Raw genomic sequence first — 288,358 nt, 5'->3', positions numbered from 1 at the left:
ATTACTTAGTTTGAGACTTCAAACAAAGCCACTGATAAGAGTTGAAAATAATTTATTTTATTTATTTTATTTATTTATTTTGTCCAATACACAATGAGAGTTTTAGTGGGTATATATATAGTAAAATACATGATGAAGGTTATAGAGGAGATACTCATAGTAAAATATATCTATGAAAGAATAGAAAAGAAGATATAGTAATAGAACATATGAGTTCCACGCTTTGCCAACTCAGTTACTGAAGTCATATTTTTTACAGTCAAGTTTGGAGCGGTTAATATTAAGTTTAAATCTGTTGTGTGCTCTTGTGTTGTTGTGGTTGAAGCTGAAGTAGTCGCCGACAGGCAGGACGTTGCAGCATATGATCTTGTGGGCAATACTTAGATCATGTTTAAGGCGTCTTAGTTCTAGGTTTTCTAGGCCCAGGATTGAAAGTCTAGTCTCGTAGGGTATTCTATTTTGAGTGGAGGAATGGAGGGCTCTTCTGGTGGGGGTTTCTGGTTTTCTGAATGCCTGTTGACTAAGCAAAATGTCTGAGCATGTTATAGGAGAGGGAGGTTTTTGCAGCTGCAGCTGACTCATGCATCAGATGCCCTGCTGATGAGGGAAGACATCATTCTTTCAGTGACTGTATTTTTCTTTAGAAAAAGAACAGACAGATTGCAATCTATGAGGAAATAATAATAGCAGAAATGGGGAAGTTGAAACTGCTTCCTTGCTTGCTCGTCTGATTTATACAGACACTCTTTGGACATTTTCAAGGGTGTTAATGTCTGAGATGCGATATGGGTTCCAAACAGATGAGCTGTATTCGAGGATGGGTCTGGCAAAAGTTTTGTAAGCTCTTGTAAGCAGTGTGAGATTGCCAGAGCAAAAGCTACATAGGATTATGTAGGTTACCTACATAATTCTGTTGATTACATTTGTAGGAAATTCTTCAGACTCTGAGACTTATCTGATTTAATAAAGTTGTACAGTATATCCTGCTAGCAACTCACTAGTAGAAAGTTTCTTATAGCATTTACTCAAAATATACATCTTTCTCATAACGTTGGTTTGCCCTGTTACATCCTGTATCTTTCAAACATAAATTCTTCTCTAAAACAACATTAACCTGTCTCTTTCAATGTTTCCTTAAAGAATGTAGGACTTTGCTCTTCTGTCTATTCTGGATCTTTCCTAATCCTTTAGTAAGTTGTCCTTGTTGCTGGTTATTGATTATTCATTTTTCTTCTTCTCTGAGGACCTGCTAAGCTATTGCTTGATTTCTTTTTCTGAGCTAATCTATATTTCATCCAATGATGTTAGAGAATCTCATCCAGCTACTAGACTACTGAGCCCTACGTAATCCCACAAGAGAATAGCCATGGGCTGGACCTCTCGCTCTATAAACACCAATTGGGATCGGCCTTGGAGAAAGGAGCTGAACAAATGCAATACTGCTCCAGGCAGCCCCAAGCTCCACAGCCAACCCAAAAAGATCCTGTGGAATATCAGTCTATTCTGAATCACATATATGCTTAGAATAGGCTGGGATGTCTGGTGTAGAATTGGGAATCTTATGTAGCACTCGAGTACACCAGAAGAGTACCGGTAGATTTTAAAACTTTCATTTTAGTGCCTCTCATTTTCTCCCTAGGTCATTCAGGCTATACATATCTAGCCAGTTACTCCAGTCAGATAACAATGCCAAGTACTGTAAAATATTTCAAGTCATACCCCTTAGGATACTTAGCAAATACTATGTGAGAAGACAGTCTCTGAGCGGCACAGAATACTCTCAGCAACTATGGTAACACATGCTCCTAGCTACAGGTAGTCCTTAGAATGATTACAACCACAATTGATCCCAACATTTCTGTTGCTAAGTGTGATATTTGTTAAGTGAGTTTTACCCTATTTTACTACCCTTTTTTGGCACAGCTGAAATTGCTAATTTTGCTAATTTAGAGTCCCTGGCACTCCAGAGACTCTAAAAGGAATGCGGCGGGCTCCAATCTGATCTCGTTGACATACACATGTAACCTTCACATACTAGGAGGCAAAAGCAGCTGCTTTATATATCCCTTCACCTTCCACGCTGGGAAGTCTAGCAGTGTCTTGGATTATATATGTGTCTCAATGGAAAAATCAAACTTCTTTTCAGATATCCAAATCTATACAAGGGAAGATAGTGATCATCAACCAATTGCAGTTAATTTTTATGTCAAATCTGATTTAAGACCACCCACAGCACATGACAAGAAACTACTTTCTAACCTTGAAGTGAGGCAAGCCAGGAGGCTCAATTGGTGCAAGGTGGATACAAAGGCAATTTTTAGTTTTATGGACTCTTAGAGGGCCCAATCCTGGGTGAAAATGGTTGCTACACCCACTCAAGACCCAAACAGAATCCTTATTGGATATTCTAACTTGTGTAGCACACTAAGAAACTTTTTTATACAGAACTTGCCAGTCAGGAATCGACAGTCCGTTAGATCACATTGGTATGATCTTGAGTGTTCTCGTTCAAAAAAGTCACTAAGAGCAGTCATGCGTTTGGTCCAAAGAAATCCTACACCAAGTAAACATGCAAAGATGTTAAAGTTCAGACACAACTACAAGAAACTAATAGCTAATAAGAAAGCTCAATATACAGCCGCAGTCTGGTCTAAGCTTGAAAAGTCAGCAAAAGGGCCCAACCCAGCTATATTTAGGAATCTTGCATCTGGCTTGTTGAACGAGCACAGGCTCCTACTTGATATTCCCATCCCAGCCTCAATTTGGGAGGATTTCTATACCACCTTATTTGCTACCCCTGAGCAAGATAACTCAGGAAATATGATGACTCAGCCCCAGATCCTTGATAATCTTCCTACCTGGCAACCGGTTACAGAGACAGAAATTAAATGCATTATACAGTCCCTGAAACCCAGTAAGGCACCAGGTGAAGACTTCCTGCCTCCTGAACTTTTTAAGACACACAGTGACTGGTGGGCTCCACTATTGGCAAGCCTGTTTACGTACATAGACAAGACCGGCCACGTTCCAGCAGGATGGGAACTTTCCATTGTAGTTCCCATACATAAAAAAGGAGACAAGGAAGATCCAAAAAACTATAGACCCATAAGCCTGATCGATATAACAGCTAAGATGTATGCAAAACATCTCTTGAGGAAAATAGAGGACTGGGTAATTGAGAAAAATATAATTGGGGAAAAACAGGCCAGGTTCAGACACGAACATTCTACAATAGATAACTGCTTTGTGTTACATCATCTTATTACCAAATATACAACTCGTGGCAAACATTTATTTACTTCTTTCATAGACCTTAGTGCAGCATTTGACTCTATAAACAGAGACATCTTATGGAAGAAGCTGGTCAAGTTAAACATGGAACCGAGATTACTATTCCTGATAAAGGCCCTCTACACAAATACATGTCTGAAAGTCCATACTGGAGTCAGTGGCTCTCTTACTCAGAGCATCCCCACCTACAAAGGAGTCAGACAAGGATGCATCTTGGCCCCAATGTTATTTAACCTTTATGTCAATGGCATTCCAGGATTTCTCCATTCCACAGACCTTCACATGCCAAAGATCCTCAATAGACATACTGTATTAACCTCCTTCTATATGCTGACGACATGGTTCTGATGGCATATTCTCAAGTAGGCTTGAGAAGACTGATGAGGAAATTTAGTGATTATTGTGCTCTTAACTACTTGAACATTAATAAGCACAAATCCAAAGTGGTGGTTTTTGGGAAAAGGCAAGTTAAATATAACTGGTATTTAGATGGGGAGCCTATAGAACAAATAGACAGATTCGCCTAGTTAGGGGTGGTTTTTACAGATACAGGGCCTTGGGCCAATCATTTTAAACAAAATTCTATGAAGGCCACAGCAAGCTCTAAAACGTTAATTAAACTACTTAATTATAATCACCCAAGCTCCCTGCTCCCAATTCTAAAGGTCTATAAAGCAAAAACCACACCTGTGCTAACATATGGTGCGGAATTGTGGGGCCTGTTAAAGGCTGCACCACTAGAACAAAGCCAAGCATGTTTTCTAAGAACCATCTTGTGGACTGATAGAAATACATCCGCAGCAGCAGTAAGAGCTGAAACTGGCATCCACTCCATCTACAGTTTAACAATTATTAAAATCTTCAACTATTGGTGGAGGATTCTCCCAATGGAACCTGACAGACTCCCAAAAATGTGCTTAGAAGAACAGATGGGAACACCCAAACCCACTACATGGGTCAACCAACTTTCTCAAACCACACTATATTTCGGTTTCTCAATGCAACACCTGCTTTCAGCCGGACATCAAGCCAAGGCAATATTTAAACAAAAAGTTGTAGATGTTAATGCACAAACTGATATTGAGGCACTTTCTAAGTGCAGGTCACTGAAATGGTTAGCCAAGAACAAAACAGCCTTTCAACTAGAAAAATACCTGACAATGGGTCTGACTCAATACCATAGAACAGCACTCACTAGAGCAAGATTTGAGCAATTAGATTTTATGGTCAAATATGAACGATTCCACCAAGTACCATATTTTGAGAGAACATGCATTTGCGGTGCACCAGAAATAGAAGACATTGCACGTGTGTTATTCAATTGTAAACTATACTCCTCAGTAAGCCCTCAGTATTTACAGCCCCTACTTGGCAAAATCATACACTGGGACTGTAATAAACAATCATATTTTCATATTCATATTTTTCATTATCATATTTTCTTCAGGGTACAAATATATATGTAGTTTCTAAAACCGCTAAGTTTATAGTCAGGGCTGTTCAGACGAGAATACGTTTTATAGAACATATTGGGGTGGCATGCAAAGGAGATGAACTCACTTAAGAATATTTTTGTTGTGATTCCGTCTGAGGCCCCTCAGGGAACGGCTGATCCTCTGCCGGCTTCCTGCTCAGAGGGGGAGGATGAGGAACAGGAGGTTCAGGCAGACGGGGAGGAGGAATCTCAGGCTGAGGGAGAGGGAGGACAGCCAGAGTCCCCCGAGGGGGAGCTCTCCCCAGCAAGCAGCCTGGATTCCTTAGATGAAAATGCCCAAGCAATCATCGATCTCCGGCAGAGAAGAGCAACACCAGGTACTTTCAGCACTAAAGAGGCAACAGCTGGGTTTGGGTGTGGTGCTCTCCGGAAAGGCTGAAAAGGCAGACCCACCCTTCCTGGCTTGTGGAGTATTATCTCTGGGAGTCCTGGGACCTGGCTGTGATCTTTGGCGTCTTGGAATTCTGGTTTGTGACTTTGAATACTGAAACCTTGGGGGAAAAGGTGTGGGTCTTATTCTCTACAGTGGTGGGTGTGCCAGCAAGAAGTCTGCTGTATTGTCTGGCCGTCAGGACTCTGCTGTGAAGTCTCATAGCCTGCCTGTTGGGAAGAACAGGTTTTTCTCTGTGTTTATTTTTCAAACTATAAAGTGCCTTTGTTTTTACCAGCGTGTCTGGCTGTTTTTTCCAGTTGGTGTTGAAGTCTGGGGGCACCCAGACAGAACAGAATAATACTCCACCAACCACCAGACACCTGGTTCTCATTTTGGAGGGGTGGTTTGGTTGTTTATTTTTCTTGCTCTCTGCTGCTGGTTCCTTGTTGGACATTTTTTGCTTTTTGGCTTCCTGTTTTTGCCTGCCACCATGGACGTTTCTGCAGCTGCCATGCAGGCTGTCTTTGCAGAGTTGCGAGGGGACATTGCAGAGTTGCGAGGGGACATTGCTCAGTTGACCCAGACAGTCCTGGGGTTACAACGCCAAGTGGAGGTTTTGTCCCAGCCGGCCCCACCCCAGGCGGCCCCTGTGGTACCTCCTCCAGCACCTTTGCCCAGGAGGAAATGTTTTCTGGCGATGCCAGAAAAGTTCTGGGGGGACCGGCGGCTGTTTTCGACGTTCCAGAGCCAGGTGCAGCTGTTTATCAACGCCCAGATGATGCACTTCCCGGGGGATGACCACAAGGTGGCGTTCTTGTGCAGCTTGTTGGCTGGCCCTGCAGCGTCGTGGGTGGCACCTTACCTGGCTCGGGATGACCCGCTACTCCAGAACTATGCTGCTTTCTGTGACCTGCTGCGTCACCAATTTGAGGACCCGGTGCAGGAGCAGACGGCCACGCAGGCGCTGAAGCAGCTGCGCCAGGGTTCGGGCCCTCTGGCAGATTACATGGCGGACTTTCGGTCTCTGGCCGGGCAAGTGCATGAGGTGCTGCCCGGCACGTTGAGGCTGCCCTGATCGAGGCCTTTCAGGACGGGCTATCAGACACTATGTTGGATGAACTGGTGCATGAGGTGCTGCCCGGCACGTTGGACGCTTTGGAGCACCATTGCTTGGCAATAGAGGCCAGGCTGTTGGCCAGGGAAGTCCGTCGAGCGGGACGGTCCAACCCCCGTGTGTCAGGTGTGCCGCCTACACCTGTTCCGCGGCGGGGGTTGTTGACCGTAGGCACCCCGGCTCCGGTCCCTGCACCCCGACGTTTTTCACCAGCGCTGCCTCCACGCCTGATGGATCATGTTGCCGCCGGGGAGCCGATGGACGTGAGTTACGCACGACCCCGACAGACCCCGGAGGAACGAGGGCGTCGGCGGGCGGCTGGGTTGTGCTTCTATTGCGGGGCTCCGGGACATTTTGCTGTCATTTGTCCCCACAAGAGGCGGAGCATGGTGGCTGCCGCCATTCCCATACCCTCCAGCTCTCCAGTGCTTCCCATGGCGTCCCCCGTGCCGTTCCCGGAGACAACCCCTTGTGTCCCCGTCCCTGTCATAAACTCCCTGATGGCGGGGCCTCCGTCTGGACGTCCGCAGTCGCCGGAACGGTCGGGAAATGAGGGAGGCCCGGCTTGGTGGCAACGCTAGGTCGGGCGGGGATTCCACTTTCTTCTGACTCCACGGCTACCGACTCCGGACAGTTTCGACACCTGACGCTTGCGGTGACTCTGCGTATTGCACAACGGACTCGGTCTTATCCAGCGTTGGCCCTCGTGGATTCGGGGGCGACGACGAATTTCTTGGATGAAGCCTTTGCCCAACGCCATTCTTTGCCCCTTTGTCCTGTCATCCCGCCCTTAACTGTGGAGACCATCGATGGGCGGGTCTTGCTGGCTGGTCCCATCCGTTTCCAGACCCTGCCGGTGCGGATGTGCATCGGCACGCATGAGGAGGCCCTGCAGTTTTATGTTACCAAGGGGCTTCATTTTCCTCTCGTGCTGGGGTTGTCGTGGCTGCGTGTGCATGACCCGCCTGTGGTTTGGTCCCAGAACCTGGTCACATTCTCCAGTTTGCAGTGCGTGGACCACCACCGACATGTGTGCGCAGCCCACGGCCCAGTGGTTCCCGCGATCCAGTTACCCCGTTGCCTCGAGGAGTTCGCCGATGTTTTTAATGAGAAGGAGGCGGATCGGCTACCACCGCATCGGACGTACGACTGTGCCATCGACCTGATCCCTGACGCCAAGCTCCCGGCTGGTCGTTTGTACTCCATGTCAGAGCCGGAGCTTGTGGCCCTCAAGGAGTTTGTGGAAAAGAATTTGGTCAAGGGATTTATTCGGCCATCCAAGTCCCCTTTGTCTGCCCCCGTTTTGTTCGTGAAGAAGAAAACAGGCGATCTTCGCCTCTGTTGTGACTATCGGCGCCTGAACGCCATCACGGTGCGTAATAGGTACCCCTTGCCCTTGGTCCCTGAACTCATGGACCGGTTGCGGACAGCAACGGTGTTCACCAAAATTGATTTGCGCAGTGCGTACAATTTGGTCCGGATGCGGGCCGGAGATGAGTGGAAGACGGCGTTCGGCACGCGTTATGGCCACTTTGAATATACCGTGATGCCCTTTGGCCTCACCAACGCTCCGGCTGTGTTTCAACATCTAATGAATGGCGTGTTCAGGGACATGTTGGACCATTTTGTGGTGATTTACCTTGATGACATTTTAGTGTATTCCCCGAACCATGCCTTGCACTTGGACCATTTGCGCCGGGTCCTGCTCCGGTTGCGGGAGCAGCATTTGTATGCCAAGCTGGAGAAGTGCCAATTCTTCCAGACTACCGTCGAATTCCTTGGGCACATTTTGTCTCCAGGTGACATTTCCATGGACCCGGGAAAAGTGGCCGCACTTCAATCTTGGCAACCTCCACGACGAGTTAAGGACGTACAACGTCTTTTGGGGTTTGCGAACTACTATCGGGCTTTTATTCCGGGGTATGCCATGTTAACCACGCCCTTGACTCGGTTGTTACAAAAACAAGTTCCGTTTGGTTGGGGGGAGGCGGAACAGCGGGCGTTTGAGGCCCTAAAAGCGGCGTTCATGGCGGAACCGCTTCTGCGTCATCCTGATCCCGCTCGGCCGTTTGTGTTGGAAACAGACGCCTCGGATGTAGCGGTTGGCGCAGTGCTCCTCCAAGCCCATCGTCCCGGTGACATGCTGTTTCCGTGTGCCTATTTCTCCTGCAAATTGTCTCCCTTGGAAAGAAATTATACCATTTGGGAGAAGGAACTCTTAGCGGTGAAGGCCGCCTTTGAGCATTGGCGGCATTACCTGGAGGGGGCCCGTCACCAGATTGAGGTACGGACGGACCACCGGAACCTCGAGTATCTGCAGACGGCTCGGAAATTGAACCAGAAACAGATCCGCTGGTCCTTCTTTTTCGCACGGTTCAATTTCCGCATCAGGTACACTCCCAGCGCCCAGAACCCTCGAGCGGACGCCTTGTCACGCAAGCCGGAGTACACGCACCCGAAGGAGCCAGCTCCTCTGCAGACAGTTCTACCCCCTGCAGCTTTGGCTGCGATCCAGGACCCAGTGGACTTGCGTCGCCGTTTACGGGAGGCGCAGCGGGAGGATGGGTTTGTAGCACAGAGGGTGCGGGAGTTAACACCCAATTCCCCCTGGACATTTCAAGACGGTCTGCTTCGGTACTGGGGGCAGCTGTATGTTCCCGCTGGCCCAGTGAGGGGCCTGATTATGGCCCAGTGTCATGACTGTCCAGTGGTGGGGCATTTTGGCCTGTTCAAAACATTAGAACTGGTCACTCGGACATTCTGGTGGCCACGCATCCAAGATGACGTGCGTTCCTATGTCACCACCTGTGTCCGATGTCGTACGGCCAAGGGGGTGACTGGAGCCCCACCAGGATTACTGCAACCTTTGCCCACGCCTGAGAGACCCTGGGGTGCCGTGTCCATTGACTTTGTAACCCATTTGCCTTCTTCAGCTCGCTTCACGGTAGTCATGGTGGTGATGGACATGCTCACCAAGATGGTTCATTTTGTACCTTGCACTAGGGTGCCCACTGCCCAACTCACGGCCCAAATGTTTATCAGCCACGTGTTTAGATTACATGGGCTTCCGGATCGGGTGGTCTCTGACAGGGGAACACAATTCACAGCCCGGTTCTGGCGGGAATTGATGTCGGCCCTGAACGTGTCTGTGTGCCTCGCATCAACGCAGCACCCCCAGACCGATGGAGGCACAGAAAAGGTTATATGGATACTGGAACAATACCTGAGGTGTGTAGTGGCGGATCGCCAGACTGATTGGTCCAGGTTCCTCCCTGTAGCGGAGTTTGCTTTTAACAACTCCCGCCACTCCTCGACCCAACTCACGCCCTTTTTCTCCAATTATGGCTTCCATCCTCGCTTCTTTCCCTTGACCCTCCTCGATTCCCCGGTGCCTGCTGCCGAGAATTTCCTCTCGGAGCTGCAGGCGGTCCACGAGATGGTGAAAAGGTACCTGAATAAGGCCAAGGAGGACTACAAGAGAGTGGCCGACCGCTCCAGACGGGATGTGTCCCCGTTGGTGGTGGGGGATCAGGTGTGGCTGTCCACGAAATACATAGCCTCCGAATTACCCAGACACAAATTAGATCCCCGGTTCCTGGGCCCTTTTCCCGTTGAAAGGGTGATCAATCCGGTGGCCTACCGGCTCACCCTGCCGGCCAACTTGCGGGTTCACCCTGTGTTTCACCGTTCGCTGTTAGTCACTGTCCCTCCCGATTGTCCGCTCCGTCCCAACGTTCCCGTGTTTCCTGCCCCGTGTGTTCGTGACCACCTCCCTGACACTATGGTACATGACATTTTGGATTCCCGTTGGGTGGACGGTTGCTTCCAGTACAAGGTGCAATGGGTGGAGGGGGATCCTGATGATTGCTCCTGGGTGGAAGCGGCGTTGTTGGACGCTCCTGACCTTATTCGGGATTTTCACGCCCAGTTCCCTCAGAAACCACGTTCTCTCCGCTGGCAGATGGGGAGGGGCCTTCTGCGGGGGGATGGTGTTGTGATTCCGTCTGAGGCCCCTCAGGGAATGGCTGATCCTCTGCCGGCTTCCTGCTCAGAGGGGGAGGATGAGGAACAGGAGGTTCAGGCAGACGGGGAGGAGGAATCTCAGGCTGAGGGAGAGGGAGGACAGCCAGAGTCCCCTGAGGGGGAGCTCTCCCCAGCAAGCAGCCTGGATTCCTTAGATGAAAATGCCCAAGCAATCATCGATCTCCGGCAGAGAAGAGCAACACAACGAAGGGAACAATTAGCCAGGTACTTTCAGCAGTAAAGAGGCAACAGCTGGGTTTGGGTGTGGTGCTCTCCGGAAAGGCTGAAAAGGCAGACCCACCCTTCCTGGCTTGTGGAGTATTATCTTTGGGAGTCCTGGGACCTGGCTATGATCTTTGGCGTCTTGGAATTCTGGTTTGTGACTTTGAATACTGAAACCTTGGGGGGGAAAGGTGTGGGTCTTATTCTCTACAGTAGTGGGTGTGCCAGCAAGAAGTCTGCTGTATTGTCTGGCCGTCAGGACTCTGCTGTGAAGTCTCATAGCCTGCCTGTTGGGAAGAACAGGTTTTTCTCTGTGTTTATTTTTCAAACTATAAAGTGCCTTTGTTTTTACCAGCGTGTCTGGCTGTTTTTTCCAGTTGGTGTTGAAGTCTGGGGGCACCCAGACAGAACAATTTTATATCAGTATCTTAGATTTGTTTAATATAATCCTTTGCACGAGTTATATTCTCATGTTTTACTACTCAATTTTAGCATATGATACTGCATTTTAACTTATTATTTATTCTAATTGCCTCTATTTTAGCCAATTTTATTGTATTTTAACCAGTCACAGTTTTATCTACATATGTTAGGTGAAATGTGATTAGGTTCAATTCCTAGCAACCATCTTTGATTTTTAAAAATTAATAGCTGTCCCGTAATTGCATTGGTCCTATCCACCTCTCTATCAACTGGTTCTTTCCAAATAAAAAACAATGTTCCTCTATTGTTTTTTTCTGAGGTTTTTACTAAGGCATGTGAGCGTATTCATTGTTCCTGAATCTTGGTAACTTTGAGATCAGTAACTGAATAATTTTGGAAGCTGAACTGCAGATATCTTAAAAGGTTGAGAAACATTGATCCAAGTGACACAGAAGCTTTATTGCCCAATTACAAATAAACTTTAGATGCTGCTTGATTAGATTAGACTTGTTAAAACCTGGAAACCAGGAAAGCTGGTCAGGGAGTCATTCCCCAGACTTTCAATACCACCTGATCTCTCCCCATTAGCTGTGTGAGACTCACCACTCTTCTAAGCAAGTAGATGCGAGTAGATGCCCTGGGGCCAGAGGGTGGTGGTGTAAAGCAATCGATTGCTGTTCTTTCTAAGCACATTATTTTTGCCAATGTCCTCAAAAAATATTTAAATTTAAATTTAAATTACAATGGAAATTACATTTAAATTACAATGGAAAAAATAGAGCATTTCCAGAATGTGCAATTTGCTCTCTTTTTTTCAACATGAGACAATGTTGGTCAGAGCGAATATGGATATTTGTGTTTATTCTGAGCTTTTTTTCACCCCAAGGGACTCTTCCTGAGCAAGGAAGACAATTTGTGATTCGCTGAACTATTGTGTTGTTAATGGAGTTCTACTGTTATCTTTTGCTTTGTTGCTTTTGTAGTCAGCAAATTATTAGATTTGGAAAGAGGTATTGGGCTGGTTGTTTCTGGTTTTCTGAATGCCTGTTGACTAAGCAAAATGTCTGAGCATGTTATCGGAGAGGGAGGGTTTTACAACTGCAGCTGACTCATTCATCAGATGCCCAGCTGATGAGCTAAGACATCATTCTTTCAGTGACTGCTCCCTCTTAACTGTATTTTTCTTTAGAAAAAGAACAGACAGATTGCAATCTATGAGGAAATAATAATAGGGGAAATGGAGAAGTTGAAACTGCTTCCTTGCTTGCTCGTCTGGTTTATACAGACACTCACCTTATGCAGCATAACCTTGGGCAGATCACAAACAATAGGAAAAAATAATGAAAATAGGAAAAACAAGCCTACAATACTAAACTCCTGGCGTCTCCAGTTGTAAACACATCCACTGTTCCATTTAGGTTTAGTCTCACATTGTCCCAACACTTTTGTGAAAAGTCAAAGCTTTTGGAAAGCTAGAAAGTTGGGGATTACCAGATGTCAGGAGGAAGGGTGCTCTAAAGCAGTGTTTTTCAACCAGTGTGCTGCAGCACACTAGTGTGCCGCGAGACATGGTCAGGTGTGCCGCGAAGAAGGAAGCTCAGGTTCCGGTCTCACAACTTTTTGCTGAGGGTGCAAAGAGCAAAAAGTTGCGAGACCGGAAGCTGAGCTTATTTATTTATTTATTTATTTATTATTTGGATTTGTATGCCGCCCCTCTCCGAAGACTCGGGGCGGCTCACAACAAGTGTAAAACAAATCATAAATAATTCAATTAATTAAAATATTTAAAGATTTAAAAAACCCCATATACTAACAGACACACACACAGGCATACCATGTATAAATTAAATGTGCCCAGGGGGAGATGTTTAGTTCCCCCATGCCTGACGGCAAAGGTGGGTTTTGAGGAGTTTACGGAAGGCAGGAAGAGTAGGGGCAGTTCTGATCTCCGGGGGGAGTTGGTTCCAGAGAGTCGGTGCCGCCACAGAGAAGGCTCTCCCCCTGGGGCCCGCCAACCGACATTGTTTAGTTGACGGGACCCGGAGGAGGCCCACTCTGTGGGACCTAATCGGTCGCTGGGATTCATGCGGCAGAAGGCGGTCTCGGAGGTATTCTGGTCCGATGCCATGAAGGGCTTTAAAGGTCATAACCAACACTTTGAATTGTGACCGGAAACTGATCGGCAGCCAATGCAGACTGCGGAGTGATGGTGAAACATGGGCATACCTGGGTAAGCCCATGACTGCTCTCGCAGCTGCATTCTGCACGATCTGAAGTTTCCGAACACTTTTCAAAGGTAGCCCCATGTAGAGAGCATTACAGTAGTCGAACCTCGAGGTGATGAGGGCATGAGTGACTGTGAGCAATGAGTCCCGGTCCAGATAGGGCCGCAACTGGTGCACCAGGCGAACCTGGGCAAACGCCCCCCTCGCCACAGCTGAGAGATGGTTTTCTAATGTGAGCTGTGGATCGAGGAGGACGCCCAAGTTGCGGACCCTCTCTGAGGGGGTCAGTAATCCCCCCCCCAGGGTAATGGACGGACAGATGGGATTGTCCTTGGGAGGCAGAACCCACAGCCACTCTGTCTTATCCGGGTTGAGTTTGAGTCTGTTGACACCCATCCAGGCCCCAACAGCCTCCAGGCACCGGCACATCACTTCCACCGCTTCATTGACTGGGCATGGGGTGGAGATGTAAAGCTGGGTATCATCGGCATATTGATGATACCTCACCCCATGTCCTTGGATGATCTCACCCAGCGGTTTCATGTAGATGTTAAATAGCAAGGGGGAGAGGACCGACCCCTGAGGCACTCCACAAGGGAGAGACCTCGGAGCCGACCTCTGACCCCCCACTAACACCGACTGCGACCGGCCAGAGAGGTAGGAGGAGAACCACTGAAGCACAGTGCCTCCCATCCCCAACCCCTCCAACCGGTGCAGAAGGATACCATGGTCGATGGTATCGAAAGCCGCTGAGAGATCAAGGAGCACCAGGACAGAGGATAAACCCCTGTCCCGGGCCCGCCAGAGATCATCCATCAACGCAACCAAAGCGGTTTCCGTGCTGTAACCGGGCCTGAAACCCGACTGCTGGGGACCTAGATAATCGGCTTCTTCCAAGGACCGCTGGAGCTGGAGTGCCACCACCTTCTCAACAACCTTCCCCATAAAGGGAAGGTTGGAGACTGGACGATAGTTGTTAAGTACGGCTGGGTCCAGGGAAGGCCTCTTGAGGAGGGGGCGCACAAGCGCTTCTTTATAGAGTGTTGGAAAAACTCCCCTCCCCAAGGAAGCGTTGGTGATCTCCTGGGCCCAGCTCCGTGTCACCTCCCTGCTGGCCGAGACCAACCAGGAGGGACACGGATCCAGTAGACAGGTGGCGGAACTCACAGCTCCAATGACTTTGTCCACTTCATCAGGTGTCACCAGATCAAACTCTTCCCAGACAGGTGGACAAGTACGTGTCCCAGTCACCTCGACTGACTCATTGTCAGTCGACTCTGTTTTACGCCTTCCAAGTTTTCCGGCAGCTGCAGTGCCCCGCCCGGCTAGAGCTTCCCTGGTGGCGGCAGCAGGTGAGCTTTGGGGCCCGGCGGGAGGGCGCCAGCAGCGGGAGCAGGAGGGCGCCGGCAGCGGGAGCAGGGGGGCGCTGGTGGCAGCGGCACCAGGAAGTAACTGCGGGGCGGTGGCTGCGAGCAGTCGGCAACAGCGTACACCATGCCGGCAACAGCAGCATTGGGCAGTAGTTGCGGGGTGGCGGCAGGGCAGTCGGCTGCAAGTGCGAGCTCCAGGGCAGAGGCACTGATGGCAGCGGCTGAACGTATTGCTGCAGCTGGACGAAAGCAAGAGAGAGAAAAAGAGAGAAAGAAACCAAGAGAGAGAGAGAGAAAAGGAGATGAAGGGAGAGAGAGAGAAATGAGATAAAAAAGGGGAGAAAAAAAGAAATGAGATCAAGGCAGAGAATGAGAGGAAAGGGAGAGAAACAAAAGAGAGAGAGAAGTGACTCTTGATTTAAGGCATATGATAAAAAGCACCCAAAGAATAAGAGAGAAAAAAACCCAGCCCCCACCTGGTGTTGGAAATGGTTCAAGAGTGTGTACACACACACACACACAAGGGGGTGAGGAGACAGGGCTGGAAAAAGAGGAGAGTGTCATTTTGGTTGGTGTTGTGCCCCAGGATTTTGTAAATGTAAAAAATGTGCCGCGGCTCAAAAAAGGTTGAAAATCACTGCTCTAAAGGGCAGGGGGCATCGTCTATATCCCACTAAATGGCAATATTTAAGGAAGGAACCTGGAATCTGCTCACTCAGATGCACTCAACAGACCAAATGAGCTGTGTGGTGGCGCAGTTGTTACCATGCAATACTGCAAGCTATTCTGCTTTCTGTTCTACAAACACGACTAATGCTGTCTTAGCACTATAACCAGGCCTGAATCCTGATTGGAAAGAGTCTAGGTCCTGCAGTCCAAGCTGGCAACAGCTAGAGTCCACAGATATCAGGGTTCTAGATAAGAGGCCTCAGGGCTGAACACGGGGTCAAAATATACTTTTGGTCTCAAACACTGAGGCCTTCCCACCATACTTCCTAATGCCCATCAACAAATAGAGTTCACCACTTAGAGCAAGCTTTTACTCTCTCAGAACAACATTGGAAGGGACCATGGAGGTCTTTTAGCCCAACCCTCGGCTCAAGCGGGAGATCCTTTATACCATTCTAGACTTTTGTCTGATCTCTTCTTAAAACCCTCCACTAATGGAGCACTCACAACTTCTGGAGGAAAGCCACTCTACTGATTAATTGTTCTCACTGACAGGACATTTCTCCCTAGTTCTAGGTTGGTTCTCTTCTTGATAAAGTTTCCATCTATTGCTTCTTGTTCTGTCTTCAGGTTCTTTGGAGAATAGGTTGACCCCCTTTTCACTGTGACAGCCCCTCAAATATTGGAAGACTATCACGTCACCCCAGTTCTCCTCTTTGTCAGACTAAACATACAGTTTCTGCAGCTGTTCATCATATTTTAGCCTCCAGTCCAATCTCTTTGTTGTTCTTTAATTAATCTAATTTAATTAAGTTCTATGCTGCCCAGTCCTGTAGGACTTTCCTGCACCCTTTCTGGAATCTCAACATCACTTTTGTATCCTGGTGACCAGGATACTGGATGAAGTAGTATATTCCAAGTTTAATATTTTTATTAATATTGTTTCTTCATTGCTTATTTGACCCCTATGACAATCATTAAGTGTTGATGATGATTCTTGACAAATGTCTCTTTTTCTTTTATGTACGCTGAGAGCATCTGCACCAGGACAAATTCCTTGTGTGTCCAATCACACTTGGCCAATAAAATTCTATTCTATTCTATTCTATTCTATTGTGGCCTTACCAAAGCAGTATAAAGTGGTACAAACATTTCACCTGATCTTGATACTGCTCCTCTGTTGATACAGCTTAGCCTATCCCTGCACCTCCATTTTACCTATCCAATATAATGGCTAAGAGGCTATCCCATCAGCATTAAATCTCCACTCTAATAATATTACATTTTCTGGTTGTTTTTCTGAAAAAGGGACAAGGCTAAAATTTTAAATAAAATTCAATATACACAAGAGAAAATGGTTTCAGACTTGCATAGCTGGAACTACTGGATTTGTTTTCTTCTTCAAAGCCAGCTCATTGTTTGTTTTTCGGAAGAACTGAGATAGAATACTGCCAATATCTGAAGGGCTCCAACAACAAATCATATGCAAAACTAATATTGTGTCATTTGTTTTTAATAGAATTAAGGTGTGTAGTGCATTAACATATTTGTAAAAAATATGATATATTTTTTAAACTTTGCAAAATAAGCACTGCATATTCAGGTGTAACATCAGTATGTAACAAAAGAAAATATCTTCTACGTGACTCATTAGAAATATGTCAAATCGTCATGCTTTGCTTTCTTGCTCTGGTAATCAGTGAGCTCCAGTGGCTTTTTTTCATGGGGGAGCCTTTCGTACACACGCACATGAATGTACTCATCATTCCCCACATGGATCTAGAAAGTAAGAAAAACAATCAGATCCAATAACAGAGAGAGAGCAAAAATTAGTCTAATTAGCAAGAAATATTGCTTACAAACCATTTTACAATATCTCAGGAACATTAGAAGTGGGAAGTCTGCATCCAGATCACAGGAGAGATTTGGGCATCTACATCTTTTCTACCTTGAAAATGGACTCGGGAGTAACAGGGTTGGAAGGACCTTGGAGGTCTTCTAGTCCAACCTCCTGCTCAATTATAGCAATTTAGACAAATGGTTGTCCAATCTTTTCTTAAAAACCTCCAGTGTTGGAGCACCCACAATTTCTGGATAATTCCATGACTAATTATTCTGTTAGGAAGTTTCTCCCTAGTTCTAAAAGTTGGTTCTCTCCTTGTTCAGCTTCCACCCACTGCTTCTTGTTCTGCCCTCAGGAGCTTTGGAGAATAGGTTGACTCCCTCTTCTTTGTGGCAACCCCTGAGACATTGGAACACTGCTTTCATGTCTCCTCTAGTCTTTCTTTTCATTAAACTAGTCATAACAAATTCTTGCAACTGTTCAAGTTTTAGCCTCCAATCCCCTAAATCATTAATAATTTTTTTAATGAACTGACTTGGTCTTTTTCTCCAATACACTGTTACTATCAGCACAAAGCACACTGGGAGTTGTACAGCTCCTGCATATACTACCTGAACAACCTTTGTTATATCTATTACACTGGGCAGCAAATGCTAGAACAAAGGGTTTTTTTTCTCCAATTGGCAATGGGCACAGTGACTATTATTACCTATGGGGAAATCTAGAATGTTTTCATTTCCAATTAATAGACTAGATGTAGTTTATCGCTCACAAAAGCTGGGGAAAGCTAGGCGATAAAATTTGAATGATGGCTAGAGTAGCAAAGAGGTACTGGGAGGATTTCTAGGGCCCAGGAAAAGTAGTCCTATGCCAGAGCAAAATTATACTATAGCATCTTATAGAAACCACATGTGCTAACCTTGATGAAATAGTTTGTTCCGGCAACCACTTGTGCTTTAAATAAAACTGCATCAAAGATGTCAAAGTTCCTGTTTTCTTTTTCTTCCAGCTGTGACTTTATCTTTGGGAACAGAAAAGGAGAAAAATGCTAATTGTTGCCATTGAAAACTATCAAACACACATCCTGCAATGCAGCAGTCATTATTGAAGATGCAAACAATAAATGCAGAAATGAAATTAAAGAATGAAAGCTGATATATATCATTCATCCTGTGCTACCTCCTTTCCAGGTGTCGTCATCTGGATTTTAGATAATGTTCTTCGCTTTCCTTTATATTTAAAGTGCTATAGCTATCTAAATTTCTCTTGGCTATTTGCTATTTTTCCTAACTCTGCCATATACCAGAAAAATGTGATTAAAACAATAAAAAATTTATACCAAAACCACCACCACAAAAAAGAAAAAGAATGAAAGCTGCTCTATAAAAACATGTCCCTGAAAGCAACCACATTCCAACTTGAAACGGACCCCAAACCAAGTGTGGTCCATTCTTGAGACAATGTTTTACTGTTTTTATTTAAACGCCCCACCCCCCTCCCAGTGCCCAATTACAAAAGAGTTGAAGGCTTTGGTCAAAGGAAGCCAAGTTTCAAAGGCGACAACGGGGGAAACTTTGGCGGACAGCTGAAGGCTTCAAGGGGAGCGCTGGTAGCGGGGAGGCAAAGGGGGAAAAAAGTTCCCAAGCGAGGAATGCAAAGTTGGTTCTCTCTCTCTCTTTTCTTTCTTTTTACCTCCTGCGCGATTTGCTGCGTCTCCGCAGTCGCTTCCTTTGGCGTGGAGAGTCCGCCGCACAACATGGCTGGTGGATGGAGGAAGAAGAAGGTAACGGTGATCGCTCTCTGGACAAACACAAACCCAACGTTTCCGCCCCACCCCGGCCACGCTTTTGTAGCCGCTCTTGTATCAGCTGTGCGCTGTTAGTGACGCACCAGAGGTAATTGCGAGCTAAGCGTCTCATTCGATGGAGAGAGTAGTTCCGGGTGCCGAAGCCATTTTTGGGGAGCGAGTCAATCAAGAAACTGGGAGGCTTGAGCGGAGGGGGTCGGTCTGCTCGTGACGGTGACTCAGTTCATAGTGTGTGGAAAGAAAGAGTAGAAGGAAAAGGAGGGAAAGACGCATCTTATGATTTAAGTCATTTTTTTTAATTTGAGCGGTTTAAGTTCCTGAATGCTGCGTGGTTGCAGGTAGAATGCAAATACATTATATTATAAATGCATCATCTTGTCCGTTGGAATAAATGGGCCGTAATATGGAGGCAGCGTTTTCACACATTGCCCTAGACTGGAGTCGAAACCAAAAACATGCATGGGAATCGGGGGCCTTTTGTTTTTACACACGTCACCCACCCACCCACCCCAAAAAGCCACCGGCAAATCCTGTGTATCACATCTAGCCAGTGAAGGGCTACCGAATTTTTTACTACCACACTGGGTGTGGCTTATGCAGGACGCTCTGCATTTTATTTCTTTGTTTGTTTGTTTGTTTTGTCCAATACACGATAATACACAATGAAGGTTATAGAGGATACAGTATACCGGTATACAGTAGAATGTATCAAAGAGAGTATAGAAGAGAAAATATAGGAGTAAAATATGACTACAGAGAATAGCAGAAAAGATAGAAGGGATAGAAGAGATAGAAGAGAAGATATATGAGATTTGGAGAGAGACTATAGGACTGGATGGTAGGCACTCTGGTGCACTTATGTACACCCCTTACTGACCTCTTAGGAACCTGGTGAGATCAACCATAGATAGTCTAAGGGTAAAGTGTTGGGGGTTAGGGAATGATACTACGGAGTCCGGTAGTGAGTTTCATGCTCGGACAACTTGATTGCTAAAGTCATATTTTTTTACAGTCAAATTTGGCATGGTTAATATTAAGCTAGAATCTGTTGTGGGCTCTTGCATTGTTGTGGTTGAAGCTAAAGTAATCATTGACAGGCAGGGTGTTGCATCATATAATCTTGTGGGCAATGCTTAGATCATGTATTTCAGTGCAAATTGGGTGCTCTGGGGTTGAGCTCCATTTTTGCTACTCCACTGCGTGCCCCCCCCATCCGGGCAGAAGCCCACCCCTGCATCTAGCCAGTATTTTTTTGGAGTGGGGGGGCAATGCTTAAGATAAAAGCTTTAAACCTTTAAACATTAATGCTTAACGTTAAAGGATCCAGTGCGTCAGTTCTAACCAACCATTTTGGCTTTAGGAGGGATCCGTCCTGAATCACTTCCATTAATTAAAGCAAAAGAATGATAAATGGAGCCTTGTGAAATTGCCAACTGATACAAAACAAAATACAAGCCTGTCTACTGTATATTTATTTGTTTGTTTGTTTATTAGATTTTTATGCCTCCCCTGTCCAAAGACTCTGGGCGGTTCACAACAATAATAGAAACAATATAACAGTGAAACAAGTCTAATATTAAAAATAAAACATATATAAAACCCCAGCAATTAAAACCATACAACACATACATACCAAACATAAAATATAAAAGCGTGGGGGAGGGTGTCTCAGTTCCCCCATGCCTGGCGATATAGGTGGGGGCTGTTCTAATCTCTGGGGAGAGTTGATTCCAGAGGGCCAGGGCCACCACAGAGAAGGCTCTTCCCCTGAGTCCCGCCAGATGACATTGTTTAGTCGACGGGACCCGGAGAAGGCCAACTCTGTGGGACCCTATCGGCCGCTGGGATTCGTATAGAAATAGGAAAGCCATGCCTTGCATGACATTAGTTTTCCTTGTTTCTAGAATAATATTTAACTTTTTAAAAAGACTGACAACGGTTTAGTGACAGTTAAAAGTTACAAGGCGTTGAAAAACATGGTTTATGGCCGTTTTTTCAAAGTTACCATCTTTGCAGCATCCCTATGACCATGTGATCAAAATTCAGATAAGCTTGGTTCATATTAATGACTGCTGCTGTTTCTCGAGGTCAAGATCTCCCCTTTGGAGATCTTACGAGCAAGGTTAATGAGGAAGCCAGATTCAATTAACAACCGGGTTACTAAATTAACCACTGCAAAGATTCATTTTAAAAACTAGGCCAAGAAAGGTCATAAAATGAGGCAAAACTCTCTTAACAGAAATTTTGGGCTCAGTGGTGATCATAAGTTGAGTACTGCCTGCTCGTGATTCTTATGAACTGATGGCTCAGATCCACAGTGAGAAAGGGGGGGGGAAAGTATTAGCAATAATTATTTTTAATTAATTATTTTTATTTTGAATAAAAATGAACTCCAGCTAATCTTAGATGCTTTGGAATGGTTTTAACTATAAGAGTGTTCAGAGGTTTTCCACTGGTTCTGAAGGTTTGCACTTTGCATTTATCTTGTATATTAGGGACAGAAGTGTACATGACAACTTATGTGTACATGTCCATGATATAATATTTGTTGAACGGTGGATGTGCAAAAATAATGTTCATTTAATAATAAATAACATATACAGTGATAATATTGTAATATTGTAGAAACCTCCAGGTCAGCGATTCTCAACCTGTGAGTCACGACCCCTTCAAGTGTCGAACAACCCTTTCACAGGGGTTTCCTAAGGAATTGAGACACCACTCCTCCACCCAGGCGCGTCCACTCACATGCAAGTAGACTACTGCAATATACTGTGTGTGTGTGTGTGTGTGTGTGTGTACCATGAGAACTTCTGAGCATGCACAGAAGCTGAATTTCCAACACTGCGCATACATCACCATCTTGTTTTCAGCTCTTCTTTTTTTTGCATTTTTTTAAAAAAAATCTGCATTGCACATGTGTGTGCACACAAAGTGTACATGTGCCCATGAGAAAGCGAGCTGGCAGTGAGGTAAGTTAGAGCCAGCGATGGGGCCCAGCCTCAATGGTGGGGAATGCTGTTCCAGTGGCAGCCATGTAGCACATAGGCTAGCACCGATGGCGATGCTGTGCATGCAAGTGCCACCGGTGCTTCCCCTGACCTACGCCTGCCCTGCCCTGCCATGAGTGTTGCCTTCCCCCGCCGTTTGCCCCTTACTCACCTCTGCGCCGGCTACCCCTACCGCCTGTGCTGCCACCATTCGCTCCAAGAGCGAGAGGCGAGCACGGCAAGCGGGCAGTGGGGGGGGGGGGCAAACAGCAGCGGGCAGTGGTGAGCGGGCACTTACTTGTTTGCCCATTTCTGGGGTTTTTTTCTGTGCAGAAGCGAAAAACCCCAGAAATCGTGCGCGCGCACGAAAGGGGGAAGCGGTGTGTGTGTGTGTGCTCCTGGCCCGTTCCGGTAGGACCAGGAATAGTAGCCCTCTCCTAGTTAGTTTCCTATTAATTTTATTATTTTATGGTTGGGGGATACCACAACACGAGGAACTGTATTAAAGGGTCTTAGCATTAGGAAAGTGGAGAACTACTGCACTAGGTCCTGAGCTTTGAGCTGTGCTACTGAAATTTGTAACTGTGTTTTGGTTACAGTTACACATTAAGCTAACTATGGAAGGCCTGCTAATGATACTCAGTTTATATCTCCACCCTAGGTCACCTGAGGGATGCAATGGAACACAGGCCCTCAAACTTTTTAAATGGGGCCAATTCATGGTCCCTCAGACTGTTGGGCCAGACCGATTGGGTGGGCTTGGCTAAGGTGGGGCATGTGACATGGATTTTTATGTTTTACATCTATGGTTTTTATATAGTTTTATCTCACTGTTGTGTGCCACCTAGAGTCCCCTTTGGTGAACTACTCTCATCATGATGTAAGGCAAAAATATTCAGAAGGACCCAAAAGCTAATGCAACTTCTATAAAAGCTTTTGCAGGACTGTACTATTCATATAAAAACCTGGGCGAGATTGCATCATTGCAGATATTCAAATACCTGGGAAGGGAGTGGAAATAAAATCTCCCGTAGCAAAGCCCATAAAAATCCTGACCTTGAGTGAGACATAGACTGGATTACCATATTTCAGAAGGAGTTTAGTGGCACCTTTTACTCTATTGAAAGCCGAAAGGTTCTGTGATTAGCACAGCCCTCATATAAACCCCTCCCTCATGGTATGAACTCACTGGCTCTGAAACCTGAATAAATCTGTTCGGGTTAAAGAGAAAGATTCATTGCTTCTTGTTCATTGCTTCTTGTTTTGCAACCTTAAACACTCCTCATCTCTCTTTCTCTCACCTTTCTCACTTTGTCTCCTTCTCCCTCCCTCCTTTCCTCCCTCCCATCTCTTTCTCTTATCTCTCTCTCTTTCTCCTTCCTGTGTGTGTCGGTGTCGCTTCCTGTGTCTATTTCAGGAGCAAGACACACACACATACACACTTAGAGAGATTGGCTGATGGGTGAGCATCCATGTCAAGGGCCAAATCAAGCCAAATGTCTCAGGCCCTCCCCCAGCCCACATCTCCATCCGGGCTCTTCACAGCACAGCTGCTGGGGGCAACCAGAGACCACATGGCTGCACTGCCGGCAGTGCCTCTACGCCAGCTGGCCCTCACCCGCCCGTGCCTTTCAGCCTTACTTTAGCAGTGTGCAGACCCTCGTGGACTGGATGATAAGGGCAGCGGCTCAGAAAGATAGAGTGGGGGGGAGGAGCTTACTCACCACTGTGCACAAGCCAGATCGATTGCGTTGGAGGGCTGTATCTGTTCCTCCGGCTGTAGTTTGATAATGCCTGATTTATAAGATAGGATAGAATACAATTCTTTATTGGCCAAGTGTGATTGGACTCACAAGGAATTCATCTTAGGTTTATATAATCTCAGTGTACATAAGGAGAATAAAATACATTCATGAAGAATAAAAAAATATAACACTTAATGAGAATCAAGTTTACTAATAAGCTATCAAATCATACTAGGAAACAAACAAAAACAATATCATTGAAATATACGAGCAACATGGTTATAGTAATAAATGGGAAGAGATAGATACTAGCAATTAGGGAATTAGTTATTAAGCAGAGTGATGGCATTCCGGGGAAAAAAAATCTGTCCTTCTGTGTAGTTGTTTTAGTGTGTAGTGTCCTATATGATGAGGTGGAAATCTCACTCTTTCAAAAAGTCTCAACATCTTTTCTGTATTGTTGGAAGAAATGTCCATCTGGGTTCAGTTCTAAGTGGGGAGAAAGACACTGGGAACATGGAATGTGTTTGGAAAGATGGTGTAATGGTGGACGGGACCACATGGTTTGAGGTCCTGGCCTGTAGGAAGAGACATGATTTCTTGAGCACAACTTGTCCATGTTAGGAAGAAATCTCTCTCTGAGCAAAGCTGCCCAGAAGCTCTCTTCTTCCTGGACCTGCATTCATTTTTTTATAACAAATTTCTTATGTATACAAGTATAAAAGATTAACGTTTACTAATTTAGACACCATGCTAAATGGTTAATGTATGTCACAGTATACAGACAAATCTGGAGGAGCCGAGGTGGCGCAGTGGGTAGATTGCCGTATTGCAGGCCATTAAAAGCTGACTGCCAGATCTGCAGGTCAGTGGTTCAAATCTCATCACTGGCTCAAGGTTGACTCAGTCTTCCATCCCTCCAAGGTGGGTAAAATGAGGACCCGGATTGTGGGGGCAATATGCTGGCTCTGTTAAAAAGTGCTATTGCTGTGTTGTAAGCCACCCTGAGTCTAAGAAGGGTGGCATAAGAAAATTGAATAAACAAATCAATAAATAAATTATATCAAGATATGATTGCTAACTAAACAGAAGAGTGTCTGATTTTTTTTTTACTTTAGACAAACAGAAGAGTTTTAATTAACTGAGACAAACAGAAACTGAGCAAATAACAATTTCCTTAAGCAGATTAAGTAGTTTGAACAACATTGGGTTTCAGATAAATTAGCAGGCATATAATTAAAAGTCCATTGGCCACACATAAAAAACCAACCAGCAGAAAGTATTGCATAATTAAAAGATATGTTTTTATATTGAGAGCAATTCCATGAAGAAATACCAGTGGATATACAGATAGGCTTAGGAGGCTTCCTGCTCTGGGGAATCGAGAGTATGATACCATGCTCTTTCGAGACTGAAGGATGCCAATGCAGCAGAAGTAGCGGTGCAATTCTTATTTATTTATTATTTATTAATTCAATTTCTATGCCATCCTTCTCCTGAGACTCTTAATTCTTAATCTGAGCACATGTAATATTATTTCCACTAGCAACATATGGTGTAAAGAAAAAGGCAGCATGAACAGGAAGAATTTTAATAACAGGACCTCAACTTGTAGAATGTACATATTGAATTTAAAAATATATTCAGTGATGTTTCCTTAAGAATTGCAGAAACAGGAATATAGACAGGAATCAAACAACTACTAAACAGCTTAGGCATATCTAAAGTTTCACTTAAAAAAAAGTTAGACATGTTGGCTTGTTTTCCTAGATGCGTCCACAAATTATATGTAAGACATTGATGTAAATCATGGTTTACCATGGGAGGCTTCAATGCTAGTGAAGGAAGGAAAAGAGTGAAAATACAAACAATGAGAAGTGAATTGGCAGTGATAACCACAAAGATGGCACAGCATAGATTCTCTGGAGTTCTGCTGGGCTTTTGATGTTTTCTTCACTGCTCCTCATGTCACATTGGGTGCTCCAGGACATCGTATTTGACGAAGGGGTCCTGGAGCTTCACCTTCTTGTAGTTCTGGTATTAGAAATTCTGATGCCACACCATCATATGCTGAATGCGCACACTTAGTTGAGACCCACACCAGACCTGTATGAGTAAATACAACTGCAAAACTTCTTCACTAGGTTATTAATAAATACAGACTCTAACCAGGTTTTATCTGGTAGAGCTCGATAATAAACCAATGGTCTAGGCCACAGGTCATTAACCAGTGGTCTGTAGACCACTGGTTGTCTTTGGGAAAAGTTTGGTGGTCTGTAGAGAAATCTTTGCATTTCTCTCAATGAGCGAGCCCGGCTGAAATTCCTGTGCCGTTCACACTTCAGCACTTTGATTCCCAGAGACAGGGTGGGGTTCTTCCGGGAGTTAGCTTGGCCACATGTTAGGAAAGAGAAGTAGCTGGATTCAACCTTAGCTTTGCTCTACATTCCAGACGCTAGATTGGCTCCCTGCCACTTGGCTCCCTCCCAATCTCTTGAGGAGCGCTCGCTGAAGCGGCACGAGAAACTTTGACTGGGGTCCTTGAGAGATGAGAGCTTGCAGGGAGCCGATCTAATATCCGTAATGGACAGCGAAGCTAGGATTGACTCTGGCTGCTTCTCTCTGCTGTACTGCTTCCTGCTTCCTCCAAGCCCCAACTCCAAGCTCATCAGTCCCCTGCAGCAGCTCACTTCCAGCCAGGTCAAGCCATGCAGGGGTAACTTTGTAGGTTGTCTTGAGTCCCAGGCTTGATTGAATCTTACTGGGTGATGTAATGAAGGCACCTTGGGCAATTTCTATTTTGGCTTAAAGGCTTTGTCCTGGTTTGGATCATCAGTGAGGGCTAATACTATCACCCTGGAGCAGAAGGTCTTTTGTAGATAAGATGGCCCAGCCTTTTGTCTTGTCGATAGGTTGGCACCAGTCTTTCTGGGGCTATTAACAAATGTGGGGGCTGCTTTCCAAGAGCATGTTTCTCTTTTTCTCATACAGGGAGGTATAATATTCTGCCTTTTTAATATTTTGTAGCATTTTTCATTCTTCTAGGAGAGGGATGGATGCTAACTTCCTACAGTATCAGGGTGATCAGAACTGGAGGCAGTATTCCAACTGTGGCCTTATACCAAGGCAGTACTGTACATATAGCAGTACTAACACTTCACTTGATCTTGATATTCTCCCCCTGTTGATGTAACCTAGAACTGCATTGGCTTCTTTGGCAGCTGCAGCATACTGCTGACTCATAGTTAAGTTGTGGTCTGTTAGGACTCCTCTGGATCCCTCTCACAGTTAATGCTGATGGGCCAGGTACCATCAATTCGATATCTGTTCATTTGTTTTTTCTTTCCTAAGTGTAAAGCCTTTTTTTCACCACTGAATTGCATTTTGTTGGATAGGGCCCAATGTTCAAGTGTCAGTTTAATTCTCAGTTTCCAAATTCAGCATGACCTGAAAAAGACTTTGTGCAAATCCAACTATGGCTAATATTCTCTAAGGATCAACTCAGCAATGAAATTGACAATGATTCAGTATCTGGCTTGTGAGATATAATTAACTGAAAAATGTTGGATAGCACAAAGCTCTGACGTGCGAGCCCTAATACTTTCTTTCAACTTTTAAAAATTATTTGTATTTATTTATTTGTCATACAAATATAGTATTGTAGTGTGTTTAACATAATATATAGATAAAGTAGAGATAGAAAAGATAAAAAGACATTAGGACAAACTTGATCCACTTTGTGGAACTATTACATAAATAATCTGGAAGTGGGTGCATCATATATACCACTAAAGATGTGGAGTTATAACATATAAGTTTCAGGATACTAAAAACAAAGCTTTTTTATGAGTTCCACACTGTTCTAAGAAGATTGTTGTATGGGGCTGCAAAGAAGCTAAGCAACTTGATAGTGGAAACTTATTGTAGTGTAGTTTATTGCCCTCTAGTGGTTTCTGGGTTGGTTGCTGTCCAAATATGACTCCTGCTCAATGTGTTCCAGATTCTAAGAGTCAATTGGATATTTTGAATAGCTGCAAATATTGTACAGTGATACCTCTACCTAAGAATGCCTCTACTTACAAACTTTTCTAGATAAGAACCGGGTGTCCAAGATTGTTTTGCCTCTTCTCAAAAACCATTTTTCACTTACAAACCCAAGCCTCTGAAACTGTAACTGGAAAAGGCAGGGAGAAGCCTCCATGGGGCCTCTCTAGGAATCTCCTGGGAGGAAACAGGGCCTCCACGCTCCCTGTAGTTTCCTCAATCGCACGCATTATTTGCTTTTACATTTATTCTTATGGGAAAATTGTTTCTTCTTACTAACTTTTCTACTTAAGAACCTGGTCACAGAACAATTAAGTTCGTAAGAAGAGGTACCACTGTATAAGTTCCCCCCTCCCCCTCCCACCTCTGTCGTGGTTGAGCAATTACATTTCTGGTCAGGAATTTTTAGTTGTTAAAAAATATTGGAGATTAGCAGGATTCAAAGTGTACTGCAATAATCAAAACAAATCTGGAATTTTTATTGCTCTGCATATCCCTGACATTGTCAGATCTTGATAACATCTGACTTTGAGATGTGGATTTGAAAGATGGGGGCAGTTAAATCAAAGGCAGGTTCCCTTCACCCACATCTGAATTATTTTTGTAATGCTGATACAACACTGTTGCCTTCTGTAATCAGTCTTTCCAAAGAGGTTTAAAATTAACAGGGCAAGGGTATGCATCTTCTTTTCAATTCTAGCAGCCAACTTGCAAGTCTGCCTGTGTCCTGAGGATCATTCATTATAAAATGCTTTTAATCCTGCATTCATTCAACATGTGTTGTTGAACTGTTTTTAAGTTTTAATTAGGATATGTCTTGGCTTCTTTTTATTGTTATTGTTACTTGTAACTTTATACTGTTGTAAGCCGCCCTGAGTCCTTTGGGATTGGGTGGCATAGAAGTCATATTAAATACTGGTAAATAAATAAATAGATAAAAAATTGCCCATAATAAGTTTTAGCCTAAGCCTGATGCATGACTTGTCTTTTTCACCTAATGTAACAGGTTTAAGGTTTATGTAAACATTTAGGGAGGAATAGCGTCATTGAGGGTGATAAAGAGGTGATCTGCCAAGAAGAAAAGAATAGTATGAATCAACAATAATTCAGGCCTAATAAAACAAAGATCTGATATTTAGATGTGCTGCTTTTCAGAACAGGATTGTTTCCTTGAACAAATAAGGGTAGGGTTTTTTGTTACCTGCAGATGTGATAGTAGAAAACAATGGAGAAATAAAATCCATAATTGACACAGTAATATTTAATGGCTTTGGCTGAAGCTTTAACATAGAACAAAAAGCTTTGGAAAAAGTTTACAATAAAAATACAGTATATTAATTCACATCCATTTACCTTTGACTGCTATATTAATAAAAGTTTCCTAATAGATTTTCTTAATCTCTACAAATCTCCTTTGGCAAAGAAATAATAAATATAGATTTTAAAAATATTTGCATGTTTTATTTTTAATTCTTTATATCAATTGTTTTTACCACTGTATTCTTTCTTACTTCATTCTGTTTCTTTACAATAATGTTTCTCAATCTGCACTAAAAGAAAAGATGGACAAGCAAATCGATCAATTTCATCTAAGAGAGGGGATTAATTTCTGAAAGGATTCTTAATGATGAGCCCTGATGGTGCAGTGGTTAGAATGCAATATTGCAGGCAAACTCTGCCCACAGTCTGGAGTTCAGTCCTGATGGGCTCAAGGTTGACTCAGCCTTCCATCCTCCTGAGGTCATTAAAATGAGGACCCAGGTTGTTGGGGGCAGTACTCTGATTCTTTCAACTGTTTATAGAAGGCTGTAAAGCACTGTGAAGCGGTCTAAGTACTATTCCTATTGTTGAATTAGTGATCCACAGAGAATATGAACCAACATCTGCAGCTACAAACTGAGCTCTGTTCTGTACACGCTTCTCTGTATAGACATAATATAAGGGAGTATTGTATGAATTCTTCTATCAATGCAAAAACATGAGAGGATGTTAAGGCATAGGATTATTTGTAATTTATGAAAAATATCAAGGTATATAATAGTTTTGCTGTTACTGAGTACATGTATTGATGCCAAAAGGAAAATGGGCAAGCAATTCTAATAAAGCAGAATCCAGATATCCCTTTGCACTTCAGTTCAAAATGAGACAAGTGTAGTGTGCAAAATATTTTGAATGTAAATGATTTGAGTTGAAAACCAGTTTCTTCAGTTCTAAATGGTGTATTTCAAACATTATTTCAAGTGAAAAAAGTTTTGTATGCCTTTGGGGGTTTTAACGTAGCAAACAGTGGGTTAAAATTTTGGAACAAAAACTTAAGTGATAACATTTTACCCCTCCTCCAAAATCTCCTCCAAATATCAAAGACCATTTTTTAGGGATTGGTTTTTTTTAAAGAGACTCTAGGTGGGTGGGTGGGGTGGGTAGTGTAAATAGGTTTTGGGCAGCACATGCAGATCACTGGTTGTCCATCCCATTCTAGACAAAATGTATAAAATTTGGGGAGAAACAGGAGCTGGTAATTATGCATTTCTCATTCCCTTACAATTTCAAGATCCCGTTATGTTGACCTGACTGCCCAAACTGGGCCTAAGTAAAAGTATATACATGCTCCAAAAAGAAGCATGTGAAAGATATTGATTTTACCAATAGTTTAAGGAATATTAATGATGGACTTAATTAGACATTAATGGAGATTTATCTGGATGACGAAATTAGAAAGAATGGAATAAGGAGTGTGTGATGATAACCGAAATTAAATAGATGGGATTTAAGAATGTATAATTTGATTATATAAGATGTGCTAATGCAAAACTATTTTATTGTAACAAAAGAGACGGTATATGGCTTTTTGTATTATATGATGTGGAAGAAAAAATTTAAAAAAATTACTCCGGAAAAAAAAAGCATACTGTGTGTACTTTATATATACAGTATTGTGTGTCCATTGTATGTAAGCATATCTGAGCTCTGTTTTAGATTTTGTACATGTCACAATTTGTTTTCTGGGAATTAGATGTGTTGCCTTAGAGCTCAGGGGAAGGAAGCTCAGTGATGCAATGGTCAGGAGTTGCTGAGAAAGGAGGAGCAGCTGGTAGCAGAAGGAGGGCAAGACTGAGGTTGAACCTGGAGCTTAAACAGGAGAGTCTCATCTTTGCTTCTTAATGGAAAAATGGCATCCCTTGCAATCCTAATCTACCCGTCACTCCTTCTAGTGCTTATTTATCATGCAAGTAAGTCAACTTTGTATTCCTGTTTTCAATCCCCTAAATGATTAATTAAAAAAACAGATACCTAAGAAAATGCCTTTTGTTCATTAAGTTTTAACATGATGAGCTGTTGGGTTTCTGAATGCAACTTTGTAATAATTCAATCTAACTTTTAATGGATTATATTTATATTTTATTTAATAAACTACCTCAAAAAGGTTTGAAAAGCAGAATAGAACAGAACAGAATAACAGAGTTGGAAGAGACCTTGAAGGTCTTCTAGTCTAACCCCCTGTTCAGGCAGGAAACCTTATACTATTTCAAACAAATGGTTGCCTGATCTTTTCTTTAAAACCTCTAGTGTTAGAGCATTCACAATTTCTGGAGGCAAGTTGTTCCACTAATTAATTATTCTAACTGTCAGAAAATGTATCCTTTGTACTAGGTTGCTTCTCACCTTTATTAGTTTCCATCCATTGCTTCTTGTTCTGCCTTCTTTTATGTATACTGAGAGCATATGCACCAAGACATTCCTTGTGTGTGCAATCACACTTGGCCAATAAAGAATTCCTATTCTATTCTTCAGATTCTTTGGAGAATAGTTTGACCTCCCTCTTCTTTGTGGCAGCTCCTCAAATATTGGAACACTGCTATCATGTCAACCCTCGTCCTTCTTTTCAAATCCTGTGGTAGGAAAAAGCCAGAAATCATTTCAAACTGATTGAAACAGCCAGGGCTCTCAGATACTATGTAAATGATAATAATGATAATGATAATGATAATGATAATGATAATGATAATAATAATAATAATAATAATAATAATAATAATAATTTATTAGACTTGTATGCCGCCCCTCTCCGAAGACTCGGAGCGGCTCACAACAAAATACAAAGCACAAATCTAATATTAAAAACAATTATAAAACAGTCATATCATCCAATTAAACCATACATAAAATGAAACAGCTAAGGGTCAGTTATGTCCCCCAAGCCTGATGGAATAGGTGGGTTTTCAATAATTTGCGAATTAAATGATGCCCAAAGAACATCATAGATACTCCTATTTCCAAGTTAGGTTGGGCTAAGTTGTGCATATATGAGGAGGAAGAATCTCGGCAAGATGGCTAGAAGGTAGGAGATCTGTACCAGGAATGCAACTAACTGAACTAAAAAATAATATGCAGCAATTATAATAGTTTTATTTTGTTTAAGTTACAAATGGTTGAGAAAAAAGCACAGATGATCTAATCCTTGTAGCATATGTGAAATATTAGATTCACACTGCAATGATTGATTGATAGAATGAATTTTTTCCTTGATGGCTAAATCTAATCTGGCTATTCCCTTATCTAGATGCAATGGATGTGTACAGGGTGCGTCCATTTGACAACATTTCTCTGCCCTGCCATTTCTCCTTTGTGGACAGCACAGAAGGTTTATCCTTCACTTGGGAGAGGGAAGATATCAAGGAGGAGCACGAAGTAGAGGATGATGATTTTTACAAATATTTTGTTGGACTTCATGATTTTTATCAGTTTTATCCAAAGGTGATCTATACCTTTAGTGACAACACGGAACAAGTGGAAGAGCGGAATTCCCTCTATGAAGGCAGAGTCTGGGTGGATGAGGAGGAGATTCCAGAGGGCAGCCTGACCCTCATGCTAGACCAGGTTCAGTTTTCTGATGAGGCTATGTATATATGCAAGGCCACTAATACACAGGGCAGAGGATCCAAAAAAATGAAGCTTATTGTGGAAGGTAAGAATGCTTGCCTATTTCCCAGTATTGCCCAATTGAAAATACCTAATACAGCAGTAACTGTGCGGTGTGAGTTATCTTTTATAAATTGCTGAGATTTTTTCCCCTTCTGTTATGAATTTTATCTGCCTATTCTACAATAAGCCCGATTTCTGAAAAAGAATGCACTTTTCAGAGTGAATGTAATATATTTACTCTCACCAGATTTATAAAAAATCTTGCTTAGAAAACAAATCAAATCACAGATGCAGACTGGGGGATATGTGAGTTAGCAATAGATAAATACGCAGTAAAAACAATAACAGAGAATAACGACTATAAAAGATAGTTGTTAACATTTAAAAATATCGCAGCATATTTTTTAAAAGACTAAGAATAAATTAAGATTCCAACAAATTTTGTATATATTGCAAAATTGTAGCAACTCAAAAATTCTTTAGACAGACAATCAAAATTGAGTCAAAATATGAAGAGTAAATGATTTTTCAGGAACAATTTTAGAACACTGGATCTATCATCAAGTGAGACCTTTCATCTTAAAGTCTCTTAAAAGGTCACTGACAGTAGTGCATCCTACTTCCAAATGGCAAGAAATATCACGATTCCACTGTTAAGTTGACCTTTGGTAGTCTTCGGAAATGACTTATTTCACAACTTTGTTTCTATAAAATAGCTTGCTTTTTAAATGCACAGAGCCCAAGCTTGATAAAATTAAAAGCATTATTATTTCAAGAAGATTATTCTTATTAACGTACCTGTATGAGAATCCAGAATGCTATAAAAGTTGCTGATATGTCAGGTAAAATGTGGTCTTTATCTGAATAAATATTTTATCCTTCAAATGAAACGGACTAGAGTCTTCGGAGAGGGGCGGCATACAAATCAAAATAATAATAATAATAATAATAATAATAATAATAATAATAATAATTTTAAAAAATAGCAACAGAAGAATAAGCTGGAGTGCTAAGTGGTTTGTTTAATTAGAACTTAAGTTGCATTTCTAAGCAAAGCAAATCTTATAAAATCCTTACATAATTAATTATGAATAGGTATTTTAAAAGGGTGAAGTTGTTTCCAAGTTGAAACATTATTTGATCAACAAGAATATTCCACAAACTGAGCCTTGCTGCCTTATTCCCACATTCTACTAAGTCATATTATGAAAATAAATAAAGGAATCTATTTTACATTATTACTTAAAGCAGGGCAGCAAGTAAGAGATGAACAATTGGAGTAAGGGTCCCCAAACTTGGCAACTTTAAGACTTATAGACTTCAACTCCAAGAATTTTCAAGTTTGAAGTCCTCTGAGTTAGAGGGACAGAATAAATGACCAGCAGTAAATTGGGAACAGCTCTCAGAATGATAATCCACAAAAGTATAATAAGGCAAAAAAACTAGTATATTTCTGGGAGTTGGAGTGAAGATGGAACTAAATAACCAGAGAACAAGAGACATGGCTATCAATACAGAACAGAAATATTTATATAAGGAGAAGCTTTGAAGATTAATTTTCTGGAAAGAATGTGTTCCTTCTCACACCCACAATTTATGCCATACCATTTTTTCCTTATTTTTCTTCTGAAGAAATTGAGAAATTGCAAGTCAATAACTAGGATAAAATGAATACTGAACAACATATACTACGGCAGATTTTGATAAATTCTAATCTAGCATTTCCCCCATCATATTTTCTATATACCTAGGGCAGTGATGGGGAACCTTTTTGGGTTCAGGTGCCAAAACCGTGTGTGCGGGCACAGTAGCGGGTGTGTGCATGACCACACCCCAAATGTAGTGTCCTCCCCTTGTGCATGTGCACAACCCCACGCTGCCCCCCCCACGCCATACAGGCCTCACTGAAGCCTCCAGGAGGCTTTCCTTAACATCTGGGAGAGCCAAAACAGCTGAAAAGAAGGCCAAAAATCAGTTGTCCAGCATGTGCACACACACTAGAACTGACATAGGGGAATGCCTCATATGCCCTTGGATATGACTCCCCGTGCCATCTGTGGCACCTGTGCCATAGGTTTGCCATCACTGATCTTAGCTCTTCTTAGTTCTACAGCCTGGATGTCCAATGCCTCTACTGAATGGGTAACTACTGGAAATGAAGAATGCAAGCTCTGGAAATCCTGCTGTGTAACACGTTTGAGAAATCTCAGAACAATTGTTACAAAGCTGTAATTAGATTGTTACTAATTGTTTTGTTTTTCCACCTCTCACAATTAGATGCTGAAGAGCCACAGGTGCAGTTCAGCACAGTTGATGATACCCTTGTAGCCAAGTGCATCTCAACAGGCTGGTACCATATGCCAAAGGTAATCTGGCGTAACCGCAAGGAAGAGGATCTATCTGGCTATTCCAAAGCAGAGATTCTGGAAGAGAAACAGGATGGGTCCCACCGAGTGGTATCTACGTTACATTACCCTGTGTTGCTCCATGAAATCTACACTTGTCACATTGAAGAGACTGATGTACTCAACAGACCTGTTAGGTCCATCCACAAAGTTCCAAGTGAGTGCTCTCTCATTGAAAGCCTCTGTTAGGTGTTGAAAGAAGAAATCTGTTATCAAGCAAAGACACGAGAACAGATTAAGCATGATAGTGTAGCTGTTTTCTTCTTCCCAGCAACCTTGCTTGGGATGCTGTCTTTTAATGGTGGGAAATGGTTAAACAGAGTATTGGGCTAAGAGGAAAGCATATGGCTTTTTCCTTCTTCCCATTCACCATGGTCAAGGGCCATGAAAGAGAGGGCAGCTCAACAAAGAGGAGGGGGAAAGTGCCAGAATGAGTGTTGGCCTTCGAGATGCTGCTGAATCATACATCCCAGTCATAATGGTTATTGGATTCTGGCAGTTATATTCAGGAACATCTGTGGTATTACAGATTCACCAGTTCTAGAGTAGTGTGTATGTGAGAGAGAGATACATAATGTGATGAATGTCAGGAGTAATGTAGGCTAGATGTACACATTGTAAACCATGGACCAAACCAACAATTTGTGTAGATTGTTCTTTCATGAGCTACCTAGTTTCCCCAAAATAAGATATTCCCTGATAATAAACCCAATTGGGCCTTTGAGGGCATAGTAAAGTGCTTATTTCAGGGTTAAAAAAAATATAAGACAAGGTCTAATTTTGGGGGAAACACAGTAGTATTAGTAAACCTAATACGGTTCTCCTGTTTCTTGAAAGCAATTTGGCCACACACAAAAACAATTAGCTGGGTGAACTTTGCCTCTTTCCAGGCAAGAGGAAACTACTCTTCTGAATACAGTATTCATGAATCCTGACCATGAAGGCTCAGATTGAGAGTTGTAGTGTCTTAGTAGCCATTTGTGGTTTGACACTTAACAAGGTGTCATTTATTCTTAGTTAGAAAGATGGCTTTTCATTTCAGTTAATGCTTGTTGACATTTCAGTTTTAAAAATAACATACAGTATTTAGAAATACATTCCATTGAATTCAAAGAAACTTAATTATCAGTAACATTGCCAACTTTAAAGAAGAGGTGATTAGATTGTCAAAAGTATTTTATTCTCTCTCACAAACAATAGACAGAATGAGGGGCCCAATAGGTTTTTTATATACATATCTCCTAGTCCCCTCACTTTTTGCCAAAAAAACAGAAAAGGTTAATTTCTGGTATAACAATCAACAATGTACTTAATAATTGAGATTGGTATACTTAGTTCAAAGATCTGGTAGTATCATGCAATTACCCAAGCTGAGTCTCATAAACCTCTCTGAGAAAACAAAATGGTTCCTGGCAAGTTAGTTATGTAGAAGTAAGTTCTATTAAGGTGAGGGAGCATTAAGCCACTTTCTGTGGTAAATTATACTGATACAAGTATTTATCCTGAAATTTTGGATGAATATGAACCTATGAATGTCCCTACAGCAAAATGGGGAAAGCTTTCTTCTCTTCAGGTCCAGATTCTTAGAAGACTTATTTGCTAGTGAGCGAACATATCAATTGTAAATGGCGCTATTTATTATTTATCTTTCTGGCACTCTGTTTTTTCTTTGACTTTCTCATCACAGATCATTGCTCCACTAGTGATTTTTAGGGTCTTGTAGAGCATCCACCAGGGTAGAAAAATAGCAGTAATATTTGGTTTCATGCTAGTGATCTGTAACATCTTCAATCGTTGTTGTGGAAGAATAGTCTTCGTTGTTGATAGGTTGCCACGGTAATGACAGCGGGAGAGACTGAAAATCCTATAATGCTGTAAACTGTGAATGTCGAGGGTTTTTTTGTCATTTCACTGAGTTGGTGGATGATGCGGGGAAGACACTCTGCAGTGGGCAAGGGGGATTTGCAGTCCTCATGACTGCATTGTTGTGCTTTTCCTCCAGTCCACACAGCATCACAAAACCATGTTGGGATATTTCTATTCTGCCCTCATTGATGAATCTCATTCTGCCTCAACAGTGCAAATGATGCTCTTCTTAGCGACTGAAATGGGGCAATCTAAGGAGGGTCATTGATGAATTCTTTTGGCTTTACCTGCCTGAAGCAACAAATAATACTATGCAAGGAGAAGACACATTTTCACAGATGATAGAACAGCCATCAAAATATGGTTAGCCGATCTGTGTTTGTTGGGAAGTAGTTCTGCCTGGTCTAGCAACTAGTGCTCTCCTGCTTTATAGGGTGGACTCAATTAACTCATCATGCATGGGAGCATTCATTCTACCCAAGTAAGCAGGAAACTGTCAACTTTATCAGGCAGAACATAACATCATCCCCTGCAATAAAGTTGCCCATCCAGCCCTGGCACATCAGGCAGTCATACAGCTGATAGGGGATGGGGGTGATAGTAATGAAGGGCACCTACTCTTTCTCCCCTCCCCTCTTTCTCTCTCTCTCTGAAATAGCAGGAAAGATGGGGACAAAGTGGTCCATGTTTAAAAACAGCATTTCTCACTTTTGCTCCCCCACCCCACCCAATGAATGAAGAGGATTAAATCACCAGGGACAGCAAATTAGAAAAAGATCTATGTTTCAAAACCGCTTTCACTATGTCTCTTGCCAGTTTGAAAAAGAAATATAGCAGGCAGGGAAGAAAAGTGTCAATCACTTTCCTAAAAAGTGGGTGACATACTCCTGGTTTCTCCTGCCCAAGAAGTCCTGGAAATAGCCTCAGGTGCTGGGCAGGTTGTAATCACTAGCCACACCCTCCCTAGGCATCCTTGAGGAGATGTTGAAGTTGTTAAAACAGGAGCTCTTGTTCCCGGCGAAAACTAAAAGCGGAACTTTAGCATAAGAATTTCTAAATATATCTTTAGGCTTCTACTGCAGTGGGCTGGAGTTCCCAAGGCAATTTCATGAGGATGTGCCCTTTAACACAGATTAGGGAGGTAGTTTCGTACTATGATTAGTGGACCATGAAAAGAGCCCAGAATCTGATGGGCAAGTTGTTCTTGTCAATGATCTGACATGATAGCTAATAAAAGAGCCTTTGAAATTAGGGTGACTGGCTGCATAAAACTAGATCAAAGGTATCATGATGTTTTAGGTAGCACATTCCTATCATAGAGGTGAAAGGTTTTTAGGAAATTTAACTTTTTCCAGTCCATATAAAGAGTAGCATAAGCACATCAGAAAAACGGAAAATATTTTACATAGGAAACTATGAAATACACCACAGCCCATGTGAAATGGATCATTCGTTGAGATTTCAAAACGTTGGTATCTGACTACTAATAGCAATGAAGTTGCTATAGAACCAGACAGAAAATATTTGCAAATTTGATCTAACAGAGCAACAAAGAGTCACGTGGTCAAAATTCAAATGTTTGGCCACTAGCATGTATTTTATAACAGTGTAAATGATTCATTGTACAACTGTATCAAGAATGGTTATAAAATTGAGCCAAATTCACTTAACAACTGGCTTCCTTAGTAATGAAAAATTTGGGCTTAATTGTGGTCGTTAAGTCAAGGACAGTGATGGGCTCCTACGGGAACAGTCAGGAATGCAGTTCTGGTAGCAAAATTTGGAGCTCCACCCCAGAGAACCCAATTTGTACTGAAAGATGTTGAAACAAAATGTATAAGCCACACCCGCAGTGTGGTAGTAAAAATTTTGGTAGCCCATCACTGGTCAAGGACTAGGGGTAGTCACAATTGTCTCAAAGGTTTGGTATCACAACTGATGAAGCTTCCTGGATGAGAAGTGAAATGTATTCTTCAGCAAAGAAAAAATATAATCCAGTTGCTATTTGAAAAAGCAGTTTTGAGATATGTAGGAGTCATTTTTTCAAAAGGCAAATTTGCTGGTTGTTTGTATGGCTGGGCTTATTTTAATTTTTTTAATTTTTTTTTCAGAGAGGAAATATCATAATATGTACAACAATCAGTAATAGAAAATCAACACCAAGATGATGCAGTGAAGGAAGATAAGCACTCGTTTTTTCCCATCATATCATCCCTGTACAGTGCCTGCGACAGCAGAAAAAGAGGGAAAACACATTTGACATGTTGAAAGGAGGGATGGTTTATATTATTGTCAGATGTTTGAATCAAATTGAATTGAATTAAAAACTGCCAAAATAATCCATATGGACAACCAAGACTGGATTGAGTTTTTTCATACTTACGGGGGTGATTTGATAAACCCATCTCCTATGCCCATGATGGTGAACCTATGGCACATGTGCTACAAGTGGCACATGGAGTCATATCAGTGGGCACGCAAACTTAGTTCCCAACTTCAAACGGGCCATTTCTGGCCTCGGGGGTGGGTGGGTGGGGAAGGCTGTTTTCACCCTCGCAGGCTACTAGAAAGGTTCTGGAGCCTGAGGACAGCAAAAAAAAACATGTGTACCATTAGGTGCCAGAAGTGGTGGGGTCGGGTGTCATATGTGCATGCACTGGGAGTGCATGGAATTATGGGTGTGGGTAAGCGCACATGTGATCCCCCGCACTCTCCACCCCCTTTTGGCACATGAACCAAAAAAGGTTCACCATCACTGTCCTATGCCAAACCATTCTCAAGGGATGCCGTTTTGTGCTAGAAGACACCTGGCCAAGAGGAGCCCACCTAGCCTCTAGACTTGAGAAATTATTTCATTGTCAAATCAGTCTCGCCATTAAGAAATCTTAAAAGTAATAAAAACAATAGGAATTATAGGTCTGCAACAATTAGTTTTTCAGTGGTTTTGGTAAAGCTCATTGAATTGTGTCTTGTTTCAGAAGTAAAGAAAAAGCTTTACAGGATTGGATTGCTAGTTTTACATCCTCTTTTCTGATTCAGGTTTAGGAAGAGCAGTGGAGACTTAATCTATCTTCCTGTAATTAAAATTCCTTCATTGCATTTCTGTGTTCTTTAAGAACAGATAACAGGACTGTGATTTTCTTGTGTCATATCCTTTTTCAGATATTTCAAGGGAGTCATCATCGCTACCTTCAATTCTCTTCCCAAATCCTCCCATTTGTCTTCCTAGGGCTTAGTTTCTAGCTGGCTGATCATCCCCACTGCATCTTTTATAGTTCAGCCAAATCCTCCTTAAAATGTAACACCCAGAATTGGACAGAATACTTGATGAGTGATGACTGAACATTATATAAAATAAAGAACAGAAAATAATAAACCAATCTAGGCTCATCACCAGGACCAGAGGTTTTGTCTCATGAGCTTTCAAATTCGTACTGGAGCCGAGACGGGCTCCTGCATGAATCCAAAAGCTCGGAAGACAAAACCTCTGGCCTTGATGACAAACCCAGATTGGATGCTGCAACATTATCCTGAGACACGTATATTTGCCATAATTCGTGAGAAAATAAAAAAGCATCTATAATAAGGAAAACAACCAGTAAATGTGTCCCTTCCCCACTGCAAAAGATACAAGTTTTCGGTCTCCATTTCTTAGCTAAGGGAGCCAGCGTTGCCCAAAGATATTTTCCATGGTCATAGGGAAACATGACTATATGGCGAGGTACACAGAGCATTCTTACCATCTCACCGAAGTGGTACCTATTTATCTACTAGCATTTGCATGCTTTTGTACTGCTAGATTGGCAGGAGCTGGGGCAAGTAACAGGCATTCACCCTGTCACATGGTGATTGAACTGCCAACCTTTCATTTGACAAGCATAGTATCTTAATCACTAAGCCACCACATCCCCTACAAAAGGTGACATTATAATAAAATAAACACAGCCTGACCCTAGATTAGATTAGATTAGATTTATTGGATTTATATGCCACCCCTCTCCGCAAACACAGGGCGGCTAACCACCCTAACCACACATAATTTACTTCAGATACAATTCTGCAATTTATAATGACAACTGTTAGCCATCAAGGACCTCCGGGGTGCCTTTGCTGTTGCTGTCTGAAACACCTATCCTGTAGTGGCTAAATTCTGCTGTTAAACAAGGGTTTCTCCACCTCAGCAACTTTAAGATGTTCAGCTCAGAATTCCCCAGCTTAAAACTGCTGAGATTAGGGTTGGGATACCTACCTACAGGAAATACCTACAGGAAACCAGGACAAAAAATGCAATATTTAATTTTACATAGTGTCAGGGTTCCAAATAGCATCTAAAATTAAACCAGAGTCTGAGGCCAATACTTCCTCAAAGTTCCAATTTATTAACAGAGCCATGTTAGCATATCTGGGTGAATCCCAAGTCTGAAGCACTTCGGGGTTAATCACCCAGTTGAAAGTTCAAGTTCTTCTCCCACTCCCCCAAATCTATCATGTTGACCAATGTCTGACTGCCAGCCTGGCAGATCCACCCATCTTCTTCAGTGCAGGTGCAGGAGTGCAAAGACAAAATATGGCCTTGATTTTCTAGAAAGAATGTGATGACTACATACAGGAAGCCCTCATGCAATCCCCTCTCTCAAGTTCCCACACTAAAGCCAGCATAATAAAAGAGCATAAAATGTGGCAGCCCAAAGACCCCAACTATATTGGCTTTGGCCTGACAAGAGCGGCAAGAATAGCATATGCATAAAACTGGAAGAACAACACTATGGTGTCGGAGGAATATGTGAGTGTGAATATATGTGAATATGTGAAAATTCTAGAGTGTGCAGAAATGGACAGATTCACAAAAGAAGTAAATTATAAAGAATCAGAATATTATAAGATATGGAATCAATGGTATAAATGATAAATGACAGATGTAAAAGTTAAGGAAGATCAATTTCAAAGAAGGTATAGAAGTAAGAAAGGAGCAATTAATTTGGAGAAATGGAATCAACAAATAAGGACTGTAAATATTGTGTAGCATAATAGAAACATGTATAATGATGAAGTGATATGTATAAAAAATCCTAAATTGAAAAAGAGGGACAAATGGGATTGATGTAAATCAATATATGAAGATTGTAAAAAAGTAGATTGTAAAAAATATTTTTTAGAAAATGTTCAATAAAAATTATTTGGGAAAAAATTGCTGAGATTGAGAAACTCTATGTTAAATTAACCCCATCCCCACTTCCCAGAAGGGTGGGGGAAAGCAAGAGCCTCACCAGAGACACAGAAGAGAGAACACCCTATTTTTGAATACTTCCCTGCACCTATGCAATCTGTTTCCCACTTCTGGTGAACAAAAACAGCCAGTGGGAGGCTAAAAACCCTGTCCTCTATTACAGGTAGGAGTTTTGAATCAAGCTGGTTGCCTCGTTACAATTCAGAAATCTGTTTTCACAATCTGTGTACTTTGTTGTCCCGAAAATAAGACATGTCCCCAGAATAAGGCCAATTAGCCTTTTCAGAAACATGAGCTGGAAAAAGCCCCCCCCTGAAAATAAGTTCCCCCCCCAAATACTTTCGAGGAAAAGGGGGGGCATGCCGGGAGACACTATTTTTGTGGCAGGCACTCTTTTGGCTAGGGAGAGCAAAAGCGAGACTAAGCGAGAGGCGGCTGCACACACACCCTGTGGGACTATCTCGGCTACTCTGGGTTCTGCCTATGGCAATTTGAAACATGCTCCTGCCTCTGAGGAAGAGGAGGCGAGTATCAAATGGGACAGAGCTACAAGTCCCATGTAGGAGGCGCATCTTGCAGTCCATCCCTCCCCGCCCTGTCCGCTCTGCCACCCCCAAATTGCACCCTACTGCGAGATGCGTGCCCTACGTGGCCCTTGTAGCTCCATCGTGTTCCTTAGCGTTGTCCAGAAAAGCCCATTGTAAAAGAAAAGTGGCAAGTTTGAGGAGTTTGATCTCGCGAGAAGTTTTCTTTTACAATGGGTTTCTCTGGACACAATGCTAAGGAATGCAATGGAGCTACAAGTGTCAGGTAGGACATTCATCTCGGGGCCCAACACGTCCCACCAGCTAGAAATGAGTTTGAGACTCATCACATCACCACCACTGCCTTGTGGAGCAGGACTCTGTAAGGCACAAGAAGCTTTGCAGGGTCCTGCTCCACAAGGCGGTTGTGGCTGTTCGGCTGGCACCAAGAATAGGGAGGGAAGGTGACGGCGATGGGACATCCAGTCCCATGCTCATCGACTATTGCACCCGCAAAATAATAAGCCCCCCCCCCCAATAATAAAGCCAAGGCCATATTTTGTGATTTTAAAAAATGTAAGGCCCTGTCTTATTTTTGGGGATGCACAGTAATATGTTGGTGGCTATTTCATAATTTCTAATTATGTGGCCACCACTCAAATATACAGCTATATTTATTTGTTTGTTTGTTTGTTTGTTTGTTTATTTATTATTTATTTATTATTTATATTTTATTAATTTATTTTGTCCAATACACAATACACATTGAAGAGAATAGACATGTAGTAATATATATAAATAAAAGCATAGAAGAAAAGATATAGTTAGTTGTAACTATAGGATAATGGAATGAGAATCACTTTTCCATCTCAAGCCTCATAGAGTACAATATACTGAATTTACCTTTTTGGGGTTAATTACACATTTTTTTTGGACTGGAGCGGGGAGGGGGGAATGGAAGATCTATCCATGATCAGGCAGTAAAAGACACAGCTGTGATGTGGTCATTATTCACCCATTTCGTCAGCAATGGTGATGTTTGTGTATAGCAGCTGGCAGGGTGGATGATGTGACATCTGCTTTCCCTTATGGAGCAAGGTGTCTGCCTTCTGCCCCCAAGCCAGAGACGGGCAGCACACTGGCAGCTGCTCCCCCTGAGTAGGCCACAGACCCATAAACGGCCTCCAGGCAACCAATAATGGATCAGCAGCCAGGAAGACAAAGCTGCTTTGTGGCTGCTTCAGCCTTTTCTCCGTTTCTGCTCAGTTGAACACAGGGTGTGACACTATTGTCCTGCCTCAAAGGACCTCTTGAATAGTACAGTCCATAAATAATCATTTGGAAGAAAATTCCTACTCCGCTAAACAAAGCATTATTGACCACTTTCAGAAGAGTGACCATTTCCTAATGTTCTTTTGAAAAGTAATATCATAATGCTGGTGGCATTAGTGGGCAAACTGGTTATTGATAATTGTTCTTACTAGGGTTTAGGCCAGATTTAGAGAAATTAACTGCCTTGGGAAGCACCTAATCTTGGAATTGAATAAATGGGTTGGAAGGGACCTTAGAGGACATCTAGTCAGATCCCAGTCCAATGCAAAACATCCTACATTGCACATTTTTTTGCCGAATTGCTAACTGCCCTTCTAGTGTCAGAAAGTCCACCAGCTTCCAGCTCTGGAATCTATTCCATTGCTGAACTGCTCTAACTATTAGGAAATTGTTGTATCCTATGTAAATAGTTGGTTCCATGAGAAACGCTGTCTGAGCTGGAAACAGGAAGTCGCGCCTGATTGGCTCAGACGCGGGCTGCTCTCTTTTGGCGGGAGCCGCAAATGTATAAAAAGAGCGGTTTCTCTCCAGGTAGAGCAGACGTGTTCCGCTGATTGTCACTTCCCTTTTTAAGAGCTGAATAAAGGAACCGTCTTTACTTAGCCTTGTTTCTGGACTTTTCACTGGCGACGACGGACAGAAGAACCACGCGTGCAAAATGAACAACCTTCAAATCGGCCGGGCTCCTGAATTCTTCGATCCGGAGAAATCCTCCTGGGACGCCTACATGGCCAAGTTCGAGATCTTCCTCGAAGCTGCCGGAATAAGGGACGCCGACGCCGAACGAAAGCGGGCAATCTTCCTGAACTACTGTGGCCCAGAAATATTCGATCTCGCCCAGACTCTCACCGATCCGCTCCCAGCCAAATCCGTCGCTTGGGACGTCCTGCAAACCAAGCTCGCGAGCCATTTCAAGCCTACGAAACCAGCCGTCGTTTTCCGGCACCAGTTTTCAAGAATGGCTCAGCTCGAATCCGAATCCATTAATCAGTTCGCTACGCGTCTTCGAACGGTGCTTTCAAAATGTAAGTTTGATAGCCTGGAAGCTCGCCTCACTGACGCCCTAATCTTCGGCATGAGAAATGCCATGGTCCGAAACAAGCTCCTCACCAAAGACGAGCCGTCTCTCCAGGCAGTAATCAAGCTGGCACAAACCGCAGAGGTCGCCAACGCTGCTGCCAAGGAGCTGAAGGAGCACGACAAGCGGGAAGTCATCGCCAAGATCGACTCCACATTTTCCCGCGCAGAAGCCCCAGACGACCTCAGCCCACCAGCCCTCAACGAGGACAGCTGTTTTCTGCTGCAACAGGACCAGCCGAGACAACCCAGATACCCTCGCCCCGTCGCCCCCTGCGCCGGCTGCCGAGGAAACCATCCGCGCCAACGCTGCCCCTTCCGGGACGCCATTTGCCGCCGCTGCAACCGACGCGGCCATATCGCCGAAGCCTGCAGAGCACCCTTGCCTGAGGAATCTTTCTCCACTCCTCGTCCTCCTCGTTTCCAGACCCAAACACCTCAACCGCGCGAAAACCGGTTTCCCCGGTTTTCCGGCCGCAAGAACTATTCAACCGCTAACCGCGACTACTCAAGAGGTAACAATCAATTTTCCGTAAATAGCACGGCAACAAAAAATGGGGGCAAGATTGTAATCTCACTGCTCCTAAAGCTTATAATGTACATGCCTAGCCTCTCAAAGTCTGACCTTTTACAAACCTCATTGATAATTAGAGATTTTCAAGGGGGAATAATACCTGTTCTAGGCCAAGTGAATGTACCTATTATGTTTAAGACTGTTAAATGTACCCTTCCTATGATTGTTGTTGCAGGGGCTAGACACTCTCCTGGGTTTGGCTTGGATGGAACCATTGGGAATTGAAATTTCTGGTATCTGTACTGTTAACTCTGATAGCATGCCTAACTTCTTACAGGAATTCCCAGAAGTGTTTAGCCCCACTTTGGGATCGTATAAAGGGCCCCCTATCTCCTTTTCTATTGACCCCAAGGTCCCTCCTGTCCGGCTCAAACCACGCAGGGTACCCCTTCCGCTCCTCCCCAAGCTTGACCTACAGCTAGATAAGCTCATAAGCCAGGGCATTTTAGTTCCTGTAGAGCAGGGGCCATGGGAAACACCCATAGTCACGCCTCTTAAACCGGATGGCTCTTTGAGGGTTTGCGCTGATTATAAGTCTACGCTCAACAAAGCCCTCCAACATCACCCTTACCCCATTCCAGTGGTACAACAGCTCCTTCACTCCCTGGGGGAAGGGAAAGTATTCGCAAAAATCGATTTAGCCCAAGCTTACCAGCAGCTCCCTGTCGATGAACCGACAGCACTCGCACAGACAATTGTCACCCACAGGGGTGCATTTAAATGTACCAGATTACAATTTGGGGTAAGCATAGCTCCCGGGATTTTTCAAAGCATAATGGAACGTTTGTTGTCAGGAATTCATAGGGACCATTCCCTATTTTGATGACATTTTAATTTCAGGAGAAAACCAATCTCAACTCAATGAAAGAATAAGAGAAGTATTACATAGACTACAAGATAAAGGGTTAAGGATCAAACCTGACAAATGTGTGTGGGGAACCAACAGTGTAGAATTCTTAGGATATAGAATAGATGGGGAAGGCATCCACCCCACTACTGAAAAATTAAAAGCCATCAGGGAAGCCCCAGAGCCACAGAATAAAACAGAATTGCAGGCATTCTTAGGCCTTCTAAACTTTTACTCTGTCTTTTTAAAACAGAAGGCAACAGCGGCAGAGCCTCTACACCAGCTACTTCAGAAAGGAACCCTTTGGACATGGGGGAGAACTGAGCACGAAGCCTTTTTACAGATAAAGCAGTTGTTAACTTCCGCAAGTGTAGTAGTCCAGTATAGCACTTTACTACCCGTTAGGCTTACGTGCGATGCGTCCCCATATGGCGTGGGAGGGATCTTGGCACATGTGTTGCCAAATAATACAGAGGCCCCAATTGCTTTCTTTTCAAGGACAATGACCAATACGGAGAGAAATTACAGCCAACTAGATAAGGAGGCTTTAGCGTTAGTGGCTGGGGTGAAGAAGTTTCATAATTATCTCTTTGGCAGGAGTTTTGAATTGGTTACCGACCACAAGCCTTTACTAGGCCTCTTAGCCCCCAACAAACCAACTCCCCCATTTATGTCTCCAAGATTAATCAGGTGGGCCTTGTTTCTCTCAGGATACCAGTACGAGCTCATTCACAAAGGGGGTAAAACCATCAACCACGCAGATGGTCTCAGTAGGTGCCCAATGGCAGAGTTAGTAGAGGACCCTGCCCCATCTGCTGATGTTTTAATGATAGAGCTCAAAGATAACCCACTAACAACAGCAAGGGAGGTGGCTGCGCACACGCAGCAAGACCCAATTTTGAAAAAGGTGGTAAACTGTGTACTTAAGGGGTGGCAGAATGACTCTGTAGAAACAAATTTAAGTGATTTTAAAACCAAAAGATTGGAATTGTCATATGTTAAAGGTTGCCTGTTGTGGGGTGATAGAGTAATCATTCCTGAAAGTCTAAAGACCAAAGTACTCACAATGTTACATGTGGGCCACCCTGGTATTGTCAGGATGAAGGGCCTAGCTAGGGGGCACTTATGGTGGCCAGGTCTGGATACTGATATTGAAAAGTGGGTAGCCAAGTGTGATCCTTGCCAAGAGTCTCGGCCTAACCCCCCCAAAACAACTCCAGCAGAGTGGGAACAACCTGCAGGGCCTTGGTCCAGGGTCCATATTGATTTCGCAGGGCCAGTGGGGTCACAATATTTCCTAATAGTGGTAGATGCATTTTCCAAGTGGGTGGAAATCATTGCAATGAATAATATAACCACGAGTGCCACAATTAAGGTTCTGTGCCATTTGTTTGCCACCCATGGCTGTCCTGACATCTTAGTGTCAGACAATGGACCCCAATTGACAGCCAGGCAATTTGAATTATTTTTAGATAACTTGGGGGTCAGACATGCTCTCATCTCACCTTACTCGCCCTGGGCTAACGGGCTGGCAGAACGATACGTCCGGGTTGCAAAAGAGGCATTGCGCAGGTCAGGCCCTGGAGATGTACAACAGCATCTGGACCAATTTTTGTTAACACAACATATTACACCAAATTCCCACACACACATAAGCCCTGCTGAAATACTAATGGGAAGGAAACTTAGATCCCCACTGGATAGATTACACCCAAGGTTTTGTACTCATAATCCTATGTATGTGAACCCTGAAAGACAATTGTACTTGGGTCAAAGTGTTTTTGCAAAGAATTTTGATGGGGGTTTGAATTGGATGAAGGGAATAATTGTACAACAAACTGCTCCTAAAACATACATTGTAAAATTGGATGATGGTCGAATGTGGAAGCGGCACATTGACCATGTACGAAAGCGCATTGAAACGTCCCCTGAGCAAACCGCTAAAACAGACTCTCCCACTCTAATAGACTGTAACGCGCAACCCGCCTTAATGGACATTCAAATGGACTTATCGAGTCAGGAAGGGTCCTCCAGCGACGCCGAGCCATCTTCATCCTCAGAGGTCGGTGTTGTGCCTGCCCAATCGACTCAGCGGGCTGGAGCCCAAACTAGGCCCCAGCCGCACTGAATGTCCATTAAGGTGGGTTGCGCGTTACAGTCTATTAGAGTGGGAGAGTCTGTTTTAGCGGTTTGCTCAGGGGACGTTTCAATGCGCTTTCGTACATGGTCAATGTGCCGCTTCCACATTCGACCATCATCCAATTTTACAATGTATGTAAACCGATCTCCACCGTTGGAAGCGAGGACTCAAATGAACTGCGCAGGTCGGAGCGAGCCCTGCGAAGACCGAGCAGATTGGAGGATTTCGTCACGTGGCTTTCTTGAGTGATGTATTCTGACTAAGGAGGGAGGGGTGTTGTATCCTATGTAAATAGTTGGTTCCATGAGAAACGCTGTCTGAGCTGGAAACAGGAAGTCGCGCCTGATTGGCTCAGACGCGGGCTGCTCTCTTTTGGCGGGAGCTGCAAATGTATAAAAAGAGCGGTTTCTCTCCAGGTAGAGCAGACGTGTTCCACTGATTGTCACTTCCCTTTTTAAGAGCTGAATAAAGGAACTGTCTTTACTTAGCCTTCTCTCTGGACTTTTCAGAAATGTTTCTTGATGCGCAGGCAAAATCAGTTTCTTCATAATTTAGACCTGTTGTTTCTTGTCTTCTGAAAAAAAAAGATAATTCTTCTCAGTCTTCTGAATAACAACCTTCAGATACCTGAAAATAACAATTATCTTTGCAGTCTTTCTTTTTCCCCTCCTCCCTTTGTTCCTGTGTAAGCATGCAGGGGTGGTAATTGGCCAAATGCTGAATTCACTATAGTACTCTTGTCTGTTATTTGTTCCTAAGGCTTTATAGGAGGGGGTGGGGGGTGGTAGAGATATGAAATGAAATGTAGGTAACGTTGCTTTTGGGGATCCTGCTCTGCCGCTCCCTCATAAGGTAAACTTTACCGTTCATTTTATCGATTTCTGTCTCCACATCCACACCCACATGTGCATATGTTCTCCTCCCCTCTTATTTCATTAGCCCCCAAACAAACTTGTGACATAGGGAGAGGTGGCTCTGTTCACAAAAAATATTGAACTACAAACCTAATTACAACCATATTGGAGCCTAAAATACTATGTAACCCAGCGGTGGAAACAACTTACTTTCCCTAACAGTTTGGAAGCATGCATTTTTTTCACTCTCTGTGCATGCGCAGAAGGCTTTGCGCATGGGCAAAGGGTTAAAAAAAAGAAAATGGTGATGTCCGGGCAGGCAAACATAGCCTCATGCTGCTGCCACTACCAGTGGCCACTGCTACAGATATGCCCAAATTGGGCCGAATCGGTAAAATTTCACCCCTGATATAACTCAATCTTATGTAACCTAGCAGTGTGTTGTGAAAACTCAGAAAATTGGAGTAAGTTACAGATAAACATAGTGAAGAAACTCAGACACTGAATGGATCAAATTTGCCCAGAGATTTCCCATTACTTAGGGTGGGCTGGAACCTATTCTATACACCAAAGACAAATTCCTTGTGTGTCCAATCACACTTGGCCCATGAAGAATTCAATTCATTTCAATTCTATTCTGTTCTATTCACCATCCCCACTATTGTTGTTGTTGTTACAATTTATATTCTGCCTTTGCTCTAGGAGTTTACAGTGGCACATCTAGCATTTCCTCATCCACAACCCTTTGAGGTAGAACGACTGGCCCAATATATCACAGCCACACTGTGGACACGGCTTATGCAGGATGCCCTGCATTTTTTTTCAACATCTTTCAGTGCAAATTGGGTGCTCTGGGGTGGAGCTCCATTTTCGCTACCCTACTGCGTCCCGCCCTCTGGGCAATAGTCCACGCCTGCTCATAGCCCATCCAGGGAGATGGCTGGTTACGAAATGTGAAATATAAATAAATATAAGTAAAAAAATTAAGTTTGCCCCATTCACTAAGGACTCTCCCTAGAAGACCAACATCTCCAATCCCTATTGCCATCAGAACTCCCCACCTTGCTGATTTCTGCAGTTACAGTATTACCTGCTTTATATTATATCTTCTCTTCTATCCCTATATCTTTCTTCTATTCTCTTATTTATTTTATCCTATATTCTCTCTTCTATTCTTTCTCTAATTCTGTTTCCTCAAAGGTGTCCTCTATTACCTTCATTGTGTATTATTGTGTAACTGTGCATTGGTCAAAATAAATAAATAAAATAAATAGCTAGACGCAAAAGTGGGGTAGCTACAGCCAGGTATACATTTTGCTATTAAAAACGGAAGCATTGCTTCCAAAAGGCAAAGCAGGAGGAGTGTGGACAAGATACACGGACAAGATTGAAGTGTATCTTGTCCACTTAGGTGTATCTGCGTGGACTTAGGAGCTTTCCTGTGGAAAAAAGGCACGCGGTTTGTTTTTGTTTTGTTTTGTTCTGGCCGGACCGAACACGGCACAACCCTAGGTCCATCGGAGGGAGGGAGGGAGGGAGGGGGCGCAGGGGTTTAACTCCGGCGCCAGAGCCAGGCATTCAGGAAGGAGGGAGGTCGAGGGGTCGCCGCCAGCGGGGAAGCAGCACACGAAGCGGCTCACTTCCTGGGCAAGTCCGACCGGTAGATCTTCGGCGTTCCGCCAAGGAAGGCAGGCAGCGCGCCTCACCTGCCGCTTTCTTTCCCTTCCTTTCCTGAGGGGACCGAGGACGCCGCAGCCTGTGATCCCGGGCTCGGATGCGCAGTTGCCTGGAGCCCGAGACTGCAGCCCCATCGGGAGCCCCGGCTTTTTTGGGGGGTGCATGTGTGTGTGTTTAATGTAAGTGGCGTCCAGGGAGCCCGGCGTGAGGAAGGCGGCCTCGCTCGGCCACCCGCGCCGGAGAAGATCCCCTAACCACGCCTCGACCCGCTAACGGATGTCCCTCTGAAATGAGCCAGGTGGCAAAAGGAAGAAGGGCGTGGGAAGCCCCGGGCGCGGCGAGTGGCCGGCCGCGGCTGGAAGGCGGCGAGGTTAGCGAGTAAACAAGAAGGGCGCCAAAGGCCCCGTGCTCTCTGGCGGAACTCGTCCCTTTTTCCGGCAGTCTCGTCCATTGTCGGCGGCGATGAGCGGCTGGGCAGGGCTGGCCGGGCTCCTCCTGGCCGTGGCCGGATCTCAGAGGCAGCTGCTGCAGAGGGCGCCGCCGAAGAGTCTTCGTCCCGCCGCCTCCGAACCACCACCGGCCGGTCAATTCGACCGCGTCTTCAGCGGGACGGTCAACCGAGGCACGGAGCGGCTCTATTCCTTCAACTACACCGGCAAGGCGGGCCAGGTGAGGGGGCGGCAGGTGCTCTCGGGGACGGGGAGGGCGGGTTGCAGGTGCGGCCGGAGTCCTCGAAGGCGGCGCGGCTGGCGGGGAGGGAGGGAGAGCCGGGGAGGGTCGGGGTCAGGGGGCGAGGCGGGAGGGGACCTCGGGGCGGTGGGCGAACGGCCAAGGTCTGCGGCGGGGCTCAGGTGATGGGGAAGGTGGGAGAGGGAGGCCTAGCGAATTGAAAACCAGTACGGTTATTCATTCATTCTCTCTTTCAACCCCCCCTCCCCACCTTTCCCCCTATTTTGGCAGTTTCCTAGGAGCCGGCTTTTTTTTTTTTAATGCGATTGTTTCTGCAAATAAAACTCCCATTTAAACAAACTTCAGCTTTCGCTGTTCTTTCTGAGTCATGGCAAAAAATGCTTCCTTGAGGTAATGTCAGAGCTCAAGGAATTACATAAGAGTTAACTCTGCACTGCTAGTTAGAGGTTGTTTTCCATCCACCCATCCATCACACTGGGGATTTTGGGGGGCTGGGGAGGGTGATTCAAAGCGCAATGAAAGAAAAGGTGTTAATGAGAGATGAAATGAAAGAGATGCTCATTCATTCTCTGTATGCCGCCAAAGCATTTAAATGGATTTCTTTTATTTGGGCAGTGGTAGACTTCAGGGTTTACATCAGTGTGTCTCCCTGTGTGTGTGTCTGTGTGCGTGTGTTTCTCTCTCTGTGTGTGTATCATTGCGCACCTGTATGTGCATGTACAATGTGTGTGTTTGTGTGTGCATGTGTGTGTGTGTGTATGTGTGTGTATGTGTATCAGTATGCACCTGTTTGTGTGTATCACGTTTGTACACGTTTGTTTGTTTGTTTGTATGTGTGTGTGTATGTGTGTGTCTCTTTGTGTATATCAGTGTGCATCTGTGTGTGTATGTACATGTATCTCTGTGTCTATCAGTGTGCACCCGTGTGTGCATGTACACATGTGTATGTATGTGCATATGTGTGTGTCTGTGTGTGTGTATCAGTGTACACCTGTGTGTGTATGTTTGTGTGTGTGTGTGTGTGTGTAAACCCTGAATTCTGCCACTGCCCAAATGAAAGAAATATATATTATTTCTTTCATTCATTTTTTAACGTACATTTCTTTCACGTCTATCATGGAGAGGGGCGGCATACAAATCCAATAAATAAATAAATAAATAAATAAATACTTTTGCATTCAGTCCAGTTTGCTTATTTTTGACATTTTCTATCTTACCATACCTTTAAGTTAGCCCATTCCCTTTTCATTCAAAGGACAGTGGTACCTCTACTTAAGAACTTACAGGTAATTTGTTCTGTGACCAGCGCCTTTCCTTCACTCCTCGGTTTGGCTGAAGCTGAGTTGATCTGACTGAGGCAAAGCGCCCCCTTTTGCCTTTCCGCGCCCAGACGCGCCCAGACACTCCAGGAGGCAACCTCACGCTGGGTGTTTGGGAGGCAGCGCGAGGGAGTCACCACAGCAAAGTGGTTTATTCCCTCTCCAAGCGCCCAGGGAAAGGCTCCTCTGGCAGCCCAGAAAAGCCTGAGATGGCCAGGATTAAAGGGGAAACGGCAGGAAATTGGCCAGGCCTTCATGCCGCTCTCAAATTTCCTGGGAAATTTTTCTGGGCTTGGGTTCTTAAATAGAAAATGGTTCTTAAGTAGAGGCAAAAAAAATCTTGAACACCTGGTTCTTATCTAGAAAAGTTCTTAAGTAGAGGCGTTCTTAGGTAGAGGTACCACTGCACTTTTGCTTCTCCTGATATATCCAACTCTCAGTTCTATGTGAGAAAGAGGGCAAAGTGTACGGTATGTTTGCTTATTTTGATACACATTCAGCAGTGGTGTATTAACTATTAAGCAGACTAAGTACGTGCTTGGGGCACCAGGCCCAAAGTGGGCATCACAAAACTGAAAAAGAAAAAAAAAGCAATGAAGATTTGTTTTTAAAAAAATTGATAAACTAGAAGTTGGGCACCAAGTTTTGTCAGTGCTTAGGTCACCAGTGAGCCTTAATACATGACTGATATTCAGTCTTTACAATAATCTCCATATTACCAACTCTCTTTTTATTAGCAAAGAGGGAAAAAATACAACTACCTGGAAATGCAAAAAGAACAAATTCTTCGCTAAAATAAAAAAATAAAAAAAAACAAAGCAAAACATGTAAATATTTAACTGGCCAATCTTAGAGGCAAGTTAATAGCAATAGCAATGCCATTTAGACTTATATACTGCTTCATAGAGCTTTTACTGCCCTCTCTAAGCAGTTTACAAAATGAGCATATTGCCCCCAATGATCTGGATCCTCATTTTACCCACCTGGGAATGATGGAAGGCTGAGTCAACCTTGAGCCGGTGGTGAACTACAGCTAGCAGTTAGCTGAAGTAGCCTGCAGTGCTGCACTCTAACCACTGCGCCACCCTGGCTCTCTAATGTATGCATGTGTGTGTGTGTATGTACAAATCTAATAATTTTTAATTCCCTATAAGGTTATAAGACAATAAATAAAGCAAAAAAGCCTTGGTGTCAAAAAAATAATGGCCACAAACCCACAGAAGTCTGTTGTTCTTCAGTCTCTCTTGAGAAGCAGCTGTCTAGAGCAGAGGTCCCCAACCTTTTTTGCACCAGGGACCGGCTTTAAGCTAGACCAGTTTTCCATGGCCCGGTGGGGGGGGGAGCTAGCTGTCAGCGGCGCCGTAAAAGGGGCGATCAAGAGAGGAATGGGTGAATGAATGGACGGAGGGTGGGAAGGAAGGAAGGAAAGAGGGAAGGGACAGGAACAGAAGAAGGGTGCAAAGGAAGCAAGGAAAGGTGTGAAAGGGGAGAGTAAGAGAGGAAGGAGTGAAAGAAGGGAATGAGGGAGGAAAGAAGGGAGGAAGGAAAAGGAAAGCAAGAAATGGAGGGAGGAAAGGAAGGAAGGAAAGAAAGAAAGAAGGGGGGAAGGGACAGGAACAGAGGAAGGAAGCAAGGAAACTTATGAAAGGGGAGAGTAAGGGAAGAAGGTAGGAAGGAGAAAGAAAAGAAGAAATAGAGGAAGGGAAGGTAAAAGAGAGAAAGAAAAAGAGCAAGAAAGAAAGCAAGAAAGAGAAAGAAAGAAAGAAAGGCAACTTCAAAGAAAGGCTCACTGAGCATCTCTCACTCTCTCTCTCTTTCTATCCCTCTTTCTTTCTTTCTCTTCCTTTCTCTCTCTCCTCTTCCTTTATCTCCTCTCTCTCCCTCTCTCTTTCTCTCCCCCCTCTCTCCCCTTTCCCTCTCTCTTTCTCTCTCTCCCTCTCTTGCTATCTCTCCCCCCTTTCCTTCTCTCTTTCTCTCTCCCTCTCTTGCTATCTCTCCCCCCTCTCCCTCTCTCTTTCTCCCTCTCCCTCTCTTTCTCTCTCTCTCCCCCTCTTTCTCTCTCTTCTTCTCACTTTCTCTCTCTTGTTTTCTTTCTGTCTCTTTTGCTTTCTCTCTCTCTCACTCTTTCTTGTTTTCTTTCTCACGCTCTTTCTCTCTCTTGTTCTCTCTCTTGCTATCTCTTTCTCCCCCCCTTTCTCTCACTCTCTCTTTCTCACTTTCTCTCTATCTTGCTGTCTGTTGCTCTCACTCACTCTCGTTCTCCGTTCTTCTCAGCGGTGACGCGCGCACGCCCTGCCCGCCTCACCTTTGCGAGAGCACTTTCGCCCCGGGCTGTCAGCAAGGGGGTTTGCAGGAGAGGTGGGGCCGGCGAAGGTGATATTCAATGTCGGGGGCGCACAGGCGGTTGCACGCGCTCCCTATCTCCCTGCTAGCCCACTCGGAATATTCAAAATAAGAAAAGCCTTCGCCGGCAAAGGTTTTTCTTATTTTGAATACTCCGAGTGGGCTAGCAGGGAGATAGGGAGCGCGTGCAACTGCCCGTGCGCCCCTGACATTGAAGACCTCCGCTGAGAAAAGCCTTTGCCGGCATTTCCTCTCGGCGTCAAGGAGGCGCAGCGGCGGGCGGAGAGAGGGAAGGGGGGGCAGCGGCGTCCCTCCTGGCCTTGGCGGGCCGCCCGACTCTCCCCACCTCCTGCAAACGCGGCGTGCGGCGTGGGGAGAGCGAGGAGCCGGTTCCGGCGGGTGCGGGGCTTGGCTGGCTGGCGGGGGGAGCGCCGCTGGTGGTGCGGAAAGGCCGAGGGGGCCCTGGCGCCGCGGACCGGCTGAAAACCCCCAACGGCCCGGTGCCGGTCCGCGGACCGGCGGTTGGGGACCTCTGGTCTAGAGCACATGTGGGTGATTTCCCTTTCTTTCATTGTCCGGAGAGGTTTCAAAGAACTGATCTACTGACCAGTTTCTTGAACTTTCCTGTGATTATCAGCTCGACTTTTGCAGAGCCTCTTTAGATCACTATAACTCTCTCGGAAGCCATTATTTTCCCCAACTTCTGATTCAATTTTTAACAACAAATTCAGTCTGGATCATATAGTCTTGTGTATTGGTTGTTGCAAAGCTAATTTAAAGATAGAAAGTTGACAAATTTATTAAGTCAAAATTTAAAATTGAGGATAACCATTCTTCCATGAATCACTTTTTTTTTAAACAGTCCAAACATGATACAGTATATCCAAAGTTCTGTACAGATTGAGAAATTTCAGGGCTTGGGAATAAAATAATTTAATGAAATATTGACATACTTAACCCTTAACTGCATTTGAAGAACTTGGATCATCATAGCAAAACTACCTAATATGGAATTACAAATAGACAAGTCTGGAACATGTACCAATTTTCCTTAGAATTGTTACAACTCTAAGATAAAAACAGTAAGAACTAATCTTTTCTAAACATTCTCGGAGGAGTCCAATAAAGTGTTTTTGCAGAATCAAAGAAGTTGTAAGAAATATGCCTACTATTGTTTATAAACAATAGAAGACCGAAGTGATGCATCAGCCATCTCCAAAAGCCAAATAACAAAGCCCACCATCTCAGTAAAAGGACAAAAGCTGCAAGCAGTGAACCAATTTACATACCTTGGCAGCACCCTCTCCTGTGCAATGACAATTGACATTGAGGTTAACTGCAGAATTGCCAAGGCAAGCTCTGCATTTGGCAGACAAATGACCAATGTGTGGAACCAACGTGGAATAAGCCTTGCTACAAAGCTCAAAGTCTACTGAGCAGCACTGCTAACTAGCCTGTGTATGCCAGTGGGACTTGGATTCTATACAGGAGACATGCTCAGCAACTGAACCACTTCCACATGATTTGCCTCCATAGAATTCTGAGGATCAAGTGGCAGGATAAGGTGCCTGACACTGAGGTCCTCTCCCGGGCAGGCCTGCCATCAATTCCCACCCTGCTGATGAAAGCCCAGACACACTGGGCAGGCCACGTTGCTAGGATGCCAGACCATCACATCCAAGTGGGGGTTGATACTGAGCACCGCTACCGATGCGATGCACACACAGCTCTGGCTATTATTTATCTTTGGGTTCTCATTTTTAGGAAATTTCTCCTGAGTTCCAATCTGGATCTCTCTTTCCACTACCCGTAATTGTTTCTTGTCCTGTTCTCTGCTGATTTAGAGACTACTGTAAGTCTATCCCCTGTGACAGTCCCTCAAGGACCAGAAGACGGCTATCATGTCATCCCTAATTCTTCTCTTCCTTAACTTAGCTATACCTATATCACCTAGAAAGTAATGCACCACATATTTTTCTTCCACAATTATTTATTGAACACAATGAAACTTACACACAAGAAATAATTATATTTCTTCTACAGTCTCTATTTTTCCACATAATCTCTGTCCCATTCTATGGCCTTCCTCTAGCGAGACACAAGGGCGTGTATGCCCTTTCGGTACCATTTCTTGTTCTGGTCATGAAGCCATTTCTGCACTGTGCGAATCACCTCTTTGTCATCCTCAGCTGTGCCCAGCGACTAACCGTACTTCTGTTGACTGCAGATTCTCCATAAACTGTACACAAACAGTTTGGGAATGTTCCCAACAGTTTCTTTCTCCACAGTGAGAACTTCAGTGATGACATACTGATTGTAACGTACATCACTTACAAACGCTATTTCGGAACATTGCTGCAGCTACGCTATGCAAAATGTACACATGTACTCCTGACAATTCAAATAATGTACATCTAAAATTTCGCATTCGTACCATTACTGTAGGCTTAGAAAAAAAATGTAGTGCATTACTTTCTGGACGACTCTTGTACTTCCCTTAATCCCCACTCATCTTGAATTGTTTTATCTTTTAGAAGTTCCATCCATGAAATTCTTTCTAATCTTTCCCTTAGTTTGTTAAAATCAGCGTAGGGGTGCGTTCTGGTTTTCTCCATTGCCGGTTTGTCCTTGACCCACTGTGTGGGCACGCACATGCACAGTGCTAAAAAGACCAGCTTCTGTGAAACAGCTTTTGCACATGTGCAGAAGCCAAAAACAAGATGGCACCACCATAAGTGCCACCAAGAGAGCCGGTTCAGGGGTGTGGCAGGTCTGCATTGCTGCTGGTTCTAGCGACCCAGGCAGCCAAGTTACTACTGGTTCCAAAGAACCAGTCCAAATTGGGAGAAACTCATCTCTAGTCAATTCTGTTAAAACACCAGTCTGACTTTATTCATTCATTTTTTCCTCTATGGTGAATTGCAGCATGACATGGTCACGTTCCCAAAAGTTTCCTACAATTTCCATTCCTTCAACCAACCTCATTCATTCATTCATTCATTCTTTCTTTCTTTCTTTATTTATTTATTTATTTATTATATTTTGGGGGGTAGAAATTTTTTAATTTTACCAAAGGACTCTGGGCGGCTAAATATGATTAATAAATTCCTAATTTTTAAATCCCTAAACCTTACCTTATTAGTTAGGATTAAAACCAGTATAAATGATCTTCTAGTTCCCTCCTTCACCATTTGGGTGACAGAGTTGTCAACTAGGCATATCAGAAACTTGTTAGATAACCCACTCACTGCAGAATTTGTTTCCCACTACTGTACACCCTGGCTAACTGATTAGTAAAAAGTTTGTCTACAAGTAGTCCTTGACTTACAACAGTATATTTAGTAACTATTCAAAGTTACAACGGCAATGAAAAATGTAACTTATGATGCTTATGATCATTGCAGTATCCCCATGACCATGTGATCAAAACTCAGATGCTTGGCAACTGGTTCAAATTTATGATGGTTGCAGGGTCACGTGTTCACTTTTTGTGACCTTCAGATGATCAAAGTTAATGGGGAAGCCAGATTCACTTAACAACCAGATTACAAACTTGCCTGCAATGATACATTACCGTAACAAGTGTGGCAAAAAAAAAGTTGTAAAATTGGACAAAGCTCACTTAACAAATGTCTCACTTAACAACATAAATTTTGGGCTCAATTATGGTCATGAGCCAAAGGCTACCTATATTTCCTCTGCTTGGTTGAGTGGCTTATAGTTTCTTTTTCATCTAATATTCACCTAAATGTCTTCAAGAAATCTTTTATCAAGCATAGCAACTGAAGTATTGAAGTGGACAAGAGTCCAAGGATAGATGAGTGTGTGTGTGTTGTTTTGATTTGCAGTTCCTTTTCATCTCCTTTTTTAAAAGTATAGCAATTAAAATATTGAAGTGGACAAGAACAATGGATGGATGGCTTTCCTGTTTTGTTGTTCAGTTTTGCTTTTCTCTCTATCTGTCTTTTATTTTTTAGGTAGGTGACATTACTAGAAGTTAGATAGGATAGAAAGAAAAAGTCTTTTAATAAAGGGTGACATGATTAAAAGCTAGCATAAGTGATAGAAATAAGAGAAGTGGGAATACAGTATATAAAAGTAACAACGAGAAAATATGGAATAATTGAAAAATGATAAATTGTAACCTGGTATAAATGCTTATTAGTATTAGAAATACATAAGTTGATTGAATGTAATAATTATGATTAACCTTATTAGTTTTATTTATTTATTTTTACGACACCCATGTGCCACACCGTTCACGCATTGATTTGATATACAGTCATACCTTGTCTTATGAACTTAATTGGTTCCGGGATGAGGTTCGTAAGGTGAAAAGTTCATAAGACAAAACATAGTTTCCCATAGGAATCAATGTAAAAGCAAATAATGCGTGCAAACCCATTAGGAAAATTCAAAGTTTAAGGCTTAAAGAAAAAGTGGCAGGCGGACAAAGTGAAGGCTAATGGAGTGGAGACAGACAGTGAGGAGAAGTGAGGAATGGAGGTCCTAACAAAGGCCAACGCTGCCCCAAATTCCAGCAAAAATTGCCACTTCAAAAGCTTCCTATCTTGCCCTAAATTCCCCCAAAAATCGCCATTCCAAAAGCTTCCTACCTTGCCCTAAATTCCCCCAAAAATTGCCATTGCAAAAGCTTCCTATCTTGCACTAAATTCCCTCCAAAATCACCACTTCAAAAACTTCCTATCTTGCACTAAATTCCCCCAAAAATTGCCATTCCAAAAGCTTCCTATCTTGCCCTAAATTCCCCCAAAAATCGCCATTCCAAAAGCTTCCTATCTTGCCCTAAATTCCCCCAAAAATCGCCATTCCAAAAGCTTCCTATCTTGCCCTAAATTCCCCCAAAAATCGCCATTCCAAAAGCTTCCTATCTTGCCCTAAATTCCCCCAAAAATTGCCATTGCAAAAGCTTCCTATCTTGCACTAAATTCCCTCCAAAATCACCACTTCAAAAGCTTCCTATCTTGCACTAAATTCCCCCAAAAATTGCCATTCCAAAAGCTTCCTATCTTGCCCTAAATTCCCCCAAAAATCGCCACTCCAAAAGCTTCCTATCTTGCCCTAAATTCCTCCAAAAATCGCCATTCCAAAAGCTTCCTATCTTGCACTAAATTTCCCCAAAACTCGCCATTGCAAAAGCTTCCTATCTTGCCCTAAATTCCCTCAAAAATCTCCATTCCAAAAGCTTCCTACCTTGCCCCAAATTGCTTCTAAAATCGCCCCTCCAGTCGCTTCCTATGCCACCCAAATCGAGGTCCTAATGAAGGCAAATGGAGTGAAGAAAGGCAGCAAGGAGAAACGAGGCATTTTGAAAGGAGAGGTGAGTTTGGAAGACTTTGGAAGTGATTTAGGGTGGCTTAGAAAGCTTTTGGAGTGGCGATTTTTGGGGGAATCTGGGGCAAGATAGGAAGCTTTTGGAGGGGTGATTTTAGCAGCGAGATGGGGCGAAGGAAGCAGCAGGCATGGGGGGATTTTGGCAGTAGGATGGGGCGGCTGCGGGGAGCAAAGGAAGCAGAGGGCTAGAGGGGAAAGTGGCAGGGAAATGGGGCAGCTCCGGCATTCCCCGCCTCATGTGCAAGCAAAAGGGGGTGGGGAATTCCCATGCAAGCAAATGGGAAATCTCGGCAGTGACAGTCACAAGGCAGGGGAATCCCTTCGGCAGTCAGAGAGCGCAGGCGCAGTAACACAGCCCACGGACCCGGGCTCAGGTTCGTAAGACGGAAAGGGTTCTTAAGACGAGGCAAAGAAATCTTAAACCCCAGGTTCGTATCTCGAAAAGTTCGTATGACGAGGGGTTCGTTAGATGAGGTATCACTGTATTTATTAAAAAATGAAAAAATAAAAAACTTGATAGCAAAAAAAGAGAAGGCGTTTATCCCTAGTATTGTGTACTTCTATAGGGGTGTAGCAATTTTTTACATACAAAGGAACTCCTCCCCTCTTTTTGAGCCGGTTCTGCTTTTTTAAAAACAGTTTATATTCTTTTAGCATTATATTCCAATCTCTGGTTCCATCACACCAAGTTTTAGAAATTATAGCAATATTGTACCTTCCCTCCATGTATTATGTCTTTATGTTATCTCTGTTCGTTACCCAAACTCTGAGCATGCATAATGTCTTTATAAGTCTGCTTCTTCCCTGTGGGCCACTTACTAGCTGACTCCCATTAGAAAAGGATTGAAGTGGAAATACCATTGTGGGCATGCTGAACAGAATAGGCATTCACTGATGGCGAAACCTGGCTGCCTCTGTCTCTATGCAGGCGGATGCCCTCCGTGTTACCGTGAAGAGTGATTTGGAAGATGATCAGTACCCTGTCTTGTTTGTAGTTCGGCAGCAAAAGGGGGTGTTGTCCTGGCAGCTCCCTCTCATTTTTCATGGGCTGTAAGTAATCGCTTCCTATCATAAGATTCCTATCATAAGATTTATCTCTATCCTGTTTAGTTTTTCTCATCCCAACTTCTTCCCTCAAAATCCTTTAAATATATATATATATGTGTGTGTGTGTGTGTGTGTGTGTGTATATATCTATATCTATATCTATATCTATATCTATATCTATATCTATATCTATATCTATATCTATATCTATATCTATATCTATATCTATATATCTATATCTATATCTATATCTATATCTATCTATCTATCTATCTATCTATCTATCTATCTATCTATCTATCTATATATATATATATATATATATATATGTGTTAAAATGTTTTCAGCTGGAATTTTAAAATTAAGGGAGACTAGGATGGTCCCATTTCGGCCTTATTAGGCCTCATCAGCTAGCCACACCAGGGTGATCCGACTTAAGAAAAAAAAAAAAATATATATATATATATATATGGAGCTTTTTACTCTTTCCCTGCTAGGAAAAAAAGTATTCCTTCATCATCATTATTATTACTATTATTATTTTACAATACTTTGTGGTGTATTTATTTATTTTATTGTATAGAGACTTTAACTGAGTTAAATGTGGACAGATAATAAATTTTAAAAATAATTCAGTATTGCTGCTTAATTTAATTATATTTAATTGGATCCTAATAGCTATCCAATGTAACCAAATACAGTATGTCTAGCAGCTTTCAAAGATTCCTCTCTAGCAAAGCGTTTCAGGGCGTTAAATCTTTACTCTTCAAATTGGCTGAAGAGAGGAAGACTCCTCCAAAGTCCTTAAAAGTCTTGTGCAATTGTGGTTTGTTTAGTGACCCCCTGGCTAACTAACCTTGAAATGGAGAAGTAGAGTCAGACACTTTTACATATTGGGATAGGAGACCACCAGGAAATTCCAGAGATGTGGTCTAAACCAGGGGTCTCCAACCTTGGCAACTTTAAGACTTGTGGACTTCAACTCCCAGAATTCTGGGAGTTGATATCTTAAAGTCTTAAAGTTGCCAAGGTTGGAGACCCCTGGTCTAAACTGTGAAGTCAAAAAACACCTTAGAAAAAAGCAAAAGGACATCATTTCTATATTATTGCCAACAAAACTAAAGGGATATGTCCATAAAGTCACCAGAAGTTGAACTCAACTTGAATAATTCACTTGTTATGTTGCATCTGTCTTCTTGGCAAAATTCAAGTATAGGACATGGCTTAGAGGCTGACTGGTGTTGGACAAATTTCAAAGAGAAAAGGTCACCAGCAATTAGGAATTGATGCAGAAAAGTCAATAGGCAGGTAACAAGATATAAACAGGATTAGCAGAGGTAGATAACGAAGGTAAGACAATGAGACAAAAGGCATGTTAGATGTATGTTATGGAAATTGCTCAGGCTAAAAAGCTAACTTGGATGTCAATTAAGTGCACTGATTATATTCAGTATAAAAGGCAACAGATACTTTTCACCCGCAATGCTGGAACTGCTCAGTGCCTAAAAGAATAGAGTGCTTGTGACTCTACTTATTTGCTCCTAGTTCATGACATTTTCCAGACACAGTAACACTTTTGCTGTGAGCGAAGGAGTCAATTTTATTTCCTCCTTTCTGTTTTAAATGGCATTGTTTTATAACATAGATACAAATATTAGGATGAAATTATCTCATTTATATAATATTTTGTGGAGTCTAAGTGCAGGTGCCTATAGTATGCCCTCACCTTGCTATCCTTTAGAAACACTTTTTAAAAACCTGGGTTTCAAAGAGTTGAAGGTCAGGTTGATTTATGATCCCAGCTGGTAGAAGATGGATAATTAATATTTAAGTATATGTTTTCCTCCAAAGCATTATACTCAACCCTGTGAGGGTTTTTTAAATGCGGGTTTTGTTCTGAATGTCAGATTTTGCTTTGTGTTGGCAGCTACCAAAGAAGTTACAACTACACAGAAGTCAGCCGTACCCTCTGTCCATCTGAATCTGTACCTGAGAATGGATCTTCCGAGCAAATTGTATTTATAAATGTAGCTTCCATGGCTCCTTATAATGCCCACTATCAGCTGGAAGTTACCAAGATTAAGAACTTCCAACTCCGGTGAGTGGTCAGTTTCTGGATTTACCATTTCAGAACAATGGAAAAAAATTGTTGTTGTTTGGATCACTATATCAAAAACATCACTCACTGAAAAATTAACAAAACAAATCCATGTTTAAGCATCCTTTAGGTAAAGGTTGTTCTACTCATATTTGATTGCCATGTTTAACTAAACTGATTTAATTACTAATCAAATTCATAGGGATGCCTAGCTCATAGAAAGTGACTTTATAAATATATAACAGCAATTCTCAATAGATTATCCCTATACAAATATGTTTGGGGATATAACTATTAAATATCAATGCTAAACTGTTCTTTTTCCTTATGATTATAAATAATTTTTATATACTCCCATTTATATATCATTTTGCTTTTGCCTTTATGCTGTTATTTTCAATATTTGTTCTTTTGTTTAAATAGAAAAAAACCCCTCTATATGTTAAAAATTCCCATAGACAACATGGGAGACCAGTTGTTTGGACTGCCAAACACCCATTTGTTTGGACTGCCTGCATGGAAAGGCATTGTCCCACTGATGCTGCAGATTAAAGTAGCAGGCGAAATGCAAAACTGAAGACCCTGAAATGTGATAGGAATAACACAAAGAACAAGAAGAGAAACAGCTAAAGCCAAACACTCTGAAAAAAACAATAGCAATAGATTTATCAATCTAGGCCAGTGATGGTGAACCTTTTTCCCCTCAGGTGCCGAAAGAGCGTGGGCGCGCACATGTGCAAATACCCACACCCATAATTCAACAGTTTCCCCACCCCCTGTAGGCCCTCTGTAGGCCAGAAACGGCCTGTTTCCCAATTTCTGGTTGGCCCAGTAGGCTCGTTTTTTGCCCTCCCCAGGCTCCAAAGGCATCCATGGAGCTGGGGGAGGGTAAAAATGCCCTCCTCCCCCCAGAGGCTCTCTGGAAGCCAAAAACGCCCTCCCAGAGCCTGCGTGTGAGCCAAAAATCAGCTGGCCAGTGCACACGTGCACATTGGAGCTGAGCTAGGGCAACAGCTCGCGTGCCAGCAACATATGGCTCCGCATCCCACCTGTGGTACCCGTGCCATAGATTCACCATCACTGATCTAGGCCATAAACTATATTATAAGCAGCAAAGGCTTTTTGCTAAAAATATTAGCCTTCTATTATATATGTTACATATCCCCACTTTGCGTATCAAACCAATTTATATGCAAAGCTGACTAGAAACAGAGTGAAGAAAGAAACATGTTGCTAACATGTGGCAGGTTAGCTAAAAATGTTTAGCCTGAGTATCAACAGCTTGCTGCTTGCATCACACAGCTTTCCGTGTCCATCTGCATCTACCCAATGCTATTTTTCCTGCCCAATCCTTCAGATTTAGATTCTCTTCCCTATTTGGTTTGTGGGCTCACCTTTTAACCTCAATTCTGGGTACTAATTCTGCATGCATCCAATTCTTGAACCATTCTTAAGAAGAATTTGGAGGGATTGGAGCAGTTTTAGAGAAGGACAATGAGGATTGTCAGGTAATTAAAAAGTAATTGGCAGGGAGAAGTAAAATACATACATAGGAGCCAAATATTTGAACTCTATAAAGTGTAAAAGATATTCATCAGTAAAGTTTTCTTTATTCCAAAATTATCTATATATTCATTAGTCACGTGGGTGAAGCTAATTTGGAAAAATGAACCCAGCTGTGTATAGCTAATGAAGTTGTTATCACAGTTTCTAACTGCTATCTTAGCTGTATGTTTCATATTTTATCTTAATATCTGGACAAATTTCCTTTTTTCTGCAGCATGGATACTCCTTTTACATTCACTGCCAGTCCCTCTCAGCCACAAGTAAGTGATAATAATTATGTATGACAAATGATAAATATATATTTTCAAAATTCCAAGGTGTTAGAATATTATTTTTGGCTATCTATTAAAGTAGGATACATTTGCCCTATATTATAAATCTTAGAACAGGAGCCAAGCAGACAAGTTAAACAGCTATTAATAAAGAAAAGCCTCAACATTATAAAATCGATGCTTATACATAAATTAAAGCCTCCAGTAAGACACAAATGTTTGTATAAATAGCCGGATCTTTTCTTCACATTGGAAGGAAGTCAATATTGCTGCACAATTTTATGCATTGGCACTGAAATGAAATTGCATTGAGTGCTAGCTGTACATTGCTATATGCAATAATTCAATTCAATTCAATTTATTAGATTTGTATGCCGCTCCTCTCCAAAAACTCGGGGCAGCTCATAGAATAAGTATAAAACAAAGCATGTAGAACAAATCTAATATATTTTAAAAATTACAACTAAAAACCCTATATAACACTCAGTCAGACAATCCAATCACACCATACATCATATTTATTGGTCAGAGGGGCAAGGTTTAATTGCCCCAAGCCTGGTAACATAGATGAGTCTTAAGACTCTTGTGGAAGGCAAGGAGGGTGGGGGCAGTACGAATCTCTGGAGGGAGCTGGTTCCAGAGGGTCAGGGCCCCTACAGAGAAGGCTCTTCCCGTAGGCCCTGCCAAATGACATTGTCTGGTTGATGGGAGCTGGAGAAGGCCAACTCTGTGGGACCTAACCGGTCGCAGAGATTTATGAGGCACAAGGCAGTCCTGTAAGTAGTCTGGTCCAATGCCATAATAATGGACAGCTCTTAATAACAGGATGAAGAGAAGAGTCCAAGAAGATATAAAAGTATCTTCTTTGTCGTCATATAAATCAATATCTTAGACTGTGTAGAACTTTAGCATTATTGACTACTTTTATATATGGGCAGAGAGGCAAATGTAAACTGATTAAAATCTCTCTTCTGTCTTCCTGGATTCTTGGTATTAAACTAGATAAATCTCTGGAAGACATGGAATGCCTATATATATAATGGTAACTCTAATACTCCAATCTAGATGAATGCTATACTACCGTGTTTCCCCGATAGTAAGACCCCCCCCCCAATTGTAAGACATATGGGGGGTTTCAGGGGGGTCGGCTAATATAAGCCATACCCCGAAAGTAAGACATATGTCTTACTTTCGGGGAAACACGGTACTAAAAGCGAGGGAGGCGTCCTTTGCTCTCCCCGCCGCGCCTGGGGCTGCCTGCCTGCCTGCTGCCGTAGCCGGGCTGGGCGCGGGGCATCCTCGGCGTTGGGCAGCAGCGGGAGGAGCCGCAGCCTCCGGAGCCGGCCAGCCGGGCGCCCCCAGGACGCGCATCGCGGACCGGCCCTGCCGCGGCGCAGAAGGGATGGAGGCCGGGCCCGATGGGCAGCCACGCCTGCCGCGCAACGCCGCCTAACGCCGCCCGCCCGGAGGAGAAGAGGCCTCACCCGGGCCGAAGCCGCCTTTGCTCTCCCCGCTGCGCCTGGGGCTGCCTGCCTGCCTGCTGCCATAGCCGGGCTGGGCGTGGGGCATCCTCGGCGTTGGGCAGCAGCGGGAGGAGCCGCAGCCTCCGGAGCCGGCCAGCCGGGCGCCCCCAGGATGCGCATCGCGGACCGGCCCCGCTGCGGCACAGGAGGGATGGAGGCCGGGCCCGACGGGCAGCCGCGCCTGCCGCGCAACGCCGCCTAATGCCGCCCGCCCGGAGGAGAAGAGGCCTCGCCCGGGCCGAAGCCCGAAGACGAGCCGGCCCCGGTGCCCGGGACAATATAACACATACCCCCAAAGTAAGACACAGTGGGGCTTTTGGGGGTAAAAAGATAGTAAGACACTGCCTTACTATCGGGGAAACACGGTAGTACCTGCGTATCCAATGCTGGATGACTCAACAAGTTCCTCTACCCAGGTGTGGATATTTATGCCAGGGAAGAACAAGGTTCATTGATATGATATTGTAGTAGTAAGAACCTGATAATAAAATGAAATAAAAATTTGAAATCTCTTTAAGATCCAGATTGCATTGCCAATCAATCTCCAGCTAGGGCTGATCGCTACATCAGTTGATGATAAAAGAGATGCCAGGGATGATTTCCTCAGGGATGAAGAAACCAACCGGGCATATATCCACATCAAATTTATCCTACTATCCTTGTTCGTAGAACAACAAAAATATTAAAATAGCAAAAATATTAATTTCAAAATAGCACTCTTTAATAAAGTGAATCAGAAATATTATACATAATGGAAATGGGAAAAAAGTGGATGCCACTTGATAGTACAACCAATTACTCAGGCATACTCAGGACTTCGCTTTGAGTGGTTCAGCAGAAGTAAAACTTGGATAGACCTCTGTCTATATTTTAATTTGAGGTTCTGCACTGAGCATGGAGTTGAGTTTGAACTAAGTAATAAAATCATAGAACTGGAAGTGATCTTAGAAGCCAGCTGGTGAAATCCTCTGCTTAGTACACTTTCCGCAAGAGCATTTTTGACAAATAACTACAGTATTTCACTTCTGAAGATCTCCAGAAGAAAAGAACTCTCCCCTATATGTGCCACCCTCCTCTATTAGCTGAGAGTTGCTCCAATCAGGAAGTTCTTCCTCTGTCTGGCTATACATTACTAACTTCCTTGTAATATTACCCTATTGATTCTGGTCCTGCCCTGGAGGGAGGAGACAGAGAATATTTGCTTGCAATAGCAATAGGTAGCAATATTTGACGAGTGTGATAACCCTTCAAATATTTGCAAACTGGTGTCATTTCTCCTTCAGTTATTTCTTTTAAAAGTTAAATATAAGTAGATTTTTAAACCATTCTTCAGAGGCAATCATTTCCAAAGCCCTCAGTATATTGATTACCAGTTATCAAATCAGAAAGCAAAGTTTCTAGAGGCAATGCTTACTTTGTATTTCCTTGACAATAAAAAACAGAGGAGCAGTGTTTGGCCTGGCAGGGGTCGCCTGTGGATTTCTTTGTGTTCAGCACCCATCTTAATCTTGTGCTTATTCTGTGCTCATCCAGTTTCTAGCAATATCCGGCCTCACTCCCCTGTTAAAAGGTTGCCGCATCGCCCTCCCTTGCAGGAAAAAGGGAAACTGAACGTTTATTTTTTCCCTTTGGTAAAATGAACTGATTTTTTCCAGAACCTCCTCATTACAGATAGTCCTCAACATATGTTCACAACTGGGACCAGAATTTTTTTTTTTTAAATTTTTTTTATTATTTTTCATAAAATAGACATACAGACTTACAGACATTAAACATAGAATGGGGATGTATTTCCCCGCTACTTTTGAAAGTATACATTCAAATAGAAAAAAGAATACATAATCAAACATTTGTTAAATGTTAAAAAGTTCTGATAAAAAATTTTCAAATCTTGAATGCAATGTTAGTACGGTATAAGTAAAAATTCTTAATATATTGTTTATAGGTACTATATTCAACTAATCAAACATTTAAACAAATAAAACAAAATTCTTAATATGTTTTCAAATCTTAAATGCAATGTTAGTACGGTATAAGTAAAGATTCTTAATATATCGTTTATAGGTACTATATTCATCTAATCAAACATTTAAACAAATAAAACAAAATTCTTAATATGTTACTTATAAGTAAACTATTATAACAAAATCCTCTACAAATACATTTGAACTAATGGTAATATTGTTATTACCTAAGTAAAAACAAATCTATCTCTTATTTTTTCTTATCTAACCATCTATATACATTATTCCATGTTTCATAAAATTTAGTATCTTCTTGATCGTTTAATCGTCTTGTCATCATATCCATTTCGGCGCAATCTAATATTTTGGCTATAACTTCTTCTTTCTTGGGGATTTCCTCCCCCTTCCAGTTTTGCGCATATATTATTCTAGCCGCAGTTAATATATGTATGATTAAATAAAGAGTTTCTTTCTTATAAGTCTGATTAGTAATTCCTAATAAGTAAAATTCCGGGGTGTTATCTATATCATGCTTTAATATTTCTTTTAATATCTTCTCAATCATCTTCCAATAAGTTTTAGCTTTACCACATGTCCACCATTGATGGTAATAAGTTCCTATATCTTTCTTACATTTCCAACATAGTGGGGATGTTTTTGGAAACATTTTTGCTATCCTGTTTGGTGGGAGGTGCCATCTATAAAACATTTTAATTTGGTTTTCTTTTAATGAAACTGACTTAGTCATTTTCCAGTTATTGATCCAAACTTTTTCCCAGGTGTCTATATCTATTTCCTTACCTATATTTCTGCACCATCTTATCATAGTATCTTTTAAAGTCAGCTCTATATTTTTGTGAGCGATAAGAAATTTATATATTTTCCCTATCATTTTTGTTGAATTAGTGGTAATTAAAGTAGTTAAAGGATTCTTACTTTTATTAAAAATGTAAAGAGTTTTATCCTTCTGGTATCTGGATCGAATCTGGGCATAGTGCCACCAGTCTATTATTATTCCTTCTTCTTGTAGTTTATTCCTAGGTTTTAACTTCATCTGGTCGTTTAATAGTTCTTTATATCTATAAAATATTTTCGTGTCTTTTATGGACTTTGGATGTGTTATTGCTTCTAGGGGGGCTATCCATTCTGGAACATTTAAGAAATGATTTTTCTTTATATCTTTCCAAACCTCTAATAAGTACTTCCTTAATGTGTGTCTTTTAAAGTATGAGTGGTTTTTTTCCTTATCGTACCATATAAATGCATGCCAACCCAACATGAGATCATGTCCTTCTAGATTTAATATTCTTTTATTCTCTAAAGTTATCCAATCTTTAATCCATGTTAAGGCGGCGGCCTGGTAATATAATTTCCAATTTGGAAGACCAAATCCTCCTCTTTCTTTAATGTCTTCTAAACAATTTATTTTTATCCTTGCTTTTTTCCCTTGCCATATAAATTTTTTAACTAAATTTGTCATGGTTCTAAAAAAATTTCCTCCTGGATTTATTGGGATTACCTGGAAGAGAAATAAAACCTTAGGCAAAATATTCATCTTAATTGTAGCAATTCTTCCTAAAAATGATATTTTCAGGTTATTCCACATTTCTAAATCTTTTTTAATTTCTGCTAATAATTTTATGTAATTATCATTTTTTAATGTTATTGTTTTCGCTGTTAAATTTATTCCTAAGTATTTTACTTTCTTTACAGTTTTTATTCCAGAAATATTTTCTAATTTAGTTTCTTGTATTTTATTCATATTTTTAGTTAAGAAAGAAGTTTTACTTTTATTTATCTTTAAACCTGCTACATTTCCAAATTGTTCGATAGCTTGTAATAAAGAAGGTACTGTTGTTATCGGTTCTTCAATTATAAACGTTAAGTCATCTGCAAAAGCTTGAAGTTTGTAAGTTTCGTCTCCTATTGTTAAACCTTTTATATCAGAATCCGCTCTTATTTTAATTAATAAAGTTTCAAGTGTCATAATAAATAGCAATGGTGATATAGGACATCCCTGACGAACTCCCTTATTTATATCAAGTGTTTGTAGTTGGTTATTATTTAATATTATCTTAGTCGTTTGTTTTGAATATATAGTATCTATTAAATTAACAAATTTTGGGCCAAACCTCATTTTGTTTAATTGCATTTTTATAAATGTCCAATTAACGTTATCAAAGGCCTTTTGAGCATCTAAAAACATTAAAGATGCTGTCTTATCTGAATGTTGTTCATAATATTCTAATGTGTTTATTACCGTTCTCAGGTTGTTTTTAATTTGTCGCCCTGGTAGGAATCCATTTTGGTCTTGATGTATTATTCCGTTTATAATTCTTTTAAGTCTATCTGCATAAATGGCAATAAATATTTTATAATCTACATTTAATAACGATATGGGTCTATAATTTTTGATTTTTACTGGGTCAGTACTGGGTTTGTGTATTAAAGTTGTCAACGATTCTGACCAAGATTTCGGAATTTTACCCTCAAGTCTACATAAATTAAAAGTTTCTAACATATGGTTTCTTACTATTTCGTTTTCTATCTTATACCATTCTGCTGGTATAGCATCCGGGCCGGTGGCCTTATTGTTCTTCTGTTTTTTAATTGTAGTTAGGAGTTCTTCCATGGTTATTGGTCCATCCAACATAGTCTGTTGGTCTTCTGTTATTTGTGGTAGTTTTGAAGCCTGTAAGTAATTAAAAACTTCATCTTCGCTAACATTGACTTTGGCATAGAGATCTTTATAAAAATTATAGACAATATCCGCCTTTCCTTCTGTATCGTATTTTATTGTACCATCCTTATCTTCTAATTTTTTTATCAATTTGGATTGACTCTGCTTTCTAAGTTTATATGCTAACCATCTTCCCGGTTTATTTGCATGTTCAAAATAATGCTGTTTTGCTCTTTTAATTTTTTCAGTTATTTGATTTTGTTCTATAATTCTAATTTTATGTTTAGTTACATTTATTTCTGTTTTAAAATCTCTATTCTTGGTGTGTTGCTGCGATGCAAATTCCAGTTGTTTTAATTCATTTATTAATTGTACATACTTTAGTTTATTTTCCTTATTGTATTTTGCTATATAGGATATTGTTAACCCTCTTATATAAGCTTTGAGTGTATCCCATAAATTCTGTGGAGTGGTGTCTGGGGTTTTATTAATTTCAAGAAATATTTTTAATTCCTTTTCAATCCAATCCTTATATTTCTTATCTTTTAATATATTTCTATTCATCCACCAAGTATTCTGCTTATTATTCGTTCTTATATAAACCACTATTGGGTTGTGGTCGGCCCATGTATTAACATCTATCTCTACTTCCCTTATTTGTTCTGCGGCCATTTTTGATGTCCATACCATGTCTATTCTTGTCCAAATTTTGTGGGGATTAGAATAAAACGTAAATTGTCTTTTATGGGGGTGTCTTTCCCTCCATATATCATTTAACAATAATTCTGTTTTCATTTTTTGGAAAGTACTAGGTAGTAAATTTCTTTTTGTTTTTTTCCTTTTACTATTGCTCCCCCCCCCTGAATGATCTAGTTGCCTATTCACAATAGCATTAAAATCACCTATTATTAATACATTCTCAATAGCTAACTCTATTATTATTTGGTGTAAATTTTTATAAAATGACATTTGGTCTTCATTGGGAGCATAAATAGAGACAACCACTATAGGTCTAGGTTCAATATCAACTTGTACAATTAGTATTCTACCATCATTGTCTTTGTATATTTGTTTGGAATTTATAGAATTCTCTACATACATCACCACACCTCTTTTTTTTTGATCTGCTAATGCAGCATACATTTTTCCAATTTTAGGATTCAACAATAATTTTTGGTTATCTTTTTTAATATGTACTTCTTGTAATATTGCAATTTGAGCATTTTGACTTCTGATTTTGGAAAAGATTTGTTTCCTTTTCCTTGGTTCATTTAGTCCATTAACATTTACCGAAAAGATCTTTAGGTCTTTAGTTGTTGTCATTTAGTAGGTTTTTTGGTTTCTCGCTGGGGTTGAACTCTTCTAGCACCTTGGTCCTGCTCTATTGCCAGGGCAGTGGCCCCCAAAAGTTCTTCTTGTTGGATTGCTAGTTTCTCCACTGGTTGCTGTTGTGCTGATTGTTGTTGAGCCTCTTGTTGATTATCTGAAAAGTCCATGTGGCTGATGCCACTATTTTCGAAGAAGTACCTAGCTTGTTCTACGTTTTCCAGCTTGTATCTTGTAGAGCGCCATGTCAGAGAAAGGCCTTGTGGAATTAACCAACGGTAGGTTATATTTTCTTTGATCAAAATTCTGGTAAGAAAATGGTAATCTCTTCTGCTCTCTCTGACGCTTCTTGGAACTTGTTTTAATATTTTTATTTCCACTCCTTGATGTTGAAGTTTGGAGTTTCTTGCCCAGTGGAGTATGTCATCTCGCAAAGTTTTCCTGGTAAATTTGATGTGAATCTCTCTTGGGAGATTGTGGCGACGGATGTAACTATTCGAAGTTCTGAAAACTTCATCGATTTCTTTCACTAGCGCAGCAGGATCCTCCTGGAGTATTCCTCCAATAGTTTCCGCCATAGTCATTTTTAAATCTTCATCTTTTTCCTCTTTCATGTTCTGAAATCGTAGTCCATACGAAGCACGTTGCATCTCCAGCTGAATGATTGATTCATCATGTCTTCTATGCCTTGCATCAGCTCTCCCTTCAAGATAGTCTATTCTTTTTGCATTTTTGTCGGATTTCTCTTCAACTTTTTTCACGCGATCGTCGCTTTCTTGTAGTGTTTGTTGAATCACCTTTATCTGGTCTTTCACCTCGGCCATATCGACTTTCAATTGGGCCATCTCCTTTTTGAATTCTGTCAAGTCTGCCTTTATAGCTTCTCTTTGTTGTGTTGCATCCTCTTTTATAGCCTCTCTTTGTTGAGTAGCATTTTCTTGAGATTTAAACATAAAGTCCTGCATATTGTTTAAAGTTTCTTGTAGTGTTGCAAAGTTGGACTGCATTGTTTTGTCTTTTTCTTTATCCTTGGAAGACATAGCTGACGCCTGGTGCGTCGGGGAGGGACGCGGCGACACTTGTGGAGAAGAGATTGTTGCAGTAGGTTGTTTTTTGACTGTTTTAACAACGGTTGAAGAAGTTGACATTATCAATTTTGAATCCGCTGTTTGAAATTTGAATTAATTTAAATCAATCTAAATTTATATATAGTGAAAAGGAGAAAATTTCTATAAATTCCAAATCTATTCAATCTGTTTTATTAGCGGTTACGCTTAAATTATAACTATTCAATTATCAAGAAAATTCAAAATTCAAAATCCAATATATATTATTATTAATTATTTTAAAAATTTAAAAATTTAAAGATATAATAACTCAGAAAACAAATGTAAAACTTTTAGGAATAGAAAACCAGTAAAAGTTAAAAATAAATGGTCTAATAAAAAGACAAAATAAATGACAGCAAAGAAAGAATAATAACTATTTTAAAAAGGGAGATTTTAAGGAAGTACAGAGAAAAAAAAGGAAGAGAAAAAAGACTTAATAAGGCAGCAAGAAGAGGGAGAGAAAGGGAGAGAGAGAAAAGAAATGGGGAATATTTCAATTCAAATAATTAGAATAGAGCAGGAAACCAAGGTTTGCTAACAATGCATAGTCTTCAATTCAAACTTCTTTTAGAAATAGGAATAAAAAGAAGGAAAACCAGAAGGAGAACAAAAAAAGAGTTAATTAATCAAAAAGAAAACACAGTATATATAGTTATGTTCTTCTTATAAATCAGGAAATTATATTAGATGAATAAAGAGTGTGAATCCAAATGTCAGAAAATACGATTATACTTAATCCCAATTGCAGGTCTCAAGAAAGGAAAAAAAAGTCAAATTAATAATTTTCTTGTAGTTAAAATGGAGTCTATGTTCTTTTCCAAATTCAAGACAAAGGCAAAAAAAATAGATCCCAAGATGGAGTCAGGTTAGAAGTCAGAAGTTCATATGACCAGGCAGATGTGAAAAGGTTCTCAGAAGAAAAAATAATCCCAAGGAAAAAAGGCAATCAGCGAGTAATCCAAAGTAATTCAAAGGCAATCAGCAAGTAATCCAAATAGGTTAATCCAAATAGGTTAATCCAAAGGTAAATATTCCAAAGGAAAGGTATCAGTTCCTTCTATTTCCCATTTATTTTCAAGTTGTTATATAATGTTATTATGTTGCAAAGACAACAGGATGAGAAAAAAAAAATAAGGCAACAAAGTTATATTCCTCCGCTGTTAAGATGTCAGCCCGGAACACAATGTTTTGACAGACTATAAAAAAGAAATTTTAGTCATCTTTACTAATTTCTTTTAAGCATTGAAATCTTCTAAATAGTCATTTCCAGTTCAAGTTCTTTTATTAAAGCATAGGGTAAAAAAAATGTTTTATAGATTCCAAAATTCAAATACAAAATGGAAACAATGAAAATGAGAGAATTTAGTCTCGGCTGTTATTTGCGGATGAGACTCAGAAAAAAAAAACTTTCACTTTCGCCTCGTTAAAGAAAGCTTTCCCTTGAGGCTTGCGAACGATCAAATCTTCAGATTTTAGTCTTGAAACAAAGAGGAAATTTTTTACCTTGAGTCCTTTATCGGATGTATTCTTTTTCAGTTAGTTAAATGTAGAACTTTCAATTTAGAACTTTTTCTCAGCTTCCCGCTGGGTGAGGGGAGAAAGCGCTGGCCGGTCCTCTCAGGCAAAGAGGATCGGTTCTCCCGTCTTCGAAGCTGCGGGGCGAACCGCTGCCTCTGGAGTCTCAGCGATGGCTCCTCGGGCAGAGGGGAGCCCCCTGTTCTGGGATCGGGCCATCCGAGCCCGATCCGATCGCAAATGCGACCTTCGGAGGGGGTAGAAGGGATCGCCTGGCAGAGCCCTGCCAAGGATGTCCCGCCGCGATCACCGCCAAACCGGAAGCCCGGGACCAGAATTTTTATTGCTAAGCGTGGTTATTAAGTGAGTCATGCCGAGTCCTATGACCTTTTTTGTATCCCACCAAAGATATATTTTAATTGTACAGCAATTAAAGTGAGGTAGGGAAGGTTTGATAACTGTGTCAGCAATAATGGGTTTCACTTAGCTTTGGTACCGGTTCTGAGATGTGCGTGTGCATGCGCAGATCATCCGTGATGACGGGATGGCGCCTCCCATCACCTCTGCTACTGGTTCACCTGAATTGGGGCAAGCCAGTAGCAACCCATCACTGGTGTCAGGCCAGCACTGAGCATTGTAAAGCTAGGGTGGAAAACAGGAAAACATGTCCTTGATTATCCCAAAGATGCTTTTTCAAAGGGCAACTGACTTTGCTTTTCCTTGAAGAGGTTTCACTTCTGTTCTGAAGTTCTTTAAATCCTTAAATATGGGGGAGCCCCATTTAACTGAGATAGTCATGCTGGTCCTGCCACTGAGTCTGTGCCTAACTTGCTCTGTTGTCAGCCATGACCTGGATCACTGAAAATCTCCATAGACATTTCCGTAATTAAGTAAAAGTTTTGTCATCTCTTGCAAGCCATTCGACATATAATATTTTTTGCTTTATTTTAAACTTCAGTCTAGACCAAAGTTAAGTAATTATATACTCATGAACTGAAACTCTTCCAAACAGGCACTAACCAGCCCAAAACATGCTTTATTGTGGTGAAATTGTTGTATTGTGTAGATATGAGAGCAGTTCCTTGAGTGGCTAGTAGCTGAAAAACTTGCTTCTTATACATAATACACATAATATACATTTTCATATGGTCTCTGGTGGCTGAGAATCACTCTGGAATTTGGGATGCTATTGGTTGAGGGATTATTTATTGATCGTATCTATGGAATTAATTTTTGGTTGGGGTTGGGGTTTTATGCTGATTAACTATGTGGAGATCTCTACTCACATTTAAATAAACCCAGGTAGAGCTCTACGTACTTTAAATATTATCACTCAACAGGACATGTCGGGTACAGACTGAGAATCATGGTAGCATCAGCACGATTATCTTGGATAAATGGGGCCATATTTAAAGATTATCCTTATAGCAGAAAGGTTCGTAAACATATTTTCTCCCTTCATAGTACTTTTTGTACCAGTTCCCTCCTGATGTGGATTCTGTCATTGTCAGAGTGATTTCTAAGACAATCTATCCCTGCTCTGTGGTCTCCATCCAAGATATTGTGGTAAGTCCTGCTAGTTTATGATGGGCTACTTGAATATTGGAAGTGTTTGTATTTGCTTATGGTATTATTGCTGCTCAATTTAATATGAAGTGTGAGTCAGATTTGTACAATTCCTGCACTGTGAGTGAACTTGGGCTAATTCAGACTGATCTGAGCTGCCTTCAAAGCAGATAGATTCCAAGTCTACATCCTAAAGATGTTTGTGTTCACTTAGGACCCAGAGAGAAAACAGTATGCTTGAAAACAAATATGACAAATATCCAGTACAGAGAGGATGCATGCAGAGATAATCCTGAAAAAGGAATTCAAGGAAGGGTTACATTAACATTCGCTTAACCATGAAAGAAAAGAGATGATGAGAAAGAAGCTTTAGATTGTCCCACCTTGTTTTCCTTGGGTATAAGGACAGAGAGAAACTCTAATTGGGCTTTGAAGATTCTGTTATCATACTTTGAAATCGAGTTCCAGTAACCCTTGTACAGGCTGTTTCCTGACTTGATCTTTCTCAGAGGACTGACAAAGTGGCTGGGGAGGAAGGAAGGACATTGTTTATTAGTGACATTGCTAACTTCCAATAATAACAAGAGCAGTGATGATAAAACAGTCTTGTTTTATTTTTGAAGTGCCTCACAAAGAAGAGGCAGGTGCTATTTAGGTAAGGTGACCAGACGTCATGCTTTTGGCGGGACAGTCCTGCTTTTTTATAATTTGTCCCTCGTCCCGGGGCGTTTGAAAAATGTCCCGCTTTTTTAAAAGATCAGGTAGCCGGCGTGACAGTCACTGCCGCAGTCATCAGCGGCTCCAGGCCAGGTAGCCTCCCGTCAAGCCGCCCCCACCGACCTAGACCGCCTGCTAGATAACATCCGGGTGGGAGCCTCCAAGTCCAGCTGAGCCGGGCCCCTCCCTGAAGAGGCGGATGGAGCTGGCAGCCGCTAGGAGAAAGCTGAAGCAGCCTGGTGTTTGACAAGGCTCGGCAGCTCGGGAATTTCTCCTCTTTCTTCACCTCCCGTGAGAGTCCTTCTAGCCAGCTGTTTCTGCCTTATTGAGAGTGAGAGCTGTACAAACATGGGGTGGAGACACAAACTCTACATGTCTCAAATGTGTATTGTCCCCCTATTTCATACGGCAGAAAGATTAGCAGATTTTCCTACCATATTACAGCCATCTATTCTGTGTAGAATTTGTTTTCATTTGTCCCCTGTTAATTCCCTTCTTTCCTTCTCATTAGTTAATAATAATAACAATAACAATAATAATAATAACAATTTATTAGATTTGTATGCCACCCCTCTTTGAAGACTCGGGGAGGCTCACAACAATAATAAAAAACAATATTATAGCGAAACAAATCTAATATTAAAACAGCATATAAAACCCTATCATATTTAAAAACCAAACAGCACATACATACCAAACATAAAATATAAAGAGCCTGGGGGAAAGGTGTCTCAACTGCCTGGCGGTATAGGTGGGTCTTGAGTAGTTTACGAAAGACAAGGAGGGTGGGGCCGTTCTAATCTCTGGGGGGAGTTGATTCCAGAGGGCCAGGGCCACCACAGAGAAGGCTCTTCCCCTGGGGCCTGCCAAATGACATTGTTTAGTCGACGGGACCCAAAGAAGGCCAACTCTGTGGGACCTTATCGGTCGCTGGGATTCGTGCGGTAGCAGGTAGCAGTTCCTCCATGTTTGTTCCTTTCCCCCCTTTCCCAGGTCAGATACCTTTTACCCTCACCCCATCTCACTCTCCACCTCCCACCCCACCCCACCCCATTTCTGCTGCTTGGAGGGAGGGCAATGTTTGTGGATACATGTGTATTTGTGTGAGTATATGCACATGTGTTAATGTTATGCAGAGAGTTCCTTCTGTAGGTTAATTCAGATTAAAAAAAAATTGTCTTGGTTCAATCCTTTTCTGGCTCTTATGTGGAGAACTCCTTATTTTATTTATTTGGATTTTTTTAAATTGTTACTTGTCTATAGGGATGGGTGGCATTTGTGCAGATGTTTTTTACCTGGATTTGGCAACCTTAAACAGAGAAAGTGGGAAACCTGCTCATTGTACAGGCATTTTGTCTGAGTTTGTGATTTGTTTCTTCTCTAGTATTCATTTTGGGAAAAGGGTTCATTTTCCATTTTGATAAAGATGGTGTATAATAGTACCATGTATTTTAAAATAATTCTGTCTTCTAGGCAGAAACTTCAAAAAAAGATATACAAGCTCAAAGTGGCTCAAACTGGGAGCAATTGAATTGCTCGGTGATGTAATGAAACTTGGGAATAAAGTGAAAATTTTGAATGGCCCTGTTCTGAACTGTGACCGAGAGAAGGGGAAAATCGGAAAGGCCCATGAAATGAATCTATTTCAATAATCAAATATACACAAGCAAAGGTAGCTCTCTAATCTGCTTCTTCATCTGTTGCAGTGTCCAGTTTATGATTTGGATTATAATGTGGAATTTAATGGAGTTTACCAATCCATGACAAAGCAGGCAACCCTCACTGTACAGGTGAGTGGATGGTGCTCTCTATTGTAGTCAGTCAGTCAGTCGTTTTTTGTTGGAGGGGCAACTAGGCTGATCAGGATTGTCTGCAGTCAATCATGTGGATGGATAGAGACATTTTGAAAGGTAGAAACATGGCTGGGGAAAACTGTCAGGGTTGAAATAGGTAACTTAAACGCAGCAGTGAAATCTGTTTACCTTCCCTACCAGTTCAGAAGAATGCACTTTGCGTGCACGCGCACTGTCACACATACTTTTTCACCCTCTGGGCATACACAGAAGGCTTTGCACATGCGCAGGGGGTTAAAAAAAGAAAATGGTGACTGGGTGGGTGGGTGGAGCCTCACGCGGCTGCCACTACCAGTTCTCTGAACCACCGGTGGTCGCCAAAGCACATGAGCAATGACTGTTGACACAAATTTCGCAATCTTCTTAGGCTTCTTTCCATTTTACACATATTATAGGCAATTTAAATAATGTACTGGCTTACAGTATTGCTATCCAGGAAATATAAATTTGTTAGGGTTAAGGTCACTTGATTTCATAAAGATCTAATCAACTCTGCAAAGAATATTTGTGACACATGATTCTTGTGCCATAATACATGGGGATAATAATGGACACAGAATGATCTTGTATATTTGTGTAGGTCACAGTATCACATCTGTGGACCTGCTTTCGCAATGTGCATAATAATATGTCTGTACATAATGGCAGGATTTTAGTTTTTCTTTAAATAATATGAGAAATCTTTCATTTTGTATTGTAAGAACTAGCTTAGAAATTGACTCCTTTTTAAAAAAAAAACATCTTCTGTTGTTTTAGACTCACTACTGGCCACTCATAGCTACTGTATGCTAAACTTTTGGAATTCTGAATAATTTCTATACAAACATTTTCTCTGTCACAAGAAAAGACTTTATAAAAAAAATTAAAGGACTTTATTTTTCTGGGTAGTGTGTAATTCAGTCACTGCTATGATTTCATTTATTGCCTAGATCTCTAAAAAAATTCACAACAATAAAAGAGCAGAAAAAATGCTTTTATTTCAAGTTACTTCTAGAAGGATTAAAATTTGTTTTTTTAAAAAAGACAAGTGGGGATACACCATATCTGCCTCCTGTTTCTCCCCTCCCTTACTGCCCAATTATCTTTCCTAATTATAGTTTCTAACAGAATTAAAAATTATTGTGTTTTTATATTGCACAGAAAAAGGACTTCCCAAGCAAGCAGTTTTTTGTTGTATTTGTCATAAAGCCAGAGGACTATACCTGTGGTGGTTCAAGGCCACCCTCCATTCCAGGTAGGTGACTTATGATCAAGAAGGCCAGGAAGAATACTATCTCTTAAAGTTTCTGTTTTGGACATTGCAGTTATCTTACCTAGACTGTCATGGCAATCACAGTGAGACATGTAATTGTTACATAAAATTTAATTTCCTTGAAAGAAGTCAAACTAGGACCTGGGAAATGGAAGCAAGAGTTTCCAAATGGGACCACTTATATGAAGACATTCTGAAGCCACACTAAATGAAGTATGAAATATAGTGGTACCTCTACCTAAGAATGCCTCTACTTAAGAACTTTTCTAGATAAGAACCGTGTGTTCAAGATTTTTTTGCCTCTTCTTAAGAGCCATTTTCTACTTAAGAACCTGAGCCCAGAGAAATTTCCCAGGAAATTTGAGAGTGGCACGAAGGCCTGGACAGTTTCCTGCCATTCTCCCTTTAATCCCGGCCATCTCGGGCTTTTCTGGGCTGCCACAGGAGCCTTGGTGGCGCTTAAGGAGACTTTGGCAGTCCAGAGCAAATGAAGCATTTTCCTTTCTCTGGACGCTGGGAGAGGGAATAAACCTCTGCCAGTGCCCAGAGAAAAGAAACGCTCCCTTCGCTCTGGGCAGCCCAGAGCGAAAAGAGCGTTTTCCTTTCTCCAGGTGCTTGGAGAGGGAATAAACCACTTCGCTGTAGTGACTCCCTCACGCTGCCTCCCATACACCCAGCGCGAGGTGCCTCCCGGAGCGTCTGGGTGCGGAAAGGCAAAAGGGGGCACTTTGCCCCGGCTGGATCAACTCAGCTTCAGCCAAACCAAGGAGTCATCACAGGCGCCAGCTAAAAAGTAAGCGAGCGAGAGGAGATGTGAGCCCTTCAGCATGGGAAGGAAGAGGAAGCAGGTAGCAGCAGCTACAGCTACCTTTTGATCAAAGGAGTGGGAGGTTCCCCCCTCTCACCCACCTGGGTTTCTCTGTCTGGCGCAGTGTATGGGAGGCAGCCTGGTGCCGGGTGTATGGGAGGAGCGTGCTCCTCCTTGCCGCCTCAGAGTCCCTCTTTTTTTTTTTAAGCCTTAAAGTTTTGGATTTTTTTGATTCCCCTCACCTCAACTTCTTCCTTCAGTAGCAACTGTCCTCCTCCTCCCCCGCCAAATTCCGAGCTTTTATTTCTTTCCTAATGGGTTTGCACGCATTATTTGCTTTTACATTGATTTCTATGAGAAAAATTGCTTCTACTTACAAACTTTTCTACTTAAGAACCTGGTCATGGAATTAATTAAGTTCTTAAGTAGAGGTACCACTGTAGTGAGGCCACTCAAGCTGTCACTTTAAATGCAGTGTCTTCTGCTCTGTCTACCTTTCATGCTGATCTAGACATGTAAGATGGTGTGAGTCAAGATGCCTTCACAATATAAGGAGTGGTGGCTCTGTTTTTTATCTTTCTAATTCAGAAACAGAGTGCGACCTACGCAGATCACTATGGCAATAATGGGGAATCTCTGGTTCTACTAAGACAGCATCCTCTTATTTAGGATAGAGGAAAAACCATTTAGTTGAGAACCCTATCTTGAGATACTTAGACCTCAATTAGCAACAAGGTTTTCTTTCCAGAATAGAAAGCTCAGTGCCACATGCAAATGTATGTTTTCCCTCTCCCCTCTTTCCATTTAAGAATTCTCAACTATTTTGATTTCTTTCTTTCTGAAAGCCATAGTCTAATATAGATCTCATGACTTGCAAACTTTCTGCATGATTAAATGATATGAACGTATGTACATGCATGTATGTATTATGTTCATAGTTCCCTCTAAGCTGAGCAGTGAGCAATCGCTCACTTAAAAATCATCATCAACTCAGAGTTTTCCAAACCTGCCCAGAAGCCGAGAGGGAAAGAGTGAGAGGGAAGGAGAGAGAGAGGAAGAGAGGAAGAGAGAAAAACAGATAGAAAAAAGAGAGGAAGGAAAAGAGAAAGAAAAAGAATGGGAGTAAGGAAGAGAGAAAGAAAATCAAAATCTAGTTTGAAACTAGCTCAACTATTTAAGTGGAATTTTGATATTGATAGAGTTGCCCTATTATGAGCTCACTGTTATAGACACACAGTACAATATTTTATTTTGAAATTCTCTGAGGCAAAACAGGGAGGGTTTTTTGTTTGTTTGTTTGTTTATTTATTATTTCTGTGCCGCCCAGTCCCAAAGGGACTGCCGCTCAGACACTATACTTTTCCGCCCACCCCCCCAAAAAAATTAGAGGGAACACTGATTATGTTACTCTTTTTCAGGAAAGACTAACTACACATGGAACCTTCAACGAATGAAGCATCTTGAAGTGACAGTGTTACCTTCAGTTACAGGTCTTGAAACATAATTCTGTATTTTTTAAAAAGTTAACAAAAACCAATGAAGCACTACTATCACTACAAATATGGTTTTATTAAAACAGTACAAAATAAGGCATAGCATACTCAGGTGATATTATGAGTTTACACATTTGCAAGTGCTAACTGATGATTTGATTCTCTCATCCTTCAATTTGCTGTAATTTATTTATTTATTTATTTTATTTATTAATTAGATTTGTATGCCGCCCCTCTCCGAGGACTCGGAGCAGCTCACAACAAAAACAATACAAATCCAATACTAAAACAATTTAAAACCGCTAATATAAAAAACAATCTTACATCTCATGCAGACCATGCGTAAAGCGGAAGCAGCCCAGGGGAATCAATTATCCCATGCCTGGCGACAAAGATGAGTTTTGAGGAGTTTACGAAAGGCAAGGAGGGTGGGGGAAGTCCTAATCTCTGGGGGAGTTGATTCCAGAGGGTCGGGGCCACCACAAAGAAGGCTCTTCCCCTGGGTCCTGCCAGACAACATTGTTTCGTCAACGGGACCCGGAGAAGGCCAACTCTGTGGGACCTAACCGGTTGCTGGGATTCAGGGGCAGAAGGCGGTCTCGGAGGTATTCTGGTTCGATGCCATGAAGGGCTTTATAGGTCATAACCAACACTTTGAATTGTCACCAGAAACCGATCGGCAACCAATGCAGACTGCGGAGTGTTGGTGTAATATGGGCATACCTAGGGAAGCCTATGATTTCTCTCGCAGCTGCATTCTGTACGATCTGAAGTTTCCGAAGACTCTTCAGAGGTAGCCCAATGTAGAGAGCATTACAGTAGTCGAACCTCGAGGTGATGAGGGCATGAGTGACTGTGAGCAGTGAGTCCCGGGCCAGATAGTGCTGCAACTGGTGCACCAGGCGAACCTGGGCAAACGCCCCCCTCGCCACAGCTGAAAGATGGTTCTCTAATGTAAGCTGTGGATCGAGGAGGACACCCAAGTTGCAGACCCTCTCTGAGGGGGTCAATAATTTCCCCCCCAGGGTAATGGACGGACAGATGGAATTGTCCCTGGGAGGCAAAACCCACAGCCACTCCGTAATCCTATTTGGCACAGATTTTCACTCCAGTACAAATACTGGATTTTGAAGAAATGTTTTCCTTAGAACCATAGAATATAACAGATTTCAAAGTCTTGATTGCAAATTACCTTACAAATCTATCTTCCAAGTGGAAAATAATATTAAGGATTACACATAGTAAGAGGAAGAAGTGAACAATTACCATTAATACCTGATGTTGGAGGGGCGAACACATGGTAGCAGAGGAGTTAATTTCTTTACTTACTGATGGTATATCCTTGTGTCTTTTTTCTAGGCATTGTTTATCTGCATGCCATCCTTTTCAGTTTGCTGACTTTCTTCTCCTTCTATCTGGGTGCGCTAGTGGTTGGATTTGTGCAGTACATCAGGTACATAGAACATTTTATCACTGTTTAATAAAGCATGTCTCCATTTACTAAAGAGTTTAGGTCAGTGGTGTGTTGTAAATAATTGAGTTACCGGTCGGCGTCCATGCTTCTGCATGTGCGCGACACTTCTGTGCATGCACAGAAGTGTCCCGGGTGGGTAGGTGAAGCCTCCTGCTGCTGGCGCTACTGGTTCTAACAACTGGTCTGAACTGAGAGCCAATCACTGCTCATTTATGCCTGTATGATGTCATCACACCCTTTCATATACATACAGTCCAAGTTTCTTAATTAGTCTATTGCAATTTTTCATAGTCCAAAGCAAGTGTTGTGCGTGAATCAGCTTTGGACTATAAAAAATTGCAATAGACTAAGAAACCTGTACTGTATATAGATGAAAGGTTGTGATGACATTAGCAGAATAACAATATCGTGAATGTGACTGCTTTTATAATACCGTATAGAGACAAAATATTTTTTCTGATGGTCCTTCTTCCATTTCTTCAAGCACTCAAATTGCTTAATGTCTGTTACAGAAATAATAAACAAACAGTTTGGACCATATGTAGTACATCTTTAGACGTTAATTTCCTTCCAACAACGTGGTTCACCACAGTATTAATATCTAACTGGAACTACTGTTAGACATAAAAGGACATTCAGTAATGTCCCTTCATATTTATTGCATCTTCAGCATAGAAAAAAATGCTCAAGAAGAGTTCAATATGTCCCAAAGATTGGATTTGATTTTTTAAATAATAAAATATTTAATTTTGCATTTCTTAAAGCTTTGGTTTGCTTATATGCATACACTAGTTCTGTACCCAATACTACTTTTATACTTTTGAAATTTATTTACTAGTTTTTAATTTCCCTATAATACTAAATTTTTGGTTTAGTCTAGGTCAGTGATGGCTAACCTTTTTCTCGCTGTATGCTCAAAGCATGTGCATGCATGTGAAATGCACCCACCCTGCACATACACACATGACACCCACATGCTCCACCCTGCACATGCGCATGCAACCCTCCCTCCCCATTTTGGGCCTAGCAGGTCTCCCTGCAGCTTTCTGGGACCAAAAATGAGCCATGGGAGGGCATGCTGCAATCCCTTGCACCACGTTTTGGGCCTAGAAAGCTGCCTCCCTGCAGCCTCCTAGGACAAAAAAATGGGCTGTGGGGAGAGGCACATTCCCCCATGCTCACTCACACCTTGCACATGCGTGCGTGACCCCAACCCCGTGCAGGCATGCCCAATCCCCCCACATGCTGTCACATCTGAATGCACCCCCCCACATCCCCAAAATCAGGTGGCAGGCAGGAGGCGTGAGCTTGTATAGATGGTGGAGCTGAGCTGGGCAATGGCTCTCATATCTGCAGAGAAGGCTCTGTGTGCCAGCTGTGGCATAGGTTTGCCATCACGGGTCTAGATAAATACTTTGTTGATCAAACTTTGTCTAGTACAGACAAAAATTGCACACCAGTGCCAAATAAGGAACATAACAAATAACTCAATTGAAGATATTGCCATTTGGCAGTTTATTTTGAGGTACTTTTTCAAATGTTTGAAAATATCCTTATATTAATTAATTAAAAAGACTTCAATTAGTTTAAAAACATTTTTCAAAAAATTTAAAAAAAAATCCAACGTCTTTTTCTGGATTTCTAAATAAACGTTATTCCAATGAATCTACTTTTTATTATAATGAAAATCAGATGTTAATTTCTTACTTAGAAACGCCCACATATGTCAAATTACAGTAAGTACTAGAAACATAATAAAATATCTACTTAATTGGCTCTAAGAACATACAGGAACTTTAAAGGTATTTAATAACATATCTTAACATGAGACCACAATGGAAGATATTTAAGATATATCCAATAATTTCATTTTGATGCAGTCATGGCATGTCTTGAAATCAGGAAAAGTTAAATCACAATTTTCTTGTATAGGATGTAGTTGTGAAAGCATCTTGAATATTTATTATATTTTTAAGGTTGGTTAAGTTTTTAAAAAAATATTTAAATGGAACCAATGTAGACATAACTCTCAAATGTGAATCTAGAAGCTATATTTACTTTCACTACATTTACTCATTCCTCCAAACTCAGGGTTAATTTCTTCTATCTTTCTAGCTCACCTTTCACCAGGGTGAAACAATTTGAAATATTCATGTCAATTAAGAAATATTTTCTTGAGAATAAATTATTCCTAGTCAGCACTGAATTTTTTAAAAAATCTATTTTTTTGTCATTTTGACATTTTTATTTGTTATATACTCTAAATATTTACCAAATTGTTGAAAAATCTCTACAAAAATAATGCAAATTTTGACAATCATTTAAAAGACTCAAAATATTATCTGCATATAATATATTACATTCATAAAGTATCATATATATTGTTCCATTAGAATGTCATCACATTGTTTTATTGAGTTATCAGCGGTTCCAAAATCAAACTAAATATAGGTAATATAAATGGTATCCTTGACATGTATCCTTTTGCATTTCATAACAAGAAATAATCCTATTCATAATGACCCCCCAAAAAATAATTAAAATTAATGTGTAACAAAAAAAATCATATAAACAAAAAAATAGTTTATATGTTAGCAAAGGGTTTTTGCAATTACCTTTTTGTAAGGATAATAAATCTAACAATCAAAAGATATCAGATGCTTTAAATCCTTTTATAAATCCAAATTGTGCAGGATATATTCTTGGAACTTTGTGCCAAAGTAGCTGTTGGTTTCTTAGTAGCAATATTTTACAATGAAAATGGTCAATAGTTACATCCAATTCAAAATGATCTTCCAATTTCAAAAATAACTATTTTATAAACATTATAATTTTATAATAAATAGTTGCCTTTTACTATTTATAGACATTAACGACATCTATATTTGTGCTTGGTTTCAGATTTCGTAGGAAAACATCGGCAGGAGGACCTGATAATGGTAATTATGCTAATATATTGTGTTGTTATGATAGAGACATGTCAAGAGTTATTAAGTTCAGTCTTCCAGATGGACCTAAATATATTTTTGTTGGAGATGCTGTTAGGCTGTGTACAATTATTGCTGTGGATTGATACCTTGAAGGAGCCAAATTCCTGGAGAAAATGGAAATAAGGGATAGGTGACTATCAATATGAATGTTTGTCTTTCAATTCAGTTATTTCCTAACTTTCATGAAGTTTCTGCAATAAAATCTGGATTCTTCATCAAATTGATTCTTTTTCATGTTTTCTCTCTCTCTCTCTAACATCATTAAGCCATGTGGCTGTAAAGTGCAAAGTTACTTACTACATCACAATCCTATCCATCCCTGATCAGTTATTAATCAAATCCCAGCCAGTCATTAAGTGAGGATCCAATCTGTTCCAAGCTATTCCAATCCTCCTTCCAGAGATTCCATCTGATTTATCAAAATCTTATGTTGAACTATTTAATTTTCTTTGGTTGTATGCCAGTCAGAAGTCCCATTGGCTGTTTATTCATCAGCTACAGTGTATAGATACTACCCTGGATATCATTAAAATTTGCCATTTTCCCCCAGACAACAAATCAGCAAAATTTTAACATACAGATCTGCTCAAAACTCTACATGATACAAAAATGTAGTGTACCCAGGGGAGCTACAATATCACTATAACCGAAGTATCTTCCATTTCATTCTATTTAAGCTTAGATTCTGCTGATTTTTCGTCTTCTGTCACTTCTGGTATGATGATGAGCCAATTTACATGAATTATTCAACATGGCCTTTCTATTTCCTTGCCCAATCCAACTGCTTTTCTGGAAGGCTGAGGAAGGTGTTTGTTGACACTATTTCACCAAAGAACAAGAAGCCTCTACTATCAAGGGATTTTTGTAATCTCATTGGCTCTGACTTTTTCTTCATTGTTCTTTTTATACTGAGATGTATAATTCTCCTTGATGTAATTATAAAGCTATGAAATTATATGAGCAAGAAAAAGGGATATTGTATTTTCACCCCTCTATCACAATTAATGTCTAATGTGATCTATCTCAATCTATACCACATTTCTCAATTTGTGTCTGGGTGTTTTATCCTTGGAGTGGACAAGCTTTTGCCTTAGTGCCATGATGGCAAACCTATGGCACACTTGCCACAGGTGGCACGTGGAGCCATATCTGACTGTACCTGAGGTGTTTCCCTATGTCAGGTCCACTGCACATGTGCATGCTGGCCAGCTGATTTTTGGCCTTCCAGAAGGTGAGTGGGAGGCCGTTTTCACCTTCCCCAGGCTTCAGGAAAGCCTCTGGAGCCTGTGAATGGTGAAAAAAGGGCCTGCTGGGCCGTTTTACATCTCCCCAGGCTTCAGGAAAGCCTCCTGAAGCTTGGGGAAGGTGAAAAATGGCCCAATGGGCCTACCGGATGTTTGGAGACTCCAGTGAGGCCTATGCGCATGCGTGGAGGGGGCAGCATGGGGGGGATTGTGCATGGATATGGGAGGAGGGCATTGCATTATGGGTGCGGGCACACGTGCACCCTTTTGACACCTGAGGAAAAAAAGGTTCACCATCACTGTCTTATTGTATTCTTGGGTTTGAAGTGTGCACCTATATTCCGTTGGCCTAAGATCCTCTTGAGTTATTCTGATATTCCTGCAACATATGGAAGAGAACAATAAATGAAGCAACGTTGTCATTCTATACCAGTGATGGTGAACTTTTTTTCCCTCAGGTGCCAAAAGAGCGTGCTTGCACTATTGCACATGCACGAGTGCCCACACCTATAATTCAATGCCTGGGGAGGGCGAAAACAGCTTCCCTTGTCCCCAGCCTCTTTCCCAACTTCTGGTGGGCCCAGTAGGCTTGTGTTTTGCCCTCCCCAGGTTCCAAGGCTTCACTGGAGCTGGAGGAGGATAAAAACGCCCTCCCCCATTCCCAGGAAAGCTCTCTGGAAGCCAAAAATGCCCTCCCAGAGCCTCTGTGCAAGTCAAAAATCAGCTGACCACCCCACACACATGCACATTGGAGCTGAGCTAGGGCAACAGTTCGCATGCCAGCAGATATGGCTCCGTGTGCCACCTGTGGCACCAGTGCCCCAAGTTCGCCATCACTGTTCTATACAATGCAGGAAGAGCGGAAATGCTCAGGAGGCATTCAGCCAACACAACATATTCTGAAAACATGCATATATTATAATTATACTATTAAATAGAAGTAAACAATTTTACAGACAACAGGCAATAATTTATGAAGTAACTTTAAAGAAATAAATTTATTTCTTACAACACAAAAAACTATAAACATTTAATTAATGAGCTGTTTATAATGTGAAACTTAAATAGATTTATTAGGTGATTAATGCATTCTGATTTCCCCAAAGTGGGAATTTTGTTTTCTGCTGCCTGGATTAGGCTAAAATAATGGAAATATGGCAATTAAGAGGGTTCCTCAGCCTGCATGGTCCATCCCTAAATCCTTGAGATAGCTCAAGGATTCTGCTCTGAACTTGGCCTTCCACCTTACTTATCAAGGATTCTTTTTTTGTATTTGCCATTTTCAGAAAAATGGGTTTTCATCAACTGATAGTAACAGAGGGTATAACATACTGCTTGGCAATGTCTAAAGCCAAGCGGAAGGCGATATCTCTTTTCAATTCAAAATACTTGGTTACCCTCTCTGTTGGGCCCTTTGGACAGTTGAAAGTAAAAAGCCATTTCTTGTTGGTTTACCTTGTAGGTCTTGGGACTATGACTTCTTCTCATCCTATCACTGCCAGCACCCCTGAAGGAAGCAGCTATGGAGCTATAGGTATAGTAAATTCTTCAGTCTCAGAGATGTTTGCTCTGCCTGTATCCTGTATTTAACTAGTAAAAATATGCATTTATGTCTATGAGCTGCTGCTTGAAATTGAGGACTAACTTGTCATTTTTAGTTTTGTTTCTCACTTTTTCTGCTGTATTTTCATTTTAGTCCATTTCTGTATCCACTTCTGTGTCCAAATTTGCATTTTTTTTTCACATACACATTTTTTATACTTTTTGTCTAATGTGGAGGGATTCAGCTTTTCACAGCTGAGAAAATTGTTAGTCTCAAAATCATGTAAAATGGGAAGCGCCATGGCACATGCTATGTATGACAGAGTCAAGATTTTCAGCATCAGTAGCTACCTAGTTACCTAGTTTGTAGATAATAAAATGTCTAATGTCTCCATGAACACGACCAAGCTCAGAGAACACCACAGCCCTGACAGTTCTATCATCTATCTATTTGGCTGGCAATGTGGCTGACTATCTTATCTATCATCTATCTATCTCTGAAAGAGAGAGAGAGACAGGGACAGACAGCAAAGACAGAGAGAGAGACAGAGATAAGCTGTGGCTGCCAAAAAAGTAAATGCAGTCCTAGATTTCATCAACAGAGGAATAGTATCAAGATCACATGAAGTAACATGCAGGGTGTTAACACCATATAAACCATAATACCACATACAATATATACTGTACTGTTGAGACCGTACTTGGAATACTACAGGTGAAACGCAAAAAAGTAAAATATCATGCAAAAGTTCATTTATTTCAGTAATGCAACTTAAAAGATAAAACATAATATATGAGAGAGAGACTCATTACATGCAAGGCAAGATAGTTCAAGCTGTGATAAGTGTGATGATTATGACATGCAGCTCATTAAAACCCCAAATCCCCTATCTCAGAAAATTAGAATATCACATACAATCAATAAAACAAAGATTGTACATAGAACAATATTGGACCTCTGAAAAGTATAAGCATGCATATGTACTTGGTTGGCCCCTTTTGCAGCAATTACTGCCCCAATGTGGCGTGGCATAGAAGCTATCAGCCTGTGGCACTGCTGAGGTGTTATGGAAGACCAGGATGCCTCAATAGTGGCCTTCAGCTCTTCTGCATTGTTCAGTCTCATGTCTCTCATCTGTCTCTTGACAATTCCCAATAGATTTGATATGGGGTTCAGGTCAGGCAAGTTTTCTGGCCAATAAAGCACAGTAATCCCACGGTCATTGAACCAGGTTTTGGTGCATGATGTGCTCCAAAATCTCCTGATAGATGGCTGCATTGACCTTGGACTTAATTTTCATTGGACCAGTTGCAGACATCATGACTAATAAAACCAAAGCCTTCCCTTTTACATCACTCATTTAGCCACACATTAAACTCTGCTACACACTGGCCTTTCCCTATATCTGTTATGTTGGGACACAGCAAAAGCTATGTGTTTATGGTTCATAGTTCTCACCCTGCCAGATCCCACAGTTGTCCATACTGCCCTTCTACTGCAGAATCTTTGTGGCAGAGGGGGCTGATAGCAGGGCAGCTCAACAGAGTGGAATGGCTGAATTGGGCATCTAATTTCTGTTTGGAGAGCACAGATTAGAGATTCTAGATAGGTAATTTGATAGGTAATTATAATCCTTGCCTGCTTCCATTTGTTGTTGTTTGGCAGTATTTTTAAAAAACTAATATTCATTGTTCAAGCTCTATGAGAAAGACTTTCAACATTACTATAATGTTGTGTACATGACTCACATAAAAATAAAACAACCAACTTTTACATCACAATTTTCATTTTCAGATGAATCAAGCTCCAGTGGAGGTCAGGAATTATCAACTCTAGATCGTAGGCCTCCTTGTGACAGTGATACCGACAGCTCAGTGGAAGAGGAGAGTGATTTTGACACTATGCCTGAAATTGAAAGCAACAAGAATGTAATCCGCACTAAGGTATTTCTTGCAAATGGCTTTTGTATTTTTATAGGATTTTTTTTAACATATCCTTTCTCTACATAATTGGAGTTACATTTGAAGTGCAATAATCTAAGATCTAAAACTCTGTTTGTCTTGGGAACATATTTACACATTATTGTCTGTTTCTTCTCTATGTTCAAAGAATAAAATATTCTGAAACATGATGGAAATGTTTCAGAATATTTGTTGAAAATATTTAGCTCAGATGTATGTGAGGAAACAGTGTGATCCTGAGTTTTGTAGAACAATCTATTCTCTACCAAGGAAATTTGCCCAGAAATTAATACACTTGTAATCAAAACATAAAGAAACAAAGTGTATAATTTTTTATCAGAGTGTTTCTGCAAAGATTTGTTGATAGAAAGCTCTTTAGCTATAAATGTCTTGCCTCCAAAGAAGGTTTAAATAATCAGGTTCTCATTTGTTATTTATAATTAGCATTGAATAGTATTGCTTATTTTATTTCATTGTATTTATCTATCATATTTTTAATCCCACCTTTATTATTCTATAAGTAACTCAAGGTAGCTAATATACCTAATATTCCTTCATCTTTCTATCTAAATTCAGTGGTGTCAAATTTGAGGGCCTCATCAGGGTTGTATTTGACCTTGGAGGTCTGGGGTGGTTGTGACTGGAGTGGGTGTGGCCAGCTTGATATCACTCATGTTGGGGCCCCGAGCACTCTGCCAGTGAAAATAGGCTCCCGAGCTCTGTTTTTGGCTGTGATGGCCTCCTGCAACTCTCTGCCAATGGAAATGGAGCTTCGGAGGGTTCCTGAGCTCTGTTTTCACTGGCAGAGGCACTGCGGGCTGGTCCTTTGCTGTTTCCAGGGCAGCCCCACCAGCCAGACTTGAGCACCCCAAGGGCCAAATCTGGCCCCACGGCCTTGAGTTTGATACTCCTGATCTAAGTCAGCTATCCAGCTTTCCTCCCTAAGGCAGGATTTGAATTTACAGTCCACTGTTTTTTAGACCAGCATATTAACCAATACACCAAATTGGCTCTATATTTATTGTTAATTGCTCCCAAAAATCTAGTTTTACAGTGTTGTAACCTAATAAATACATCATAACTATAGCTTTAGGATATAAACAATTACAGTAGTTCAAGCAGTTGTGTTTTTTGCAAACAGTAATAAAGTACAAGGTTTTGGTGGATTCTTTCTGAGTATAAATGAAATTAAAGACAAAACTCCTTCTCATACCACTATTGGCTGGTTGAACTCTTCACACTCTTATTTAGAGACCTCCACAAGAGAAGTTACAGTGGGGGAAAAAGTATTTAGTCAGACACCAGTTGTGTAAGTTCTCCCACTTAAAAAGATGAGAGAGGCCTGTAATCGACATCATAAGTAGACCTCAACCATGAGAGACAACATGAGAAAACACATCGAGAAAATAACATTGTCTGATTTTTAATGAATTAATTCAACCTGTAAATAAGCAGAAATTTTCTGACAATGAGAACAATCAGCCAATGTAACAGTTTGCCTTGTGGGAGCTTCATCACTGGAGGTTTTCAAGAAGAGATTGGACTGCTGCTTGGGCAGGGGGTTGGACTTGATGACCTACAAGGTCTCTTCCAACTCTGTTAATCTGTTAAACCACCCACACTTCCCATTCTCCCAGCATCATCTTTGTCAAGCAGATTTTATCCCAGCATGATGGTTGTGACTGTGAATCACCCTCTGTTTAATCACAAACTGTGATACAATCCTATCTGTCAAAATGTTTACTCTCAAGTGCTGGAGTGAAGTAAAATATTTATTAATTTATATTTTGCACAGTTTTTGAATATGGTCCAGGTCACACTGGTAAGACAATATGTTTAAATTCAGGAGATTGTGCTCTGATATCTTACTTTAAGTGAATAATGTGGATTCATGTGCTTACCTTGACAGGTTGAAATGACATTCCTGAGCTGAAAAGTTAGGTTGTATTTTAATCCTTTTAATCTTTTTAATTGTCCATGAATATCTTGTCCTCTTTCTTTTTAGATGTTCCTTTATTTGTCAGACTTATCCAGAAAGGATCGGAGAATTGTCAGCAAAAAGTATAAAATTTATTTCTGGTAAGTTAGTTAACAAAACTCATTTTTAAAAACTGAGTTCATCTTTCTCTCTCCTCATAATTTAAACAGACACCAGTCTCATACTAGTTAAATATTGGATCCCCAGGGCAAAATTTCAGAATTTTGCATTGATGCACCTATAAGAGATGTAGCTTTCATTCTTTGTTTCTTGTTTTAGTACCCAGAATGGGCAGATTTTATACTGATGTAACAGAGACCTAGGCATTAGAGGCAATGGCCACAGCACTCTGCATAGTAACCCAAAATCTAGTGGCAGCTAATGCAACACCTCAGTATGAATGTTAGCCCTGCCTAGTCAGGAGTGATTGGAACTCTATTTCATTTATTTAAGCCAATGTTGTTTTAAACTCTAGCCAAAAGACCCCCGAGCATCCCACAAGACATCTTGGAGATCCATGAAATCAAATCATTTGCCAGATATTAAAGATGTTAGCAAAAATTGAAAAAGTGTCACTTCTTGTCATATTTTTAAAAAGTGGGATTTCTACATGAAAAATGTGTCAGATTTAATATGGTTATATTTACACAATGTAAAATGCATCAGTTGTAATATTTAATATAGTAAATATAAAGAAATATAACCCATGCAAAGAAAGCCTTTCTTGGGATCCTCCATCATTTTTAAAAGTGGGAAGAACTCCTGAGAGCAAAAACCATTAAGAAATGTTGATATAGACTATAGTAACAGAGTCTTCAGTGCCTGGCAAGATTTTCTCTTTGTTACCGTCTTCCTTACCTTTCATACTCCAGAGAATTAACACAGAGACACTCTGGGTTTCTAATGTTTTCTTCATTTCCTAAGCTTAAAAACATGTTTTGCTGACTGATAACTGCAGTTTTTCCAAGATTGTTTCTGTGGCTCTGTGTGCTACTCTGATTAATTGATCCAAACAGATAAGTGCATTTTGAATAATCCAAATAGTTTTTAGAAGTAAATCCAAATAAAGTAATTTTTTTCAGTCTAGTCTCCAAATGTAGAAAAGCCCTGTTTATTTCCTAGTCAAATTCTAATGAGGTCTAATCCTCATTAGAATCATTGCAATTAAAGTACTGTATTGTCCTTGCTTCTGCTACTTATATATACATATAGGCCAGTAGTGGGCTTCACTTACCTTTGCTACCGGTTCGGAACTTGCACACAGTGCTTCTGAATGTCCATGATAATGTCCAGGCGGGTGGGTGGTCTTCTGCCACCACTGCCCAATCCGGGGCGAGCCAGTAGCAACCCACCACTAATACAGACATATATTTCACATAAGCATTTATTATTTGTGTTTTTAATGTATCTATCTTAAATCTATGTCATCTTAAATTCTGGATTATCTTGGCATTTATAGCCATGTGTTTAGTTTAAATAATTAATTTTTGTTACTATGATCAGACCATTTATTAAAGTTCAATTGAAACACACACATCAATTTAATTACAATGCTTTGTATTCTATAGGAACATCATCACAATTGCTGTTTTCTATGCCTTACCTGTGGTCCAGTTGGTGATCACATATCAAACAGTGAGTTCCTGTGTCTTCTCAGCACAAATCAAGTCTCCAGGCTAATTATCTTTTCCTACTTTTTACTCCCTAGCCCTATTGCTTTGCAAACTGTTTTTAGGTTCAGTTCCAGTTATTTACTTTTTAGCTTTTATAGTGTTTTCGTGTACTGCACCTAAAAGGAGATAACAAACAGCAGGCACATTTTATCCAGGCCTGCATGAAAATGCATATTACCTCAAAAGCATTTTATTTTAGTCTGTTCATTTGGTGATTAGTATGTCTTTGTTTTATTTGACCTCTTACAGAAATGAAGTATCAAAACAAAATGAGTTGAAAGCTACAATATTACTGATCGTCAAATCTGCAATGCTCCTTTCTCCTTTATTAATCTGGGTTTAATGTAAAAGACACTCACCCAAGTTAAACAACTATCATCAAATTTCTTGGTAACCAATTTCTGCTTGGTTTCTAACACTCAAGAAAATCCTAGCAGAGGGCTCTACTATGGGGAAATTCTGTTTCTTACTTATTGTTGTGGAGGTTGGAAGTATGGCAGGGGGTTAGACTAGAATATTGTAAGGTCATTTCCAGCTCTATGATTCTAGAAGAGGCTGATTTTACCCTACCTGTAGTGAAATCTCATTTTGAGTGGAGAGAAGGAGAGAAATGGCCATGAGTCTCTTGTGAGGAGGAAGAGATTGAAGGGAGATTCTCTCTAAAACTTTGCAGTATTTAGTGGTTATATGGTAGATTCTCTAGTCTGGCAAGATCCTTATCTATAGGCCAGCAACAATAAACATACCACTCTGATCAGCTCATCATGTCATTCTTGGTTGTTTGTACCTGACCCATGCCTTCCATATGAACTCCTTGCTAGGGCCACTGGAACTGGAAAATATCCACAACTTAATGTGTGACGCTTGGCTTTTCCCCACTATGACTTCTAATTTCTCCCAGTAAATTCCTTCTGCCTCTGCTTGTCTTACTATTCAAGTTTTCTAACTGGATTCTGATGGACACATAAAAGGAGGGAGGAGAGGAGAAAAAAAATCAACTATGCATCTCCTTGTCTTGATGCCAAGGACACAGAGTAGTGGAGAGCATTGTGGCTCCAAATGAATATTCTCTATATGTAGATTATAGGAAAAGAAATGAATGGAGCTAATTCCCCAGAAGACCTATTATATCTGTTACATATTTGTGTTCCTTCATGAAAAAATAGAATGCATGTGCATAGGAAATGGAAATGCATTGTTGTTCTGGAAGGGGGAAAAAACCTAAGATGGAAGAGAAATAACACCAGGCAACAAAGATTTTGCTTCCTGAACCCTTTTGAGTGTATTTTATAGATTTATGGCTGCTTATTTTGTTAAAATAATCTGTAATTTAATCTATCCAATACTGTTCTACAGAAATCTTATGTTTTTACACAATGGCAATGAACACTTTTCAGTACCTGTTGGCTATGCTGCACTCATGAAAGAAACATACCAAACCACGGAACTGTTGTTGAAGTACATCCAATACACCAAATACAACTGGAATATCTGTGAAAATCTAAATGTAGTGGCTCTGTTGCTTGGAATGAAGTTCAGCTATATCAAATATTGCTTGTTTTTCCTCTCTTGGCTGTTCATCATCTTAGCTGAGATGTGCAATGTATACAAGTAAAAGTTTATGCCGGGTTCTTTCCCCCCCCCCCCCACTTTTTAGGTGGTGAATGTGACTGGAAATCAGGACATCTGCTATTATAACTTCCTTTGTGCTCATCCGCTGGGAGTCCTGAGGTGTGCATGAGGATCATTCCCAATTTGTGGGTTGGGTTTTAATTTGAGTTTCCTTTTGTGTAATTGGGAAATGGGGATGGACATTTTCTGTGGGGTAAGTGGTTTGCAATAAATACTTTTTTTGCATGACCTCTAATGTTCGTAGACTTGTAGAATATAAGGATTGGAATGCATCTCTAGTCCAGTTCTCTGGCCAGTCCTGAATCCATTATTACAGCAATATTGGCTGCAGATTAATAATATCATTTATTAAAAACAGAATAAAATCCCATAAAAGGAATGCTGACAAAACCAAAAGCTAATTATAACAAAGCTCTGATTACATGTTCATTTATTGGGTGGAGGCAAAATTTCAGGTCTGGTAGCAGTCAGAGGTGGCAATCATAGTCCTGGATTCCATTCTCCCCAAGGTGCTCTTGATAGTAATATTTTTGGGGAAATACTGGAAATCTGAATAGAGGACAACTACATTTCTTCCCCTAGTTTTTGATTATGAAAAACATTTCAGGTGGCTGCACCTGGGTTTGGAGCTCAGGGGTCTGAGGTGACAGATTACAGATGAAACTCAAAAAATTAAAGTATCGTGCAAAAGTTCATTTATTTCAGTAATGCAACTTAAAAGGTGAAACATAATATATGAGAGAGACTCATTACATGCAAAGCAAGATAGTTCAAGCCGTGTTTTGAGATGGAGGATTTGGGGTTTTCATGAGCTGTACCCCATAATCATCACAATTAAAACCAATCACAGCTTGAGCTATCTTGCCTTGCATGTTATGAGTCTCTCTCATATATTACGTTCCACCTTTTAAGTTGCATTACTGAAATAAATGAACTTTTGCACGATATTCTAATTTTTTGAGTTTCACCTGTATTTCATCTTCTTTACTGTTCCTCACAATGTTAGCCAAACAAAGCCAGTGTTATCACTGCCAGTTTCACAGCCTTGCAAAAGACAGCTTTGCACATGGTATTATGATGACCCTTGGAAATAGAAAAAAAAATACAGTACTATTTTACGTAGTTGCATTCCCTTACAATTATTTTATATGTTCAGTTCCAGAGGCAAATATATTTTATGGCTTTTCTGTTTTTCTGCAGTGCTTTCAACAACATCCTGAGCAACATTGGCCATATGTTGCTTGGTGTCCTTTTCCTGTTGATTGTGTTGTGCAGAGACCTTCTCCATCGGCGTTCCTTGGAAAGGAAAGACATCTGTGCAATGGTATACTCCCTATTTTCTTCCTGGGTTAAGGTGACATTGTGGACACTGGTATAAAGTGCCTCTTTTTCTGGTTCTTACAATGGCAGTGGAGCCAAGGATTTTGATAAAGGAAATTACTCTTTCTGTTATGATAAATACTATGCCTTTGGGCAGACTGCCATCTCATGATTTTACAAAGCTTTTGTTCTAATAACCAAGATGAATTTAAAACAGGGGTCTTCAACCTTGGCAACTTTAAGACTTATTTATTTTATTTATTGGTTTTGTCAAGTATGTATTGGTAGTAGTGTTGGGCGAACCCAACAATGTTCGGGTTCAGGTTCGGCACCCGAACCCGAACTTTTGCCGAACTTTTGAGTTTGGTGCTCGCGAAAGCGCCAGGAAGCTCTGCCGCCCAGCTATAACCTTCCAGAACAGTCGGGGCGTTTCCCGGCGCTCTCCCGAACCCGAACCCAAACCTGAACTTTTGCCGAACTTCCGGGTTCGACGTTCCAGAGACCGCCGAGAAGCACCCCGGCTGTTTCTGAAGGTGACAGCTGGGTGGCGGCGCTTCCCAGAACAGCCGGGGAGCTGTCGGCCGGTCGGGAGGCGCAAAAGGAGGTGAGGAATCCCACAAGGCTATTCCAGGGGCGGAGCTTTGATGTCACTGAGATGTCCTTCCTGGAGTCCCCTGTTTCCTCCACTCTTCCAGGATCCTCCATATTTTCCTCATTTGTCTGATCTGTACTTGTTATTCTTTGTATTATATTCTCCAGTTTTAGTTCTATGCAAGTATTTCCTTCATTTCCATACCCTGTTTATTTATAATGTCCTTAATATCCTGATGTATCCATTCCATATCTTTATTTCCACGTTATCATTTTTAATCCAACCAAATTTCAAAGGAAAAATCTGGGGACTTTACCATCTCTTTTCCTTCTTTTGGTTTACTCAGCTTTATTTTTCCAGCAGAAACAAAAGTTCTGAGGGTTACACCCTTATTTATTTCTTTAAAATGGCGCTCCTGCTTCAAGTCAATATTATTCCTCTTTGTTATTTTGTGCTCTCAATTTCATTATTTTGTATTTATAAAACCAGTATGTAGATAGGTATGCAGTAATAAATTTAGTTATATTAATATTTCCTAAACATTTTCTTCAAATTTTTACTATGTTTGACCAGCCGCTAGCATTTGACTTCCATATTTTTTCCTCCTTGTATTTTTGGGGTTATTCTTAAAAAGTAACAATCCTTTGTAGCCCAGATCGCAAACCACTCACTTTTCCTTCCTACTCAGTCTTAGTTTTTCTGTTCTTCTTTCAGCTTTGTGGCAGCCATGTTTGCTGCCACTGCTCTACGCTGTCAGCTAGGGGCTTTCTAGATCAGGGAGGGGAGCTGCGGCTCCCCTCTACCTTCTTGGCAGTCCCCCTTTGCTTCATCCCCTCTACAAGGGGGCTTAGGTCAAATCCAGACCCTTGGACATGGAGCATTTGGAGCCTGCTACGGAGCTTGCAGTCCTGGCTTCTGATGTTGCTGAAAGCAAAATTGGAAGTCACCTTTCATATTTTCCATATGGAAGTAAAAGACCACATTAAGTGGTACTGTTTATATGGTAAACTGTGGTCCACCTTTTTCAGTTGGTTATTTGTTAATAATTTTGGCTGTTTATTGAGTTTTAATTGTTTTATCTATTCATTTAATTAACTGTTTTACTTGTTCTGAATTAACAAACAGGTTGATAAGTTATAATACATTGCTTGGTTCTTCCTCTATCTTCTCTTACCTTCAAGGAATATGGGATCCCTAAGCATTTTGGCCTCTTCTATGCCATGGGTGTTGCTTTAATGATGGAAGGTGTCCTCAGTGCTTGCTACCATGTCTGTCCAAACTACACTAATTTCCAGTTTGGTAAGTGGAGGGTTTTTACAGTCAAGACCTATGAAAGCCTTCTGGCCTTTTGGACAGGTTGGGTTTAGCAGCCTCTCAAGATTTTTTTAAAAAATAAAGAAAACAGTCAAGCAAACAGGATGAGTCACTTTCTAACATTTCATCACTGTATTTAAGTTTGTATGCTATGAACCTGAAGAAACAACTTTTTTGTTTTTTTCTGAAAACTAGTATTACGTGAGATGTTCAGTTGTCATAACAATGTTGGAAAAAGTGCCTTCATTCACAGAACAGACTGTAGCATGAACAAACCCTCTTCGTTTTAGATTTATATATTGGGCAAACACAGCTTATATATGTAATGTTCTTCTAGAGGAGGAGAAGCACAGCTAAACCTTGACTTATAACCATTTTGATGGAATTCCATCATAAATCATGATGGTCATAAGTCAAGGCACCTATGTGACCAGACCTGATTTTTATGGTAGTCTTTAAGCAAGTATGTCAGTCATTAGTTAAATGTGTCAGTAAGTGAACACTGTGGTTATTAAGTGAACCAGTGAATTCCTACGGATGCTTTTTGACAGAAACTGACCAAAGGAGTTCCTTTTAAACTTTTTAAAATATTTTAAATTTATTTGGATTTGTTACGATTGTTATATTTTGCTGTGAGCCGCCCCGAGTCCACGGAGAGGGGCGGCATACAAATCTAAATAATAAATAAATAAGTAAATAAAAAGACCAAAAAACAGCAAACAATTGTTGTAAGTCATAAATGCTGCAACTGGCAATAAAGGTGAGTTGGTTGCTAAGCATCCAAATGCAGCCATATGACATGTATGTGTTGTGTGTGCACATGCGTGCAGCCATCAGAACTCCAGAAACAAGTCATAAATAACGTTTGGTGGGTCTGGTTGTTAAGCGAGGACTACCGATATTTTAAAATTGCTGCCTGCCCTCTTGATTTTAACAGACTAATTAAGTAAGATGCATAAAATTGTGCTGTTACCAATTCTAAAAAAACAATTATAAATACACAAGAACAAGATGTGTTTTTATATAGTATCTAGTTTTCTCCTGCAGTTAAGAGGTTTTAGGGTTCCTCTGCTGACTGTAGGTTTGAAAAATTAGTTCCCCATATCTTTGGTCATTAGTTCCCAAGGTCCTTATGCTACAATCAAAAGGGTTTAGAAGTCTTGCTCTGAAATTGACATTGCAATCTGGAGAATGGGTTTTATTTCATTATTTGGCCTCATTCTAGAAATTTCAGCCCTTTACAACAACAGTTCTTTTAATGATTAACATTATTATGTAGTAGTTGGTCTAGATAGTTATCTCTTAATGTTAACATAAGTAACCACGATAAGAACTGTTCTGTTTTCTCTTCTTTTGGCAGATACCTCTTTCATGTATATGATTGCAGGATTGTGTATGCTAAAGCTATATCAGACTCGTCACCCCGACATCAACGCCAGTGCTTACTCAGCCTATGCATCCTTTGCAGTGGTTATTTGCCTTGCTGTACTTGGAGTGGTAGGATTGTGTCTTATGCTATTGTACATAGAATCATGGGAAAGTAAGGCAGAACTTCTGAAAAACAATCATGAACTTAAACTTTCCATTGATACCAAATAGCAGAAAAACAGCAGCTATGTATGCTCAAGTGGGAGTGTGATGGCTCAGCAAAGAAACTGAGCTTTTCAGCTGGAAAAGCATTGCACAGTGTGAGTGCATGTCACTTGCTCCAGCTCCTGCCCATCTGGCAATTTGAAAGGATGCAAATGTGAGTAGATAAATAGGTACATTGGTGGGAAGGTAACAGTGTTATATGTGCCTCTGCATATACAATTGTTTTGGCCATGTGACCATGGACCAAGTGTTTTTGGACAACCCTGGCTCCCTTGGCTAAGAAACAGAGGTGAGCACTGCCATCTAGAGTCAAACATGTCTAGTGCTTCAACCCCGTCCATTTGAAAATTTGGGGTATCCTTGAAGAATATCTAGAAGCTGTAGCTGGTGCAGAATGTGGCTGCATGAATAGTTCTAGGCACCCCAAGAATTATGGGTGTAACTTTTAAAGCCCTTCAAGACCAAGTTACCTGAAAATCGTCTTATCCCAATTATATCAACCTTCCCACTTGATCAAGCATAGTGATATGTTATCCATGCTATGGATGCATTAGTTAAAGAATTCTTATTGGCAAGGTCTAGGAAGAGAGTATTGCCTTCCATTGTCCCTGCTCTATCTTGCCCCCAAAGGCAAAGCTGGCCCTACTCTCCAAGCCTTCCAAAAGACCATGAAGTTTTGCCAACTGACATGGGAATCAAAAAATGGTATACAACCTTAGAGGTGGTTGGTGGCAGGAGAGTGATTCCTCTTCCATTTAACTTACTTTTTAACCTTGTTCTTACCTCTTTGTCATTTGGTTTTAATTCTGATTTCACTGTATCTTTTACATGTTTTTATGACTTTTTGGTTACAAACTGCTCAGAGTTACTTAAATAATAAGATGGGCACTTCCTAAATTGGATAAATATATAAAATGAAAGAGAGAACTATGTATTATTAAATAACAATGCCAGAAATTATTATAGAAAGCATTGTAAGTATCACAGCCTAGAGAGACTGCTTTTCTCAGAATCTAGGTTCAGTCCCGGATTTAATGAAATTATCAAATCAGTAAGTAAGAACAGTTTTAAAAAGTAAAAATAATAAACCATAATAATAAACTCACTATTGCAACTCAAATACAACTTATTGTCTTAATAAAATAATCAAAAGTTGCATTTATATTTAGTTTGCATTTAGATTTTTGGAAATGCAATTTGATTACAGTAAATTAAATTAAATTACATTAAAATATAAATCAGACAATTATCTATTCCCCTCCCTATTCTACAGCTGCATTATTAAATTACTACTAGATTTTACTGATTACTATAATAATTGATTTATTGGTATGACTTACCAATCCTTCCTGATCACCAAACCTAGTTTAAGTTGGAAAAGGTTCACTATAAAGTATTTAATTTTATTACATTTGAAATACAGTATGTGTGTCTGATATTGGAATAATTATTTATTTATTCCTTCTAAGGTTTTTGGGAAAAATGTGTGGTTTTGGGTTCTCTTCTCCATCATCCATGTTGTGGCCTCTCTTGGTCTTAGCACCCAGATTTACTACATGGGTCGTTTTAAGATAGGTAAGTTTTACTTGGAAGTAAATTTAATTATAATCGAATTATTTTAGGATTTTAGCCCAAACACTGTTGAATTGCAGATACAATAGAGTTTTAAATTTTGAAGAGTCTGCTGCAGAAGCAATATACTTAGCCAGGCTGGTGCTCCTGTCCTTGTTCTAGGGCAAACACATCGAGACCTGAGCTGCCCTCCCTCTATAAATACTGGTGGGTGGGTGTGGTGTGCTGGCTCAGCAGCTGCAAGCTGTGTTGAAACTTCCTGGTGAGTCAGTGGGGTAACACCTGGGGTCATTGATGTAATTGATGTATGCTGATTAGTTAGAATGGTATCATTATGCTTTGTACATGACATCAAAATGCAATTTTTGTTGTCCTCAACTATAATTCATCTTATCTGTCTCAAAGTCCAATACTTGTTTAGGTAACCAGGTTATTTTTTTTTTGGCAAAGTAGTGCTGTAGATACATATACATATTGAGATAAAATGTTTCAGATGCAGACACATATTCTGTGATTGAGAGAAAAATTATGAACTGCTTTTTGCTAATCCATCTTTCCACATAGAAAAACAAGTTTTGGGATGGATTTTATATCTCCATCTGAGCTGCTAGACTGGAATTATTGTCCATTCGTAATGTTAACCTTTAATCTGCAATTCTTCTTAAGTATCTTTCTACTATCTTGACTCCATCCAGTCTTCTTTTGTTGGTGCATTTACCTTGCTGCATAGTGTCCCTATTACTGTTGTAGTTTCTGGCATAGTGACTATTTAGTAGCTAACTACTAAAACCCTGGAGGTCCATTATGAAGAGAAAGTGAACTGAGTAAGTAGCTGAAGTGCAGAGGTCAGAGTCAGAAGTGAAAAGGGAAAGAGATGAAAGCCTTTAGAACATATGTCTAACCAATAGAAAGCATTTACATAGAGACCTGCAAAGTAAGTCTTTTTGGCAGCAAAAGAAAAATTCCTAACTACCTCTATATCTACTACCTCTAATTAATAGATTATAAATTCAGAAAGCCAATGTATTCAAACAGACAGGATATGAGAATGAGCTTTACTTTTTCTTACTGTTTTTTTCCTTCGATGGATTACATTTGTTTCTTAATCTTGGCAACTTTAAGATGTATGTACTTCAGCTCCCAGGATTCTACTGCCAGCAAGGTTGAGAAATAGGACAAATAATCCATGTTGATATTTTTATGCATTACTTAATACTGATTGCATATGTATTTTTTTGTGTTGTGTACTGAAAGCAACAGTTACTTTTCAGCAGGTAGTGCTTCTCACAGGGAGCATAGAGGTGATAATTGTGCATGTATGTACATTTTGGTTGGCAAACATTTGAAGACATCTCCTAGCTTCCTTACACTCCCTTGCTGTGTCAATATATTATTCTCACAAGCATCCCCCTCCTTTTCTTTTCTGCTTCACTTGGAGCCAGATGTCTCTGATCCAGGTAACTAGCATTTGTGGTTAAACCTTCCCCCTCTGGACTAAGCAAAAAGGGACTTGCGCAGCAAGACTAAGACGCATACTCATTTTTCTGGATTTTTCTGGATTCAAGTCAATAGCTTGAATCCCCAATGCTTTCTGAATAGATATTGTAAAACAAACCGGATGGCATAACTACTCTGTTATTTCTCAAGAATGCTGTTTGTTGGAGATGGTATAAATGGGCACCTTTCAGCAAGCTTATTGGTAGATTGTTTTAATAAAATGCTTCCATAGGGCCTGATTTAAAAAAAACATCCTACCCCAAAAAAAAGTATGGTAGGGAAGCTGAGTCATATAGAATGATGGTATCTCTAGTTAAACATTGAAAAGACCTGAGAAAATAAAAGGTCAAAGTTACTTCCTTGCAGGGACTTGGAGCATGGCATAGTAAAGACACAACCAGCTAACATAACCATCTATTTTGAGATTTGGGTAATGGTAGCAACGATTCTTAGAGGGAAAGATAGCTTTCAGATACACATGTTCTTAGTTTGTAAAACTTTTATGTACAGTATTAAAGCAAATATCTGTTTGCATTCAAAAATGAATTGGGACTTATTGAAACATTTCCATTCTCCCAGTCTTGGTCAAGATTCTAGCAGCTCTGTTTTGATAAAACTGTAGTTTCCCACTGTGTGGATTATGATATCTGATATTCCATATTATCTATGTCAACATTTGTGTATCAGCCAGAGCTGGTAGAAAGCAGTTCAGATCTCAGAATTTGTCTTCAAGAGATAAGTTGCACTGAAATTTTAAGAGAAATGAGCGATTTACAGGAAGCGCTAGAATTAACTTTCTTTTTCTATTTCTCCAGCCTCAGAGAGTGTTAAAGACCAGGTTGATAGTATGATAATTTTAGGTGGGATTGAAATGTTACTTAGAAGCACCCTACTTCTAAATTTAGATGATTAAGGGGTGAAATGAGTAAACACATTATTGCAAAAGTTTGCCATGTAGCAAACAAATTGGGAAAACCTATATTCCTTGAAAGTTGATATTTTTGCTGTTAATTTTTGGCGACATATTCTGGAAGTGCTCTGGAAGCTATAAAAGGAATGTTAGGCCTATAACTGTGATTGTGAACCTATGGCATGCATGCCACGGGGGGCACACAGAGCCATATCTGAGGGCATGCGAGGCATTGCCCTATGTCAGTTCCAGCATGCTGCCCAGCTAATTTTGGGCCTTCAGGAAGGCTGGGGGGGGTTGTTTTCGCCCTCCCCAGGCTTTAGGAAAGCCTCCGGAATCTGTGGATGGTGAAAAATGGACCCAAGCAGATTACTAGAACAAACTTCTGGTAGGCCTGTTGAGCCATTTTTCACCATCCAGAGGATTCAGGAAAGCCTCCTGAATGTTTCTAAACTTCTGGTAAGCTCGTTGGGCCATTTTTCGCCTCCACAGCCTGTGATTACCATTCATAATTGAGATTACAATAAACTCCTACAAAAATCCATTCTTAAGTACCTCAAAATTTCCTAGCTTACAGCTGCCTAATAATAATATGAAAAGTGATATTTTTATCACTAGTGTTAAAATAATTGGTAGTCAAGGATCCTTATAAATTATAATAAATTCAGATTTATAAATCCTTATAAATCTAATAAATTCAAGTCAATTCAATTTGTCCTTTTCTGAAAATCAAACATTTTTCAATAGATTCCAATCTATTTTGTGCCAACACTTGCTTATTAGGCCTAGTTTATACTGTAGATTTGCTTCAATATGATCTTTGTTGTTTTCTGCCATAGACCTTGGGATTTTTCGACGTATAGCTATAGTATTGTACACAGATTATATACAACAATGCAGCAGACCAATGTACATGGTAAGTACTTCCTTCAATCCTTTGAAGCTATCTCTGATGTATTATGAAAACGTTTATAGTTTAAATGAACAGAATGGTATTATTTGCCACTGCAATAGTAATCTATTTTCTGAAATTACAGTACTTTGACTAGACAAATTACAGATGAATTCCACTTGGAATTCTTTTTCTTGGCCTTGTATGAGGATGTGCCTGCTCAGAATCACTACCGGAATCTTTCTCTGCTTGACAAGATTCTTAGTGGAGACCTACTCTCCTCTATGCACACGGATAGTCCTCAAAATCTAATCCTTCATACAGTGACCATATGAAGTTCAGCTGCTGAACAATTGGTACTTACACCCAGTCCCTGAAGTTATGATCACTGCATATCACATCACATGCTATATGAATATATGGCAGACGTCCACCCTTACAACATCAAAGGCACTTCACTTTCTCCACCTACCTTTCTCCTTCAACTCTGCTCTTTTGGTCTCCCTACACAGTGGCACTTCCTCAACTGGGGTAGTGGCATTGGGGCTGATGTAGAAGCCTGGGGCCTTCAGCAGTCTACTGGTGCCAGCAATCCTGGGCTCTCTTTCAACCCAATTTCCACTGCCACCAAGAAGTGTTGCATGGCCCATGCCATACCCAGTCATCCAGTGCCATAGCACCAAGTTTTAGGTGCTCCATTCCGCTTAACCTGCTGGCCTGCTCCCTGGCACTCCACTAATCAAGTCAGCCTACCAACCATTTCACCCTTTGCTTTGTTTGTCCTGTCAGTTTTGCCATTCACAACTGACTTTTTCCATCTTCCTCCTGCTACTGACAAGGTATGCCCAGCCAGGCTCTATGGGAGGTAGCTGCTGACCATACATTCATGGGAATGGCTAAATGTTAGCTGTGCTTCCATTCAAAGTCCAGGAAAGAAAGACCCCAACTCCATGTTGATAGAGATGAGTACTTTTACTAGACATGAACTGATAGTGACCAAATGAAAGGAAGATCTGAGCCAAAAGGCATGTAAATGCATATACAAATAATCCCAAACCCCTCCCCTCATAACCCCCATAGGGAAATCATCCAATCCCAATTTCCCAAGATATCAGGTGGGTGCATCAGCCGTTTGGGCTTCCACGTCTGGTCCGTCAAAGCCATTGATCTTGAGCAGGATGTAAACATGTCCATGTAGCTTGGCAGTACAAGATGAGAACTTTCCTCCCTAGGCCCCTAATCAAACACAAGCAGAGACATATCCAGTGCAGCTTCCTCCCCAACCCCACTCCCAAATACATAATCATCCCTCCACCCCCTGTTTCTGTGGCAGCCAAAGCAAGCAGGCAAACGCTAACAGTATTTGAAGAATGGTAGACCCTATTTGTAGAATGGCCGATGAAGCCTTGGGAAGAAGATCTGACAGTAATTGCCTCATATAGGTCCAGACATATAGGTCCTCAGCAGCAATGGAAGGAAGACTGAAATTCAGTTAAAAAGATATATCCCCTTGTTCTCCTTGAATAATTATTATGTGTTCTGCCTGACGGGCCGGTTGAGCAGCAAGGAAATACAAAACACACACAGAGACTGGAGGCTTCTGAAACACAAAATATATATTGCTTTACAAATAGGCTGAGAGCCGCAATGACGGCAGAAGAATGTCTGTTTATTACCAAAAGGTCGGGGTTAACTGCTAAGCCGATAAGGAATCCCTCAAACCCCCCAAGGTTTGTAAAGAATGCCTCCAAACTGGGCTGCAGCAAAGCTACTCATTTTATTGTTCAAGAGCTACAATCTTTCAAAACACAAGTGTCCAAAAACTGGTTTGTTTTCCAAAGATGCAAGATGTTGTTTTAGAGACAAAACTTCAGGTCTGTTTCTTGTTCTCTGTTAACCATGAACGATAACTCCTGCGAAGAACCTCCCACAAAACCTCCCCTTTTAAGCCTGCTGCAGCATTCCCTTATTACTCCCAGCTGTGATTTAAGATCTTCTGCGACTGCACAGCTGCTCCTGTCATCCCATAATTCTATGCCCCCGGAGGTTGAGAATGGGGTCATTAATCACCCCATCCTCATCCGACCCAGATGAGGTTCTAACTGGGGGTTCCACAGGCACCGCAGGGGCCTCCACCTCTACCTCTCCAGCACCTTCAGCTTCCATCTCTCCTTCCCCCTCACTGTCTGAACCCTCTGAGAGCCACATAGGTTTCCGATGCTCCGATGGTCCTGGCTCATCCGGTTCAAAATCTGTTACCAGAGGAGCTGGCCATGAGCCAACCACAACATTATGTAATTAAGTTACTGAATGGTAGATTTTGGTTTAACATATCCTAACAGAGATAGTAACTTCCCCTTAAGTGTTTTGAAGACTGGGAAAACATTTCTTAGATATCTTTTAATCTGGATTCAGGATGGGAGTCAATGGACTAGAGAGCTCTGATTTTTTATAAATTTTTGTAGTCAAGTTCCTGCATTAAGATTAATTTCAGCATCCAGATGACCAAACTACTCTGGATAATGGAGGGTGATCTGTGTTTGCATGTAATGCAAGTTCTAAATCAGTGATTTTATACCTTTTTTGAGCCGTGGCACATTTTTTACATTTACAAAATCCTGGGGCACACCACCAACCAAAATGATACAAAATGACACTCTAACACAGTATATGTTATACATATGGTGTCAGCTGGGTGCAGGGGCCTTGGTTCTGTCTGTTTTGATGGTGTATATAGAGATTTCAGCTCTTTAAGAAGATGACCGTTCAGGAGGCCATATACAAAATAGATAACATTGTGATGCATTGTATATCACCCACTGTGGGGGCCTTTTATAAAAAGAAAAAGATCAAATATCTATATACACCATCAGGATAGACATAACCAGATGAGGCTGAGGCTGAGGTTTCATCTAGTGGTGGCAACATTTACCTCCAGTCCTGACCAGGATTAGAAATCGGGACCACGGGGAGGAGTAGCAGCTTCAACTACTCACCGCACCCACCCAATGACAAGTGCGCAGCAGCCCGAGCAGGGACCTTCCTAAGTGTGGATGAGAGGCGGCCTGCTATTGGTTCATCACTGGATGAAATTCCTTCTGTGTTCAATCACACTTGGCCAATAAAGAATTCTATTCTATTCCATTCCATTCCATTCTATTCCATTCTATCCAGCCCTCCAATCCATCCTACAAAAGCAGCATTGCCCTCCACTCCCTTCGCCTTTTGCCCAGCGGCCAGCCTGGCGTTCTTCTTTTTCCTCCCCATTGCACCCCAGGCAAACTAGCGCTGGTCTTCCTCCTCTAGCTCCGACATACACCACGCCTGGCTAAGAGGGCAGCGGGTCTCCGAGGAAGAAGTAGCCTCTCCTTCCGTCTGCAGTCCCCTCAATTGTTGTCCCCCCCCCCGATCCACAGCCGCCCAATACGACATGCCTGAGACTCACGCAGGGATGAGAGAATCACAAGTAGGAGCAGCATGGGGAAGCAGGCTGTGGGCGCCACACCCTGCCGCGAATTGCCACTGCCCGAAGCCACCACTAAAGCCGCCGCTGCTGCCAACGCTGCTGCCATTTTCCTACTTCCATCTCCTTTTCCTCCCATTGTTCCATCCCCGCCCATGGTTGGAGAGAGGTGGGAAAGCTGAGCGGGACTGCCACGCGCCTATTGAGCTGTGCCCCGTCAATCACGTACACCTCCTGAATTCCATGTCCCCCTTTTCCCGAGGCTTGGCCTTTTGCTTCCCCTTTCTGAAAAGTGGTTGTACATGCCAGCTGCCACTCCCGCTTGAGGGGAGTTGTTAAGAAAGCATGTCCTCACTCTCGCTGGGGGGCTCACACGTGACTTAGGCAGTTTTTGTAGCATTCTCTAATTTCCCCAAGGTACACCTGACCATGTCTCATGGCACACTAGTGTGCCGTGGCACACTGGTTGAAAAACACTGTTCTAAATGATCAGACTGCTCTAAAGTAATGATGCTAAAGTAAATGCAAATGTATATCAAATACAGTGGTACCTTTACTTAAGAACGTAATTTGTTCCGTGACCAGGTTCTTAAGTAGAAATGTTTGTAAGTAGAAGCAATTTTTCCCCATAGGAATCAATGTAAAAGCAAATAATGCATGCAAACCTATTAGGAAAGAAATAAAAGCTCGGAATTTGGGTGGGAGGAGGAGGAGGAAGAAGAGGAGGAGGATAGTCGCTGCCAAAGGAAGAAGGTGAGGTGAGGGGAATAAAAAAAATCCAAAACTTTTGGGGAACCTCCTGCTCCTTTGACCAAAAGGCAGCTGCTGCTACTGCTACCTGCTTCCTCTTCCTTCCCATGGTGAAGGGCTCACCTCTTCTCTCGCTCGCTCACTCGTTTTGTAGCGGGCACTTTTCCTTCACTGTGGTGACTCCTCGGTTTGGCTGAAGCTGAGTTCATTCGGCCAGGTCGAAGCACCCCCTTTTGCCTTTCTGTTCCCAGATGCTCCGGGAGGCAACCTTGCGCCGGGTGTGTGGGAGGCAATGCGAGGGAGTCACCACAGCGAAGTGGTTTATTCCTTCTCCAAGTGCCCAGAGAAAGGAAAAGGTTTCGTTTGCTCTGGGCTGCCCAGAGTGAAGGGAGCGTTTCTTTTGCTGAAGAGACGGAGTAACGACTCGGACACCAGAGCTGGATTTAAACTTGGGTCATTTTTATTATAATAAATTTGCATAATTTATTAATTAAATTAGCATAAATTAGCATAATTTGCATAATCAACATACTTAACTATGACCCGGAACCAAATGGACCTGCAGGGTCAAACAAACACTTCCGGGGCGGAAATGACGTAAAAGGTCAACATTCCTGGGCAACTATGGGCGTAATCGATGCTGGTCCAGGTGAGGGACCTCTCCCTCACCTGAGACCCTGCCATACACTCGCATGAGGGGGGTCCCGCCGGCTCACCCCTACCCTGGGACTTCAATAGCGGGACCCAAAGACAGGTTCCCCCCAAGTGCGCAGGTAGCACCCACCATGGTCTTGGAGAGAACCTGTCAATCATCCCCAAAGATGCCCAAGGGAGAACGCGCAGTTGCTGAAACCACCCAGATTTCCGCCCCTAACCTGCCACGGAGCGGGGGTCAGATCTCTATCTTGGCCCCCCGACTCCCCCCTCTATCTGCGCCAGCTCACGCAGAGACCTCTGCAGGTCCTGTAAGAAAATGGCGTTCCCCTGTTCTGACAGGTGAACGCCATCGGCCCGGTAAAGCCACGGCCGATCTACAGTGATGAGGGGATGGGCAACTACAATCCCCCCTAATTCTTTGACAGTCTTTCCCACGGCCTTATTCACCCTACGTCTAACCCGGTGGATGGCCCTAAGGGAAATGGCGTCCCTCCAAACGATCCTTGGAAGGATCTCTGACCACACCACTTGCGTGGTGGGCCACAACGTGCGAAGCCGCCGCAGGTCTTCGCGCGCCTGGACGATCAACGGTAGACCGCCAAGCAGGCATAGGTCATTGCCACCAAGGTGCAAGACCAGCCATCTGGGTGCGGCTATGGGCTGCCGACCACCCAGTCCCATCTGGGCGCGACCCTGGGTAGCCGCCCGCCCAGCAGCGCCGGGTACCGCCCTGAGAGGCTGCGTACCCAGCAGCGTCGGTAGGAGGCCCTCCCACCGCATACCCCTCCGGCCCATCCAAACAACATTGACCCACCGTCCCAACGACAGCTGGGTCCCGATGGCACTTCTGGCAGCTGAGCGGCCGGCCCAGAAGACCATGCTGTGGCCACACAGCAGCGCCGTCGGTTTCTGCCTGGACTGGGAACCTGGAAGAGGACACACACAGAGAGGTTACCTAGCCTAAACCCTGCCCCGGATCCTCAGCGGGCCTAACATAACCCAAATATGCCGCTGACCGCCAGCGGCCGATCTCCTGAATCCGTTGGGCCGGGAGACCAGAAAGTGCCGCGCTAGTGGCGGCGCCAATACGGAACGAATGCGTTCCATAACCGGCGGGATCCATGCCTACCTGAGACATAGCCTTAGACACTATCGCCCAGAATTGATACCGGGTCAGGGGGGAACCATCCTGGTGTATAAAAAGGTACCCATGCCCTGACCCCCGCAAAACACAAAATTGCTGCAAAGCAGCCACCGGGCAAACAGACTTATCGGTGGCTGCACTAAGTTCAAGTCTAACCCCTCTGTGTAACTGATCTGTCTTGGAGTGTCTCACCAAAAGGGAGACACCCCCCTGTCTAAAGGACAGATCAGCAAGCTGGAAGGCGCGAAGCGACAAGTCAGACTGCGAGGAGGCCATTGCCTCGCTGACCCTGAGGGCCCCGAAAAACATAACGCAAGTCGCTGCCCTGAACAGCCGAGCCTCGTAAGGAGAGGCGCACAGCCTGCCAAACGTCTGATTAATCAGAGACAGCTGCTGAACCGTCAGGGCCCGACGAGCGTCAGCGGGAAACCCCTGTCGCTCCCTCACCCAACCTTCCAGCATCCTCCGGATGCGAAAATCACCCGAAAAATCACCAAACCCCCCCGCCTTGGACAGAAAGGCGAGGCCGGCTAACCTAGCCCTGATAGTCCTCACTGAAAGGCCACGCCCCTTCAGCAGGACACAGAATTCAGCTAGGTGCTCAACCGGGGCAGGCCAGCAATGGGGGTAACCCTTACCCAGCCTGAAATCCCCAAACTCCTTACCTGCACGCTGATAAGCTCGCAGGGTACTAGGAGCTACCGATAAGGCGATCGCCCTGGAGGCCTCATCTCTCCAGCTCTCGAGAGCCCGCCCAGGCTCCACAGGTGGGCTGGAAACACCTCCGGCGACTCTCGGGCCCACGGGGCCAGGGTCCGAAACCTGGACAACTGACCACGGGACAAGGCGTCAGCCACCCCGTTATCTAAACCAGGGACGTGCCTAGCCAAAAACAAGGCGTTCAAAGACAAGGACCTGTGCACAAAATGGCGGACAAGCCGCATCACCCTGTCACTCTTAGAGGACAGGGCGTTCACAACATGGACAACCGCTAGATTGTCACACCAAAAATGCACAGTCTTATCCCTGAACTGCTCCCCCCAGAGCTCTAAGGCCACTATCAAGGGGAAAAGCTCCAAAAAGGTTAAGTCCTTAACCAATGAACAGGCACTCCATTCCGGAGGCCATGCCGACCAGCACCACTGGTCACCTAACACTACCCCAAAACCGCAAGTCCCTGCGGCGTCGGAACACAGCTGCAGCTCCGCTTCCAAAAGAAGCTCCTGCCGCCAAAACGACAACCCGTTAAAACGTTCCAAAAACTCCCGCCACACGCAGAGGTCAGCCCTGACCCCTGCACATAAGCGGGTACGATGGTGGGGCAAACTCAGCCCCTTCATCGCATCATACAACCGGCGAGAAAAAGCCCTACCGGGCACCACTACCCGACAGGCAAAATTAAGAATCCCAGCCAACTCCTGGAGCTGCCGAAGAGTAACCTTCCTGCAGCCCAGGACCGCCTCAAGTTTGGACCTGATCTTAATCAACTTATCCAGGGGCAATCTGGAAGATTGCTCCACTGAATCCAATTCAATACCCAGGAAGGTAATCCTGGTGGCAGGGCCTTCGGTCTTCTCGGAGGCTAAAGGCACCCCCAATTGAGCACAAAGGGCTTCGAAGTCCCGCATCAAAGCAAAGCATTGCTCAGATTGCGCAGGCCCGGCCACCAAGAAATCATCAAGGTAATGAACGACAGACCCCAGGCCACTCCGCCTCCTGAGCACCCACTCGAGGAAGGTACTAAAGCTCTCAAAAAGGGAGCAGGAAATAGAGCAGCCCATCGGCAATGCCCTATCCACATAAAACCCACCTTCGAAATGGAAGCCCAGCAGCTCGAAGTCGCCTGGGTGAATGGGGAGGAGCCGAAATGCCGACTTAATGTCGCATTTACCCATAAGGGCTCCCACCCCACACTCCCTAACCATAGCCACGGCCGCATCAAAGGATGCGTACCGGACGGAACAAAGCTCGTCAGGAATGAAGTCATTCACTGACTCCCCTTTTGGAAAAGACAAATGGTGAATCAACCTAAATTCACCACTCGCCTTTTTGGGGACCACACCTAAGGGGGACACACGAAGATTCGGAAAGGGCGGCTCCGGGAAGGGCCCAAGGACCCTGCCCTCAGCCACCTCCTTTCGAATCTTAGCCCGTACAATGTCTTCATGCCCGACAACCGACCTGAGGTTGTCGGACATGAAGGCCCTCCTAATACCCACATAAGGGATCCTAAATCCCTCAGAGAAGCCCCTCAAGAGCAACTCGGCTCTCGGGCGAGGGTGGTAGTCGATCAACCAACCCTCTAGCACAGAAACATTAATTGGGCTGGGCCCCTTTTCCCCCAGCTGGTGGGGGAGGTTTTCCTGGACCCCCGCCCTTCTTCTCCGCCCCCTTCTTGGGGCGGGGACAGACTGAAGCTGCATGGGACCCCCCACAATTCCCGCAGGCATGCTTGTATTTACAAAAGGGACGAAAACACGCCCCTTTTGCAGCAAACTCATGACAAGCGGGCGAGGCCCCCTTGCCAGCCACACCAGGAGTCGCCTTGGCCGGCGAAGCCGCGCCGGGCTCCTCCTCCATAAAGTGCCCACTATCCGTGCGCTCACACCCTTCCTTCCCGGACATATGCGTGGCCCGGAACCACAGGTCCGGGACCACCATATCCCACGGCAAGTTGGGCTCCACAGACATCCTCATGCGGAAACCCTTATCATAATGGCGCCAGATGGTGCCCTTATATTCAAAATGGGCCCTGGCGATTAAGTCTATATACTTAAACATGGCAGAGGCCATAGCCGGCTGCCGTTGGATCACTACCGACCCATAGGTAAGAAAGGCATACAGCCATGAGCTGAAGCATTTCGTTACCTTGGTCTTCTTCGTTTTCTCCCCCGGGACGATCTCCTTCTCCTGTTTGGGAACCTCCCGGTTCAACAGCGAAAAGAGATCCACGTACTCGCCCCGCCAAATAGCCTCCTTGACCGACGGGTGAAGGTGGCAACCTAGAGGGGTGGATGGAAGCCCGCACGGTATGGCCCCCGCTTTAATACAAGCGAAGGGGTCCCATACCGAGTTGGCCGCCACACCAAAAACACCCGCCCCATGGGGATAGGGGAAAACCGGGAGCGGGGGCATGACAGGAGGGGCCGGAGGAACCCACCCCCCTGCCCCGGACACCGCTGGTGTCCCCACAGGACCCGTCCCAGACACCGTAGCAGCGCTGGCCGCCGGCGGCCCCGGAGGAGGTACCGGCGGAGCCCACACCTGCCCACAGGTGCCCGCGGGGGACCCCAAAAAGCTGGACCCACTCCCGACCCCCGCCGGGGGAAAACCCGGGGCGGGGGGAGGAAGAAAAGACAGGGATGTGTTGTGTGGTGCAGCCTCACCTGCCCCGTACGGGGTTGAAGACATCCACGGGGGGCCCAATGCTGCGGGGCCCGGGAAAGCCGCCATCGGCCCTGCCGGAGCCTGCCGTCCGAACGGAGCCGGCTGCCCAGCCTGGGCCGCCGCCGGCTCCCTCCCCAACGCTGCGGGCACTTGGTTGCTGGCCGCTCCGGGGACTGCACCGCTCCTCCACTGCTCGAGCTCATCGAGCCTCTCCAACACCCTGGCCCAAGACAAAGCAGGAGAAATATCAGTTTGAGGGGCAGGAGGCAACGAGACCACCCCCCCCTGGTCAGGGACCACCCCCGCAGTCCCCTCCCTGCTGGCCCGGGCCCGGGCAGAAGGCCTAAGGGCCCTTCTGGGTCGCACCGCTGGCGGAGCCATCGGAGTAGAGGCAGGCCTCTTCTTAGGAGCCATCACCCTGCTCCTTGTATGCAATGAGCCAATAAAACTAGGCCACAACCCACCGCCCGGGTGGCAGGCCCAACTCCCCCAACGCAGGGCCCAACCTAGAGCCTAAGCCCCAGCAACCCTTCACCCCCTTTATTGGGAATAATGCTAATGATAGATATATGACACAGTATTAATTGATTGATATCCCCCAAATGGCAAGCCTCCCTGCGCAGGCAGGCCTCAAAGGCCTGTAATCCAACCTCCCAAGACCGGGGGCCCAGACAAAACGCCCCCCAGCACGCCCTCCTCCCAGCCGGGAGGAGGTTACCAGTCCCCCTCGGGCCCGAGGGGGATCCTGCAGACTGCAGCCACGCGAAGAGAGGATAAGGCCACACGTCGTCCTGCTAGGAGAAGAGCCAGATAACCTCGTTGCGCAACGAGCACAGCACTTTTCGCCCCCTCGGCAGGCCACAAAATGGCGGCCGCGACACGAGGGAGACCCAAAATGGCGGCCGAGCAGCACCCAAGAAGTGTCTGCTCAGGCACCAGGTCCGGGCGAAAAGGCTCTCTTCCCGGCCTGCTGTCCCTTAAATAGGGCCAGCAGGCCCCGCCCGGGCCCGACGTCATGCCCAGCCACGTGGGCAGGGCATTCTCGGCCGAAATCTCGCCTCGCGAGATTTCGGCCGAAACCAAGATGGCGGCCGCCATCGGGAGGGCCCGAGTCTGCCGGCCCTCCAGCAAAAGCGCCGGGAAGCCGGTGAGTCGGCCGGCGATATTCTCTGGTCGCTGGCAGAGGTTTATTCCCTCTCCAAGTGCCCAGAAAAAGGAAAATGCTCCGTTCGCTCTGGACTGCCAAAGCCTCCTTAAGTGCCAATGAAAGCTCCTCTGGCAGCCCAGAAAAGCCCAAGATGGCCGGGATTAAAGGGGGAATGGCAGGAAACTGACCAAGCCTTCGTGCCACTCTCAAATTTCCTGGTAAATTTTTCTGGGCTCTAGTTCTTAAGTAGAAAATGGTTCTTAAGAAGAGGCAAAAAAAAATCTTGAACATCTGGTTCATATCTAGAAAAGTTCTTAAGTAGAGGTGTTCTTAAATAGAGGTACCACTGTGTACAACTTCACACCACAAGCATTAGCATTAGAGCCACCCATGCTATGCAGCATATTGGGCAGCAAGGACACTCCAGCATTTTTGGTCTTAGGTGAGTGCTTCAGACCTTCCTGTATGGTGTCTTTAAGTCTTCCATGAATATTCTTCACCATGTATTTCAAAGAGGTCCTCTTGGTTGTTTGGAATGGGGAAGGGAGGAGTGTCCATCTCATTGCCATCTTTTGAGACTTGATTGTTCTCCATGTGGAGTGTATGACCTGCAAACTGCATATTTCTGCATGTGACAATGATATGTAGTTTGTAGGAGAAACCATATTGCTTCATTAGTAATATGATCAAAATAGTGAATCTTTAGGATTCAGCAAAGGCATCTGAAGGTAAATCTTCCAACTTCCTCAAGTCACTGTGATCCAAATGTGATTCCCTGTATGTGTGCAGTAGAATTCACATACATGATCTTCGATTTCTTATCGCTTATCCCGAGCCAAGGCAGTCATCACTTGTAGTTTCATCTTGTTTTTCCTCATGTAAGGCAATATCATCTGCAAAATCCAGGCTGCTAAGATGGTTTTGGTCAACATAATGAATGCCTTCCCTATGTGGGATTTTTATTGCATAACACAGTCGATAACCACAAGGAAGAGGAGTGATGATAAAATACAGTTGTGTCCAATAGTAGTAATTTCAAAGAAGTCCACATGGCCATTTTCAGTCTTAATGCAACAACCTGATAGTAGGTATACTGTAAATCTTTACAGGTAGTAATGAAGACAGTTGGTAAGTCATATAAATGTAGGATCTGCCAGAGAGATTTTGGCAGATACTGTCAAATGCTTTCTTAAAATCAATAATGTTGATGGCCAGTGGCTGTCGATATTCAGTGCACTGTTCCATATTTCATAAGGTGAAGATTTGTTCACAGCAGAACCTTCCACACCAAAATCCAGCTTATTCTTCTCTCAGACATTTGTATGTGGCACTTTGCAGCTGCCTAAGGAGAACTGTACAAAAAGCCTTTTCGGGCACTGAGAAGAGCATTCTGCCCCACCTGGTGCCTTCTTACCCTTGATCCTTGGAGCTGTTCCTACAAAAAGATATTGACAAAATTGAACGGGTCCAAAGACGGGCTACAAGAATGGTGGAAGGTCTTAAGCATAAAACGTATCAGGAAAGACTTAATGAACTCAATCTGTATAGTCTGGAGGACAGAAGGAAAAGGGGGGACATGATCGAAACATTTAAATATGTTAAAGGGTTAAATAAGGTCCAGGAGGGAAGTGTTTTTAATAGGAAAGTGAACACAAGAACAAGGGGACACAATCTGAAGTTAGTTGGGGGAAAGATCAAAAGCAACATGAGGAAATATTATTTTACTGAAAGAGTAGTAGATCCTTGGAACAAACTTCCAGAAGACGTGGTAGATAAATCCACAGTAACTGAATTTAAACATGCCTGGGATAAACATATATCCATCCTAAGATAAAATACAGAAAATAGTATAAGGGCAGACTAGATGGACCATGAGGTCTTTTTCTGCCGTCAGACTTCTATGTTTCTATGTTTCTATGTTTCCTTATTCCAGTCAGTTCATTACCAATGTAATAAAGTGTCTGTTGCTTCTTGGCCTTAGTGCCTTTCCAGCCATTCTTTCTTGTCTTCCCAGCAATTTATCTTTCACCATCTGGTTGAACTCTATACATTTCCAGTTTGATTTTTTTTGCATTTAATCAACATAAGTACTGTATGGTGTTAATTATTTCTTGTTGAAAGTATTGGGATAAAACAAAAAAAATGTTGCTATGATTTGATTTCAATTGTTCATTTTTTATTTTTTTTTTCTTCCCTAGGACAGAATGATTTTACTTGTTGTTGGGAATCTGGTTAATTGGTCTTTGTAAGTAGCAAATGAATGCTTATATGTTTGTAGATTTATTTTGTATAATCAAGATTTTATATAATGCAAGTTTCTGTTGGAGAAACACTGCCTCTGAAATAGTGCTGCCTGCTATTTTTTTCAAGTTGGACAAATTATCTAATATTTAACTATTTCTTCCCATTGCTTGTTCCCCTGGAAATTCCAGAATTCTTAATGTTATGATTGCAGCATAGGAGCCAGACTTCATTAGGGAATTAACTTGGTAGCTATTTGAATACATACTATTTCCTTTCTTTCCCATTCCCCCTATAATCCAGCTTCAACTTTGATTTAGATTTCTGGGTCACTGCACACCTAGGGAATGTATGTGTCTGTTGTTCGGAGAGAGTTGCATTGTTATTGCATTTATACTTCTATGAATATTAATCTGGACACTCAAAAAACAATGTGCCTTGCCTTTTGCCTACCCCCCAATAGGAAATTACTTCACCCAATCAGTATCTAGGACACACACCTCCATGCATCACATATAGTTGAGATTTGCAATCTACAACCTACATTTACCCATTAACTCCTTCATAGTGTAAGTATATGTTGACAACTATGCACAGTTGTGGGCAAATCCTAATCAAGGTTGCCATCCCCAGCAGGGACTCATTGCCTCTGCTTGAATAAGTTTTGTGACTCTGACTTAAACTTTATTTAGACTTGCTTCTACAATTGCTGGGAGTCATTGTCAAAACCATTTTATTTCTGGAGCCATTTTTAATATATAGTTATTATGTTTTATCAATGGGAATAAAATATAAAACAGGAAAAATATATCCAACAGTAATACAACAACAACAACAATAATAAAAACATACCAAGGCTGTAAATACTTGAGCCATACCTGTCATTAGATACACAGTTGGCATAGTGAACTGGACTCAAGCAGAGCTGGACAACTTGGGACAGGAAAACCAGAAAATTAATGACGATCCATCACCCCCACAGTGACATCCCCACAGTGACGTTAACAGGCTCTATTTACCAAGGAAAATAGGTGGCCGAAGGCTTTTGCAAGTGAAGCAGACAGTGGAAAAAGAGAAGCATGTATTAGGTGACTATGTAAAAGAGAGCAAAGAGTCAGCATTGATAGAGGTCAAAAATAGGAAGCTCTTCAAGGTGAAGCAAACTAAGGATCAGTACAGGAAAACTGTAACAGTGACGGATGGACAGTTGATGGCACAAAGCATTGCATGGCCAGTTCTTGGAGAAGATTGAAGGCAAAGTGGATAAAGAAAAGACCTGGTCATGGCTTACAAGTGGAACACTCAAAAAGGAGACAGAAGGACCAACACTGGCTGCACAAGAACAAGCCATTATAATGAATGCTATCAAAGCCAGAATTGAAAAATCAACAGACGATCCAAAGCGCAGACTCTCTAAAGAAGCAGATGAAACAATCAATCACATACACAGCTGCTGCAAAAAGATCACACAGACTGACTACAAGCATAGACACAATGCTGTGGCACAGATGATCCACTGGAACATGTGCCAGAACTATCATCTACCAGTGGCAAAGAACTGGTGGGATCATAAGCCTGAAAAAGTGGTTGAAAATGAGCAAGCAAAACTAATGTGGGACTTCCAACTTCAGACTGACCAAATTTTGAAACATAATACACCAGACATCATGATTGTGGGGAAAAAGAAAGTATGGATCATCAGCATCTCAATCCCTTGAGACAGCAGAATTGAGGAGAAGCAGCTAGAGAAATTTGCAAAATACGAAGATCTGAAAATTGAGCTGCAACGACTCTGGCATAAGCCAGTGAAAGTGGTTCCAGCGGTCCTTGGCACACTGGACGCAAAGCCAAAGGATCTCAGCGGACATTTGAAAACCATTGGAATTGACAAAATCTCCAACTGTCCAACATTTCTAGGGCCATAATACGCCACTATATCACGCAGCCCTAGGTGATTGGGAAGCACGCGACTGGCAATGAAATACGAAATCCAGCATAGTGATATCCTCTCCTGTGTTGTAAGAATAATAGTAATAATAGTAATAATAGTAATAGTAATCATGATGATGATGATGATGTGTAGAAAAAAGAAAAAAATGATCCAAACATCCAACATTAAACAACAACAACAAATCTACCCTGGCTAGATGTTGGGGGGAAAAACCAACTTGATAAATTATCCCCTAACATAATGGGTCTGCAAATAGTTATAATAGAAACATAGAAGATTGATGGCAGAAAAAGACCTCATGGTCCATCTAATCTGCGCTTATACTATTTCCTGTATTTTATCTTAGGATGGATATACGGAGAGGGGCGGCATACAAATCTAATTAATAATAATAATAATAATAATAATAATAATAATAATAATAATAATAAATGTTTATCCCAGGCATGTTTAAATTCAGTTACTGTGGATTTACCAACCAAGTCTGCTGGAAGTTTGTTCCAAGCATCTACTACTTTTATAATCTTATAAAAGTTATAAACTTATGAAAGTTATAAACTTTCTCATCCTTATTTAACAAGAAAAATATATTATATAAACAAATATTTCATATGAGGAGGATTCTAGGTAATAGTGCAATAGGCCCAACATCTAATATATATAAAAAGTTAAAATGTTAGCTCAAATATTATACTAGTCTTTAAATTCCTCTGTTAAACATCTGTTATTGTATTTAACATGAAGAATGTCCACAGTTCCCAGTCTCTTATAAAGCTGCCTAGTCCATTATCTCTAATCAAGGCAATTAATGTTGCCATTTCTGCTAATTCAGACAATTTTTAAAATCCATTCTTCAACAGTCTCCTTTTCTTTCCAGTGCAGCAAGTACAATCCTTGCAGTGGTCACCATGTAAAGAAATACGGTCTCAAATAGTTTTTTTATTGATTTATCCATAATACCTAAAAGAAAAGCTTCAGGTTTTATTAATATTTGTTTCTTAAGTATTTTCTGCATTATCATTATAATGTTTAAACCTGTCATAAAGAAAACCTTCACTTACTGATTGTTGTCTTTAGAACAAGATAACATTTCTAGGGCCATTTTTAATTAAACTAGTGGATTTATGGGAAGAAGTTTTATGGCAAGAAGTTTTGACAAATGGGTGATCTTTGTTTGGTTTTCAGGTAGATCCATATGCTTTACAACTATAATTAAAACAATTCATTACAACCATCTTGGATTACATTGCCTTTATTCTTCTCTCTTAGTGCAATTTTTGGACTAGTATATCGGCCAAGAGATTTTGCTTCTTACATGCTGGGCATTTTTATCTGCAATCTTTTGCTATATCTTGCATTTTATGTCATCATGAAGGTCAGTGGTTCTTGTTACTTGTTAATGTTTTTTTATTTTGCCAATCTTAGAACGCTTTGAAGGGGGAATTAGATCATTGTATGTAGAATATGTTTGTTCAGTGCTCATCTTTCAGCTATGCCCTTCAAAAGTTGACTACAAGTTTTTAAGCCTTTGGATAAGAGACCTCAGGGAATATTATTAATTTATGATGAAGTTATTGTTAAAAGAACAAGACTATATATTTTGAATAATTAGAGTATACACGATCTATCCGAACTTTGAAAAACACAAATCAATTATTATATTAAGTTAAATACAGGTATTAACTACATTCCACAACCTCAAACTTAAAGGGGAAAACACAATTTATCAAAGTTAGCAATTATCCTCAGGCTCCTTATATGGAAACACCAGGTGAAAAGAAGGAAGAGAAAAGCTCTATACTTCCAGGCATAAACTGCTGTAAACTTGCACATGGGGTGGGCTGCTGCCTGGATAGGGGGGAACGCAGTGGGGTAGCAAAAATGGAGCTCCACCCCAGAGCATCCAATTTTGCACTGAAAGATGTTGGAAGAAAATGCAAGGTGTCCTCTTTGGGCAGCCTCTGTGTTCTTCCCGAAAGTGTTTAAAAACCCCAAAGCCGGCGATTCTGCTACAAACAAAAGTGTCTAGGAAAAGTATAAGGAGATAAGATCTAGAATTAATTCTATGTGATCTGGGTTTCTGCCTCCCTTCCTTTACGAATGTCTATAATATTCTCTAGAACAGAGGTCTTCATAGCTGGCTGGAGAATTCTGTGAGTTGAAATTCACAAGTCTTAAAGTTGCCAAGTTTGGGGAGCCCTGCTGTAGAAAATAAATGAATAATGCTTGAAACCTATTGTTTTGCCAGAAACCTTAAGTTTGTTTGATAGGCTGCAGGAAGGAAGGTTAAAACTGTTATGTGGAATGGAGCATTTTGGATATTTACTTAGGCTGTGAAAGTAGCAAGGAACACTTTAGATTGTTGTCTTTGAGTAAGTGATTATTTTGTGAGTGGCCATTTTATTCAGGCTTTCAAAAGTGAGATGTTTCTGTCATTTCACTGTTCTATAGCTGCTCACTTCTAGGATGTGGGTCAATTCGATGACCTGCTTGTTTTGAGTCCATTGATATGGGTATTGTTTTGAGGTTCTTGGAAAATCATTGGTCGAGTCACATGAGCGACAAACCATTCCCACCTGGTCACATGACCATCAAGCCACACCCACAAAATAAGCCACGCCCATCGTGTGGCAATAAATTTTTTGATAGTCCTTCACTGCCTGCACATTTCAGATTTCTAATGCTAAGAACATGGTAATGTGGAAGAATTTCAGGCAGATTTCTTTTCCTTTCAGCCAGAGCTGCAATTAGGCTGGCTTGAAAAGAAAGCTCTTCAAAGTTAGAGAAAGCTAGACAGGCTTGAAGAGAAAATGCTAGCTTTTCTTAAAAAAAAAAGAAAAAAGAATAATTCTCCCTTTTATGTGCATCTGGTAGGAAATGCCCACACCTCGCCTTTCGTAAGCTCCTTAAAAACCACCACTGTCATCAGGCATGGAGGAATTGAGATATTCCCTTCCCCCTAGGCCTATACAATTTATGCATGGTATGTTTGTGTGTATGTCTTTTAATTATTTTAAATATTAGATTTGCTATATGTTGTTCATTATTGTTGTTAGCCGCCCCGAGTCTACGGAGAGGGGCGGCATACAAATCTAATAAATAAATAAAAGAAATAAAGAAATATATACTTTTTGTCTTTCCAGCTGCGCAGTTCAGAGAAGCTATTGCCTTTCCCCCTCTTTTGTATTGTGGCCACAGCTGTGGTTTGGGCTGCAGCTCTTTATTTCTTTTTCCAGAACCCCAGTAGTTGGGAGGTAGGTTCCTTCCTTTTTTCTTGTGTCTGTTGCCTCTTCAAGGGTATTTGAAGTGTGTGTTAAAAGATTACGCAAAAGAAAGGAGTCAAAGAAGCATTAGAGAACATATGGACAAAATTTCAGAATCAAAATTATTTCAATTTAATCTTATGCAAAAATCTATAGAATATTAATAGAAAATTAATGTGATAACCTTTAACTTATTTTTGAATCTGAGTCATATAGAGACACGTTATTCCATTTTTCTTCTTCCCTTTTAAAATAATATAAATACATTTCAAAAACCTATTAAAGCCGCCCCGAGTTTTCGGAGCGGGGTAGCATACAAATCTAATAAATTATTATTATTATTATTATTATTATTATTATTATTATTATTATTATTACCACTATTATTATTACCACTATTAATATTACCATTATTATTATTATTATTATTATTATTATTATTATTATTATTATTATTATTATTAAGAGCACATCTCTTGAAACCATTCATTAACATCAAAATTGTAAATTTTTACCTATATAAGGATAAAAAGCAAAATTGCATTTTTGGTGCATAATTCAGTTTCATCAATTACTTATAAAAGCCTTTTTTATTAATGCTGCTGAAGAAAATTATTTGACATTTGAAAATCATAGACATTATATAGTTGGTACTATCATTTTAATTATATTTGATATATTCATTACATAGCTACTTATATTAAATGCCTTCTAAAAATCTCAGAGCAGCTTACATAGGAAGCCTTCATAGATTCATTCATTGGTTTTGTCCTTTTTACCACTCGTTTCCTCCTTGGATTGGAGTAGTGAGTTTGCTTACTGTGCTTTTCATAATTAGATAGAGAAGTGCATTTAATCACTGAGTTATAAGGCTAGATCAGACATTTTCTGTTGGGGAACATCTAGAATTCATTGGTTTTATCATTTCCTCTAGGAAACTCCAGCCCAGTCTCGTGAAAAAAACCGACCATGTGTCCTTCTGGGATTCTTTGATGACCATGATATCTGGCACTTCCTCTCAGCTGCTGCCTTGTTCTTTTCATTCCTGGTGAGATTTTTCTTAATGACAAATTAATGTCCTAAAGTAAATCATGTTAGGTATATTCCTAGCCCTATCAAACAATATAATATCATATAGTTTGCAAGTCACAGTCACGTTTAATGGACTGCTTGGAGGTTATTGACAAACTGTCATTATAAGTCAAGTGCAATCACATGATTATATCATTTAACAACTGTTGTGATTCAGTCTGAGGCTCCTCAGGGAATGACTGGAACTCTGCCGGCTCCATGCTCAGAGGGGGAGGACGAGGAATAGGAGGAGGACCAGGCAGACGGGGAAGAGGAATGTCAGGACGAGGAGGAGGGAGAACAGCCTGAGACCCCCGGGGGGGAGCTCTCCCCAGCGAGTAGCCTGGAGTCATTAGATGAGAACTCACAAGCCATCATAGATATGAGGCAGAGAAGGGCAGCACAACAAAGGGGACAATTAGCCAGGTATTTCCATCCCTAATAGGCAACAGCTGGGTTTGGGTGTGGTTCTCCTCAGAAAGGTTGAAAAGGCAGGCCCGCCCTTCCTGTATTGTGGAGAGTTATCTTTTGGGAGTCCTGTGACCTTGCTTCGATCCTTGGCGTCTCTGATTCTGGCTTGTGGCCTTGAAGGCTGAAAACTTGGGAGAGGCGTGGGTTTTATTATCTACAGTGGTGTGTGTGTGCCAGCAAGAAGCCTGTTGTATTGTCTGGCCGTCGTGACTCTTCTGTGAAGCTTCATAGCATTCCAGTTTGTAAGAACAGTTTTTGTTATCTGTGTTTGTTTTCAAATATATAAAATGACTTTGCTTTTTACCAGCGTGTCTGGATACTCTTTTTAGTTGGTGTTGACGTCTGGGGGAACCCAGACAGAACAGCAACAGGGTTGCCAATCCCAATGATACTACCTTCTTTCCAGGAAAGTGTTTCTCAGTGGATCATGAGAGCATTGTATTTTAACTACGGTGTTCCCCGAAAATAAGACCTAACCAGAAAATAAACCCTAGCCTGATCTTTTGTGTGCCCCTAATATAAACCCTACCCCCAAAATAAGTCCCAGTTAAGGTCATCATCAGTAGGCTGATCGGCTGGATGTGGGCATGGCCAGCACTGGAGGCAGTGAGGGGGTGGGGGGCGATGTCCAGCAGCAACTGCAGCCCATGCAACACAGGCAGAGGCAGAGGCCGGGGGGCATGCGATCCAGGTGCACCATGTGGGCCGCCGGAAAGCTGAGTGTGGGCTGGACCAGGCAGTCAGCCATGGGAGGGTTGTCTTTGTGCAGCTGCAGATGGAAGCAGAGGCACAGGGGGAAGGCAGGGGATCAGGACCCACTGTGTGGGCTATGAAAAGCCGAGTGGCTGCGGGAGGCTTATCTTCACATCTCTCAGCCTCCATCTACTATTGGTGTCTCCACATGAAGACGAGCCTCCCGTGACCCATGTGGTGTGTTCGGTTCAGATGCCTCCTCCCGCACCTCTGCCTCAGTCTCCTCCTTGGATAGGTAATCAACTCATCTGCGCTGCATGGGCTGTGCAACCTGAGTGCGCTGACCAAGGGGCTGGCGGGCTGCAGCTGTTGCCAAACACTGTCGACACCTACATGCTCGCTGCCTGTTGTGCATGTGCTAGGAGTGGGATGCCCAGCCGGGCTGATCACCCTGATATCGTGTTTTCCCCAAAATAAGCCCTAATGCATCTTTTGGGGCAAAAAAAAAAAATAAGACTGGGTCTTATAGAAGAAAAGGATTTAGGGGTAGTGATTTCTGACAGTCTCAAAATGGGTGAGCAGTGCAGTCAGGCGGTAGGAAAAGCAAGTAGGATGCTTGGCTGCATAGCTAGAGGTATAACAAGCAGGAAGAGGGAGATTGTGATCCCGCTTTATAGAGCACTGGTGAGACCCCATTTGGAATACTGTGTTCAGTTCTGGAGACCTCACCTACAAAAAGATATTGACAAAATTGAACGGGTCCAAAGACGGGCTACAAGAATGGTGGAAGGTCTTAAGCATAAAACGTATCAGGAAAGACTTAATGAACTCAATCTGTATAGTCTGGAGGACAGAAGGAAAAGGGGGGACATGATCGAAACATTTAAATATATTAAAGGGTTAAATAAGGTTCAGGAGGGAAGTGTTTTTAATAGGAAAGTGAACACAAGAACAAGGGGACACAATCTGAAGTTAGTTGGGGGAAAGATCAAAAGCAACATGAGAAAATATTATTTTACTGAAAGAGTAGTAGATCCTTGGAACAAACTTCCAGCAGACGTGGTAGATAAATCCACAGTAACTGAATTTAAACGTGCCTGGGATAAACATATATCCATCCTAAGATAAAATACAGAAAATAGTATAAGGGCAGACTAGATGGACCATGAGGTCTTTTTCTGCCGTTAATCTGCTATGTTTCTATGTCTTATTTTCAGGGAAACATAAGCCCCTTTCATCCACCAAGCTTAATTGGATCACTTAAGTGTTCAGATCTATTCATGTCAGCGTCAGAATCAAGTCTCAGTTATTTTTAAAATACACTTGAGTCAGGTATTACAAATACAGAAGGCGTTAACTCTCCATTCTGGCTTTGTCATAGAACAGTGATGGCGAACCTATGGAATGGGTGCCACAGGTGGCACACAGAGCCATATCTGCTGGCATGCGAGCCGTTGCCCTAGCTCATCTCCAATGTGCATGTGCGTGCTGGCCAGCTGATTTTTGGCTCACAGAGGCTCTGGTAGTGAATTTTTGGCTTCCAGAGCGCCTTCGGGGGGATGGGGGAGGTGTTTTTGGACCCACCAGAAGTTGGGAAACAGCCCTTTGTTGGCCTCCAGAGGGCTTCCGGGGGGCGGGGGAAGCTGTTTTCGTCCACCCCAGGTATTGAATTATGGGTGTGGGCACTCGCACATGTGTGATAACATGTGTGCATGCTCTTTCAGCACCCAAGGAAAGAAAGATTCACCATCACTGTCATAGAAACAAGTTTTTAGAGCATTCTAAAGAAATGATTTTAAAATTTTAAGAAAAGGCTGCTTTTCTTTTTTAATTATCTTTATTAAATTGAAAAAAGGGAAGAACCAATATTTTCTGTGGTAATACTTGGAACCGTTTAAAATTATGTTAAACACCATCCTTAGATGTGTTTTAGATAATTTTTGTGAATATTACGTATGCTGTGATTTGTTTGCACAGTACTTAGGTGTTGCGTGAGTTAAATTAAAATACTACTACAATTGCAAGAAAAAATAAGTTTTGCTGGTAGGAAGATAGTTTTCTTTTAAAAAATAATTTGCGCAAAACAACAAGAACAAAACCCTGCAGGTCCATATTTTAAAAATAACGTATTATTTGAGTGAGACATAGACAACTTCCTGTTATATTTCATTTAAGCCCATGTTAAGAAGGAAGGGCTTAGAGAACAACAAAAATTGTCCAAGTAGAAAAAAAAATGTTATTACAAAACTTCAGTGGCTGGATTAATAGCTGGGACAACTGAATACCCTAATCTGATGGAAATAGTTCATTTGGCTCTTGATAACCATGTATAAGGATGGAAACAATTGCCCAAATATGTACTCAAACTCCCCCATCCAAACAAGTGTCCAATACACAGTGTATTTATGCATTCAGCCTCTTTCTTGGGCCAGCATAGCTATCTTGCCTAAAAGATGTCCCTTCTACTATTATTATTTTTAGAAGCCAGAGGAGGCTTCTGATGATTTGAAAAGATTCCATCTTTCTAACAACACTTCTCACTTCTATTTAGCTATTTAGCTATTTGTTGTTGCTGTTGTTATTATTGGCTTGGATAAATACCCTTAGAAGGAGCACTTCCAGAACCTATTTGGGCTGCTTTTAAAGGTTTCCGGTTTAAATCCCACATGAGAAAATCTGAACACAGTATAAATAATTTTCCCTTTGTCAGGATTGCCTCTCACACTTTTTATAGAACTGAAGTAACATGGGTGTCCACCAGGGAAGGGAAAAAACAAAATATTGAACTCATCATATTAATTGCTATGAGAATATTGCTATGACTGACTTGCTTGCATTAGAAACCAAAATGCAAGTACTTTAATTTTATTTATTTATATATTAAACTTGGAGCCCACCCATCTCCACAGAGCACCTGTGGGCAGTGTACAATACAAAACAAAAAATTTATTATGGTATTTGCATTGTATCAGTACACATGATTTTTGGCCCTATTAATTTGCTGTACATAGTGACATCTTACAGTATGGTATTTGTATCATCAAATCCTGAAATAAGGATTATATGTAGTGGGAAAAGCAGCTATTATTCAGATTTTTAGGAGTAACATGTCAGAATTATCCTGACTACAAAACTGATAGGAGATTTCTGCTTATTCTTCCATTTTGTACCAAGAAAAAAACCCCATACAAATCTCTTGATGTGCCTGTGATTCTTTCTTGGTCTAGGGCCTGCTAACCCTGGATGATGACTTGGATTCTGTGCCAAGGAACAAGATTCCTGTCTTTTGAGCTACAGGATAAGAGCAGTGTTTGATGCTTCTCAGTGAAATTTGCTATGCGGAGCAGCCAGAACAGAGCACCATGTACACATTGGAAAGAACCTTCTTGGAAACATATAGAGGAAAAAATCCTCTGCAAAAATAATGTCCTCAACATCAGCTGGATCAGATCTATAGTATAATAATGCATTATATTGAGACTAATCAAGCTGGGGTGTTCATAAGCTCTCTGAGGCCATTCTTCATTTTCTTATAATGTGGTTTATTCCCAGTATTGTAGTTTCTGAGTTTGTAATTTACCAAATGCACACGGAATGATTGCCGTTTTGGCTACAGTAGAACCTTGGTATTCAACTGCTTTGAAACTCATTGAATTTGGTACTCAATGCATTTTGACAGAAATTTTTTCTCTCAGTATTCATGTTTGCTTGGTACTTGTGAAACATTTTGCAACTGTTGCATTTACTACATAAAATGATAGTAACTCATTCTTTTGAACCAGAAGACACATTGGAGAGTACCACCATTCTTTTTCTTCCTATAGTACAATGGGAATAGTCCAACCTACCTTCTTTTCAGAGAGAGGATAGGATCTTGGAATACACTTCTTTGTACAAAACAGAGTTTCCCTGATCAGTTGGAAGGTGCTTTTCCTCTCCATGGGACTGTCATATGCATTATATTATTTCTTTTAACTTATGTTTGGTTCTCTGACAGATAATCCAGATGCAGTATTACAATGCTACTTAGACTTGCTAGTCATCTATCACTATTGCTAGTAATGAATTATTTTCTGATAAAAAATTCTGCTTTTCTTATTTGCTGTTCATTTAAGCTCGTGTAAAATAACTGCTATGGGGTAAGACAGAAAAGATCCAATTGTCTACCCTATTACTTAATCCCAGAATTATATTCAGGGGATGTTGTGTAGATGTTTGTGCCATGCTTTGCTAAATTTAAATTAAAGCATGCTTCAGTGTTATCAAGTTAAATTACTTAAAGGTGTTTGTTAACTTTTAAGTATACTTGGACTTTAATGTCTGGCAGCTAATGACAGCCCAATTGTCTTAACAATTCACTTTGGTTAAAAAAAAGTACTAGAATTCTGCATCTGCTTTTCTCTAGGTTAAACCTGCTGTATATTTAAAGGAAATCTAAGAACAAAGGAGACCTTTTTCCATCCAGAGGTCTTTTATGCATGTCTGGGTGGTGTTTTGCATCAGATTCCAAAAGAATCCAAGAGTCTGCAGGAGTCCTAATGTAGCACTTTGGTGAATGAATTGTATCTTTTCCAATGCATATTTTGAGTCAGTGTTTTTCAAACTTGACAATTTTAAAATGCCTAAATGTCAACTCCCCAAATCCCCAGTTAGCATCTTAAAGTTGCCACATTTGAAAAAACTGGTCTAGGTTTTTCTTTGGAATCAAGCCAAAGCATCACACAGGCTAAATACACAGTACTCCAGGACACATTTTCTAAAAATGTAGCAGCTCCAAATGTCTTTTCCTATCCCTAAACAACCTGCCAATCAATAGATCTGGAAACTACCAGCAAACTACTGTTTTTGCATAGCAGCCAAAGCAATGCCCTGATCCGTTATTGACAACATTCTATGCTGTGTCCAAGAATTGGTCTGGCTATTTTGAGGTTTTCAATATGGCTGAACAAGGTGGACAAATGAAATGGGAACAAATTAGTGGGAAACCACAGACAGAATTGCTGTACTTTTTAGTTGTTTACCTTCTTAAAAATTACAGTCTTAAACTCTGGGTATTTAAATGTAAGATAATTAGTTTTGCTTTTTTCTTCTTCCTACAGGGAAGAATTACAAAGCACAAGCAGAACACAAAATGATAGTGCACAAACTGTACATGTTTAAAAATAAAATACTATTTTGTTTATATCTATACAATGTTTACAATCAATATAATTTTACATTTAATAAAAATCTGAGATTTTTTTTAAAAAAAATCAACATTGCAGGTATTTACATACAAATGCATCCAACTTGTAAAAAGATGTTAAAATAAAAAAAACATATTTACAATAATAAACGTTTCTTAGAAATTTATCTGCAAGATCTTGAAAATCTCTAGGGGACCTTAAGGGGTGAATAGAATATTATAGAATGCACAACAGCATACATTCTTAATTTGCTGAAAAGTGTAGCACAATCATCATACGTTTCTTAATTTCAAAACAAGAGGGAGTTTAGACTACTCTTTGCGCACAAGGAAATTGCCATGAAAGACAGCAGCAAAAGAAAGGTATGACTTTAGGATATAAACTTGTAAGCTACTGTGCTGTGTGACAGCAAGTTTTCTTTATCTGTTCCCATTAAAACAACACGGTGTGTCTACCAATACCAAACAGAAACCCCTAAGGTATCATAAATATACATCCTATGTGATCTACAGCTTCCATTTTTTTCATTGATTCAACCACTATTGTGTCCTATAGCACCTTAGTAATAAGAAAAGATCAATTCCTCATGCATCCAAAAAATTGACATTTAATGGATTTTATAAACTTCAGAAGTCCCCAATGCTTTATGAAAATCATATCAGTGTCAATAAGACAATGTGATAAGAACACCAAATTTATGAGATCATACAATGGGAAATTTGTACTGAAGTTAGAATCCTGAAATAGTTTAAGATAAATTGACAAAATATTAATATTTTAATAATTTCAAAATGTTAAAGGCATTCTTTAAAGTAAAGATTTCTTCATGCCATTTGTTTAACTGAAGGCGCCATTACCTGAAATAAGGAGGGGGGAAAAGGATTTGCAGAGTGCATGGAATCTCATTAGGGAGCTGATGTTCTTTTGCTTAACACCCATTTATCATCAAAACTAAGGTAATTTATCTGCAGTAACAATTTTACCACTGCAGGCAATAACAAGAGATATATTGAAAATATATTTCCACATGAAAATACATTTGAAAAATACTAGTATTAGTCTATATTGACATCTACCAAAAATTCTAACAAGAAATACTGATAAATGCTATTGGTTTATATGAATACATAGTGAAAGTATGAATACCGGTACTTTTTAAAATCTATTGTCATAAAAATTGTTAGACAAACCAATATGCAGAATATCATATTCTTCAATCAAGGCTTCCTCTTTCCACAACTACTATCTCAATGAAAGGGAATACAGGTTCCCCTATTAATTAAATACGCCATTTAATTGTACAGTATTTTCTTTTTATCTGTGCATCAGGCTCTTCCAATACATTGTAAAAAAATCATTTAATACTCGGAAATCATAAAAGCACACATTATTGCATAGAAAATTTCTTCAAGAAACTGATTTCCTCTGCTGGTCAATATATTTTTGTCCAATTTACTTCCAACTGTTTCATTCTCACTACCTGTTATGCATTTAAATTGATTAAGAAGAGTACCTGGGTTTTTTCCACCCTTGGAATATAGAAAAAGAAAGTAAAATTAAACTATCTGGCCCTATTTTGTATGATCTCTTTGATCTATTAACATGTCCTGCAGAAACTCTAACCCAGTAAATCCTGGAAATACAGGAGAATACTTTTAAGAGCCAACATCTCTGGCCACTTGTGGTAGGGAGACTTTCTTCCTGCTATCAAAAACAAAAGTGTCTCAAATTGGGCTGCTTAGCAGGACCTTATAAAAAGAAACAAAGAATTAGCAATTTATCAGAATAATGCCTTAGACAATAATGTACTGATGCCATCTTATATTTTCCATCAGCTGTGTGGAGAAAGAAACAATAATAGTGTTTTTTTTAAAAAATCAAAGGGCTGCAGTAAAATTGTTTTGAGGCTGACACAAATATTCCCTTGTTGCTTGACCCAGTGTTTTGGAAGGCTAAATCAAGTGTGTGTCTCTGTGCCTGACAGTAAGTGTGACTCTCATTCTCGTCTTATACTATCAAGACCACCATTCCACTAAATACCATGTGATTCTTTTTTTCCTCTTCTCATTTCCTCTGACTTGACAAAATTATGTATGTAATCAATTTGCTTACCCACTTCTATAACTCTTGTTCATTTTTATGTCCTCATATATCAATATTACTATTTTCTTATTATTAGAGGAAATTTAAAATAATAAGTGTAAAAAGTGGAGGGGAGGAAATCTTGTAAGAGGGGTTTAAACAACAAAAACACCAACTCAATACCTGAGAAACATCGTAATTATGGGCAAAAGGAATGAATTCTATATTGAGTGGGAGGAAATTAAATTAATATTTCTATCCGTTAACTAGAAATATTGAAAATGAAGCAATGATTTCCATATGGTTTCATAGAGGTCATCAGAAACTAAGCATGGAATTAAATTGAAATTGAAGAATTTATAACAGAGAGATGTTTTTAAAAGCAATTTCCTCTATATTTGTGCAAAATGTTACTTCCCAAGGATTATAAATGCAATTCTTCAGTTTGTTTTCCTAGTCCCATTTTTCATAAAAATGGTAACAATAGAAGAGTGAAGAATTTTACTTTATCAAAGGCTGCTGAAACAGGTTAAATTTTTAACACCTAGTTTGCATTTAGAGATGCATATGTTAGCAGTCTTGAGTGTTTATGTGCAAGCCCAAGAATAACCTGCAAATGAAACCATTCCAGAGTGATTGTTATAAATCTTTACAAATGATAAATCCAAATTTATACAGGTATATATATATACATTATACATATAAAAATGGGCATTCAAAAAAAATTCTTTTTACACAGCTGAACTGCAGTCATGACCTAGAATATGGCTTATATTATGGGCAGGCCTATTTGATGATTGTTTCAAAGAGTCAGAACCAGAAGTATTTGCTATTGAGAGCAGTGGTGAGATTGCTGAACCATCTGAAGGAAGAGCTGTAGCTATTTCTGGGAATAAAGAAGTCAAATTAAAATTGGACAAGTGTGATGAATTGGCCACATGCATTGGAGGCATATCAGTCAAAAGGGGAAAACTTGGCTGAGCAAAACCAACTGGTCTGGGAGGTGACAAAATTGAACCAAACCGATTGTTTAAACCTCCACCATTTGGCTTCTCTGTACTTGGATTAGAAAACATTTGGTTAGAAAAATAAGGAATTGAAATGTCATTAGACAGGGAAGGATGTGCAGGGGAATATGGTGGATAGAAAGACGGCAATGTATTCTGAGGGTCAACTGGAATCAGGGCTGCTGTTCGGGTAGCATTGGGTTGAGTTACTGGTGGAATAAATGAAGTGTTCGCATTTACAGGGGGATTCATTCCACTTTCTGGGATAAAAGGGAATCCAAAATTTTGAGACAGAGTGTGATCCGAAGCTGTACTGTCATGAGAAACGTGTGGCCCTTCAGGCATGAATCGTACAATGCTGCCCCTTTTTTCAAGGGTAGGTTGCTGTCGTCCAAGGATCATTCCTCCGCCAGTGGATAAAGGGAGCTGGGGAAGAGAAGGTTCAAACACATTCCCATGCCTCTGATTTGCAGAACGATTCCTTTCAGATGGGCGAATTTTAGAGCCACTGTTATCCTGTAAAGGATGTCTTGATCGATCAGTGGCTGAAGAATTGGTTTGACGAACAGATTGAGGAACCTGGTCAGCATTCCCACGAGAGACTGGTGCATAGTGAAGAGGACGTGTAGCTCCATGTACATTGTTAGAAACTGAGGCATTTATGTGACCTTTTGTTCCATGGCTCTCCGTTATTCTCATGGAATTAGATTTTTGAATAGAAATATTGGGACTTGAGTTACGGCCCTGAATCTCTCCAGAACTTGAGAAGGGAATAGTTAAAGCATTGTTCCTACCGTTAATAGTACCAAGAGACATATCACAACTTTCTCTGTTCTGATCATCACCTTCTCTCCTAATATGAATACTTTCTCTTGCTGGGGCACAATTATAATCAACATTTGAGGAACTGGCACACTGTGGATTTCTCTGATGCTCTGAAATTGGTCTTTGGTTTCCATTAGCTTGATCTCCAAGATGAGGAATAAGTAAACTTTGCATGAAACCTTGGTGGCATGTATTCTCATTGTCTCTTCGGGGAGGGAGAGGATTTCCTGTTGAAATGCTTTGAACTGGTTGGTAAGACAATCTCTTTTGTCTGTCTATTGGTGGTCCAGCATTTTGGGCAAGTCGAAAACTCTGTGTCTGCATACCCCTGAGAGAGTTACTTATTTCATTACTTCTTGAAGACTGCACATCAAAATTACCTGTAGGCTGTTGATTAATGGCATTCACCTTGAAGGTCTGACAGTCAGAAAGCCTCTGAATGTCTGATCCAAGTGGATGATCAACAGATACACGACTTTGTGTATTATGGATTACTAGTTCTTTATTCCTAGATACATCAGCATAGTTTCTCATTTCAAGGTGATCTGAAACTTTGAAGCTCTGCATGGATACTCCTAGCCTGTGTTCTGAATTAGATGAAGACTTCCCAATAAGTGCCTCTGCAGAGTAACTGCTAACTCTATTTCTTTCTTGCCTATGAGGGAGACAGGGAACATCTGGTCTAGAGACAATACTAGGTTGAGACACTATCTGCTGCTCCAAAGCCCTAGAGGTCAACATTCTATGCATCTGACTATGTCCCGAGACATGTTCAGAAGGAACTCCAGAACCCGGTTGTCTGCTGCCCACATCTGATGACTGCTGATGCAGAATATCCTGACTTGGATGGCTCCGTGGGTGGCTATGAGTTCTACTCAAAGCAGAATTCTCACAATTCTTCTCAGGCTGGGAAGAAGGGTAATGCTGCTGCAATTGTTGAATCTGGGAATGATGGGGGTGTGGCTGGCTACTCTTTGACCGTGATGGGTCATTTCCATGATGCTTCTGCTGTAAACTAAGTGTAGTGGGCTGAGTGGCTTGAATGAGACTTCTCTTTTTCTGCAACTGTGCCTCTTGATGCAATATTCTTTGCTGATGGGCAATATGGGTTTGAGGGTGTAAAGAACTTTCTGCAGGAGAAATGTAATGCTGAAGTTGATACAATTGATGCCTTTCTCTTAGCTGTCCAGCCTGCTGTTGCTGTGGTTTTATATATGAGTGATTAGCCTGAAGATGAGCCATACCCTGAGAGACAGCATGTTGGATAGGTTGCAGATGCTGTCCTGCTTGATCAAGAATAGGTGGATGAGAATTACATTGAACTTCAACTTGCCTCAAAGTAGGTGACACAAAATTGCTGGCTTGAAATAACCTGCTGTGGCCATTGGCGTGTCCTTGACTACTCACTGATACTGCAAGATTAGATGAGTTGGGGGGGATCTGATTCACACGAATTTGATTTTGACCCTCAATATCACCAGCTGTTTGATTCAACAGAGCCATGTCTTCAAGCTGCAGAGGTGCTGTCTGGCAATGTTTCTGCCTCTTTGATGTAGAAAGCATGTGATCATCTTGAACAGAACGCTTTGCTGATTCTTTGCGGCTTGGTCTTTGCTGCTTTAAATGTGATTCACATATCTGTGGACCTTGCATTGTGGTAGTCTGAAGAGCAGATAACTGTTCTGAAGGATACTCTGCCATCAACCTTGGAGAATGTCCTGGAGACTGAGTCATATATGAATTAGCAGGGACAGATGAAGTCCCAGATACAGAAACAGTTGTTTGATCTGAAGATGATGGTACACCTGAGCAGCTTACTGGAGGATGTATAATGCATGTTGGATGTATGAGATTATTCACACTCAAGCTGGAGGTACTTGAGGGTTGTGGAGTTGGAATCTGCAAAGCTGTATCAGTCATTTCCAGTCTAACAGAACAACTTTTCTCTGCAGACAACTCAATGTTTATTTGCATTGAATTCTGGGTACTGAAATTGTTTGGCCCCGTTTCCATTTGACTAGTGTTTTTAACTGGATGGGTTTTGAATGGTTGGTCTCTTCCAAGAGATGTTACTTTACTACCCTTGGAAATGGAGGTTCCTGACACTGTCCCTGTATTTTTTGCAAGAGTCTCCTGGTCAAAAATTGCCCTTGCAGCCAGCGCTACAATATCTGTTTGCTCTGAAAATGTGCAGGTGCTATGTGTGTTCACCAAAGTGCTGTTGGAAACATTTTCCCTACATGTATCTGGCAACATGGATGCAACAGAAAAGCCACAACTGCTACCTGAACTAGTCGACATGGGGGAGTCTACTTGCCTATTAGCAGTGATAGCTTCCTGGTCAGAGGTGCAAGAATTAGACCGTGTGAGGTTTTCTTCTTCAGCATTTATCAGCAAGAGTTCTTCTTCTTTCCTTCCCAAATTATCATTTGAGCTGATATTTGATTTTGTGCTTTGGGTGCAGAAACTGGGGTGCTCTACTTGGACTGAAAAGGATTTTTGTACATCACCTACTTTGTTAAACTCTGAGAATATTTTGGTTAGGCCTTGTTCTTCCAATAAATCTGAGGCCTGCATTACGATGGAACAATTCTGTTCCATCCTGCAGATCTCCGAGACTTCTGTTCTGGGAACATTCTCCGTATCGGTTTCTCTATTTGACACTGATGTCTCAGGAATGTGAGAAATCGTCACTGGAGAATCTGAAGAAGAGGGTAGTAAAGAACTGGTAGATATACATTTGGATAGTTCTGATAACTTAGAATTTGTTGTTGAGTTGGTTTGAGATTTACATATCTGAAGAGGTGAAGAAGCACCATCTGTTGAAATTGCAGGAACTACCTCAAATTGACCCAATAAGGATGATTCAAGGGACAAAGGTCTAGGAACTGCAGCTGCATTCAGATCAGGCGTCAGAGTAGATTCCATGTTCTGTTCAGTTCTCAGTCTATCTTTGGGATGAGAATCAGAAGTATGTATGTCATTTGATGATATTCTACAGATTTCTTGTGGTACAGCTAAGCACTGCAAAACAACAGGCACATTTTCAAGCAATATGTCACTTCCTGAATGTTCAGATGCAGTTGTCACATTTCCATCCATTTTTTTGCATTCTTTGTCAGGATCTACTTGACACGCCAGGTTGTTGCTGGCGACTGGAGTTTTCTTAGCACCTGAATTTTTATTAGACCATTTTGAACCCAAACCAACAGCTTTGGGGTTGGAAATGTCTAGTGAAGATGAAGTACAGGTTAATCTAGAACTCTCAGCAGCTGAAGAGGAAGGTATTGTCATTGTTGGCAAACCGGGTGTGGTTTGGCTACTAAGAATTTTGGGGTTGGTAGATGGATTGCCAGACACTTGTTGACAGCTTTGGCCAGCCATCTGTGATATGCTTTGATTGAGGTTAGCTAAAGCACCAAATGCATTGAGGGCAATGTTGGTATTTGGATCTTCACCAGTGGTAGGCTGAATAATTTGCATAGGGGTTTGATCAGAATCTCCAGAACAGGATTTCATAGGCTTTAATGCAAACAACTGTCCATTTAAAGAAATAGTCTGTGGAAGCTTTTGGTTAGACATTGAAACAGAAAATGTTTGTGTCATGCAAGATGATGTTGAAGAGGAGGGCCTTGGTAAAATATGAGCAAGATGTTTCCCACCAAACATATGAGGGCCAGAGGCACTTTGTATAAGATTGCCAGTATTTATTCCATTCACAGGCATTTTAACAACTGGTGGTGTTGAGAAAAAAGAGAGGGGATTTGGATTAGCAGTTTGTATTATTACAATCTGTTGGCTAACGGTCTGATTTGGAAGTTCAGTTCTCAGCACTGGAGGACAGGAATTGGCGTTAGGAGGCTGGAGAATTACAATGTTCTGATTAACAGGGGATGTATTGATAGGGGAGGTCATTGGCTGAGATACTTGAATCACTTGCATGGCTGGGTTCACGGGAAGGAGGCTGCTTCCCATTTGCGCTCTAGTCTGTGTCTTACTAATTAGCTGCTGAATAGGTAAAGATGGATGGGAAGGCAAGTTAACAACCAATTGGTCAACTGGGTGTTCATCTGGAATTAGAGGGTTATTTAAACCAGCAGCATTGGCCAGAATCTTGTTTGGAGTGGAAGCTATAATACCAGCACCATTAATTGGCTCATTTAGAAGGGCTGTCATTATGTTGGATGGTGTATGATTCAGAGGCTGAACAGTGCTTCCAGCTAGCTGCAATGTAGTCCAGGTGGTTTGGGTATTTCCAGCTGAAGCAATTCTCATAAGATTACCAATGCTTTTTGTCTCTGGAATGCCAACACCTGAAGAACTGGGAAAAGGCCATTTCTCTACAGCAGTAGCAGGTCCTTCTGGAGTTCTACCATCTAGGCTTTTGAAGACCTTTTCTGTTGATGTCTTTCCACCAACAGATCCAGCACAGGTCTGGTCAGCTGCAGACGTTACACAGCTTCCTAGGGACCCACTTCTTGAGCCCACTTCTGTTGGTATATTTGCTTGTTGACAATGAAGCACATCTATACTGGAAGAAAGGCTGGAGGTTAGTATACTTGTTTTCTCGATCAGCTTCAAACTCCCTTGTTTACTCTCATCTTGTGATGAAATCTGTTTTCCACTCTGCAGTCTTACTAGCTGCGAGGTGTTCAGGGAACCGGCAGCACTAGTACAAGCAGACGTGCCTTGCTTGTTCTCAGAGGTAGATTGCTCAAGAGTTTTTTTATCTGTATTTGGTTGGCCTGATACTAATGATGAAACTGAAGTTTGAATACCTGATTTGATTGCTGTTGAATAAATACTAGAAATGGTTGCAGGAGTGTTGCAAGTCCTCTGGACAGGAACAACATTAGCTGTCTGTTTCTGTAAATTATGTCCTATATTAAAAGTTATTCCTTGGACAGATGCCCCTTGGTTGCTTCCACCAAACTGGCTGCCATTGGAATATACAACAATATTCTTTTGCAGTTGATCATTGGGGATAACAACAGAAATGTTTGTATTTTTCAAGTTTTCTTTCTTCTTTTGTATCTGATCATTTGGAATTACAATAGAAACATTTGAATTTTTAAGGTTTCCTTTCCAATGGATGGTAGGATCATCATAAAGGCAAATGTCATTAGCTTTCAACAAGGCTATGTAGCGCCCATTTTCTTTCTGGAGTTCATCCAATTGCTTCCGGAGTTTTTTTATTTCTTCAGCTGCAGAGAAAATTGAAAGAAGTTAAATGCTAATTAGAAACAAAAATGGAGAAAAATCTAGTCTACTGGTTGATGTCACTTGTTTGAGCCTGCTATTATCCAAACTGCTCTGTAAAGTTGGGGTAGTATTCATTTTCCTGTCTAATCCAATGCCTCATTCCTGATTGTGTGAAAAAGTGCAGATACAGAGGTCCTCTTAAAAAGAAACTATGTTTTTATTATTACTATTCAAATTCATATTGAACTTTTGTATTAAGGAAAATGGTTATGTAAATGCTAGAGGATAATCAATAGCAATATACAGTAAAATCTAATAAATCTTAAAGAATAGGACCAGAAGATTCTAATAAAAAAAATTACTGATCCTATGTCTTGGCATTTGGGTAAAATATAGATTTAATATACTGGGATAAATTTTAAAAATAATTAAATTGCTGTTAATCTCAGTTATTAATTATATATCAGACTTAGATTTGCTTTCCTGTTTTTAACTACAGGCAGTCCTGAACTTACAATCACAAAATTTCTGTTGCAAAGTGAGAAATTTGCTGTGCCCCATTTTACAACTTGCATTGCCACATTTATTAAACTAATCATTGCAGTTCTTAAATTAGTAGCACAGTTGTTAAGTGAATCTTGTTTCCCCACTGACTTTGCTTTTCAGAGTGTCGCAAAAGTGGATAACATCGCTCCAGGACATTGCAATTGTCATAAATGTGAGTCAGTTGGCTTCTGGTTCCTCCTTCCATGAGACTGGAAACCAGGACTGCGACCTATGTGGCTTCATGCCTGAGGGTGCGAATTCAGACCTAAGAACTCCTCACCCCTGTAGCGGGAGCAAAGCAAAGGAGGGTAGAGGGAAGCCACATCCCCCCCCCCCATTCCTCAAGCTGGCAAGCCCCTAGCCGATGGTGAGAAGATGTGGCAGTAAACCTGGTTGCTACGAAGCTGAAGAAGGACCAGAATCAACAAGACTGAGCAGGAAGAAAAGTGAGTGACTTGGGATTTGGGACAAAAAAGACTGTTTTTGAAAACAATCCCCAAGAAGAAAAACGAGGGGGAGAAATGAAGAAGCCAAGGATTAGCAGTGGGTCAAACATGTTAAAACTGTGGAGAAAAAAAACTTTTGAAAAGGATTTTTTGGAAGATTTAAAGAAGATGTGGCTTTCAATATCCTATCATAACGGAAAGAAAAAAACCCACCTCTGATATTTGAATTGGAGCTGGTTTTGATTTAATAAAAATTGACTATCAGGTTGGATTTATAAATGTAAAACAACAAATTGAGGGCACAGAACAAAGAAGAGTTTCCGATTTGAAGCAGGAGTGCCATTTTGGTGAAAAAAGAGAGGGTGTGATTCTTGGATTTTTCCTTTTTGTTGGATAAATAATGTGGATTAAATTTTGTGGCAAAAATGATATCAAGTAAAAATAAAGATGTGGAAAGCATACTCCAAGACTTTTGTAAAAAAGCAATGCGTGGGGAGGAAAGAAATATTTCAAGTCATGGATTGTGTAGAACTGAAACTGGAAAATATAATGCAAAAAATAACAAATGCAGTTCAGACAAATGAGGAAAAGATGCAGAACTTTGAAAAAGTGTTTTCGTACAATAACAAATTAGTCATAGTTCTATATTTTGCAAATATCAAAGATGTTTTTTCTTATTCAAGGCCAACTGCTGTCAAGAAGTCCATTAAAATATTAAGTCCTCCGACCAGTAGCTGCCACTCACTGCTCTCCAAATTTGTTTCTCTATTCCAATGTTCATATCAATTCTGTCCAAAAAGTATCCTTATTTCATCTTCTTTTCAAAGTTTTTAAATACCTATCACATAACATGTAGAAATGAAGTTACAAAATAATATAAGAAAAGATGAAGACTGAAAAATAGAAAAATATAAAGACTAAAATATGCAATGTATTTTTGAATAAGTTTGAGATTTGAAAAGATGAATACTGAAAATATGTAACTTTTAAGTAAGAAATATGTAGAAATGAATTTATATATGCTGGGATATAAGGGATAATAATTAGTGTTAAAGTGTATGTTTAATCAATTTATTAGTATTATATAATTATGAATAAATTGATTGCTATAAAAAGATAAAATATATGTATGAATAACATGAAATGAAGTTATAAAATAGAAAAGACAAAGATGGAAAAATAGAAGAAAATATAAAGATTGAAATAAGTAATTTTGAAATATATTGAGTAAGGGGAAAATAATGATGTGGAAAAGAGGATAATGAAATTACAAGTTGTTTTTTGATTAATGGTTTGGAACTAAGTGAAGTAAAAGAGGATATTAGGAATATATAAGTTGGGAAATGACTACATCTTTGGGGTTTTTTGGAATTAAAATAGGGGGAAAACTTAAGAGTGGGAAAAGAGACTGAAGACAGATATTAAGAGGAAAAAGATGTGAGAGATGTATTGAAAATGAAATGATAATGGATTGTAATTTTGTTAAAAAAACAAGGAATATTGTTAAGAATATTGTATGGAAATAGGAAACTCAGAAAACAAATGGTCACGACATGAGACATTGAAAGAACAAAAACAAATAAAATGTATTTAAATGAATGAATGAATGAATGAATGATTGCATGAGTCAGTTGCCAAGCATCCAAATGTAAATCATGTGACCAGAGAGATGCAGCAATGGTCATAAATGTGCAAAATGGTCATAAGTCAACTTTTTTCAATGCCACTGTAACTTTGAATGGTTGTAAGTTGAAGACTACCTGTATGGACTTTTTTTTCATATAAAACCTTTTTATAAGAAAGCAACATTCCTAGCTCATACCAAGCCAGATGTATTAAGAAGTAAAATGAGCAAGTATTTTAATTAAAATATTAGTAATAACTTTATTAGTATTAGATTATTAGATCAAATAAAATAATAACTTGAACGATAAAGATTTGGAAAAGCAGTGCTGTAGTTGCTGGAAAGTTTTAACAATAGTTACAAACCAAAGGAGAAGCAGCAATAAATGAACCTTTATTTTAAAACCTGTATGTAATAAAAATGAGTGTGCCAATTTTATATAATATTGAAAATAGTAAAAACTACATTTGCTAATGACTTTTATTAAATATAAAGATATACAATAACAGTGGAATATATTAGAATATTTATCAGTGCTTACCACCTTGTAACAATAGAGCCTCCTTTTTGAAGTGGAAATAGTTTGAAATAGTTTAGTCACAGAAAGACAGTGCAGTACTTCATTTGTTTGGTGATGCTTCATAAGGCCTTCTGCAGCAGCCCCAGATAAATAAAACTATAAAATGTTACATTCATAGAATAATCTATTCACCTTGTTCATTGTTTCCTCCATTCAACAGGAGTTCATCATTTTGCTTTTTCATTTCTGTTATATATTTGTATGCTTGATCCAGAATCATGTTCTTACTCTGTAAAGGATACAAATTTTGAATTGATTTATAATGTCTAGAGGAAATAGTATCAAAACATTAAAGCTAATAAAGCTAACACTACCATCAACTCATGCTAATATAATAGATCAGTGATGGCAAACCTTTTTTCCCTCGGGTGTCGAAGGAGTGTGCACGCATGCTATCGTGCATGATTGAGTGCCCACACCCATAATTCAATGCCTGGGAAGGGCAAAAACAGCTTCCCTTGCCTCCCGGAGGCCCTCTGGATGCCGGAAATGGATTGTTTCCCAACTTCTGGTGGGCCCAGTAGACTCGTGTTTTGCCCTCCCCAGGCTCCAAAGGCTTCCCTGGAGCCTGGGAAGGGTAAAAATGCCCCCCATACCCTCGGAGGCTCACTAAAGGCCAAAAACATCCTCCCAGAGTCTCTGTACAAGTCAAAAAGCAGCTGGCCGGCACACAAATGCATGTTGGAGCTGAGCTAGGGCAACAGCTTGCCTGCCAGCAGATATGGCTCTGCGTGCCACCTGTGGCACCCATGCCATCGGTTCGCCATTAGTGTACTAGATAATGAAAACTTTCACAAAACAATTTCCAGAAAATTTTCCATAGCTGTTTTGCTTAATTTTTTTATTTATCTCTTATTACAACTGATTTAAACAATTTCAAAATTATAATCAATTTCATTCAACTGCCACAGAATCTATTTTATTAATATATATATTTTAAAAATTGATAACCACTTCACTTAAAACAAAACTTCCCGTCACAATGATAGTCACTATGAAAGCTATCTGCAATAAGATATTTCATTGCATTTCACAGTATATTCCAATTTATTAATCCCAAGCTTTGATTGTTTGAATAAGTGTATTAGAAGAATCAACTCTAAAATCTATATACAGCTGGTATTAACATAAGTTCCTACTTGCCTGTTTCAGTGCAGGGGAACATGGAATAAGCTCACCAATTCGGTTTATACCAGCATTGATTTTCTTCTTTCGATGCCTCTCCACTATAAAAAACAGAGCCTATTGTATGTATATTTACAATTACAGGTTGCTTAGAAATAATAACACTTTTCTGTTTTGATAGTTTTTAGTTTTGCATATTTAAAAGAATCATCTGGATTCCACCCATATTAAAATTCCTTCCAACTGGGAAGCATGGTCCACTGAAGATGGGACTGGGTGCAGTGGAAAAAGGAACTGGTGAATACTGCAATTTTCGGAGTATAAGACGCACCCCCCCCAACAAAAAAGAGAGTGGAAATGTCAGTGCGTCATAGCCATTTTTGATGCCCCAAAGCCCTGCTCTGTGACTCATTTTTGCAAAAAATGAGCCTGTTTTTCACAAAAAATGGGGTGGACAGAGAGTCTGAGAAGCCTGCAGAGAGTTCCTGGGTGCTGGGTGATGGCAAAAATGCTGTTTTTGTGAAAAACGGACTGGTTTTTGCCTGTCCCCCCCCCCGCCCCCTCCCCCGGCAAAAATGGGGTGGGCAAAGGGTCTGGGAAGCCTGCAGAGAGCTCCTGGGGACTGGGGGAAGGCAAAAATGCCTCCATTAGTCTTAAAGCTGTCAAGTTTGAAGACACCGGGTTAGGGGTGCAAGGGTCTTGAAACTTGGCAAGTTTAAGACTTGTGGACTTCAACTCCCATTCCTGAGCTAGCATGCCTGGAGAAGGAATTCTGGGAGTTGAAGGCCAGAAGTCTTAAAGCTGTCAAGTTTGAAGTTTGTAAAAAGTGTACATGATTGTAAAAAGTATTCTGCCACATTGCTACATTCTGCTACATATTAAATAATATGTTACTACATCATTTGGTTCAGAATACTGTACTTTATTCCTTGCTTTCCTCTTCCAAAATCTAGGTGCGTGTTATACTCCAAAAATACGGTAAATCGATTCCCCAAATTCCTGTTCAGAATAAGGAGAAGCCCTGAGATCTACCATACTACTCCATATATATGTTCCCTGCAATAAGACTCTAAATCAGGTGGCTCTGGTGGGTTTTAGAGCTCTGGATGCTAGAAGAATCATTTTGCCCAAGCTACAGAACCTTCAAAGACACGGGGTTTGCCTACTTTTGTACTTAATCATTTTTCCTGGAAATGACTTGTAAATTACTGTTTGAATATTAAGGATTTTCAGAAGGACAAGTTTTATTATGCTGGGTGATTTTCCTCAGTAAAAAAAAGTTTCATGTAAGTCCAAGAGTGTAAAGAATAAAATCAGAAATAAGCAGCAAAGGGGTGATTAGAAGTTGATTTTAGAGTTTTTAAATGGTCTAAGCAGCCAGGTTGACCATAAAAAATTAAGAAATAATTACAAGAATATTTCTTGTGGTTTGTTTAAAATCCTATACAAAATATGATTTGATTTTAAGTGTAAGAAACCTTTCCCTTGGAAAATGTGGATTAGAGCACATTTAAGGAGACTGGTAGAAGTAACCTGGTTACTGGAGGTGATCAGAAAGAACTAAAAATTTATAACTAAGGTGCGGGCACACTAATATACAATGGCAAAAAGTATTTTAACTCTGGATTAAATCAAGGATAATTGGTAATAGTGTATCAGAAATTTCTTTTAAAAGTGCTTGTGAATATATAAACAGGTTCAAAGAAAAAGATACAAAAAAGATAGAACTGAGAATGAGGCTGTTTGAATACAGATTTAAAACTGATAGTATTTATTAATGATATGATGTTACACAAGATTCACAATGAAACTTATCATGTTTTAATAGCTAAAAGGGACACACAAATAACAATTCAGAAAAGTGATGCATATGTATGGATTTTAACTCAGAAGAGTGAAGAGGAAATCTCATACACACACGCATAATTTGATATTTTTGCATTTTTCTTAGTTTGTATTCGTTTGTCTTTGTATTTTTAAACTTTGATAAAAATTATTACTAAAAATGAAAAATATTAAATTTTTACCTGCATTATGAGTCTCTCGGTTTTTCTTCCTGTTTAAAGAAAACATGAACTATTTATTTCTGTTTAAAGTATTTTATTAAATCCATAAACATCTGTCAAGCAATGTTCTTCTGTTCTGACAAATCCTGCCCCCTCATCTTCAGTGAACATTGTACTATATAACTAATTAGCCTTAACACAAGAAAATATATGTTCCCTAAAACATACATACACAAAATTACATATATAAAACAGGCACAAAATGAGGATTTAAAATGGGTTCTCTAGTAGAAATTCAGGCTATGAACAAAAGTTCCAATATGGTTTCACTATTATGTCACCAGTAGTGTAAACAAATATAGATATAAGAAAGAGGGGAAGCATTATAAATTAATAATCTTTTCAATATTGAGGTTGAGTAGGTCCAGAATGTCTTTTAGTACAATAACCAATTAGTCATAGTTCTGTATTTTGCAAATATCAAACTTCTTGACGCTCTATTATCCTGATAGATGCTGCACCAATTTATTTTTCAATTACTGTCTCTGCAAATCTATTAAAATGACTGTATGTACATGTACATATACACAAACATAAATACAAACACAAGATTGATTAACTGATATAAATTTATCTCCTTCTCCAATCCCAAAGGACTCTGGGTTGCTTACATTTATAAATTAAAAACAATTTATACCTGCAATCTGCAATTACAATTTATACCTGTAATCTGCAATTACAAAAACATCTGCATTTGAAGAACAAGCAAGCAACAAAGTAGAACTCAAGGTGGAGGTTTGTTACTAGCAGTTCCAGGCTTGTTTTCAAAAAATGCAATTGCTTTCCTAAAGCTGAATGCTAATCTGATTTTAGGATGATTTCAAAGGAGATGCTTTTCTATTCAGTTTTCTAAGAAATTCAAGAAACTTCATATAAAAAGAAAATGCAATAGCTATTCATATCACAGAGACATACTTCTCATTTTGGCATGGAATGCCAATCTATATGCAGTATATTTTTGTACAATCCCTCTCCCCTACATTTTGCACTAAATTCCTGCTAAACATAGTATAAATTCTAGTATTACTGATATGTATGCATGCTATATTAAACCAGGCTGGACAGTAGCTACTACTATTAAGCTACTTCCAGATAAATAACACTTCAGGCAATACAGCAAAGCATATTAGAACTATTATAGTTCACCACTATTTATCATGTTGACTAATAGCTCATCTACTTTTACAGTGTCTGGCTACCTCAATACTTTTTCATTTTTGTTAAAAATAAATAGAATATGATAGTTTAATTAAAATTGAACCCCTCCTCAGTCCCACTTCTTTCATGACTATTTTACCCTTTTCAAATGAGCAGAAGCTCATTTATGGTTATTCTAATCTTCAATCTTTTCTTCCAGAGGCTGGCAAAAGACTTAATCAAAGCACAGAATCAATGCAATCTCAGCCAAATCAGTATCATTTATTTCTCTGTAGCAAGGTTAGGATTATATCATATACTTATTTGCAATTTGGAAACATACCGGTGCTGCTTCTTAAGAGGAGCTTTCTCTGTCATCTCTGGCATAGTTTGAGACAAAAGAATCTAGGAAAACAGAAAAACTCATCACAATCTTTGCAGCTACTACTGTGTTTTCCTGAAAATAAGACATCCCCTGAAAATAAGCCCTCCTCAAAAAATAAATCCTTCCCCAAAAATAAGCCCTCCCTCAAAAATCAGCCCTCCCCAAAAATATTTAAACGTGTGTGTAGCCGGTCCCTGCCATTTCCTCTGCTTAGGGTTAGGGAGACAGTTGGAAATCAGGTAAGACAGCAATATGAACCTCGTTTTCCTCCATGAGCCCAAAATAATAAGACCTCCCCAAAAATAAGGCCAAGCGTTTATTTCGGGGTTCCAAAAAATATAAGACAAGGTTCTATTTTTGGGGAAATACAGGTACAGTGGTACCTCTACTTAATTTGTTCCGTGACCAGGTTCTTAAGTAGAAAATTTTGTAAGTAGAAGCAATTCTTCCCATAGGAATCAATGTAAAAGCAAATAATGCGTGCAAACCCATTGGGAAAGAAATAAAAGCTCGGAATTTGGGTGGGAGGAGGAAGAAGAGGAGGAGGACAGTCGCTGCCGAAGGAAGAAGGTGAGGTGAGGGGAATAAAAAAAAATCCAAAACTTTAAGGCTTAAAAAAAAAAAGAGGGACTCTGAGGCGGCAAGGAGGAGCACGCACCTCCCATACACCCGGCACCAGGCTGCCTCCCATACACTGCGCCAGAGAGAGAAAGCCCCTCAGGCAGGCAAGAGGGGGGAACATCCTGCTCCTTTCACCGAACTGCTGCTGCTACCTGCTTCCTCTTCCTTCCTATGCTGAACGGCTCCCTTCTCTGCTTGCTCTCTCTCTTTGTAGCCGGAGCCTTTCCTTCACTGTTTGGCTGAAGCCGGCCGGGGCAAAGCACCCCCTTTTGCCTTTCCATGCTCAAATGCTGTGGGAGGCAACCTCGCGTTGGATGTATGTGAGGCAGCACAAGGGTGTCACCACAGCAAAGTGGTTTATTCCCTCTCCAAGCGCCCAGAGAAAGGAAAACACTCCGTTCGCTGTGGGCTGCACAGAGCGAAGGGAGCATTTCTTTTCTCTGGATGCTGGCAGAAGTTTATTCCCTCTCCAAGTGCCCAGAGAAAGGAAAATCTTTCTTTCACTCTGGACTGCCAAAACCTTCTTAGGCTGCCCAGAGCGAAGGGAGCATTTCTTTTCTCTGGGCGCTGGCAGAGGTTTATTCCCTCTCCAAGTGCCCATAGAAAGGAAAATGCTTTGTTTGCTGTGGACTGCCAAAGCCTACTTAAGTGCCACTGAAAGGCTCCTCTGGCAGCCCAGAAAAGCCAGGATTAAAGGGGGAATGACAGGAAACTGTCCAGGCCTTCGTGCCGCTCTCAAATTTCCTGGGAAATTTTTCCCGGCTCAGGTTCTTAAGTAGAAAATGGTTCTTAAGAAGAGGCAAAAAAATCTTGAACACCCAGTTCTTATCTAGAAAAGTTCTTAAGTAGAGACGTTCTTAGGTAGAGGTACCACTGTATATCAATTCTCATTACAATTGAAAACACATGTGTTTGTAGCATTCTTTCACTACAATTTTGAAATAATTTTACATTAGTACAATTTATTAAAGAAACTGTCAAAGGTATTAATATATCTATGAATTGAACAGTGAAGCAGAAGCAACAATGCAAATTTCTCTATTTAACTACCCATATATTATTTATGCTTACCACCAAACTATTTAGTTTATTAGTTTGTGAGCATTCTATGATTTCTACTGCATCCAAAGATACTTCAAATCTTAGATTAATAAAATTGTCTGAAATATCGAAGCCTTATTTATATTTTATTTTAATATCTTCATAAATGATCTAGCTGGTGGAGGGGGACAACTAATCAAATCTGCTGATGATATGAAGCTGGGGGGGTGGGACTGTTAATTTATCAGAAGATATTCTCAGAAGGATCTTGACAGACCTGTGCACTGGGTCCTATCCAACAAGATGTGGTTTAGTGGCAAAAAAAGGTAAGGTCTTGAACTTTTGCAGGGGGGTGTGTGGAAAGCACAGCTACATAAGCAGTGTTTGATTCAACAGTAGTGTCTATGAGAGGGACCTAGATGTCCTGGTAAAACTACCACTTTAGTATGAACCAGCAGTGTGGTGCAACTGCCAAAAAAGCCAATGCAGACCTGGGCTACATCAACAGGGGGATTGCATTAAGTGACAGTACCAATTTATACTACATTGGTGAGGCCACATTTTGGATACTGCATCCAGTTCTGGTCACAAAAGGAAAAAGATGCTGAGGCTCAAAGAGTACATAGAAGAATTCCCTTCCAACCCTATGATTCGATGCATCAGTCACAAAGGACAATTTATGAGAAGGCTGACTAAAAAGCCCTATTTCTGAGTCATGAATGTCTAATGTAATAGCAACATCCAATTTTATATTTAGTGTAAAATGTTGCAGTAACTTTAGTGAGTCTTTTTATTAGTTAATAAAACCTGATATTAATCTACATAGGACATTACATTTTTTCAAATACACCAGCGTTAGACATATCTACAGGTGGTGGCTACATAAGTAATGGAGGGAAAAAGCATTTTTCTTTCTCTGACTAAAAGAAACTAAACACACATACAGCAGTGTAAATCTATAGAGGAGAACCGGAAAAAAAATAAGGACAATGAAATAAACAATTATCACACGGAGTAACACACTCAGTGGAAGTGATTTAGAAGATATTCTTTACCATGCAATTAATAAATAACTTTTAGGCTACTGCAGGAAAACAAGGACAGATGATAGGTATAAAGCAGCAAGAATACAAAGCTGGAAGAGGCGAGCATGACTACTTTCTGAAAGACAAATGACATAATTATGATCCTTGTGATAAATGCTCATGTTTCTTCAGCACTCAGCGGACTGCACTGGCTGCCAATTCATTTCTGGACCCAATTCAAAGTGTTGGTTATGACCTATAAAGCCCTACGTGGCATCGGACCAGATTACTTACAGGACTGCCTTCTGCCGCATAATCCCAGCGTCTGGTTAGGTCCCACAGAGTTGGCTTTCTCCCGGTCCCATCAACTAGACAATGTCACTTAGCGGGTCCTAGGGGAAGAGCCTTCTCTGTGGGGGCCCTTAGCCTCTGGAATCAGCTCCCCCCAGAGATTTGCACTGCCCCCACCCTCCTTGCTTTTCTTCTGAATCTGAAAACTTACGTACTACAGCCTCTGGGCATTGAATGTATAAGATGTTTGTGGTGTGTATTTGAGTAAATGTTTAACTTTTTTAGAATATTTTAAATTAATTATTTATGTTAATTGGATTTAGATGTATTTTATATATTGTGTTTTTTATTGATATGTTGTGAACCGCCCCGAGTCCATGGAGAGGGGCAGCATACAAGTCCAATATATAAATAAATAAATATAAATAAAAAATAAAAAATAAATAAGTAAATAAGTAAATAAATAAATAAATAAACAAATAAATATATGCAAATGTATGCATAGCAGATACAAGTACTTTCCAAATATCACAAAGTTCACCAAGAGTTACTTTTCCTGGTTATCAGTAGCAATTATCACTCTATTTATCTTGGGCTCTTTGAAGCTCTAAGAAAAAACTCCTAAATCTCTTAATCTTTTATCAGAAACGAAAAATCACATTTTCAGACTTTTCTTCATTTGCTACTTGTACATATACACATGAATTTGATTTATGTTCAAAGAATGTTTGTGCGCACATGCGCACAGAATTGCATTCATCCAAAATCCTGAACACTTTTTCTCAAAATCCAAATCTACTTTTTTCATTACTACCATAGATTGGAGCTTAACGTTTATTGATTATTTGGAGTTATAGACTGCCCTTCTCCGTAGACTCATACAACTATTACCAACCTACTTTCATATACATCTAAAACAATATAGCTGAAATAATTCCTATTTTAGGACATATATTTTAGTCCATTCACCCATAACTAAGTCAATACCTTTTTTTTAGGTGTACATTCATCAAATAGCTGTCATGGTGGGTTCTGCCTTGATCCTTCCTGGGATCTTTCAGGATACTTTTTTCATCTTTGATTTTTTCCTCAAAGCCATACAAGAGAGACTGAGGACCAGAAACAAGCCCTTTTGAAAGTATCCTGAGAGAGAAGCAAGTAGAAGGAAACGAATATACAGTAGTGCCAGTTGTGCACAAGGAAACAACAGAAGGAGGACCAAATGAAAGGAAATAATAATTAAAAAGGAGGGGGGAAGAAGAGAAACTCACTACTGAAAACAAGAGTGACAGTTAAACGGAATCTAAGACAGAGACAGAGCGGTTTTTTAAAGAAAAATCTGCAGTTATCATTTCACCATCTCTTGGAAATATCAAGTCAAAATAGCTTCTTTTTTTAAGATGGTATTTTACTTAGTTGTTAGGTTATTAATCTGTGGCTAGTTGTAGTATGTTACTCCAGGCTCATAGTTTGTAAAATAGGAACTTTTCATTAGGGGACAAAAGAGTGATGCTTCTGTTATCACTGAGGGAAGAATAATGACAGAAAATTGGCATTGTGGAAAAAGTGAGGTTTGAGTGCAACTAAGGCTCAGGATGACATGCTGAAGAAACAGGGCTACCAGACTGAACAAGAACTTTTGAAATATATTCACTGAGTAACAATGGGGGAGGGGGGAGCTTGTTATTGAACTCACTGCTCTTTTATTGGACTAGGGAGGCTCCCAAGAGAGATATTTTTTTATTGTAGTGCTTATTATTTTCTGTCCTTATTACATCTCGAGATATTTAAATGACCACCCTGCTCAGAGATGGGATAAGGTAAGGTTCTCTGTATAATTTTGCATGTTTCTTGATGGAGAAAGTCTAGAGGTATATGTCAGTTGGACAGAGTCCAACATGATGTTGAGACTGGATCTTGTGCTATGAATCAAGGATATTTTTGAGCTCATTATGCTCAAGACAGTGGATAGCAGTTTGCCAAATGCAATGTGATTCGTGCTTTTCCTAGTTCCAGGAAGGAATTAGGCAGAAAGGAATTACTGGATATGGGAAACTGATAATGCTTGTTTGCAATGCCACTTGTTTTAAGATGAATTTGTGTACTATCTCTTGAAAAAGCTCTCCTTGAATACAGCCAAACTTCCTTGTTGAGGGAGGGGAGTGACTCAAAGAGTGATAGCGATAAAAGATATGGATTATCTAGATTCCATGGGATGTAAATGGCATTAGTCACATTGATAGATGACCACCTGACCCTTGATGGGGAACACTATATCCTTCCTAGTCCTTTTAAAATTCTTTTGATCATAGCATCATATTGGATTGTCAGCAGGAGTTACGGGTTCAAAGTGTTCTTCAGTGGCTTTTTTCTTGAGTGGATAGTCTATAATCAAGGTGGAACAGTGTTTGGGTGTAATTTCACCTATGTGTCACAGCGCATAGTGCTTTCTCATATATAATTTTTTCATTATATTTTTCATTTTTAATATTCTGTAAGGTACCGGGGGGAAAAAGAATACAACAGAACAGTCCAGAATAATACAGTCAACATTCACTCACAGGCGGCGGTGCAACGCTAAATTGCGCTTGCTGCTGCAGCTCATAGGTTTTTGCAGGACCAGCACGATTTTGCTGCTGCACCTGTGGAGGAAGCAAAATCGTGCACGGAGCCGCAGGCGTGCCCGTGTTTCAGCATGCGTGGAAGCAAAAAACCCTCACCAAAACATGAGTGCACCTACGCTTCCGTGCGCGATTTTGCTTCCTCTACAGGTGCAGCAGCAAAATCGCGCTGGTCCCGCAAGAACTTATGAGCCACGGCAGCGAGCGCAATTTAGAGTTCGAGCTCGTAGCCCAACGCTGCTCACAGGTTACACATAACACTCAATTTATCAATAAAAGAGTTATTATTAGCATTTGTGTAATCTTTCCAGAGCTGGTAAAACATGATTCATTCCTCTAACCATAGCAAAATAGCATAAGCAACTAGCAAAATAGCACAAGCAACTTCCTTAACAGAAGCAAAAAGCAAAGGTTAGATTGATTCATGTCAATATATCTTTTCAATAGTTATCTAAACATTTTCAGTTTAGAGCAATTCTTTCTGCTTCATCTTATGACTTTGATTGATTCCATTAGGTTGTTGTCAACCCTTAGCAACCATACAGACATATTTTCTCCATGGCAATCTGTTCTTAAGAGTCTTTCAGCTCTTCCAACAGTTTCTATCGTATAGGAAACAAAATAATTACTTTGTTAAGAGTTTTGTTCCTTTTGTAGAACACAATACTATATATTAGAGAAAGGAATAGACAATAGTGTTTGATTAGTTTTTAATTTAATATCTACTGAGGCAGAAATTACCCTTATATACAAAATTCGTTTAAATGGAAAATTTGAAATTCCTTATGTGGAAGTCTAACAACTAATTGATCTGAAATAATATATGAATTTTGATGATTAATAAAGAGAGTTGAAATTCAAATGTATAATTAATATGAGTATGAGATATTATGATAAATTATAAGTCAAAATGTATTTTAGAGGCATTTAGTTAAGATAAAAGATTGGACAAGAAAAACAAACAATGAGGAAAGAGATTAAGGAAGGGGAGAAAACAATAGGTCTAAAATTAAGAAGCACACAAAATAATAATTACGGTAGTCTGGAAAGTTAAACCAACAGCGGTTAAGTTGGAGTAAAAATTTAGATTCAATAGATGAAGAACCCAGAAGGCAAAATTAGGTTTTCTTTTTGGAGGTAGCTTTTTTTTCGGGGACATATACCTAGAATAAAGTGTCTTATATAAGTAAATGGCACAATAATAAGAATTTTTGGAAGAGCCATTGTTAGTCTGCTAATTATGAAGTGAGTTAGGAGAAAAAACAGTCTGGGAAAGGTAAAGAAGAGGGAGGGGGGGAAAAAGTAGAGACAGATAGATGGGGAATAAAGGAGTTAGAAGGTAGGGGGAGGGGATAGAGAGAGGGACAGGAGTGCAAGGGGGGGAAAGGGGGGCAGGCTGATGATTGTTGAATGATTGATAAAAATGTACAACTATGTATTTTATTTTAATATTTTAAGGTACTGTATATGCATGTTAATTTGTATGTGATGTAGAGGATAAAAATAAAAAATTGGGGGGAAACCTAAATAAACTAAATCTTTATCTGCATCGATATTAGTTAACGTCCATACCTACTGTATACTGAATCAAAGGTGGCAACCTAATCAACAAATGCTACATTAAAACATTCTCTAATATGGCTGATAGCTTTTGAACCAAGATAAAATAAAAGTCAGCATTGGTCAATTGTGATCTGTCCCTTTCTGAAACTTATTTGTTCATTTTAACCTTGCCAGTTAAGAACGGTAGCTGTACATCATTGATGTACTGATGCCATGAATTTTCCCATCAGCTTCATGCAGATTTTAAATAATACAAAGTTAAGGTGGAACCTAACAAGATTCCTCTGCACAATTCCACCCAACATAAGTACATATATGTTACTGTATCTCAGTAATATCTTCTGATAATATTAAAGCACATAGAAGTGAATATGCTGCAAAGCAGCACTGTCGTCTCCATCTCTCTCTCTCCAAAAGGCCATGGTCTGGTGTTTCTTAAAGAGTGATTCGAGGGTTCTCGAGACCTTCTCAGGATTTGCAAAATCAAAATTATTGCCAGATATTGATAGTTGCACAAATTTAAAACAATGTCTGTCTTCTCATTTGTTTTGTTCATTAAAATAGCATTTTCATTAAAATATTTCTGTTAATACAATACTATCGGGGCTAATCTTATTTTTACATGATTCAATAAATATATAGCCTACAAATGCAGCAATTTTAATTTTAATAAATATAATCCATAAAAACAAGAGTTATTTTGGGATACTTCATAGCAGGGGTGGGTTCTGGAGTCTGCTACTGTCAGTTTGCTCAGGGACATGCATGTGCAGTACTAAAAAAAAGCTCCTGCATACATGCAGAAGCAAAAAACAAGATGGCGCCACTGAGGGAACCAGCTTGGGGGTGTGGCAGGTCTGGGCCGCTGTCGATTCCAGCAACCCAGGCCAACTGACTAACGAACCCACCTCTGCTCCATAAGTTTCAAAAACTGGAAGATGTCCTGAAAGCAAAAAGTTTAAGAAACATTGCCATAGTTAAAGAATTAAAAACCATTGAGACATTTTATATTTCTATATACAGTACATCTTACCTTTCCTTCTTTTATTTTTTCCCTATGATTGCTGTCCTATTTATACTACTACATTTATTCATGGATATCTTGGTTTTTAGAAAAAGAGAAGCCTCTATCAATACATATTTTTTCTCTCTCTTATTTTTCTGCTCTTCCATTGTTATGCATCCTCAATACAGTAATCCCTCGCTACTTCACGGCTCATCTTTCACGGATTCACTATTTCACGGATTTTCAAAGTGGGCTTAAATCCATTAAAAAATTTAAATCCATTAAAAATTCATAAAATTCTTCTACAGTACTACTCTATTAAAGAAACTGGTAGGATATCACATATAATTGCAGCTGAGAAACATTATAGAATGATTGTTTAATGCAAAGGGTGGGTTTTAAAAGTCCAAATACTCGTTAAATACATAAAAAAATATCTTTCCTCTACTTCAAAGAAATTTGTTTTTCACGGGTGCTCTTGGAACACATCCCCAGCGAAAAACGAGCGATCACTGTACTTCTTAATTTTACTCCCACCACCTATGCACTTACTCACCAGAATTGCTCTGAAGGAGCTCTATTACAGTAATATTTACTTTTACTGGACTGCATTGTTTGAACATGTTCCTATTTACAATTCTAAAAACTTGTTAACTGAGTATAAGAAAATACTGTTAATTGTTGTGGCGCACTATCCTTTATTACGCAAGAGAATATACAAGACAAATACTTGAATTTGTATCAAAAGGTTGTAGTTAGGAGAAGAGTGCAAGGCAAGACTGTGTTGTGTGTCTCCCAATTCTGGAATTTTTAAACAAAGTGCCATTGCCTTTTGTCCTACCTGCATGTGCTATTTTTTTAACAAGTTCCATAAGTGTCATCATGGGCTGCTATCACTATAACTAATACAGATCATCCTTCAAAGAAGTCAAAGCTATCTTTGCACAAAGCCAGTTCTAAACCCATGGTGGAAACAATCTAGGTTATCCATATTTTCTCAGGAATTCAGAGATACAACTTCCCCATTCATTCAACAGCTTGAATAGATAGGAATGTTTGACATACCGTAAATCACTATTTATTAAAGATAATTGAGTGTGCAAATTCTTAAATAAGCTCATCACTGTCTCTGTTAAAAAAGTAAGGATCTGTTCTTGTCAATGACAGGTGTTCCACTCACAAAGTAGAATACTTAGAATACTCCAGGCAGGAACATACTGTACTAGGAAAAAATAAAACTGACTCATATTCATATGGTGCACTAAACACCCCAGGTATATGTTCTGTCTGGGTCCCCCCAGACGCCAACACCAACTAAAAAGAGTATCCAGACCCACTGGTAAAAAGCAAAGGCAGTTTATATATTTGAAAGCAAACACAGGTAACAAAAACTGTTCTTACAGACAGGAACGTTATGAAGCTTCACAGAGGTTTCACGACGGCCAGGCAATAAAACAGGATTCTTGCTGGCAAAAACAACACTGGAGGTAATAAAACCCACGCCTCCCCCAAGTCTTCAGCCTTTGAAGCCACAAGCCAGGATCAGAGACGCCAAGAATCGAAGCAAGGTCACAGGACTCCCAATTGATAACTCTCCACAATACAGTAAGGGCGGGCCTGCCTTTTCAACCCTGCTGAGGAGAACCACACCCAAACCCAGCTGTTACCAATTCAGGGATGGAAATACCTTGCTAATTGGCCCCTTCTTTGGGCTGCCCGTCTCTGCCTCATATCTATGATAGCCTGGGCGTCATCTAATGAATCCAGGCTACTCGCTGGGGAGAGCCCCCCCCCCCGGGGGTCTCAGGCTGCTCTCCCTCCTCCTCTTCCTCTTCTGCCTGGTCCTCCCCCTCCTGTTCATTGTCCTCCCCCTCTGAGCATGGATCCGGCAGAGTTCCAGCCGTTCCCTGAGGAGCCTCAGGCTGAATCACAACAGTATATAAATTTGATAAATAATTATATTGTCCAATATAGTGTCAAGGTCAGCATTATTTTACATTTTTATCCTTAAAAATATGTGCAAACATCTCAGAATTGTATTATTATTATTATTGTTGTTGTTGTTGTTGTTATTATATTTGTATGCCGCCCCTCTCCGAAGACTAGTAGATTAGTACGCTGCCTGAGACCATCATGGCTTGTTTTCTACTCACTATGGAAAGCTACCACTTCTTTGCATCTGTGATTGCGATAGCATGTATTTTATTATAGCACCTGTACTACGGCATGTCCCTCTGTGTAATAATTGTTCAAGCCACCTATCCTCACACTTACCAGTTATAACCATTCCTTATACCATGATATAGGTCAACAAAAATAGACTCTTTTGAGGATCTTACAACTTAGATGGTTCATAAGGGAGAATATAATGTATCTTTTTTTAATGTACGTTGAGAGCATATGCACCAAGACAAATTCCTTGTGTGTCCAATCACACTTGGCCAATAAAATTCTATTCTATTCTATTCTATAACCTTTCAAATGGTATGTTCCAAAGTCAAACAGGTCTTTAAAGATCATAATGAATGCTATGAACTCTGGAGTAGAGCAAATCAGTAGCCAGTTAAGATGTTGAAATAAATGAAGTACATTAATTCTTTATAGCTCCAAATAGCACTAATACTATTATAGCTACAATTTCCTTATCAGACTTTTCCTTATAAAGATTAGACATACTGATTGTTAGGATTATTTATTGATTTGATTTATATCCTTCTTTTATCGTTTTCATAAATAACTCAGTAATAAAATGGAGTATGTTGAACTTTGCAAGACCATAAGAAAACGTATCCAAGAAATCAGTTTAACAAAAAGCTTGTAAAAAAGGGATTAATAGAGCAAAATGCAAGCTTAGAAATACAAGAAAGACCCTTTTTGCATTAAAACATGAAGATAACTCTGCATGTAGAACAGGACAGGAAAGGTTAGAAATAATTGAAAAATTCTATTCAGAGCTATACAAAGATCAAAGTCACTCAAAAGTAACAACACTCACAAAAAAGGAAATGCCAAGTATTCTAGTATAGGAAGAATCAAGTACAATAAAATCGATGAAAAATGACAAAGCTTCAGGAAATGATGCTACCAAAACTATACTTGAGATGTCTCAGAGAGGAAAAAATACCCAATGCATGGAAAAATGCCGCACAAGAAAGGATCCCAAGGCGATTTAAAGAATTATTGCCCAATAAGCCTTCTTTCAGTTATCTACAAGGTTTTCACCAAAACAATAGTAAAAAGAATATTAAGAATATTAAATGATGTACAGCCAAAGGAGCATGGAGGGTTCAGAAGTGGTTACAGCAGTGTTTCCCAACCTTGGCAACTTGGAGATATTTGGACTTCAACCCCGAGAATTCCCCAGCCAGTGAATGCTGTCTGGGGAATTCTGGGAGTTGAAGTCCAAATATCTTCAAGTTGCCAAGTTTGGGAAACACTGGGTTATAGCACAATGGATCACATCCAGGTCATTGGAAGACACAGTGAGTACACCATGTCTCTGTGCATGGCTTTCACTTACTATGAAAAGGTACTTGAGTCAGGTGTGAAATTCATTTACCTTCCCTACCGGTTTGTAAATGTCCATGCGCTGTGCTTTCTCTCTCACTTCACTTGCACGCACTGTCGTCTGCATATGCACAAAGCCTTCCCTGCATGCACAGAGCCTGAAAATCATCGCAAAAAAGGGATGGCATGAGATCCATGCGGGTGGCAGGGCTTTGTGCAATCGGCCCTACTAGCTTGCACGAGTCGGATAAAAGCAGTTGAATTTCATCCCTGATTTTAGTCAGTATTCCAGCAAGCAATAATCAATGCATTGCTCAACCAAGGCATAGACACTGCTTATATAAATTTACTACAATCAATATATGAAAATACAACAGTAACAATCTGCTTTAATGATCTTAAAGTGAAAATGAACATAACGTGAAACAATATCACTTATTCTTTTCCTCAGCTTGCCTTGATGAAGCATTTTGCAAAGAACTAGTTTGGTTCTTCTGGAACACTGATATTGGGCAAAAGATGAAATAAAAATCAATGGCATCTTTTTAAATCATTTAAGATTTGCAGATGATGTTCTCATAAGACCCAGAAGAGCTACAAAGACACATACAGGAGCTGCAACAAAGCAGGAGGACCATTTGGCTTAAAATTAAACCTGAAAAAGAGCCAGGTTATGTTTAATAAATTCACGAAAGAATTTTTTTATATCTGAGAAGAACTGAATGTAATAGACCACTATGTATAACTTGGCCAATAGATCTCAATAGAAGGTGATACAAAAATAGAAATTGAACAGCATGTTAAATGTGGTTAGCAGGGATTTGGCAAGTTAAGTGTAATTTTCAAGAACGACCTCCACCTATGCCTAAAAAGAAAAGTTTTCGATCAGTGTGTGCTACCTATTCTAGCATATGCCAGTGAAACATGGATACTAAGCTCACAATGAATACAAAAGCTTCAAGTGGTGCAATGACCCATGGAAAGATACATGCTCGGCATCACAAGACAAGAGAGAAAGATCTGTACATGAATTAGAAAACAAATGAAAATATAGAGTGTCATCAAGAGAAGAGCCGTTGTACTCACCTGAACGGTCTTCTCAATGCGCTGCGTGGAGAGTCCAACACTCTAGTCTTATTGGTAGGGACTGAGTTTAAAATTTAAATATTTAAATTGGCTACACCCCCCAACCGACCCCTAGGGTCCAGTTTTTAAACGAAGGCGTAGACAGGTGTAGTATAAATATATAAAACTTTATTGACATAAAACAATAACTGCGACCCTGAGCCGATAGGCCGGGTGGGTTTGGACTCTCCACGCAGCGCATTGAGAAGACCGTTCAGGTGAGTACAACGGCTCTTCTCCAATGCGCTGCTTAGGAGAGTCCAACATGGGATATACCCAAGCTACTGAGACAGGGAGGGAACAGGCCCGGCCAGGGGAGCAGTGGAGATGTCCACACTCTGGAGGACCCGCCTGCCAAAGTCTGCTTCTGCCACTGCAAAGAGGTCCAGCCGGTAGTGTCTAATAAACGTTGTTGGGGATGCCCATGTAGCTGCTCTGCAGATGTCCTCGACAGACGCTTGGTGTTCCAAGCGGCGGAAGTAGCCGCGCTTCTTGTGGAGTGGGCTGTAATCCCCTGTGGAACTTGCAGGGATTGGGACTTATATGCTTCAGTTATGCAGGTGCGTATCCAACGTCCGATGGTTTGGGAAGATACCTTCTGACCCAAGGAAGTCGGCAGGAAGGAGATAAACATCGCCTCGGATTTCCTAAGATGTTGTGTCCTGTGAATGTATATTTCGAGGGCTCGCCTGATGTCTAATTTGTGCCAACGGAGCTCGTTGGGGTCAGTGGCTTCCGCATAGAAATCAGGTAGTATGACTTCCTGAGCACGGTGAAAAGGTGTGTTCATCTTTGGTAAAAATGCTGGATCTAGTCGCAGCACCACCCTGTTTTGGTGGAACACACATAGGTCCTGTCTCACCGATAGGGCCGACAATTCCGATACCCTTCTGGCTGACGTCACTGCGATCAAGAAGGCTGTCTTTATTGAAAGGTAGCGCAGTGGAACTGATTTTATTGGCTCGAATGGAGGGCCTGTTAGTGCCTGTAGCACTAGCGTGAGGTCCCAGGTAGGGTATCTGTGTACCACTTGAGGTCTCAGGTTCCCTGCACCACGGAGGAAGTCCCGGATGCAAGGGTGGTGGTACAGAGATCTCCAATTGTCCAAGTGGATTACCGTGGAAAGGGCCGCTACGTGCCGACGGAGGGTGTTAGGTGCAAGTCCTTTATCCAGTCCTGCCTGAAGAAAGGATAAAATCTGTTCCAACGATTCCTTAAGCGGATCCAAGTTCTTCGATTTACAGAAATTGAAATATGTTGTCCATGTTGCACCGTAAATTCTGGTGGTTGAGGCTCGACGGGCTGCCTGTATTGTCGAGATTACATCTTCAGGTAGCGAGAGAGATCTTAGTCGACACCCCTCAAGCGCCAAGCGGTGAGATGCCACCACTGAGGATCCGGATGGAGGACCGACCCTTGGGAGCGTGCTATCCGATTGTCTGGGATCCTCCATGGTCTGGAGACCGACAGATTCTGCAGGTCGGAGAACCAGGGGCGCCGCGGCCAGTGTGGTGCTATTAGTATTAACTCCGCTCTCTCCTCCAGGAGCTTGGAGACAACTTTTGGAATGAGAGGGGTTGGTGGGAAGGCGTAGAGAAGGCCCCTTGGCCAGGGGGATCTCAGGGCGTTGATTCCCTCTGCGTCCGTGGACGGGAAGCGTGAAAAGAATCGAGGGAGCTGTGTATTGTCCCTGGTGGCAAAGAGGTCGACCTGTGGTGTTCCGAACCGGAGACAGATGTCGAGGAAAATGCTCGGATCCAAACGCCATTCTGCCGGGTCCAGTGTTGCCCGACTCAGCCAATCCGCCTGTGTATTCGAGGTTCCTGCTATGTGTTCCGCCCTCAAAGACTGCAGGTGTCTTTCCGCCCAGGATATCAGTGATTCCGCTTCCTTCATGAGGCAACTGGATTTGGTGCCTCCTTGATGATTTATGTGAGCCCTGGTGGCCACATTGTCCGTGAGGATGAGTACCGGACGGCCTGCAATTCGGGGAAGGAATTGTTGGAGCGCCAGTGAAACCGCCCTCAGCTCTAGGAAGTTGATGCTGTTGTTGCTGAGGTCCTCTGATGTCCAGCAGCCCTGGGCTATTTGTTGGGCAGTGTGTGCGCCCCAGCCGGAGAGGCTCGCATCGGTTGTTACTGTGACGCCCATCTGTTCCTTGAAACAGGTGCCCTGTTGTATGGCTGATGTTGTCCACCACCGAAGGGATCGACGAACCTTGGAGGGAAGTAATACCAGTCTGTTGGTGTGACTGGTTCTTCCCTTCTGAAAGGGCAGAAGGAACCACTGCAGCTGACGGGCGTGGAGTCTTGCCCATGGTACTACATCGATACAAGACACAAATATCCCCAGGAGTCGGGATAGTAGGGATAGCTGTACCTTGTGGTTGTGTCGTACTGATTCCACTGTCTCCAGCAGAGAGGATTGGCGGTCCGGAGATAGGAAGACCTGGCAGCTGGTCGTATTTATGATGGTGCCCAGGTGTTGGAGGGATCTCGTGGGTATCAGGTGGCTCTTGGGAACATTTATTGAAAACCCATGTGCCTGCAGGGACTGAATGGTGTGTCTGAGGTCTGCCTCTGCTTGGCTGGGGGACCTGGAGAGGATAATGATGTCGTCTAGATATGCCTGTAGTCTTATCGACTGGAGGCGTAAATTTGCCATTACGACATCTAACAGTTTGGTGAAGGCCCTTGGTGCGGAAGATAGTCCGAAGGGCATGGCTCGATATTGGTAATGTCCACCCTCCAGGTAAAAACGTAGGTACCTCCTGTGAGCTGGATGTATGGGTACATGCAGGTAGGCCTCCTGTAGATCTATGGAGGTCAGGAGATCGTGTTGCCGGATGCAGGCTAGGATGGACTTGAGCGACTGCATCTTGAACCTGCGGTATCTTATGTACACATTTAGCTGTTTGAGGTTCAGTATTAGCCTGTGACCCCTCGAGGCCTTGGGAACTAGGAAGATAAGCGAATAAAACCCTTGACCTTCCTGGTCTAGGGGCACCGGTTCGATGGCTGCAATGTCCAACAGATGTTGCACTTCTTGTCTCAGAAGGTTTTGTTCCGTTTTGTTGGTGGGAGTCGGGCATCTGAAGAACCGGTTTGGTGGAGAGGCAGTAAATTCTAGACTTAGTCCTGAACAAATGGTATTTAGAGCCCAGCGGTCGGAGGATGTTAACTCCCATTGTGTGAGAAAACGTTGTAGTCTGCCTCCGACGGGGATGTCTGCTGGGTAGTCACTTGGACTTCCTGAAGTTCCTGCATGACTGGCCTTGGAAGGGGCGTTTAGGCTGGGTATACTGGCGGTACCCTCCCGTGCTTCTGTCAGCAAAGGGCTGTCTGTCCTGCTGGTAGGATCCCTGGCCATAGGGTCTCTGGGTTTGTGGAAAGGCAGATACTGCGGCAGAGTCCTGGCGAAAGGTTTGTCTACGAAAATAAGGGGCCGACCTTCTGTCGGCTCGCCTATAAGTCTTTGGTAAGACCTTTCGCTTATCCTTGTCTTCGACCAACACTGCATCCAAGGAATCGCCAAACAACTTTGACCCATTGAAGGGGGCTGCTGCCAGGCGCCATTTAGAACGGGAGTCTGCTTGCCAGCTTTTGAGCCAGAGAAGACGGCGTGATGCCATAGTGGCTGCCATTGATCGAGACGCGAATTTAGCAGAGTTTAGGGTTGCGTCTGCCGAAAATTCGGCTGCAGCAAGGAGTTTTGTTAGATCTTGCTGAAGTCTGGCATCCTCTGGGCCCAACCTGGATTGCATCTCCTTGAGCCAGATGATTGACGTGCGGTTAAAGAAGGAAGCCGCATGCGCTGCCCGCAAGGCCCAGGCAGCTGACTGGTGTGATTTGCGGATGACAGCCTCTGCTTTGTGGTCATCAGGCTTAAGTCCCTCCATATCTGCGGGGACTATGGCATTGGACACTAGCCTGGCGACCGGCTGGTCCACAGGTGGAAACAGTAGTAGTTCCTCAATATCCGGCCCGAAGCCGTAAAACTTCTTTTCGGTAGAAGAAGGGCCTGGGGCAGCCGTCGGGTGTTCCCACGGGCGCTTGATATTGTCTATGAAGATGGAAGACGAGGGAATGAAGTCAAGTTCCCTTTCTGGTTCCGAAAACAGACCGGCTGTTGGATCCAAACCCACTGAAGCCTCTGCAGGTTTTGTGGTGGATCCCAGTTTGACTGTCATTTTAGCCTTGTGCAAAAGTGTTTTGAACAGGGCTGGTTTGAAAAGGCCTGTGAACACTGGATGGTCTGTAGATGTCTCTTCGTCCTCTGAGAATTCATCCTCCAGCTCACTACCTTCCTCATGCGATGGGGCCTGAGCCCCCAGAGAGTCCTGGTAAGGGTAGTGGATGTTGGCTGTGGACCAAGCCTCTGGGGGTTGGTTCGTAGTCTGCGTGGGAGGACGTTGTTGGATGCCAGTGGCAATGCCTTGTGAGTAGGCATTGGCTATCATGTCCTGCACTGATGGAGAAAGATGGTGCCAAGTGTCTGGGCCAGACCACAGACCTGCTGCTGTGGGCGTGAAGGAAGCTGATGTTCCTGGCCTTTGTGTCCGAGGTGAAGACTGAAGACCACCGCCCCTTTCTGGGATAGCTGTGGGGACCGAAGGGCCGGGAATGGGCCCCAACTCACCCCGTTCTGGAGACCAGTCCTTATTGGTGGTGGCCCCGGAAAGGTCCGGCATGGCTGAAGTGGAGGCCATTGGCTCAGCTGGCATAGGTAGTTGAGGTGGTGGAGAACTCCAAGGCTGTTGGGATTGGCCACAGGATGGAATCCAGGTTTGCTTTTGTGCCTGTTCCATCATTTTTTCTAGAGCCTTAATCCTCTTTTCTGCTTCCTTTAAGGAGCTTGAAGCCTTTGGCTTGGATTTAGGGTTAGAAGAGGAAGCCTTGTCCTTGGGTTTCACCACAGCTGGGGCAATTAAAGGTTCCTCTGCCCCCTGCTGGTAGTCCTTGCTCTCAGCCATCCTCAAATGCAGCAAACGGCAGGCAAGTAGGCAGGCTAGCCTTAGAAATGCCGAAAAAGCAAACAACCAGCTGGTGTCTTCAACCGCTTTGAAATTCCCCTGCGTTCAGTAGCTGCCTTTTAAACTGCTTGCTCGCGCCTGCGCTCTCGAGGTCAGGCACTCAGTTTTCGCGCCAATAGAGCTCGGGAAGTTTCAACTTCCTGATTGTCGGCTTTCTGCGCGTGCGCGCGTGCGTTCCCAGCTCTTACAATGGCGCACACCGAAGAGAGCTTTTCACCGGAGCTGGGATGTCTGGGGCGTTTTGGCTTAATCCAGCTCCCTGAGCTTTGAGGATTACAGCGGAGAGACGGACCCTTGCAGCTGCAGCGGTTAGTAATTTGGCGGCTCAGGCGGTGCCCGCTGAGGGCAGGGGCCTGGAGAGGGACGCCCCTTAGTTCCTGAAGCTTTGCCCGCGGAGGGTTAGGCTTCACTCAGAGACAGAAGGAACAGCGGCGTCCTGGGTAGTATCCACTGGGGGAAGGGACCCATTAGTAGAATCTTTGGGCGGTTCTTGCCGGTGGACCGGTTAACCAGCCAGAAAGGTTTATTTTAGCACTTACCGTATATACTCGAGTATAAGTTGGGTTTTTTTAGCCCAAAAATGGGCTGAAAAACCCGACCTCGACTTATACTCGGGTGACTGACATGTCAGCACAAGGGGGCGCAAGCGGCTGAGGGAAAGACAGCCGTCTGCCTTTGCTTCAGCTAGAAAGAAGCGGCAACTGCCCGGTCAAGAAGCAAGAATCCACCCCCTAGCCAAACGGCTTTTTTCTTGTTTAGCGCGGCGTTCGAGTGGTTGGCAGGTTCCTTTGCTTGCACACAAGAGCCAACCACTCGAACGCCACGCTAAACAAGAAAAAAGCCGTTTGGCTAGGGGGTAGATTCTTGCTTCTTAACCGGGCAGTTGCCCCCTCTCCCAGAGCTTCTTTGGAGCTGAAGCAAAGGCAGACGGCTGTCTTTCCCTAAGCCGCTTCCTGGAGACCGCTAAAGTTATCGCTCTGGGGGAGGGGGCAACTGCCCGGTTAAGAAGCAAGAATCCCCCCCCCAGCCAAACGGCTTTTTTCTTGTTTAGCGCGGCGTTCGAGTGGTTGGCTCTTGCATGCAAGCAAAGGAACCTGCCAACCACTCGAACGCCGCGCTAAACAAGAAAAAAGCCATTTGGCTAGGGGGGGGGATTCTTGCTTCTTAAACCGGGAGCAGTTGCCCCCTCTCCCAAAGCGATGTCCCAAAGCGGTCTCCGGGAAGCGACCGAGCGAAAGGCAATCGTCTGCCTTTCCTTCAGTTCAAAAGAGGAGGCAAATGCCCCGCCTTCCCCCAGCCGGTTAACCGAGCGCTTCAAGTTAACCGGCTGGGGGAAGGCGGGGCATTTGCCTCCTCTTTCGGGCTGAAGGAAAGGCAGACGATTGCCTTTCCCTCGGTCGCTTCCCGGAGACCGCTTTGGGACATCGCTTTGGGAGAGGGGGCAACTGCTCCCAGTTAAGAAGCAAGAATCCCCCCCCTAGCCAAATGGCTTTTTTCTTGTTTAGCGCGGCGTTCGAGTGGTTGGCTCTTGCATGCAAGCAAAGGAACCTGCCAACCACTCGAACGCCGCGCTAAACAAGAAAAAAGCTGTTTCGCTGGGGGGGGGATTCTTGCTTCTTAAACCGGGAGCAGTTGCCCCCTCTCCCAAAGCGATGTCCCAAAGCGGTGTCCGGGAAGCGACCGAGGGAAAGGCAATCGTCTGCCTTTCCTTCAGCCCGAAAGAGGAGGCAAATGCCCCGCCTTCCCCCAGCCGGTTAACTTGAAGCGCTCGGTTAACCGGCTGGGGGAAGGCGGGGCATTTGCCTCCTCTTTTGAACTGAAGGAAAGGCAGACGACTGCCTTTCCCTCGGTCGCTTCCCGGAGACCGTTTTGGAACGTTGCTTTGCTTGCGCCTTCCCTCCTACAGCGGAGAGAGGCGGCAAATGGCCAGCCCTTCCCCCACCCGCTTAACTGAGCCCTTCGGGAAGGTGCCGCCTGTCTTTGCTGTAGGAAAGGCAGGCACATCCGAAGCGCGTGGGGAAGTGGCTGTGGGAGGCAACGACATTCCTAAGCCGGTGAGGTGTGGTGGGGGGGGTGGCGAGAAGATAGAAGCAAGAATCCACCCCCCCCAGCTTTTCCCCCCTCTCCCTGCAAGAAAAGGAGCCAGCCAAACACTCCAATGCCGCGCTAGAGGGGGGGAAAAGCCGATGAGGTGTGTGTGTGGGGGGGGTGGATTCTTGCTTGTCTTCTCAACACCCCCTCACCCCACCTCTCGGGAAGAGAGCAACAGGAAAGGACGCGGTTTTCTTCTGCTGGGTCGAGGACAAAGCGGGTGTTGAGGGCGGCGGGCGAGCAACATTTCAGCGGGGAGAAAAGCCCAAGCTGAGAGTGCCTTTTAAAATCACTCTCCTCTCAGCCTCGGCAAGCTGCCGAGAAGTGGGGTTTTCGGAGTGGGGAGGCAAAAACGCTCAGAATGTCACCAACGAGGCATTTCTCCAAGGGGCGGGGGTCCCTAAACTTTCCTTTAACCCCAGCGGACACAAAGATGGAAATGCGTGGTCCTCGCCAGCCACCCATCTGCGGGGGCTGCCCCGCGCCAAGGCAGAATTAAATTCAACAACCAAAATATTATATTTTTAAAAAACATACTTTTTTGACAGTTTGTTTGCCTTTTAAGACATCTCTCTGGCTGTGCCTAATGTCAACAATAAAAAATTTTGCCAGGTGAATTTTTTTTTGCCAGATTAGCTATGGATCTCACTGAAGAAATTTTAAAGAATACTCAAAATGATTCTTCATTTGCTTTGTAACCTTAAATAAAAAAACAATACAGTATTGACTCTGTAATTTACCCGGGGAGGGGACAGGAGGGGGGCGCAGACAGACAGGAAAGGAAGACAGACAGACAGACAGACAGACAGAGACCTATGACCACAATTGAGCTCAAAATTTGTTGTTAAGCAAAAGCATTGTTAAGTGAAAATCACCACATTTTACTCAATCCATGACATTTCCTAGCTCTAACAGTGATGTGCAAGCTAGGGAAGTACCGGTACATCTGAAGACATGTGTAATGTTCTAGTTATGGTTAACTGTGTGGCAGAAAGTGGACTCTGGGTTTGTTTTCCTATTACAGTAAATGAGGTTGAATGTACCATATATAATTTTACAAGAGCTCTCTCTCTTTCTCTCTCTGTATATACACATACAGTTTATATAGTAGATAATGTACAGTATATTTTTGTGTGCCTGTGTGTAATATTTATTTACACATATGGCATATATACATAGAATTAAGTATATTTTGGATGTTCAGTAATTGTAAATATAGAGGGAAATTGTATCTCTTTGAGGCAAGGAGAGGTCAAGTATCCTAACCCTAACCCAAACCAGCAGGAGCAGGGGATTGAGGTAAGTACCTAGGTACTTGCATTTTTTTTTGCCTATACCTGCCTTGGGGGATATATACCTTACAGGTATATATCCCTCTTTTAAACTTACAGAGCTAGTTTACTGGCTTTCTTTGAAATAAATATTCTAAAATATTTAATCTACTGATGCCTCAATTGATGTAATTTTATTGGTTTCCATTTTTATAAGTTACCAGTAGCCGCTGCAATTTCCACCCTCGACTTATACAGGGGTTTATAAATTTTCCCAGTTTTTGTGGCAAAAGTAGGCGCCTCGACTTATAGTCGGAGCGACTTATACTCGAGTATATACGGTACCTTAATGATGCTTTGAATTCCTCGCTGAATATGGAGAGTCCAACATGAGTAGAAGAAATCAAAGAATCAACAAACAAAAAACCAGTCGGAGAGAAATTAATAACGTCCCTACTCTACGACTGAGTTTAAAAAACTGGACCCTAGGGGTCGGTTGGGGGGTGTAGCCAATTTAAATATTTAAATTTTAAACTCAGTCCCTACCAATAAGACTAGAGTATAACCCATGTTGGACTCTCCTAAGCAGCGCATTGGAGAATAAAAGAATTGAAATGGACATGGGCTAATCTCATAGCAAAAAGAACTGATGGCAGGTGGACTAAGGAAATCATAGAATGGATTCCATTTGATAAAAAGTGGACATTTGATAAAAAGTGTCCACAAAGGAGACATAAACAAAATGGAGTGATGACATCAGCAACTATTGTGGGTCCAACTGGCAAAAGAAAGTTCAAAACTGTAATGGCTGGGAACATAGAGAAGAGGTCTTTATTCTGCAGTGGATGGACAATGGTTAGAAGAGTGATGAGGCTAAATAAGTCAAGGTAGCAAATATACTTAATTCTCCTTCCTCCTAGTTTTACACACTAATTTCAGTCTTGTTTTAATGTTTTCTGGTTTTATGTTTTGTCTAGTGGTGCTTTACAGCTAACATTGTCCTTATTGGATTGGCTACAAACTTTGCTACATACGGTTTTGTACTGATTATAATAAAACATCTTTCCATCCATCTGTTCAATCAAACCTTGCCTCTTTTTAGAATAATTCATTCCACTTTAAAGATGTGCAGTACAGTACCTCCTCATTCTGAGTGTTTAAGGCTTATAGTAATAGAATGAAAGATTTATTAATGCTGATTAAATGGAGATTTACAGATGTATGTTTCTATTTGCCAATTCTTCTAAATTGGTTTTCTGGAAAAATAGCATATTCTCATAATGCCTTCATTTGACTGTGAGACAGGCAGCTGTATGTCCACTTGTACTCAATCTTGCTATTTGAAAATATCTATGTTAAAAAATTTCCTGCCACATCCTATAACCAAGTTCTCAAAATGTAGTTTACAAAACATAAAAGTTCCAATCTTCTAAAAAAACAGCATGTATCAAGTGATATTTGGAATAGTCTGCAGAAAAAACAATTGCTACCAACCTGCCTTCCATTGAGGACCTGTGTACTGCATGAGTCAAAAAGAGGGCTGTGAAAATATTTACAGGATTCAAGTAAATATTATAATATTAACTTGCATCCTGGACATAAATTGTTTCCACTCCTACTCTCAAAACGACACTATAGACTGCACACCAAGACAAGAATAGTTTTCCCCCCAACGCCATCATTCTGCTAAAGGAATAATTCCTTCAACACGGTCAAACTATTTACTAAGTCTGCACTGCTATTAATCTTCTCATCGTTCCCATCACCCATCCCCTCCCACAAATGACTGTATAACTGTAATTTTGTTGCTTGTACCCTTTCAATTTATATTGACTGGTTCCTAATATGATTTGATTGCTTATTTGTACCCGGACTATCATTAAGTGTTGTACCTTATGATTCTTGACGAACCTATCTTTTCCTTTATGTACACTGAGGGCATATGCACCAAGGCAAATTTCTTGTGTGTCCAATCACACTTGGCCAATAAAAAATTCTATTCTATTCTATTCATTGATAAGGAAATTTTGGAGTGAATATGTAAACCTACAGTGATATACTTCACTAGAGATTAGCACTAGATAATATAGAATTGAAAAGACCAGTCCTATCTTTCTCTTGGGAATAGTGATGTGTCCATCCCTAAGGATTCATTCATTTCCCAGAAGCTTTCCCATTTCTGATACTTCTTCCAGTCCCTTGGAAGAAGTCAAAATGTATATATGCTGTGAGCCACTCCGAGTCTTCGGAGAGGGGCGGCATACAAATCTAATAAACTATAACTATAACTAACTATATAGTCATTAGCCTTTCAAGTCTCAGTTCTGTTTTCAAAAGCTTTCAAGACTGTGCATGTTCAGGCCTACAACCAAACATTCCAGCATGGATCATTCGCCATCATCCTAATAACAGGGTCAATCCTTTCCTAGCATTATTTTTCCAATCCCAGAGTTCTCATTCTATTTCCAGGTCTGCACTGGAGGTCTTGGGAGGCCTTCAGATTACATTCTTCTAGCCTGTCCTAAATCTTTCTCATGGTTTATCCATTTCACTGGGATAAGAATCTAATGCTCAAACAGTATTTTTTAAAATCAAGGTTTACACAAACACCACATAAATAAAGAGTAACAAAAACGTTCCCATTTCCGGACCTGAACATGTTTGAAATCCAAAGAAGCAACCCTAACCTTTCCTACCATTAATCCCCTTCCTTGTAGGATCCACTCCTCATTTTAGGTGTAGCCTGCGCTTTGCCTTCTGCGGAACTCCATCATCCTCATGTCAATAGTAGACCTAACTCAACTCCCTTTTATTTCCTAGGGGCCTCTGGAGAGGTTTCCAAGGGGTCTTGCAGAGTCGACAGGACAGACCAGGTCCTGCCACGGGGCTCCGGAGAGAGGGAAGATGGCAACGTCTTTGGCTCTAAGAAGCAGGGCTGCGGAAGCCTCGGAAAGGGGAGATGGAAGGGAAAAGCGAACCCAGAAGAGCTTCGCACTCGGAGAACGGATAGAAGTTGGACCCGGGAGGTTCCGGGTGCGGAGCCACTGTAGTTTGAGGCTACGGAGAGGGGCCAGACCCCCACCCCACCCCCAGGCCCACGCTGCTGGAGGGCCTCTCCCGCTGCCCCCCGGTCCTCCTGCTGCGACCCTGGGCAGAGGGACTCACCGACGGAGTACAGGGTGGGCTCAGCAGCTGCAGCCCCACCGAGGGGACCATCCTCCTCCGGGGAGGCCTCTCCGCTCCCTCCCCCCACTCCCGTATCCCTGTGTGCACCCGGACAAAGTCCCACCCATCCCTCTCTGAACAGCCAATGCGCGGCCGATTCCCCTCCTAACTTCTTGTCAATCAGCGGCCCAGAACAAGGCCACCGAGCTCGGAGGAAGGCGAGGCCCGCCCGAGAGCGCCTCATTGGTCGAAGCGCCAGCCAATGAGCGGCCCCACGGTTTGAGATTGACGTCCAATGGGTTAGATTGAAGAGAAATCCGAACTGCCTTGGGAGGCAGGTCGCGGTGAGATGAGGAGCGGGGAAGGCTAGGGGGCTGAGAGCGTTGCTGAAAGGCGGAAGCCCTTGAAGTTAGTTCAGATTCCTTTTCTTTGCCAATTTTTGTCTGCCTAAGTACAAATCCGTAGCGGATATTTGACTTGATTTCATACCGACTTGTTTCTCAACCTCAGCAATGTGTGGGCTTCGATTAATTCTGGGAATTAAGTCCATAAATTTTATTTAAGAATTTTCATAAAGTAAAAGATAATTTTTTAAAAAGTGGAAGAAAAAAAATACATGAATTCTGTCCTTTTCAACAGAAATTACAATTCTATTGGCCCTTCCGCCCCTTAAATATTATCTACTTTGAAAACATAGGCATTGACACAACCATTGTCATAATTTTATTATGGGGTGAATTAAAACTGCAGACATCTAGGAATAGATAGCCCTGAAATTAAAAATTAGTAGATTAAATTTGAGAAATGTTTTTAACAAAAATTTCCAGCTAATTGAAATTTAATTAAAAAGTTACTATTTAAATACCTGAATTAAAATAGGAATTGTATCAAAGGTAGATCTGTCTTCCTGATTATTTTCCCAGTTTTCTTTCTTTCTGTAATATTTAAATAGGAAAAGTTGAAAGCATGATTATCATTTCATTCTGATTCCGAATGTTACTCTCCACAGAAAAGAGTAACATGAACGTTTATTTAATCTGAAGAAAAAGCAGGTATTTGATTCATAACCATTAAGCTAAAAAATTAAAGAAAAATACCGGTAATTCAGAAAATAATCTGAGTTGTGGTTTCCATCAAGGGAAAGATTTTTCTCAGCAGCCAAATTGAGTTGTTGAAAGCTTGTGTTGAATGGAAATTTGCAGAAATGTAGTGTTTTGATACAATTTCCCCTATAGTGCTTTACAATAGAAATGGTGAAATCCATAGCAAAGCTCAGAGACTGGGAATTTATACAATAGAGGCCTCTTCTATACTTTTATTTGAAAGGAGGAAAGTTGTGGGGCGGGGGGAGCAAATAGCCTGCACAAAACCTTTGAAAAGAAAAATATTGTCCTGTCCTTTGAAATCCAAGTGTCTGCTGAAACAGACACTTAGAAAATAGGCTCTTTTATTCATTTAGAAAATTTAGAATGTTTATTTATCAACCTTGTTTAGGATTTTCAGCATATTTCTTGTGCCAAAGAGAAATCTTAGTTTCCTGTGTACCACCAGCTTCTTCAAAATTTTAAGTACCTATTTCTCAGTTTTCTTTAAGTCTACCTTAAAAAAACAAGCAGCATTCCCATAAAATATTTTATTTAATCTTATCTTAACCTTCCAACAACCCTTAGGGAAAGTTGGACTAAAGCAGCCAGCTTTTCTACTATGTTCATTACCAGGCCAGAAGAGACGTCTAGAGAAGTGATGGAGGAAAAGTAAATCCGAATCTGATCAAACACTTGTAAGAGCTCATTTTAAGACTTACAAAATGGTGCTCAAGGCGGCAAGATACGTGTATCATGCCGCCTTGATTGCATCAGTGGAATCCTGCCCGGCCGCTCTGTTCAGGGTGACCTGCTCCCTTCTTAATCAGGGGGGAGTTGGGGAGTCCTTGTACAGTAGTGCCAAGGAATTTAACTTGTTTTTCGCTGATAAAGTCGCTCAGATCATCAACTGATGATTAGTCAGTCGAGGTGACTGGGGCTCGTCCCTGTTCATCTATCTGGGAGGAGTTTGACTTGGTGATACCTGATGAAGTGGACAAGGCCATTGGAGCTGTGAGTTCCGCCACCTGTATGCTGGATCCGTGTCCCTCTTGGCTGGTTTCGGCCAGTAGAGGTGACACGGAGGTGGGTCCAGGAGATTGTCAATGCTTCTCTGGGGAGGGTGTCCTTCCCAGCTCCCTACAAGGAGGCACTCATGCGCCCCCCCCCTCAAGCCTTCCCTGGACCCAGCAGTACATAACAACTATCATCCAGTCTGTTGAGAAGGTGGTATCGCTCCAGCTCCAGCGGTCCTTGGAAGAAGCCGATTATCTAGGCCCTCAACAGTCAGGGTTCAGGCCCAGCTACAGCATGGAAACTGCTTGGGTCGCGCTGATGGATGATCTCTGGCGGGCCTGGGACAGGGGCTTGTCCTCTATCCTGGTGCTTCTTGACCTCTCAGCGGCTTTCGATAGCATTGACTATGGTATCCTTCTGCGCCGGCTGGAGGGGTTGGGAGTGGAAGGCATTGCTCTTCAGTGGTTCTCCTCCTCCCTCTCTGGTCGGTCGCAGTCGGTGTTAATGGGGGATCAGAGGTCGATCTCTAGGTCTCTCCCTTGTGGGGTGCCTCAGGGGTCGGTCCTCTCCCCCTGCTATTTAATATCTACATGAAACCGCTGGGTGAGATCACCCAAGGGCATGGGGTGAGGTATCATCAGTATGCTGATGATACCCAGTTGTACATCTCCACCCCATGTCCAGTCAGTGAAGCAGTGGAAGTGATGTGCCGGTGCCTGGAGGTGTTAGGGTCTGGATGGGTGTCAACAGCTCAAACTCAACCCTGACAAGACGGAGTGGCTGTGGGTTTTGCCTCCCAAGGACAATTCCATCAGTCCGTCCATCACCCTGGTGGGGGGGGATTATTGACCCCCTCGGAGAGCGTCTGCAACTTGGGCATCCTCCTTGATCCACAGCTAACATTGGAACATCATCTTTCAGCTGCAGCGAGGAAGGCGTTTGCCTGATGCACCTATTTGGACAGGGAGTCATTGCTCATAGTCAATCATGCCCTCATCACCTCGATGTTTGACTACTCCAATGCTCTCTACATGGGGCTACCTTTGAAAAGTGTTCAGAAACTTCAGATCGTGCAGAATGCGGCCGCGAGAGCAATCATGGGCTTCCCTGGGTACACCCATGTTTCATCAACACTCCACGGCTTGCACTGGCTGCTGATCAGTTTCCGGTCACAATTCAAAGTGTTGGTTATGACCTATAAAGCCCTACATGGCATCAGACCAGACTATCTCCGGGACCGCCTTCTGCCGCACGAATCCCAGTGACCGATTAGGTCCCACAGAGTTGGCCTTCTCTGGGTCCCATCAACAAAACAATGCTGTCTGGTGGGACCCAGGGGAAGAGCCTTCTCTGTGGCGGCCCCAGCCCTCTGGAATCAGCTCCCCCAGAGATTAGGACTGCCCTTCACAAACTTTTGAAAACTCATCTATGTCGCCAGGCATGGAGGAATTGATATATCCTTAGCTGTCTTGACTTCATGTATGGTGTGTTTGGGTTGTATGATTGTTTTTAATGGGGGTTTTTAAAACTGTTTTGACATTGGATTTGTATATGATGTTTTACTTGTTGTGAGCCGCTCCGAGTCCTCGGAGAGGGGCGGCATACAAATCTAATAAATCACTATTATTATTATTATTATTATTATTATTATTATTATTATTATTATTCAATTGGCTCTATTTAGGATGTGCTAGACTGATTACTTTAAACCAGGGGTCCCCAACCCCCAATCCATTGACCGGCATTGGGCCACAGCATGCCAGAAACTGGGTCATGCAACAAGCAAAGCCTCCTCTGCGGGATGCAGGCAGCATGTGAAAACTCTGGTCCAAGGAACCAGTCCCTGGTGCCAAAAAAGTGAAAATTAAATGAAATGAAAAATGAAATGCAGTAGAGAATCAGGAGGTAGAGATGAAAATGATGTTATGCATATTTTAATTAATTCTTCCCAATAATATGTAGTAAAATTTAAAACAAGCATTAGGGAATGTTTGCTTCTAATATTCAAAAATAAACTTGTTCATTTGTCTTAATGCATTACCTAAGATCTGTGGACAATGTAATTCATCCATATTTTGCAAATATCTTTCATCAAGGTGTTCAATCTTCTGAAATGCTCAACTTTTCTTAGTAACAGTAATGTGGCACATGTTAAAGAGTGAGTTTTCATTTTCCGAATCAGAAATTTATTGTATATAGCAAAAATGGATATTCTGAAGCACCCATAGATTAAACATGAAGTCAAAGTTGGTTGTTGCGGAAAGGTTCTCTTTCATAGTTGGAATGCAGTTTTCATCTATTTCCAGGAAAGCATATTATTGTATCCTCAAGTAATGTTTCTGACTGAATTATGTAAATGCTGACATTCCTTTTAAATTGTACACAAGGAGGTCCTAAATATCAGAGCTTGTAAACCATACTCCCCATTCTTTTGTATTTTGTCATAAATGCTGGCAGGTTTTTTTTTATTTTGTATGACAGGCATTAAGAGTTCTTCTCTATCATGTTTGCTGATTGCCGCTCATATGTGTCTGATCGAGGAAGTTTTAAAAGCATGTAACATGTAACCAGATCCGTCACTACTTCTTATTGAGACTCTACAGCAGAGGCCTTCAAACCTGGTAACTTTAAGACTCCCAGGACTCTCCAGCATAGCTGGGAGTTGAAGTTCACAAAACTTAAAAAAGCTGCCAAGTTTGGGGACGCCTGAACTATAGGGAAATTTGGGAAAGCAGGAAAAAACACCTGAATACTTTGACTTGAGCTTGGATTTTTATTTTATATATTTATTAAATTTATAATCCGCCGATCTCACTATCAAAGAGAATTTGTTTTTTTAAAAAATAGTGTCTAAAATTAACACTCTACAAATGTTTGCAGGAGCTAAGAGGAAATGGTAAGGACAATGCTTAAGTTTAAAGAGAATTCAAAAACATTAAACTTTGTTCCTTACACTCAATTCCAAAGCTGGAATCATTGAATCAGATGGAGAGTGGGTCCAATGGAACAGACTGGGATAAACCTTAGCTGGTTCTTTCAGCAGTGTCAATGCTTGGAGAGTTCTTTCCCACAGAAGGACCTAAAGACATGAAGACTCTTCTGCTGGGCCTTCTTGGTGAATCTTGGTAGATGAGGATGGTCTTTAGAAAGGCACAAGAGGAAATATCCATTTGTAGACAGTAATTTAATTCCAGAGTTTGAATGCTGTGCTTATAAATCTTGAAGCCTGACACAGTAAACAAGGAAAAGGAACAGGTGCTACAGAGAGAGACTATGATGAGAAAGACTGCCTTCTGATACTACAGGGCAGGGCCTTTCCCAGACTAACAGATCTTCTGTGCTCAAAGTACAATTTTGAAAGGCCATTAAGGCATCTTAAAGATAAAAACTGTTATTTTTATTGTGGAGAAGACAACAGACTTCCTCCAAGGCTAAAGTCTTTTTATATGTGAAATAAATTAATTCAAATTTATAACAAAGAAACTGGACTGGAAAATGTTTTAAAGAAATCTTGCAATTCAGATGAAAAGTGACCCATGTAAAGTGGGTGGATTGTTCAAATTTAGTAGGCATCACAGGGCCAAGTTAATTAAAACATAGCTAGAATTTATTTAGGCTGTAATAGCATGTCATCTTTAATGGACATAATTAACGAAATACTTTTATTTATACAAAAATATTCCCTCTTTCCTGACATGTACAGATGCTTTCTTCCTTCTTGCATGCCATGGTTATCTATATATCAAAATGTATTTTTATGAAGTTCACTTTCACAGTTGTGCTATCTATGAGAAACTATTCTGTGCTAAACTCCTTTAAGATCATTCAGCTATAGCTATGAATTAATGTCACATATATTCCTTACACATGTCTAGATAGAAGTGAAGATGATTGAACAGTATTCCCCAACGGATTAGTGTAACTGTATATATGCTGAAAGGCAAGAGTGGAAAATTTCCTACTTACCCTGTGAGGTATTAGAAAGCATCTATTTTAGATACTCTCCCATGTGATTATTTCAAAAGGCAAGGCATTTCCCATAATTGACAAATTTCTGCAGCATACCAAGATAATTAAGCAATCTGCTGCATTTTGCTATAGTTAGGCAGAGAGAAAACAGTTCAGGCAGCTAGGAATTCAAGCCTCCGTTTTCCTAAGGACTAACCAATGATTGGCAGAACTAAGAGTCAATGAAGTATAACTTCATTTTCTGATTTCTTTCAGCTTCTACAGCGCATAATTACTGCATAATGGATATCTCCAAGAAATACTGAAAAATACATTTACAGAATGACAGTGACTGAAAACATGTTTTAAAAATTGATTTTTCTTGAAATCACAAAGGAAAACTGCCTGAAAAACAAGTAATTCATAGATCAAGAGAACCATTTCAAATCTCAACTTTCAATTCTGGAATAGGGATATTCCTTTTCCTTAGCACCAGAAGGCAGTTGTGGACTAATACTAATTTATCTCCAACTTTCTTTCAAAACATTTGCCTTATCTACCACTAATAAGGGAAGAGGTGCTGGCATGTCAGCTCAAAATGCACTTCAATCTCTTTGTAAAAGGAAGACAATTTCTTAGAAACTAAAATACGAAACTTTGCAGACTATGACCAAAACATCAGCATGAAAATATTTCCAATTCAAAGCCTCTACAGGAGAAGCTTAAAATTTGTTTTAATTGCAAACTATGTAGCTTGGAGAAAGTTTGTTTGTAATGTACCGATACTCATTCAGGATCTTCTGCTAGGATTGTAAGGAATGATGAAGATTCTATTGTTTCCAGTTCCTTTACAGTTAAATGCTTCATAATGCAACTTAATTGAATTTTCCCAATTTTGGTTTCCTTTGCTTCCAATTCAATATCACAATGAAATTAAAACATCCAATCACAAGATTACACTATATAACCTCACAATCCCCAAAATTCCTTTTTCAAGGCAGAAAAATGCAAAATACAGTTCAGGTTCCAAAACAGAAAAGAAATACATTTTAATATTGATTTACGTGATAGGGTAGAATTTTCCCACTGCAACTGGCTACATTTCCCCAAGGATCTGACATTGTAGTACCGAATGCCAGAAGCTCAAATTGAAGTTGCAAACAAGAGCATAACAAAATACAAAGCAAGAGCTCAGCAAAGTAGGCTACAGTTCTCATGTCGTTAGGAGAAAGCCAGGTATTTGCTGAATCTTTACAATGCTCCCTCAATAAGCCATGCTTCTTGGTGTTTTACAACACTCCTTTTTAAAAGATGAAAGTCATATCTTTAAACGTGTAAGAAAAATACAGTTTTAACCATCTTCTGTCTTAAGTAACTAATTTCAGCAAACCAGCAGAGCCGTTTTCAGTACAAAGCTTATGGTTTTAAAGTCACCTTCTTTAACAACATTAAATGTTTTGTTCCTCCACTGTGCCAGAGCCAAGGCATGTTCACCTTTTCCCATGACATGTACAGTATATAATCAGAGGATGAGAGAAAGATGATATAACCCATTTGGATTGTCACCTACACCTGTAAAGGAACATCAGCTGGCCAAACTTAGTACACATAAACCACTTTTTTCAGAAGACTGATGTCTGTATATGTTCCAAAGATCAACAAGGCCAAACCTGCTAAATCAAGTTCAGAACTAAAGAGAAATAACCTCCAAATTGGAAAAGCAATATGGCACTGATGCAAGGTATTGCTTAAACGTTGTCCTTCATCAGAAAAGCAGAAGGATCACACATGCTGAAGAAAATTTTGACCTTTGGAAGACCATATGAAGCCTCCTTTCCCTCCCCCCATTAAAACTGAGTATTATTTTCATCCCAAAGAATGCAAAGTAGAGATATAAAATAAAAACACACAATTTGACAATCCTTAGGAAGTTATTAATTTGTTGGACAGGTACAGCACGTATTAGGAAAAAGGAAACAAAAAACCAAAACTCCAGGCCTTCTTTCCTTATTTGGTGACAAGAAAGTGCAAGAAAGGTTTTCCTGGGTTTTGCTCAGTTGTCAGATTTTTGCATATCTGTGTTCTGGCCAAGACAGGGGACTTTGAGGCTTTTCTGCAGCACATGCGCATCTGCTGGTTCTATCCTTTTGTAGTAGTTCTTCTTTGTTTCAATGATCTCAAATCCAAATTTCCGGTAGAAATCAATTGCTGACTCATTGCTAATCTGAACATGCCTAGGACAGAAACAGAAACAATATACTAGAATTTGGTTCCACATATTAGCAAAGTACACATTTAGGAATCAGAAAAACAAATGAAAAGAAAGACATAGAAAATAGGTACAGTATTACCAAACAAGTTATGCCAATACACATAATGGGTAAAAAGCTTTTCCCCCCAACACCAAAATTGCATAACAAAAAAGTAGATCTTTTTGGCAGTTTATGGTGATATACATGTTGCCTTCAATGGTAATTTTGGAAGAATAATGATCAGACAACAATTTCTGTTTAGCAGTAGAGGAGGAAAGTTCCTGCTTTGCCTCCCTAGCTGGACTTTATCTTTTTGCTCTCACTGATGACACATGCCCAGCCTGACTGCTGAGGTGGCTGAGCTGGGCTTGTGTCATCATGCCCAGCCCCAGACTACCTGGGATTTTTGCAACCCCAGAGATGCAATGTGCCAAAAAGCTCCTTTGTGCCATGCTCCTGGGCCAGGCTGGGGCTGACCTTCAGGCTGGAGGGAGGGAAGGAGGCAAAAAAGGGTCCCAGAGTGCTACAGGTTAGGGGCTGCATTTTGCTTCCCCCCACAAAATCCAATCCAGGAGTAGAGACAGCGACTACTTTTTTCTCCTTTTTGCAGCCAAAGGATAGCCTTAGTCTGAACCTGCAGCTAAGACAGATGTGCCATTACAATTTGTTGTCAAAGGCTACCTACAAAGCCTACAAAAGAAAGGAAGTTTATCTGTTAAGCTCAATCCATCCTATTCTTTGATTCCTAAACATGACCAAACTGACAATGGATCTCATTACCCTCTCCTAAATGTTCAACTTAAAAGAGTTTAGAATTCCCATAGAAGCACTACCTTTTTCAGCTTTAATAGTGAAAGCAATCGTTACTATTCCTACTCTGAGAATATTAAACATGAATTGTCTATTGCACTCTTCATTTCAATGACATACAGGTAGTACTCAACTTACAATAGTTCATTCGAAGTTACAACAGCACTGAAGTTTGAAAAAAGTGATTTAAGAGCCGGGGTGGCGCAACAGGTAGAGTGCTGTACTGCAGGCCACTGAAGCTGACTGTAGATCTGTAGGTCAGCGGTTCAAATCTCATCACCGGCTCAAGGTTGACTCAGCCTTCCATCTTTCCGAGGTGGGTAAAATGAGGACTCGGATTGTGGAGGCAATATGCTGGCTCTGTTAAAAAGTGCTATTTGCTAACATGTTGTAAGCTGCCCTGAGTCTAAGGAGAAGGGCGGCATAAAAATCAAATAAATAAACAAACAAACAAACAAATATTTTTCAGTTATAACCTTTGCAGCATCCCCATGAACAAAATTCAAATACATGGCAACTGTTTCATAGTTATCACCATAGTTGTGTCCTGGGGTGACAAGCAAAGTGAATGGGGAAGCCAGTTATTCACGTAATAACTCTGTTACTAATTTAACAACATGGTGATTCACTTAACAATTGTGGCAAGAAAAGTTGTAAAATGGGTAAAAGTCGTAAAGTGAGTAAAACTCACTTAATAAGTTTCTCACATCAACATAAATTTTGGGCTCAATTGTGGTCGTAACTCGAGGTTTGCCTGTATAGCTATTTCTATGGAAAGACTGCAAACAACAATGGTAATCAAAATAATATATATAGCTAAATTTAGAAAAACAAGGCTCACAGATTAGACCCCAACCTCTGCCCAATGAATGTACTCGGTGTGATAGTATGTATGATTCTTTGATTTTAAATGTTTAGTTTTTAAGATAATTTTTAAATTAATTATTCTATTAATTGGCCTAAAAATGTTTTATTTATTGTATCTTTTACTAAAATGTTGCAAGCCACCCCAAGTCCACGGAGAGGGACAGCATATAAGTCCAATAAACAAACAAACAAATAATAGATAATCAATGTACATGTGGGCCATGTTGACAACAGAAGTGGAAAGATTAGAACAATGCTTATGCTAATGGCTGCAGTACTCCTTAGCCTAGAGATCTGCCAGCTGCACCTACAGAGGAGGTCCCTTGACAGAAAAAGTTGGGTAACTCTTGATCTATGTTTATTATTCTTGGAACATTTGATTTGTTGTGCCTCAGTATTGTAGAATTTAAAATGAACACAAATAATTAAATTCTCAATGCTTATATTGAATAAATTGACAATTTTTACTTACAGATAGATATTATCAAAGGTGCCATCTTTTTCACAGATGTTTAACACATGATTCAACATTTTAGTTCCTGAAAAAGAATTGAGAAAGTACAAAAGAAAATCATGTTATTTGCAGCCTTTTTCAGGTTTTGTAAGTTCATATCCCAAGACCAGCAACACTGCCTCTGAAATCAGAATCTCAACTCCAATATTTGAGTTTGGGCTCATTAGTATTTTTAAAAAATTAAGGATAATAATAATAATAATAATAATAATAATAATAATAATAATAATTAGATTTGTATGCCGCCCCTCTCCGAGGACTTGGAGCGGTTCACAATGGAATAAAATGTCACAAATCCAATATATTAAAAGCACATTAAAAACCCATTATTAAAACCATACAGCTCAGACACACCATACAGAATTCTACCATAGCTTTAGCATAGGGGCAACTCAGTTATTCCATGCCTGGTGACATAGGTGGGATTTGAGTAGCTTACGAAAGGCAAGGAGGGTGGGGGCGGTTCTAATCTCCGGTGGGAGTTGATTCCAGAGGGCCAGGGCCGCCACAGAAAAGGCTCTTCCCCTGGGTCCTGCCAGACTACATTGTTTAGTTAACGGGACCCGGAGAAGGCCGACTCTGTGGGACCTTATCAGACGCTGGGATTCATGCAGCAGAAGGCGGTCCCGGAGGTATTCTGGCCCGATGCCATGTAGGGCTTTATAGGTCATTACCAACACTTTGAATTGTGACTGGAAACTGATCGGCAACCAGTGCAGGCCGAGACGTGGGCGAATCTGGGAAGCCCCACGATAGCTCTCGCGACCACATTTTGCACGCACTGTAGTTTCAGAACACTTTTCAGAGGTAGCCCCATGTAGAGAGCGTTGCAGTAGTTGAATCTCGAGGTGATGAGGGCATGAGCGACTGTGAGCAATGACTCCCTGTCCAGATAGGGCCGCAACTGGTGCACCAGGCTAACCTGGCAAACACTCTCCTTGCCACAGCCGAAAGATGGTGTTCTAATGTTAGCTGTGGATCAAGGAGGATGCCCAAGTTGAGGACCCTCTCCAAGGGGAGCAATAATTCCCCCCCCCCGGGTAATGGACGGACAGATAGAATTGTCCTTGGGAGGCAAGACCCACAGCCACTCCGTCTTGTCAGGGTTGAGTTTGAGCCTGTTGACATCCATCCAGATCCTAACAGCCTCCAGGCACCGACACCACTGCTTCACTGACTGGACATGGGGTGGAGATGTTCAACTGGGTAACATCAGCATATTGATGATACCTCACCCCATGCCCTTGGATAATCTCACCCAGCGGTTTCATGTAGATATTAAATAGTAGGGGGGAGAGGACCGACCCCTGTGGCACCCCACAAGGGAAAGCCCTTGGGATCAACCTCTGATCCCCCCACCAACACCGACTGCGACCGACCGGAGAGGTAGGAGGAGAACCACTGCAAAACAGTGCCCCCTACTCCCAACCCCTCCAGCCGGCACAGAAGGATACCATGGTTGATGGTATCAAAAGTCGCTGAGAGGTCAAGAAGCCCCAGGACAGAGGACAAGCCCCTGTCCTGGGCCCGCCAGAGATCATCCATCAGTGCAACCAAAGCAGTTTCCGTACTGTAGCCGGGCCTAAATCCTGCCTGTTGAGGGCCTGGATAATCGGCTTCTTCCAAGGACCACTGGAGCTGGAGCGACCCCACCTTCTCAACAACCTTCCCCATAAAGGGAAGGTTGGAGACTGGACGGTTGGAGACTGGACGATAGTTGTTAAGTACCGCTGGGTCCAGGGAAGGCTTCTTGATGCTTTTAGAAATAGCATCAAGTATAAAAATGCATTGTTAAATTACTGAATTTATTAGCTACAAGTTGATAGTTTGATAAATAACCCTAATAAGTAATTGCTTCCATTCTAAAAGCTTATTCTTGATATATGAAATTTGATTCTTTATTGTACAACAGCACACTATTTTATTCTTGGAACGAGTACAGAAATAAATACACTTTAAAAGCTCAAGAGTCAAATAAAGGCCACTGAGTATTTTCTGCCTATTCCTTACCTATTCCTAACCGTCGGTAAGGGGCCAGACATCCAAGTGTCATGATGTACAGTCTTTTCTGATTCTGAGAATGATCTACTCTACAGCACACTGCGCCCACAGCAATATCATTGAAATAGGCTGTCAAAAAGAGATGGGAACAGAAAGAAAGCATATTTATTTTAGTTCCATGTGTATACATTATTTCTTTAGTCTTTTCAACAATCCTGATTTTTAAAAATGTGCATGAATAAGATAAATTTTCATATGTTAAATTTTAAGTCGATTCAAATTTTGAATTGAATCAATTCAAACAAGGCCTAAAACTCAATGAAACATGTGCTAATTAGAAAGGTCACATAGTTATTTTGAGGGGGGGGATCAACTCTGGACATCAAAAACAAGCAGATTAAAAGAATACTAGAATAGATTTCCATAACAGCTTCTTATGTGCAGAAAATACATTTTGGAAAGGAGGATTCAAGAGCATCAACATGGGGCACAGTGGTATAATCAATGAGACAATGGAAAGACATTTCCAAAGACATATAGACAGATACTTGTGTGCATCTGTGTATTCCTTTGATCTCGTGTTGACCGCCTGGACAAAATCCCCGAAGAAGGCAAGATTTCATTAGTGGTTTGCTCTTGCTTCCTTCCTAGAGCTGAGTGACAGCCACTGACCTAAAGTTACCCAGCTAAGATAGGACAGGGGCTCCTGGTTCATAAGTTTTCAGTTTATTATACTAAAAATCAATCAAAAATCTGTGATGAAAAGCTAAAAATTGAATGATGTTTTCAATCATTTGGCTGGAATAGTCAATCATAGCAAATGAGAATATATTACAATAGTCTACCTTAGAGATTGTAAAAGTTGGATGAAAGCTAATTACTCACTATGGCTTCAAAAGAGTGCCTGAAGGTATATTGAAGATGAAAGGAGAAGGGCATTATATGTTCTCGAATTATTCAAGTCCAGAACATGAAATAACAGTCTCAAGTTAGATAAAATACGGATTCCAAAGACTGGGAAAATAGTTCAAAAATGTAAAGTATCACATGGACCAACGTTGTGTCCAGCCTCATGTGATATACAATTAAAGAAGTATGTGAAAAATGTTCAATTACATATATAACCTTAATTAGAACCAACACACAAATAAAGATCAAGAATTTATACCTAATTTGGCAAGCTCGCCGACCTCTAACACATCCTTGTAGAATTTGTCGTTGTAGCTGACAGGAAAGATGACTTGGTTTAACCTCTTCAACTGCTTAATGTTGTGTGGTGTCACATCACCCAGCTCGATCCGGCTACTGGAACAAATCAAAACATGCTCAATACCTCTAGGAAGTCCACTTTTATTAAATTACATATGATTTAATAGGATAGATCACTTCAGTGTACCTCAAATGTTAAATTCTCAGTTCAAATACTTAGCAATTTTACACCGAACAAATCTGAACTATTATTCAGAAAGAGAATATTCATTAGCAACAACAGAACCTAGCATATATGAAATAACTCTCAATTACTGTTATTTAAAGTAATAAAGACTGGATAAAAGTCAAATAAATAACAGTAACTGTGAATTATTTCATATATGCTAAGTTCTGATCCACAAAAAACTCTGTGAGGCGAGTTGCATTGAGAGAGTGACTGGCCCAAAGCTACCCACCAGCTTTCATGTCTTTAGACAGGATAACACTGTTAATTCTTGTGACATTTGAGAGCCGGGGTGGCGCAGCAGGTAGAGTGCTGTACTGCAGGCCACTGAAGCTGACTGTAGATCTGTAGGTCAGCAGTTCAAATCTCATCACCGGCTCAAGGTTGACTCAACCTTTCATCCTTCTGAGGTGGGTAAAATGAGGAACCGGATTGTGGGGGCAATATGCCGACTCTGTTTAAAAGTGCTATTGCTAACATGTTGTAAGCCGCCCTGAGTCTAAGGAGAAGGACGGCATAAAAATCGAATGAATGAATGAATGAATGAATGAATGAATTTACCACTATCCAACTATCCCAATTCTAGCGCACTAGTTCCAAGTTTCTTTTCATTTGACAAATAGGTACGTTCCTCAATCTTGAATGGCTTTGGTGTCTATTAACATCATGATTAGCTTGCTATATACTAGCAACAGCATAACAATTCTGCTGTTCCTAGACTATATTAATGCCTCAAGCTCTGTAATAAAAATGGTTGATATTTTTAAATAAATGGTGAATTCACATTCTACCATCAGAGTTGCAAAAGGTGCCCCATTGAAAAGTTGAAAGTCTGGGATAAACTGTATAAGAGTAAACAGTGACGCAAATAACATGGACTATGCTATATGGCCTGGGACATTAAGATGAGCATACTGAATTGGGCTCTAAATATTAGTACCAACCCGGGTAGCTGTTTCAATCAGAATTCAACTAATATCCCTCAGAAATAATATTCATTACCTATGCTACTACAATATCAGTCAGTTGTAATTTCCAAGCCATTTTTCATTCATTTCCAACCCTGTATATAGATCTCCTACACTACATTGTTGCCTGGTTTCTCCTTCAGAGAAGGATACCAAAATCCCAACACAAGCTTAACATTGGAGTCTTCGGAGAGGGGCGGCATACAAGTCTAATAAATTATTATTAATTATAATTATTATCATTATTGTAAATATTGAGCATCAACCCAGGAAAATTCTTGAACTATGAACCTGTCCCTTCTGCAACCTCATGCAGAAGTCTACTCACTGAAGTTCAGCTATCAGAATCAACCTTAACAATTTGTCTTGTCCCAAATCAGCTTCAACTTATATTCCTCAATCATGTCCTTAATACTCAGGGAACATCCAGAACCTGCTGAGATATTCAAATCAGAAAAACTGCTTCAACCCCATAAACGATCATTTCTTGCTCAGTTAATATAAGAATTAAATTACATGGAACACAAGATGCAACTTTCGGGAATATCCCCCTCCCTCTGAAAATCAAACAAATAATCCTCATTTTTCAAAAGTATTAAGAGAAATAACAGTGGAATCAGAATAAAACTTTACTTCCAATGCCCAGCGACTCAAATACTCTAAAGATATACTATAGATGATAGCAGCAAAGATTGTGAAGGATTCTACAGTATTGTCCTTTGACAATTTTGGAGCGGAACCCAGTTCTCTGAACCGAACAACAGAGAGGATGACCTAATTTTCATCAGTCTAGAACAGAGGTCCCCAACCGCCGGTCCACGGACCGGCACCGGGCCGTTGGGGGTTTTCAGCCGGTCCGCGGCGCCAGGGCCCCCTCGGCCTTTCCGCACCACCAGCGGCGCTCCCCCCGCCAGCCAGCCAAGCCCCGCGCCCGCCGGAACCGGCTCCTCGCTCTCCCCCCGCCGCCCGCCGCGTTTGCAGGAGGTGGGGAGGGTCGGGCGGCCTGCCAAGGCCAGGAGGGACGCCGCTGCCCCCCCCTTCCCTCTCTCCGCCCGCCGCTGCGCCTCCTTGACGCCGAGAGGAAATGCCGGCAAAGGCTTTTCTCAGCGGAGGTCTTCAATGTCGGGGGCGCACGGGCGGTTGCACGCGCTCCCTATCTCCCTGCTAGCCCACTCGGAGTATTCAAAATAAGAAAAACCTTTGCCGGCGAAGGCTTTTCTTATTTTGAATATTCCGAGTGGGCTAGCAGGGAGATAGGGAGCGCGTGCAACCGCCTGTGCGCCCCCGACATTGAATATCACCTTCGCCGGCCCCACCTCTCCTGCAAACCTCCTTGCTGAGAGCCCGGGGCGAAAGTGCTCTCGCAAAGGTGAGGCGGGCAGGGCGTGCGCGCGTCACTGCTGAGAAGAACGGAGAACGAGAGTGAGAGCAACAGACAGCAAGATAGAGAGAAAGTGAGAAAGAGAGAGTGAGAGAAGGGGAGAAAGAGATAGCAAGAGAGAGAACAAGAGAGAGAAAGAGCGTGAGAAAGAAAACAAGAAAGAGTGAGAGAGAGAGAAAGCAAAAGAGACAGAAAGAAAACAAGAGAGAGAAAGTGAGAAGAAGAGAGAGAAAGAGGGGGAGAGAGAGAGAAAGAGAGGGAGAGAGAGGGAGAGGGGGGAGAGATAGCAAGAGAGGGAGAGAGAGAAAGAGAGAGGGAAAGGGGGGAGAGATAGCAAGAGAGGGAGAGAGAGAAAGAGAGAGGGAAAGGGGAGAGGGGGGAGAGAAAGAGAGAGGGAGAGAGAGAGGAGATAAAGGAAGAGGAGAGAGAGAAAGGAAGAGAAAGAAAGAAAGAGGGAGAGAGAGAGAGAGTGAGAGATGCTCAGTGAGCCTTTCTTTGAAGTTGCCTTTCTTTCTTTCTTTCTTTCTCTTTCTTGCTTTCTTTCTTGCTCTTTTTCTTTCTCTCTTTTACCTTCCCTTCCTCTATTTCTTCTTTTCTTTCTCCTTCCTACCTTCTTCCCTTACTCTCCCCTTTCATAAGTTTCCTTCCTTCCTTCCTCTGTTCCTGTCCCTTCCCCCTTCTTTCTTTCTTTCCTTCCTTTCCTCCCTCCATTTCTTGCTTTCCTTTTCCTTCCTCCCTTCTTTCCTCCCTCATTCCCTTCTTTCACTCCTTCCTCTCTTACTCTCCCCTTTCACACCTTTCCTTGCTTCCTTTGCACCCTTCTTCTGTTCCTGTCCCTTCCCTCTTTCCTTCCTTCCTTCCCACCCTCCGTCCATTCATTCACCCATTCCTCTCTTGATCGCCCCTTTTACGTCGCCGCTGACAGCTAGCTCCCCCCCCCCCACCGGGCCATGGAAAACTGGTCTAGCTTAAAGCCGGTCCCTGGTGCAAAAAAGGTTGGGGACCTCTGGTCTAGAAGAGTTAGCCAAGATCCAGTTTCTCTTTCCCAACCTTCTCTGAAACAAATTAAAGATACTGTGTGTCCACAATTGGATGGCATGCACACAAGTTTCATTTTGAAGGTGATTTCTTGCTAACCAAATTAATAAGTCACTTTACAAAGAAAGCTAAGTACCTTTCAGCATATTATGAAGCAATATTAACAGTATTTTATGAAACTACTGATTGAATGAAATGTCTAGCTTTATAAGTTTTAATCATTATACAAATCCCAACTTTCCAAAGAGCAGATGAAGAGGATGTCAAGAGATGGAGTTCTGAGATAACATTGGGGGGGGGGGGGGGGGGTGGTACAAAATCAAGAATATCTAGCATAGATCATCTAGATCAGTGATGGCAAACCTTTTTTTCCTCGGTGCCAAAATAGCGTGGCCGTGTGCTATCGCAAATGCTCGAGTGCCCACACCCATAATTATTCAATGCCTGGGAAGGGCAAAAACAGTTTCCGCCACCCCCCGGAGGCCCTCTGGAGGATGGAAACAGCCTGCTTCCCAACTTCTAGTGGGCCCAGTAGGCTCGTGTTTCACCCTCCCCAAGCTCCAAAGGCTTCCTTGGAGCAGGGGGAAGGTAAAAACGCCCTCTCCCATCCTGCTGGAGGCTCTCTGGAAGCCAAAAATGCCCTCAAGAGCCTCTGTGTGAGCCAAAAACCAGCTGGCTGGCATACACATGCATGTTGGAGCTGATCTAGGGCAACAACTTGTGTGCCAGCAGATATGCCTCCGTGTGCTGCCTGTGGCACCCGTGCCATAGGTTTGCCATCACTGATCTAGATTCTCTGAGCAGTGAATACTCAGAAGGTAAAATAATAAACAATTACTGCTTATGCCTTCCTGAGGTCTCCTGCTTCCATCCTCATCATTAAGCCTGGAACAAAAAGGCTGAAAATGTTTCAGCCTGCCTTTTCTGTAAATATCACATTAGTGCAGCATTTGGGGAAAATGCAGTACTTGTAGATATTAATCTCTGTTCCTTCCAATGAAACCAACTGCTAATTTATTTAGTAGAATGTTATCCAGTAAGTTAGAATCAAGTTTACAATTGATTTGTAAAAACATAAAATAAAAAGTTAGGGTGAAACAAAGTTACTCTACTTCATTAAATATTATTTATGATAATTATATTTGCCCTTAATTTGTTTTAAGATCATTTGCTGGTTTTGTTTCAACAGGCTTCTATCTCTTGGAAAATTGTTACATTGAAAATCAATAAAAGGCAAATTTCTAGATGAAATTCAGCTTCATAACAAAGTTTTACATACAGATAGGGTGTGGCACTATTCGCAGTGCAACCCTCCTCCTCCAAAGTACAAACATTGCCCACTTCATGATACATCAAGGGACTTTTGGAAATGAGTATTATTCTGGGCATTATTTTTTTCATAGTTTACTATGTCCCTTTTAAAACAGAACTTTAAAAAGTGGAAAGATTCAGGAGTTCTGACAAGTGTTAAGGAAGTGTTTATGGGCCAGGTAGTCTCTAGAATGCTATATCAGGGATTATACCTTTGCTGGGTATCACTTTATAGCTAGGATAGGCATGTTCTGGGAGTTGTGTATCTGTCAGCATACACATAACAAATCTATATCTATAATCTCCTTTCAAATGCTTAAAACATACAAATATAGACAGACATATGCACACATGGAAGTACAAACAGTTAAATATGTTAAAGGGTTAAATAAGGTTCAGGAGAGAAGTGTTTTTAATAGGAAAGTGGGAAAGTGAACACAAGAACAAGGGGGCACAATCTGAGGTTAGTTGGGGGGGAAATCAGAAGTAACGTGAGAAAATATTATTTTACTGAAAGAGTAGTAGATGCTTGGAACAAACTTCCAGCAGACGTGGTTGGTAAACCCACAGTAACTAAATTTAAACATGCCTGGGATAAACATATATCCATCCTAAGATAAAATACAGGAAAGGGTAGACTAGATGGACCATGAGGTCTTTTTCTGCCATCAATCTTCTATGTTTCTATGTAAATACTACATGATATGGAACAGAACTACACTTTTCAATAAAAATAATTAGCTGATTTCTTCCATATGTAATTGTGCAGTGTTAAACTACAGCTTTAAAAACTCACTTAAAACTACTAATAGTAATTGAGATACAAAAGATAGAAGAAATAAAAAGTATCCAAAAAAATTAAAATGCATTAATAATATATTTTATTTTTCAAAAAATAAATCAAATGGTCCATGGTACTTTGAGATTAGTTCTTTTTTGCAGATGTTTCATTATTCAAACTAGTAACATCATCATCAAACAACCAAGCTCAGATAGCATGAAAGACCCCTCATTTCAACCCTAAGCTTCAAATATTTTCATTTATTGGCAACTTATAAAATACATATTCCAAATATATCATTTGGTATCCATTATAGTGCCATGAAGTCAATACATTGTCCTCTTTGAGCAAATCCTGTGCTAAATTTAAATGTCCATATCCTGATCTAGGTTTTTTTTCATATTAAAATTAATCTCTCAAAAATTCTGCCATAACTTTCTTTAGCAATCTACTCTTATTCAATTTAAAATCAGCTCTGTATTTATAAGCTACTTGAGAAACATCTGAACTAAATTTACTCTCAACCAAAAATGACAGTAACTTCCAGTTTGAGAACTGTATTTTATTCAGTATTCAACAAAACTTTAAATGCTGTACAGTATTTGTTACTTTCTTATTCAAATAAAGGACATTAATCATTGCTCAGGTAGAGTTCTATAAAAGAAGGATCTTTGGTTGATTTAATGCATAGGGGCTATATTCACTTGACAAATTGAATAAATTAAGCCAAATTAGCCCATGTCGTTACTTTGCAGCTTAGTGTTTAAATTAATAAACTACAGCTAAGATCAGTAAGCATGGTGTGCAATCTGGGTGATGGTCAGTCTTTGAAGTATGACATAAATCTGAAGGTAGGTGCTATCAACTTATAGTGCTGTTAATTCTTTTGCACTGCTGCTGGAAAGTGCCAGAAGTCTGGTCAGTGTAACATGAAAGCTCTGCCAAGTGAAACTTAATCTATCTTGAAATGTGTTTTTTTAAACCACATTGTTTCTCAAGGATATGATTCCAAAAGACTGCCTTTTGCAAGAAAGAAAAGACTAGCTTCTTCTCTACTTTTTGTGATACCAGTAGCCTTTGAATTGTTGAAAAGACTAGCTATCTCTTTTCAACCATCTGGCCTTGATGAGACACATGACTTGAAAAATGAATTTTTTCAGCAAAGGTCTCTTTGGGCACATAATGGAATAGCACAGGGAAAATGGTACATTTTTCTCAGGTTTTGAATGAGATCTATTTCAACACTATTATACCTGTTGAAAGAGGATGATTGTTTAAATTATGAAATGACTTGGTGGAGAGGGAGGCTGTAGAATCAGAACTGGGTGCTCAAGATAAGTTCAAATATTTGACAGCTGCCCTGATTTCCAATCTCAAGGTATAACACACAACCTTAATTTTGCTTCATGAATTAAAGTTGTCTTCCTAATAGTGGGGAAATTGGATATTGTTTAAGCCATAAAAATCCAAAATAAAAGAAGAGATACCCATGGAGGCATTCCACCAAACCTACTTTATTTCCATACTATTTCAACCTACCGAGTTCAACCTTTATCCTCTTTTTATCTCACATTATGTCCTTAAGCTTCTCTCCACGGCAGCCAAATACAAAGAGGACTAGGTTATATAACTAAAAATAGCCACAGAGATTATTGAAAACTTGACCTGCTCAGCCCCTGGGATGGCACAACAGGCTAAACATGATTTGAAGCACAGGAACTCTTGCATTTTCAGGGCTTTCTTTAGAACTACCGTCGCTGTTCGTTTCGGAGGCCAGGCTTTCAATTTTGGCTGGTGCGATACAGCTTTAATTGGGACGTGATTCACTTTATGGTGCAATCCCGCGCAGGCTTCCTCGGGGCCGGATTCAAAAAGCTCACCTCCCTTCTCTCTCCAGAATATAAGGTTACAGGCTGCCTGAGCCAAGAACAGCTACACGGCCCGCTTCGTTTGTTCATTCCCCTAAAAAGGCAGGTGAACGACTCCCAGCAATTGTTAGGCCAGAGAAACAAAGAGAAGCCGCCAACGCCGCCAAAAGCCGGAGATAATAAGCCGGGGATCCCCGCCACCTCCCCAACATTCGCTTAGAAAGGATCCCTTGAAGCCAGCCCCACGGGTGTCCGAGAGGAAAAAGACGCGGCGGCGGTGCCGGCGCCGGTCCCGCACTCACCCCTTCATAGCTGCTGAGGGCCCAAGACCTCGATCCAGATGTGGCAGTCAGGCTGCTTTCTGCTGCCACTCCACATGGGCCTCAGACCGTTCCGACCGTCCGCGCGAGTGTGCGTGTAGCCCCGCCTCTTTTTCCTGGCTTAACCTTTCACCCGACGCTGACGTAGGGTGACGCAACGTGACGCGCGACGGCCGCCCGCTTCAGACATAGAACCAGCTCGGCTTCTACGCTAGGCGTCACGCAAGCGCAGGGCCCTCCCCCACGATTGGCTGCGAAGGGCGTGCGAACCGCGCTTTCATTCCCTTGGTTTATTTCCGGATTTAATACGCGGCAGGTCCCTTCGGGCGAAATGGAGCATATTCTTTTCTCTCTTTCGAAAGAGAAAAAAAAAGACAACAAAAACCAAAATGGGTCGCGCATTTCACACACACACACGTTTTAATAACGTAGCAGTACCATAATCATACTACAAAATTATACCGAATGTTGTCCGAAATGGTATAGGGACTTCTGCCTTAGCAGGGGATTGGACTAGATGACCTACAAGGTCCCTTTCCACTCTAACAAATAAATACATAAACATTCGGACGGCCTCTACATGGCCACGAAGAGTTGCTTACCTAAAACAAAATCCGTACTTCATCTTAAATATGTGTTGTGTTTGTATCATAGTAAGGGAAAAAAACCGGCTAATCAACCTATGTGATATTTTACGTATGACTTGATTTTAAGACATCGGCTGAACCTGAAGTACTGATTATTTTGGATTTTCTAGAAAATCTTAAACCCTGCATACAAATCAATTGCTGTATATTTAATAAACAAATAAGACTGCTATCTGGTGAATTCAGAGCGTGATACCATGGTCTGAAGGATGCCAATGGAAAAGATCGCTATACAATCAGGCCAGAATTGTATTAATGAGAAAGATCAAGACAACAAAGAAAAGCTCTAAAAAGTTGAGGAATCAACAAATGAACCAGCAAATGTGTGGAACAGTCTTAAAAATATTACTGATGACTGAATATGTTTTACTGTATGTTTGAAAGGAATTATCTGTCAGGTACACCAACAACAGCCAAGTCTTTTACAAATGACTCAGCATTCAACACCATCATTCCAGAAATCCTCTCTAAACTGACTCAGCAAGATATGCCCGAGCACACTTGCAGATGGTTTATAAGCTTTCTAACAGATAGGAGGCAGCAGATACAACTAAGTAAAATCATATTGAATGTTTAATTATTACAAGAACTCACCAGGGCTGCTCTCTTCATTACCTTTTTCTCTCTATACCAGTGATGGCGAACCTATTCCTCATGTGCCCCAGGTGGCATGCGGAGTCATATCTGAGGGCACGCAATATCTTACCATGTCAGCTCCAGCATATGTGTGCGCTGGCCAGCTGATTTTCAGTCTTGGGCCATTTTCATTCCCCAGGGCACAGGAAAAATGGCCCATTGGCAGTTCACGTGTGTGCTCACCTTCAGCCTCCTTTTCGCTGTCAGAGGTCACCTTCAGCCTCCTTTTCGCTGTCAGAACTTCTTCAGTTTTGGAGAGTTGCAGCTAGGCTTCTCACATCTCGGCCCGTTTCTTCTGGAGCTGGGAAGGCTTTCCTGAAGATTTGTGAAGCCGGTAACAGAGCTCCGAATTGATCTGGAGCTCTGTTATTGGCTACACAGGCCTTCAGGAAAGCCTTCCCAGCTGTTGCAGAAATGGGCTGAGATGTGCAAGCCCTGGTTGTGACTATCTGAAGGGAAGTAGTAGAGCACCTCCACTTTCTTTCGTTTCTGAACTTCCAATTGCCATCTCCAGGAGGCATTCCTGAACCATGGGAAGAGAGAAAAACAGCGCAACGAGGCTTCAGTGAGGCCTGTGCATGTGGGGGGGGGGGGTGAGGGGAAGCAGGGGGGTTGTGTGCATGCCCAGGGCATTGCATTATGGGTGTGGACACACACACGCACACTGTTGCGCTGCACACCTTTTTGACACTCAAGCCAAAAAAGGTTTGCCATCACTGCTCTATACCAATGATAGTATTTCAAAGGATCCCTTTGTTAAAGAACTGAGTTTGCAAATGATACATTAGTCATTCATCTCCTTTGCAACAATAATTCTGCATCAGTGGTGGGGTTCGAAATTTTTTACAACCGGTTCTGTGGGTGTGGCTTGGTGGGCCCATTCCAGGGGAAGGATACTGTAAAATCTCCATTCCCTCTCCACTTTTGGGGAAGGATACTGTAAAACCTCCATTTCCACCCCACACCAGGGGGAAGGATATTGCAAAATACCCATTCCCTTCCCACCCATCTGCTTTCCCAGCTTCTTTCTCCTGTATGCAACAACAAAAGGAGACATAGCTGATCAGCTGGGACTCAGGAGGCAGAAAATAGATTGGGGCAGGGCTAGCCAGAGGTGGTATTTGCTGGTTCTCCAAACTACTCAAAAGTTCTGCTACCGGTTCTAGAGAATGAGTCAGAACTGGCTGAATATCACCTCTGGTCTGCCTATACAGGGAGGTACATAAATTGGCTCTGTGGTGCAGATGGAACAATCTGGAGCTGAACACTCTTAAAACTAAAAATGAAAGTAGATTTTAGAAGAAGCGTTCATATTCTACAACCTTTTATAATATTAGGCAACACAGTAATAGCAGCAAAGACCTTCAAGTTTTTAGGTTCTATTATCTCCAAGTACTTGAAATGGATACCTAACATTAGAACCATCATTTTAAAAACCCACTAGAGAATGTTCTTCCTGAATCAATTTGGAAAGCTCAGATTGCCCAAGGATCTGCTGAAATAGAAGAAGAAATGAGTTTGTGACATGTATCTGAATAATTGTCTAGTTTGGCACAGCACCAAACAGGACGTGTTACAGACTTCAACAGATAGTTAGAACTGAGGATCTGTACACTGCACAACCAGAAAGGGCTGAGAAAAAATTGCAGACCCCCCTAGAATCTATATGGGTCAATATAAAAGGGGAAAAGAATTACATTCCTCTAGTACTACACACTAATCAACCAAGCAGAAGAAATAGATGAATTTTTAACCGAACAACTAACAAATATATGTAGGAAACAAACTATCGTAGTAATGGGAGATTTAGCTACCATGTCAGCTGGGAGACAAACTGCAGCGAGTGGCAGATTGAACCTAACCAACTTAGCTGACAACTTTATCATTCAAAGCAATGTTTCCCAACCTTGGCAACTTGAAGAGATCTGGACTTCAACTCCCAGAATTCCCCAGTCAGTATGTGAATTATAACTGCTTTTGTGTGAAGGAATACTGTACTCCATTTATAATGGCAGAATGAATAACACTATGCATGTTGTAAGTTGAAATTGCAAACATTACATCCACAACACGCAAACTAGACTTAATTTGCCGCCTTTGATTTTTTCTTAAAACAAGAAAGAATTCTGGTCATATTGTACCTTTTGTGACATTTGGATTAATAAAACGATTGTCCACCTCTGCAACTGTCATTCGTTTTCTCTGCAGGACTAAACTGCTTTCCTACTTCAAGCCACATGCTGTTTTAATTTGTGCTTTGCTAGGATTTGCAAATCAGGTTTAGCGTCTTGTATCAAAGTCATGGAATTCCGCTTTATTTTATTATTTTTAAAATGGGTGCACACGCAAACTCTTTCCACTCTTTTTTTTAATCCCCGTCCTCTGCCCGTCGCTGTTCCTTTCAAAGGACAAGGAACGATGACAACCAAGCACACGAGCGCTACCTAGGGGCGCTACAGACCAACGCAACCTGGAAACACGTGACGTCACTTCCTCTGGCGCAAGCGCGTTGGGTTTACCGGGGAAGGTCGTTCTTGGGGTGGGGGGAAGTGGGAGGTTGCTGCTGCTGCTGGTCGATCAGCTGCTGCCGGTGCTGCGAAACGGGCGGGTGACTTGGCGGCCCTTGCGCTTTCTGTCCCGGGGGGCAATTCGGTCGAGGGAAGGGAGCTTTCAGGAGCAGGAGGTTCCTCTTCTCTCCATTCCCTCTCTGTGCGGAGCTGACATCTGCGCTTGACCAGCAAATTACTGTTACGGTGAGCCTCGTGATGACAAATGGGTTCTGATTCATTCAGCCTTTCAGCTCGGTTCATCCGCAGTGTGGCGGTTTGCCTTTTGCAGCCAAAGATGGGAAACAGTATTTCATATTGATTCCGTTGGTTTCTATATTGTTTTATTTGTATTTCAGCTTTAATTCACATAGTCGACGTCCAGCTGATTCTATTAAGTTTTAGCTTTCTGTGCGTTTTGCTAAGGTCACAGTTTAAAAAAATAGGTCGATAGTTAATAGTCTTGAGATGTACTCATTGGCTGTTCTTGTCTTTAATTTAGAAAAAAAAGCTGCATCTGGCTATTTATATTCTGCCCAGGAATTTTTTCTTTGATAATTCTTTTAAATTGCTGAGATTTATCTGTCATTCTAATAAGAGAGAGGGGAAAAAAGGAGATTAAATGGTCAAATGAGTGTACCAGATAGGCTATTTTGTGCTTGTCCTCTTTAAGTTTCCTTTGTGTCAAGTTCTGTTTTACCTTTTTTTGGTTTTAATATGGATAATCTTAACATGCATATTTTCTACCATTTAGTTCAGATTCTAATTAAAAGTTTTCCACAATGGTTTTATTTTATTATTTTATTATTTATTTATTTATTTATTTGACTTCTATGCCGCCCGATCCCAATGGGACTCAGTTTGTTGAAAACATTTGAGTGTGTTATATTTATTACATAAGTAATAAATATAAAATTCCTCAGTGTGAGCCTCAGATTGGGAAATGATTGGGCAAATCAGAGCACGTGTTGAGTGGGATACCATATGAGGACATTTATTTATTTATTTATTTATTTATTTATCAGATTTGTTTGCCGCCCCTCTCCGTAGACTCGGGGCGGCTAACAACAATAAGACAATATAAACAAATCTAATATTTAAGTTAATTTAAAAATCCCAATTTAAGAAACCAATCATACATACAGACATACCATGCATAAATTTTATAAGCCTAGGGGGAAGGGAAAGTCTCAATTCCCCCATGCCTGACGACAGAGGTGGGTTTTAAGGAGCTTACGAAAGGCAAGGAGGGTGGGGGCAACTCTGATATCTGGGGGGAGTTGATTCCAAAGGGTCGGGGCCGCCACAGAGAAGGCTCTTCCCCTGGGTCCCGCCAAATGACATTGTTTAGTTGACGGGACCCGGAGAAGGCCAACTCTGTGAGACCTAACTGGTCGCTGGGATTCGTGCGGCAGAAGGCGGTCCTGGAGATATTCTGGTCCGATGCCATGAAGGGCTTTATAGGTCAAAACCAACACTTTGAATTGTGATTGGAAACTGATCGGCAACCAATGCAGACTGCAGAGTGTTGGTGTAACATGGGCATATTTAGGAAATCCCATGATAGCTCTCGCAGCTGCATTCTGCACGATCTGAAGGTTCCGAATACTTGTTTCTAGCTCTCTGCCTCCGTAAGGGCAAGGTCTCTGCAAATAGAGTCCCATGAAATCTGGCCGCCAGTTGATTTGCCAGATTACTAAGTGTGATATAATCAAAGGAACAGAATGTGAGACAGGAGATGGCTATGTCAAATAGGATCCAAGTCACTTTTGAATAATTGAGAAGGTTTGAAATGATAGTTTTATTAAAATGCTTATCTTTGTATTAGATAACCCATTTTTACACTTTTACTAGTTTTCCAAACAGTATTCCTTCTTCCCAAACCCCATGTGTTTTCTTTGTCATGCTCTTAGTGCAGGGGTGGATTCCTCCCGGTTTGGACCAGATCGCCCAAACCAGTCGCTGGTGACATCATGATGGCATCGTGGATCTGATTCAGTCAGTTCCAGTCCTTGGGCACTGCCATCTTTTGGGGGGAATTTTTTTTCTGAATTGAAGTTTTTTTCTTTGCTGCTGCTTGATAAAGGGCCCTCCCTGTATTTACACTCATCATTATTCCTTTGCGCGAAGCACAGCTGATCAGCTCCTCAATTGTGTTTTGGTGTGATTCTAGCTATTGAGCATGCACAAAGGGACGCGTCTGTGCACGCAAGCAGAGCAATATGAACCAGTGGGAGTCCTACTGTAGTTGCTGTCAATACAGGAACAGAAAGTGGGAACTAAAACTAACCAAGCCACATCATGACAAAGCACACTGTATGAGCAAGACCAATCATTCTTTTTCTCTATCTTAGAAGTCTAACTTCTCTGACTGGAGAACATTTTTAATCATACATTTTTAACAGGACAAATACCAAGCTCCAAGCATAGAATACTTTTTATTTTTTTCCTTAACTTAATTATGCATTAATATTTTATTTATGTTTATTCGTTTTCAATAATAGAAAAATTAATTCTCTGCCAAAAATAAAACCTAACTCAACCTCTTTGATTTTTCCTTCATAATTATGATACAGTGAGATTTTTCCCCCAGCATTTTATTCATTTAATAGCCACTTGAAATTACAACAGTATTGAAAAAAGGGACTTATAACCATTTTCAACTTATGACTATTGTAGCATTCCCATGGTTACATATTCAAAATTTGGACAACTGGCATAGATTTATGACAATTGTAGTCTCCTGGGGTCATGTGATCATCTTTTACAACCTCTTTTCCTTCCTGCTTAACTTGAAAGTCTAGAGCAGTGTTTGCATAATTTTAAACTAACCCAAGATTTATTATAGCACAGTGTTATTGAACAAGTCTGTAAGATTTAGATTTGCTGTTATCAACCAACTGGAGTTGATTTACTCAATCATTTAATAAACCATGAGTCCAGAGGCTCACTTCACAGAACAGTCTTAAGCTAAAATATGGTTTATTAATATGTATAAATCTAGATAATTAATTTATATCCCATATTCTATGTAAGGCAGTAAACAATGGCTCTATTAACCATTGGTTAGTCACTAATGTTATAATGTGTTGCATAATCCTTGCAATCATCTTACAAATTAGTAAAATCAATTCTAGGTTTATCTTATTTTAGTTTCTTTTATTAATATCAAGCAGATATCCCCTCAAATCCAACATTGTCAAAATAGGGGTTTTTTTGTATTTGTGAGTATGTTTTTGGTTAATTGAGGGATTTGTTTAAATTTGAAGAATTACCATTCTACTTAGTTTTTTTGTATGTGTGAATCTAGCCATTGAACTTTGTAAACAATACTGTATAGCTTAGTATGCTGTATGAATCCAGCCATTTATATTCTTTCAGTAAACCATGACTTAGCATGGTATGTCAACATAGTTTAGAATGTCTGAGTTTCTTTAATGGGCCGGAGGTTTGTTCAGGTTTATCATTTTTGTTTATGTGCAATATTGTGTTCATGTGATTGTCTTTTTGGTGGAACTGTACTTACTGTATATAAATGTCCTTATGTAGAGTCATGTTATCCATATATTTTAATAAGTTGTATATTCTTGATTCTTCAAGATGCCGACATATAACCTGGCTTTTTATGCAAGTTTATTGTGCATGGAGATGGTTATATGTTTAAACAGTATTTATAGTTTTTGTATTGTACTTTCATAGTGTCTGTGGGTTAATAAAGATCCATGTTTTCTCAATGTTGAATATTTTTGAACATCCGTGGTTTCTCTTCTGTGACTTGAGTATTTTGTTACCTTTTGGAGAATATTTGGAAATTCAAATGCCATTGAACTCTAAGGAGCAGCATTTTTCAACCTTGCTAGTTGTTTTTAAGGGAAATCTGGAAGTTGGTCCACATATCTTACACTTGCTGAAGTTGAAACTATGGAGTAATAGCTTTGCTGAATATCAGTCTGTTGCTGAGTTTAAAAATGGCAACTTCACTTCCATGTTTCTCTTATTTTATTTAATTCCAAAGATACCAGTATATATTAGATTATGGAAAATTTTGTTATAAAATCCATAAATTCTTCTCTTAATTTGACTTTGAAAATTTGACTTTGATGGTAGTTTATCATTTAGTAGAATGGAACAACTCAGTCAGAGCATCAGACTGATAGAAATCATGCATGGCTGTTTCACCATTAATCATTTTTTCTTTCTTAATAATTTCTGTGTCAGACGTGGGAAGAATGAATAAATCAGCATGATTATTTCTGTTCTCTTGAGAGACAGCTAGTATCTAATACTATATTGTAAATGGTTTTTTTAATGTGAACATGTTAGCATTTCAGCAATACACATACTGTACTATGAAATTTTTAAAAAATCCATTTTACTAGAAGAAAATAATTCTGAAGAAATTCTAGAATAGTAAAACATCTTTAACCCATAGCTTTACTAAACTCAGTGCACATCAAAACTATGTCATCCAAAATGCCCAAAAACACGGCAGTAGCAATTCTATTTTTTTATTTTTCCAGAGGAGCACAGTATATTCCAGGAGCCTGAAGCTTTATGTACAATTGTTTCTAACATCAGACTACTATTGTGCACTGCTTTATTGTTGCTGTTAGCCGCCCCGAGTCTCCGGAGAGGGGCGGCATACAAATCCAATAAATAAATAAATTACTCTTTGTAATTCAAAGTAATTCAGGAGTGTTCAGCTGGCACTCCTCTGGAAAGGATGCAATCTATATAAGAGCCATATTTCAGGTAGCGCACTACCAGCTTAATACCGTATGAGCTGCGACTGTGCCTCTGTGGGCAAAGACTCATTGAAACTACAGCTCACATCCTGCTAGACTGCATTTTCTGTAAGGGCTAAGGGACTCAATTTATAACATCTTACTTAATAAAATATCTGGGAAATACTGGTCTTTTTTACAGGACAACTACTGTTATTAGATCAGTAGTTTCTCAGAATTCTGTTATGCTGTATGTAAAATTAGGCAGACTTTAACTGCCCACTGTTAAAGCACCACCAAGTACATTATTCTGCCTATCTTTTATTGTTATTTTTACTATTAGTATTGTTTTAATGCTTTTATTTGTAATGCTAGTCTGTGACTGTGACTGCAACAAAAATTGATCAGTCTCCTTTAAACATGAGAGGTAATCTGCTTTTTAATCTTCTTAATGGATGGTTAAGAGCTGGGGTGGCACAGCAGGTAGAGTGCTGTACTGCAGGCCACTTAAGCTGACTATAGATCTGAAGGTCAGCTGTTCAAATCTCATCCCCGGCTCAAGGTTGACTCAGCCTTCCATCCTTCCGAGGTGGGTAAAATGAGGACCCGGATTGTGGGGGCAATATGCTGGCTCTGTTAAAAAGTGCTGTTGCTAACATGTTGTAAGCCGCCCTGAGTCTAAAGAGAAGGGCGGCATAAAAATTCAATAAATAAATAAATAAATAAATAAATAATGATTTGAAATAATGGTATCTCAAACTATTTCTCATTTCCATTTGATATAAGATGATTTTTGGAAGATATTTCCAAATTTGAATTGTGCTGCAATTATTTTAAATAGTAACAATCCACGGTTACCTACTAATAACTTTAAAAAGTTCATATCACATGACTGTCAGAAAACTGGAATTTTTTCACAATTATAACTTAATAAAGAAATAGTATAAAATATAATGTGTCAATATATTCTAAACACATAAAATTACCAATAAGTAAAATTCTAAGAGAATGAAGCCAAGACCCAAGAAGTTGAAATGGAGAAAAATGCTTATAAATTATGATGTTGCAACTCTAAAACGTAATTTTTTGTTTCAGTTTTAATAATACATTATACAGATTTCCTATATTCAAGCAATTAATTAATTACACATTTTTAATTTATAAATACAGTGGTACCTTTACTTAAGAACTTAATTCGTTCTGTGACCAGGTTCTTAAGTAGAAAAGTTCTTAAGTAGAAGTGTTCTTAAGTAGAGGTACCACTGTATAGGTATTTAAATCAAAAGCTTACCAAATGTCATCTATAGCATTTAATAATCTCTGATAGGAATTCTGGTCCATTGAACACAAGCATTATGTAAGCATATAGCATCTGTTGCAAATTTCAATTGTACGTCTCTTCTGAAAAACTGAGCAGCACATAGTACATAGTTGTTTTCCAAAAATAACAACCATTGAACAGAATTTCATAGTTTTAGCTCTGTCATATTGAAAACCAGAATGGCAACATCTGCGAGAGTAAGCTGAACTAGTTTATAACAATTTACATTGAATTTTCAAAATCCATGCAAAAACACACTTGATTCCAGGCATGTCCAAAAGCATGGAATATTGCTACCCATTTGGTCTGACTTGTATATTGTCATTTGCTACAATGTTCATATCTGTTGTCAGCTGAAATATTTTATATATATTTCTGTGGGTCTAATTTTATCATAGCTAGATTACCATTTTATAGTGATGTCATTGAACCATCCCAATATAGCTAGAATAAACACTGCTAAGAAGTAGATGGATGCCTTCTCAAAGTGAAAAAAATATATTCAAATACAGTACTGTACTAGCTGTTATCTGGGAAGAAGAAAGATACAGTAAATAACTTTGTTACAATCTGAAAACCTCAAGGTAGCAAAAGCTGGGCCTGTATAGTAAAACAGTTATTAAATTCTTATTGAGCTTATAACAGATTTATCTTGCTTTTGAGAGGTAGATCTTATAATATACAGATAGTCCTAGGCTTACAACTGGCTGCTTAATGGCCATTGAGAGATATAACAGATTTCCCAAAAGGCATTTACAACTCTGTTTCAAAGTTATGGCTGCTGCCATGCCCCAATGGCAACCAATTTCAGGGATGTAACAGTGACCTGCCACCTATTTTATTCTACCATCCCGCTCTGCTGGGTCCCGACAAGCATTGCCCTTGCTTTTCCCTCCCTCAGGGTTCCCATCCGCTTGCACTCCATTGTGTACTCATCTTCTGAAAATCTCCAGAGCTCCCAATCTCATATAGAGGAAGGAAGGAAGGCCATTCCATCTCTTAGTGTCCCTTAACCATACAGCTCAGGAATGGAATGATCTACTCTACTTCCCTAAGACTGTGTTATTGCAATGGGTATCAGGATGGGCAGGGTAAGGGGCCCAGGCCTTGTGAGGACCGGGTGCAGGGGAAGGCCTTCCATTGAGAGAGAAACAAGCCCAAGAGCTGTGGGAAGGAAGCGGAATACATGGTGCGAGAGTCGCCCAGAAAGTAATGCACCACATTTTTTTTCTTAAACAGTGATTTATTGAACACAGTGAAACTTACACACAAGAAAGAATGATGTTTCTTCTACACTCCCTATTTTTACACATAATCTCTGTCCCATTCTATGGCCTTCCTCCAGCGTGACACAAGGGTGTTTATGTACTGTCAGTACCACTCCTTGTTCTGGTCATGAAGCCATTTCTGCACTGTGCAAATCACCTTTTTGTCATCCTCAAAATGTCTTCTGTGACTAACCATACTTCTGTCGACTGCAGATTCTCCATAAACTGTACACAAATGTTTGTGAATGTTCCCAACAGTTTCTTTCTGCGCAATGAGAAATTCAATGACGACACGCTGCTTGTAACGTACATCACTTACAGGCGCCATTTCGAAACACTGCTGCAGCTATGCTATCTGTCTGAAGAAATGGAAAATTTACACACACACTCCTGACAATTCCAATAATGTATATCTAAAGTTTTGCATTTGTACCATTACTGTAGGCTGAGAAAAAATGTGGTGAATTGCTTTCTGGGAGACCCTCGTATTTCAGGGGTTGGGAGAGGCCTTGAGAAGATCAAGGAAGATGAATATGTGCCTGTGGTAGGCCTCCTGGGACTTCCTCCACCCCAAAGCACAAGCTTAACAACTCACACTGTGTTTAACAGTGATCTGGTTTATAACAACTAGATCAGAGAAAATTCAAGCTCCATTAAGATTTTATGTTGAGTACTACTTGTACTCTTGAAAACCTTGAAGCTAGTTGGTCGTCAAACAATGTATTTGCAACTGCAACAGTCTAGTGGAATAACTGATGAGTCATCAAGTCAAGTGATTATTTCTCAGCTGCATGTGTATAAACTCTTTTTTGACATATTGGTGAGAGTTTCAGGCAAAGCAAATTATTTTCAGTTTCTAATTACTTAAGAGGCTCCTTTTATAACTATATAATCTTGGTGGATATTTTTTCATTATTTAAGGTAAGATCTAGCTTGTATTTTTACTATAAAATTATTTGGAAGAGTTTGATTTTGAAGTGAATTATAATTAGAAACATAATTTCAGTACAATAAAAGATTCGGTCTCTTAAAGTAGCAGATCAAATGATGTTACACATCAAAATATTATTCCACAATAATATCTAAATGAAGTGGTACTTTCAGCCTTGAGATAGGAAAATTCTAAATGGAGAAAAGTTTATATTTTTATGCTTTTGGGAGTACTACATTATAAATTGGTTATTTAATATACTTAAAATAGACCTGGAGCAATCAACATGTCATGTTATACATAAATGAATTTTAAATGTGGGGTAGCTTTTTTTAAAGAAAGGCAAAGTTCATTCTACAACTCCTATGAATGTATTGCAGATGTAGAACTTACAGCTAGAGAATTAATTGTATTTATTTATTTTATTAGATTTATAGCCCCCCCCCTTCTCATCACGGACTCAGGGCGGCTTACAGAAATGACAAAAATCAGTATGACAAAATATTGAAAATGTCTAAATTTGTAGGAAAGATAACACAGACAAAAGCAGAATCAATTACTGTGTTTTATTTTCTTCTTAGAATTGAATCTTTCATTGTAATGCTTGCAGTTTCTCATTTCTGGAGTGTATTCTTAATCTGTGCTGTTCTGGAGGATTTACTTAGAGATGTTCATACGTTAAAAATGACTTGCATTCTCTTAATGTAAAATTTCTAATTTCTTTTCTCATGCTCCCTCACAAACACCTTTTAAAACTTATTTTTCATGGCTTGCATTGTTTTTCTCCATCATCCTTCTACCTTTTCCTTGCCTCTCAATTCTTTCTCCACCATTCAAAATCTCTGTAGAGATGTGATCTCTAAAACCAAATATGGTGACTATGGAAATACTGGCAGGTATCCATAGGAGATACCACAAGGAAGGTTTTGATGGTGGTACAATATTGTTCCTACATAGGCAAATATATAGAAGCACCCTCAAAGAGATCCACCAACCCATACCTTTTCAGATGAATTTTTCCAGCTGCCCAAGTTCAACTTTGAAACCAATGAGGCTTTACATGTAGTAGTAATAATTGACTGTTTTATTGAGTTACTGATTTTGTTCAATCTCCTTCAGGGAGAAAGGGAAATGAAAAGACAACTAAAAGATAGGTTCTGTCTTCTTTATGATTGATTTAATTCAGCTATTATCAAAAATATTTCTTGGCAGATTAAATAGATTAAAAATAAACCCTCAATAATAATAAAAAATCAGTGAAAGGATTTGGTCAATACATAAGGAAATGCTAAGCTGTTCAGGATATTAAAGTCAGTATTAACTCTTTGAAAATGAAGTAGGATCTAATGTCATTGGGAAGAAATTGTAGCATCACCTGATTGTTCATCACACTGTTATAAATTTATTTTTATTTTATTTTTGTTTTCAATGCACTGAAATTTTCAAGCATTTTTAAAAGTAGCCAGTCACGTACCACAGTGTAGCACACCAGACTAAATATAGTTAAGTGATACTTTTCACTACTGAAAAGGGTAATTGCTGTGGTTCAGAAAGAAATGCTAATAATTCTTTGAGAGCCTCAACAGATATGTCCATAGGCAATGCTATAACTGGTAATCGAGGCTTTCATCTATTTTGTTAGGATGCATTGCTTCACACTTCATACAGTTTAATACTCAAATGTGTAATTTGTAAGACTGCAGATCTGGGAGAATGCAGGTACAGATGTAAATATTTATGCATTGAAATAGTGATATTATATTCCATACATGTTAAAGAGAATATTAAGTCAACTTAGGAAGAGAATGCATATTCACTAATTTTCAGTATCACAAGTAAGGGAATGTTACAAGTAACTTTACTTGTTACAATACAGGTAAGTTATGATCCGAAACTTTAATAATGGTGGTAATGATTAATAGCATTCATTCTGCTTTGCTAGATACTGACCAAGATAATTTGATTTAATTTGAAGATTAAATCATTTCTCTCCCCCAATGCCCTATTATCTGCATTTATTTTCCAGATTATTGAACATCTAAGATGGATTTATCTAAGCTCCCCAAAATCCGTGATGAAGATATAGAAAATGTGTTTGGCTATGTCTATGGAGTCTCAGGGCCTGGTAAGTGGTGCTTTGTTCTCTTTGAGAAATCTCTGCCTTCCTCTTTTACATAGCAAACATTATGAGAATTTCTCACTATGATGGAGATATTTTTATACTTGGTACTATTATCTGTGTGGACATGAACAGAATAGAGCACGGTTCTGTCCTAAAGGTCTGCCTTTTGCTGTTCTGAGCCTTCTAAAATGATGGCATTCACTAGTGTTTTCATCAGATTTGAGGTCCACTCCTCCAGCACATGAGAAGACTTTCCTTCCCTGCATGGAGGGGAAGAGGAATTCCTCGGTGCACTTGGCCACAAATCCAACATTGCCTCTATTTGCAACCATCCCTGCCAACTTCCCCATTGACTTCCTGATGAAATTGGCAGAGAAGATTGCAAATGACAGGCAATACATGATTGGAATCAATTGGCAGTCGCATGATTACAAGGCACTGGGAAACCATTTTAAATGTGAACAGATTGTCAAGCACCCCAAATGGGATAATGTGATATGGGGTGATGGTGAATGGGGGAAGCAGGTGCAACATTTTATCATTACATTTACGTTAAATGACCAGTCATAAATTGAGGGCTACTTATATTTGTTTGTTTGTTTGTTTATTTATTTGATTTTTATGCTGCCCTTCTTATATGCTTCAGAGCATGTGTAAAATATTGATTCCTATTTTATGCATACATAAAATACACTTGCATAAAATTCTTTTTCAGATTAATAGATCTTTGCTTTAATGGGTACCTCCTAGTCTCAGTTCTGTTATTTTATTTAGAGTCCTTATCTTTCTCAGAAATCCTTCTTCCCTTCTTCCAATTAAAGACTCCTTTGCTGTTTGCGAGCTACAGTATCACACAACCTTTCTTCCAATCCTGTTATGATGGAATTGAGAACTTACGTTGTTCTATGTGAAAATATACACATTATAGGCAGTTCAGTTTTGAAACCTTCTGGCATCATGATCTGGTAATGCAGATTCACAGATTGCAAAAAAACAACATTACAGATAGAAACATAGAAACATAGAAGACTGACGGCAGAAAAAGACCTCTTGGTCCATCTAGTCTGCCCTTTTACTATTTCCTGTATTTTATCTTAGGATGGATATATGTTTATCCCAGGCATGTTTAAATTCAGTTACTGTGGATTTCCCAACCACGTCTGCTGGAAGTTTGTTCCAAGGATCTACTACTCTTTCAGTAAAATAATATTTTCTCATGTTGCCTTTGATCTTTCCCCCAACTAACTTCAGATTGTGTCCCCTTGTTCTTGTATTCACTTTCCTGTTAAAAACACTTCCCTCCTGAACCCTATTTAACCCTTTAACATATTTAAATGTTTCGATCATGTCCCCCCTTTTCCTTCTGTCTTCCAGACTATACAGATTGAGTTCATTCAGTCTTTCCTGATACGTTTTATACTTAAGACCTTCCACCATTCTTGTAGCCCGTCTTTGGACCCGTTCAATTTTGTCAATATCTTTTTGTAGGTGAGGTCTCCAGAACTGAACACAGTACTCCAAATGTGGTCTCACCAGCGCTCTATATAAGGGGATCACAATCTCCCTCTTCCTGCTTGTTATACCCCTAGCTATGCAGCCAAGCATCCTACTTGCCTTTCCTACCGCCCGACCACACTGTTCACCCATTTTGAGACTGTCAGAAATCACTACCCCTAAATCCTTCTCTTCTGAAGTTTTTGCTAACACAGAACTGCCAATGCAATACTCAGATTTAGGATTCCTTTTCCCCAAGTGCATTATTTTACATTTGGAAACATTAAACTGCAGTTTCCATTGCTTTGACCATTTATCTAGTAACGCTAAATCATTTACCATATTACAGACCCCTCCAGGAATATCAACCCTATTGCACACTTTAGAGTCATCGGCAAATAGGCAAACCTTCCCTACCAAACCTTCCCCTATGTCACTCACAAACATATTAAAAAGAATAGGACCCAGAACAGACCCTTGTGGCACACCGCTTGTAACCTGACTCTGCTCAGAATACTTGCCATTAACAATAACTCTCTGATGTCTATGCTTCAGCCAGCTTGAAATCCACTGAACTATCCAGGGATTAAGTCCAATCTTCACTAATTTATCTATCAGCTCTTTATGTGGAACCGTATCAAAGGCTTTGCTGAAGTCCAGATAGGCAATATCCACGGCACCACCTTGATCCAACACCTTTGTGACATAGTCAAAGAACTCAATGAGATTAGTCTGACACGATTTGCCTTCAGTAAAGCCATGCTGATTTGGGTCCAATAAGTTATTGTTTTTTAGATGCTGATTTATCCTCTTTTTGAGTAGAGTCTCCATCATTTTAACTACAACTGATGTCAAGCTAACTGGCCTGTAGTTACCAGCTTCTTCTCTACTGCCCTTCTTGTGGATAGGCACAACACTGGCCATTCTCCAATCCTCAGGAACATCTCCTGTTAACAGGGATTTGTTAAACAAATCAGTCAGGGGGGTAGCAATGATAGATCTGAGTTCTTTAAGAACTCTGGGGTGGATGCCATCTGGACCCATTGCCTTATTTATCTTTAATCTTTCAAGTTCTTCTAAGACATCGGCTTCTAAGATCACTGGAGCTGAATCCGTACAGCTGGAAGCAATGCTATATCCCTCTATAGTATTATTATTATTTTGTAAGGTGTCTTTTGAGAAAACTGAACAGAAGTAGCTATTGAAATGGTCAGCGATCTCCTTATTCCCATCAATGTATGTATTATTCCCGGTACTAAGCTTTGTGATGCTGCAGTTTTTCTTCTTCCTATCACTAATATATCTGAAGAAGGTTTTATCCCCCTTCTTTACAGATTTTGCTATTTCTTCCTCTTTTGAGGCTTTAGCAGCATATATTATCTGTTTCGCCTCCTTCTGTCTCATTTTATACACCTCTCTATCAGCTATACTTCCAGACTCTTTATACCTCCTATAGGCAGCCTTTTTTTCATTGACTATAGCCCTTACATCATTGCTAAACCATAGCGGTTTCTTCTTCCTTTTACCTTTAGTTACTTGCTTTACATAAATTCTTGTGGCTTTTAAGATGGCCTTTTTTAATACAGTCCACTGGGTGCTTGCTCCTGCCATTTTATCCCTCCCCTTTAATTCATTATTTAAATATTCCCCCATTGCATTAAAATTTGTTTTTCTGAAATCCAATACTTTGGTTGCAGTATAGGATTGCTCACCATCAGTTTTTACATCAAACCACAAACATAGATGGTCACTGCAACCTAAATTTTCTCCCACCTTGACCTCTGAAACCCGATTCCCATTGGTAAAAACTAAATCTAGAATATTCTCCCCTCTAGTTGGTGTCTTAACTAGCTGTGCCATAGCTGCTCCTGTAAAGGCCTCTACTATATTCTTACTTTTGCATGTACGGGCACTGGGGATATTCCAGTCAACATCAGGCATGTTGAAATCACCCATAACCACAATATCTCCCTTTACTGCCATTAGGGTAATCTCATCCACCATCTTGTTGTCATGTTCCTCAGATTGCCCTGGAGGCCTATAGATCACCCCAATTCTAATGACAGAACCGTCTTTATTTTGCATGCAAATCCAGAGGGTCTCCAGATCTTTACATGTATTTTGAATTAGTATTGTTTTTAGACTTTCTTTAACATAAATGGCTACTCCACCTCCCCTTCTCTCTATTCTATCCTTCCTATACAGTGTATATCCTGGTATGGATATTTCCCATTCATTAGAATCCCTAAACCATGTCTCAGTTATGGCAACCAGATCCAAATTATCTCTAGATATTATGGCCATTAACTCACAGAGCTTGTTGCTCAAGCTTCGAGCATTTGTGTACATTACCCGAAGAACATTATTTTCATTATTAGTTTGCCCCTTATCATCAGCAACTACATCTATTTTATTTATAGCTCCCTTTTCATAAGCTTCCAGAAACTGATTTATCCTCATTGGTCGGGGACAGAAATCCTCCACATCTGGTACATCTCTGTCCCCTTTACCTAGTTTAAATGCCTGTCCAAAAAAGTTCTGAATTCCTCACCGAGCACCTGGGCACCTCTGTATGATGGATGCAAACCATCCCTCTTAAACAACTCCCTATTAGACCACCTATTGACATCATGACTTACATAACCAAAACCTTCAGCTTTACACCACTGCCTTAACCACACATTAAACTCTCTGATACAACTTGTTTTACCCTCCTGGCCACAAACCGGTAACACCTCTGAGAAAGTCACTGAATCAGTTATTTTACCCAGCTCCACACTTAGACATTGAAAATCTCTTTTTACTACATTAACATTTCTCTGGGACAAATCGTTTGTGCCAAGATGCACCACCACATCAACGTTATTATCTTTACTCACAGCCTTGATAATGTTTGTAATCCGCCTCCTATCCCTGTGGGCAGTGGCTCCTGGGAGACACCTCAGCACCTTAACCACATCCTTGCTCTGTCCCAAATCAACACCTCTGACAATCGAGTCACCCACAAGAACATGTGTATCATTCTAAAGAAAAGAATATAATTCTATGCATGTTTACTCATGTTCATATTAATACGCATAGGATAGCAAATTATTTTTATCAATATTGTAATAATTAGAAGTGAGAAGATAGTAGTGATATACTAGCATATAAAATTTGACATAAAGGATGTTTCAGAGCAACATCAAAGAACTGTCAAGTAAACTAAGATGCATATTATACTGTTCAGTGTAATTTATTCTAGCCATACATTTCTCAGATTAAGAAGCCATTTTTTTCTTACGTTACTAGATTCTTTTCCTCCTTTTCTTTCACCTGCTTTTTAAAATTATCTCAGGTAGTTGTGTTTTTGTTGTATGGCTGATGTAGCTTATCTTTGTCAATCACTTGTTTATATTATACTATTGAAGAAAAAGTACATAGTTCTCTCCAGAAGTTTTGGGTACAATGATGCACTTTACTAAAGCTCATAAACTTTCATGAAAATGCTGCATTTTCATGAAAGTTTTTTAGTATATTCTCTCTCACACATGCATCATTCAAGTCCTTCACTATAGATTTGGCTACCACAGCAAGACAATCAAGATCCAGTTTGACCCAAGTTTCAGAAGTTCTTCTCTTCATTGAAGGATTCTATTCAATTTCTGTGATAAATGACAAAATAAATGACATAGCAGTTCAGAAGATTGATGCGGATCCCTTAGCAGCCCATTTACATCTACCTTGTGGAAAGTTGTATTACCTGCTTATTGGGCATTTTAACTGAGCACTGTAAAGAGTTCAACTTTAAATAATTGAGCTGGCAACTGAAAAGCTGAGCAGAGAGGTGAAATTTGTTGTCCATTCCTGGAAGGAAGAAGAACACTAGATGAAAGAGTTTCTGTAATTCAAACTGACTTCATCTATTTTCTGAAATTATTATTATTTTTTGCATATTAGTTGTAAGTTGAGCTCATGTTAAGAAAATACTAGATGTAAATCCTATCCTCACATTTATATATTAAAACAATGCTTAGTTCTTTCAGGCCAAATGACAAGAAAAATATAAACTTACTATTAACTAGAATCATACTTCAATCTATGTAATCATTTTCTTTGCTTTTCTTAGTGGTCACTGCTTGCAACATGGCAGGATCTGCTATGTATGAACTGGTACGAGTTGGCAATAGTGAGCTCGTAGGAGAGATTATCCGATTGGAGGGTGACATGGCTACTATCCAGGTGTATGAGGAAACATGTATCCTTTTATCTGATATGCAACTTAGATTTTTTAAAGCTTGAGATATGAGTTTAGAGGGTATAAAGTAGGGATGGGCTGCTGGGCATTCCCAGGGGTTTGGGAGAACCATTAGCTAAGATTCTATACAGTTTGAAGAACTCTCAAATCTCACTCCTGGTGGCCTACGCTACTCTGCTCCTCCCAGAAGTCCCCATACAGCCTGTTTTGGATGTATATAAGTGCAGGGCGCGCACAGAAACTCAGGGAGGGCGGAAAACAGGCCTAATGGAAGTTTGGAAAGGCTGGAAATGGGCCTGTTTCCAGCCTCCATAGACCTCCAGAGCTTGGAAAGGGCAAAACCACCACCCCGCAGTGGTGCAGAAGGCCGACTAGGCTACACCCACCATGGCTATGCCCACCCTGCAACCAGGCACAGAACCCCTTGCTAAAATTTTGAAGCCCATCTCTAGAAAGTAATGGAAAGACAAAATAAAGTAGAAGCATTTAATAATATTATTGTGCATAGTATCCATTAACAAAAATTAAATTCATTATCTGGAGAATTTAGAATATTATAAGTGCAAACATGAATTGATGATTATGATTATGATTTATTAGACTTGTATTAGAATTGTGTATGCAATGTTTGGTTTAGATGGTCAATAACGAATCTTTGGAATGTTAACAATATTTCTTTTGGCTCATCATCAGACAAATATTTATCCCTACACAGGTTGTATTTGACACTGTTTTCCAGAGTAATTTCCTCAACACATTTTTTAGCTGGTGTTTCAGTTGGAGATCCTGTGCTTCGCACTGGCAAACCTCTCTCTGTGGAACTTGGCCCAGGTATCATGGGATCCATTTTTGATGGTATCCAAAGACCTTTGACAGACATTAGTAACCGGACTCAAAGTATATACATTCCCAGAGGAGTAAATGTGACAGCTTTGAGTAGAGATCTCAAATGGGAGTTCACTCCTATGAAAAATCTACGGGTAAGTTATTATTTTAGGTTCTTTGAAATATTTCAGGAGACTTTGGCATGTATTTGAAAAAGGATTTTCTACACTAAGATGGAAATCATGGTATCCTTCTGCACCGGCTGGAGGGGTTGGGAGTGGGAGGCACTGTTCTTCAGTGGTTCTCCTCCTACCTCTCTGGTCGGTCGCAATCGGTGTTAGTGGGGGATCAGAGGTCGAGCCCTAGGTCTCTCCCTTGTGGGGTACCTCAGGGATCGGTCCTCTCCCCCCTGCTATTTAATATCTACATGAAACCGCTGGGTGAGATCATCCAAGGGCATGGGGTGAGGTATCATCAATACGCCGATGATACTCAGTTATACATCTCCACCCCATGTCCAGCCAACGAAGCAGTGGAAGTGATGTGCCGGTGCCTGGAGGATGTTGGGGTTTGGATGAGTGTCAACAAACTCAAACTCAACCCAGACACGACGGAGTGGCTGTGGGTCTTGCCTTCCAAGGACAATTCCATCTGCCTGTCCATTACCCTGGGGGGAGAATCACTACCCCCCTCAGAGAAGGTTCGCAACTTGGGCATCCTCCTCGATCCACAGCTCACATTAGAGAAACATCTTTCAACTGTGACGAGGGGGGCGTTCACCCAGGTTCGCCTTGTGCACCAGTTGCGACCCTATCATGGGCTTTCCCAAATATGGCCATGTTACACCAACACTCCGCAGTCTGCATTGGTTGCCGATCAGTTTCTGATCACAATTCAAAGTGTTGGTTATGACCTATAAAGCCCTTCATGGCACCGGGCCAGATTATCTCAGGGACCGCCTTCTGCCGCACGAATCCCAGCGACCAGTTAGGCCCCACAGAGTGGGCCTTCTCCAGGTCCCGTCAACTAAACAATGTCAGTTGGCGGGGCCCAGGGGAAGAGCCTTCTCTGTGGCGGCCCCGACCCTCTGGAACCAACTCCCCCCAGAGATTAGAATAGCCCCCACCCTCCTTGCCTTTCGTAAGCTCCTCAAAACCCACCTCTGCCGTTAGGCATGGGGGAATTAAGATAATCTTTCCCCCTAGGCTTCTACAATTTATGCATGGTATGTTTGTATGTATGATTGGTTTTATAACAAGGGTTTTTAGCTGTTGTAGCATTGGATTTTTACATTCTGTTTTTTGTCACTGTTGTTAGCCGCCCCGAGTCCACGGAGAGGGGCGGCATACAAATCAAATAAATAAATAAATACATACATACATACATACATACATACATACATACATACATACATTTGCTGATTCTGTCAGTACAGTGGTACCTCAAGATACGAACCCCTCGTCTTACGAACAACTTGTGATACGAACCCGGGGTTCAGAAATTTTTTGCCTCTTCTTACGAACTTTTTTCGAGTTACGAACCGGCGTTCGGAGACTGCTGGGAAGCCGCGCGGCTGTTTTAAAAGCGGCGGGGCTTCCCAGAAGCCTCCCAAACGCCGGTTCGTAACTCGAACAAAGTTCGTCAGAAGAGGCAAATTTTTTCTGAACCCCGGGTTCGGTTCGGGAGGTTGCTGGGAAGCCCCCCAGCCCGGCTGTCACCTTTTAAAACAGCCGCGCCGCTTCCCAGCTGTCTCCTGAAGCCGAACGCGGAAGTTCGGCTTTGGGGTTCGGCTTCAGGAGACAGCTGGGAAGCGGCGCGGCTGTTTTAAAAGGTCGCAGGCGGCCTGGGGGGCTTCCCAGCACCCCCCCGAACCCCGAACCCAGGTTTGGGGGGGTGCTGGAAAGCCCCCCAGGCCGGCTGCGACCTTTTAAAACAGCCGCGCTGCTTCCCAGCTGTCTCCTGAAGCCGAACGCGGAAGTTCGGCTTTGGCGTTCGGCTTCAGGAGACAGCTGGGAAGCGGCCCGGCTGTTTTAAAAGGTTGCAGCCGGCCTGGGGGGCTTTCCAGCACCCCCCGAACCCCGGGGGGGTGCTGGGAAGCCCCCCAGGCCGGCTGCGACCTTTTAAAACAGCTGCGCCGCTTCCCAGCTGTCTCCTGAAGCCGAACGCGGAAGCAGCTGCTACGAGCGGCATTTCACCTTCCCTCCCAGGCAAAAAGATGCCGGGGAGAGGGGCACGCCTTCCGCCTGGGAAGTCCGGCCCCATCATCCCAGAATGCCGGCCTTTTTGCAAGGGAGAGAAAGTGAAATGCCGCTCGTAGCAGCTGCTAGAGCCGCCGGCATTTCACCTTCCCTCCCAGGCAAAAAGAAGCCTCCTGCCTCCCGCACCGATGTTCTCCACTGCGTCGGGGGCCGCCAGCCCCGAATCAGACGCACCCTCGCCGCTACCGCTGCCGCCGCACCCACTGCCCGCCCCATCCTCGCTGACAGCCCCCCCACCCCAATGCTTCGCCTCCCGCCGGGCAAGAGCGCTCGGGTGGCAGCTTCTTCTAGATACGGGCAATGGGCGGGACAGAGAAGCGGGGAGAATCAGGAGGCTCCTTTGGCAGCTGGGGGCTGCCTGGCTTTGTTGTTTTGGCTGCAGCGGGTGCCAGGCAGCCTCCAGCCGCCAAAGGAACCTCCTGATTCTCCTCGCTTCTCTGTCCCACTCATCGCCCGTATCTAGAAGAAGCTGCCACCCGAGCGTTCTTGCCCGGCGGGAGGTGAAGCATATGGGTGGGGGGGCTGTCAGGAGCATATGGGTGGGGCGGCTGGAGGCTGCCTGGCACCTGCTGCAGCCAAAACAACAAAGACAGGCAGCCCCCAGCTGCCAAAGGAGCCTCCTGATTCTCCCCGCTTCTCTGTCCCGCCCATTGCCCGTGTCCGGCACCACCAGCATCCAGCTCCCGGCCAAGCAGCCAGGGAAGCCGAGCCGGGCGTGGCGGGGAACATCGGCGTGGGAGGCAGGAGACGGCCGCCGTCACCGCCATATGCGGCTCGGCTTCCATGGCTGCTGCTCCGGTCGCCCGATTGTCTCCTGCCTCCCGTGCCGATGTTCCCCGCCAAGCCCGGTTCGGCTTCCCTGGCTGCTTGGCCGGGGGGGGGGGGCGCTCGGCCGAAAGGGGCTGGAGACGCAGCGATTTGCCTCCCGCCCCTCGCCCCTGTGCCGCCGGCACGTCATCTTCCCTCCCAGACAAAAAGGCCGGCCTTTGGGGATGAAGGGGTGTGTTCAGCTCTGCGTCTCCAGCTCCTTTCGGCCGAGGCCCCCCCCCCCGGCCAAGCAGCCAGGGAAGCCGAGCCGGGCTTGGCAGGGAACATCGGCACGGGAGGCAGGAGACGATCGGGCGACGGGAGCAGCAGCCAGGGAAGCCGAGCCGCGTATGGCGGTGACGGCAGCCGTCTCCTGCCTCCCGCACCGATGTTCCCCGCCACGCCCTGCTCGGCTTCCCTGGCTGCTTGGCCGGGAGCTGGATGCTGGTGGTGGCAGAGGAAGGCGAATGCGGCTTGGAAGCTGGGAGGGGGGCAGAATATGGCAGGAGAGAGGCAGCCTCCATGGTTTTCTTTCGGCGGAGCGAGAAGCAGAGGAGGAGCTGGATGCTGGTGGTGGCGGAGGAAGGCGAATGCGGCTTGGAGGCTGGGAGGGGGGGCGGAACGTCTTTGGCCACTTAGCTCCTCCGCCGAAAGAAAAGCATGGAGGCTGCCTCTCTCCTCCCATATTCCGCCCCCCCTCCCAGCTTTCAAGCCGCATTCGCCTTCCTCCGCCACCACCAGCATCCAGCTCCTCCTCTGCTTCTCGCTCCGCCGAAAGAAAAGCATGGAGGCTGCCTCTCTCCTCCCATATTCCGCCCCCCTCCCAGCTTTCAGGCCGCCGCCCGGCTGTCATTTTGTAGAGAAGCGAGAAGCGGAGGAAGAGCTGGATGCTGGTGGTGGCGGAGGAAGGCGAATGCGGCCCGGAGCCTCCCGAACCCCGAACTTTTGCCGAACTTCCGGGTTCGGGAGGCTGCTGGGAAGCCCCCCTGCCCGGCTGTCACCTTTTAAAACAGCCCCCGGGCTGTTTTAAAAGGTGACAGCCGGGCGGCAGCGGTTTTTTGCGTGTTTTTTTTTGTTGTTGCACGGATTAATTGACTTTACATTTTTTCCTATGGGAAACAATGTTTCGTCTTACGAACCTTTCGTGTTACGAACCTCCCCCTGGAACCAATTAGGTTCGTATCTTGAGGTTCCACTGTATAAGGTTTTTCAAAGGAATGTGATGTTTGACTTTCAATGTGTCACTCATCCTTATATTAGACATTCATATTCAGAGCATGTATTTGTAGTTTAAGAATTTCTCTTTATTTGCAGGTTGGTAGCCACATTACAGGTGGTGATATCTATGGCCTAGTGAATGAGAATTCCCTTATCAAGCACAAAATCATGTTGCCTCCACGAAACAGAGGTACAATAACGTACATTGCTCCACCTGGAAATTATGATGCATCTGTAAGTTTTTCTTTTAATTAATTGCTAGTTTGTTGTCTGTTCTAAAAAAAATATATGGATTTTGATGCTTTAGAGTGGTATCAAATTGGAGGGAAAACATCTCCCATTATTTGCATCTTCTCACTATAAATCCTTGCTTAAATTGTAGGGTTGCTACAAGTTTGAGATAAAAAGAATTAGAGAAATGTATAGATTCCTCTCTAATTTCCCTGACAGTCATGTATGGGTTTATGTATGTGTATCTGTATTTTATCTATATACTCCACTGCAATTACTGTAATGCTGAACCAATTCTGATGAGAAAAAACATGACTATGTGGAATCCTACAGTATTAATGGAGCCAATAGCTTTAAATTATTTGTACTTTATAGATAGCCTTCATGGTGTCCTGAATTGCTATGGTGGACATAGCTGTATGGAAATATATATCTTTGTTTCTGTTCTCCCCTACCTCTGCTCAGCATAAATTCTTCATTCCCCACTTTACTAACATAGTTCTCATTTGACCAGTGAAGTTAGCTTTAGTCTTGTATTTACAAGGTTTGTTGTATCAGCCTCTGTCATTTGCATTGATCTTTATTTTACTGCTTTCATTTAGGATGTTGTGTTGGAGCTGGAGTTTGAGGATGTGAAGGAAAAATTCTCAATGGTCCAGATCTGGCCTGTACGTCAGGTCCGTCCTGTCACAGAAAAATTACCTTCAAATCACCCCCTTTTAACTGGTCAGAGAGTCCTTGATGCACTGTTTCCGTAAGTGTCAGTTATTTTTGACTGCTTTTTTGTTGAAATGTGATCATTTATGCTCTTTCTTTTTCATGAATCACAATTATTTTATAACACAATGTGATTCCTTCTCAACCTGAAAGCCTACCGAGTGAGCTATTTCCCAGAGCCATTTCTCATTTCCAGGCTGCCTCCCACTGTAGTTGCAGTAAGAAAAGGGAGTATGTCTGATGAGGCAGGAAAAACATTGAGCAAGACAAAAATAAATTATAAACATGCATATTCTTTCAACATTGAAATATGAAACAAATTCCCACTGTAAAATTTGCATCTGCCGCCAGGCATGGGGGAGCTGAGATGCACTTTCCTCCTAGGCCTTTGAAATTTTGTGCATGGTATGTCTGTACATATGATTGTTTTTAATATAATGGGTTTTCAACTGTTTTTAGTATTGGATTATTGTTATATACTGTTTTATTACTGTTATTAGCCGCCCCGAGTCTGCGGAGAGGGGCGGCATACAAATCCAATAAATAAATAAATAAATAAATAAATAAATAAATAAATAAATAAATAAATAAATAAAATCTTAGTAAATTTTATTTTCAGATTAAAACATTGACTTTTAGAGAAAAGAGTGACTTTATGTTTTAAATGGAAGGTATTTCTTTCTTTTTTACCCCCAAGACCAATATAGAAACTTGAACAAAGAATTTGGGGGGTTTTCTCTATGCAATCTGTCACTAATTATTCAGTTGATATGTGAAATCTTTTATAAATAGCAATAGCACCTAGACTTATATATTGTTTCATAATGCTTTTTAGCACTCTGAATTGTTTACAAATATCAGCATATTGCCCCCAATAATATCTGAGTCCTCATTTTAAACCTCGGAAAGAACTTCCAGAATACATATACATCTATATAAAGAAAGATGTAATACTTCTTTTATTCAATATCTTATTTGTATCTGCCCTTAGGGAGTAACAAATTTTCTGCAACTCATATATCCAGAAGTAAGAAAAGTTAGAAAACTTTCTTCTGAACTCAAACAAAAGGAATTTAGTAGTGAGTTCTTCAGGGGCTCATTACATTGACAAAGATCGAATTTGCTCACTTTTTATAGGCCCAGGTTATTTATCTTTTATCCTGAAGAGAGAAGATTTTTGGGATGAAATATCAGTTGAGTCACTACAGCAGTTTTCTCTGGAATGGGAAGAACTAGAAAACATGGGAAAGGAATGGGCTGGAGCCAGCCAAGTGAGATTATAGAGTTGCTAATTGTTTTATAAAGCTCTCTGTTACACACAGTTCCCATGATGTTTTCCTCTGATTTAATATGAACTTTTTTTAAAATCTAGGTGTGTTCAAGGTGGTACTACTGCTATTCCTGGAGCGTTTGGTTGTGGAAAGACGGTTATTTCCCAATCCCTTTCCAAATATTCCAATAGTGATGTTATTATTTATGTAGGCTGTGGTGAACGAGGAAATGAAATGTCAGAAGTGCTCAGAGATTTTCCAGAGGTTGGTACTGGGAGTTGGCAATACTGTGCAAATGAGAGTTCAGGAGGCAGGTTCTGGCTCCATGTTACAATTTAATTTAAGCAATTATGTTGATTTCCAAGGGGGAAAAAATCAAAAACATTTTTGAAAGCCTTCCCAAAAATATACTGGATTTTTAGTTCCGTTAAAAAGATAATTGAAATACCTATATTGGTTTTATGAGCTGTTCAAACATGTTTGTTTCTGCTACTTGAAGTTTGTTGATTAAATAAAAAGATGGAAAATTTTTAAATAAAAAATATGGGCAGAGTTTCCTTAAGAATCTGTTGCCACAGAAACATTTTTATGAGTTTTTATTTTTTTATAAAAATGTCAAATCAGTGTGTAAATAGTGTGGCAACTGAGTACCATACATTCCAATACATATAAAACTGATCAGATTAAAGGTTATTATTACATTCAATCAAGTTATATATATTTTAATAACAATACAATATATTAAGTTACAGTCTATCATTATTCAATTATTCCACCTATTTCTCTTTGTTACTTTCATTTTATCCAATAAAAGTGATACATTAGTATTCCCTTTATTTCTATCACTTATTCTGGCTTTTAATCATGCCACCCTTTATTAAGAAACTTTTTCTTTCTTTCCTTTCTTCTAATCCTATAATCTGCCTTAAAAAAGAGAAAAGAAAAGAAGAGAAGGAGAGAGAGAGAGTTCCCTGTGCTTCTTCTTCTTGCTGTGGCTGAGAGTGAAACACCCCCTCCCCCAGGACAGGCAGGAGAGCTGTGACTGCTCGGCCTTGGGGGGCGGGGGGGGCTCTTTGCTTCACCAACCAATCAGATCGGCTTAGGCCAATGATGGCGAACCTAATTTTTGGCTCACCCGGAGACTCTCAGGGGGCATTTTCAGCTTCCGGAGAGTCTCCTGGGGGATGGGGGAGGGAAGCCTTTGGACCCTGGGGAGGGTGAAAAACAGGTCTACCGGGCCCACCAGAGGTTGAGAAATGGGCTGTTTCAGGCCCCCAGAGGGCCTCCGGGGGGGAGTGGGGGAGGCCATTTTCGACATCCCCAGGCGTTGAATTATGGATGTGGACACTCACGTATTTGTGATAGCACACGCACACATGCATTCGGCACCTAAGGAAAAAAAGGTTTGCCATCACTGGCTTAGACCCCCTCCGGAGTCCACAAACAAAGAATTCAGCACAGGGAACATGGAAACCCATTCTTCTGTGTTTATGTTACAGCGACATCAACCAGACATCCTTCACAGAAATATTTTAATGGGCAACCTGTAGGCTAGATGTAATCCCACCTTATTTCAGTGGAGGCCCCAACCAAATTTTAATGGCTCTTGGATACCACCACATTCACTACCATTCTCTAGTTACATCATTGTATACTTTACAACCTTTATAAATCCAAAACTGTTAAGCAGATGTGCAGTCCCCAAGTCCAGGAAAAGCCCCCAACTTGATTCAAAATGTGACATAGTTTTAAAAATCTGGTTTTAAAAAATGGTAAAAAGTCCAAAATAATTTTGGTGTATTTTTGTTTTGTTTTATTTTTCTGCTTTGTTTCATTTTTCTGCTATCTTGATTTGAGATTATTGATAAAAGGAGATTTAAATGAAATGAATTTAAAGATAATTCTTATTTAAGAAAAGAAACAAAAGTGTTATGATAACTTAAATACTAACAAAATCATTTTAGCAGAATGTTAAATAGACTACGGTTCACTTTATCTAGTCCCCTCTGAATCTCTATACATCTTGAACTGAATTTTAGACAGTTATCAAAATGGTTTTAGGGATATTTGGCTGATATTTGAGGGTAATTGAACCTGTTATATTTCCATAATTCAGTATCTTAAATTTGGCCTATCAACCTTTTAAAAAAAAATCTGTGCAAAAATATTGTGTCTTTTGCATTATTGTTGGGGTGGTGGTGGTCAAAACTATTCCATTATCTACTTCTACTGTATTTTTCCTTCAGAAAACTAATACCCTTTTGTTTCCATTTTTTTGGGGTCTTTGTAGCTGACTATGGAAGTTGATGGTAAGACAGAAAGTATAATGAAGAGAACTGCTCTAGTAGCAAACACTTCCAATATGCCTGTTGCTGCCAGAGAAGCATCTATTTACACTGGTAAGATATGTGGAAACAAATATGGTATTGATTTAATGCTTGTTTCTTAGTCTTTTAGATATTGCTGGCTTTCTCTATTTCAAAAGGTGTTTATAACAATTTGCCTGTAAATTTACCTTTGACCTATGCCACTACAGATTACACTCAAGAACTGCCATAATGTAGAATAAAAACGGAACTGTAATAGTAGTGTCTTAGTGCTAAGTGAAGCGGATTGGGCAAGCAAGGGAACCTTATAGAGATCTAATTTGTTATCTCTTTTGTAGAGGCCCTAAAGACACTGAGGTCATTAGTTATAGACCAGACAGGAAACACAAGTAGATAAGCTAATTCTACATTATTGTAAAACTACTTTAATACAATCTTGCAAAGTATAATTCTTCTGCTGTCACCTTTACAGCCCAAGATTTTAGGAAGCTCCCTTCCGAGCTTCTTGCTCTGCCCATTTTACAGCTGTGGTCTATGCTGTCTCTTTTCTGTTCCTTAAGCAGCATCTTTATGCCGTGTCTCCCACAGTCTTTCCCACATACCATTATAAGATTGCACCTCATTTCCTAATAGGTACTGAGTCAGATTTAAACTGCTTGTTATTCCGTATAAATCCCTTAAAGGGATTTTTTTTTCACACAAAGCTAAACCTAAGCAAATAGGCATTTAAAAATCATGGCTAAAGAAGGTCCCTCTTACAAAAACAATTCCTTAAGGATTTTTGTATTGTAAAACAGGAGCCCATTTCAAGGAAAATGCAAACTAAGGAAAGCTAATTCCAAGATACAGTACAATGGTTGGTGAGAAGAAGTAAATTATAGACATCCCTAAGCACTTCAGCATTTTAGACCAAATGAGGGCATCCAGCAAATCACGGCCAGCAGCATCCAATGTGTAGTGCCAGGGTCCTGTACATACGTGACCCTTTTCTGGTTTTAGGTATGTGCAACAAAATGGGAAGCACATACTTTGTTTCCAGCATTTAATTAAAAGGAAGAAAAGGAAGAATTCAAAGGAGCAATTGAATATTTTTTGTATGCCTGACAATTGTACGTTGTAATACAAATCTTAGATTTTGGAATTCTTCTGAAAGATTTCTCATAAGCCATTACAGGTGAAGTTCTTTCTATGTAATATTAGACTTGTAATCCTTATTGATTGTAGGGATTACCCTATCTGAGTACTTTCGTGACATGGGCTATCATGTCAGTATGATGGCTGACTCAACTTCCCGATGGGCTGAGGCACTTCGAGAAATTTCAGGGCGGCTGGCTGAAATGCCTGCTGGTATGTATTTTCTTCTTTGTAACTTTTTTTTTGGGGGGGGGGGGGGGGAACTGATTCAAAAATTTTGAATTTTCTTGTCATTAGAAAAGCTAACTTCCATTTTATTGGGTGATTGCAGATAGTGGTTATCCAGCCTACCTTGGTGCTCGCCTAGCTTCTTTCTATGAACGGGCTGGTAGAGTGAAGTGTCTGGGGAATCCAGAGAGAGAAGGAAGCGTTAGCATAGTTGGAGCGTGAGTATATTAATGACAAGATGTTCTTTTTCTGCACATTGTGTATTATTTTGCACTATGGTCTGTTATCTAACCATCTTCTGAAAGAGATCATGGGGAGTGGTACATAAATAAAATAAATAAAAAAGACATTTCTTGTTTCAAGACAGCATTATAGAGAACAGTCTGCACATTTGTTAAAGTTGTCATTTTTTTGATACTGTAAATAGTTTTTCACTTTTCTATGAACTGTGCAATGTTTCTGTTACATTTTAGGAACTACAGTCATAAATCATATTTTCTCTGCCCATTTATATTTGATTAAATATTCATTTTCCCAATATCTTTCCAACCTAGTCTTTACCTAGATTCTACACAAATTAATTAAAATTGGTGGGGACCCCCATAATTTTAGTGGCAAAACATATATATAATATATGTTATAAAGATAATATCATTTCTGACAACCGCTGTTGTGATTGAGGAGGATTTTTCTTTGGTGATTTTACTAAGATCGCTAGAGAGCACAAAGCTAAAAGTTCAGTGTTTGTTGGAGGTTTCAATGGAACATTCTTAACATTAAACTGGCAACTCAGAATTCTGCTTGAAAAGATGCATTTAATTAGGAAATTCAAGTCTAAAGTGTGAATTGGAAACATACTATACAATTGATGGTCCTTCTCAGTTTAATGCAGCGTTTCCCAAATAGTGGGATGGGGGCCCCTGGGGGATAGCATGGAGCAATGCCAGGGGGGTGCACATAACCCCAAGGAACGGGCTTTTTTTTGCCACAGCGAGTAGGGTTTTTTGCACCAAACAACAGCACACAGCACAGAGCAGGAGATATGAAGTAGAGATAACAAACCCTTAAGAGACACCATGGAAAAATATTTAACAGGGATGAAAAGAAAGGAGGAGAGAGACGGAGATAATGATACAAACGTAAGTCTCCCGAAAGCTAAGATGAGGAAACAGGATGAAGCGTATGTAGTGCTGGGTTTCATTGTGACTACGGTGAGAGACGAGGAAAGACCGGGTATGTTTACTGGGTCTAAAAATGTTGGCAGCAGACAGCATGAAGCAAAATAAATTAAGGCGTCACTTAAACACATTATACCCCAATGACGCTGATAAGCCGCTTGAGTTTTTTCAGCTAAAATGTGCTGAATATTGTCAACAATCATCCCGGCAGGGAGTTGGGCGTGTGTGCTAAATGTTTACTTCTTCCTGGAGGGGGGGGACGGGACAGAAAATAATTGAGGAACACTGGTTTAATGTAAGTATTACCAATAATTGTGATTTCCCCTTTCCATCTTTTCTCTCTCCTATTTGTATTCAGTGTATCTCCTCCTGGTGGTGACTTCTCTGATCCAGTTACTTCTGCTACCCTGGGTATTGTTCAGGTAAGCAATAATTCTGCTCTCTGACTAGAATGTAAACTTTAATAAAAACGTCTTGAATCTAGTTGGTAAGTCTGTTACTATTACGAAAGACTATTACAAAAGATGAAAGTGTTGTTTGTCATTCTTAATATGTTTATAAATATTTAGGCACATGAGTTTGTGTGGCCAGCCTACAGAAAATGCACAGATTCACCATATGCTTTAATTACAGGCTACTATTCTGGTTTTGAGGTACCTAGTTTGCTGTCCAGGTTTCCAGGAACTTCTTATTCTGCTTCTTCTGACAATGGTTCTGTAATATTCTGAGCATCATTTGTACCAGTTTATATTGAGACAACTCATTTTTAAAATTTTGGTTTAACAGACCAGATCTTATGATGAGAATAGCACTGAGGAAAGGTGTTTTCTTCATCTTCAGTTATAGGCAAAAGTTTTTGATATTGCTTATACCTAATCTGACACAGTTCAATATTAATCTCAAATGCTTATTTCTTTTTTGGAGGAAATGATTCAATTACTGTTCTAAACGAATTGTGATAATTGACGCAATCTGATGACACAGCTTCATGCCTGTACAGAAACAACTGGACTCTAATATAAATGTGAATTACGATACTTTGAAAATAATGATTTTTTTCAAAATGTAATGTACATCATCAACCAACAGTAGTGGCCAAAATTAGGGAAACCTTTTGGGGAAAGTGTACAGTATTTTTGAGGGTTGGTAGCTAATAACGCCACTTTTTTGGGAGTAGTACCATAAAATTATGTATTCTCTGTACAGGTAACATGGATTTTAGCCCAGTTTAGTCTTTTCAACCTTTGAGAGATAAAAGTGGCTTTTTTTGGTGGAATTCTAGCTTTTAGGCCAAATTCCTGTAGTTCCCACCAAACAGACTGCACTCAACTTTGCATTGCATTCTGTCATTTCATTTGTATACACCCAGATAATTTTATTTATTTATTATTTTTATTTATAGATTAGATTAGATTAGATTGCCGCCCCTCTCTGGAGACTTTTTTTCTGTGACGTAGGCACAGTCTCTTAATTCTTCTATTATCACTTGCTGTTGTGCACCTTTTCCTGCCTCTACCAGTGTGGTTTTGTAGTGACTGAGTCTCCTTATACCTCTTCAAAAACTAAGAAATGCCTCCTTTGATTATGTTTCCACCTATTTTTCTTCTAATTACTTTATAATTGTAGCCTTGTTCACTTAATAATACTATTTTACATCACTTTCTGGGTGACCAGTCAACTCTTGCACCATTACTTTAATTTCATTGTGTTTTACAAGCTCACTAAATGAAAGAACACAAAAAACCACAACCAATTTGATAGTGATCACATAACGCTGACAAATGTCCTCCTTTCAGCTTCAGTACATGGCATCAATAACTGAATCCTACTGTGCTCTGATTGGTTTATTGCCCAAACAAGATGACAACTGATTGGCTCTCTAAACACTCATGTTCATTGGCTATAATCAGATGAAAGAAAGCTACCTCATATCAACATAAGCAAGTTGTACTTCATTTTTCTGGTTATAACTTTTAATAGAATACAAATATTGAACAAACCTTGTTGTATTACATTCTTGATTAAACTATCGTTCCATTGATATAATTTTATGGTACTACTCCAAAAACAAGCTGTGTTATTAGCCATCAAATCTCAAAATACACTTTTCCCAAAAGACTTCCACAATTTAGGCCACTACTATATGTTGGGGAAGTGAAAAAAACATTCGATAGAAAAAAATGATAGAAAAATGCTAGCAAAATAGTTAATATTTAAAAAAAACACATGCAGAAAGTATGATTGGATATGGCTAACATTGACAAAATGAAGAAGTGAACAAAACAAAATTGATATGCTTGCTGATTTTTAATTTGGGAGCTTGTCATGCAACCTTTTATGCTATGCCCTTAATGTTAAAAAATTCTTCTTAGCTATTAGACACAAGTTAATGATCTGGACAGAACAAAGTGTATTCAATTTCCTTTTCAATGAGTTTTGAAACTCCTGGCTATTCTTAGTCAAACTGCACCCTGAGAGTTTAACCTACTCTGTCCATAGAATGCTTTTAAGGTTCAAATGTGAAATCATGTCCTTCTTGTGGACCTGACTTTCTTGAAGAAGTACTCTGAGGCAAATGCAATTTTTTTTCATTAAGGATGTTCATTGACATTTTGTTACTTTTGGGACAGGTATTCTGGGGCTTGGATAAGAAGCTTGCTCAACGTAAACATTTTCCATCTGTGAATTGGCTCATTAGCTACAGCAAATACACACGTGCTTTGGATGAATACTATGACAAGCATTTCCCTGAGTTTGTTCCCTTGAGGACTAAAGCAAAAGAGATACTGCAGGAAGAGGAGGATCTTGCAGAGATTGTACAGTTGGTGGGGAAGGTGAGTGAAGGAATGTTATTCCTGTAGAGCGATTTGTATAGCTGAAGCTATTTGGAATAGTTTATTATTTAATTAGTTAAAAAATGCTTTGTTTTTTTTATTAAAATGATTCCAAGGGAAACAAACAAACAAATCTTAAAACTATACCAATTGGCAATTTTTGAAAATCTGATGAGATACTTGCAGATGAGATTTAAGAAAATGTGTTCAGAACCAAGATGTTGTCTTGTGGTTGTGTCAGTGCTAGTTTCAAGATTTTGGAGACAATGAAATGTTTACTATTTAAATATTTGCACAATGTTAGTATCGCTACTAGGTGCTATACATATTCTCACCCTTCTTACTCATTCATCGTTCAAAATTGCCATTTTTCAAATCAATTTTAGTGCATTTGGCCAGGATCAATCTCCTGTTCTTGTATCCATCCTAAAATCCTGCCGTGGTGCTAAAATTAGGCTGAATTCAGCATCACAGTAACTATTTTGGGATATTTAAGAATGGATATCATAGTGCTGCTCCTATTTTTTCTTAAATGTGGAATAAAAAAATTAAAAAGTGCACCATCAATATTGGCCACTTCCTTGCTGAATTTCAAAACAGTAGCATATTCAGGATGCTAGAGGAGGGGGCAGCAAGCAGATCATCGGTTGCTCATTACGGAGACTTAAAGAGAAGTAGTAACCAGAAAGAACTGGTGACACAATTAGAGAGAAGAGTCCTTGACTTACAGGTAGTCCTTGACTTACGACCACAATTGAACCCAGAATTTCTGTTGCTAAGTAAGAAATTATTGTGAGTTGTGTCCCATTTTACAACTTTTCTTGTCACCATTGTTAATTAAATCACTGCAGTTGTTAAATTTGTAACATGGTTGTTAAGTGAATTGGGCTTCCCTTTTGACTTTGCTTGTCAGAAGACACTGCAAACATAAATATAAGTCAGTTATCAAACATGTGAATGTAAATCACATGATGTCAAGTGCAGCAATCAAGTGTGAGAAATGGTCATAAGTAGCATTTTTTTAGTGCCAAATAGTCATTAAATGAACTGTTATAAGTCAAGGACTATCTGTAATATGGTTGATAAAAGTGATTTTCAGAGTTAATATTAAAGCAGCTTTTGTTCTCTTGCCAACTGAGAGAGATGTCTAAGTAAGGAAAAAGCTTTGTAAATATTTTTCTCTGAAGATTTCCATGATGTATTGATAATCCATTCTTAAATTTTGATGGGTTAGTTATCTGGGTCAGATAACTCTTTTGAAATACTTTTTCTTCTCTTTCACTTTAGGCTTCTTTGGCAGAAACAGACAAAATTACACTGGAAGTTGCCAAGCTCATTAAAGATGATTTCCTGCAACAGAATGGCTATACCCCATATGACAGGTAAGGCCATGGGGAATTGGATTTTTGCTATGGGCAGCCTTTTATTTTGCTTTTTCAGATCACCCAATTTTCTCTTCTCTTCAAATCAGAGCTGTTTCAGTTGATACATAGCAAAAATAGTCTTTCAAACAGGTTAATTAAGAAACTGTTACTGCTTCTCTTTGTGGTAGTAGTAATAGTAGTTACTCTTAAACTTCAGAATTGAATTTAGAGAGGAAGAATCAGTGAGAGTGGTAAAGTGATTGCGGTATTTGTTTTCTATTTGCTATATTTTTAATTCATGTTAAACCTAGGAATAAAATGAGATGTGATGTGATTGGGATTAATATATATTATTTAAAAAGTTATAGTTAATGTATTAAGATAAAAGTAATAATATTATTAATTTAATGTTGACTTAAAAGATTTTGATGAGCCCTGTTCACATTCTTGCTTGAGGAGCTGATATACTCTCTTTTAAGCTGAAGGAACTATAAGTGGCATTCTACTTAAATGACATTTTCTAACAGGACTTTCAGTCAAAGGAAGCATCTCCATGTGCTCCTTCATTAAGAGTTTTCACATGTTAGTTATCTTTTTCTTATATTGTTCTTAATAACATTAGTATTAGGTTACTGGTGTGCTTGTTAACAAAGGACAAACATCACTTATCTCTATGCTGTTGGTCGTATAACATCACCAATCCACAAAGGGAAAAGGTTCTATTCATGATAGGCACAGTAGTTGCAAATTCCTATATAATTGTTGCTATAATTGTTCCAGGAAGGGATTCAGCTAACAGAGCTTCTTAGGATAATTGAAAGTTAAGTCAAATAAAGGGAAATATATCTTCACCCAGAGGGTCATTGATTTATGGAATTCACTTCCAGAAGAGGTTGTGACAGCTGTCAGCCTTGATAGCTTCAAGGCAGGATTAGACAGAGTCATGGATGCCAAGTGTATCGGTGGTTATTGAAACGGATGTCCATGTGCCGCCTCTATGTTGGTTGAGGCAGGCAGGATTCCCTTGAGTACCATTTGTTGCGGGTTAAGGGAAAGCGAGGGTTTTGCCTTCTCTTTCTGCTCAAGATCCCCATGGACAATTGGTGGGCCACTGTGTGACACAGAATGCTGGACTCGATGGGTTTTGACCTGATTCAGCATGGCTCTTCTTATGTTCTTATGTTCTTAAAGTGCTAATGGTATATATTTAAGGCTGCCTTAGTATAAGGAATGTAGTCTCAACAGACCAGTGGTGCCATGCCATTTAATTGCTGATGTATAGATGTAAATTTTTCATAATAAATCTTCATGTCTCTCAAAATCTTTCCTGAAATTTGAAATACACAATATTCTTTTTCAAAAGCAGAATCAGACATGCTGAATTGATGCAGCTCTTCTTAATCTGAAATCGAACAAAATTATTTTTGTATACCATTTTCTATTTCCATTCACTCCAACACTTTTAATGAATAACGATCTTTCATTTTTTAAAAAGCCCCTTTGTATGCTGGGAGTACAAATAGTCCTCAACTTATGATCACAATTAAGCCTACAATTTCTGTTGCTAAGCAAAACAGTTGTGAGTTTTGTCCCATTTTTATGACTTTTGTTGCCATAATTGCTAAGTGAACCATGCAATTGTTAAATTAGTAACATTGGTTTAAGTGAATTTGGCTTCCCCATTGACTTTGCTTGGCAGAGGTTTGCAAAAAGTGACCACATGACCCTGGGATACTGCAACTATTGTAAGTACATGACAATTGCCAAGCATCCAAATGTTGATCATGTGATCATGAGAATGTTGCAACAGTCATGTAAAAAACAGTTGTGATTTTTTTTAGTGCCGTTGTAAGTTTGAACAGTCACTAAATGAATGTTATAAGTCAAGAACTATCTCTAGTTCTCTTAATGCTCTTAAAGAGTCTTCTAGATTAACTGATTAGACAATGCTGGCATTCCCCTAAAGAAACTTGATAGTGAAAGTGTTCACTAAAAAAAATATTGTAGCCTCTCTCAGCTAGTTTCTGTGGACTAAAAAACCATCTTTGTTCCTCAATGTATTTTAGAAAGCTTGAAATGTTTATTATCACGGGGAATAAAGACAGAAAAATTGGTATCATTCTCACAGGAAAAATTTAAAAATCCAGAATAAAGGGCTAGGATTTATCCTAACGTTAATATAATTGAGATGTATAGTATCATTTATATTAAAGGGGAAACAACAAAGGGGAGCTAAGGGAAAAGATACAGCTTTATTCATCCTCAATACTTACACCAAATATTGTATTCATATTTTATATTTTCTGAGAATTGGCCTTTTGTTAAACCGTTGTTTTAGTTGTAGGCTACAATCTCATTTCTTTCAGTTGTTAGAACATTGTGCTATTTCTTTCTCTTTTTTGTCAGTGGGTTCCTTTGTACTCATTTGGAATATTATACTAGATTCATATTCTGATGATAGTCAGGATCTGGAATATGAAAGTAAATACTAACTATGGGGAAGTAACTCCTAGTCTTGTCCTTCAGAAGTGTCTGGGTACTTCCTCAACAACTAAAGAATTACTTACAAGTAAGCAAATTGTTCTATAACCTGGGCGTACTGTTCACAGATTTCTGTAGTTGCTGGACTAAAGATACCATAATAAAAGACTATGGAAGTTGCTTATTCAGCTCAAGAAAAAAATCACTTTCTCTTTCCATATGTGCTTTGTCCATTATAGAAAACTGAATTCTATAGCCAACTTGCTTTGCATCTGTCGAGTCTACGGAGAGGGGCGGTATACAAATCTAATTAATAAATAAAATAATTTTTTCCACAAATATTAATTATCAAATATAAATATTTGCTAACCTGTTTATACTGTTTATTCATTAAAAAGTTCCTTAATTCTGGGAAAGATAAATTTTGCCACTATTTTCACTAGGTTCTGCCCATTTTACAAGACTGTGGGGGTGCTGTCCAACATGATTGCGTTTTATGATATGGCACGCCGAGCAGTTGAGACTACTGCCCAAAGTGATAATAAGATTACATGGTCCATTATCAAAGAGAACATGAGTGAAATCCTCTACCGAATTACCTCTATGAAATTCAAGGTATGTACCCTGCATTAGTATTGTAACAAAACAATTATGTACAAGGGATCCTCAGCATACAACCACAGTTGAGTCATCATGTGACCGGATCCAATTTTAAGATCCCTTTACTGTGGTTATAAGTTTAATCACTTGGTCTTGTGAATCCACTTAACCAGCAACCTATTTTGCTGGAAACTGACAAAAGATGTTTCAGATTGTGTTTATATGATTGTGGAACACTGCAGCTACCATAAATATGAGCCATTGTTAATTCAAACCATCATTACCTTTAGTAAGTATTTCAATTGGAAACAAAATAAAGCAGTGCTAGAAAAGTGGGTGGTTTGTTCTGATAATCTTTTTGTATACAGTAATCCCTCGCTACTTCGCGGTTCATCTTTCGCGGATTCGCTACTTCACGGGTTTTCAAAGGGGGCTTAAATCCATTAAATCCATTGAAAATTTTAAATCCATTAAAAATTCATAAAATTCTTCTACAGTACTACTGTATTCTTATTAAAGAAACTGGTAGTTCCAGCTGAGAAACATTATAGAATGACTGTTTAATGCAAAGGGTGTGTTTTAAAAGTCCAAATACTCGTTAAAATACAGTATATTAAAATATCTTTCCTCTATTTCACCGAAATTCGTTTTTCACGTGTGGTCTTGGAACACATTACCCGCGAAAAATGAGGGATCAGTGTATTTGCATTGATGTGAGTGCAGATACAGCATCTACTAATAACAGAATAATAATTGGAAGGGACCTTTGAGATCTTCTAGTCCAATTCCCCAGCTCAGGCAGGAATCCCTATACCTTTATTTCAGATGAATGATTGTCCAATTTTTTTTAAAAAAACTTCAAGTGTTGGAACATTCACAACATCTGGAGGCAAATCATTCCTCTGATCCACCTGTTCACTGGATCCGTGTTCCTCTTGGTTGGTCTTGGCCAGCAGAGAGGTGACATGGAGCTGGGTCCAGGAGATTGTCAACATTTCTTTGAGGTGGGGGTCCTTTCCGGCTCCCTACAAAGAGGTAGTCATGTGTCCCCTCCTCAAGAAGCCTTCCCTGGACCCAGCCATGTTGAACAACTATTGTCCAGTCTCCAACCTTCCCTTAATGGGGAAGGTTGTCAAGAAGGTGGTGTTGCTCCAGCTCCAGCGGTCCTTGGAAGAAGCTGATTATCTAGGCCCTCAACAGTCAGGATTCAGGCCCGGCTACAGGACGGAAACTGCTTTGGTCGCACTGATGGATTATCTCTGGTGGGCCCGGGACAGGGGCTTGTCCTCTGTCCTGGTGCTTCTTGATCTCTCAGTGGCTTTCGATACCATCGACCATGGTATCCTTCTGCGCCGACTGGAGGGGTTGGGAGTAGGAGGCACTGTCCTGCAGTGGTTCTCCTCCTACCTCTCCCGTCGGTCGCAGTTGATGTTAGTGGGGGGGTCAGAGGTCGACCTCTAGGTCTCTCCCTTGTGGGGTGCCTTAGGAGTCGGTCCTCTCACCCCTGCTATTCAATATCTACATGAAAACGCTGGGGGAGATTATCCAAGGCCATGGGGTGAGGTATCATCAGTACGCCGATGATATCCAGTTATACATCTCTATCCCATGTCCAGTCAGCAAAGCAGTGGAAGTAATGTGTCAGTGCCTGGAGGCTGTTAGGGTCTGGATGGGTGTCAACAGGCTCAGACTGAACCCTGACAAGATGGAGTGGCTGTGAGTTTTGCCTCCCAAAGACAATTCCATCAGTCTGTCCATTACCCTGGCGGGGGGGGGGGGAATTATTGACCCCCCTCGGAGAGTCCACAAGTTGGGCATCCTTCTCGATCCACAGCTAACATTAGAGCACCATCTTTCAGCTATGGCGAGGAGGGTGTTTGCCCAGGTTCGCCTGGTGCACCCTATTTGGACAGGAAGTCATTGTTCATAGTCACTCATGCCCTCATCACCTCAATGTTCGACTACTGCAATGCTCTCTACATGGGGCTACCTTTGAAAAGTGTTCAGAAACTTCAGATCGTGCAGAATGCGGCCGCGAGAGCAATCATGGGCTTCCCTGGGTACACCCATGTTTCGTCAACACTCCACGGCTTGCACTGGCTGCTGATCAGTTTCCGGTCACAATTCAAAGTGTTGGTTATGACCTATAAAGCCCTACATGGCATCAGACCAGACTATCTCCGGGACCGCCTTCTGCCGCACGAATCCCAGTGACCGATTAGGTCCCACAGAGTTGGCTTTCTCCGGGTCCCGTTGACTAAGCAATGCTGTCTGGCAGGGCCCAGGGGAAGAGCCTTCTCTATGGCAGCCCTGGCCCTCTGGAATCAACTCCCCCTGGAGATTAGGACTGCCCCCACCCTCTTTGCCTTTCTTAAGCTCCTGAAAACCCACCTATGTCACCAGGTATGGGGAACCTGATATTCCCCACAGCTACCGTGTTTCCCCGAAAGTAAGACAGTGTGTTACTTTCTTTTTATCCCCAAAAGCCCCACTATGTCTTACTTTCGGGGTATGTCTTATATTGGAGCTTCCCTAGCGGTGATGGCGTGAGCTTTTGGGGCCCCGGTGGGAGGGCACCGGCCACTGTTGCTTCTAAGCGGCGCCGTTGTTGTCCTCACGGCGCAAAGCCACGCAGTCCTGAATCGCTCCCTTCTCCGGCCAGCAAAGTCTGCTGCCTAGGAAAGCAGCGCATTTGAAAAATGCTTTCCCAGGCAGCCGGCTTGCTGGCCGCTTTCCCAGGCTTTCTGCAGGAACGGGTGGTGGGGCGCCACGAAGAGCGGCGCTTGCGCAAAGCCACACAGTCCCGGATCGCTTGCTTCCCCGGCCAGCAAGCCGGCTGCCTAGGAAAGCAGCGCATTTGAAAAACGCTTTCCCAGGCAGCCGGCTTGCTGGCCGCTTTCCCAGGCTTTCTGCAGGAACGGGTGGTGGGGCGCCACGAAGGGCGGCGCTTGCGCAAAGCCACACAGTCCCGGATCGCTTGCTTCCCCGGCCAGCAAGCCGGCTGCCTAGGAAAGCAGCGCATTTGAAAAAGGTCTATCAATCTTCTCTTTCATTATAAACTTTCTTTAGAAAAGCGGGGGGGGGCGGAGCTTAGCATCTCTGCACTGCAGTGGCAGCTCCAGGAATAAAGGGAAGACCCGGAGGAAGGGACTGGAAATCCCCAGTAGATGCATCGCTATTTAAGGAAACGTATGCCAGTTGACCCCATCGGAAGGGAACAGGAATGGTGGCCGGGAGAAAGCGGCCGAAGATGGTCAAATCCCGCCCCGCTTAACGTTACGAACCAGGGGGAGAAGGGGAGGGGGCTTTCCTCATCCGCAGGTGCGGCGGGGCGGGAAGCCAAGCGAAGCCAGGGGAACCCACAAATCGCCGTCTCGAACTCCCACGTTCAAACTGCGAGAGCGCCCCGCTTCCTCTGCCCGCCTGTGACACCGCCTGAGAGCCCGGCTGCGCGGGGCGCACTTAAAAGGTTCACAACCGAACTCAAGAAAAAGCCGGTATATAAATCACAGGAAGCTCCCATAGGCGGTTGCAGAAACCCGCCAGGCTAGCAGCGAAAGAAAGGGCAGCTTTCCAGGCCCTGGTTCGCAAGGAACCCCTCTGCGCGGTGCTCCAGACTTTCGGAAGTGCTGCATAACAGAACCGGCTCCTCAGATTCGGGCTCTGTCTGGAGGGGAGATACGCCTCTGACCAGCCTCCACCCGGGAGCGGTTTTTATCCCCCCCCCAAACGCCGCCCGCACTCTCCGCCAGAAGCGCTGCTCGGCACTCCCCAAAAGTTCCCGCTTTCTGGCACGACTTGGGATTTCGTGCCAGCACCGTCGAATTGAAAGTGAGCCGAGGTCTCCGGCTTAAAAAAAGGCGAGGGCCAAAAAGCGGGACTGTACGCCGAGCTCGCACTGCCCCCTGTGGAGGCGGATCTCCTCGCTCTCTGCGGCCGTGCCGCCGCTCACCTCAGGGAGCCCCGCAGACGATGCCAGAGCCCTCGGCGGCGGGAAAGCAGCGCTCGGCCTCCAGGTGAAGCGGCTGGAGTGAGGGGGGAAAAAAAGAGAGAGAGGGAGGCGCAGCTTCGGCAGCCGGAGCGAGCTGCTGGGCTGCGCGTGGCGGGAGAAGCCCGGACAACGCCGGAGTGCTGGGCAGCACTACCGCCGCCGCCGCGGGGAGAGGCGGGCATGTGGGCTGGCGGCATTGGGCTTGGTGGATAGCCCTCCTTGATATGGTCTTCGTCTGCCACGGCGCCAGCAGCTGCCCCATCTTGGCTAGCAGCACCCTGGACTCCTTGGCGCCGCTGGAGTCTCCCCGGCCGTTAGGCGGCACCGGCGGCGGGGCGAGGATGATTTCTGGCTCGCTGAATCCGCCCCGTTTAGGGTTAGGCGGGAAACTTCTGCAAGGGGTCATGGCCGGAGTTGAAGACGTCGGCAGCAGCGTCGGAGGAGGCGCCCCACCACCCGTTCCTGCAGAAAGCCTGGGAAAGCGGCCAGCAAGCCGGCTGCCTGGGAAAGCGTTTTTCAAATGCGCTGCTTTCCTAGGCATCCGGCTTGCTGGCCGGGGAAGCAAGCGATCCGGGACTGTGTGGCTTTGCGCAAGCGCCGTGAGGACAACAACGGCGCCGTGGTGGCTTTCAAGCGCCGCCCTTCATGGCGCCCCACCACCCGTTCCTGCAGACGCGGCGACATATGCGCCGCTGCCTTGCGCCTCGTTTCCTCTTCCCGCCTCTCAGGGTGCAGATCCCGGAGATTACGGGACTTTGCCGAAATCCGCGCTGCGAAGAACTTGGGGGACTTTAAACCAAGGGGGATTACAAACAATCGGCTTTGTTGGAGGGTTTTTTTTCCCCACGGAAGGCCAAGCTTGGAGGAAGCAACCGAGGGAAGGGGCCTCGCTGGCGTCAAAGGTACCAAAGAGATGGGGACAACCTGAAAGACGGGGGGAGGGTACTACCGGTAGTAGGAGCTACGATGAGTAGAGTAGACGTGGGCAGGAGGCGGCGCGCAGCTACGTGTTTCTCCGAAAGTAATACATATGTCTTACTTTCGGGGTATGGCTTATATTAGCCGACCCCCCTGAAACCCCCGATACGTCTTACAATCGGGGGTGTCTTACTATCGGGGAAACACGGTATTATGATTTATGTATGGTCAATTTGGGTTGTATGATTGTTTTTTACTATAAGGGTTTTAAATATTGTTTTTAATATTGGATTTATATTATGTATATTGTCTGTTGTGAGATGCTCCGAGTCTTCGGAGAGGGGCAGCATACAAATATAATAAATAATAATGATTATAATGATGATGATGATGATAATTTTTCTCTCCCCCTTCTTTCTCTCTCTTCCTTCCTTCCCTTCTTTCTCTCTCTCCATCCCTCTTTCTTTCTTCCTCTCTTTTTTGCTCTCTTTCTCTCTCCCTCCTTCCCTCCCTATATGTCTTTCTCTCTCCCTTGCTCTCTGCCTCTCTTGCTATCTCTTTCTCTCTGTCTCTCTTTCTCTCTCTTGCTAGCTCTTTCTCTCTTTCTCTCTCTCTTGCTAGCTCTCTTTCTTTCTCTCTCTTTCTCTGTCTCTCTCTCTCTGCCTCTCTTGCTATGTCTCTCTTGCTCTCTCTCTCTCTCTCTCTCTCTGCCTCTCTTGTTATGTCTCTCTTGCTCTCTCTCTCTTTCTCTCTCTTCCTTTCTTCTCTGCGGAGGCCGGCGAAGGTTTTTCTTATTTTAAATGTTCCGGGTGGCAGGGGGATGCGGAGCCCACATGCACACACACCCGACATTCCAAATCCTGCCTCAGCTGTGAGAAGAACGCCTGCCCCGCCTGTCCTGTAGCCCTTTCTCTGACAGCCTGAGACAAAAGCGCTCGGTGAAGGGACTGCAAGAGGGGCCGGGCGGGCGTTAGCAGCCGGATGAGGAGGACGAGAAGCCGCTGCAGCCACCCCCAATCCCCCCCTTCCCTGGGTGCCTTCCAAAGGCCCCTGGAAAAAGGCAGGAGGTAGCAACGAGGCGCGAGGACAAGCAGGCAGCTTGGCGGAGGGGAAGCGCTGAGGGTCTCTCCTCCTTCCCCACCCCCGTGCTTCTCTCCCGCCCTGGCTTTTCCTTCGCCTGCAGATTTCCCCGCAGTTCAAAAGGAGGCAAGAGGTGGCCTGGATGAAATTGCGGGGAAATCATGGGGCGAAGCGAAAGCCAGGGTGGACTCGCAAAGGTGGGCTCAGGCTGCATGAGGAGAAAGAGGCGGAGGGAAAGAAGGCGACAGCAGCGGGACCTGCAGCTCGGTGGGCGTCTCCTCGTGGAATAGAATCCTCTCTTTCTCATGCTGCTCCCACCATGGCTGCGCGCGGTTCCGGTGCCCCTGGCTGAAGGTCGTCCTGTGGCTGGTCTTGGGCTTTACAGTTGCTTCCTGGTTCCCTCTCCTCCCTCCGCCTGTGTCTACTGCCAGCGCCTCATTCCTCGGAGCTGCCGCTTCCTTCCAGGCAGCCCAGCCACGCTGCCGTAGAAAGTCCAGAGGTTATTGCCGCCACCTCTGCCTCCACTCAGGGAGCCACCGTGGTTGAGCTGAGCAAGAGGAAAAGGCGCGGTGACCACGGTGGCTCCCTGAGTGGAGGCAGAAGCGGTGGCAATAACCTCTGTGCTTTCTACGGCAGCGTGGCTGAGCTGGACGGAGGGAAGCGGCAGCTCCCACTCGAGGAACCCACGGCAACGAGTGCCGGCTTGGTGGGAGGCGACGGCGGGAGACACAGGCGGTGGGAGGAGAGGGAACCAGGAAGCGACTGTGAAGCCCAAGACCATCCACAGGACGACACTCAGGCAGGGGCGCCGGCAGCGCCCCGCCCAGCTGGAGCTTCTCGCGGCACACCTGGCCATGTCTTGCGGCACACTAGTGTGCCACGGCACACCGGTTGGGAAACGCTGTTTTAATTAACTTGCAAAACTGTTATCAGTTGGGGGTATGTCTGCTGGCTGTTTTGTTTTACTACATGGGACAGGTAGATCTCATTAGGCGTATCAAAGGACCAGTTCCTTCTGCACCATTCATAGGAATTCTGCAATGTTAAGATTTTCATGAGAACTTGTGAGGAATTGCTCTTTCTAAATCTTCTGAGTGATTATCCAGTTTCGCTCTTTTGAATTTCAGGACCCGGTGAAAGATGGAGAGGCAAAAATCAAAGCAGACTATGCCCAGCTGTTTGAAGACATGCAGAATGCATTCCGCAGTTTGGAAGACTAGAATTTCCCACTATCAGTGTTTCTCATTTCAATATTCTTTTTCCAGTAGAAGATGAAGATATACATTGTGATGAAGATTACTTATAACTGGAAAAACATTCCAACTTAGTTCAATAGTTGCGTGTTTCTTTGTGCAAATGTAAAGCAGACTTTGCTAAAGTCCCAGTAAGGCTTGAAGTCTCACCAAATTTAACCCTTCAACTGTTTCTCTCTTTAGAAGAGGATTAAGGTTGTCAAAGTAGAGATTTCTTCAGGGAGGAAAAAGGCAGTTAAATCAGTTTTCTACTGCGTGTCGTCATGCATGATGCTTCAAATGTAATTTTGCATATTCTTTAATGCTGCTGTTGTCTACAATCAATAGAGTTGATCACAATGATAGATCACACTATTTTGGTGCAAAAGCTCTTCCCCATTCTTAATGTGCTGAAAAATTTTCAGGATTACAACCGATGGGTAAAAATGATTCTCAACAGTAGTCTATGCTCAGCCATTATTATTTGAGGAAATGTATGCATTTTTGAATGTACATGTGACTTGTTAAATTATTTTTCACTGCTTTTTATTCTTGGAAATTATGGACCAGAAAAGATTAACCCTTCTTTTATTTCTGGCAATATTTCTATTTAGAACAGTAAGTATCCTTCTTTGAGAAAATGTAACACTATAAACTTTTAAAAACCATGGAATAGTTATACAAATTTTTTTAAATTTGCTGAGGAAGAGAATGTTAAAATCCCAAACTTTAATTATAAAAAAGCTGCTTACTAACTATTTTTCTCGCCTCTCCCAGTAAAGAGCATTATGTCTAGTGCTGTTACATTAATCAGTAATGGGTTGCAAATCTTGTTTATACCGGTTCGCTTGCGCACACGCGCTGAAGCATCTGGGGTAGGTAGGCGGAGCCTCCCGCCACTGCTGCCAGTTCATAGAACTGGGCCGTACCAGTAAAAACCCAACGCTGGTATTAACAGCAGGCCTTGATGCTCATACATAATTACAATTTATATAATGTGAAATATAATTTTTAAAAGTTTCCTTGATTGAACCTCCTAATGCCATTGTGACATTGCTGCAAAATTTATGTGAATCCTCTCTGGAATTCTGTTTCTTTTGCATTTGTAAATATGAAGTATGGATTATAAATATGATGCAGTGAAAACTGGAAGCAAGGTTGCTAAATACTATGATCAAGTAATAATAGATTTCCTCTTCCTGATCACTTTAACTATGGAGATGATGACCCTTCAGTTTCTAGTGTGTCATTCAATAGTTTTGAGCCTTGCTTTTTCCTCTTTTAGGCAATGCCAGTTAAATTTAATAACTGTATTTTCAATACTTTTGAGTTCTATATTCAAAAAGCTAATTTAATTAATGCTGTATTTGCAGAACATGATATATGAGTGATCAGCACAAAGCAGTTTTGATTCTTTTCGTGAAATTCTTATTGACTGTATTATGTTGTAGCATTCTATGCCTAGGAAACTGATTAACTACTATAACTTTACATACAATGTATCATGCTGCTTTATTCCGTGTCTCCCTCACTCTGCAATTTATTTTTGGATAAAAATAAAAAAATATCTTTGTGTCAGTGTTAGAAAAATCATGCTCATGTCATGATATAACAAACTCAATAGTTCCAAAAGAAGAGGAATTGATGGGAAGAATGGCATTGTATCTATGGCTTTGTGTATATTTGTTCAAATCTTAAAAGAATTCAATTGTGTTGATAATATACTATTCTTGCCCATCATAGAGTAAAGGTTTCTAGTCTTTTAATTGGTGCACTGTGTCAAGACTTTACAGAATTTGCTGATATAAACATGAGTAAACTTAAACTCTGCCTATATTACCTATATTCAACTATCATCCTAAAGCTACAGTAATTGGAAATTATAGAGATTCAGGATTATATATATATTTAAATAATCACTCACAATCATCTACACTCAAGGTTTAGATTCCTTGGAATTGGAATCTGCAGAACTATCGGAAATACTTTTTATTGAGTGATTAGGATCAGCATTTTTCTAATTTCCTTCTCTAGAATTAAAGCTTTTTTTCTTTCTGAAAGTTCATTCTATAGTGACTGATGTCTCTTCTCATGGCCTTGAGAAACTATCATACAAGTTAGGTTGTATTTGATTCTAACTTCTGTGAATTGGGATATAATAAACTTAGATGGGTTCCTGGCTGTTCTGGGGGATTTTACTAATAATATAGTGCCAGGAATAGCATATTAGGAAAACAACATTGCAAAGGCAGTTGGGATAAATGTTTACTTGGTGTAAGCAGATGTGAAATGATGAATGAGAAATTGCCTATCTTTTGCTTGATCATCTGTTATACCTTTCCTAAATTATAGTGTGTGCAAAAGTAGTCATTGTTTTACATTAAGATGCACTCTTCTCAGTAGAGAGAGTAAAATCATGGCAACAAAATATGCTTTAATCATATGTTAAAATAACAAACTCGTTAGTTATAAGGCAATATTGACTTGTATTTTACTGAAAAGAATGAAAGAAGCAAAGAAAAACAAGCTTGATTTTCTAATATAAAAATATGTTCACATTTTAATGTTTGCAACAATACTCTTCACATTTTAGGCTTATGAACGAAATATCCAAACCAGAAACACACACAAATTGGAATTACACAAATTCCTCCAGATTAATTAGACTTTCTCTTCTTCCTGTTCTTCAGATTGTTTCCTGGATATCAAGACACACCAAGTTTGGTTGATTCCTCATTTGGCTTAAGAATTCTAATTCATTACAGAAAAACCTCCTCAATTGTCCTGACCCTATTAAAAGAAGAGAACTTTATAATCCATTTCTTTCTCACTAAAAATAACACAAGCACACTGTATCTCAGTCAGCTCCTGGGTATGTCTCTTCTAATTTGGGGAGAAGGGGGAAGAAAAGATGTAGCAGGGACCTTTTTCATTTTTTAAAAATGTCACAAGGAAATCCGTACAAGTGGAGGAACAAACAAGTGCAATAGTTGGCATATTTATATTTCATATTTCTTAACAGCCCATCTCCCTCATTTATGTTTCCCAATTAAGATATGCAATGGAATTACATTTATTGTTGCATTTATTAAAATCTCTCTTAAGAAAAATCAGGAAACGTATTTGCCTACATCAGAACAGAAGCATACAGTATTTTTTACAATATACCAGTGGTCCCCATTTGCATACACCAGCCTGCCCTTCATCCGATTAGATTTCAACTCCATAAAACTCAAAATACAGTGATCAATATTCTTCATCTCTAACCACTGATGTTCCAATTAATATAAGAACAATTTCCTTGAGCCATTTTGTCATACAGATCAGCCTCTCAGGTTCCTAGAATTTTTCCTCTAAACGTCTCAATTTAATTGCTAGCTGGTTTTGATTAAACTGATGTCTGCTTTAGGTATGGACCATCTGGCATGCTGAAATAAATTTAGCACCTTCCTTAGGCATTTTATTCATCTACTTTGAAGCTTCTGAGATTTATAAGCAGTAAGTTAAGGGCTATAGTGAGGCATCGGGATTACCATATTGTTAACAAGTAACTTCTGCATTGATTATAGCAAAGCAACATATTGCAGGAATAGTAAATTGAATAGCTGCCTTTTCTAAAAATGTCAATTTCCTTAGCACTGAAAGCACTGCATGTGGTTGAAGACATATAACATACCTGTCTTAAAAGATTTTCTATCCACTCTGAAGGCCAACACTATGGATCGACAGACAACTGGACTTCTGCATAAGTTTCTCAAATACTGCGTGAGCAGATCTTGCTCTTCCAGTATCTGTCAAAATCAGATAAATTACCCTTCATCTACACTCAAAATCATTAGGTAAAATTCCTAATTCAAGTAATTCGCAAATTTCCTCATTCACTTACCCTAGCTCCTGTGCTAATTTCATTATGCTGAATGCATATACTTCCCTTAATCCGAATATGATTTTGCAAAACCTCCCATTCCTTAGGGCTCAAACCCAATACTTGTTGCACCTGTTGGTTCTTGCAAAATACCATAACCTCACTTGTTCCATCTTCTACTAGGATTCTGTGATAAGTGGGATTTGAAATAAATACATCACATTCTCGTTCAGAATAATGAATATCAGTAATTATATTCTGTATGCTGTAATAATAATTTGAGTAGTAGGCGATCCTTGATTTACAATTGGATGCTTAGCAACTGTTCAAAATTTAGATACCCCACCTCCCCGGCTACTTATGGCTGTTGCAATGCCCAGGCCCACCCCCAAAATTACATGACCACATTTGTCACACAAGCAGCATTTATGGCTGTTTAAAGAATGCCTCGTAGGCATGTGAATGTTTTGCAGTTTTTGCCAAAACCCAACATTTACTTCTACTTTTTGGCAAAATCCTCCTGTTGCAAACGTTCACTTTATGGCCACAAAGGTTGCTTTACATGGCAGCCTTTTTTATAACCATCACAACTTATGATTGAGGACTACCCTGTACCCATTTTGGTTTTAAATATATTTGGTGAAAAAATAATTTCAGTTCAGCGAGAAGTTGTCAGATTTTAGGACTAAATACTTATTTGAACATGCATTATAGCTTTTTCCCATATGCTATTCATATAGGGACAATAAAATATTATTGGCAATTATAGACAATATTTTATGTATGATCAAACTGAAATGCTTTTTTTCTCAAATAAATGTATATATTTCTTTCCAAGTACTTACTTAGCTGTAGCTTTAATCATTCCTGTATGTGATGAGCAAGAATTGTTACATTCATTGGGCCTTCCCTGGGAAGGAAGAAAATATGTTGACAAAATAGTGCTAGTTGTATTAGTATAAACATTTATATGGCATTGTTATTTCATATTATAGGTGTAAAGTTTGAATGACCATGTTACAAAATAATAAAACAATACAATACAGCAATTATGACACAAGGAAAGCAGCTGAGAAATTCAAATATGGTTGACTAGATACCTCTGTGGAGATGTGGCAGAGATCACAGAACCATTGCATAGATAAAGATAGAATACATGTCAAATGGCAAGTAACCTGTGCTTGGCCCAGATTAAGAGGCTGAAGTGATATATTGGATAAATAACCTATTGAAAACTTAGCAGTAGAATCCAGATGTCTGCAAATAAAAAAGAAAAAGGAGCTTTCATCAAATTCTGCAGTTGGATGAGGGGTAAAAAAAAATTCAAGCTAACTCCTGAGGTTGATACTCACTTTGGAGAATTGTGTGGTGGAGGAGTCAGAATACACACATCACTAGAGGCAATAAAAACACAATAGATATTTCCAAATCTGTAATGAAAAAATATGGATTTTGTATACTAGTACAATTAAATGAGATAGATTAAAGAGCCAATGAGAATTGTCATTGAAAACAAAAACAAGCAAACAAACCTAAACTATGTACAAACAGTATTGAGTTAACAACAGGTTTGGTTCCCCAATTATGTCTTTAACCTGAATTTTAAGTTGGAATTCATACTTACAAACAGACTGCCTATTAAAAATGATGGATGGCATTGTCCTTCCCTACAAAGAGCTGAAGTTATGCAATATTTAGGAACTTATAAAAAAAGGTGCATATTAAAAATATGTTGCTTCAACGGTTCCTGATAAACTCTGTGGCTTCAGTGTTTTCTCTAATCTTCATTTTTAGTAACCGGCAGCCCATTCATATCTGGTCAGTAGTGTAATCAATAATCCAGGGAACTTCCAGTAATATTAACAAAGTGTCACTGAGATGAGCAGAGAAAGGAGCTGATAGGGCATTTTGGTACACTGCACCTGAAAACATCTGGCAGTTCTTGAGGAAATGGGCTGAGAAGACTAGCAAGGGGAGCAAGTGAGAAGATCAGGCACACCACACTTGAATGCGAGCATGATAATGGCAGCCAAAACAAGATAAGTGAGAGGAAGGAAGGAGTGCTGATAGTTTGGGATAGTCTAGAGCAGTGTTTCCCAACCTTGGCAACTTGAAGATATCTGGACTTCAACTCCCAGAAACCCCCAGCCAGCGAATGCTGGCTGGGGGTTTCTGGGAGTTGAAGTCCAGATATCTTCAAATTGCCAAGGTTGGGAAACACTGGTCTAGAGCACAGGCTATTTGACAGGAAGGGAGAAAAAGGTGAGATGCATTAATCTTGCTTGATTCATCCTGTAAGATCTCTCCAGACTATCTCTTTGCCAAAGCCCAGAACAACTCAGTTTCAATTCAGTCAGAACCAGCTCAGAATAGTCTTAACTAGATTTCTAAGTCAAAGTATATTTTGTGTGTGAAACAAAACACATGTTTTATTCTATGGATATCCCAAATGGTGGCCAATACAAAACGTTAGTAAAAACTGCAGCATGATAGTTCAGTCATCAAAGACCAAAGCCTGAGCCCTTTTCACTAATAGCAGTGAAGCAAACCCCATAACTTTGCTTTTCTATAGTCCCTTGTTCATCACTGGTATCATTTTGAACAGTTGCTGAACAAATGGTTATAAATTGAAAACTACCTGTATTACCACAGGCAAGCAGATATCAATAATGCCATGATATATGATGAATAACTACATGATGCTTTAGTACCTGGACATTTTGCACTGTAGATCCCGAAACAAAATCCTAGCTCCAGGCAACAAACCCCAAAGATATGGCACAAAAGCAGCTTGAATATAGATATCCAGAAGAATTGAAGAATCATGTGCAGGTGCTATGCTCAATTTCACAGTATAATTCCAGGGCAAGCAGCCACCTAAATAGGTAGAAGATAGTTTATTCTCAGGTTGATCCTAACACCATTTTAGCTCTAGTCTAGGCTATAGAAAATTCAGAGTAATTCTCACAGAGTAATTCTCACCAATATATTCTGAATAGACTGGCTAGTTTACAAGCATTATCTCAATGCTTATATATTTTCAAAATATTTACCTTTTTTCTGAGCACAAGCACCTGTTTCTGTCTTCTTTCCAGAATGAGAGTCACAAACAGTTCTTTCCATTATTTCTCCAGAAAAAGAGACCAAAGAACCTTTGGAGCTGATGAGGGAACATTTAATTTACTACATTTCCTGCTTTTCATCCAAAACAAGAGATTAAAGTAATCTGATCAGTATAAACTATAGTTTTAAATATAACTCTAAATTAAAAACATTAACTCTAGACTAAAAATGTCAAATAAAATAAAAGCAGTCTTCTAAATTAAAATTCAGATCAACAACAAATTTAAAAGGGTTTTCAAGGTACTGTCTGCATCCTATTTTTAAACAATGAAAAAAGAACAAATATATCAATTATTTAAATTTAAATTTGCTGCCAATCTCATTCATTCACTAGAAGAGCTAAATTTTGGCTTCCTAAATACTAACACTATCTGAAGAAAAGTGACTTTGCCTGCCAAATGTTTACTTGAAAATCATGGAACTGAGAGAAAGCATTATCCTAAAGATTATAAAACTAAGTTCATTTTATAGTCATTTTATAACAGACAGGAAGCAGCAGGCGAAGCTAGGCAAAATCACATCAGACACCTGTACAATTAGCACAGGGAACCCCAGGGCTGTGTACTCTCACCACTTCTCTCTACATACCAATGACTGCATCTCAAAGCATCCGTCTGTTAAACTACTGAAGTTTGCAGATGATTCAACAGTGACTGGTCTCATTCAAGACAACACTGAAATCACATAGATACAGGAGTCTGAACAACTAGCCTCGTGGTACAACTGGAACAGAACACATTCAAAACCGTAGAAATGGAGGTAGACTTTAGGAGAAACCCTCCCATTCTACCACCTCGTACAATACTAGACAACGCAGTATCAACAGTAGAGACCTTCAAATTTCTAGGTTCTATTCATATCTCAAGACTAAAATGGTCACCTAACATCAAAAATGTCATCAAAAAAAGCACAACAATGAATGTTCTTTCTGCACCAACTCAGGAAGCTCAAACTGCCCAAGGAGCTGCTGATAGATTTCTACAAGGGAATTATTATCTGTCATCTGCACCTCTATAACTGTCTGCTTCGGTTTTGCAATTCAACAAGACAGACACAGACTTCAGAGAATAATCAGAACTGCAGAAAAAAACACTACTTGCCAACCTGCCTTCCATTGAGGACCTGTATACTGCACGAATCAAAAAGGAGGCTTTCAAGACTGAAGGATGCCAATGCCATATGTGTTAGAAGTCACACTACTAGGAAAGACAGGGCCAGAGAAATATAATTGAATTAAAAACTATCATATTTTTTGCACTGTAGGATGCACACACACACACAAAAAGTGGGTAGAAATGTCTGTGCATCTTATACAGCGAATATTGTGGAGGTGGGAGGTGGGTTGGTGTCACTGCCACCATTTGCTATCAGTGGGGAACGCTGGAGACTTTGCTGCCAAGCAGCTGATGGGCAGTTGAATTGGCCTTCCAGAATACCATCAAACAGCTGTTCTAGTGGATGGATATTGCCTCTGCCTATCACCCTCACTGCCATTGCCATTTGCTGCCAATTGCCGGTGGCAGTGATTGGTGGCGATCTGCAGCGGCAAAAAGCGGTGGCTGTTCAACTGCCTAGAACAGCTGATTGGTGGTATTCCAGGAGGCCGATCCAATCACCAATCAGCTGCTCAGCTTCAAAGGCCCCAGCTTTCCCCGGCGTAAGCAGCAGCTGCTCAGCTCTGTTGACTGGTGGTGGGCGCAACAGAGCGGAGCTCTAACAAGCCATGTGCTGGGGCTGTGATGACGTGCTGAAGCTGATCAGTCTATTTGCTGTAAGGATGCTAGTCAGATAAATGCTAGATGGATGCTGCGAGGCAGGTATTTTCTCCATGTTTTTCCTTCTCTAAAGCTAATGTGTGTCTTCTCTCTTTCTAGCAGAAACAATTTTTAAAAAGGGCAAATGGCTGGGGACAGGTTAGCACTTAATATGGGTTTGCTTATTTTAGCTAAGTGTTTCAGTTGTAGTTTTTACAAAGTCTTCATTTGTCTGTCAGAATACAGAAGAATCCCATTATGTCCTAGCTGTAAATGATAACTAAATCTTAATTACAATTTTGTGCATTCAAAAAGCGAGAAAAAATTGCATTAACTGAATTAAAGCAAACTAATTTTGGTGTGAACAAGCAGTCTGTCCTTGTGTCTCTCTCTAACTCTTTTCCATCTTGTGCTTCAAAATTAGTTTATATTGTATTGTTAGACAAGATAACAATGCAGACAGAACAGTACAGGAGAAAAGCATTTTGAAATTCCCTGATATTTCCCGGACATTTTCCTGTAACTTGCGATCTAGCCCTGAGTTTTCGGAGAGGGGCATCATACAAATCTAAATAATAATAATAATAATAACAACAATAACAATAATAATAATAATAATTAAGGCGCAGTTGTAGATGACATCATACCAAATGGTTAAGCCGTGGAGAAATATCGGTAGCTGAGGAAGCAAGTTGTTGCCACAGTTATGCTCATTTTTGCTCGACTGCCAGGCAGTGCAATGTTTTTTTTAAACTTGATTTTTCTCTGACTTTTAAACATTTTAATACAGTTTGGTTTTTTCCCCTAGTTTATTCCATTTTTTTCACGAATTCCCTGATATTTCCCGAACCGCCTATTTCCTTGATTATTCCCTGATTTCCCTGTTTTCCAGGTTTGCTGGACACCTTGAGTACAACTTTTAAAAAGTAGAGCAATGTATACCTGTATTCCATTTCATTTCCTTAAAGACCATAATTACAATTTCCACAATAAATCTCTAAATAAACAAAAAGAAAATACATTTTACCTCAGATTGAGTATTTCTGCAATGGAGAACATTTTTTGTTCCCTTTTTAACATGTCTGATATGGACTGAAAAAGAAAAAAGAAATATATTCATTCACTGCTCTTGTCCCTTTACATCATGAACCTTCTGTACTAGCATTAAAATTGTTCACTTCTACTCATGCTTAGAACTCTCTGTATTAGCCTGTTGGTTCATTTTCTTTCCAATCAAAATAGAAATGACTAGCAGAAACTCAGAAGTACAGATTAATTTACCTGAGAAATTCGTCTCACATGATGCACATAAGCCCCATCTGGGAAGGGCAGAAAAAAGGAACAGCTCAAGTTTGATTTGTTTCCTGGAGCCAGTGAGGAACACTTTTTATCAAAAATATCCAAATCCTGAAAAAACATAACAAACTGAGATCAACCATAGAATCAAACTGTATTCAGACACCTCCACTACAAGGAATCTTGAAATTTGAAATATAAAAAATTGGACTAGAAGGCCCAATCGCTGATTTTTATTCTTTCTGAGTAGTTTAGCAAAAACCCACCAATAAATTTTACAGTTTCTTTTAGTCTTACCGTGCACTGAGGTAGAATGAGCTGGTACAAATGGTCAACATGTAGAAATGGGAACCAGTGCAGAGAGTTCTTCAAAAACAGTAACAATACCTGAAGAATAATTTAAGAAGTCCATAACAAAAGAAACCCAAATTTTACCATACGAGTGTTGCTGGTGAGATATAAAACACACTACTCTGTTTAGCAAGATTAAGTTTTAGATTACAATTCCTACCTTGCGTAGAACAGCATGTACAATCTTGGGGGTAAAAGTGAGCTTCTCTTATAGTGGCAAAATTATGCCAAAATTGTGGCACTGTAGGGAATGGTGTGTGGGTACAACAAAGATTTTTTTAAAATGTATTTGATTTCTATGCCGCCCTTCTCGAAGTGATTCAGGGCGGCGCACAGCATTGTAAATACCCACAATATATATGAGAACTAAATTTAATTAAAGCATCTTTTGTGAAACCATCACAAGCAGCAAAGGACAATGGCCATGGGTCCATTTAAGGACAACCACAACATATGACTTAAAACAGAGACTTTTAAAAATGATAAAGAGGGTAAATTATTATTCATTTCCAGAAATAAGAGCAAGAGCAGATTAATAGATCTGACTGAAGATAGGCCAATCTTGAGCTAACAAATATACTTTGAGGTATAGACTTAATTCTGCATGAAAGCACTAACATATAAAAGCAAAAGCAAAATTGATGTCATTCCGTTTGTTCAGGATCTCATGAACTGATGATAACTACGCATTACATAATGATGATTATGGAAGAAAAGCAGAAATACAACATTCTAAATGCAATGCAATCATGTGCCATTTCTCCACTTTGCTTTACCCTTACTTTCTGCTGGGCTTCGCTGGTCTCTTCAAAAGCAATAATCTTGAGCTCCTCCTGTTCTTCCCTTTCTCCAAGACTGTGGCATAGCTTAGGTTTACCCATCCATAAAACTGTGGCCTGAAAGGAGAGTTGCATTGTCTGCCTATTTTCAGACTTGCTTCCTGGACTGTGGAGGTAGTTGCGCCATGCAAGTCCTTCCTTTTGAATCAGCAAAAACAGACGAGATACACACGTGATCTTCTCAGTACTGTTCCTGGACTGTTTTGGCTCCCTAATATCTGGTTTCTCTATTTCCTTTCCTTTCCTTTTAGCTTTCCTTACTGAGGGTATCAGATCAGTTGTTGAACTGCCACTGTCTTTAACATCACAGGAGGACTGCTGATAGGTAATAGGACTTTTTTTGGCTTTCTTTTCAGGAATATGAAGAACTTTCACATCCTCAAAATAAAACTGTGCATAAAGCCTGAGAAGAGAAGAGAAGTAGCATGAGTGCAGCTCTAGAGATATTATAGGAAGAAGGGAACACAAACTGCAGAATTAGGACACTTGACTAATTCTTATGATTTTTCTGTAATGTAGTGTATCCTAATAATGGGTTGCTCCTCCATTTTCATTTTCAGTTAGATCTACTGTAAAACATTTGCAATGTGTCGGCCCTTCAAGGTAGACCAGATCAGGAAACCAGAGTTATGAATCTAATACTACTTTCATTAAAAAGTTAGAGAAACAGAATGGTTGAAGTTCGTCAGATGGCGATCCGGTTGAGAATGCAACTTCATTGCTAAGAGATTCAGTCATAAGGTGCAATGTCACATGACCATACCAAACTCCAAACATATAGAGAATAATTGGGATGGAACTTTTATTTTAATTTTAAAAAATCATATCAATAAATAACGGAAAGTATTCAAAATTCTAAACATGAGTCATATTAATACAACATTTTTCCTATTAGATTTTTTCATAGTTCTAAAACAATATTTTACATTTGGCTTTTTCCATCTGCATCTTTGACTTGTTCTATTAGTCTGCTGTTTTTAAATTTAGTAAGTTTAAAGAAATGGATACCTGCCTTTTCTTTTTCTTTATATGATTAGCTATAATTGGCTGTTGTGAAGAAGAAAAGTCATTCTGAGGAAACTGCTCTGTAATAAGCTGAAAAATATTCACCTGAAGGAGGCACCCTGTAGTTGAAAAAAAATGAAATCAGTTAATAAGTAAAGCTGACTACTATACAAAACATAGCAGAGAAAGCAGAAGAAACCATTTCTCCTCAAGACCCACCTTAGCAAAGGTGATATAGCCCAAGGGAGGAGTTAAATGCATCATCAGTCATGAGTTCCTTCATGCTCACAGGAAATCTAAGCCCAGCCCACCCTGAATTCGTCCTACTCTTATATTCTCTAATTTCTCTTAGCCATTAATAGTTCAGAATCTGCAATAAATTGGAGAGGGGCGGGGTCTGATGGCCGTGGCAGCTGGAACCTTTCTTCTCCCTTGGAAAAGTTCTGAATCCCCACTGCCCGGGGGTTCTGGCCGTTTTGGACCAGATTGGATCCTTCCTGAAGGGAAGATGACGCATGGGATGCTTCCAGGGGTCTGATAGAGGCTGGCATGCCCCACTAGATGAACTGGCCTGGTCTCGCACCAGCTGTGGTGTGAATCCGGCCAGGCAGCCATGTCTGAGCCGACACAGCTGCGGAGACAACGCAATGCCGAGATGGATAGATGATTGGTAACATCTGGAATGAGCTGGAGGTGTTATTTACTTACAAAGAAAGGAGGGATTTAAAGCTATGCTGGTAAGTTGAGGTTGCTGAAGGGATTTTGGATTTTTTTTTCTGCACAATTTGATTTCAACGGAGCTTAAACAGCCCAAAATGGAGGCAGGAAGCAGCTCTTCTTGCAACAAGGCAAAGGCGATGGCTTTTGAAAGTAGCAATTGCCCAGGACTGGATTTCCAAGATTCTTAATCATTTTTAAATTTGTTTTTTTTTTAATTGGGACCATTTAAATTTTCGCTATGGAGGCTATTCTGTTTTTTTTTTTAATTTCCTATTTACACGTATGAAAGAGGAAGCGGAAATGCAAAAATACTGGAAGATTTGAAAAAACATGTTATTTAGCGCTATCTAGTGGTTGGAGGAAATATAGCCACTAATCTGTTTATATGGCTTGGAAATGCTTGTTTGGCTTTCACATTGGTTGTTTTTCTATATGAAAAGAGGAGTTATCAGCTGTGGCCCGGAAGGAAGAAATTATTCGAGATGGAACTGATTTGGAAATGTATTGGATAATGCAATTTGAAAGGAGGTTTAAGACATTTTAAGAACATTGACATTGAAAACTCAGTAGACTGCAGAAGATACTAGTACTCCAAAGAAGAGGAAAGGACTGAATTTTTCCCTACAAAGCTATATATTATAAAAAGAATTGACTATGGAACTAAATGAATTGGAATTATTAGTGATTTAATTTTATTGGAGTTATTTCCCGAAAAGAAAATTAGAGATAAAAAAGTTAAAATGGAATGATGGAATAAGGAGGGGAAATTGAAAGTATGATTATGAATAAGAAAATTGAAAAAAGGTGATTATGATTATTATTATGGATGAGAAATTCAAAAATGGTTGTGATTATAGTTATGATTCCACTTTTGATAGTTTCTATTGATTATTTGAACTATAAATTGATTATTTATTATTTGAATTATAAATTCATTATGTGATTTACACTGATAAATAATAGGAGAAAAGGGAAAAGGGATTATTAAAGGAGGATTAATATGGGATAATAATTAATATTGATTATGTTGGTATGATAGTAAAATGGATGGAGTAGGGAAAAGCTGAATCTAGTAGATTAGGGAAGATTATTTACACTGAGTTTGATAGTGGAAGGTACATAGAATAGGTAAAATACATAGATTAGGGAAATATATAGATTAGGAAAGATTATCGCACTGCAATTGGCAGTAAAAGCAATTAGAATAGAAAAAATTATTGCACTGCTATGACAGTGACACATAGAATAGGGAAGATAATTACACTGGGCTTGGCAGTGGAACCTATAGATTAGGGAAGATCATTACATTAAGTACGACAGTGGAAGATATATAGATTAGGGAAAATTATTGATTTTTTTTGAAAAATAATTTAATATGATATATAATGATTATGATTTGTTAAAGTAGAAATGATATATTGGTATAATGAAAGAAATGAAACGAATGAAACGAATGGGAAATACGTTAAAAAAAATTTTAAAACACAACTTTCCCTCATATGTATATTGATATTGTTATAATTAGTTTAAGATTTGATATGTATGGTTATCTTTTCTTTCCTTCCTGGTATATAAAGAGAAGTAAATTTGGAAATTTCTTTTAAGGGCAGTTACAATAAGATGAGGGTTTTCAAAAAATAAGAATGAATTTAAGAATATAAGAAATGGATTGTAGCACGATAGTACAGTTTTGGTAGACAAACAGCAAATAGCCACGAGAAATTGAGATAGCTAAAGGCACTTTGAATTCAAATCAGCGCGAAGGAGAATATCTGAAATCCAGATGATAGGATTTGAAAAGGAGGTAGCACAGGATGAATGATATGTTCCAGAATAAATTGGATAAATAATTAGGAAATTTGGATTAAGAATTTGGCATTTGTTACTATATTGTATTGTATTCTAATTTGAGGTATGTGAATTTGAATCTCTGTAAGGTGTGGAAAAACAATAAAAATTTATACCACCCCTAAACCCACCCACCCAAAAAGCTTGCAATAAATCTTTTTACCCATTTGAACCATCTGGATCTCCCGATTTGTTTGGTAGTTAAACAGGTGCCTGTGACCAATTCTAGCTTCAGGTATAATGTACTAAACTTCAATTCCTTAATTTTCTCTCTCATTACACCTGAAACCAGAATTGGTCAGAGGCACTTCTGCTAAAGTAAGAAGAAAAATAGTTTGTTCCTTGCAAATAGTGAATAATTTACATATGACTTTTCTTGCTTTTTCTTTAATACACACTATGATAAACTCTGTGATCTCTCTATTTCTCTTCATTGAAGATAAAGACAGGCATCTGTTTTCTAAAGCAGGAGTCTCCAACGTTGGCAACTTTTGACTTCAACTCCCAGAATTCCTCAGCCAGCAAAGCAAAGTTCCCGCTCCCTTCTTAACCAGGGGGGAGTTGGGGAGCCCTTACAGAGTAGTGCCGAGGATTTTACCACGTTTTTCGCTGATAAAATTGCTCAGATTCGAGCGGACCTCGACTCCAATTGTAAAACAGAGTCAACTGACAACGAGTCAGTCGAGGTGACTGGGGCTAAACGTCTTTGTCCATCTGTCTGGGAGAGGTTTGACTTGGTGACACCTAAGGAAGTGGACAAGGCCATTGGAGCTGTGTGTTCCGCCACCTGTCTACTGGATCCGTGTCCCTCTTGGTTGGTTTCGGCCAGTCGAGAGGTGACGCGGAGCTGGGTCCGGGAGATTGTCAAAGCCTCCTTGGGGAGTGGGTCCTTTCTGGCTCCTTATAAGGAGGCACTTGTGCGCCCCCTCCTCAAGAGGCCTTCCCTGGACCCAGCCATACTCAATAACTACCGTCCAGTCTCCAACCTTCCCTTTATGGGGAAGGTTGTTGAGAAGGTGGTGGCACTTCAGCTCCAGCGGTCCTTGGAAGAAGCCAATTATCTAGGTCCTCAGCAGTCTGGATTCAAGCCCGGCTACAGCACGGAAACTGCTTTGGTCGCGTTGATGGATAATCTCTGGCGGGCCCAGGACAGGGGCTTGTCCTCTGTCCTGGTGCTTCTTGACCTCTCAGCGGCTTTCGATACCATCGACCATGGTATCCTTCTGCACCGACTAGAGGGGTTGGGGGTGTGAGGCACTGTTCTTCAGTGGTTCTCCTCATACCTCTCTGGTCGGTCGCAGTCGGTGTTAGTAGGAGATCAGAAGTCGACCTCTAGGTCTCTTCCTTGTGGGGTGCCTCAGGGGTCGGTCCTCTCCCCCCTGCTATTTAATATCTACATGAAACCGCTAGGTGAGATCATCCAAGGGCATGGGGTGAGGTATCATCAATACGCCGATGATACCCAGTTATACATCTCCACCCCATGTCCAGCCAACGAAGCAATGGAAGTGATGGGCCGGTGCCTGGAGGATGTTAGGGCCTGGATGAGTGTCAACAAGCTCAAACTCAACCCAGACAAGACGGAGTGGCTGTGGATCTTACCTCCCAGGGACAACTCCATCTGTCCGTCCATTACCCTGGGGGGAGAATCACTGGCCCCCTCAGAGAAGGTTCGCAACTTGGGCGTCCTCCTCGATCCACAGCTCACATTAGAGAAACATCTTTCAGCTGTGGCGAGGGGGACGTTTGCCCAGGTTCGCCTTGTGCACCAGTTGCGACCCTACTTGGACCGGGAGTCACTGCTCACGGTCACTCGTGCCCTCATCACCTCGAGGCTTGACTACTGTAACGCTCTCTACATGGGGCTACCTTTGAAAAATGTTCGGAAACTTCAGATCGTGCAGAATGCAGCTGCGAGAGCAATCATGGGCTTTCCCAAATATGCTCATGTTACACTAACACTCCGCAGTCTGCATTGGTTGCTGATCAGTTTCCGGTCACAATTCAAAGTGTTGGTTATGACCTATAAAGCCCTTCATGACACCGGACCAGATTACCTCAGGGACCGCCTTCTGCTGCACGAATCCCAGCGACCAATTAGGTCCCACAGAGTGGATCTTCTCCGGGTCCCGTCAACTAAGCAATGTCGCCTGGCGGGACCCAGGGAAGAGCCTTCTCTGTGGCGGCCCCGGCCCTCTGGAACCAACTCCCCCCAGAGATTATAACTGCCCCCACCCTCCTTGCCTTTCGTAAATAACTTAAAACCCACCTCTGCCGCCAGGCATGGGGGAATTGAGATCCTCTTTCCCCCTAGGCCTTTACAATTCTATGCATGGTATGTCTGTATGTATGTTTGGTTTTTATATTAATTGATTTTTAATCATCAATACCAAATTACAGTGGTCCCCCGATTATCGCGAGGGTTCCGTTCCAGGACCCCTCGCAATGATCGGTTTTTCGCGAAGTAGCGGTGCGGAAGTAAAAAAACCATCTGCGCATGCGCAGATGGTGTTTTTACTTCGACCGCAGCAGCGAGGAGCCGAAGATTGGGGTTTCCCCACCGCCCACGCAAACTCCTCGCTGCTGCCGCGCCAGCCGCTTGTCCACCCGCCGCTTGTCCACCGCCTGCCTGCCCGCGCGCCCGCCCTTTGCCCGCCCACGCCGTTCGCTCGCGCCGCTTCCCAGCTGAGTCCTGAAGCGAACTTCCGCGTTTGGCTTCAGGACTCAGCTGGGAAGCGGCGCTGGGGTTTCCCTGCCGCCCACGCAAACTCCTCGCTGATGCCCTCCGCTCGCCCTCCCGCCAGCAAGAGGGGGAAGACCCAGGGAAGCCGCCCAGCAGCTGATCTGCCCGGCGCCATCTACGCATGCGTGGCCATAGAAAAAAGGGCGCACATGCGCAGATGGTGTTTTTACTTCCGGGTTGAAAAATCGCCATATAGCCTTTCGCAATGATCGGGATCGCGAAACGCGGGGGATCACTGTACTATTATACACTGTTTTATTGTCGCTGTTAGCCGCCCCGAGTCTCTGGAGAGGGGCGGCATACAAATCCAATAAATAAATAAATAAATAAATAAATAAAGTTGGCTGTGGAATTCTGGGAGTTGAAGTCCACAGGTCTTAAAGTTCCCAATGTTGGAGACCCCTGTTCTAAGGACAGAAAGGATGAACACTTCACTGAACTTCAGATCCAAACAGTCATGGGTTATTTATCAAATTATATTCCAACTTTCTCAAGATAACATGCAGCACTTCCTTTCTCTAATATTTTCCTTACATCTCTATCCCTATGATAGATGTGGCTGAGAAATACATTCTATTTCAGGAACAACTTGCACATTAACTAGCAAATGCATTGTGTTATAAATGTTTCAAATTTGTTCAAATCTCTAAAAAATCACTTTATGTAATTTATTTCTGAACTACACTGCTTAAAAATACTGAAACTAATTGGAATACTTCTGACCATTTTAGGGGAAAGTGTCAAAACATCCTATTTTTTAATAAATGTTAAATTTCCACATACCTTTAATAGGCTATTTATAATTGGATGGGGGTTTTATGCCATAGAAACAATTCTACTTATGTCACACCAGAAATATTTATGCACCCCCCCACCCCTCGAGAATCCTGCTCCTTCCATTGTAGCCCAATCATATGGTGATAAAATACAAATTGTACTCCACATCATACTCTGTATGTTACATACAGTAAAATTTTACTCTCTTGATATTGTTAGCTAATGCCAACAAAAAGAAAGGGAAAAAAGGCCAGGGTTGTCATTTCCCCATTGTAGCAATAGCAATAGCACTTAGACCTATATCCTGCTTTACAGCCCGCTCTAAGCAGTTAGAGTCAGCATATAGCCCCCAACAATCTGGGTCTTCATTTTACCCACCTCAGAAAGATAGACTGGTGAGATTTGAACTGCTAAATTTGAACTGCTAAATGGCAGCCAGCAGTACTGCACTCTAACCCCTGCGCCACCATGGCTCATTGTAATAAGTTTAGGGTTGCTTGCAGCTACTGAGCATATGTATTAGAAGCATCTTTTGTTTTGATTAGAGAAAACAAGCCAATTTCATCAGAAAATATGCTAGAATGCGGCCGCGAGAGCTATTTTGGGGCTTCCTAGATTTGCCCATGTTTCGTCAACACTCCGCAGCCTGCACTGGTTGCCGATTAGTTTCCGGTCACAATTCAAAGTGTTGGTAATGACCTATAAAGCCCTTCATGGCATCGGACCAGAATACCTTTGGAACCGCCTTCTGCCGCACAAATCCCAATGACTGATTAGGTCCTACAGAGTTGCCCTTCTCTGGGTCCTGTCGACAAAACAATGCCATCTGACGGGCCCCAGGGGAAGAGCCTTCTCTGTGGCGGCCCCGGCGCTCTGGAACCAACTCCCCCGGATATTAGAACTGCCCCCACCCTCCTTGCCTTTTATAAGCTATTAAAGACCCACCTTTGTCGTCAGGCATGGGGAAGCTGAGCCCCTGGGTTATATTATTTATATATTATATTATTTATGTATGGTATGAGTGTGTTGTATGGTTTTTAGATTTCTTTTAATGTATTAGATTTGTTACATTGTTGTTATTGTTGTGAGCTGCCCCGAGTTTTTGGAGAGGGGTGGCATACAAATCTAATAAATTATTATTATTATTATTATTACTATTGGAGAATATCTTTCCTTGAAAGGCTTGATTTAAGGGAATATCAGCAATGCTTCATTTCAACAATGTCGACTAAACAATGTCATTTGGCAGGACCCAGGGGAAGAACCTTCTCTGTGGCAGCCCCAACCCTCTGGAATCAGCTCCCCCCAGAGATCAGAATTGCCCACACTCTCCTTGCCTTTCATAAGCGCCTCAAAACCCACCTCGGTCATCAGGCATTGAGATATTCATTCCCCCCAGGCCTATACAATTTATGCATGGTATATTTGTGTGTATGTTTGGTTTTTAATAAGGGTTTTTAGTTATTTTAAATATTAGATTTGTTATATGTTGTTTTATTACTGTTGTTAGCCGCCCCAGTCTACGGAGAGGGGCAGCATACAAATCGAATGAATGAATGAATGTAATACAGGATCTTAGCATTTGTGGTAAAACAAGTGCTATATTGAATTAACTGTTAGGCCATTTGTGCTCTGCATCTAGTTTCTGGATTCAGTCAGAGATGAAAAGTGCAAAGGGTCTCCCACAATCCAGACATTCAGCAACAATTGGAAACTTCTCTTCTGCACATGTGGTTGGTGAAATTGCCCAAATAACATCTTCTGCCTCTCTTTCTCTCTTCATCAGTGTTCAGAAGCAGCTACTTTCACTTCCATATAAACATACTGTGCAATAGCACACAGCTTGCAGAAGAACTATGTTCACTTTGCTAATGGTTGAGCATCAAAATTAAAAAGCTGGGAAATATTTTATATATACATGAGAGGCTTTCAACTGTCAACTAAATTTTATCTTTAAAATGTATTTAAATAAAATCTCAGGTTTGTATAGGTTTCTAGATAACAAGAGAAGCCCTCTTTTTCTCCTCACATCATCTCCCAATAGAAAGAGAATACTTTCATTTCATTTATGGCAGAGCTGGTTGAAATTGTTTCCTTAAAAACAATTTTATACACTTCTGCAAACTTGTATTTCCTCAAGTCTGCTGATACTTTCCTCTTTTCCAGCTAGATAAACAATATCACTCAGATAATTAAAATAGGAATACCCAAAAATAAGATTATCAACTAAAATTGCATGGACTACCACAGGGGTTCCCAATCCCCGGCTCATGAACCAGCATCGGTCTGTGGCAAGGCAGCAACCAAGTGATGCAAACAAGAGAAGCTCCATCCATGGCATGCGGGCAGCACGTAAAACCCCACCCCCCTCCAGTCCATGGAGAAACCTTTCTCCCAGGAATTAGTCCCTGGTGCTCAAAAGGTTGGGGGCCTCTGGACTACCAGACAGCCAACTTGATGGATAGCTTCATTTTCTGTAACAATAGTATAGTTTATCTTTCAAAACTCTGTCTTTTGTAACCAATGATGGATACAGTGTTCCCTCGATTTTTGCGGGTTCGAACTTCGCGAAAAGTCTATACCACGGTTTTTCAAAAATATTAATTAAAAAATACTTTGCGGGTTTTCCCCCTATACCACGGTTTTTTCCCACCCGATGACGTCATATGTCATCGCCAAACTTTTGTCTGCTTTTAATGAATATTTTTTAAAATAAACTTTAATAAATAAACATGGTGAGTAATAATCTAAATGGTTGCTAGGGTAATGGAAAATTGCAATTTAGGGCTTTAAAGTGTTACGGGAAGGTTTTTGATACTGTTCATAGCCAAAAATAGTGTATTTACTTCCGCATCTCTACTTCGCGGAAATTCGACTTTCACGGGCGGTTTCGGAACGCATCCCCCGCGAAAAGTGAGGGAACACTGTACTATCTTGAATTTGCATAAGAACTGGCAATTTCTACTCTAATATTTTGTAGAATCTCAAAACATACTTGCTATTAATATTAAGTGGCTATTATTTTATATTTCCCCCAAATAGATAGATAAAAGTGAAATAAATACGGAACATACCTATTAGTGATGTGTCAGTGAATGGTCTACAATCCTTGTGGAATATTATACAAGGAAGACTGTTACTTCTGTCTCGTAACTGGAGGGAACCACTATTGGAATATTCCAGCACTCCAAGCAACAGCTATCCTCCCACCCCAAAAATATAAGGTGATTATTAGCCATTGACAAGAAAAGAACAAAGGTATTCACTAATTAGGTCATATAATTATAAGAATATTCTTTTGCCTATTTTTCTAGGAGTATCTAAACAATGAAACCTTTTACAGTACCAGAGAACTAGTGTCAGATCTGCCATCTTCAGCTTGATGCTTCATTGGCATTCTGCCATCAGTCATTAGAGGTGGTGGGGTAGTGGAGAGGAAATAGGCAATTGGCATGTAAGGAGTAGAGGTGATCAAAAGGACAGTGGATGATAGGCTTGACAGAACCCCAGAGGTATGAGTACTAGCTCTTTCCAGGATTCAAGGACACAACGCCTAAGAAAGGAGTGTGAATTGCACCAAACATCTGAACGATTCCCAAAACATCTATGGGCATACCACTGGTCAAAGATGAATTGGTCAAGGGGGAAGGGCTGGGAGGAAGGGAAAAATTTTGTAATCTTTTGTGCAGGAACTTTAGTTTTAGCCTGCTTTGTTTGCAACCAACTAATCCTTAGTAAAAAAACCTATCACTTCAATCAAATGGAGTCTTTCTTTCCTAGAGACCTAACTGAAGCAAGTCTGATAACTAATTTGATATACTGGTTAAAGTACTAGAAAGTATTGGGCTGGAGACTGTGAGTTTTAGTCAGGAGCAAAACCAGCTGGTTGACTTTGGGCGAGTTACTTTTTCTCAGCCCTAGGAAGGAGGTAAGGGCAAATCACTTCGGAATCTTGCTAAAAAACAACAACAGGGACTTGTCCTTGCATTTGCCAGGAGTCAACACACATGAACAGTACAGCGGGAATGTGTAAATTCATGTTTATTCTCTGTTTATCATACAACAAAAGACTATTTTCTCCCAAAGTTTTAGAAGATAAATGTCATACTTACCAATGGAGGATGAAAACATTCAGCTGATAAAATGGAGAAGTTCTGGGCCAATGTGCAAGTTACTTCTTGGATATTTATGTTGCAGCTCTTTGAGGCAGAATGCAACTGCTGCAACGGACCACAGCTTTCCCAGCAGCTCTCAGCCATACTATACAGTTGGGCAAAATGTGGAATCTGCAATGGTGGCTCCAGAATTTGGTACTAGGAAAAAGTTTAGGAGTTAAGTTATGTCCACATAGATGTTAAGCACACACAATTATGGAAAAAGGTATTACCTGGTCTAGGGGACAACTGTGCTTTTCTGCCAGGATCTCTGCATGGAAGTTTCTTGCTTGCTTCTTAGGTAACAGCAGAGAATTCAGAATAGGAACAATAAACTTCTCTATTAGTCTTTGAGAATGATGGCTAAAGCAAAGCAGCAACTTTTGATGCTGAGTAAAAGAACAGAACCTAGAAAGATTTAAGATAACATTACATTCTTCAGATATAATGATGGGAAATGAATTTCAGGTGAAGAAAATTTAGGGGCAGAAATCTGAAGAACATAAAACAAGAGAAAGAACAAATTCAAAGTAACTTTCAACATAATTTCTTGAGCCTATTTAGTCCTTGTACTCAAAAAACCTGGTGCTCTTCAGATGTTTAATATTTCAACTCTAAGAAACTCAGCCAATACTACCAGTGACCATGTTAAAATCAAACAAATTTAGAGATTTTGTAAGTGCTCAAAATTTATCTCAATATTTGTATGGTGTATAATAATCACTTTTCTATAATTTAGACATTGCTATTCACCAATGCATGAGAAAAATGCTTCTCTGGACATGTAGGGAAGTTCTAAATCTTGGATATTGTTTGAATAGGATCACAGACTTGGAAAGAATCGCAAAGGCTCTGAAATCCAACCATCAGCTCAGTAGAAGAATCCAGATTTAAAACATCCAAAAATAAGGATTGTCTAATGCTTGGACACAACTAATAAAAGGTAGTCCCTTTGGATAATTTGTTTTGCTACCAAACTGTTCTAGAAGGGCTTTAAGAGCCACTGTGGCGCAGTGCTTAGAATGCAGTACTGCAGTCTACTTCTGCTGATCACCAGATGCCAGCAGTTTGGCAGATCGAATCTAATCAGGCTCAAGGTTGATTCATCTTCCATCCTTAAAATGAGGACCCAGATTGTTGGGGGCAATATGCTGATTCTGTAAACCGCTTAGAGAGGGCTATAAGGCACTATGAAGTGGTATATAAATCTAAGTGCCATTGCTATTCTTAATGTTTACTGGAGTCTACCACTATGTAATTTAAATCCACTTTTTATATTCTGCATTCTAGAACAATAGGTCTTTGCTTCTGTAGCTCAGGTTTAAACTGTGGCATTCTTGGGGTTCTCAGAACTTGACTGTATTCTTGTACGTTTCATTACCAAACTCAGTAACATCAGGTAACTGATGCCTAGCACTAATGATGTCACCTAGTTCAATAATGAAACATCTGCAACTAAGCTCAGAGAAGTTTAAGGTTCCAAACTCATTTGCACTATTCAGGTAACCCTGAGGGCATAGATAAACCTTGAAGTGGCCTCAACGACTCTTAGAAACATCGACTAGATGACTGCAAGGAATATATTATAACATCCTTCCATCCGCCACCATTCAGTAAAAACTGTAAATATTTATTGGATTAGAAGAGAAATGTCTTCAAGGAAAAACAAACTCCAGTTACCTTTTGAAAAAGCACCTTTGGATGTTTTATGAATTGAAGTGAACAATTTTTTTCCTTGTTCCCTTTCAGAGCTTCAAACTCTCTTAGGTGCAACCTTGTTCTCTGGAAAAAATCAGCTGCTATTGTCCTATTCACTCAATCTGAGAGCTGTCTGTCTGGAATCTGCAACCTTATTTCTTGGGCCTGTATTTGCAATGTTGGGGTTCCACAGCCTGTGACCAGAGTATGTGGAGACTTGCATCCTGGCTGCTTTTCCTGGGAATTCAGTTTGCATGTGACAGTGTACAACCTATAATTGCAGAAGTGCACATGTGCCTCTCTGAATGTGTGCATTGGATTGCACATATTCACCCTTTTAGTCTTAAACTGCAGGAATGGTATACAATGGTATCTCTACTTATAAACTTAATTCATTCCGTGACCAGGTTCTTAGTAGAAAAGTTTGTAAGAAGAAGCAATTTTTCCCAAAGGAATCAATGTAAAAGCAAATGTGTTCAATTGGGGAAACCACAGGAAGGATGGAGGCCGTTTCCTCCCAGGAGATTCCTAGAGAGGCCACATGGAGGCTTCTCCCCACCTTTTCTGGCCCTGTTTCCTCCCAGGAGATTCCTAGAGAACCCCATGGAGGCTTTTCCCAGCCTTTTCGGGTTACAGTTTCGGAGGCTCGGGTTTATAAGTGGAAAATGGTTCTTGAGAATAAACAAAAAAATCTTGAACACCCGGTTAGATCTAGATCTAGAAAAGTTTGTAAGTAGACGCATTCTTAGGTAGAGGTACCACTGTATTATAGAAAACTAGAAGAAATCCTTAAATGTTAGATCACATGGCATCTGTTTTAATCACACACACCTTTGTTCAAATATTTCCAGCAAGTTGACCAGATAAAGATAGAGTGATAGGCTTAAATTATAACGCAAGAGTAGTTGCAGATAATGATTTCCAAAGCAGTTTACAGGCTGATGTAATATACTGTATGCTGAAAAGCTCTTTAGCACGATGGTAGTATGTAGACAAGCTCCAAAAGCAGCAGGAATAGAAGGTAAAGGCTTCTCCAGAAGATGGACATCTCGAAGCTAATATGTAAAGCATAAAAAACATTTGAAGTTTTTTTTAAAATTTGCAACAATTTTCACACAGTAGTTATTCCATTTTGGCTTTACAGTCAGTCAGGAAACTACACTGGTCAACATAATACACAGTTCTCATCAGAATACATCCTTCTCCAGTAAGGATTTCTTGCTTTTAAATCAGAAAACTGTCTTACCATAACTGTACTTCAGCTGGAACCTCTTACCTGCTTTTCAAACAGTCTACTTTCTTTAAAACTCCATTTCTAATAGAGACTGTAGACTACTCCAAAGAAACTCACCTCTATGCATGCTCCTGGTCGTAATCCACAGCCAGTATTCAACATCTGCTGATAAGCAAGGCAAAGTACGTATTTGTTATCTATTTCATAGAGGCCAGCTTGGGCATTTAACACTTGAGTGATAGTACCCTGAAAAATGAATAATGAAAGGTTATGTGATAATTTGTACTGCTTACTTGAGTCACGTCTGAAAAAAAATTTCAAATGTAGGTTCAAAAGGTTTTCTTTCTATAGGTATTACAATTTACTTACTGTATATGAGATGAGCTCAGATTTTCTAAGAGTACCAAGCACCATTTCTTCCTTCTGCACTTTCAATAAGCTTTTAGGCTGTATAGAAGGCATAATGGAAACTGGTACCATTGATCTTCCTTGTGAAGTTACATCCAGACATTGTTCCTTTGTTTGTTCTTTGCAGTAAGGTAGAAGGCATGAGGAAAAGCTGGTTCTGAAAACAGTCTGTCCAGCACTTTTAAGGCAAGCTATCTTCAAGTCAGTTAGGACATATTTGTGCCCCAGTTGTAGTAAATGATGCCAAACCAAATGGGGAGTCCTCTAGGATAGAGAAATAAGAAAGAATATAAAAATTCAGTACCTATAGGAACAGCTGTGGAGGTTTGGAATTCTTCCTGATTCTAAGGTCACTTTAAGTACACGTGACTTCAGTATCAATGAACATTGTCACTGGAGACTGCTTTATTGTTTCCCCTTCCAATATGTTCTATGGACTCCTTTAAAGGAAAGAGCACTATAATCTACAGTTAGGCAATCTATGTATAATTCGACACTAGCTTTACTATTCCCAAGCCCAATCATGAATAAAACTAACCTGCACTGGTTGTGATGCATGATTAAAAAAATCTTACTCCTCCTCCAAATATCCTAGCAGATCAACTCATCTTCTACTTCCTCAAATATATATATAATATATCTTACCCTATGAACCTCATAAACTGCCATGGTGGCTGTTAATCAACTAACTTTTCTGTAGTAATTTAAGAAAATATATCAAGATTGGAGCTTACTTGATGCAATATTCCAAATTGCAGAGAGAAAAGAATTGTATAACTTTAACAATGTAAAACTATCTAGTCATGATGAATACACAAATTGTAATGTAACCCGATTGAATGACAAAAGTACATAATGCACCTTCGCATAGGCGTGGCTTGTGGCCTGTGGCTTGGCTTGAAGGTATTGTGGCTCAGAGTGGCTTGGAAATTAGGTGGCTTATGGTGGATGAAGTATTTTAGCTAAATATTATAATTATGAATAGTAGGCAGAGAATTGTGAGTACTTTGTATATTAACTACTAGAGAACTACAGTGTAAATAGTTAGTGTAGGTTTATTACTAAAAAAGTAAATATTTTCCTAAGAAACTACAGTAAGTGTCTTCAATTTACTTCAAAATAAAGGTTCCTGATATCCTGGTCTGAGGCAGGCTGGTTAGCTGCTGTGGCTATCTGGGTAGGCTAGCTTCTGCAAAACGTTACCCCAACAAAAGACAGCTTTTTATTTGAATAAAAGATAAAATAAACATACAGTAAGTAAACATACTTGTATTACCACTGGAACACAAGCAGAAGAACTAAAACACTTCAGGAAAAGGAAGAAGAAACTCTTTTGATTGAAACAGAGAATAGTAGTCAACCTGCCTAGTTCTCCTGCCACATTCACCTTTGCTGTATTCTTATTCTGAGGCCTAAAAAAGCAAAAAGAGAATCATCGCAGATCAGCAAAATGTACATTTCATAAGGCATTGTTCTAATCAAGCAGATGTTGCAAAATCACACGAAGTGGACATGAACACAATCTCATTTCATTGTGACCCAACTTACAATTTATGAATGTTAGTATCAGTATTACAATTTCATTATCAAGTTCCAGGGCAGACCTTCCTCAGTTGAGACCTACCCCCAAATTTAGGGTGAATGTAGATGTTTAATGGTTATTCCCAAATTATAGGGCATAAAATCAATCCCTTGGCTCATTCAAATCAAATTCTACTACTGATGAAAAGAAACTACAAAACACTGTTTTATAAAAGAGCAACCTACTGAAATCTTGGCAGCAATTGGCTGAGGCAACTGGGCCCAAAAACGTTTCCTCCTTTAGACACATTATTGCACAGGTTCCAGAGAGACTAATTCAGGAGTGTCAAACAATTTCATTGAGGGCCACACCAGGGCTGTGGTTGACCTCAGGGGGCCAGTCAGGCGTGGCTGACTGGGTGGGCATGGCCATATTGATGCCACTCCCCAAACTGCTGGCATGTTTCCTCTTTGCAATGGGTAGACCAGGGGAAGCCACACTGGCCTGATGTTTCCTCTTCGCATTGGGTGGACCAGGTCAAAGCAATGGGGGTAGACAAGCTCTACTGACATAGGTAGACTGGATTGAAGCAATGCAGGCCAGCCCCTTATATTTTTTAGGATGGCCCCATGGGCGAGATCTGACCACATCACAGGCCACATCCAGCCCGCGGACCCTGAATTTTACATCCCTGCTCTAGTTCTATCTCAATTGCTCCCATTGGAGTCTGGGAGTCCTGTCTTTTTCTCTATCTAGCTATCTAATTGGCTAAAATGTATCCTAATTTGACACCAAAATGTTGGAAATGCTGCTACAAAAATGGGACCTATTATCATATGTGGTGGACCTGTCCAGTGATATAAAAAATATGATATAAAATTCAAACATGGCTAGAAGAAATAATTAAAAAGAAACCGGAAGCATTCCTCTTAGGGATACTAGATCAAAACATAGAGAAACCATATCATTACATTATATTACACATTCTTACAGCAGTAAGAATCACCCTAGCACAATACCGGAAACAAAGAGGGGTACCAACCAAAATGTTATAATTAAAAAGATTTTGGAATGTGTGGAATTAGATAAATTGAGGTTAGAATTGAAAGAGAAAGAAGATTCCAAATATTACAAAACTTGGAACTTATTGTATGAGTGTCTTGACAAAAGTAAATAAAATAATATATCAATTATTAGGATGTTATTAAGATAGAAAGGACAAAGATTTTTATATTTTATTATATCAATATTTAGAAATATATATATTAAGCAATGGTGTTATAATTAATATTCTTAGAGCTGTATTGATTACAATGATAGTAGTAATAGTTAAAAACAGTAAATAAGTGCAAGCTATTTGTTGATGTAAGTACCGTAAAATAACCCTAGAGGTATAAATATGTGCATGTATGTTTTGTTTTTGGTTTGTATTGTACAGTGTTTTACTTGTTTTTTCCCCCAGGTTTTTAAAAGTTTATAAAGGAATAAGAATTTATTGTTAAAAAATGAAGGTAATGCTTTCCCAAGTGCAAAAGGTGTTTCAACAATTGTGAATGGCACAAGTTGCACCCATTTGTCTCTCTTTTAAAAAGCCACACATTTTCCTATAAATGTGCATTTAAATTAAGGCAGCTGTCTGCATCACTTTCTTAACAATTAAGGAAAATAGATGAAATTAGGGAAAGAAAAGGAGTGATCAAGAAGCCTAAATAATAGTAACTCTTTACCTGGTACTGAGCAGATTTGCAGCTGTTCCAGGGTACAAAACAGGGATAGTACTAAGATTTTTCTCTGGTCCAGACTGTACTTGAATTGGATCTTCTAGGATCTCCAAATATCCAGTTGTGCCCTCGCCTACCTGGGGAACATATATCCAACTAGGGAAGAGTGACAAATGTTCTAGCCACTCAAGTTTAAAATGCAGGAACTGCCCCAGAGAAAAAAATGACATCAGATATACAAAAGCAATAGCCTTTTATTTGAAAATTGTAGAAACATATAGATATATCTATCACGCTAATCCCATTCAGATTTAATGCACATTAACTTTAATAGACAGTGAAGTAATTTACTTGCCCCTCTCCAAAACAAAATATTGAGGGTTTCTAATTAAAACCTATTGGACAGGAAGGAAGGAAAATTCAGCTTCCTTCATTTGAATTTCAGTTTTAGTATTTACTAGCAGCATGAATTAACCAATCAGAAGAAATCAAGTGAATAAACAGTCTAGCAAACTGCATCATGACTATTTCTTTTTTATTATTTATTTATTTATTATTTAGATTTGTATGCAGCCCCTCTCCGCAGACTCGGGGCGGCTCACAACAAAGTGAAACAATTTACAACAAATCTAAATTACAGTTTAAAAATATTTTAAAAACCCCATTTTCTAAACAAACATACATACAGACATACCATTCATAAATTGTATATGCCCGGGGGAGATGTCTCAGTTCCTCCATGCCTGACGACAAAGGTGGGTCTTAAGGAGCTTACGAAAGGCAAGGAGAGTAGGGGCAGTTCTAATCTCTGGGGGGAGTTGGTTCCAGAGGGTCGGGGCTGCCACAGAGAAGGCTCTTCCCCTGGGGCTCGCCAACCGACATTGTTTAGTTGACGGGACCCGGAGAAGGCCCACTCTGTGGGACCTAATCGGTCGCTGGGATTCGTGCGGCAGCAGGCGGTCTCGGAGATATTCTGGTCCAGTGCCATGAAGGGCTTTAAAGGTCATAACCAACACTTTGAATTGTGACCGGAAACTGATCGGCAACCAATGCAGACTGCGGAGTGTTGGTGAAACATAGGCATACCTAGGTAAGCCCATGACTGCTGTCGCAGCTGCATTCTGCACGATCTGGAGTTTCCGAACACTTTTCAAAGGTAGCCCCATGTAGAGAGCATTACAGTAGTCGAACCTCGAGGTGATGAGGGCATGAGTGACTGTGAGCAGTCAGTCCCGGTCCAGATAGGGCCGCAACTGGTGCACCAGGCAAACCTAGGCAAACGCCCCCCTCGCCACAGCTGAAAGATGGTTCCTAATGTGAGCTGTGGATCAAGGAGGACGCCCAAGTTGCGGACTCTCTCCAAGGGGGTCAATAATTCCCCCCCCCCCAGGGTAATGGAAGGACAGATGGAATTGTCCTTGGGAGGCAAAACCCACAGCCACTCCGTCTTATCCGGGTTGAGTTTGAGTCTGTTGACACCCATCCAGGCCCCAACAGCCTCCAGGCACCGGCACATCGCTTCCACTGCTTCGTTGACTGGACATGGGGTGGAGATGTAAAGCTGGGTATCATCAGCGTACTGATGATACCTCACCCATGCCCTTGGATGATCTCACCCAGCGGTTTCATGTAGATATTAAATAGCAGGGGGGAGAGGACCGACCCCTGAGGCACCCCACAAGGGAGAGACCTCGGGGTCGACCTCTGGCCCCCCACTAACACTGACTGCGACCGACCGGAGAGGTAGGAGGAGAACCACTGGAGAACAGTGCCTCCCACCCCCAACCCCTCCAGCCGGTGCAGAAGGATACCATGGTCGATGGTATCGAAAGCCGCTGAGAGGTCGAGAAGCACCAGGACAGAGGATAAACCCTTGTCCCGGGCCCGCCAGAGATCATCCATCAACGCGACCAAAGCAGTTTCCGTGCTGTAACCGGGCCTGAAACCCGACTGCTGGTGACCTAGATAGTCGGCTTCTTCCAAGGACCGTTGGAGCTGGAGTGCCACCACTTTCTCAACAACCTTCCCCATAAAGGGAAGGTTGGAGACTGGACGGTAGTTATTGAGTACGGCTGGGTCCAGAGAAGGCTTCTTGAGGAGGGGGCGCACGAGCGCCTCTTTATAGGATGGAAAGGATCCCCTCCCCAAGGAAGCGTTGACAATCTCCTGGACCCAGCTCCGTGTCACCTCCCTGCTGGCCGAAACCAGCCAGGAGGGACACGGATCCAGTAAACAGGTGGCGGAACTCACAGCTCCAATGGCCTTGTCCACTTCATCAGGTGTCACCAGATCAAACTCTTCCCAGACAGGTGGACAAGTACGGGCCCCAGTCACCTCGACTGACTTGTTGTCAGCCGACTCTGTTTTCCAATTGGAGTCGAGGTCCGGATCTGAGCGATTCTATTAGCGAAAAACGTGTTAAAATCCTTGGCACTACTCTGCAAGGGCTCCCCAACTCCCCCCTGGTTAAGAAGGGAGCGGGTCACCCTAAACAGAGTGGCCGGGCGGGATTCCGCTGATGCAATCAAGGCGGCATGATACGCGCATCTTGCCGCCTTGAGCGCCACTTTGTAAGTCTTAATAAAAGCTCTTACAAGTGTTCGATCGGATTCAGACTTACTCTTCCTCCATTGCTTCTCTAGACGTCTCTTCTGGCGTTTCAACTCCCGGAGCTCCTCATTGAACCATGGAGCTCTACGGGGTCTAGCGCCACAGAGAGGTCGCAAAGGCGCAATCCGATCAAGAGCCTCCGCTGCAGCCTTGTTCCAGGCTTCCGCAAGAGACTCCGCCGAACTGTGGACAAGTGCATCTGGAATAACCCCAAGCGCCATCTGAAAGCCCTCTGGGTCCATCAGGCGCCTGGGGCGGAACATCTTAATTGGTTCCGCCTCCCTGCGGGGAAGGATTGGAGCCAGGAAGTCAAGCCGTAGTAGAAAATGGTCTGACCATGACAAAGGCAATACTTCTAAGCCCCTTAGTCTCAGACCATTGCTCAATTGCTCAGAGAGGAATACCATGTCGGGTGCGTGTCCTCCCTCATGAGTCGGACCCTGTATTATTTGAGTCAGGTCCGCCATAAACTCCTGTGCCAGTCCAGAGGCTTCGCCGAGTGACGGCAGGTTGAAGTCCCCCAAGACAATAAGTCTGGGGAACTCCACCGCCAACCCGGCTACCTCCTCGAGCAGCACAGGCAGGGCTTTTGACACGCAGCTGGGAGGCAGGTACGTGAGAAACAAGCCCACCTGAACCCCTAAGTCCAACTTCATCAAGAGAGACTCGCAACCCACAATCTCTGGAGCAATGAGTCCACGTAGGCAAAGGCTCTCCCTGGCTATAATAGCCACTCCCCCCCCCTTCCCTGGGGTCGAGGTTGATGCCATATCTGAAACCCAGCTGGGCAAATTTTAGAGAGAGGAACTCCTCCCTCTGGGCCCAGCCAGGTTTCAGTAATACATGCCAGGTCGGCCTCCTCATCCAGGATTAAATCCCGGATGAGGAGAGCTTTATTTACCACCGACCTGGCATTAAGCAGCAGCAACCTGAGCCCAGGGCCAGAATTACACTCATCACCAGTACCCGACTATATGTGAATGTGATTACTAGAACTATATTTGATCCTGTAAAGTGCTGCTTTATATGTATTTTAAAAAACCACTATATTTGGCTGTTAATCTTGGAATCAATGTCACTTCAAAAATCAGTTGTTAAGCATGGAAGGGTATGTCTCCAACTCCTGTTTGTGAGCACACCAGTTAGTGGATGATTGCAAGAAACCAAAAGATTTGGTCTTGATCCAGCTGCACTATTCTATTTAAACTGGACACCCAATATGTATCCTAGGGCACAATGAGAAAGATTTTAAAGGTCCACAATCTTCATTTTTAAGTTTATTATTTTCTGCTAAGAGTTATAATCTCTCTCTCCTAAACAGCATTGGATAGATACACAGAAGAACATATTAATATCATACCACACAAGGAAGTGCTCCAGTGTTATCTTGCAAATAAACACTTCCATCCATCATCTTATCTTTTTTTCCTGGTGTTTCACTTCTCAAATAACCTATGAGCATCAAGCAAGTTTGTTCAAAATACTTTTGGTCAGGCAAAATAGTTTCATTTTGGTGTGTCCATTCTCTGAATTCATCAGAACTCAAGGTTAAACGACTGCAGCAAGGCACATGCTGGGATTGAAGATCAGAGATAGAAATAATGCTGGAAAAGATGATTAAGTTAATTTATAGTGAAAAATAAAGACGTAAATGTTGCTGTTGTAGAATTAAAACAAACACCTCCATATAAATTGTTTTGACTTTTGAAAATAAAAAAAATATATCTATAATAAAATATTAATCATAAACAATGCATTTATTAAACTGCCATAGCAAATAATAATAATAATAATAATTTATTAGATTTATATGCTGCCCCTCTCCAAAGATTTGGGGCGGCTCACAACAATAATAAAAAACAATATAACAGTGAACAAATTAAAGAAAAAGATATATAAAACCCCAGCAATTAAAACCATACAACACATACATACCAAACATAAAATATAAAAGCCTGGGGGTGGTGTCTCAGTTCCCCCATGCCTGGCAATATAGGTGGGTCTTGAGTAATTTGTGAAAGACAAGGAGGGTGGGGGCTGATAAGGTCCCACAGAGAAGGCTCTTCCCCCGGGGCCCGCCAAACGACATTGTTTGGTTGAAGGGACCCGGAGAAGGCCAACTCTGTGGGACCTTATCAGCCGCTGGAATTCGTGTGGTAGAAGGCGGTTCTGGAGATATTCTGGTCCAATGCCATGTAGGGCTTTAAAGGTCATTACCAACACTTTGAATTGTGACCGGAAACTGATCGGCAGCCAGTGCAGGCCACGGAGTGCTGTAGAAACATGGGCGAATCTGGGAAGCCCGATAGCTCTCGTGGCCGCATTCTGCACGATCTGAAGTTTTCGAACACTTTTCAAAGGTAGCCCCATGTAGAGAGCGTTGCAGTAATCGAACTTCGAGGTGATGAGGGCATGAGCAACTATGAGCAGTGACTCCCTGTCCAAGTAGGGCCGCAACTGGTGCACCAGGCGAACCTGGGCAAATGCCCTCCTCGCCACAGCCGAAATATGGTGTTCCAATGGTAGAATCTATCTATTACTGATCTTAGAAAAGCTAAGTAGAGTCAGATCTAATTAGTGTTTGGATGAAAGAATACTAGAAACTCCAGAACTCAGGAATACAGTGTTGGGAAAAAATCCCCAGAATAGGGTAATAGCAGATTGTTTACATACTACTGTACTGCTAAAAAACCAACATGGACTTGTCCTTGCATTTGCAGGGAATTGAGTTCAACTTGAGGGAAACTTTATTTTTACTTTTATTGCTGTTGTATCTTCACTTTATTTCTTAATGAGCACATTTGTCCTAGTAATAAATAGCAAAATGAATCTACTAGCACTTTTGCAAAGTATCACATTCTCTAATAAAACACACTTTAACCTATTCTCCAAACTATTTTTTGGTAGTTTCACACTATTCTATAGCAATATAGGTTTATTCATTATATCAATATCCAACTTTCTAATGCTGCATATCTTGACCGCTTCAAGATTTGCCTATACTCAATATTGGAAGAACAGGAATACAGTGATCCCCCGAGTTTTGCAATCTCGATCTTTGCGAAACGCTATATCGCGATTTTTCCACCCGATGACGTCACTCCCTTCCTTTCTCATCTTTCTTTCTCTCTCTCTTTCTCTATCTTGCTTCTTCCTCTCTCACACTCTCTTCCTCCCTCTCTCATCTCTTTCTTTCCTTCTCTCTCTTTCTCTATCTCTCCCCCTCTTGCTCTCAAGCGGCAAGCGAGCAGCCGGGCGGGCGGGTGAACGGGCAAGCGGAGCAGCCGGGCGGGCGGGTGAACGGGCAAGCGGAGCGGCTGGGCGGGCGGGTGAACGGGCAAGTGGAGCGGGCGGGCGGGCGAACGGGCAAGCGAGCAGCCGGGCGGGCGGGTGAACGGGCAAGCGGCAAGCGATCTTGGGGTTTCCCCTTTGCCTGGGCGGCGGGAAGACCCAGGGAAGGTTCCTTCGGCCACCCAACAGCTGATCTGCTCCGCAGCGCGGCAGCAGCAAGGAGCCGAAGATGGGGTTTCCCCGTTGCCTGGGCAACGGGGAAACCCCATCTTCGGCTCCTCGCTGCTGCCGCGCTGCGGAGCAGATCAGCTGTTGGGCGGCCGAAGGAACCTTCCCTGGGTCTTCCCCGCCGCCCACACGCAAACTCCACCATCTGCTCATGTGCGGCCATGAAAAAAAGGGCACGCATGCGCAGATGGTGTTTTTACTTCCGCACCGCTATATCGCGAAAAATCGAGTTTCGCGAGGGGTCTTGGAATGGAACCCTCGCGAAACCCGAGGGATCACTGTATACCCACAGAAGAAGAAAATACTAATGTGTACAGAGATGGACAGACTAGTGCTTGAATTGAAAGAAAAAAATGAGACTGAATATTATGAAACTTGGAATAAATTATACCACTGGTGGGGGGGAAAGGAGAACCAAGATCTTAAATTAAGGAAACTCTATGGAAAAGTAAAATATATGTATTATACACTGCTCAAAAAAATAAAGGGAACACTTAAACAACACAACATAACTCCAAGTAAATCAAACTTCTGTGGAATCAAACTGTCCATTTAGGAAGTAACACTGATTGACAATCAATTTCACATGCTGCTGTGTACTTTCAACTTTTTGCAGAACAAAGTATTCAATGAGAATATTTCATTCATTCAGATCTAGGATGTATTATTTGTGTGTTCCATTTATTTTTTTGAACAGTATACAGTATAATTCCTGAACAGTAGTTTTAAGGTGAATATTGATGTAATAATTTAGGGTATTTAAATGTATATACAGTACTACAAGATTCGTCACATATTTGTTAATTGTTTCTTTTTTGTTGTTGTCTTTTTGTGAGTGTTTTATCAATAAAAAAATTAAAAAAGAATCCAACTTTCACTGAGGAGCTTAAAGCACATCTTTCCATTTTTCCGCAGAAAAGCCATCTTGTGAAATAGATTAGGTTAGTCAAGATCTCCTATGAACTTCTCTAAACGAGGGTAAAAGTAGAACCCGGTTCTCTCCCCATCTCGTCCACCACTTGAACTGCCATCACCATCCCACCCTTTCAAGGGAGGCTTAATTAGGTTTAACTCGGGCTGAAGGCGATTTTTGCTTTTAAGTGCTTTGCTGGAGGGAAGGAGACGCCAAAGCCAATAACCGCGTTTACGGGGTTAAACTGACATACCCCCATCTGCAGTACGCAGCCTTAAACTAATTACTCCAGAGGTGTTCGCACAATAAACTAGCCATACAGTTTTTAGTACAGCAAACTACAGTAACTTCCTCTCGGAATATTAGTAAATAAAGAGCAGGAGAGGAGGCAGAAGGAAAAATAAAATAACAAAAGATGGATGGCCGAATAAAATTTAACGCGGGAGGGCCCGCCACCCTTTTGTTCCCCTCACCCGCTGGCACGCGCGGCACTGCCGCGATCCAGGCTCCGGGGACGATTCAAAGGCTGCCGGTAGCCGCTCGCCATCTCGTTAGTCTCGCGAGGGCGTCTGGACTTGGGACGCGAATTTCTCGAAGCCGGAGCGGCCACTTTCCCGCCTGCCCCTTCTGGGGCGTGGAAAGAGGGCGTCACGGATGTTATTCCGCGCGGAGGTTTCTTTGCTCGGGAATTCCTTCCCAAACCGCGCGGAGTTCAGTCCGCGGAAAGGGTTATTTGGAAGCTGTGGGCTATGCCGAAACCAGGTATAAATTGCCTAAGCCTATCTGAGCTACCTGGAACAGCTGAACTTTTTAGTATACTGTACTATGTTCTGTCCACCTCAGCCGCTCTGAATATTTTGTGTGAAATGTTATTTTTGCTTCAGATTCCAATGTCTTTAAAAAAATATTCGCCCACACGTTGCAAAGTGAAGGAGGCTACAGCCCGGATGTCGTCACTCGCGACACGTCTGTGAAAAATCAGAGGGAGACAGAATGGACTATCGCAGTGTTTCCTAAACTTGGCAACTTGAAGATATCTGGACTTCAACTCCCAGAATTCCCCAGGCAGCATTTTCTGGCTGGGGAATTCTGGGAGTTGAAGTCCAAATATCTTCAAGTTGCCAAGGTTGGGAAACACTGGACTATCGGGCCGAGGGCTAGCCAGTTGCTTATTAAGACGCCTCCCACGGGACCTAAGCAGCCTTTGCATTTTGAAAAGCGGCTGTTGTCTTGAGACTATGATTGCTCAAATTAAATTTGGGTCTAAAGTTAGTATTGATAGAGAAAAATACAATCTTTTATCTTTCACAACTCAAAATCGATTGTAAGTTGAAAATCGAAGCATGGACTTTGTCAGGTTGCAGCTTTCACTTCCACTCGAACAATAATTATTAATAATAATAATTAGACTCGGAGCGGCTCACAACAATAATACACTATGTACAAATCTAATGTTAAAAACAATTTAAAACCCTTATTATAAAAAGAAAACAATCACACAACCTAACAGACCATAGATAAAGCATAATAGCTAGGGGTATATCAGTTTCCCAATGTATGGCGACAAAAGTGGGTCTTCAGAAGCTTTCGAAAGGCAAGGAGGGTGGGGGCGGTCCTAATCTCGGAGTGGTGGAGTTGATTCCAGAGGGCCGGGGCCGCCACAGAGAAGACTCTTCCCCTGGGTCCCACCAGACAGCATTGTTTAGTCGACGGGACCCAGAGAAGGCCAACTCTGGGACCTAATCAGTTGCTGGCATTCGTGCGGCAGAAGACGGTCCCGAAGATATCCTGGTCCGATGCCACGTAAGGCTTTATAGGTCATGACCAACACTTTGAATTGTGACTGGAAATTGATCGGCAGCCAGTGCAAGACGCAGAGTGTTGACGAGACATGGGCATATCTGGGAAAGCCCATGATTGCTCTCACAGCCGTATTCTGCATGATCTGAAGTTTCCAAACACTTTTCAAAGGTAGCCCCATGTAGAGAGCGTTGCAGTAGTTGAACCTCAAGGTGATGAAGGTGGAGAGCACCCCAATCTAAATAGGATTGTTGTCTCTACATTATCATTATTCTATGGGCAAGTTGATGTCAAAATAAACGGAAGAAACAATTGGTTTCAGCTTTTCAATTGTACAGAAATACATGTGCTGTCAGATTCCACCATCAGAGAACCGTCTAAGGGTCCTTTTATGTATCCTCTGCATAGATTCATGACAGACTTCCTAGTTTCTTTTTCCCCCTATACATAGGTTAGATAGATATATTAATTGATGATTGATAGATATAGCTATATGTATACATGCACACACACACACAATATATATTAAGAGAGATAGTATAATGGGGACACGGTGGCTCAGTGGGTAAGAGACTGAGTTTGTCGATCAGAAAGGTTGCCAGTTTGAATCCTTAGCACCACGCTCATATTACTCGTCCCAGTTACTGCCAACCTAGCAGTTTGAAAGCATGTAAAAATGCAAATAGAAAAATAGGGACCACCTTTGGTGTTTAGTCATGCCAGCCACATGACCATGGAATCCTCTTCGGACAGCGCTGGCTCTTCAATTTAGAAATGGAGATGAGCCCCGCCCTTAAAGACGAGAATAACCAGCACGTATGTGTGAGGGGAATTTTTACCTTTATATACATACATACATAAATATATACATGTACACACACACACATACTTACAAACATATACACAATATAGACACACATATATATATGTTTTCGTAGATTTTCACGGGTATATGTATGTAGATTGTTCTGAGTTCGGGTTTTGCCCTGTGTAATATTTTGCATGTCTATGCGACGTTTCGGTGAAATCACATTCACCATCATCAGGCTGAAGTTTTAAGCTTCGAAGCTTAAAACTTCAGCCTGATGATGGTGAATGTGATTTCACCGAAACGTCGCATAGACATGCAAAATATTACACAGGGCAAAACCCGAACTCAGAACAATCTACATATATATATATATACACATACATATAAGTATAAATGCATATACATAGTTGTAGAAGGTTTGGTTGTTGGTGTACATATACATAAAAGTTTTTTCCCTTGGCCAGATCACCTGGTGTACCCAAATATGGGAGGGAGCATACTACTTCCTTTTGCCTTTCAGCCCCCGGGGCCATGCAGGCAGTTGCATTCATGACAAACTATTTAAACGTTATATATTACTGGAAAAGAAATAAAGGGAGACTAGTATAGATCTGTTTCAAGCTATTTAGCTCTCATGCTCATGTATGCTCCCTCCAGGCAAGGGTTCCCCATCGCTGCTCTTACCAGTGCGGTTGCGTGCGCAGCTCTGCATGATTTCCCTATCAGCTGAATCATTCTGCATGCACAGAAGCAAAAAATCAACCAGATCTTTTTCTTAAAGCTACCAATTAAATAGAAAACATTGTTAATCCTAGACGGAGACATAAAAACAAAGGAATTAAACATTTAAAAATTTTAATTTAAAGGTATGCATTGTTTTTGAGAATTCATTGATATAACCCACTATGAATATTGCAAATGTGAAATAAAGCTAAAACTACATACATGTTGCAAAAATTCAGTATAATCAGATTTTTATGATGAGTTATTTTTAAGGCACTAGCCAGCCCGCTTTGTTGATATAGAGAAGATAAGTAGTGGTAAGCCACTTCCTATTTATTGCCCAAATCCCTGCCTGTTGTATCCATGTAATGGGTCCAGATTCCAGTTCAACACAACGGCAACTTAACTTTGTTAATTTTTCTGAGAAATGAAGTTTTTCTTCTGTACTCACGTTATCAAAATTGCTAATGACAATATGTTCTATTTTCTCCTTTATAGCTGATAAAGTTGCAGGTTGAGGTTACAAAAAGCAGTGAAATTATTCTCTTCAAAAATGTGTCCTTGTGATACTTTCAGACTTCTCTGTTAGCGCAGGTTGCCTTATGTATATATTTATTAATTAGATTTTTATGCTACCTGCATTACTTTAGAATAGAATAGAATAGAATTTTATTGGCCAAGTATGATTGGACACAGAAGGAATTTGTCTTGGTGCATATGCTCTCAGCGTACATAAAAGAAAAAGATACATTTGTCAAGAATCATGTGGTACAACACTTAATGATTTTCATAGGGGTCAAATAAGCCATGAAGAAACAATCAATATTAATAAAAATCTTAGGATACAAGCAACAAGTTACAGTCATACAGTCCTAAGTGGGAGGAAAAGGATGATAGGAATGATGAGGAAAAATTAGTAGAAATAGAAGTGCAGACTTAGTAAAAAGTCTGACAGTGTTGAGGGAATTATTTGTTTAGTAGAGTGATGGCGTTCGGAAAAACTGTTCTTGCGTCTAGTTGTCTTGGTGTGCAGTGCTCTATAGTGAAGTTTTGAGAGTAGGAGTTGAAACAGTTTGTGTCCAGGATGCGAAGGGTCAGTAAAACTTAAGGAAGTGCCAGGGGTGGGTTCCATTTACCTTCCCTATTGGTTCGCATCGTGATGCAAGTGCATGCCATGTCGGAAAAATGACCAGCTGCGCATGTGCAGAAGCCTTTGTGCCAGCCGCTTTCTAGAAGCGGCAACTGGAGAACTTGTACAGGGTGTGTGGACAACCTGCTATTGCTGTCAGTTCGGTGTGCAGGGGCAAATTTCCACCACGGTTCAGGAGAACCAGTCCGAACTGGCAGCAACACACCACTGCAGTGAATTGCATTGGGCTGAGAGAGAATGACTGACCCAAAGTCAACCAGTTTTCATATTTAAGGCAGGACTAGTACTCACAATCTCCTGATTTCTAGACCAGCATTTTCACCGCTACACCAAACTGCCTCTTTTAAGGCAAATAACAGTGATTGTTTAAAAGTGTTTAAAATGTTAGTGGAAATTATCTTCTGCCAACTCTAATCCCACATTGCACTGAGCCATTGGTTTGTTGCTTGTTGGGGAACAATTTGTAACACAATTTCTGTTGAGTTTGCTTTTTGAACTTTTTTATAGTTCATTAGGCATGCTGGTTTCAAAACCGTAGTTAGTTTTCTTCTAACACGTCGATTTTTTTCTCTACACCTTATGAGAATCTGACCACTCTCCATGGAATCGAGCATGGGTCATAGGAAGCACTATTGCTCTCCTATTAGCTGACACAAACCTTCTCCGATGGGTGCCGGGTGAATGACGCATAGGAAAACAGCTACAGGTTTTTACTCTAGCAATATGTTTTATGCTGAATGGCCTCTTGGCAAAGATTCCTTCTTGGCCAGCAACGTGGATAAAAGTATCCTTGCTTTTTGTTTATGCGGGACAGCAGAGCTCTTGAGAAGAATTGGTTGCAGTTGAATTGGCTGCCAAGATCTGACCTGAAACCAGCAATTTTTGCTGCTGGAAGGACGTCCACGTGCGAGATTTCGGCTGCTGCACATGCGTAGCAGCCAAAATCTTGCTGCAGTGCCTAGAGTGGCAAAGCGGCCTGCTCTCTGCTCTCCCGTGCCGCAGGAGAGAGAAGCCTGCAGCCCATAAGAGTACAGAGCAGACTGCATGGCCAGAGCTTGGGGCCGCCCAGCCTGCTCCCCGCACCATGCTCTCAGCGCCCCTGCAGGAGGTGACATGCCGGAGCAAGGTAAGGGCTGGGTGGGTGTGGCATGCGGCGGCGTGGCAGAGTGGGTGATGGGTGGGCTGCTTGTGGTGGAGCTGCTGCAAATGGTGGGACAGAGCTGCTGCAAGCGGTGGATAGGATGAATAGCAGCAGTGTGGCAGAGTGGGTCGCTTACGGCACAGCTGCCACTCATAGAGCTGCCAAGAGTGACGGGACAGAGCTGCCACGAGCGGCGGGACACAGCTGCCATGAGCGGCGGGACACAGCTACCACGAGCGGTGTGGCAGTGGGTGGTGGGTGGGTTGCTCACGGCAGAGCTGCTGCTTGCGGCGATACAGAGCTGTCACGAGCGGCGGGGCGAGTGGTGGCACGGCAGAGTGGGCGGTGGGCAGGCTGCTCGCAACAGAGCTGCTGTTCATGATGGGACAGAGCCGCTGCAAGCGGCAAGGCGAGTGGGGCATGCAGCCACTTACCTTATTTTTGTCTATTTCCAGGCCTTTTTGCTTCTGCGCATGCGGAAAAGCGAAAAAACCCAGAAGTCTCACGCCACGCGTGCACTCACATCCCATTCCAGTAGGGCCGGGAATGGTGGCCCGCCCCTGGAACCAGGGCTTTATATGCACTATTTGTATGATTAGATTAGATTTAGATTTATTGGATTTATATGCCGCCCCTCTCCGCAAACTCGGGGCGGCATATAACTTTTGAAGGTATCCTGTAGCTTAAAAGTTGATGTGATAGACAAAAACTGTGGTTATTTTTGGATCCAGAGTCCAAAGGTTAGTTGAAAACAAGTCACAGATTTAAGTCAACTAAATCACTGTTCCCCAGTGGTATGTAATTGTGCTACCGTTGGCATGTTCTATGAATAAAAATGTACATTTGACTTTTCACACACGACTATGTCATATTTAACCATGGCTTGTGGAATAAACCTAAATTGGCTAGATTAACACCACACTAAAACATAAAATCTAAAGTCAGATATACAAATCTGGTATTAACATACTAAATCACAGTCTAACCTGATTTTTCTTCTAAATGTATCTTATTATGGACATTTTATAATGAATTTGGGAGAAAAGAGGAAAGCTAGGATGAAATTAGCTAAGTGAATGTTTGGCCTGAAGTATTTTATTAGGCAGTCTTTTAAAAATAAAGTTTAGCCTTCCATGAGATTCTGTACAGGACTTAGTTTACTGAGAATGAATGGGTTAACTGCCTTGTTCACATGGTACGAGTAGACTCCTCTGAACATTATAGGGTGGATGGACTAATATTTAGTGTGGGTGGGAATTTATGTCTCCACCCTTTCCTTACTTTTGCTTCCTGTTTTATAAGGAACTTGGATTGCCAGGCACGAAGTTTTACTCTGTTCCCTTTTCGGAAGAGCTGCCAAAGGTCACGCAGCCAGGGGCCCACTCTGCAAATGTAAGGGGCAAGCTGGCCAACTATGATCCCACTGGGGTTCTTTCAAGTTTTAGTAATTCCGGTAAGTGGGAATTTAAGGAAAATGGCTGGAGGAGAAAGTGAAACTCTGGGGGATATGATCATAAAGGCCGAAGGAGAACATTAGTTACTACTATATTTGATTTTTAATTATTTTGTATTTGTTAATCTGAATAGGGTATAGGAGAGAATATTGATGCTAGATCATTTAATTTTGTCCTCATTTGTCTTTCTTTGTTGATTGATTCTTCTTTCCTTGAAGATTTGGCAGCAATCTTCATAAAACTTTGCTTCCGGAAAAAATATTTTGGTCTCTTTTAATTGGTGAGGTCTTTTTGATGGGTATACAGGATTTTATTTGCTTGGATAATGTGTTTTTATTCTCTTTATTTTATGTTAATATATTACTTCAAGGAGGTGACTGTGTTAGAGATAAATGAAAATGATTTTCAACTCTTTCATTACTATTAACAACTCCCTTAACATCCAGGAGTTATTTAAAATAGGGCACAGTGGCTGTGAATGTTCACTTATAAACAGGGAACAATCCTCCACCCCCAAATTAAATCAGATCAGCCACACAAATAAATGGAGAATGATTTAAAAAAAACAGTGTTCCATAGAAATAATATTTTGTTGTTCATCCAGAGGGGAAAAAGCATTTATTTTTCTGAAAGAGCCCAAAATGTAGACTTCCAGTTGCTCGCCAGCTAAACTTATTGATCAGTCACATAGGAATAGGGACTTATTACATTAAGACCTAAAAACATTAACACATTAGTAGCAGCAGCCCATACCCTAGAAAACTGCCCATTAACTTTCTACAGTGCAGATTTCTTAAACTATCTGCAATTGTGGACCTATTGTATACTCTTGATCAAAGATTGGTACACCCCTATCTTGGATCCTATCCTCAGTGAGGGAGGAAGGGGATACCTGCTGAAAAGTCCAGAGACAGGCTTAAGTAAAGACGGTTCCTTTATTCAGCTCTTAAAAGGGAAGTGACAATCAGCGGGAACACGTCTGGTTTAACCTGGAGAGAAACCGCTCTTTTATACATTTGCGGCTCCCGCCAAAAGAGAGCAGCCAGCGTCTGAGCCAATCAGGCGCGACTTCCTGTTTCCAGCTCAGACAGCGTTTCTCATAGAACCAACTATTTACATAGGATTCAACACCCCTCCCTCCTTAGTCAGAATACATCAATCAAGTAAGCCACGTGACGAAATCCTCCAATCTGCTCGGTCTACGCAGGGCTCGCTCCGACCTGCGCAGTTCATTTGAGTCCTCGCTTCCAACGGTGGAGGTCGGTTCGCCTGTACTTCCCCAGTGCGGATGAGGCCTAGTTTGGGCTCCGGCCCGCTGAGTCGATTGGGCAGGCACAACACCGACCTCTGAGGACGAAGATGGCTCGGCGTCGCTGGAGGACCCTTCCTGGCTCGATAAGTCCATTTGAATGTCCATTAAGGCGGGTTGCGCGTTACAGTCTATTAGAGTGGGAGAGTCTGTTTTAGCGGTTTGCTCAGGGGAGGTTTCAATGCGCTTTCGTACATGGTCAATGTGCCGCTTCCACATTCGACCATCTTCCAATTTTACAATATATGTTTTAGGAGCAGTTTGTTGTACAATTGTTCCCTTCATCCAATTCAAACCCCCATCAAAATTCTTTGCAAAAACACTTTGACCCAAGTACAATTGTCTTTCAGGATTTACATACATAGGATTAGGAGTACAATACCTTGGGTGTAATCTATCCAGTGGGGATCTAAGTTTCCTTCCCATTAGTATTTCAGCAGGGCTTATGTGTGTGTGGGAATTTGGTGTAATATGTTGTGTTAATAAAAATTGGTCCAGATGCTGTTGTACATCTCCAGGGCCTGACCTGCGCAATGCTTCTTTTGCAACCCGAACGTATCGTTCTGCCAACCCGTTAGCCCAGGGCGAGTAAGGCGAGATGAGAGCATGTCTGACCCCAATAATTCAAATTGCCTGGCTGTCAATTGGGGTCCGTTGTCTGACACTAAGATGTCAGGACAGCCATGGGTGACAAACAAATGGCGCAGAACCTTAATTGTGGCACTAGTGGTTATATTATTCATTGCAATGATTTCCACCCACTTGGAAAATGCATCTACCACTATTAAGAAATATTGTGACCCCACTGGCCCTGCAAAATCAATATGGACCCTGGACCAAGGCCCTGCAGGTTGTTCCCACTCTGCTGGAGTTGTTTTGGGAGGGTTTGTCTGGGAGGGTTTGGCCGAGACTCTTGGCATGGATCACACTTGGCTACCCACTTTTCAATATCAGTATCCAGACCTGGCCACCATAAGTGCCCCCTAGCTAGACCCTTCATCCTGACAATACCAGGGTGGCCCACATGTAACATTGTGAGTACTTTGGTCTTTAGACTTTCAGGAATGATTACTCTATCACCCCACAAC

At 41.3% G+C, this 288,358-nt stretch overlaps 8 protein-coding genes across 25 annotated transcripts in view; 4 read left to right on the top strand and 4 right to left on the bottom strand.

Annotated features, from left to right (window-relative positions):
- Window positions 1–16,702: 16,702 nt before the first annotated feature.
- On the bottom strand, window positions 16,703–18,917 carry LOC139162013 (cystatin-B-like). Its single transcript, XM_070741942.1, has 3 exons — window positions 18,741–18,917; window positions 17,968–18,069; window positions 16,703–16,984 (listed from the first exon to the last, which is right to left on the bottom strand). Exons 1-3 carry the CDS (start codon window positions 18,804–18,806, stop codon window positions 16,856–16,858), a joined length of 297 nt encoding a protein of 98 aa, XP_070598043.1. The 5' UTR covers window positions 18,807–18,917; the 3' UTR covers window positions 16,703–16,855.
- LOC139162011 (V-set domain-containing T-cell activation inhibitor 1-like) lies at window positions 18,591–39,180 on the top strand. Of its 12 annotated transcripts, none has more exons than XM_070741932.1 (7): window positions 18,591–18,943; window positions 21,481–21,605; window positions 24,368–24,455; window positions 30,648–30,864; window positions 32,196–32,600; window positions 34,835–35,119; window positions 38,940–39,180. In XM_070741932.1, the coding sequence occupies exons 4-7, from the start codon at window positions 30,804–30,806 to the stop codon at window positions 38,972–38,974; spliced, it is 786 nt and encodes a 261-aa protein (XP_070598033.1). In that variant the 5' UTR covers window positions 18,591–18,943; window positions 21,481–21,605; window positions 24,368–24,455; window positions 30,648–30,803; the 3' UTR covers window positions 38,975–39,180. The 12 variants fall into 12 exon arrangements, with proteins under 12 accessions (XP_070598033.1, XP_070598030.1, XP_070598034.1 ...); XM_070741929.1 differs by having other exon boundaries at window positions 24,368–24,514; XM_070741930.1 differs by lacking the exon at window positions 18,591–18,943 and adding an exon at window positions 18,985–19,193 and having other exon boundaries at window positions 24,368–24,514.
- An 11,881-nt stretch (window positions 39,181–51,061) lies between these two features.
- Window positions 51,062–133,334, top strand: SIDT1 (SID1 transmembrane family member 1). 3 transcript variants are annotated; one of them, XM_070741925.1, is made up of 25 exons: window positions 51,062–51,749; window positions 61,716–61,837; window positions 63,762–63,932; window positions 65,713–65,758; window positions 77,352–77,453; window positions 79,877–79,960; window positions 81,164–81,257; window positions 83,502–83,573; window positions 84,936–85,029; window positions 87,952–87,989; window positions 90,747–90,818; window positions 92,622–92,770; window positions 94,794–94,867; window positions 96,335–96,401; window positions 98,097–98,170; window positions 99,272–99,395; window positions 101,165–101,282; window positions 102,658–102,794; window positions 104,360–104,465; window positions 107,709–107,785; window positions 120,508–120,554; window positions 123,771–123,876; window positions 125,645–125,755; window positions 126,699–126,812; window positions 131,227–133,334. In XM_070741925.1, exons 1-25 carry the CDS (start codon window positions 51,543–51,545, stop codon window positions 131,287–131,289), a joined length of 2,469 nt encoding a protein of 822 aa, XP_070598026.1. In that variant the 5' UTR covers window positions 51,062–51,542; the 3' UTR covers window positions 131,290–133,334. The 3 variants fall into 3 exon arrangements, with proteins under 3 accessions (XP_070598026.1, XP_070598028.1, XP_070598027.1); XM_070741927.1 differs by lacking the exon at window positions 61,716–61,837; XM_070741926.1 differs by lacking the exon at window positions 123,771–123,876.
- USF3 (upstream transcription factor family member 3) lies at window positions 133,151–174,666 on the bottom strand. 3 transcript variants are annotated; one of them, XM_070741922.1, is made up of 7 exons: window positions 174,570–174,654; window positions 161,938–162,043; window positions 150,169–150,230; window positions 148,650–148,678; window positions 146,641–146,723; window positions 145,630–145,726; window positions 133,151–142,303 (listed from the first exon to the last, which is right to left on the bottom strand). In XM_070741922.1, the coding sequence occupies exons 2-7, from the start codon at window positions 162,010–162,012 to the stop codon at window positions 135,999–136,001; spliced, it is 6,651 nt and encodes a 2,216-aa protein (XP_070598023.1). In that variant the 5' UTR covers window positions 162,013–162,043; window positions 174,570–174,654; the 3' UTR covers window positions 133,151–135,998. The 3 variants fall into 3 exon arrangements, with proteins under 3 accessions (XP_070598023.1, XP_070598024.1, XP_070598025.1); XM_070741923.1 differs by having other exon boundaries at window positions 161,947–162,043; XM_070741924.1 differs by lacking the exon at window positions 161,938–162,043 and having other exon boundaries at window positions 174,570–174,666.
- Window positions 174,667–180,253: 5,587 nt separating this feature from the next.
- NAA50 (N-alpha-acetyltransferase 50, NatE catalytic subunit) lies at window positions 180,254–196,341 on the bottom strand. 2 transcript variants are annotated; one of them, XM_070741784.1, is made up of 5 exons: window positions 196,145–196,341; window positions 188,229–188,362; window positions 187,070–187,189; window positions 185,018–185,084; window positions 180,254–182,850 (listed from the first exon to the last, which is right to left on the bottom strand). In XM_070741784.1, exons 1-5 carry the CDS (start codon window positions 196,150–196,152, stop codon window positions 182,670–182,672), a joined length of 510 nt encoding a protein of 169 aa, XP_070597885.1. In that variant the 5' UTR covers window positions 196,153–196,341; the 3' UTR covers window positions 180,254–182,669. The 2 variants fall into 2 exon arrangements, with proteins under 2 accessions (XP_070597885.1, XP_070597884.1); XM_070741783.1 differs by having other exon boundaries at window positions 188,229–188,365; window positions 196,145–196,308.
- Window positions 196,342–199,841: 3,500 nt separating this feature from the next.
- On the top strand, window positions 199,842–244,522 carry ATP6V1A (ATPase H+ transporting V1 subunit A). The gene is made up of 15 exons (XM_070741921.1): window positions 199,842–200,198; window positions 210,262–210,360; window positions 215,960–216,088; window positions 216,854–217,068; window positions 221,293–221,430; window positions 222,030–222,181; window positions 223,517–223,679; window positions 225,706–225,814; window positions 226,967–227,089; window positions 227,208–227,322; window positions 228,641–228,704; window positions 230,913–231,116; window positions 232,404–232,498; window positions 235,405–235,576; window positions 242,678–244,522. The coding sequence occupies exons 2-15, from the start codon at window positions 210,279–210,281 to the stop codon at window positions 242,768–242,770; spliced, it is 1,854 nt and encodes a 617-aa protein (XP_070598022.1). The 5' UTR covers window positions 199,842–200,198; window positions 210,262–210,278; the 3' UTR covers window positions 242,771–244,522.
- A 792-nt stretch (window positions 244,523–245,314) lies between these two features.
- On the bottom strand, window positions 245,315–279,560 carry CTC1 (CST telomere replication complex component 1). Its single transcript, XM_070741920.1, has 23 exons — window positions 279,356–279,560; window positions 275,811–276,054; window positions 271,847–272,046; window positions 269,865–270,009; window positions 268,559–268,861; window positions 268,307–268,435; window positions 267,787–268,010; window positions 265,491–265,665; window positions 265,216–265,416; window positions 264,178–264,301; window positions 255,023–255,134; window positions 253,954–254,413; window positions 253,118–253,207; window positions 252,806–252,931; window positions 252,552–252,616; window positions 249,701–249,807; window positions 249,359–249,524; window positions 248,000–248,077; window positions 247,748–247,904; window positions 247,493–247,557; window positions 246,669–246,834; window positions 246,459–246,573; window positions 245,315–245,572 (listed from the first exon to the last, which is right to left on the bottom strand). Exons 1-23 carry the CDS (start codon window positions 279,427–279,429, stop codon window positions 245,469–245,471), a joined length of 3,630 nt encoding a protein of 1,209 aa, XP_070598021.1. The 5' UTR covers window positions 279,430–279,560; the 3' UTR covers window positions 245,315–245,468.
- A 5,985-nt stretch (window positions 279,561–285,545) lies between these two features.
- Window positions 285,546–288,358, top strand: part of LOC139162006 (tumor necrosis factor receptor superfamily member 1A-like) — a 49,064-nt gene continuing 46,251 nt past the window's right edge. The window contains exons 1-2 of one of the 2 annotated variants that reach the window (XM_070741919.1): window positions 285,546–285,702; window positions 285,810–285,960. In XM_070741919.1, coding sequence (XP_070598020.1) covers window positions 285,922–285,960 — 39 coding nt within the window. In that variant the 5' untranslated portion in view covers window positions 285,546–285,702; window positions 285,810–285,921. Of the gene's footprint in view, window positions 285,703–285,727; window positions 285,961–288,358 lie in introns of those variants that run through there. The other variant, XM_070741918.1, reaches the window with a different exon arrangement.

Source organism: Erythrolamprus reginae, chromosome 2 (genome assembly GCF_031021105.1).
Source record: "Erythrolamprus reginae isolate rEryReg1 chromosome 2, rEryReg1.hap1, whole genome shotgun sequence".
NCBI classification, from domain to species: Eukaryota; Metazoa; Chordata; class Lepidosauria; order Squamata; family Dipsadidae; genus Erythrolamprus; species Erythrolamprus reginae.
The sequence above is the reverse complement of the archived record's forward strand: the minus strand, read 5'-3'. Positions and strand labels throughout refer to the sequence as shown.

Excerpts from the sequence above, each read along its gene's own strand:
- USF3 (XM_070741922.1), bottom strand. The coding sequence starts at position 162,012 with ATGCAGACGACAGTGCGTGCAAGTGAAGTGAGAGAGAAAGCACAGCGC. Across the intron at positions 148,679-150,168 it reads CCTCTTAAGAAGCAGCACCG|GAAGAAAAACCGAGAGACTC; the intron begins GTATGTTTCCAA and ends TTCTTTAAACAG. Across the intron at positions 146,724-148,649 it reads CCGAGAGACTCATAATGCAG|TGGAGAGGCATCGAAAGAAG; the intron begins GTAAAAATTTAA and ends TGTTTTTTATAG.
- SIDT1 (XM_070741925.1), top strand. The coding sequence starts at position 51,543 with ATGAGCGGCTGGGCAGGGCTGGCCGGGCTCCTCCTGGCCGTGGCCGGA. Across the intron at positions 85,030-87,951 it reads GGATTTGTGCAGTACATCAG|ATTTCGTAGGAAAACATCGG; the intron begins GTACATAGAACA and ends GCTTGGTTTCAG. Across the intron at positions 92,771-94,793 it reads AGAATGTAATCCGCACTAAG|ATGTTCCTTTATTTGTCAGA; the intron begins GTATTTCTTGCA and ends CTTTCTTTTTAG.
- CTC1 (XM_070741920.1), bottom strand. The coding sequence starts at position 279,429 with ATGGCGAGCGGCTACCGGCAGCCTTTGAATCGTCCCCGGAGCCTGGAT. Across the intron at positions 268,862-269,864 it reads GTGTTCCAGTGGTAATACAA|AGGACTCCCCATTTGGTTTG; the intron begins GTATGTTTACTT and ends TCTCTATCCTAG. Across the intron at positions 253,208-253,953 it reads CCAGCGAAGCCCAGCAGAAA|GTATTGTTACTGTTTTTGAA; the intron begins GTAAGGGTAAAG and ends ATTATTCTTCAG.
- LOC139162011 (XM_070741936.1), top strand. The coding sequence starts at position 30,804 with ATGGCATCCCTTGCAATCCTAATCTACCCGTCACTCCTTCTAGTGCTT. Across the intron at positions 30,865-32,195 it reads AGTGCTTATTTATCATGCAA|ATGCAATGGATGTGTACAGG; the intron begins GTAAGTCAACTT and ends TCCCTTATCTAG. Across the intron at positions 35,120-38,939 it reads GTCCATCCACAAAGTTCCAA|AGAGGAAATATCATAATATG; the intron begins GTGAGTGCTCTC and ends TTTTTTTTTCAG.
- LOC139162013 (XM_070741942.1), bottom strand. The coding sequence starts at position 18,806 with ATGTTGTGCGGCGGACTCTCCACGCCAAAGGAAGCGACTGCGGAGACG. Across the intron at positions 18,070-18,740 it reads CGCAGCAAATCGCGCAGGAG|ATAAAGTCACAGCTGGAAGA; the intron begins GTAAAAAGAAAG and ends CTGTTCCCAAAG. Across the intron at positions 16,985-17,967 it reads GAACAAACTATTTCATCAAG|ATCCATGTGGGGAATGATGA; the intron begins GTTAGCACATGT and ends CTTACTTTCTAG.
- NAA50 (XM_070741783.1), bottom strand. Across the intron at positions 187,190-188,228 it reads CGGCGAGCTTGCCAAATTAG|CCTATTTCAATGATATTGCT; the intron begins GTATAAATTCTT and ends TCTTTTTGACAG. Across the intron at positions 182,851-185,017 it reads ACCTTTGATAATATCTATCT|GCATGTTCAGATTAGCAATG; the intron begins GTAAGTAAAAAT and ends TTTCTGTCCTAG.
- ATP6V1A (XM_070741921.1), top strand. The coding sequence starts at position 210,279 with ATGGATTTATCTAAGCTCCCCAAAATCCGTGATGAAGATATAGAAAAT. Across the intron at positions 227,323-228,640 it reads AGCGTTAGCATAGTTGGAGC|TGTATCTCCTCCTGGTGGTG; the intron begins GTGAGTATATTA and ends ATTTGTATTCAG. Across the intron at positions 232,499-235,404 it reads GGCTATACCCCATATGACAG|GTTCTGCCCATTTTACAAGA; the intron begins GTAAGGCCATGG and ends TATTTTCACTAG.